This window comes from Saccopteryx leptura, chromosome 2 (genome assembly GCF_036850995.1).
Source record: "Saccopteryx leptura isolate mSacLep1 chromosome 2, mSacLep1_pri_phased_curated, whole genome shotgun sequence".
In the NCBI taxonomy this organism is placed as follows: domain Eukaryota; kingdom Metazoa; phylum Chordata; class Mammalia; order Chiroptera; family Emballonuridae; genus Saccopteryx; species Saccopteryx leptura.
This window is the reverse complement of record NC_089504.1, coordinates 15,996,292-16,284,649: the sequence shown is the minus strand read 5'-3', so window position 1 is coordinate 16,284,649 and position 288,358 is coordinate 15,996,292. Positions and strand designations below refer to the sequence as shown.

At 44.3% G+C, this 288,358-nt stretch overlaps 1 protein-coding gene across 1 annotated transcript; it reads right to left on the bottom strand.

Moving 5' to 3' along the window:
* Nucleotides 1-80,205: 80,205 nt before the first annotated feature.
* Nucleotides 80,206-257,958, bottom strand: BRINP1 (BMP/retinoic acid inducible neural specific 1). Its single transcript, XM_066367313.1, has 8 exons — nucleotides 257,576-257,958; nucleotides 209,054-209,321; nucleotides 149,079-149,269; nucleotides 141,113-141,282; nucleotides 137,570-137,675; nucleotides 112,666-112,902; nucleotides 107,290-107,512; nucleotides 80,206-81,516 (listed from the first exon to the last, which is right to left on the bottom strand). Exons 2-8 carry the CDS (start codon nucleotides 209,269-209,271, stop codon nucleotides 80,376-80,378), a joined length of 2,286 nt encoding a protein of 761 aa, XP_066223410.1. The 5' UTR covers nucleotides 209,272-209,321; nucleotides 257,576-257,958; the 3' UTR covers nucleotides 80,206-80,375.
* Nucleotides 257,959-288,358: the final 30,400 nt, after the last annotated feature.

The window sequence follows — 288,358 nt, the reverse complement described above, 5'->3', positions numbered from 1 at the left end:
TATTGAATGAATGGATACATGAATGGGTATAATGAACCCACAGGTTTTACATAGGGGTGTCAGGCTACATGAAGGTTATAGCATTTAACTCGCCCTCTCTGGCTCTCAGTTTACCCATCTTTTAAGTGGGTAGGAAACAATAATAGCTAGGGCTTTCCTGACTTATTTTTCTCTTAGCTCCACTCCTGAGCCCTGATTCCATCTCTCCTTTTCTGACTGACCAATATGCTTAACCACCGTCAGCCTTGGTCTCCTTCCCTGTAAAGCATGTACAGGCTCGGGCAATCTCTAAGGCCCCTTCCAAGCCCAAAGCACCAATGAGTTTTGGAAACTCCAGAAGGAACATGAAAACCCCAAGATGTGAGCCGAAGGGATTCTGCTGAGTTGTGGGACTTGCAGGTGTGTCTCTGCAGGTTCCCGGGAGCCGTTCTTGAAGGGACTCAGTGTGTTACCTGGACTAATTTATGGAGGAAATGAGTAGGAAATGGACTTGTTATAATGAACACCATTAATTCTTCACTTCAGACTTCACTGTTTGAACAGCGAGTATCAAGTGATTCAATTGTCATTTGTCGATTGAATTCTGCTATTTTGCCTGTTGGAAATGACCAGCCAACACAACAGCATGCAGACGATGACAGGACTACTAATTAGCATATATATTGTTTGTCCTGGAACAAATTTATGGCAAACAGCAATATTTTACACTCCAGTAAAGTTAATAAATGAAGCTTTGAGCTATAAAATTTTCATGTTCCTTTGTGCAAAGGTCAATTATAAATAGTTAAACACATATTCATTCAAAAGCTTGAGGCCTTGTAGCTAGGAGAATAAAATATATTCTGGTCAATTTATAGCCTGGCTGGACTTACCTTTTATTTTATAGCCTTGGTGACATCCCTCTTTGCTGGTCTGCACAGTCTGGGTCCCTGAAGAAGTCTCCAGGCTGGAGGAACTGGATGAAATGGGTAAGTGTTCCCAGGTCTGTGGTTGAACATCTGCAATGTCAGTTTAAACTGAAAGAGACAGCCCACGTGAGGGAAGGGGCAATAGGGAGTCAGAGCAACGCCTAAACCTGTTTGTCATGGAACGAATTCTGGACTGGAATCCGAATGTCTGAGTTCTAGTCTCTGTTCTGTTGTGGACTGGCTAAGAGAATTTGGGTTTGGTTTTCCCATTTAAAAAAAAAATAAGAGAACAGATTATATCAATATTTTAGTTACGCATCACTACATAAGAAAATACCAAAACATAGAAGAGCTTACGTTTTATTTATTTATTTTTTAAAACTGAATTCATTTTATTGCAACTCGTGATTTTTGTGGATGAAGAAATTGGGCAGGGCTCAGTGACAGATTCTTCCCTTCCGTGAGGTGGCCAAGGGCATCATTCAGTGATATTTAGTTGGTAGATAGGCTGCTTTGGAGAGTGCAAGACACCATCCTTGCCTTATCTGTGAGGTGTGAGACGGCAGGAAGGCGTGTCAGGGAAACGGCAGCAGAGCCGGGCTCTGCCCGACACTGTTGGCCTGTGTCTGCTCCAGCAGGCACGGGCGGGATGGGCACACTTCACGCACGGTGGCTCTAGCTCCAAGAGGGAGCTTTGCAGGGGACAGGATGTAGAAGCCTGCCACTTTCTGAAGGTCTGAGCCCAAACACTGGTGCAGCATCATTTCCAACCCATCTTATTGTACAAAGCAGTCACAGGGACTGCCTGAGTTCAAGGAGAGGCAACATAGATCTTGCCACTTAATAAGAAAGCAAGATCAAAGAGTCTTCAGCCATCTTCAATCTAGCGCTGTCTGTGCTTTCTGCTGTTGTACTGCGGGGGGACGTGCTACATGGGAAAGGACTTGGGGGATGAGTACGCACGGGAAATAGTGTCTCAGAGAGTTGAGCAATCGTTTTTAATGGTAAGACTCTGCAATCTTCCCTCATTCTCTCAAGACTTGTTGTGTACTTTGAATCTGAACCTTACCAGCTCTAATATGTGGCAGTGACAAAATGAAGCTTTAATCACAGGGGTTTGGACAATAATAAAATAAATGCAGAATGTTAGGCCCTGGTATCTATCAGGAAAGCAAGCTGTAGTAATCAGGAATGATAAGATTTACTCTTCCTAATAGGGAAATCAGATAATTAAGGACATCTGTCACCAAACAGCTGAATAGTAAGGCTGAACACCATACAGAGGGTCTAACCAGCAGCAGCAGCAGCAGGGCTCACGGTCCCCAGAGTGGGAGCATTATTGGCCAAAATACCTGGGAGGAAGGAAGGAGAGCCTAAGTGGGTAGAGTTGAGATCAGAAAGGGACCCTAACCCTAACCCTAACCCCAAGCCTAACCCTAACCCTAAACCCTAACCCTAACCCCAAGCCTAACCCTAACCCCAAGCCTAACCCTAACCCTAAACCCTAACCCTAACCCCAAGCCTAACCCTAACCCTAAACCCTAAGCCTAACCCTAACCCCAAGCCTAACCCTAACCCTAACCCTAAACCCCAACCCTAACTGTGAAAGACTTGGACATTTATTGGAAAGGTAACTGCAAGCTCATGAGCAAAGATGGGACATCATCTCACTTATGAAAGATCTCTCTTCTCTTCTCTTCTCTCTCTCTCTCTCTCTCTCTCTCTCTCTCTCTCTCTCTCTCTCTCACTATCTCTGCCTACTCTATAAGGAATAAACAACAAGGGGCAAGCAAGTAGGAAACCAGTTAGGAAGCCATTGCAGTTGAGGTGGTGATGACGGATGGCATGACTAGTGATGGAGCTGAAAGTGGAGAAAAAGGTCTAGGTTTGTGGGATGTTACAGAGATACAGTTTACAGGGTTTGCTGATGGATGGATTGGGGCACGTGGAAGAGAGAAAGAAAGAAAGAAAGAAAGAAAGAAAGAAAGAAAGAAAGAAAGAAAGAAAGAAAGAAAGAAAGAAAGAAAGAAAGAAAGAAAGAAAGAAAGAAAGAAAGAAAGAAAAGAAGGAAAGAGAGAGAAAGGAAAGAAAGAAAGAAAGAGAGAAAGAAAGAAAGAAAGAAAGAAAGAAAGAAAGAAAGAAAGAAAGAAAGAAAGAAGAAAGAAAGAAAGAAAGAAAGAAAGAGAAAGAAAGAAAGAAAGAAAGAAAGAAAGAAAGAAAGAAAGAAAGAAAGAAAGAAAGAAAGAAAGAAAGAAAGAAAGAAGGAAGGAAGGAAAGAAGGATGGAAAGAAGGTGAAAAATGCCTCCTGGATGTCAGGTCTATGCAGCCAGGGATTGTGGCTTAAATAAATCAGTACACATCATGAAGATCCAGGTGAACAACTGCAGACAAATCCTGAGGACCAGACTACTAAGGAACACATTTAGGGAAATGTTGGATTGCACCTTTGTCAAGAAAAATTACACCAGACATAGTTAATCAGGAAAGGAAGACTATTCAAGACTACTGCAATAGGGAGGAGAAACAGAATTAAACTCTGCTGGTTAAAAAAAAATGGTAGGCTAGGAGGTGGGGTGAGCTAGTGGAAAAGCTCTGGAGGACAGTTTGGGGACAGGAGCATTGTCATTCACTGTGCCTGGGCCACCTTTGTGCTCTAATTGGCACCCACCAAGGTTAGGCTCCTATCCTTCCAGAGACTAGGAGCTGGGGCGCTACCTCATTAGATGATTACATTTTGAAGTCATGGCTCCTGGGTCAGGGTTAGTCATGGCTCCTTGAGAAAGACATCTCTGGATGTGAAACTTACAAGAGTCTAGGAGAAGATTTACATCTCATAGGGGCAGAGAAATCACTTAAGGCTGTAAGTTTTGTAAAGTAAAATACCTAGGAAGAGGGAGGTCAGGGGCCCATAGTCAGGGAGGAACCTGCCCCAGATCTTGTCAAGCCGAGAGCAGTGTTGGGACAGTCCTGGTCCCTCTTTATTATCTGATGCTTCCAGGTTTGAAAACTTAGACACGCTAGACAGAATTCTAGCCACTTGGGACGTGGACAGTTCTGTTAAGTTATCTTTGTGTCCACTTTCTAATTCTACTGCAAATCCTCCTGCTCTCAGTTCCTTCCTCCCGGGCGGGTCCTCTCCCAGCTGCCCGCCTGGCTGACACCCTCATCGGCTCTGTCTTCTGCGTCACACCCCCACCACTGCATTTAAATTGGCGCCTGCCACGCTGTTGCTTCCTGTCCCCCCCGAACCTCTCTGCTGTGGCACTGATTCTATATTTCTTATTTATGACCTGTTGCCTCCTACTGGAAGGGCAGCTGTATGGGGAAAGTAGCCCATCACAGAACTTCTTATAATAAGAAGAAATATTTTTTAAAAAACTAGAAATACAACATTAGAGGAATAGTTAAAAAGCTGATACATCTACTCAGGGGAATAGTATGCAGCCATTTACCTTCTGCTTTTGCAGAGAGCCTCATAAGGACAGCTGATGTGTGGGGAGGATAATTTTTAAAAATCTGAATATGAAATTGCAAATAAGCATTATCATATTATAAGTGACAAAATTGAAAAGATAACTGTAAATAGAAAAAAAAATGTTGGAAAGAAATATGCCATGGCATTCATTCTGATGAACTTTAGGTGATAACGGTATCTCTATTTGTATCTTTCTATCTATTTATCTACCTACCTATCTAGATGTCTATCTATGTACATATAATATTTTATTATTTTCCTTAATTTAAATTAAAAAAATTTTATGACACAGACAGAGAGAGAGAGATAGGGACAGAGAGACAGGAAGGAGAGAGATGAGAAGTATCAATTATTCATTGCGGCTCCTTAGTCTCCTTAGTTGTTCATTGATTGCTTTCTCGTATGTGCCTGGACCAGGGGCCTAAATAACAAAGCAAGTGACTCTTTGCTCAAGCCAGCGACCTTGGGCTCAAGCCAGCGACCATGGGGTCATGTCTATAATCCCATGCTCAAGCCAGCTATCCTGAGCTTAAGCTGGTGAGCCTGCGCTCAAGCCAGCGACCTCAGGGTTTCAAACCTGGGTCTCTGCATCCCAGTTCAATGCTCTACCCACTGCGCCACTCTCTGGTCAGGCAATATTTTTAAATTTTTAAATAACAGTCTGGTTTGTTTTTCAAAAGCAAAGTAGAACTGTTTAAAAAGCAAAGACTCTATGAGAGACTCTAGCGCTATAAATGGTCTCCAAATTGGGACACGTGGGTAGAGTTCAAACTGATAATGAGGCATGTCTTGATGTGCATGAAGAGAGTATTAATAGCCGAGAAAGCTGGAGCCAATGCTCGGAAACCCCCCAGGGGGTTGTTGAGGGGAGTGAAGGAGTAGAAGCCAAGGCAGAGGAAACCAGAGGCAGACACACCCAGCAGCGGCAGCATGGGCAGAAGGACATTTTAAGGTGCTTTCGGAACTCGCTGTGCAGCCAGGAAGAGCAGGGGATGCAGCAGGTGTTATCATTATGAGACCAGTAACTAGGCAACTAAAAGATTTGTAAAGAAAGCATGGCACCGTGCGAAATGCAGGGATGTGTTCTAAGGAGATGGTGGTGGGGGTTAGCAGCCCTGTGATTCATGGAAACAGCAATTTGTCATCGGCGCTATCTGCCATGTGTAAAGGACAAAAGTATAGAGCCAGCAGAGAAGTGTGACAATGAACTGAGTGATAAGCATAGATGGGCGAAACAGCAGAATGGCTTGACTTTAATGCCAAGTCCAAGGGCATATGTTCTCCCATTTTTGGTTGTTTCACTCTGGTTTGTTTTTTAAATGCTGAAATCAATTTCTCCAGGTATCTCCTTGGGCCAAAGGGAAGGCTCTGTTTATTGACACCTACTAGGTGTCAGCCATTACCTGCTGTGGTATCTTTTAAGCTCCTCCATGACCAACAGAGCAGGCATTATTATTCTCTTTCAGAAACAGGTAAATTAAGACTTACGAGAAGTGGTACAATTTTATTACACGATCACATCACTGATGGTAGAATCACTGCGTAGAACCCAGGCCTGTGCAGCCACAGTCACCAACCCCCTTCTAAGTTGCCAATTACATTACACAGACACTGAATTTTTCCACTTGATCTGGGTTCAGAGTCCTCCAAACCTGTTGCTCAGAGTTCGGGCTATTACGAATGATTGCAAAAGGAGCCACAGCCCTTGCTATTGAGTCTGTTGATTTTCCAGGCTATTCATTGATATGACAAGTTCACATGCTTCTCAGCATTCAATTTTCTTGCAAAATGGAAAATGCAATTACAGTATTCAGCAAAATGCTGTTGTTGGTTCAAAAATAATTAAGCATCTTATTAAATTGCTATTTTACCAAGTAGGATGTAGCAACTCTCTAGAGCTTCAGTAAGGGCTGCTCAGAAAGGGTATGTGTGTGTGTGTGTGTGTGTGTGTGTGTGTGTGTGTGTGTGTGTGTGTGGTGGGCGCGCGCGTGCAGACACAGCTCCAGGGGTAATGGTTTATAACCTGAGTTCTGAGTTCTTAGGACAAAGGGTTGCAAGATGACTCCTTTATGGAACAGAAGCTCTTATTAAGAATTTAAGGCTAAAGTTGAGGGAAGTGAACTCTTTCCATTATAATACAGTGTGTCCGTAAAGTCATGGTGCACTTTTGACAGGAAAGCAACAAAAGACAATAGAAATGTGAAATCTGCACCAAATAAAAGGAAAACTCTCCCAGTTTCATACCTAGTCAGTGCAGTTCGATGTGGACTCACCCACAGATTTTTTAGGGCTCCTTAGAGAGCTATCCCGTATAGCCTCTACAGACTCGTCACTGACTGATGGCCTACCAGAACAGAGTTTCTCCACCAAACTGCCGGTTTCCTTCAGCTGCTTATCCCACCGAGTAATGTTATTCCTATGTGGTGGTGCTTCGTTATAAACGCGCCAATATTCACGTTGCACTTTGATCATGGATTTGAATTTAGCAAGCCACAGAACACACTGAACTTTCCTCTATGCCGTCCACATCTTGACTGGCATGGCCGTGGGCTGCTCCGCTGTATATACGGTGTTACGTCATCATCTGTGCATGTGCTCATGCTGCCATATCATCCTACAGAAACCGGGAGGGTTTTCCTTTTACTTGGTGCAGATTTCACATTTCTATCGTCTTTTGTTGCTTTCCTGTGACCGGTCAAAAGTGCACCATGACTTTATGGACACACTGTAGTTCTGGAATTTATTTCCCTGGGATCCATTTTCACTGCTTGACGTTAAGGGAGTTGGCGGCAGACAGAAAATTCAGGTGAAACACTGGTTGAGAAGGTACTTAGCCTGTCAAGAAGAATAAAAGGAGTCTCCATTAGAAAGAACAACAAAGATTGAGCATTTATTGTGCACCTACTATGTCCCAGACAATATTCCTGAGAATATGGATAGGCATATTCTCTGCTTTACCTAGAGAGAGAGAGAAGAAAAAAGAAAGAGAGAGGCTGAGCTATTAGCGTCAATGACAGCTTTGCCATTTATTGAGCATCTATCCTACGCCAAGCACTAAATATGCAGTTTCTCACTGATTACCATAACAGCCTGACTAGGCATTGAGCCGACAAGGGAACATAAGCAGAAAGTGATGAATGCGTTGTCTAAGCCACTTAGCTCCAAAGTAGGAAAGGTGTTTTTGATTTCTAGAATCATCACCTTTGACCATTATTTTTAATTGCTAGCTAAAAAAAAAAGAGAGAGAGAGAGAGAGAGAGAGAGAAAATCAAACAACAACAACAAACCCTTAAAACGCTGATGCTAAAGAATTTATCCTGTATGAGGAGGAAAAAACTTTGTGACAAACCTCATTTCAAAACCTAGCTCTGTTCCAGGGATGTGGACAGTTGACATTGCCTATCTGGGGCTCAATTTTTCACCAATGTTACTGAAACTGTAATAACTCATTCGGATCACCCAGAGGGCTCACTAAAATCCAAACCACTGGGTCCTACCCCAGGGCTATTGATTCAGTGAGTCTGGAGTGGGCTAGAGATTTCTATTTCTGACAAGTTCCCAGCTGATGCTGATGCCACAGGTCCAGGACACCACCGGGACACACTTCGCTGTGTGCGCTCTGAATCCAAACTGATTTCCCAGGACAAAGAGAGAGAGCCTGCGCTAGTGTTCAGAGCATTACCTCTGAGACCCGGTCCGACCTTTCCTTCTCTATTTCTAGCCCCACGGTCCTAGGCAAGCTGGTTAATCCTTTTGGGCCTCAACATCTTCATCTGTAAAACAGGGCTATTGCTTTCTTTGTCACCACCCAGTTGGTAAGGGTTCTATGAAGGGTTTTATGGGCAGTATCTAGCCAGCATCTGGCTAAAATACTCAATAGATGTTGATTCTCACCTTTGCAAAGTTATCAAGATTATTTTTATGATCCCTGTCTTCGTTTTCATTTATTTATTATTTTTTATTCATTGACGATACCAAGCACTGTCACATTTTCTTTGCAGTCTTTTTGTTTTTTAAGTCTCTGCAGCTCTGATGATAAAAAAATATGCTGTGTGACCCCGTAGAACATAAAGTAGAGCCACGTGCTCCACCAATGTTACCTATCGATATTATTAAAGAAATATTACATGTACAGGTTAAGTTTGGATGTCATGATTCACCAAATTCCCCAGAGGAGAGAATTTCAAATGTTTCTGAATCGTAGGCCTCTATGACCTTCAAGAACGAGGAACCCCACAGAAGAACCCCAGGGAAATAAAGGTCAAGTTGAAGGATGGTTAACCCCTTGATGGACTATCCCTTAAATTGAGAATTTTTCTACCTTCTCCTTTCAAGAAGGCATTACTGAGGAATCTACATTCATAATAATGAAAACAAGTGTTTATCAAACCAGTGAGAAACTACAATGGATTAAAAAATATGTTCTTATCATTTTAAATAAAACCTCGTCTCTACCCCACTCAACTCCAAGCGGAAGTCCCTGGATACTATTCTCCCTGTCATCTTTGTCCAGGTTGAAAATCAATGCATTTGGTTCACCTTGAATCTCGAGCTGCATATTTTTAGCAGCAGAAAAGCCTATGTTGCTAGTCTCACTGGGAGCAAGGCAGATGACCCCACAGTGTCCTCCAGCCATGGAAGAGAGCAGAGGGCTCACAGGAGCAGAGCACCTGCAGCTAGAAGAGTCACAGGCCTCCGTTCTTAATCAAGGTGCATGCTGGCCTGTGCCCGTAACTGAGGGACCGTGGGCCAGGACTCAGGATTTTCAGCCAAGAGCCCGATCTCAGGCAACCAGTTCCTCTAACCATTGAGATCAGTGTGGGAAGGAGGTCTGGAGTAATGCAAAGGGTTCTCATGCGTTAGTTTTATTGTTCATTCCAAGCAGTGCCTGTTAAGGAAGAGATGTAACACGTGGTAGGAATTTTAAGAGTTAGCACTCAGAGATGCTTACTCTGGGCCACTCACTGTTCTGAGTGTTTTACCTCTGTTGACACATTTTATTATCATAACGTTTCATAGGTTAGAACAAACAAGGAACTGAGAGATTGATGAACTACCAGGTGCGGTGTCATTAATTATACTATAATTTGAAGGGAAAGGTGTTCTTAAAAACCTAATTTAGCAGATTAAAAAATTGAAGGCGACTTCCCTGAGATCACACAGCTTGCAGGAGACACATTTGATAAACTCAGAGCCCACAAGGTAGAAATCTTTACTCAATTAAACTGAAGGCTTCCCAGAGGGGAGGAGACTAGGTCCAGCTCGGAACGATGGAGCCAACCCAACTGAACAGCGAGTGCATCTTGTTAAGTTTCAGGAAGACCAGGTTCTGCCTGTGCCCCCCGTGAGGATGTCCTGATGGGCCATCCTCTCTGTCCCGTTTCCATACCCCGGGTTCTCAGAAAGGTCAGATGTGCAGTCAAATACACACTCTGTCTGGAAGGCCATTGCTCTGACTGAGCCACAGCTGAGCAGAGCAAACCCCTCTCCATCCATCTGACCCTCAGATCGGGGGTCACACCTCCATCTAAGAGCTCATCTCTGCCTCGCCCTCCCTTCTCTGGGGGGAGAATTCCCTCTCTTTTTCATTGGCCTCCGTACCTCCCGTACTTACGCTGCCCTTGAGATCATTGGTGAGAAAGCCTGGCTTCCTCATCAAAATGAGAACAGCTCTGCCTTATTGGTGTATTCACCCCTGCTGCCTAGCGCAGTGACAGTCACCTCGACGACACTCAGAGAAAGGTTCTAGGAGCAGGGCACAGTGCTGAATCGGAGGTTGCAGGGAGAGAGAGAGAGAGAGAGAGAGAGAGATGAAGAGAGCAGCTTATGCAGTTTATCCATTTGTGTACCCTCTCCTCCAATTCATATGTTGAAATCTTAGCCCCCCCTGTGATAGCACTAAGGGAGCAGGGCCTTTGGGAGGTGACTCGGACATGAGGACTTCTGTAGGACTAGGGCACTTGCACCATAGGCCCGACAGAACTCCCTGCCCCTCTATCACGGGAAGTTACAGCAGTGAAGCAGCAGATTCTCACCAGACATTGAACCTGCCGGTGCCATGATCTAGGATTTCCTTGTCCCCAGAACTGTGAGAAGTGCGGGTTTGTGATTTATAAGCTGCCCAATGTGTGGCATTTTGTTATAGCAGCCCAAATGGATTACGACGTTCCTATGTCCACTGAATCACTCATCAGAAACCGTAAGCTGTTTATCACATGTCCTGGGCTGTGCTGGGTACTCACGTATAATCTGGAACTGGATCCAATCCCCGCCCTTACCATACTTGCACCCTAGCCAGATCCCCAGTCACATTCAGTAGGCCAAACCCTGGGGTTTCAGCTACAAGGACTGAATCAGGAATTGATGAAACGAGCTTGCCTTTTCCGGATGCAGCCTGTCTTGCAAGATTCCCTCACGGCTCCCTGTCGCCCACCCCGGCTCCCAGGGCACCACGCAGCAGTGACACTTCCTCTGGCGTTCAGCAGCAGCAGCAGCAGCACCGTGGCGCAGAAGCATGGAGGATGGCCTGATGCCGTTTCTGGCCTCTCCAGAGAAAGCCTCTGACCCCAATTCCATTTCTTGTTTTTATTGACCCATTTCATGCTAGTTGAGTGAATTTTCAAGGCCTGTTAGGGACACATCGGCCACTCTTGTCCTTGTTATATGGACATACTCAGTGCGGTCACGGAAAGACGCAGCCTCCTCATTGGGAAGATGAGGTCTGACATGGAGAGAGTGGCTGGAGTGGTCCAGACTAGCCTGCCTTTATCCCACTTGGAGAAATGGCTGTATTTCACGAGCAGGACCTAAGATTCGTTCCACCTTCTGGTCCTCATTCAAACAGAAAGGGGGGGCAGACAGAGTGTTTCTGCCCTGAAATTCAATTACACTTACGTTTCCTCTGGGAGATGCTCCCAGGTAAGGAGGCCTGCAGAGAGGAATTGTACAGCAGAGAGCAATAGCATTGAAGATGGAGAGGGAGAGAAAGCCCCAGAGGAGGAGAAATAAAGCCCTGGGCAGGGATGGAGAGTCGGATCAAACAGGGAAGCATCCCAGCAGGGAAAGCTGGAGATTACAATTAACGAAGAGGATGGATGCATCAGTCAGGGCGGGCTCAGCTCTGCTGTAGTAACAAACAGCTCTAGAGTTTCATGGCTTAAATCACCAAGAGTTTCATTCTCATTTACGCTGCATGTCTGTCGTGAGTCAGGAGACTTGTGCAGTCCTCACATTCACACTCACTCAGCAATCCAGGTGAAAAAAGCAGGCTGCCTCACAATCGCTGCTGCCCCCCCCCCCCCACGTCAGAGGGAACCTGAGCTCAGAAGGTGTCACACTAGCAAGTAAATGCTCTGAACCCACTGGTGGCATGCACAGTTTTGGTCATCCTTGGATGACCTAGTCACATGGTCTCGCTCGCCTACAAGGGGTGACAATCACACGCTCAGGGTTCAGAGAATGTGAATGTCTACCCTGGAGGACCTGGGGATAGAAGAATCCTCACAGCTACTTAAGCTACTATATATATTGTTTTCTGAAAGATCTCCAAACACTCTCTGATTAAAATTCTAGTCCTTTTATAAAAAAAAATTATTGAATCTATTGGGGTGACATTGGACATTGATTCATCAACGTCTCTTCCACCTACAGGAAGAAAAAAGAAAACATTCTAGTCCTGGTAGAAATGAGACCTGTTCCTCAGGGTGGTAGAGGAGACTGATAATCAGAACGGACAATGAAGTCAGATAAGTAGTGTTTAAAAAGCTAACATCCTATGCTTTCTTTTTAGTGCTGTTTTTCTGCCCAGGTTTGAACCCTAGCTCCGTCTTTTACTAACTCTGTGTCTTGGAACGAAGTTGCTTCTCATGCCCTACAACAGGTTCATTACTTTATAAAAATGGAGAAAGGAGCATTACCAAATCCCCAGACTTTCTGCATATTAAATGAGTTAATGAGTTAATTAATGAGGTAAAGGACTTAGGCTAGTTCCTGAGACATGCTAATAAGTAGTCCATGAGGTTAACCATTTCTGTCCTTCTGAACAACACAAGGCAATAGGCAGTGAAGTGAGTTCTGTGTCATGGGCAGGAAAGCGAGGCCTGGGATTTTGAGAATATTCAAGGTCACATACGTAGGCCGTGGTAGAGCCAGGGTTCACGGTCAGGTTTCTTTGAGTCTGGTGAAGTTTATATTTCACATCAAAACTGTCATCTCCTCTGGTCCCTTGAGGGGCCTTGTGGGCCAGAATCAATGATGATTTCCTTATCACTAACTCCGCTGCTACTATTCCTGCCCTTGCTACCACTTCTGGGAATCTTTTATGAAGTACCTGCCCCTGCTTTAGGTACCTAAGCCTCCAAGCACTTCCCCGGGGTTCCGATTATTCCTGTTATACAACAACAAGCTGAGGCTCAGAGTTCAGTGGTGTAATAGTTTGCTCAGGCTGCCAGACGCGGGGTGGTCTAACACCAGACATTTCTTTCCTCATTTCCGGAGGCTGGAAGTCACAGGTGTAGGCGCGCTTGGTTTCTCCTAAGGCTCCCGCTGTGGCTGGCAGATGGCGGTCTGCCCCCCCACATCTCCACATCTTCTTCCCTCTGGGTGTGCCTGTGTGTGTCCAATCTCTGCATATAAGTACACCAGTCATCTGGGATGAAGGCCTTCCCCTGTAGAAATTCGTTTTACCTTACTCGCCTCTTCGAAGGTCGCCTCACTAAATACAGTCCCATTCTGAGGTCCTGGGGGTTCGGAGTTCAACACGCAAAGTGGTGGGGGATACAATTCAGCCTGTAGCAAGTCACCTGTACCCAGGTGGAGCCCAGGTTTCAATAGAAGATATTCTGATTCGAAGCTTACATGCTTGTGCCTTTTAGCCATTAGTGAAGCTTGATGGTATCATCAGTGCCATGCCTGGTATTTTTCCTTCCCTTTAAAAATAGAGTACTGAGAGGCAGTGTCAGCTCCTTTGGAAAGATGAAGAAACTGGGGTTCATGGTCTCGGGAGGATTTTCTCCCGGGTTGGTCACTGTGGGTCACCTTGGGATGGATTCAGGTCTCCTGACTCTGGACTTGGAAGAAACTGTCTGTTTCTCCTGGTTTGCTCCTTTGGAGATGAGGCAGTCCTTTTAAAATGATGCCATGCCCATTACATTGCCAACAAAAAGAAGCATTTTAAAAAATCCCACTATGTACAAACATGAGGACAGGCACTTAACACACAGAAACCTAAGACACAATGCCAGTTCTCTAGGAAATGGCAACCTAGATGAAAAGGCAAGTAATAGGCAGTAAAATAAAGTACCACTTGATGTTCGCTGAGAAGTGCCTTCAGTCACTGCTGTAAAAATCCAGGGGAAATGTAAGTAGTGTAGACTGCGTATTGAGAGAGTACCTTTTTGCCTGGGTTTATGAAATGCGTTCGGGGGTTGGGGTGGTTAGAATGCCAGCAACAACAAGGACAGAGGTTATCCAGACATCTCTGTGGGGCAATTTCTGGTCATGTTCTTGTTTATATCTTCACGGCTCACTATTGCCTGCAGGGTGAAGTCCGGGATTCTCAGTCTGCATCTGAGCTAGCTTACTCGTGGTCTTATTACTCATCACTGCCCCTCTGTGTAAGCAGAGGCTACAATTCAGTCCCAGCATGCCTGCACTTCCCGCCTCTGGTCCTGCCCTGTGGACGGGAACCGTGGCAGAGAGCAAAGTGCGGGGGGCCTCAGGCAGACAGGTCCGCACGCTGGCTCTGCCACTTGCTAACTAGTGGGACATTAACAAGTTATTTAATCTCTCTCTTACTTCTCCCATAAAATAAGGAAAGAAATCGCTACCTGGCAAGGGATATGTGAAGATTTAATGAAATGAAATGAATAAAGCACCCAACTTACTGCCTACTCTATTATATATACTCAGGAAATAGTAGTTATCATTATAATAATGATGCTTTTCTTGTGCCAGCAGCTCACTTCTACTGCCTCTTAACCTAAATAATTCCCAGAGCACTTTCTCATGTTTATACCCTGGTGTTCTATTACTGCATCGTATCGCTTATGGACAGAGGCAATGCAACGTGGTGTTTAGAGGCTCAGTCCTGGAACCAGCCTTCTTACCTATAACTGTATGACTTTGGGCAAGTTATCTGGCCTCTGTGTGTCTCAGTTTTCTTGGGTATAAACTGGAGATTAGGGCATCGTCTGTCTCACAGAGACAGTTTGAAGAATGAGTTTACGACATGGTGCCTGGAATATAGTATGATATATACTCAATAAATGGTAATTGTTTTCTCTACCTTCTAGAGGAAGAAAGAAGTTATGTAACTTGACCAAAGTTGAGTGACCCGGAGGGACAAGGACTTTTAGCATCAGAATTTTGAGATGACTCCACGGTCTGTGTTCTTCATCACCAGGTAGTTGGCTTCCCCCGTGGATAAGAAGCACTTCCACCTCCGAGTCCTTCCCACTGTCATTATCTGACACACATATTTGATGACTCCACAAGCCAGGCCACAGTCAGATTGGAGAGAGGACAAGCTGCCTCTCACTTTCATTCACTTTATGAGAAATCCGCATCCACTCCACTTCCTTCCTCTACCCTCAACACATCCAAGCTTTGCACCCAAACACAGAAGGCTCAGTGCTGAAGCAGCGTGTTGCCGGGCCACGCAGTTAGGAGACAAATGGTCAAGACCAGAATCCAGGGCGCAGTCAGATGACTGCTGACTTTTGAGCTCCCGCTAACTGCCACGGCCCATGGTAGGCCCTGGCGTCGGAGACTGGGAAGCGTGCACATTCCATCACATCAGGATCGGGACCATGTCTGCCTGTGGCGCAGAGTGGACATCCACTAAACACCTGCTGGATGAATGCATTCACCACCTCTCTACTCATTCCCTTTCTCTCTCTCTCTCCATCTACCTACCGAACAAAGCCCTCGCCTTGTCTTATATGACATACTCTCACATACAGGAGACAGTGTGAAAGCATACTGTATGGTCTTTTTAAATTGATTTGAGAGAGAGAGAGAGAGAGAGAGGGAAAGAGAGAGAAACATTAATTTTTTGTTCCAGTTATTTATGCAGAATTCTTGTATGTGCCTTGACTGGGAATCAAACCCACAACCTTGTTGCGTGAGGATGATACTCTAACCAACTGAGCTACCCGGCCAGGGCATGTATGTTACATCAAGAGCTGTGATAAGAGTGGGTGCAACAGGCAACAAACAAAGCTCTCACCACCAGCAAAGTCCTGCTCCACCCAAAGTGCCTTCCTGCCCACACCATTTCTTCCACACCAGCACAAAAAGTCATGATTATAACAAAAGCTCACATAGTGCTGGAGTCACGCCCTCATCAAGCAGCAACCATCGTGAAAGAACTGTAAATACAAATGGAACAAAGAATGGGAGAAATCCAGTTGCAATCTCCAATGTGGAAAAGTAAGCATTGCCCTTCCTTAATGGTCTGAATCATACTCACTAATAGTTTCTCTTGGCCAAAAGTCTTACTTGGTAACGAAACAAGCTTGACCTAATTTCTCTTTTCTTTGTAGATTTTGCAGGGTTTTTTTTTTTTTTTTTTTACTTTTCTCATTTCTCACTCTCATTTACTTTAAATCTTTTGTTATTTTTTGGCTTGATTCTGTTAAGTTTAAAGATGCATCAATGTTTTTAATTAATTGTGTGTGTGTGTATCCATATTTGTCTAAGTAGAAAGTATATAGGCAAAATAAGGCAAACCTGACTTCATCTATATATCTGTGCATCTTATGTTCAAAATAACATATTAGGGGTTCCTTGATGTCACTTTCACTACCCACATCTGGATAGTCACCAAGTCTTGTTAATTTTATGCTCTAATTTTTTCTCCATCTCTTTCTGAGACCAACACTAGTCCCTGCCTTGTTGCAAGTGGCCCTCATGGGGCCCTCGTCTCCATTTGCTCTGCAGTGATGCCATTGAGCCCCTGCAAAGCTGCCAGAGGGACTTTTCCAAACCTTGGATCGGAACATGCTCAGCTAATTCAGTGGTTCCCATCTCTTAGAGGATTGAGTCTGGGATCCTTAGCATGACCTCATGGCCTGACCTACGATGATCTGAATCCTGCTTATGTCTCCAACTTTGCTGCTAGCCCAGACCAACTAAAAGGTAGAGAGGTAGCAACTCACGACATTTCGTTTTGTTCATTGTCTGCAAAATGGCCTAAACCTCCATGTTCTTAGTACATACATTTTCCTTTCCTGCTGGAAGAGTCTTCACAATTTTTGTATGCCTGCTGTCATTTTTTTTTCTAACTGCCAAAACTCAAAGGTAATCTGTATCCTTGCAAAGAGCATTTATTAGTATACTCTACATTTATTACTATTTATTACTATATTACTCTTTTTTTTCCTACTAAAGGACCTATGGGCACTGCTACCTTTACATGGATTGCATTCAAATATCAAAACTTTCTTTTTTATTGTAAAGTATTATATGCACCTGTTAAGGCCTTTTGAAAAATTAGGTAAGCAGAATAAAACAGATTGAAATGATTCACAATTTTGTCCATTCAGTGGCAAAGATTGTTAACATCGCGGTGGACTCTACCTCTTGTCTTTTCTTCCATGTATATAAGTATTTAGTTTGCAAAAACTATAATCACACTGTCCATATTGTTTTGCAAGCGGCTTTTTGAAATGAAAGAGTATCCAGGAAAAATTATTGCCTGCCTCTATAATTATTTTGTAATCTCAGCATCAATGTTGAAAAGAATGTCCTTGGATGAATGAAACAATCTCCTATTATGGGAACCATGGTTATGTCCAAGTGTTCTCATTACAAACAAGAGAGGAATTACCCTCTTTATAGCTGAATCTTTGAGCGTGATTACAATTACTTCTGTTTGACAAATTTTGATTGGAGGAATTTTTGGATCAATAAGGATGTACAAATTGAAACCTTTTGATATACATTTTTAAATTTCCTTTTAGAAGATTCTATTAATTTGTACTTCCAAAAGCAAAGTATGCCCATTCCCTCACCGAGGTAACCTAAATATATGCTACTTCAAAACAGTTGAATAAGCAAAATGCTATACCTTGTAGCCTGACTTGTGGTGGTGCAGTGGATAAAGCATCAACCTCAAATGCTGAGGTCACTGGTTCAAAACCTGGGTATTACCTGGTCAAGGCACATATGGGAGTTGATGCTTCCTGCTCCTCTTCCTGTTTTTTTTTTTCTCTCTCTCTCTTTCTCCTCTCTCTTTTTAATAAAAATAAATTAATTTTAAAAAAAATGTTGTGCCTTGTTGATTTAATATAACCCCTCTGTGATGTATATGTTCTCTGCATATTTAACTCATATATATTTTTTTCTTTTGTGATTTTCTTAATTGGTTTCTCTGATTCATTTTATTTATTTTCCACTGTGGTGCCTATTTTTTGTTTGTTTGGTTGGTTTTCTGTTTCATTTTATACATCTCCCTTGGTCTGCCACATACGCCTCACAAAAATTTTATCTCTTTTAGATGTCTTCCCTTGAATCTGAAAATGATTTATGATACAATTCATCCAATCTTCATTGATTTGAAATGCTTCCAGTATTGTATATATTGATTCATATACAAGGCAGTGCAGAAGTAAGTTTGTAGTTGTGAGTACACGGAATAGTTTATTCTTGTATTACTGTTTATTAATTATTGCACTATTTTTCATAAAAACAAATAGAAACCTACTTTTGCTCAACCCCGCATATCTTCAGATCAGCTTATGAACATTTAAAAATAGTATGCCAGACAGTTTCTTGACTATTACTCTCTTTTTAAATTATTTTGGTTCATATCAATATTATTGTGATTATTGCTATTAATACTGTTATTATTTTAGTAGCTACCATTTCCTGATCATGGCCAACATATAAAATTTAATATACTTTGCTTAATACTTTCACAAAATATATCTGATAAATATTTTCTCCTTATTCATCTTCAATATCTTGTGCCTATTCTCAGATGGTTTACTCTTGGAGGTAAACTTTAAAATAACTTGTTAACTTTATAAAACCAGCCTTTGAAATTTTTTTAGTAAAATTTTTATTGTGGTGTCAACATCCATATGTACATAAAGCATCATGAACAAATGTGTGGAACCTGCACCCAGACAAAGAAATTCATCAGCACATAAGAGGCCCATCTTCTATTCATTACTAACTCCCACAGGTAAACACTGTTCTGACTTCTAGTCAGAAAATAGTCTTACTTGGCTTTGACTTTTATTATTATTATTATTATTATACACAAAGAGAAGGACAGATAGGGACAGACAGACAGGAAGGGAGAGAGATGAGAAACACCAATTCTTTGTTGCAGCACCTTAGTTGTTCATTGATTGCTTTCTCATATGTGCCTTGACCCAGGGGGATTTTTTTTTGGGGGGGGGACTAGAGCAGACTGAGTGACCCCTAGCTCAAGCCAATGACCTTGGGCTCAAGCCAGTGACCATGGGGTCATGTCTGTGATCCCATGCTCAAGTCAGCAACCCCTCACTCAAGCTGTTGAAACCTGTGCTCAAGTCAGCAACCTCGGGGTTTCAAACCTGGGTCTTCTGCATCCCAGTCCAATGTTCTCCCCACTGCTCCACCTCCGGATCAGGTGGTTTGACTTGTTTTTATTTTTAATTAAATTTTAGTGGAGGAACACCGGTTAACATACCAGTAATTATAAAGGTTTCAGGTGCCCAGTTCTACCAAACATTTCCATTCACCATACTGTATGTTCACACTCCCAAGTCAAGTCTTTGTAAAGAAACACATACATCTATCTACATTTATATTGTTGAGTATCTGTTCATGTGCCTTATGGCTCTTTATCTTCCTTTATGAACTGTCTATTCAAACCCCTTGTTTATTTTTGAATTTTATTTTTCTCATTATTGAGTTGAAGAGTCCTTTATGTATTCCTGATACTAGTCCTTTTTCTGAAAAAGATAATGGTTTTAATTTTGTTGATGTCTAATCCATTTTTCCCATTATGGTAAATACTTATCCTATGATCCTAAAAAATGTTTTTATGTTTCTTCTGAAACTTTTATATTTTAGCTTTTATGTTTAGGTACATATGTTCTATTTTGATAGCATAATTTTGTGACTGTGCTGAGTTACTGGTCATGGTTTTGTTTTGTTTTGTTTTCTACAGAGATATACAGTTGTTTAAACATTGATTGAAAATACTCTGTCTCCATTGAATTATTCTGAAACTTTTCTATCAAATCAATTGTACATATATAAATGTGGCTCTATTTTCTTAACCCTTTCTTCTGTTCCTTGATCTGTTCTTTTGCTAAAATCTATTCTTTTGCTAAAAGCACATGATTATTTGAAACTATATATTAATTCTTAAAATCAGGTAATGCAAAAGTTTCTAACTTCGTTCTTTGCTTTCAGAAATTGTTTCACTGTCCTAGGTCCTTTGCATTTCCATATACATTTTGGAATCAGCTTGTCAATTTCTATTTATAAAGTGACTGCTAGGTTTCTGTCTCAGATTACAATGAGTCTCATATAGATCGATATGGAGTACTATTATTTTCGTAATGCTGGTTATAGCCCTTCATCTTTTCTGATCTCCAGTTTGTCTGCTTGGCTCTGAGAAACTTGGAAAACTCTGTTTAACACATAAAAGGCTTCTGCGTGGCTTGCTGTTCTCCTGACTCGATAGTTCAAGAATTCAACAGATGTCACCAGGAAAAACCAACAATTGTTCTCATTTCTATGAAATTTTCTATTTATTAGAAACTTTGGCTTCCTAGATCTTGGCTGCTGAGATAGTCACAAAAGCATTTTTTTTTAACCCTCATGTTCATTAGTTCACCAAAATAGTGCTGGACTTTTTATCACCTAGCAATGGCCATCTGTCCCCATATTCCAGTGATTGGCAGCTGCCCTGAGGAATAGTGTAGGTGCTGTGTGAGTGTGAGCTAACCTCTCTGATTCTCTTCACTGTGGACTCTGGGAACCTCAAGTCTCACTTCCCTCAGTAGTTCTCTTATGTCTTTAAAAAGATTACTTACTTTTTTTTTCTATTTTTTCTCAGTGGGAGATTGGTCTTATGTAAGCCTGAAAGGAAGTTTCCATTTTCTATGTAATATTTCTTTCAAGACTTTTGTCCATTTCATTTAAATCATCAAATTTATTGGCTTGTAGTTGTTCATATTATTCACTTGTTAATTTTTAATGTCTGTAGAATCTAAGAGATGACCTCCTTTTATTCCTGATACCAATAATTAGGATATTCTCTTTTTTTTCTTTACCACTCTTGAAAATCTCCTTACTTCTACTTCCCTTGGACGTGCTTTTCTTCTCTTTCTCACGGTTTCTAAGGCAGAAGGTTAGGTAATTGTTCTTATTAGACTTTTCTTTTGGTCTAATAAACCATTTAAAACTATAAATTTTCCTATAAGCACTCATTTTTAGTATGTTGTCTTTTCACAACTTTTGATATGTTGTTTTGATGTATATTTGAATTCAAATTACTTTTAAATTTCCCATGTAATTTTATCTTTTATCCATTCATTGTTTAGAAGTGTATTTATTTATTTATATTATTATAATTATTTTTTTTTAATTTTTATTCAGTGAGAGGAGGGGAGACAGAGACAGACCCTTGCATGCCTCCCAACTGGGATCCAACCAGCAAGCCCATTGGGGGGCTGCTCTGCCCATCTGGGGTGTTGCTCCATTGCTCAGCAACTGAGCTCTTCTCAGCACCTGAAGCTGAGGCCAGGGAGCCATCCTTAGCTCCCAGATTCAATTTGCTCCAATTGAGCCACAATGGCAGGAGGGAAAGAGAGAGAGAGAAATGAGAGGAGATGTGTAGAAAAGCAGATGGGTGCTTCTCTTGTGTGCCCTGACTGGGAATCTAACCTAGGACATCCATACACCAGGCCAACACTACCACTAAGCCAATTGGCCGGGGCCAGAAGTATGTTATTTAAATTTTCAAGTATTTGGAGAATTTGCAGATTTCTTTCTTTTGATCTAAAGCCTAATTATGATCAAAGATTATGCTTTGTAGAATTCATTTATTTTGAGATAATTGAAACTTCTGCGGTCTAGAAAATTATCTTGGTAAATTTTCAAGTATGCTTGAAAAGAGTATAATCTCTTGCTTTAAGATGGAATGTTCTAGAAAAATCAAGTAAGTTCAATTGATTAATACTGTTCAATTTTTCTATATACTCGGTAAATTTCTTTCTGCTTGTTCTATCACTATATAAGAGAAAATTATTAGAATCTCAAATATAGTTTTTGTCTTTTTCTTCTTTCAATTCTGTCACTTTTTGCTTCATGCATTTTATAGTATTGTTAAAAAATATATAAATGATAATTTTTATATTTTCTTGTTGTCAAACTTTTATGCTATCATTTCATTATTATAAAATGTTCCTCTTTTTCTCTAGAAATACATGTGTTTTAATATATATTTTGTCTGATATTAACATATCTACTACAGGTTTTTTGTACAGTGGTACCTTGAGATACAAACAGACCAATATACTTTTTTTAAGATACGAGCTGAGACTGGGTCCATATTTTTGTTCGAGATCTGAGAGAAATTCTGAGATACAAGTCATGATTTGGAAAGCTGCCACTAGTTGGCATGTTGGTGCATGGGTCCAGTATGGGCAGTTTGATATACGAGCTGACTGACTTACAAGCTCAGTTACAAAACAAATTAAATTCGTATCTCAAGGTACCACTGTACTTACTATGTGCAAAATTCCTATTTCTGTAAGTTTAATTTCAACATATTTCCATCCTGTGTCTAAAGTATGTCTTCTATAGACAACATATATTTGAATATCTCTTTTGTATTGCATTTCATAATCGCTGCTTTTTGATAGGAGTATTTAATTATTCCCATGTAATGTAAATATTAAAATAGTTAAATTTAGGTCTACCAATTTAAATTTTTAAAAATAACTTCTCACTTTTGTTGTTTTTTATCCATTTGTGCTAAAGAAATTCCTTTTAGTATACAACTTGAATTCCTAAAATGAATTTTTCAGCTATATTTCATTACATTGTGATTTTTGTTTGATCTTGGAATTACATTATGCATATTTAAAGCCTACTTAAATCTAATACTGAATTTATACTAATTGAAACAAAAATAGATGATTCTGGCTCCAGTGATTTTATAATTATTTTCTTCCATCCTTTGTACTATTTTGACATATGAATTTTAGATAGATCAACAGATGGATAGATTAATTGATCGCTTGATTGATAAATATGATATCTACAGCTATACCTTCAGCTACATCTACATCCCTATGTTATGCAAATATATGATACTCAACAGTGCTTGAGTATAATTTTTGCTTTGAATAGTCATATATTTGTAAAGGAGTCAAGTATGCTAACTATGAAAACGCATGGATTGATTCTCCATCAAGAATACGTGCTGATGGGAGCCCAGTTAACTAACAGTTCCAGGTGGTGTTCCCGTGAACTCTCAGGCATTCTTCCCCCAGGCTGCTCAGAGAGACTACTGAGTAAGCTGGAGATCCTAGTGCTGGCGTATCCCTGCTCAGTGTGGGATAGATCTGAGAGATAGCCTGGCTGAGATTTTCTCCTAACTGGATGTACTGTGGGATGAGGCCTTTTCTACCCAACTCATCTTTTCTTCTCTCTATCCACAGATATTGGACCTGCCCTGTAGTCTAAGGCTTTCTGCCTACTCAAATTCTTTACTAAATCTTCACAAACATTTCCCTAACAGAATCTATCACCTCTAAACCCATCTAGGTGTCTAATTATTTTTATAATAAAAGTTACATTAGTTGCTTTGATATTTTTGCCTGCTCAGTCCAACACCTGGATGCACTTAGTTTCTGTTGACTGGGTTTTCCATGTTTGTTTTCCTGCACATCGGTCAGGCTTGCTGGTTCTCTGCACATTTGGTAATTTTTGGTTAAAACTGAACATGGCAGGTAATCTGTTATGGAGATTGTGGAATCTGTTGTGTTCTTATGAGTACTGTCAGTTCTAAGAGGCAGGCAGTTAACGGGGCTGTATTCACTCTGAACTGTGTCTCCCTGTGGTATATGCAGTAACTGATAACTTTGCTCAGTTTTTTGGCTATGAGCTGTTGCTTTTTTTAGACATGACTTCTGAGCATTCCCTGTATCTGCTTATTTCAGTGGTCGGGCAACGTTCGGGGCAGACTTTATGCCTAGTTTTGGGGGCTCACCTTCTCTGTGTTTCCCATGAACTTAAACTGTCTCCTTTAATTTTCTGGTTCCTGTAACCTCTCATTCCAGTCTGCTAACACCTTAGACCGAGAGGGCTTCCACTTCTCTGGCACTGGAAATCTACGAGGGTTGGGCAGCACCCTTTGGAAAGAAAGCACTGAGATCACGGCTTTTTCTGTTGTTGTTGGCTGCAGAAGCAGTGTTTGAAACAGAAGCTCTTCTGCAGCTTTGACTAGCTCTTTTTTTTATTTTATTTTGCAGTGTCTTCAAATGGTTGTTTTGATCAATTTTCTTGAGTTTTTGTCATTATTATCTGTGTTAGAAAGCACCTGTCCTCATCATGTGGCCATTACTGAAGGACATGGTCCTGATTTAATAGTATTTTCCTCATGCTAGTTTCCATTTATACGTGTAGGTAAAATTACACGCTATATTTCCCACATTTTGGAAGAAGCATAATGTTTATTACAAATTCGTAAAAACAAATTTTAAAACATCCCTTCCTTTTCATGAACTTGAGAACTATCGAAATAACATGGAGACTATTTCCGCAAGAGTTTCAGACCTTTCTGTTGAACTCTCTGGGTTCTGCAGTGCCTCGTGTATCACTCAGGTGATTTTCATAGTCCATGCATAAGCACTACACATTCTGGACTTTCAGCATCTGTTTGCATCAATATTGAGCATGTATATTTACTTGAAATATAATTTTCTAAATCCTTTAAAGTTCAGTAGCAAAAGTTGCCTATTGTATTCTTTCAGCCATTTAAATAACTTCTCTGTATTCTTAATTATAAGTTCTTTCTCTTTTCTAGGATGGCCTGCTTGAGTTTTCTCTCATTTTCTATTGCATTCCAGTTGGCTCTGTTTATATATCAGCCCTGTTCTTTTCACTCTGAACACCTTGAAGTCAGTAATTATATTCTGTGTCCGAAACATCTAGTCCAGTGCCATTCACATTGTTGATCTTTACAAACTCTATGCTCAAACAAATGGCAAAGACTTCGGGTTATTTATGGACTGACTAAGATAATCCAATTAAGATCATCCCAGAGTGAGTTTCATTTTACAAACGGTGAAACAGAGAGAAGGGTTGACTTGCCTAAGGCAACACAGGAAGTCTGTGGTGGAGCAGAGACATCTTTGGAACAGACCGTGCTGTCTTGCTGAAATAGATTGACTCGAAGACAACTCCAATTACTACCATTTCCACACATACAGATTCAAGTAAAATATGTACTGATTCCAGAGCAATTTCAAGCTCTAAAATTGTGGAAACCTTGCAGTTAATATCCTGCTTTGGGAAATCATTTCTGGTTATTAATAACCCCTACATTTGGGGCCTCTTGTTCTCAATGTTGTGTCATCTCAGGAGTGCGTCCATGTGCGATGGATGTGGCTAATTTAGTGATTCTTCACCACTTTGGAGAGAAGCACCTGCCAGTTTTTGGCAAGAAAGTTTGCTTTATTAAACTTGGAATCCACCATCTGGGATAAATCACGTCTCTGTCCCGTTTTAGGAATGTGTTCCAATGGAGGGAAATAAATAAGCTGTCTCTTTTTTTCCTCAGCCATGCCTATTTGTTTCTATGAGACAATAAACATAGAATTTTGGAGGAGGGATTAGGCTGGACATCAGGAGACCTGGGTTCTGGATAAAATTCTGCTATTAAGTTGCTGATGCCTTATTTCCCTTGTACAAATCACAGACCCCTTACCTTTACTTTGAAGCACTTACATAGGTACGCAGAGTCTGAGCATCCCTCAGAAATACTCTAGAGGCCTCTAGTCAAAGAATACGGCCAAGAAAAGCTTCCAGAAGCTGTATCTGTGTCAAACCCCAGAAGAAAAAAAGGGGAACCCAGTTTTTGGGGGAAGTTTTTTCTTTCGATTCTATCATTAATCAGGTGGTCAAAAATATAGCACCCCTAGTGCAATAGAAGCCACTGTCCAAAAATTTCACCAGGGACATAAAGGAAGTATGTTTTAAATATTCAAATGACAGAGATTGGGGGTGAGAGGAAGTATAAGACCAGACTTTATGGAAGAGGCGGCCTTAGAGATAGTCCTTGAGAAGTGGATATGATTTTCACATTCACTGATTAACCCATTCATTCCTCTGTCTAGGGCTTCATTTATTCAGTAGGCGGTTATTGTGATCCTATTATGTGCCAGGCGCTATGCTAGTCATTCAGGAAATAGTGGTGAGCAATATGGAGCTGAGAGTCCGGAGAGGGGTTAGACATTAATCTAATGATCGCATGTTTGTATGATGACAGATGACTATATCTGTTACACAATAAGAAAACTCCACTGTGACTTGAATAACCCAGTGAGGGGGAAAGGTCATCAGGGTAGGACCACTTCCTTGAAGATGTGATGGGGTGCTGATATCTGACAGTGCCTGCATTAAGAGGGACTGAGGAGTGAAGAAGAGCAAAGGTCTTGAAGAGGGAGAGAGCATGGCACCCTCATGGGACGGAAATGAGGTCAATGAGGCTGGTGCCAGGAGCCAGGAGGGGACGTTGGAAAGGGACATTCTGAGCTAAGAGAATAGATGTGGAAATAAATATAACTTGGCCTGAGAATTACAGGTAATTGTGCTCGATACAGGATTTCAGTAAGAGAAGAAGTTTTTGAAAAAAATAAAAGAGCACGCTGAGTTGGTATTATAGAGAGATCTTTTGGACAGGTAAAATTACCTGGGCTCAGGTGCCAGGGGTGACAGAGAGAGCCTGAGAAGTTATAGACCTTGCAGCATGCTTTTACAATTTTACATCGGTTGCCAAGTGAGAAGATTAAAAAAAAAAAAACATTAAAAAAAGAGAAGAAAAACACCCTTTACTCTAAGAAATGGACTCTGTGAGGGAAACAGTGTGCACTGACAGCTGGGTGAATATCGGCACTGCTATTACCACACATCTTGTGGGGCCTTTCATGTGGCTGGTTGTGGAAGTGTGTGAGGAATGGAGGCTTAGCCTCTCCCTTTTCATCACCGATGCCGTTTGTTGTTGCTTTCTGCCTTTTTTCTTCCTTGAGGTGTCACCCGAGCAGTACAAAGTGACACGGGGAAAAAATAAAAGCATCCCTTTTTCATAGATGAGTTACAGTAACAGATGGTCATGTTCACTCAGCGAAGACAAATAGCTCCAGTAATAAACACAACAGGGTTGAGAGGTGCAGGAGGAAGGGTTTGCCAGCGTCCCCATTCATAGCTGGCTCTGCTTTTACAGCTGTTGGGAGGGGCGCTCGGATCCTCGCATGGGACGGAATGTGAGCCCCACGGAGCACCCGGGAGCCTGCTGGGACGGGTGTCATCACGTCCATCACACCATGGGAGGTAGGCAGCCCTCTGTGTCTATATCTAGTTTCTCACCAAATCCCATCAAGTTTGACTCTTCAAATCTCTCTCTCTCTCTCCTTCTACCAAGTTATTCAGGCCTCTATTAGCTCTTGCCTATGCTATTTCTTTTTTGTAAGTTTTGATTCTTTTCGTTGTTCATTATCTCTTGATTTCGATAATTAAATGTTCAAGACCACACCACTCCCCGCCTCAAATGAGCACAAAGTAAACTGTGACACCTAAATTATATCTGTAGCTAAATCTGCTCTAAAGACAATCCTTTCTTTCAGCTTTATTGAATTCTAATTGACATAAAATTGTGGGATAAAGTGTAGATTGTCATAATTTGATATACATCTATATTGTGGAAGGATTCCCCCATCTAATTAGTTAATTAACATATCTATCACCTCACATGTTTACCATTGTTTTTAGTGAGAACTTTTAAGTCCTGCTATCTTACAGAATTTAAATGACACAATAAGGTGTTATCAACTGCAGTCAGTTATCAGTTGTGTTATACATCAGTCTCAGACCTTATATACCTGAAAACTTCTCCCCTTTCCCAACCTCTCCCTATCCCGCACCCCTGCCTCCTAGCTCCTAGCAACCGCTTTGGACTATTTTCTTATGTTTTTGTAAGTTTAACTTTTTTAAAAAGGTTTCCACATATAGGTGATCCCATAAAGTATTTGTCTTTCTCTGCCTGGCTTATTTTATTTAGCGTAATGCCATCCAGATCTAGTCACGTTGTTGCAAATGGCACAATTGCTTTCGTTCTCGTGGTTGAATAATATTTCTTATATGTGAATGGCAATATGTGAATAATGTTCCATATATTCTGTATTTGTTTATCTGTGGACAGACACTTGGGTTGGTTTTGTATCTTAGGTATTTCCAATAATGGTATTTCTGCAACGGAAATGGGAGTAGAGATATCTCTGATATCCTGTTTTCCTTTTGATATATACAGAAGTGGGATTGTTGTATCAGGTCTCTATTATTTCAATAGCCTCCTAATACTCTACTGTCCTTTGCAAGTTCTTTCTTCCTGCCTAGTACCTGAGCTGCTGGCAAAGTCATCTTCCTGTATTGCAGACATGACAACGTCACTCTCCCATTTTTATCTATTTGCTGTTCCATAAATGTTCTGAATAATCCTCTACTTTCTCTTACTGGAGTAGCTTTTCTTACTCCTACTCAATCATCAAAACCCTATCTAGCATTTTCAATCTCTGAGGTCTGCTTTGAGCTTGTCTTCAATGGCATTGAATAATTAACTATTCTTTTTTTAGTATCCACAGTTCTCAGTGGTTTTGCCATTAATCATTGTACTTTGATATAATTATTTATTAATGTGATAATCTCCCTGTTATTTTGGGGCTTCCTGGAGAAGACGGGAATCCTTCCGTCATCATCGTGTGTGCCCTGAGGCCATTACGAGCTCCCTGGGCAGCAGTACTAACAGTTAATGTTTATGGAAGGTTCCTGTGAGCCAGGAATTGTGCTAGGGCTACTTTTCAATGGTAGCATAGTAGGGGATTAATATAGTTTTTTTTATTTTATTTCAAGTTGCTCATTAAAATAGAGTATGATCCATTCACTGATTCACAGACAATGGGAACAACACATTACATCCTATAAAAGCATAGACTCAGCTAAGCCCTTGAGATGACACAACTAGGAGATGAATGTCTGCCAGCAAAAGGTTCAGTCTAACGTAAGCATCAATCAAACACCTGCTGCATACCCAACCTTGCACTAAGCAATTAACCGTGTGTTTGCTTCAATAGAGGTGTTCCACTTTATTCAAAGTAAAATTTTCCAATCTGTAAATAAAAATATATTGATATTAGTACATGGATCGCTGTGTTTAAATGCCATGCACATAAACGGTCACAGCAGCATCTCCATCCTGAACCAAGGTCTGAGTTCAATGCTGAGTACTTAGGGTGAGACAGAGCATGCTCACCTAGAAACCATCAGGGTCCAGCCCCTACTCTGCTCCTTTCCCACTGTGTGACCTTGAACTAGACTCTCGCTGTGTATCTCAGTTTCACCATCTCTACATTGAGAGACGCTATCTGGATGGCCTCGCCCATCCTTGATATGATCTATGCTTCTATGGCTTCCTCCTCAGAAGTTTGTTTGGTTTTGTCTTACTTATGTGCTGTTTTCTTTACCTAGAATTGAAACAACCCCCTTCTAGCCTCGCAGGTCTCAACAGGAAGAGAAGCTGCCCATGACATCAGGGCCTTCTCTCTTTAAACAAAGACTTTCATAAGACTTTTTGTGAGGGTGAGATGTATCCCTGGCAAATAAATAGGCCTGCAAATGCTCTGTTTCTGGGCCCCATGTGATTCTGATGCTTTGTATTCTTAGATGAGTTCTAGAGAAGTTTGAGACATGGCCCTGAGGTTACAAAGCCTGACATCACATCTCAATTCTGCCAGCAGTGTGACCTGAGGGGAGAAGCTCAATATCTCTCTGTCTTATTTTTCTCAACATCAAATAAAGGACAGTAATGGTACCTACAGCATAAGCTACCTTTTGAGTAAATGCATGCATGGTGTTTAAGATAGTCCGGGAATACTATTTAAGATAGTTCCTTAAATATTATTCTTGTACCTACTATTAACCAAAGTGCTACATTTAACAGAAGAAACCTAAGGTCCGAGGAGGGGGTATGACTAGAGAAATAATGCAAATATAAAAGAAGACTGACCATCACAGCAACTGATACATGGTAACATTTTAGGCTTGTAAGTGTCACCAGAGAAGGACACGTATTCTCACTTTGCAAGGGAAGAACCAGATTTGGAGAGGTTAAGTGACTTACTTGCCCAACGTCACACAAGTATTTCACAGTAAAGCTGAGATATGAACCTGGATAATATAATGCCAAAGCCTCTCCCCATTCCATTAAGTTCACAGGGTCGAAAGCAAATATATCAGTTACATAACAAAGGTTTGGAAAATTTGGACATGAGACCGTCACAAGATCAATGTAACTGTCAGGGTGTATGTTTTTCTGCCTATCAATCATTTGTCTTCCAGTTACTTCCAGTGGATGGGGCTAGGGGGAAGAGTGGGGGCATGCTAAGCCATGATTGGACTTTCCTGCAAAATATGCCTCCTCACTCCTTCTTTCCAGAGGTCTGCTATAGTCTGCCTCCTCAAGTGCTCCTTTGGGCCCAAGGGGAACCTTGAAGTTTCCTTTGAAACGCATACCCCACACCCCCAAGCAGATGTGCAAGGACGTTTGCTCGCTTAAAACCGTGCTCAAGATGTTTAAGGATCCACGCTATCTCCCTATCAGTCTCTCTGAAACATGCATTATCCGTCCGTCCTTGAAGCGGGTCCCCTGGTGCGGTGATTAAAACAGTCCTGCGTTGGGTAAAACCGATGCAATTTTCCAGAAGTCATCATCTCGGCATTTCCCCCGCCACCGCAGAGCACCTTGCCTCCAATTTCTTGGCTTGCTCATTTGTTTCCCTTCAGACAATCTTGAAGACACTCTTCCCGGTGACCTCTGCTAAGGCAAGGAAACAGTGCACTCTTATCCTGATATTATGCAGACACAATGACAAATTGGTCTATTTTTTATGCTTGACAGAAATCGTAGGGGTGGGAAACGGGAGAGACATACTAACTCATGATATCTTCAACCACTGGTAGATAGAGTTTGGAAAAACTTGCTTTGTCTTTCTTATTACATTTCACTCCTTATGTCTGTTCCCACGTGTTCTTTCTTCAATTGGGCCTGGAACATGACAATATTTCCAAAGTTGGCTGAAATCCTAGTGGATTTCTGAAGAAGACAATTTGACCAGGAACAGAGTCAACATTAGTCTCCTAAACCGGCTCCTTCTAACCCCTCTCCCTGCCCATCTCTCTCTCTGTGACACAGTCACTCCCCAAGTTACCTGCTGTTCAAATGCTGGCGTCCTTGTTACCGCACCCTCTTGTACATTCAGCATGTCATCAAATCCCATGGATGTGTTCTTAGAAAATGCTTTCTGTTCACCTTCCCTTGCATTTCCACTGTGTGTTCCCTTTCTGGGTCGAGGAGGAGGAGAGTCTCCGGAGTCCGTTTGTATAATATTTGCTATTTCAATCCCATTTTCTTATGCTGCATAATCATCTGTTGTTTGGCATTGAATCTGAATGAAAGGACAGCATGGTGGCCCTGACTATGCTTCCTCCCCCAGGTGGGGATTGCATTGTTCTTCCCTGAAAGGTGTAGTCAGTCATTCAGGTGCCCTTGTCTGCTGGGTCTCTCCAGCCAGAAAGGGACGGAAAGAACGAGCTGGAGGAGGGGAGCGCGATGAGAACGCATGTGTTGTGCCCTTGATCGTGGGGTGTCAAGGTGGCTGAACGGCAGTTCTGGGAGGTGGATTGTGGGGTGGAATTGTCCGCTTGGAAAGACTTCAGGCAATGCGGGGAGGCGCCAGGAGAGTGACCGGCTCACTTCCTCCTTCCTTTCAATCCGATGGCCCGCACCGCGCTCCTGCCCCCGCCCCCCAGACTCTCCGATGGCCCGCACGGCTCCTTCCCCCCACAGACTCTCCGATGGCCCGCAGGGCTCCTGCCCCCACAGACTCTCCGATGGCCCGCACGGCTCCTGCCCCCCCCCTCCAGACTCTCCAATGGCCCGCACGGCTCCTGCCCCCCCCCCCCCCAGACTCTCCGATGGCCCGCACGGCACCTGCCCCTCCCAGACTCTCCGATGGCCCGCACGGCTCCTGCCCCCACAGACTTTCCGATGGCCCGCACGGCTCCTGCTCCCCCAGACTCTCCGATGGCCCGCACGGCTCCTGCCCCCCCCCAGACTCTCTGATGGCCCGCCACGGCTCCTGCCCCCCCCCCAGACTCTCCGATAGCCGGCATGGCTCCTGCACCCCCCAGACTCTCCGATGGCCCACACAGAGCTCCTGCCCCCCCCCCCCCAGACTCTCCAATGGCCCGCACGGCTCCTGCCCCCCCCAGACTCTCGGATGGCCCGCACGGCTCCTGCCTCCTCCCCTCCAGACTCTCCGATGGCCCGCATGGAGCTCCTGCCCCCGCCCAGACTCTCTGATGGCCCGCACGGCTCCTGCCCCCCCCCCAGACTCTCCGATGGCCCACACGGCTCCTGCCCCCCCCCCAGACTCTCCGATGGCCCGCACGGCTCCTGCCCCCCCCCAGACTCTCCGATGGCCCGCACGGCTCCTGCCCCCCCCCCCCCGACTCTCCGATGGCCCGCACGGCTCCTGCCCCCCCTCCAGACTCTCGTGCCTCCACACTCATCTCTTCCCTTGGAAGGACTATGAACTCCTTCTAAAAAAGTAGAATTTGACCTTTTCTAATCAAAGTACTCGCAGCCCTTAGCAGAGTTCTCAGTGTTTCTTAATAAATGCTTAATACTTTTTAACTGAGCTGAATTGTGACTGTCTTTGGGGCTAGAGACTTTATAATAACTTTCATTTGAAAATATCCTTTCTCCTGTGTTTATTTTCCTTTTTTTTTTTTTCTTGCATGGTATTTTCAAGTTTTTCTTTCTATTCTTTTTGTTAAAATCCTAGCTGGTCTAAGCTCCATCAATGCCTGCCTGCTGGTAGGCCACGGTCTTGAATTGGAGGGGTATAGTGCTAGGGTCTATTGCATTCCAAACGAGAAAATCCATCGAAGAAGGTAAAACTCCTGAACAAGTAGGAGATTACCTGTTCATCGTTTTAGTTGCTAGAATTATGCTTGAAGTAAAAAAGAAAAACTGATTTATTTAAGTCAGAAAAAAAAAAGAAAAACTGATGTAAACTGACATACACAAAATGGTATTTATTATTTCATATCATAAAATACTCAGAACGGGGGTAGATTAAAGGTTGAATAGATTCCAAGAACCTGTGTTACCCCCATCTCTCTCCTCTGCTGTCTTTGGGATGTATGCCTGGTCCTCAGACTCACGCTTCTCAAGTTCGCCTGATTGTGGCCAGCAGCACGTGGGGCAGCACGTTTCCCTATTCATACTAAGTGGGGACACAAGATTCCCAGTCTTGAAACTTGTCCTTCCCTTTCACCAATTTAGAAAGTAGGCTGACCCCAAGATGTGTAATAGACATGAACACAACGCGCAGTGCATTGGCTTGTGTGGATTTCACTGGATTCCTGAACCCATCTGTGGCACAGAGGGAAGAGTCATTATGATTGGCTGGGACCAAGGTTTCTCAACCATCACACTATTGACATTTTAGGACCAAATAATTCTTGTCTTGAAAGTGCTGTCCTGTAACTCAGGGGTCGGGAACCTATGGCTCGCGAGCCAGGTGTGGCTCTTTTGATGGCTGCATCTGGCTCGCAGACAAATCTTTAATAAAAAAAATAATAACGTTAAAAATATAAAACATTCTTATGTATTACAATTCATTCATTTCCTGCCGCTCATGTTCACGGTTGCGGGTGGCTGGAGCCAATCACAGCTGTCCTCAGGAACAACACCAAATTTTTATTGGATAATGCATAATGTACACGGGTTGTTGTATGGCTCTCATGGAATTACATTTTAAAATATGTGGCGTTCATGGCTCTCTCAGCCAAAAGGGTTTCCAACTCCTGCTGTAACTTGAAAGAGCAGTATCTCTGATTCGCTAGGTGTCAGTAGCATCCCTTCCAGTTGTGAGAAACAGAAATATCTCCAGACATTATCATATGTCCCTTTAGGATAAAGTCCCAGGTTGAGAACCACTGGCTTAAACAAAGGAACTTACGAGTGTTTAAGAATCAACCTCAATGCCAGCTATAACCAACTGCCCCTCTCTTCACAAATTTTGTCCTGTGAGAAATACACCTTTGAAGTTGTAACTTTTATTTTAAAATGTATGTTTTAAACTTGCAAGATCTTTATCATAGTATGCCCAGACTATTGCATGATCTAACTAGTCTCTTGGATGTTTGCTTCTTAATATCAGAAGAAAGTCTGCAATGGCTACGTGTCACTTAACTGTCTCCCTAATTTCACCTTGTACTAACTGTGCTACTCTCTAGCATGGTACCTATTTAGTATCCAAACTGGAGAGGTGCTGTCTAAGAAAGGCCACCTGTTTCGGGGTAGTTGATGCTCCTGAGAGAGGTGGAGGGGAGAAATGAGAGGGGGGGAATGAATGTGGGAGCCAACAGAGTCTCCACATTCATAACAATAGTTATCATTTGCTGGGTTTCCATTCTGTGAACAAGCATTGCACCGAATGCTGGATGTGTATGATTTTATTGAATCCACAGTAATGCATGTAATTTCTGAATTCGTCTATCCATTTTACAAGGGAGGGGACTGAAGACAAGATATGTTTTATTCTTACCTGAGGTCAGAACTACTGCATTCCTGCAGCAAGTATGCCATAGATACTCTGTTGGAACCCAAGCTTCCACTGCAGTTAACACTGCTTTCTAGGCCAATGTCTGCCAGTATCTATGTCATTCCCCTTTTATGAGCCCATTCTGCGGAGCTCTATCCTTATAGGATTCTCTCGGTCACGAGAACAGGAATACTGGACACAGGCAACACAAGGTGGAGGGTGGCTGAGGGTTGCTCAGAAAGGAAGGGGAAGGTACTGAAGAAAGTCTGAATCTGCCTTACATACTCGTCCTCATGAGCCACCTTCTGACTCATGGTACATCCTCCTCCCTCAAGTCTCTGTCTTCAGCCACAGCTGCACACGACACAGTAATCACCATCAGAGGGGTCATCTCCAAATTGCAAAGGACAGCCCAGCAGAGGAAACTACAACAGATAACACTTACTGCCTGTGTATCCATCACAGAGACTGGCGCTGCACTGAGAATTCTAACTCCATCCCTGTATTCTCCTCTGTCTTCCTTTTTTACCCCCAGTTTCACTGGATTGAATCCTACTTTTCAAAAGACTCCCCACCGGTCTCTCTGCTCACTCTCTTTCCTCTCCAATCCATTTTACTTAATTGGGGCAATTTTTCCCCCCTCAATCACTTGACATTTGACTTTTTTGCTATCAGAAACAAACAAACAAACAAACAAACCAATAAAGGACTAGAATAAAAAGCAACTACCACAATGAGATATCACCTCACACCAGTCAGAATGGCACTCATCAACAAAACAACACAGAATAAGTGCTGGCGAGGATGTGGAGAAAAGGGAACCTTCCTGCACTGCTGGTGGGAATGCAGATTGGTGCAGCCTCTGTGGAAAACAGTATGGAGATTTCTCAAAAAATTAAAAATCAAACTGTTTTTGACCCAGCTATTCCACTTTTAGGAATATACCCTAAGAACACCATAGCACTATTCCAAAAGGAGAAATACACCCCCATGTTTATGGAGCATTGTTCACAATAGCGAAGATCTCGAAACAGCCCAAGTGTCCATCAGTGGACGAGTAGATTAAAAAGCTTTGGTTCATATATACTATGGAATACTACTCAGCCATAAGAAATGATGACATCGGATCATTTATAATAACATGGATGGACCTTGATAACATTATACTGAGTGAAATAAGTAAATCAGAGAAAACTAAGAACTATATGATTTCATACATAGATGGGACATTAAAACAAGACTCAGAGATATGGACAACAGTGTGGTGGTTACGGGGGGGGGAGGAAAGGGGGGGTGAAGAGGAGAGGCACAAAGAAAACCAGATAGAAGGTGACGGAAGACAATTTGACTTTGGGTGATGGGTATGCAACATTATCAAATGTCAAAATAATCTGGAGATGTTTTCTCTGAATGTATGTACCCTGATTTATCAATGTCACCCCATTAAAATTAATTTTTTTAAAAAAGCAACTAGGTCATGACTTCTTGTCTCAATGTCACGAAGCCCCTGGCACAGTGTCCCCATCCTTCTGTGACCTGGTCCCAGCTTAGATCTCACTGCTCCCCTTCAGGCCTGCTGGACTCCCCCACACCGAGCCTGTGCACCATTCTGATCCGGACCGTCCCCCACTGTCTCTGCCCGCTCTGCTCCTCCTGCTTACGATGCTCCCTGGTGACTCTGTGTGTCCAGGTTGCCCTGTTTGGACAAGCCCACTTTCTTCCCCAATACTGCCCTGAGAGGCTAAAACTATCGCACCCACTTTTGTCCAAAGAGGGGACCAAAGTTGTAAGATACAAGATTCAAGTCATGCCATTTGTAGGATGTAGAGCAGAGGACTGAAACCCATGTCTTCTAGCCTTCTAATTTGTCACAATTCAAACGTGACTATGGTTAGTTGACTCTTCAACAGCCTGGGGGTTAATAGTACCAACCTCCCATGAGTATAACTTTTGACTCCCCTCGCAAAACTACTATTGATTAGAGAAGCCTTACTGATAACACAAGCAGTAGACTAACACATATTTTGTATCTTACATGTACTAGTTACTATAGTTTCACAATAAATTAAGCTAGGGAAAACAAAAATGTTATTAATAAAATTATGAGGGAAAAAATACATTTACAGTATCTAGTGAAAATAATTTGCTTCTACCTAGGCCTGCACAGTTCAAACCCATGTTAGTCAAAGTCAGCTTTATAGTCAGAACTGCCTCCTGCCCCCGTTCTCACAGCGATGGTATTTTCAGATGCCAGCTGGTACTATGAATGCAGCTCGTTTCAGAGCAGTGCCAACCATCCCTCTGTCCTCCACCTTGGTCCTAAACTCAAAGGAACCATGTCCACGAGGTTGATTCTGAAGCTGCTGTAGCATGTGCATAGGTGATGCAATCTTCAGCTATCTTAATTGCATATTTGGGAAACCCACCCTGTGCCTTTCATATGGCAGGCCATTTGGTGTTTATGACCATCATACGAGAGTTACAGCATATGGGAGCTCACCCATTCTGAATACTAAGCTTACCCAATCTCTCTTCCATGACCGACATGAGAAATAACTAATAAAAATGATGACAATAATAAAAGGTCCTATAAATGCCAAATGCAATAGCTATTCTTCATTCCAAAGTTTCTCAATCTCTCTTCTCCACCACATCATAAAAGTGGGGGAGAGGGAAAGCAAGATATTATCCATAAATAATTGGAAATGTTTCTTCAAGCTTTGTTTTAAATCCTTCCATTAAGGGCTAAGATTTCAGTTTAGGGTCAGCCTGAAGGTGAGGCCAAGTTTCAGGGATAATTGAACTCGAAAATTGTGTGACCTTTTCAAAGAACCCTCTTTCTATTTATGTATTTTTCTCCAACCAGCAATAATAATAATAATAATACAAAACAATACAAGAATAACACTTAACTAAATCAATGCAGACGGCTGTTTTATCAAGCAGAGGCAATTTTTATCATTTTAAAAGCTTTTGTTTTTCGTAAAGGAAAGAAAATGGGCCACATTCCCTTGATTTTTTTCTTTTTGGAAAAGAGGAGAAAGCATATGTTTTTTAATTTGAAATGGAGTATGAATGATGTTATCTCCCGAGAATTGCTGCGCTGGAGTGAATTGTAGAAAATGCATTTGCTGCAAGCTTTCTATAAATTCTTCTCTGACTTAGAGACTTCGTGGCATATTATATCAGCCTACCTTTATAAGAATACTGTACACACATCCTGAGAGTCAATTTCCTGAGCCTCTTTTACAAGATCATCTTGTTTTCTTTGTTTATGTTATTGATTTAGGAAAAATCATTTGGTGAATATTGAATGTTCATTTAAACAGGAGCTTGGTAATATGTGGCGAGAAGCAGAGGAGGATAGAAAATCACCGGGCCATCAAAGCTGGTATCTGCATGCACTTCATGGTTTGTGTTGTCCTAGTTGAGCCACTGTACCCCTGAGAGTTATGGGGACAGAGACTATCATCCCCCTTTTGTAGATCAGAAGTCACAGCATGGAGAGTTTTAGTGGCTTTCCTGTGGCCCCTCCCCATGTGCAGCTGGTAATTGAAGCAGTACTAGAAACTTCTCCAGTCAATTTATTGTTCCCTTTTCTGCACAAAGCTGCATCTAGGTTACAACTCAGCCAACGCTATCACAAGCGTTTCTGGAGCACCAACCTCTTAGTGGGTGCTACAGTTCAAACAGCAACAGATGCAATAGTGTTTTGGTTCCTGTCTCAGTACACAAGGTGCTTATCTTTGAGTCTCAAAGATGAGGCAGAAGTGTACAAACTATTTCCTAAGATATGAGTATGAAAGCTGCAAGATCATTACGGATAGGCGGGTGGTGTGGAAGGCCTCACTCAGGGACACACAGAAAATGAGTGATGGCATTAGCTAACATTTGTGGAGGCATTCTTATGGTCCAGTCACTTGGGTTAGAACTGCTGTCACTCATTTGACCAACACTTTCCAGTGTTGACCCAAAGAAGGTACTTTGTAAGCTTTCAGGAAAGAAATTTTAGTTCTGGCACTTTTAACTAATGACCAGGGGCATTCAGTTTCACCCCCGGGGCTTCATGTTATGATTCTGAAAACAATCTGTTTAGAAGAGTTACCCAACTTAAAAGTTTCTGTAAATAGTGTGTAAAATAAAATAAAATATTGGCCAATAATAATGACCCTGTAATAATTTGGGTGTTATTTTTCTTTTATTGATAAATAGTAGAATTATTTTTATTACTATTACTCTGTGGTTAGGGCTGAAGATATAAAATTGAATTAGAAAATGACCCTAGTCTTAAGAAACTCATTTTAACAAGATTTTTATATCCCTCCCTCTCTTTTTCCTCCTTCCTTCCTTCCTTCCTTCCTCCCTCCCTTCCTTCCTTCCTTCCTTCCTTCCTTCCTTCCTTCCTTCCTTCCTTCTTTCTTTCCCTCCTTCCCTCCATCCTTCCTTCCTTCTTCCCTTCTTTCCAATCCTTATTCATGCAGTGCCTCCTCTGTGCCAGGGAAAGCCCCAGGTTCTTGATTCAAGAATGTTATAGGTGCTGATCCAGCCCTGAAGGAGATCTCAGCCTGAAGAAAGAAGTAACTCACGACAGACAGCCCCAGTGAAGGGCTGGAAATGCTGAGATGGAGATGCCCCACAATGCCAGGGCAGCACAGTGCAGGGGGAGGGAGGGTAGAGAAAGTCACACCCAGTGCCTCTGGAGATAGGAGAAATGCACAGAGCCCTAACATACAACTGGAGGTTGAGCAAACAAATCAACACTTGCTGTTTTACTAGGTTTGGGCATTGCTATGCTACCAGGAGGCTGAGGCTCCATGCACCATCCTATGGCCGAGAGTCTGGCAGCAGCTAAATGACTAAGCAAGGTAGTTCTGACTCCATATCCTCTCGGTCCAATCTGAGTGTTAGATTTCCTTTCCTTTGAGCTCAAACACCACAATATTAGTCTATTTTCTAAGGTGTATTCTATCCTGGATATTAAGAACCTTCATGGACTATGTAGCAATTACACGGAGGTCTTCAATTGGCGGGGGTTTCTTCACTGTCTGTATCCCTTCCTTGGGACTGCACTTAATTCCAAGGTTTCACAGATCACCAGAGACTCCCAGATTGACTCAGTCACCCATTCCCTCCCGATTCATCTATGAAACCCAATAAATCAACCTGAATATCCAATAGACGTTTCCAATGTATATAACATCTCCCAAATCAAAACCTTGATTTCTTTTCCCCCCTCAAAGTTTTGTCATCTCCTAATCAGTGAATGGTGCCGACATGTATTTGCTCAACTCGGAAGTCTTTTTTCATGCTCTCCTCTCCCATGTTACAGCCAGCCCCCCTGCTCCCCCAAATATCTCCACTCTACCGGGTCACTGTAATGGCACAATGCTGACCCAGGCCCCACCCTGCTGTGGCTCTTAATACTACTAGGCAGGAAGTTGATGGGGAACATAGTAAAGGGAGACTCATAAAATCATCACCAGAATGCACTGATCCATCTTAATATCACCTAAAGAATGACAGCCAGACCATGTGTCCCTTGAGATGTAATATGGAGTCCCAGTCACCGTCTATGAACCTGTGTACAATCAATCTTCTAGATATAACTTTCAGATCACAGGAAATACAGAGGAGAGAGGAACATGTTGATGACTACATAATCAAATAAATATGGAATGTGAGAAAGGCTCCATGACAAGAGATCCAGATTTTAAAAAAGTAAACATAATGTTGATTCTATAAGACATGGAAGAGTTTTATTTTCTAAGGAATTCAAAAGCAGGTGAAACCGAACTGCACTACAAAGAATAGAATGGTGGTTCCTTGTGGAAGGTGATGGCGAGGGATAGGCCTGTGGCTTAATCTGGCTCATAATCGGCAAGGTTCGTACATGGGTATGTAAGACCTATTGAGTGATGTTCTTGCGATTTGTGTAAGTTATACCTCAAATAAAAACATTTTAATGAACTATAGAAAGAGGAAGAGAAACTGTTATTGATTAAAGTATGCTTAAGAGATAGATCAACCTCAATGTGCAAATTGTATTTGGATTCTAATTTGGGAGGAAAACCTTATAAAATGTACTTTCTATCTAATTTAATTGACCAATGTCACCCCAGTAAATTTAAGTAAAAATAAACACAAGTATAATAAGTTATAAACATAACTGGCAAAACACAAACATTTGGCCCTGGCCGATTGGCTCAGCGGTAGAGCGTCGGCCTGGCGTGCGGGGGACCCGGTTCGATTCCCGGCCAGGGCACATAGGAGAAGCGCCCATCTGCTTCTCCACCCTCCCCTCCTTCCTCTCTGTCTCTCTCTCTCCCCTCCCGCAGCCAAGGCTCCATTGGAGCAAAGATGTCCCGGGCGCTGGGGATGGCTCCATGGCCTCTGCCCCAGGCGCTAGAGTGGCTCTGGTTGCAGCAGAGCGATGCCCCGGAGGGGCAGAGCATCGCCCCCTGGTGGGCAAAGCGTCGCCCCTGGTGAGCATGCCGGGTGGATCCCGGTCGGGAGCATGCGGGAGTCTGTCTGACTGTCTCTCCTCGTTTCCAGCTTCAGAAAAATACAAAAAACAAAACAACAACAAAAAAAAACACAAACATTTTTTGGTACAATGGCAAAGTACTGAACACAGATATCAGATAACAATAAGAACCTCTAAATTATGTGATAATAGTAATATAGTAACAAAATAACGAACAGGAGAGGGAGAGAGAAGAGGAAGAGACAGTTCTAATCAGTTAGGGATACTTTCTGAATTACTTGCTGGCAAACATGAAATGTTGGGTGGTATTTACCCTCGCAGGACTCCAAGCCAGGGATAAACAAACTATGACTCATAGACTGAATCGAGCTCCCACCTATCTCTGTAAAGTATTGTTGGAACTCACCTACTCCCCTTAATTTATATATTGTCCAGGGCTGCTCCTGTGTCATGAGGGCAGAGTTGAATCATTGTTACAGTCATTTCTGCCTTCAAAGCTGAAAATATTTACTATCTGGGCTGTAGGTAGGTGGAGGTAAGAAAGGAAAAAAAGGGGAAGGGGAAAAGAGAAGGAGGAAAAGGGAAGGGGAAGGGAAGGGAATGGAGGGGAGGAGAGGGAAGGGAAGGGAAGGGAAGGGAAGGGAAGGGAAGGGAAGGGAAGGGAAGGGAAGGGAAGGGAAGGGAAGGGAAGGGAAGGGAAGGGAAGGAAGGAAAGGGAAGGGAAGGGAAAAATGAGAAAAGGTGCAGAAGAAAAAACAAAGAGAGAACCATAGAATGTTGGTTAAGTGGATAATAGCTATATCCAAATGTATTTTTCTCGTGTCTCCACTTTTGTAAATATTTAAAGAGTTCTATAATAATGTTTTCTCTCTTAAATTCAAACACATCCCACCACCTCCATAACTCCCCAAAGCAAATGATGGCCAACGCCTTTGACTTTTCAGTGGCTTCTAACTGTCCTTCCAGCCTCCTCTCTTGTCCTACCTCCTTTTCACTATACTTAAGCAAGAATGATTCCTTTACAATGAAAATGGAATCGTGTTGGTGTCTGTGTTAAAGTCTGCCGTGGAAACCCAAGCATTTTTTAGAAGATTCCACACCTGAGTGTATAAAATGACCATCGGTAAACTGGCATCACCAAGCTCACGGGCTTCCTCTGCTTACTCTCAACAGCAGGCTTTCCTCGCTGTTCTCGGTCAACTCCAAACCAAGTCCAAATTCAGGGCCTTTTACATGCTGTCCAATTACCTGGAGACACTCTCGCCCAGCAGCTTGATTGATTTATCCCATCATCCAAGTCTGGTCAGAGAAGCCTTCCACCTTATTAAAATAGCCTTCTCATTTAATTAATCAATAGTCTCTATTATCTGACACGATTCGATTTTTTTTTTTTTTTTTTTTTTTTTTTTTTAGTGTCTGTATATTTACTTGTAACCTTGTATACAGTTTTCTCACCCGCTAGGAAATAAGCTACCTACAAATGGAAACTAACCTCTCTTATTGTCTTAATTTGTTTACAGCCCTCAGAATAGAAGCATAGCGGAGGGAGGAGGGGGAAAAAGGTAAGAAAGAAAGGAATAAACTGAGACATTAACAGAGTCATGCTGAGCAGGCAGAGCTATTTTAAAACAAAAACTCTAGAGACTCCTGTGAAGTCAAAGGAGCAGAGCAGTGTGAGGTACAGGATTCTCTGCGGAGCGGAAGTCCAAGAGAGGAAGGAAGTAGCAGCACCATTCTCAGCTCACCCGACGCTTAGGGAACACTCACTGGGGAGAAGATGTGCCGCCAGGACCGGGCCTGTAGAAACGTCTGATGCAAATGCTCTTGTACTCAGTGGAGTGCTAAAAGTAGGGAGAGTAATAACAGCTAACCTGTTAACTAGTATTGATCATTTCCTGCGTCCAGGCCCTATTCTAAGGACTCTGCGTGTATTATCCGTTGGCCTTTCTTTCTCACAATAACATCCTAAGTGCTGTTAGAATCTCTATTTTAAGAAAAGAAAATTGAGACGCAAAGAAAGAGTGACTCACGGAGAGCCAGTAGGCAAAGTACTTACAAACAGCTACCGATGTTAAAAAAAAAAAAAAAAAAGGGAAAAACAAGCAAAAAAAACCACAAAAAACAGTCTTGCTGAAGTATTTGCCACATCTCTCTGTCAGACTGAAGGACAGGACCGATCTCTGAGGACAAGTCAGAGCAGGCTTCCGAGGTGAGGCGGGTGGCATTGGGTCTGTGTCTGGAGGGACAGGAAGAGCAGCACTGCCTGCAGGCGAGGGTGCAGATCTCTCCAGGGCGATGAAGGTCGTGAGGAACATGACAGTGGCGTCAAAACACAGGTGAATGCTTGACTGCTTGAGCTCTAGCGTCCCATAGAGTTCAGAGTTCAAACTCCATTCTGAGAAATACCAGCTCTGTGACCCTATGACCAAGGTCATAGCTCTAATTCCTTCTTCTATAAAAAGCCACTTTTTTCATTGGACCATGTTGGGAATTTAGGTGAACCTTGCACACGAAGCACAGTACCTCTGATGTCAGCCCTTATTCCTTCCGGTTTAGGAAGCAGTAAGTATGGGAAGCATGTCACTAAAGGGACACAGAGTGATATCAGTCTGTAAAAAGTCATCTGAGACCAGGTCACTGAAAGTTAGGAATATGAGAAGTCTGGACCTACTTCCATAGTTGAGAGGTTTTAAACTCACATGAAGGGGGCTGGGCCCACTAGGCGGGAGATTCTAAATAGTTGTGGTTTTCAGGTGAATTCAATAGGAAACCTCAAAGTAGTATTATTTTTTTAAGATTGTCATTAAACACAGTTCATAGCTAAATAAGACAAAACCTCATTAAGAGTCAAAAGCAGTCCTCTGGCACCTAATCTGAGAGTTCTGTAGAAACAGGGGTGATCTTTTGGAAAAACATTACACTCCAATTTAGTTTTGAAAATATTATTCAAGTAACAGTGGGGAGAGTGGATGGTGGTGGCCAGGACATAAACACAGGGTCCACAGGGAAAAATGAGGCAGAGCCAAAACTGAAACTTACACAATCCACACAATGGTTCTAATAAAAAAAAAAATCCCAAATTTGCAAAAGTTCAAAAGTTGTCCAAAACAACTCTCTGGGTAACTGGATTTGCACCAGAAGTCCCAGACAATGTTCAGAGCCTAGAGTCGGTAAGGTTGGTCACTTCGCTGCAATATGTGTCATGTAGTTAAGCAGGCAGAAGAATAGGCATTAAAATGTCAACATCAAATATCAGAGACTGGCATTTAGAACAGGTGAGAGGGCAACCAATTAAGACGTTCTCCCATAGCACATCAGTTTCTGCATCAGTGCAAAACAGTCTGTCTCCAAAGCTTTAGCAACCTGTGTCTTCCGTAGAAACACTTATTGAAATAATTCTTCCCATGCCTGACCTGTGGTGGCGCAGTGGATAAAGCATCGACCTGGAAATGCTGAGGTCGCCGGTTCGAAACCCCGGGCTTGCCTGGTCAAGGCACATATGGGAGTTGATGCTTCCAGCTCCTCCCCCTTTCTCTCTCTCCCTCTCTCTCTCCTCTCTAAAAATTAATAAATAAAATTAAAAAAAAAAAAAGAAATAATTCTTCCCAATAGACTTCACTGAGCGCCATTGTGCAAATGATTGCACTCTGGGCAGCATGGGAGATGTTCAGATAAAACTCCTGGCCCTTTAACCTACACTGTCTCTGGTTTTGCTCTGTCGGATGGAATAACTATGAGGCACACGGGGCTAGCGAGCACTTGAAATGTGACTAATCCAACTTGAGATGTACTCTAAATGACCAGAATTTAAGATTTTTGAATTAAAAAAATGTGAACTAACTTATGAATTTATAGTACATTGATTAAATGTTGAAATAATCATATTTTGGATATATTTAGTTTGAATATACTATTAAAATTAATTTCACTTCTTTCTTTTTAATTTTCTAATGTTGCTATTAGAAAAAAAAACTGCAATTGGCTTTCATTTGTGACTCACTATATTTCTATTGGGTGGTGCCATTCTAGACGGTGCTAGCCAACCAAACTTCCTGCTGCCCCCTAGTATAATTGGCATCCAAATGGCCTCACATCTTACCGTATGCTCATCTGTCAGAAAATCCTGAGACCTTCCTGAAAGAACATAGCATCAAGTCATCCTTTCCTGACATCTCTAACTACATGTGATATTCTGTCCTAACATTCTAGAGGAATTTATTTTTATAATGTATTTCTCTTAGCTTTTTCTTTATTTTTTTTCATTTACTTTACCAAAATATAAATTCTTTGAAGACAAGCATCATATATAACATGTTGTTATGACCTATGGAGCCCAGCGTAGTGCTCCATACATATTTGTTCTTCTGAATGTAAAATAATTTAAGACTTCTATAGTCGGTTATGGAGCCGTGCTGCTTCAGGGATCCCATAAACTCTGATATATAAACGGAAGACATTTATCCCCTTGCCTCTGCTTTTGTGATATTGTAGCTACTAATGTAGACTGTCAACAGCTTTGGACAGGGAAGAAATAGATGAAAAACGAGTTCCTAAGAATAGGAAAGCTTAAACGTTGAATAGAGGCCATAAAAGAGAAGTTAATAAAACATACACCCATATCCGAGATGGTGGCAAGAAAGAGACAGACAGACAGACCGAGGCTGGAAAATGCTGATCTGCTTTTCATGCTAGGGAGTAGCGCAAGTCCAGCTGGTCAGATCTTAGATGTATTACTCAAAGCAGTCTCATTCCTGTAACTTACAACACTCAATTTCCTTTTCTGTTTTGTATTTTATTTATTTTTATTTAGAACATTAAATTTAATGGGGTGACATCGACCAATCAGAGCACATAGGTTTTAGGTAAACATCTCTATAGCATTTGAACTATTGATTGTGCTGTGTACCCATCACCCAAAATCAGATCACTCTCTATAACTGCATGCTTGTCCCTCTAATTCCTGTAACCTATGCCCCGCAACTTTCAATTGCTTAATGAGATAAAAGTTTAAGGTTAATGTGCCTTTATAGTCCAATCCAATGCAGAGAATCAGGGGTCAAGGGCCTGCTTTGCTCTACATCATCATTCAGGGACCCAGACTTTCATTGTTTCCATCACTTTGGGTCTGTCTTATCCCTCTTCCAGGTCATAGAAGGACTCTCCATTCAGCTATTGCAAAAGGGGAAAAAAAAAAGAAAAAAACTGGGAAGTTTACTGATGGGCTAGTCCCAGAAGTGTCAGATGTAAGTACCATTTGCAGCCCATTGAACCAATCCTAGTCATACCACCCTACTTGACCTTAAAGGGCCACGAGGAGCCTGACCAGGCAGTGGCACAGTGGGTAGAGCGTAGGACTGGGACTTGAGCGCGGGCACATCAGGTTTGATCAAGGCTCATCAGTTTGCGCCCAAGGTCGCTGGCTCGAGCAAGGGGTCACTCGGTCTGCTGTAGCCCCCTGGTCAAGACACATATGAGAAAGCAATCAATGAACAACTAAGAAACTGCAATGAAGAATTGATGTTTCTCATCTCTCTCCCTTCCTGTCTGTCTGTCCCTATCTGTCCCTCTCTCTGTCTCTCTCTTGTCTGCCACAAAAAAAAAGACCACGAGGCAACGTGGCCCCGATGTGGGTTAAAGCAAAAGAGGAGACTGGGTTGGTCCATGTTGGAGAACACCAGAGTCTTTGGCACAATAAAGCATGTGGAGGCTAGGCCTTTCAGTCGTTTGCTCCTTCACACAGGCCTTGAGTCCTGGACTTCTCTGTGAGATATGGGACTGTTCTGTGCACTGTGGAATGTATGCTCGCGTTCCTGGCCTCTACTTTCTAGAGAGCCGTCCTGCTACCCCATAATGTTACCCAAACATGTCTCCAAATATGTCCATATGTCCTGTGGAGAACAGGGGAGATCATTCTTGCTTTAATTTAATATTCCTTTATTGAGTATCTTCTGGAGGACATGAAATATCTCCTATTTGCTCAAGTGGTAAATGATAGAATTCTTGATTCAAAGATATCAAAAGTCCCCACCCCCCCGTCGTTTGTACATAACTGTCCTTCAAGCATCACTCCAGGGAGAAACCAATTGCAGACAACAGGCCTTACCTCAAAATTCAGTCCCTCTCCATGCCCGCACATAATATTTACCTCTCTCTTATCTCCCTGGTTCTCTGGCCTCATGACCAATAATTCATCTCGGATCATCTTCTATTTTTAAAACCTGTTAAGTCATCTTGTTCTAGAATACGGAGTTCACCTTTCCACAACTCTTAAATCATCATATTTAGTCCAAGATGCAGTCTTTTTTCTTTCTTCTAACAGGCAATAGGAATCACATAAGCACTAAAAGTACCATAGCCTAGGAAGGTCAAAATAGGTGCCACTCAGGCTGACATTCCCCCATCCTGTACTCTTTGTGGGCCTCACTGACCAACCACGATACTCTTTCTTCTTGAACCGGGTGTCCACCTCAGAACCTTGGCAACACTTTCCGGTCACCACTGAAGGAACAGAATTGTAACAGGGCATTAAAATCACTTGGTCTCCAGGCTCTGGTCCAACGCCTTCATTTTAGAGTTAAGAATCCTGAGACCCCAGGAGAGATGAGGTGGATTGCCCAGGCCACAGTGAGTTTTAGTTTTCTGGTCTCTTGTTTCTTCTTCTGCCTCTGTGGTGTAAATTAACCGGGTTTGCCCAAGTCCTGGGAGGCTTTCTTGGAAGTACAGCCTTGGAAAAGCTTGATGAAAACAGGAGCGTTACTTAGCAGGGTGGTTTGGGCGAACTTGAACTGAACCAGAGTCTTGTCTCTTTGCTTTTGAAACAAAGTATATAGAGCAGAGATGGGGGAGGTATAATTACTCCCGCCACTGTGATTTTTAAAAGATCAAAGAGAAAATAATAATCCGAATGCTAACTAAACGCCTGAATTTAAAATTCAAGAAAAATAAGAGGCAGTCACAGGAGACCAGGGCTCAGAGCAGAAGGCACTGAGGGTGAGGTGGCGCGCGGATCTGAAGGATGGGCTTTGAGACTCAGTGTGTTAGCTAGTCTTTTCAGGGGGAAAAATCATCAGAGCTGGTGGGAAATCAGAGGCTGTTTATGCTTTATCGTTTGTATATAATAAAAGACATCGGGAAGAAAAATTGATCCTGGTTTATTTTCTCATCTGGGTTTTATTTCTCTCCCCTCAGCTTTCCCGGCTGAGGCGGGTACCGTCCATATTTATATGAAATGAGCTGAGGCTCTCGTCTTGCTTTTCAATAATTATAGGTCTCCCCAGGAAAACAGCCTTACCAGAGAAATTCTGTGAAGGTGTTAAAGATTTTATTATGGAGGATTCAGCCCTTGCACAATTATTAGTTTTAAAAGGTGCTGTGTAGCCGTTGCTTGGAAAACAGCTATTGATCCCTCCACAAAGGGAAGGCAGGCTCGCACACCCACGTGAGTGCTGCACCCCGGCATCTTTTAAAGTGATATAACAATGTGGGGAAATAAAAGGATCATTTTCCTTGTTAAAGGGCCTCTTATCCCCACTAATGGTGACAGAATAAACTTCAGGCCCTATGGGCGATCGTGACCACAAATTTCACTTTGGTGTTAACAGTTACCTTGGAGGTGGTGATAAACTTCCCCTGTGGCATGAAATTTGCTCAAGGGGTAATTTGCCAAACTTGTTAAATACACAATATCTCTTGACTCCATCACTTCCTCTCCATCATCTGTCCCTTCGCCACCATCTCCTTGGCTGTCACTATGGAAGCAGCTCCCGGTGGGTCTCTCCCCTGGCTCCGTGTGCCTCTGCTAAAAGTACTTAGCACCTCTCACCCTTGCTTATGGGAGTGAATCCCGGGGTACCCTCTGCGTGCTAAGCCCCTGGCGATCTGGTTCTTATTTACCTTGTCTCTTGACTTGCTCCCCCATGAACCACATGAACCAGCCGAACCAATAAATGATCATGTCATATCTCCTTGGGTGGAATGAACTAGCTTAGGGCATGTCTTTCTAGACAGCTGAGCAGTCACATGACTTGGAAGTTTTAGAGCCAGACAGATAAGAACTTAAATTTTTGTTTCTTCACTTAGGGAAGGACCTTGAGAAGAATCATTTTAATCTCTGAAATCCTGTGTCCCACAATAAGCATAAGGATAAGAATAAATGGATGTGAAGGGGAAGGCATAGTAGCTGGTGTATCACTGCTATGCCGTGAAAAGGTACTTCATTTCCACATGTTATGTGATATATTGGTGTAGCGTATATGGCAGAGGCAGGCAAGCCAGGCTTTAACTGCTCAGTTTTCTCATCTGTAAAATAGGGATCATGAAATGGGCCTTAGATGGGTGGTTAGGATGAAATGTGATAATAGGTATGACATGTCGACTCCAGTGCCCCCTGAATTGTTAGATATTATTACCGTTATGCCCTCTATACAATAAAACAGCACTAAAATCATTATTAAACTATATTTCAACTGCACAATGTTAGCGAGTTAGAGCTGAATTCATGCTGCTGGGACATTTATTCACTCACTGCGTTTAATGAGCATTCTTTTAAATTATCATCATGGTCCAAGTATGGTTCCAGGTGATAGAAGTACAGAGATGAATGTCAAACCCTCTTCACAAGGAGCTCCCAATCTACGGAAGGAGAGATGTTCAAAAAGGTGGCACATGAAGCAGACCTGTGGGAAGCACTCAATGCTCTGCAAATATTTATATAAGAACGTGAAAACCCAATTATGGCAAAAGAGCTTCGTGGAAATGCTGGCAATGTGAGCATGAAGGAGGAGTGATGTCCCAGCAGGCTGTGTTTAGAGTGAGGACATTCCGGCAACAGGCACCAGGATGGGGAAGGTCTGGAGAATGCTAGAGGGCAGGCGACGACAGGGAAAGGGAAGGCCACAGGCTGGAAGACTCTTTTGACTCTTAGTCTGGAGAGGTTGGAGGGTTTTTGTTGTTGTTGTTGTTTTTCCAGTTCCCAATTTTTTAAAATTTAATTTATTGTGTTTACATAGTTTCTAGTGTCACCCCGATTGCATCCCCCTTCCCCCGTATTCCCCTCAACATCTCCCTCCCCCCTTCCCTTCAGATTTAATTCCTTTCCTCAGTTCACATTGTTCCTTGGATTCCTCAAATGACTGGGGTCAGATGATATTTTTCTTTCTTTGCCTGGCTTATTTCACTCAACATAATAATTTCCAGGTCCATCCATGTTGTTGCAAAAGGTAAGATTTCCTTCTTTTTCATGGCCCCATAGTATTTCATTGTATATATGTACCACAGTGTTTTAATCCACTTGTCCACTGACAGACACTTGGGCTGTTTCCAGATCTACACTATTGTGAACAATGCTGCCATAAATATAAGGGTGCATTTCTCCTTTTGAAATAGTGCTATGGTGTTCTTGGGGTATATTCCTAAAAGTGGGATGGCTGGGTCAAAAGGCAGTTCCATTTGTAATTTTTTGAGGAATCTTCATACAGTTTTCCACAGTGGCTGCACCAGTCTGCATTCCCACCAGCAGACAAAAAATCCAATCAAAAAATGGGCAAAATAAATGAATAAACACTTCTCCAAAGAGGACATACAGATGGCCAATAGACAGATGAAAAAATGCTCAACATCACTAATCATTAGAGAAATGCGAATTAAAACCACAATGAGATACCACCTCACTCCAGTCAGAATGGCGCTCATCAACAAAACAACACACGATAGGTGCTGGCGAGGATGTGGAGAATGGTTGGAGGTTTTTGAACAGCAGAGCAACATGGTCAAAGAAATGTTTAGAAAAAAATGAATCTAAAAGAAAGTATAAGAGGAGGGAAGGATGGAGATTTGGAGATCAGTTAGAAAGCTGTTGTGATAATCCAGGCAGGTTAACAAGGGAACTGAGGTGCTTATGGTGGAGATAAAAAGGAAAGTCCAGATGTGAGACAGAGTGCAACTGTTCTAAAGGAAAAATCATTTAGGCAGTTAGTACTATGTGGAGAACCCTGTACTTTTGTTAATTACTGTCGTTCTGGCTTATAAACCCAGTAATGATTCTGATATCAAAACAAGGGAAGTTTGTCTCAGGAAAACAAATTTGATTAGTAAATAAGGTCAAATATTTCCTATGGTCACACTACAGGAAACGTTGGGACCAAGATGAAAATGTAGGTGTGTCCTCAAAAATTTAAAAATAGATCTACCATACAATTCAACAGTTACACTTCTGGGTATCTACCCAAATGAATTGAAAAGTTTCCATGAGCTTCGAGCACACCTATGGTTATGGCAGCATTATTTACGCTAGTCGAGATATAGAAACAGCACAAATGGCCATTCACACCAGATAACTATTGTTGTTTTGGCCATTGTCCTTTTTTTATTTGACCACCTAAGCCAGTGGTAGTCAACCTGGTCCCTACCTCCCACTAGTGGGTGTTCCGGCTCTCATGGTGGGTGGTAGCGGAGCAACCAAAGTATAAATAAAAAGATAGATTTAACTATAGTAAGTTGTTTTATAAAGATTTATTCTGCCAAACTTAGCGAAAATCCGACATAAAGTACTTGGTAAGTAATTATTATTATACGCTTTAACTTGCTGTAACTCTGCTTTATAAATTTTATAAGGTAAAGTTACTTCCCTACTTTATAAATCACCATTACTGTGGAACTGGTGGGCGGTTAGAAAATTTTACTACTAACAGAGATACAAAAGTGGGCGGTAGGTATAAAAAGGTTGACTACCCCTGATCTAAGAGAAAAGAGGTCAGTGCCTCTGACTAAATAGCCAGGTATTGCATGTTTTAAAAATTCTTGAAGCACACCCATTGATAATCACTAGGAAACATTCTTTACAAATAATATTGTCATCTCCCTCTCACTGTTCATAGAAATAAAAGGCCCTCGGTTTTTTTCAAAACTTTTATTATAAAATAAATGCAGATATATGGTAAATATTTAAATAGCTTAGATGGTAAAACAAGTTTCCCTGAAAAGTCAGCCTCATAGCTACTCCCCAAAGAAAACTACTGTGAACTGTGTGTGTGTATTTGTGTGTGTGAATCTTTCCAGAAATGTGGGAAGCACAAGCAAGCATATATATGTATCCTTTACTTAATTTGTTGAAAACAGTAGAGATCATGATACAATATTTTGTACACTGATTATGTTATTTTCCCTAAATGTGGATTGAAGATTCTTCTTTAATTGCACATAAGAAAAATATTAATCTTTTGAATGGCTATAAAAGATTCCATTGTATATACACCTTAATTAATATGATTAGTCTTTTATGAACATTCAAAGAAAATTCTTACATGCATGTGACCCAGCACATGAGAATGCCAGTTTTCCTATATACTTATTAACACTTTTTGATCTTTGGCAAAATGATAAATAAAAAAGGTATCTAGTTGTTGTTTTAATTCACTTTCCTTAAATTATTAGAAATTTTGGAAATCTTTCTCTTATTTGTGTTGCCCGGCTGTTTGTGTGTATCTGTGAATGAGTGACTTTTTCTGTAAACTGTTCTTGTATGACCTTCCCAACTTCCCATTGAGAAATAGTTAATTTTTTCTTACTGGTTGGTAGGAGTTCCTTATGCATTAAGGAAATTAGCTAATTTCCTTGTGTCTTGTATATCAAATTTTCAGGTGTTACTTTTTTTATTTTGACTATAGTTTTAAATATTACAGAGAAGTATTTATGTATGTGTACCTAATAATCTGGATTTGAGTAGTTTATAGTTTTAATATAAATTTAGTATAATATAGTAAAGTATAATTTTGAGACCGGGAGGTCATAAATATAGTAAGTCCTTCCCACCTCAAAATGTCTTTTAATGATACTTTTCTTTATGTTTAAGTTGACACTTTATCTTCGATCTTTCCTTCATCTAGAATTTATTTTGGTGTGAAAAGTAAGATAAGAATTGAGTTTTCACTCCTCTGCTCACACCAAATGTCTAGTTTGTTGTCCAAAAAGAAAAAAAATCTATTCAGTAAACCATCATTCTCCCCCTCACATTGGAAACTCTACAGTAATCTATCTTTAATGTACACTTATTTGGCCCTAGTTGGAGAATTTTTATTATGTTCCACTAATTTGTTAGTTTGTTCTTGCTACAGGAACACATCGTTTTATTAATATGTTCTCGTAATGCATTTTAATATCTGATGTGCAAAGCTCCTCTCATTTCTCTTCTTGTTTAAAATGGTTCAGGCAATTTCCTCCTGCTTATTTTACAGATGAATTTTGGAGTTACATGTTCAAGTTCTGAAGTGAAATATTACTTTTGAGGTATTTGTTAGGATTACATTGAATATTTAGACTAATATAATTGTTCTTTTAAACCATTTACACCTTTTTATACAATAATCAGGTATGTGTCTGTTCATTTACTGAAGTCTTTCATGGTTATCAGTAAGTTTTAAAGCTTTTTTTCATGTAGGCCTTGTACATATCATGTTAAGTTTACCTAGAAAATGAATTTTTATTACTTTGATAAATGAGGTTTGTTCTTATATTAAATTTATATTATAAACTATGTGTTATTGGATTTTTATTAACAATTTTAACCAATCACCTTATAAATGATCTTACCGCTAATGATTTAAGTCACTGCTCTGAGCTTTCAATGATACACAGTTATTTTCTGTGTTGATGATAATTTTCCAGCCTGGCCAGGCAGTGGCACAGTGGATAGAGCATTGGACTGGCATGCAGAGGACCCAGGTTCGAGATACCCGGGTTGCCAGCTTGAGCACGGGCTCATCTGGTTTGAGCAAAGCTCACCAGCTTGGACCCAAGGTAGTTGGCTCTAGCAAGGGGTTACTTGGTCTGCTGAAGGCCCACGGTCAAGGCACATATGAGAAAACAATCAATGAACAACAACTAAGGTGTCTCAAAGAAAAACTGATGATTGATGCTTCTCATCTCTCTCCGTTCCTGTCTGTCTGTCTCTGTCTATCCCTCTCTCTGGCTTTCTCTCTGTCTCTGTTAAAAAATAAATAAATAAATAATTTTTCATCTTTCCTTTTTCTATATCTTATTTTCTTCTTCTCTCTAAATGCAATGGCTAATATTTCCAGAACAATGCTAAATAGCAACACAATATTTTCCATGCTTTGTTTTTTATTTCAATGGAAATGCTTCTATTGTTACAAAATTAACATTTTGCTTGATGTAGAGTCAAGAAAGTAGCTATCTATTTCATGTCTTATTAAGCATCGAAAAAGTCAGATATGGATAAATTTAAACATTTCTCTGTTTAAGTATTTATTGAGATAACTGCATGAGGAAAGTCCCTTTTCCTTTGATTTATTAAGATATTTAATAATATTAATTTAATAGTGCATTGTGAATAGTTGTGTCCTTCTTAGGGACAAAAAAATCCCATGGCAGTAAGATCCTTTCTGTCTTATTTAGTTCTTTTTCCTCTGATTTTAATTTGTGCTTGCAACTTAATCCCTGGCTTATTTTGGGTAACAGGTCTTTATTCAGTAGTTTACAGTCTTTAAAAGGCACCTGTTTTAACTGCCTCTAACTCCATGCTTTTTTCTGAATCCATCTGACGGCCTTTTTAAATAATGTATGGGTTTATCTCATTGTAATTAACTATATGTCTCGATTTTGTTTTTGTTCTATCGTGTTACTTTATGTTAATTTCTTATTTTGGTTCCCATTAGATTTTCCATTAATTGCTTTTGGATATGTGCTTCTTTGATTAATTTTATACTTCTGATTTCCTTCTGATAAGTTGCCAAGTTCTTTGACAATAATAATAACACCCAAGGTGTTACATTTTTAGTTAGTAATAATATATCATTAACAAATACCAGTAATATTTATAGACTCCTCCCAGCACAAGTAAAATAAATCAGCACATGCATATACACACTCATCCTTCCACTTCCCCTGTTCCCCCTGCCAGTTTTTGTTAGTTTCATTGTCATATGTATCTTCATGGCTTATAGCAGTTACATTTGGCATAGTAACCAAAATTGTCACAAATCTTTATCCTTAGTTCTACACGAAAATAAAGTCAGTGCATGTCCCGGCCAGGGGTGCAGTGGATAGAGCATTGTCCCAGAGTGCCCTGGTCGCCGGATCAATCCTGAGGGCACTAGCTCAACCCTGAGTTTCCAGGTTCAAGTCCTGGTCAGGTCACATATGTGAAGCAATCAATGGGTTCACAACTAAATAGAACAAAGAATTGATGCCTTTTTCTATCTCTCTCTCTCCCTTCCTCTCATATCTATGGAGGGGGGGAAATAAAGTCAATGCAAAAGAACTTGTTTCCATAGTTCCCCTTTTTCTATGCATTTTATTTTTCTGCATTTCATAGTCAACTAGATTTTATGACTGTGTCTTTTTTTTTTTCCAAAAAGGGCTCATGGGTGACATTTCCTGAGTTCTACACATACAAAAATGGCTTTCAGTTGCCTATATGCTTGAACAACAATCTGATATGGTATGAAATTCTTGTGTCACTCTTCCTGCCTCTGGGACCAGAGTAGACATTGCTTAAGCACTTTACCTCACTCTTTTGCTGGCATTAATGTCGCCAGTCTGTCCCTGTGCCTCTCTGTAAGGAATTGTCTCTGTTAGAATGTCTGTAAAAGGTATTTCTTCAAGTCAACATTTTTTTCCATTACATTATAAAAATATTGGGGGGGTTTGTCTAATTTGTTCTCTTTTTCAGGAACATTAATCATCCATACTTTTTCCTCTTCTGTATTTCACGGCTAATTTTTCTTTCCGATCACTTCTACTCTTTTTTTTTTTCCACATTATTTTAGATTATTTTTCTAAGCCTGCCCTCCATAAGTTTGTTTTTGGTATTCAGTGAAATCATCACTCTGTTTTTTTTAAAAACTTCTCATGACGATTTAATTTTTAGAATAGAATAAATTATTTTTATTCTCCTCTAGTTATTTTCTCTGTTCTCTTCCCTGGGTTCATCCCTCTCCTTAGTGATCGATTTCTTTGTTTCTGTAAGAATGTTTCTTGTGCTTCTTGGGAATCCCTATATGGTCATGATTTTCTAGGTGAGGATTTATCTCTGGTGATCTTTGGTCAGCTAATTACGCCACATGAAATAAAAATTTACGGAGATGCTCCAGCAGTAATCCAGCATTTCAGAGAGGTGTGCAGGAGATGAATACAGGGACCACTGCCAAGGGCATGGCTGTGGTTCCTGAGAGCTGGGTCGGATCAGAGGTTTCATCCACTGGCTTTTCAGACTTGTAATGAATGAGGATTTTATATAGCACACCTCTGTGTAGTAAGTAGCTCATCTAGTCGTCATAACTTAAATCATCTTATCCCTCACAATATTACCTTACCAGCTGCCCCCCACACCCCTTCCTAGAGCCAATAATGCCAATGCCATTGGCTAAACTACTGTCGGGCTATTTCCACAATGACCCCAGAATAGTTGAAGCTTAAAAGCATACCTAACCAGTACACACCTAGTGGAATGGCTGGCACGAGAAGCTGGCAACATCAAATGCTGGTAAGAATACAGAACAGCAGGAACTCTCTTTTGTTGCTGCTATGAATGCAAATGGTGAAGCCACTTGGAAAGATAGTTTGACAGCTTCTTGCAAAATCAACTGTAGTCTTCACTGTTCAATTGAACATTTGTGCACCTAGGTTTTTTCTCAGTTGATTTGAGAATGTATACCCATATAAAATCTGCACGTGAATGCTTATAGCAGCTGTATTATAATTGACAAAAAACTGGGAACTTTTCAGATGTCCTCCAATAGGAGCATGGTTAACAAATTGTGGTATAATCATAAATGGAGCAATTCAAGGAAATAAGCCATTCAGCCATTGAGGACATGGATTCACCTTAAACACATCCGCCATGTGAAAAATCCATTCTCAAAAGGTTTCAACTGAATGAATTCTACTTTATGCCATCCTGGTCAGGGCAGAACTATAGAGACACTCAAAATATTAGTAGTTTCCTGAGGAGAGGGAGAGTCAAATAGGGAATCTTTAGAAAGGTGAGCCTCTTCTGCATTAAACTGTAATGGTGGATACATGACATTATGCGTTAGCCAAACCCATGGAACTTGAGGGCGCAGGGAGCAAATTAAAAAGTAATTTAGAAGCTTGATCCTTCCAGGAAGGAATGCACACTGTGACAAGGGAATTAAACTGTATTACAAATGTATGAAACGGCCCCGGCGAAGGTGGCGGTGCACGGGAAATGCTGACTTAATTTGGAAACGAGCAGAGTCTGAGAGACAAAAGACCAAGAAACTGCACGTGAACACGGTTCTCCAGGATATCAAGTTGTCACACCCAGGCCTACAGGCCGATGTGTATGGAGAACCCTGCGTTGCACGCTCAGACCTGCGAGGAGGAGGTGATCGTGCAGATGAAGATGCTACTAATTAGAAATTATAGTAAGAAGAAGAAAACTTTCTGAGCCGCTATGAAACACTTCATCTCATTTATCTCTTCTCATCAGCTGTATGCATTGGCCATTTTACAGAAAGCTTTAGAAAGTTTTTCTGTAAAATTTAGAGAAGTTTAGAGAGATTGAGCACAAAGCCCAAGGTCATATATTTAATTTATAGCAGAACCAGCGGTTGAAATTCAAAATGTCTGACCGCCAGTCCAGTGCTCCTTCTACATGATGGGGGTTTGTTTGTTTGATTGTTTGTTTTGTCTGAGCCTAAAATTACGTGCCAGTCTCGAGGGGAGTTGTCCGGTTAATCCAAGCCCATGTTTATCTCCAAAATAAAGCACGGAGCTTGAAGAGTGACCAGCAAACACTAAGGGCTCTTTAGAGTTCCCACTGCCCTTGTCTCGACAGATATTTGAGGCCATCAGAAAGCAGTCTGGCTTTTAGGCTTGTGGCTGACAGTGCCGCATGTTCATGGCAGGGCCTTCGTGTCGGCTGACTGGGTTGGAACATTACCTCTATTTTGTATCACCTGTGGGAACCTGGGCAACTTATTTGATATCCCTGAGCATCCATCTGTGATGATTTGTAGCAAAAAAAAAAAAAAAAAAGTAAATTCTGTCTGGAAAAAGCATGGAAAATTACCCAGCACAAATATGGTTTTCAATACAGCTGCAATAATTGTAATAACTAGTGATAGTTGGCAGAGGTCTCCTGAAGGTAGTTAGGGTTCGCACGCCCCCTGTAGAGCATCAGCTAATCACATGGTCTACTACGCTGTGTGTGGACTGTCTCTGTTGGTGACTGTGACACCTGTGAGCTCCCAGAGAACACACACAAAGGCAGCGTCTACGTGTCCTCCTTCCCTAACACAATCCTGACCACAGGATGCTAGATGATTGCGGATACAATTCTCAGTTCCAACAGGAATGGCAAGAAGGTACATTGTGGCTTTGTGGTAAGCCACCTTCTCATTCCACCCACCAAGTCTTTTTATTCATAAATGCTGAATATGATTCAACTTTATTCTGCTGGAGCCCCGGGAAGGTCACCCCCAAATATGCCCACAATGGCATATTGATCAGTTTGAGTTAAACTGACTTGAAAAGCAACCTGTAGTTGAAGGGCGTGTTGACCCTCCTTTGCCTCCTTGAACGCAGGAAACAAATTTCCCCTGTGAAAGGTGCCCTCCTTGCTCCAGGGGGGCAGAAAGGGACACCCTCACCGCCAGATAAAGGAATCCAGAGCCAAAGAGCCTGTATAAACAGATCTTATTACTTCTTTACTGATATACGACCCCAAGCCTACCTTCTGTTTAGATTTCTTACTAATGAGCACCCAAACCTAAGTTTCTTTATCTTGTCCGATCTCCACCAATTCATTGTTTCTTTGCCTAAGAAGTATAAAAAGCTGCCTGCATTGATCATTTCTCTGAGGCTCATTGATGATCTCCCATGTGCGCATAGGAAATGAGGTTTTCTCCTGGGAATCGGGTCTGTGTCAAGGTTAGGATTCGTCCAGCCATAGTACACAAGGGGAAGGTAGAAGGGGAGATCCCCCTTCCCCAGCAATTCTAGATAAACTATTTGGGGAAAAACATCTGTTAAATATGAGAAAATGTTAATGATTGTTTTTACACTTTAATGTTGTTAAAAATAAGAGTTCATTCCAGAAAAAAAGCTTCCATATATAAGTAGAGAATAAAAATCACATTTAATATTACCAACCCTAAATATTCTGCTCATTTTAAGATTTTTACATTATATTTTTTTTTCTTTTTTTTTCTTTTTTTTTTTTCATTTTTCTGAAGCTGGAAACAGGGAGAGACAGTCAGACAGACTCCCGCATGCGCCCGACCGGGATCCACCCGGCACGCCCACCATGGGGCGACTCTCTGCCCACCAGGGGGCGATGCTCTGCCCATCCTGGGCGTCGCCATATTGCGACCAGAGCCACTCTAGCGCCTGAGGCAGAGGCCACAGAGCCATCCCCAGCGCCCGGGCCATCTTTGCTCCAATGGAGCCTCGGCTGCGGGAGGGGAAGAGAGAGACAGAGAGGAAGGCGCGGCGGAGGGGTGGAGAAGCAAATGGGCGCTTCTCCTATGTGCCCTGGCCGGGAATCGAACCCGGGTCCTCCGCACGCTAGGCCGACGCTCTACCGCTGAGCCAACCGGCTTTACATTATATTTTTAATGCATACACCCATATTGATATGTGGGTGCAATATGTCTATACTATAGTTAGCATTATGGAGGGGAGTGGGTTTGATAAATCTTTTGAAAGACATATAACCTTATTGTTTTTCAACTCTACAGATGAACAAACCAGAGGAACTATCTGCCAAATAGGAAATTAGTCTCTAAAGGAGAAGTTTTTAGTGAACAAACAGAGAGGACATCCTGTTTATATGTCGATGGCCCTTCTAGAATCCCTCAAAGTGTTTGGGTACACCGCCTTTGAAAGAGGTGACACCTTCTCCCCTTCCTGTAGTCTTCTTCCCATCATCAATTTTCTTAGAAAATCTTTTTTATTTCTCAATAACACAAAGTTATGTTTCCATCGAGCCTGAATTAGTGGCGTCTGAATTAATGAGGTTTGCCTGCATTGAATTCAGCTTCTTTAAGCATGTGTTTCTCTTGATAAAATCACCTTGGATGCAAGAACAAAACAGTAAGAATGAAAATATGCAACCGCAGAGCACCGGCTCTAGGCACGCCTTAAGAAATCAATGAGACACCACTCAGACTTTAAATCTCGCCCCACAACCAGGAAGGAAGGGGATCGTGTTTCAGCTTGGACAAGTAATTCCAGGGCACGGACTGGCCATGAAAAGTGCCCTGCAGGACTAGCCTCCGGAGGTACAGTCAGGGCTCTGTCAGCAACAACCTTGCGGCAAACGACGAGAAGGCAGACCCAGCACAAATCTGAATGGCACTTGTACTTGAAACAGATTGAACACTGGGCTGGTGTTCAATGGAGCATCTGGCATAAACCATCATTGTTGGTAAGGGATCTAGATACGGAGGACAGAGGCCAAATCACGAGTGGGCGTCGGAAATAATTGGGAAGTGGAGCAAAAGAGGCACACAGAGGTTGAGAAGGCAGCCAAAGAATCGGTGTTTCTGCGATGTGACTAGGAGGTGACTGCCCCAGGGATGGACCGCTGCCTCCTCTCCACCTTGACTTTCTTCTGCAAAGGCTCTGTCACCATGGTCCATGAACGTCTTTGCATTATTTATAAGCATAGCCGATTTCCTAAAACAAAGTAAATCCTTTGAGGCAAAGACTTAGTTGTTGTTGTGTCTCCAAAAAATAGAATAACATCTAACACATGGCTGATGCTTAATGGATGTTCATTTAATAATAAAGGAAGGAATGAGCTGAGACATAGAAACGCTATATCTCAGGATAGCGTTTGTTTGTTTGTTTCTTTGTTTTTGTTTTCTTTTTAGTAAAAGAGGAGAGAGCTGAAATAGAGCTAGGAAGTGGTTGGCCTAGAATATCTGGCTGCATTGTGCTATGATGTGGCGTAATATGAGCTCAATTAAAGGTTTATGCTTATCTTATGTATCAGTTTTGACTCTGGGAACTCATTCTGAGTCTGAAGGGACAGGAGTTGTTTTCCTTATTAGGTGGTTTTTAGTTTAAAGAAGGTGACTTAGGGCTTTTTACATTTTAAACTTCTGTAGTACCTTACACCTGCAAGACCCTGAGACTTGGAAGTCAACAATGAAAAGCACAATGCCTGGCATGAAGCCAGTGTGGAGGGTGCATCCTGGATTCCGAGGCCACAGGGGCTTCCAGTCCCATTAGCATCACTGACTATAGGGCTCTCTTTTTCAAGCAGAAGCCATCCATTCATTATAAGCATGCTCTAGGCCACTCCCAACCTCTTCACTTATTTCTCACATGACAGTAGAGTGAGTATTCTAATTGCTGAGTTTGGAAGAGTGAGAGACCTTTCTTCCCTGGATCAGCATACTTGTAAAGTAGTTCGCTGGTCTTCTTCCCAACATGCCAGTGCTTGGGATGGAAGCTTTCTCTTCAAAGAGAGAGGCCTGGGGTTGTCCATGCCATTCTGTAATTGGGTGGGCATATCTGTAATTTTAAAAAATTTTATCTATAAAATTGAATTTAATGGGGTGACATTGAACAATAACAGTGCATAAGTTTCAGGTAAACATTTCTATAGCATATATAATATAGATGTGATGTTAGCTTGTTTAATTGGGATCTCTCTTGTTTCTCTATATAAATCAGCAATGATAGAAACTTCTCCTGTATTACTGCTTTTGCTGAATCCCAGTTTTGATATGTCATTTTGACATTCTCATTTATCTGTATATATCTTTTGATCTCTGCTTTTATTTCTCCTTAGACCCAGTCATTTTTTAGAAGTATATTGTTTAATTTCCACATCTTTGTGGATTTCTTTGCTTCCTTTTTGCAGTTGGATTCTAATTTCAAAACATTATGGCCCTGATCGAATAGTTCAGTTGGTCAGAGCATCATCCCACAGCATAGAGGTTGCCAGTTCCATCCTTCATCAGGGCACATATAGAAACAGAATGATATTCCTGTCTCTCTCTCCCTTTCCCTCTCTCTCACAAATCAATATAATAAACTAAAAAAAAAAAAAAGCCTTATTAAGGTAAAAAATATGCTTGGTATCATTTCAACCCTCTTAAATTTGTTGGGGTTAGTTTTGTGGCCCAACATATGGTCTATTCTTGAGAATGTTCTATGCACACTGGAAAAAAATTGTATACTCTGATGTTCTGGGATGAATTTGGGTTAGTGTGTTATTTAAGGCTGATATTTCTTTATTGATTTTCTGTTTGGATGATCTATCTAAATTGTCAATAGTGTGCTAAGATCTCCAAGCATGGTTCTGTTTCTGTCTGTTTCTATTTTTAGATCTGTTAGTAGATGCCTTATATATTTTGGTGATCCCTGATTTGATGTATATATATATTAAAAGTGTTATGTCTTCTTGACATAGTGTCCTCTTTATCGTTATAAAATGTCCATCTTTGTCCGTCGTTTCCTTTGTTGTCTTGAAGTCAGCATTGTCAAATATTAGTACGGCTACACCTGCTTTTCTTTTTTTTAATTTTTATTTTTTATTTTATTTATTCATTTTAGAGGAGGGGGGAGAGAGAGAAAGGGGGGAGGAGCAGGAAGCATCAACTCCCATATATGCCTTGACCAGACTAGTGCAGGGTTTTGAACCGGCAACCTCAGTGTTCCAAGGTCGACGCTTTATCCACTGCACCACCAGAGGTCAGGCATCCACCTGCTTTTCTTTGGGTATTGTTTTCTTGGAGAATCATTTCCCAACCTTTCACTTTGAGTCTACTTTGGTCCTTGCAGCTTAGATATGTCTCTTGAAGTCAGGATATGGTTGGGTTTGGCTTTTTGATCCAATCTGGGACTCTGTGCCTCTTTATTGGTGAGTTCAGTCCATTTACATTTAAGGTAATTATTGACACTTGAGGATTTCCCATAGCCATTTTAAGTTTTGTTTTCTGGTAGCTCTGTGTGTGTCTTGTTTGGTTCTTCTGTTTGGTATTTCTGCCAGTTGTTTTTGCTTGGTGGCATTCCATACTTCTTTCCCCTGTTTCTTCTTTTTTTTTTAAGCTCTGTGTTTCAGTACTGGTTTTTTCGTGGGTGGTTACCATAAGGTTACTAAGAGAAAATTTTTTATATATACAAGAGTCCTTTGTCTTATGAGTGTTTCTGCACTCCATCCTCCTTTGCTATCACAGATCCTTATCCTCTCCCCTTTTATGTTATTGTTGTCACAGATTACCCTTGTTTTTATTGTAACCTTGTTGGAGCTTTTACTTGTAGTTTTGTTCTTTGTACTCATAGAATAATACCCTTGAGTATTTCCTGCAGTGGGGTTATTTTTTGTGATAAATTTCCTCAGCTCTGTATGTCTGGAAATTTTTCAGTACTTTAAAAGTTTGGGTCCATTCTCTTCTATCTTGTAGAGTTTATGCTGAGACGTCTGATGACAACATAATGGGCCTTCCTTTATATGTTATGTTCTTCTTTTCCTTAGCTGCCTTGAGAATTCTTTCTTTGTCATTGACATTTTATTACTATGTACATTTAAGAAAGTCTGTTCGAGTTGAGGTAACTTGGTGTTATGTTTGCTTCTTGGATTCAAGTATCTAACTCTTCCTATAGCTTGGGTGGTTCTCATCAATTATTTGTTTGACTAGGCTCTCCTTTGTCTTCTCGCTCTCTTATTCTTCTGATACACCCATTGTTCTTATATTGTTCTTTCTGGTAATGCCAGACAATTCTTTTTTATATATATATACAGAGACAGAGAGAGAGTCAGAGAGAGGGATAGACAGGGACAGACAGACAGGAATGGAGAGATGAGCAGTATCAATCATTAGTTTTTCGTTGTGCATTGCAACACCTTAGTTGTTCATTGATTGCTTTCTCATATGTGCCTTGACCGTGGGCCTTCAGCAGACTAAGAAACCCCTTGCTTGAGCCAGTGAACTTGGGTTCAAGCTGGTGAGCTTTTGCTCAAACCAGAAGAGCCCGTGCTCAAGCTGGCAACCTTGGGGTCTCAAACCTGGGTCCTCGGCATCCCAGTTCGATGCTCTATCCACTGCGCCACTGCCTGGTCAGGCGTCAGATGATTCTTGTAGAGCTCTATCATTTTTTTTTAATTTGTGAGTCTCTCTCTTCTTTTCTCTGTATCATTTCTAGTTACCTGTCTTTGATGTCACAAATTCTTTATCTGGCCTGTCCTATTAGCTAAACTTGCTCCCTCATTTTTCAATTGATGTATTGAGTTCTTCATCTCTATTTGGTTCTTTTTTAAATTTTCAATCTTTGATGAAGTACTCATTTTGTTAATTAATTTGTTTTCTGAGCTCATTAAATTGACTATCAGTGTGTTCTTGCATTTCATTGAGTATTTTATGAACTTCAATTTTGAATTTGCTATCATTTAAATCCAAGATATACATATGATTGAGATTGCTTTTTGAATACTTTTCATTTTATTTCTGGACTATGTCTCTTTCTTGTGTAGCATGGTATTTGTTTTCTTTTCCTTGATGGCATTTGAGAATGGTACATTTTTTTCTTAACAAAGAAACCTAACAAAAAAAAACTAAAATAAATAAAGAATTAAAAATACAATGAAAAATTTAAAAAATTAAAAATAATGAAAAGTACAAGGGAAAAAACACAAAAAACAAAGAGAAATAACCAAAAAAATAATATAAAACAAACAAAACATTCACAAAAATAATAAAAAATATAAAAATTAAAGAAAATTAGGTTCAAAAGAAAAAGCAATTTCAGCTTTGCAAGATTGTTCTGTTTTCTTCCAGTAGGTGGTGCTGTATTACAAGTTTTAGCTTTGTGGAATTCCTAAGCTGATCTCTGCTGAGATGTTGCTATTGCAATAATGTAGGTGGGGCTGCAGCTGAGATCATGGGAGGAGTGTGTTGTAAGGGCTTTACAGCTTTAGCAATGGCAATCTCAGGCCTCCAGGCACCTTCCCAAGTCTCAACAGACCAGCAGACCAGACTCGGAGCACCTACATTCTTCAGGGGAGAGAGTGGCTCTGGGGATTTAGCTGTAGGTTCTTTCTCTGCCACCCTCCATACCCCATGAGGTGAAGGAGGTGGGAATCTAGAAGGCTTTGGGACCACACCTTGTTTTTCTGCCATGGCTTTGGTTTAGTATCTCCCCCTTTGTCCCCCAATCTCCCTGCTCCTCCCTGCAGTAGGAGACCCAGCCACTGCAGGTTTCTCTCCTCTCCCTAGCCCTGGCGGAGAAACACCCAGTCACTCCAGGTTTCTCTCCTCTCCCTAGTCCTGGCAGAGAAACACCCAGTCACTGCAGGTTTCTCTCCTCTCCCTAGTCCTGGCGGAGAAACACCCAGTCACTCCAGGTTTCTCTCCTCTCCCTAGTCCTGGCGGAGAAACACCCAATCACTGCAGGTTTCTCTCCTCTCCCTAGTCCTGGTGGAGAAACACCCAGTCACTCCAGGTTTCTCTCCTCTCCCTAGTCCTGGTGGAGAAACACCCAGTCACTCCAGGTTTCTCTCCTCTCTGGAGCCCTGGAAAACACCTAGACAGTCTGGGCTTCCATACTCTCCAGAGCTGACCACCAGCGCATCTTATCTTCTTCCCCCCTTCTCAACCCTTCCCACATTTAGTCCATTCCACACATGGGTATTTTGAGGCAAGCCTGCAAGTCAAGGTAGGGTTCTTTTGCTGTGTTATGGCTGTTCAGTTTGTTAAAATTTCAAAGGGAGAGATCAAAGTTATCTCTCATGCTGCCATTACTCTGATATCATCCAAGGTATTTCCTTTATTGCTCATATCCATAATTCTCATGCATACCTGAATTGGATCTTTCTAGCTTGCCTTTTTCAATGAGATGGGAGGTTAAGTATCAGACAGAGCTGGTTTTATTTACATGAAAATCTAATTAGCTGATTAAATAATGAAGGTTTTTGAAGTCTTACAACGTGCTTTTCAGACATTTGATAAGAAGCAAAATGAATGGAAACATCACGCTGGGTCTATAAACCGGAATCCTCTTCCATTAGAATGGTAATTGTGAACCAGTGTGCTGCAAGGGTTTTTAAAACAAGCAATACCTGATGGTTAGTCCTGGAGACAAAGACGTTTTCTGAGACTCAGTTTCTGTCTCTTTAAAATGAGATTGGTCAGAATGCAGGTGAGGATGGTTAGGCCTATCTTTCTTGCAGAATCTTTTGGAGATTTAGAGATGAGCCTACAGCTCAGTGCCCGCCACATAAGTAATGAAATGACCCCGCTTCACAAGGCACAGTCAAAAGTCAGTCCATCCTAGGGAGGCACACGGCTTGCCTGCAACTTGGTCCTCATGTGTGGAACTGGTATCAGAGCAAACTAAAGACAGGCTTACGTGAGGATATGGTTACACTAAACCTTGGCTGTAGCAACTATGCAAAGGGCACCACGTTCCAAGTATGAGCTTCTTCAACTTCTTTTTTTTTAAATTTATTTAGAGGAGGGGAGGCAGAGACAGACTCTGGCATGCACCATGACCAGGATACACCCAGCAATCTCCCTATGGGGAGATGCTCTGCCCATCTAGGGTCGTTGCTCAGCAACCAAGCTATTTTAGTGCCTAAGGCAGAGGTCATGAAGCCATCCTCAACACCCTGACCAACTCACTTCAATTGAACCATGTCTGTGGGAGGAAGACGGAGAGAGAGAGAGAGAGAGAGAAAGAGAGAGAGAGAGAGAGGAAGAGAGAGTTGGAGAAGCAGATGGTCGCTTCTCCTGTGTGCCCTGGCCAGGAATTGAACGCAGGACTTGCACACACCAGGCCAACGCTTTATTGCTAAACCAACCAGGCAGGGCTCTTCATCTTCTAAACAGCAATTTTCAACCTTTTTCACCTCATGGCCCACATAAACTAATGACTAGGATTCTGCAGTGCACCAAGAAATCTATTTTTTGCTGATCTGACCAAAAAAAGTAGGTATACTTTTTATTCATTTACACTGGACAGCTATTGTCATTTTGGCTGTTGTCATTTTTTAATTTGGCCACTGTAGAGAAAAGAGGTCAGTGCCTCCAACTAACCGGGCAGGTATTGCTTGTTTTAAAAATCCTTGCAGCACAACGGTTCATAATCACCGTTCTAACGCAACCAGATTCCTGTTCCTAGACTCAGCATGGTGCTTCCATTCACTCGGCTTCTTATCAGATGTCTGAAAAGTACATAGTGAGACTTCAAAAAACTTTATTTTGTAGTCAGCTTATTAGAGACTTCCACGTACGATAAAACCAGTCCGCGGCGGCAAACCGCAGCTGCTGTGAAAGGTTCCTGGCAATGTGACAGATTTAGGTCAGTGTCGTCCACGAACTCCCAGATTGATGTTGCCAGCCTGATGATCACAGAAGATGGCTAATTCCCTTCAGAAGGGGACAGAAGGAAGGAGGATTTGTCACGTGAGATCGTTTTGCCCATCCCTCGTTCCGGCCAGGCAGAATCCTGATCCAGATGCTTCTGGAGAAAGGACGCTGAGCGGCCACACAGGCTTTGAGCAGAGCACTGGAGTGGGTGTGAAGTGTTTTTATTCCTGAGGTGTACTATGAACTGAATGTGTCTGCCTCTCGCCCAGTCCCAGTGTTTTTGTTGATACCCTATAACCCAGAGTGACAATATTTACAAGTGAGGCCTTTGGGAGGTAGTTAGACTTAGATGAGGTCATGAGATGGAGCCCCCACGATGGGATCAGTGTCCTTACAAGAAGAGTCTTGAGCTCTCACTCCTCCCCTTGGGAAGATGCAACAAGAAGATGGGCATCTGGCATCTAAGAAGGCCCTCACCAGGAACTGAATCTCTGGCACCTTGATCTTAGACTTCTCAGCCCCCACAATTGTGAGAATTAAATGTATACCGTTTAAGCCACCCACTCCAAGATATTTTGTTATGGAAGTCCCAACTGACCAAGACACCTCATGTCTGCCAGTGACTCAAGGTCACTGTATGACCTTGACTGGGTCTCTTTTACTGCTCTGGGCCTGTGTCCGTGCATGTCTGAAATAGAGAAAATAGCATGTGGGTAGTCCATTTTTTCATTCCACGGGTTTTTACTGAGTACATACCTGGTGCCAGGTGCTATGCTAATACTTGGGATGCAACAGAGATCAGGATAAACACGGCCCTTATGCTAATGCTCTGACTTCACAGCTTCCCTGACTACTTATGTGTGTATAGCAGATACTAGATTATTCCACAACACACAGATGCTAGAAATGTATATTACTTTTTTGGTCAGAAAACTATATATTCCCAGTCGGTACCTCCCTGAGTGGTAGGATGACTGGCACGCCCATTAATGCAGTTCCCTTCAACCCTAGCTTGGATTAATCTGCACACACGTGGGTCCGACAGACTGAGGCGGAGGCCCGGTCCTGTGCTCAGCCTCCACTGACCTCCACTATGAAGTTATTACCCGAAGACTCCGTGGCGGTTTCTTGTACGCTGCTTCTACACAGGGTCGCACTGCAGTCACTCATAGGATATCCTTTCCTACCCCCGAGTCTTCACAAGGTTACCGGAATTCTTCCCTCAAGGACATGCACCAGGTGTCCGTTCTCCAAGGCATCAAGGCCTGCAGCTGCATCAAAGACCCAGTCCTCTGTGGGGAAGCAAAGGGCAGTCTGGTCTCTGTCTCAGGAAATCCAAGCCACCATGTTATCCTCCAAAGAACCAGTTCTCTCTAGTGATTCAAGTGTCTGTCGCTCTCCACCTACCTCCACAATGACTGCAGCCTAATTCTTGGACGGGCCACTGTGTGACTTTGCTCAGGCTGCCACGTTAAACTCCGCAGACTGGGGGCTTAAACTACAGAAACTTCTCTTCTCACAGTTCTGGAGGCTGGCAGTCTGAGATCAAGGGGTCGGCAGATTCGTCTTTTTCTGAGAAAACTATCCTCTGCCTGCCGTGGGCCACTGCTTACTCTGTCCACACAAAGTCTTTCCTCTGTGAACACACATCCCTGGTGTCTCTTGGTGTGTCCAAATGTCTTCCTAGGAAGACACCAGTCAGACTGCAGGAGGGCCCACCCTTAGTAGCCTCATTTTCCCTTAATCACCTCCTTAAGGTCCTTTTTCTAAATACAATCACGTTCTGAGGTACTGGGAGTTTGAACATCAATTTTATGGGACACATCTGAGATGTCATGCTTTTTTTTTTTTTCTGAGAACGGTACCCAAGGAGTGTAGCCATGTAGCCATCCTGCTCACCTCCCCACTGGAACCTTCTGCAGCACAGCCTCTGAAAAACAAAGGGGCTGCTGGCCACGCTCGAGGGCTGAGAACAGCGCCGAGGGGACAGAGGATGCTCTTCGCAGGTCGTGTGTATGCGAATGCACAGAACGGACAGTCATGATGGGTGGTTCTTTTATGATGAGCCTGTATTCAGGGAAAGGAGGCACAGGTAAATCTCAATCAGGACACTCGGCTCCATTCATGGTAATAATTAATAATAATAACTTGTGTTTACTATGGATCTGGTGCTTTATATGCATAATCTCATTTAATCCGCCAATCTTAGGAAGTTATTGCAAGGATCCAAACCAGAAATGCAAGCAGATAATGTTCTTTCTAAGGAGGAATGGAGAGGAATAAGTATTTCTTTTACTCCTACTCTGTGAAAGGGGCTGTTCTGGGTATTTTCTCTCCATTAGAGTTTTTTTTTTTTTTTAATCTCCTTAACAGCCTTCAGGAGTGTGTAGCCTCGTGTGAAGATGATGAAAGCAGACTCAGAGAGGTGAGAGAGTGAGCTAACTTGCTAAAGGTCACGCAGCTAAGTCAGAGTGCGGGCCGGGGCTCACCCCCTCAAGCGGAGTTGACTCCAGAGTTTGTGCCCTTATTCGCTATTCCAACGTGTGGTGGACCAGAGGAGTTCATTGCTTCACACTGGGCTGACTGGAACTTGATGTAAGACCACTCCTTTGAAGTGGATTGCTTCCTAGGCACGTGCTTGGTTCAGACACAGCTGCGGGAGACTATGGGAAGATGAGTACTTAGAGGGCTTCACCAGGTATCGGCAGGATGCAGAAAGCAATAGGGGGTGACGGAGAGGCAGTCTGAGCACCTGGCATCGGGGAGGTGACAACGACACATGGGGACAGACAGGAGGGGCACGCCCTATGGCTGAGTCTTAAAACAGGCAAGGCAGAAGCAAAGGCAGGTGAACGATGACACATGTGCTCACGATCAAAAGGAAAACTAGGAAACTCTGTTCTTCAGGAAAGTAGGCAGAAGACTGAGGCAGGAAGAGACTGGACCAGTGACCCCAGGACAGGGACCCCAGCGTAGAGCAGGGTAGTGGAAAGGCTGACTGGGTACTAGCACGTTGGATCACGTGTTTTACTTGAAATTCCACAATGGCCGCCAGTTTTTCTTAGGACGAAGCCCAGAATCCCCATATGACTATATAATACTCTTGCCTCCTGCTCCTCCTCCTCCACATCCCATCCCCAGTTCTCTCTCTGCCTCTCTCTCTCCCTTTCTCTCACCCAGCTGGGCCGGATGATGGCATTCACTGTGTACGCCACCTTGAACGTTTCCTTCCTCTCTGTTCAACGGTGACTTATAGTTCAAGCCTCTTATTGGATTTTTAAGTTGATTTTAGAGAGAAGGCGCTTGAGAGAGAGAAAGGCAGGAGATGGGGGTGGGGAGGGGAAGGAGTGGAAAGTATCAACTGATAGTTGCTTCTCACATGTGCCTTGACCTGGCAAGCCCAAGGTTTCAAACTGGTGATCTCAGCATTCCAGGCCGATGCTTTATCCACTGCGCCACCACAGGCCAAGCCAAGACTTTTACTAAACGTCAGCTCCCCCGGCACGCTCCATGACGTTACTTCATTCCTGCCCGGTCTAGGTTAGGGACCTCTGCTGCAAACTCCCATAGCATCTTCTACTCCTCCCTCCTTAACACACATCACACAGAAAAATGAATGCCTGTCTTGCCCCACCCTTTTAAACTGCAAACTTCAAAAAAATATTTGTTGAATGAACGAATACAGAGAGAGTTGAATTCTAACACCTTCGATCTCTCCCGGCTCAGGACAATATTTTCTCCAGATCTGACTTTGAGACTGAACCTGTGGGTGGTAATCAAGTGACAGCCGCTGTCAGGAGAGATGGCCTGCACGAATGGGAAGCCAGGCATGTCCTGCTGGCCTTAATTGCCACATCGACATTCAGTGAGGCACACACACCAAGTCCTTAGCCTGGCAAATCGTTCTCAGCACATCAAGTGTCCGCAGCGTTTGAAAGACGCTCTATTTTTTTTTCTCACTAATTTAGACTGAAGTTTTCTCCCTTTGGCTACCTTCTGCTCAACCTAATTTTGCAGAAGAAACTCTTCCCAGGTGCTTCCCATTTGCAGGTATCCCTTGTGCTGTAGGTGAGGTTTTCAGTGAAAGTGTGGTCTTTTTCAGGACAGCAGTAGCAGCCCTTAATGCATCAGTGAGCACCGAGCTCACTCTGTTGTTCCAGGCTGCATTGCTAAGCAGCACCCCTTCTTGCCTGGAAATGGGGTGACGCCGTACCAGGCTTTGTCAGAGAGAATGCAGGGAACAGTCACTTTGAGCTGCTTCTGGTCATTGCTCCTCTTACAAACTCAGCCTTTCATTTCCCTTTTCCCCCTGATTCCATTTGTGTCATTTAAAAACGGTATCTTCTTGTTTTGCATCCTGCCCGTAGTTTGGGTTTTAAATGTATGTGTTGCCATTAATTGCCTGTGAACTTTTGGAAGACAGAGATTTGTCTAACTCTTCCACTCAGTTACTATGCTGTTGTTTCCATAGGAGCCGTTGTGCAGCAGGGGAAGGTGAGCACCAGTCTCAAGCCCCAGGAAGAACAAAGTCTTTTACTGAGTGCTCCTGGGTAGCAGGAAGTTGTCGGCAGGCCCTTCCCTGCACTAACTCATGTAAAGGGTGGAAAATATGGCAAGAGGAACATCCTTATGGCAACCCCACGAAGTGGGAGTTATTCTTCTCCCCACAGGACAGGTGAAGAAGCCAAGGTACACAGAGGTTGAGTAACTCTCCAAGGTCCTGGAGTTTGTACAGGGAACAGAGAACTGAGCCTCTCCTAGATCTCATGCTGCTAGTTCCTCCACCTTCCTGCTTAGTTTTGTGCAAACTAAGTAAATCCATGAAGCTGACCTGAACTTACCTGACCTTTCTGGTGCCCTTGTTTCTTTACCGGGATAAGGTAAATAACAAGTTTTTCTTAGGTGCATTGAGTTAGATGCACCTTAATTCCCTGATACAAATGGGGACACAGTATGTAATACATGCCTTCTTATCCTCTTCCATAAACATGGGCTGAGTCCCATTTCCTAAGGCGTGGCTGGCCTTCCAAGGTCAGAAGGAGAGATAGGCATTTATAGCCCCCTCTCCATAGACGTCACTCAAGGAAATACATATAACAGTGATGTTTTTGTAACCATTTAAAATTCTCTAATGACAATATAGTTCATTCATTCTGCCTTTCTATCAACGAAGCCTCCATGTCACTTTAAGAGAAAGAAAATAGCCTTGTATCTTGAGGATGAAAATTCTGGACTTGTGAATTCTGGGACTTCTGGGATAAGGGAGATGCAAGTAGTTTGAGAAAGTACAGTGAGTGACAGCAGGAAGCCCGGCAGGAAAATGAGGATGTCTTCACAGAGCCCCACCCACTGTTTAGAGGAGTCGCTCCCCTCCTCCCGTTCCTTCTACAGATCCTTTCTAGCAGAGTGAGTCTACGCTGGCTGGGCCCTAGATGGGTTTTCAGGAGGCTCAGATCAGATTGCTGCGGCTCTACCCTCTATGTTGAAATGTGGGATGTGGCCAGACAGGATATCAAAGGCTTCCTCTTTGTGAGACTCTGTGGTTTTCACTACCTGCTCCCCACCTGGAAGATAGCCCTGAATGCTGGTGCTCAGGAAACTAAAAGATAACCCAGAATGCTGCTGCCCACTTAACTGGAAGTTCACCCCGAATGCTGGTGATCAGAAACAGAAAGATAACCCAGGATGCTGCTGCCCACTTAACTGGAAGTTCACCCCGAATGCTGATGCTCAGGAAACTAAAAGATAACCCAGAATGCTGCTGCCCACTTAACTGGAAGTTCACCCCGAATGCTGGTGATCAGAAACAGAAAGATAACCCAGGATGCTGCTGCCCAGGAAACTAGAAGATAACCTAGACTCCTCTTTCCCAGAGAAGTCAGTAGCAGTTTGCCTAAAGAGCCTGTGACCCTACCTGGAGCCACTGGGCTTCTCTGAGTGTCTGAGAAGGTGTTTTATTCATGTACAAAATGTATGTGGGCTCTGAGCCTCATCCTCCTCTTGCAGGTGGAAAATCTGTCTTAGACTGACCGTTCCTCCTGGGTCCCTACTGATGCACTGTGGTAGGGCCCCTGCTCTAGGTAGTAGATGCCCCTGATTTCGGCTCATAGAGGAGTTTAGTGGTTATATATTAAGAGTGGTGCTAGGTGCCTTTCAAGGTCTGGGTTATTGTCACAGGTCATTGTTTTAGACCACTTATATGCTCTTATTGGGGAAAATGTGTGGCATAAAGAGACCCAATTTTGGAGACTTACACATCAAAATTCCATCATTAGCTGTGTGGCCACAGACAAATTCTTTCATCTTGCTAAGACTCGGGTTCTTCCTCTGTGAAACGGGAGTGATAATTAGACCCACCCCACCGGGTTGCCGTGCAGCCAAACGAGTCACTCACATCAAGTTCTTACTACACTGTTTGGCCTGTAAAATGAGGTCAATTGATTTTAAGCTATTCAAATTATTAATTTGCATATCATCTAAAGTATATTTTTATGTGTCACTTATTTAACCAGCAGATAAGCTTTCAGTACACCTGGCACTGTTCTAGGCTCTTTAAATGAACTGAATTCTCATAAGTTCATTGAACAGGACTTATTAAGAACCTCATTTTTACAGAAGAAGAACTTGAAGCCCAGAGAGGAGTATTCACTCTCTCAGTCACTGCACGGGTGGGCAGTAAAGCAGCGCCTGACTCCAGGTCTGTGCTGTTAGCCAGAGCACTATGCTTCCAGTATTTTTCATGTCAGGAATAATGTTGAATGCAATAGTTCAATTCCTCATCTGGGAACGGGGATATCTGACTTCTAATCCTGGTTCTGTGGGTACCTCATAACTCAGAAGAATCCAGCCCCTGGGTCGAGGTTTTAAGCTCAGCATCTTTTTGCACAGTAACAAAATATTAGGTGCTATAATTATTCATGTATAATTATGTTATATAATTAATACCATATAATTAACAATCCCTTGGCAGTGTTTATAATCATCCTTTAATTTATAAGAATATAAGAGTTCCCTCACTCATGCAAGCCTGTGGCAAAGTCAGCTCAATCCTCAGTCACTTAACGGGGAGCACAGTCATCCTGGTGACATCAGTGTGACAATTTAGACCTGCAGCTTGGGTATCTATCCCTTCTTTCTCCTTTTCATCAGCTTTGAAGCTCTTATTTAAAATTTTTATCAGAGTCATTTTCTTCTTGGGGTAAATGACTCCATTTAGAAATCTTATTGAGATTATGAGACCTTGACAATGAGAGGCTCTTAGTTCATTTGTAGGTAAATGTGGGCCTTGCAGGGGAGCCCACACAGGTTTGGGGGTCACCACGAAGCAAGGAAGAGGAGAGGTCAGGTACTCGACTCAGAGAGCAGCTTGTGATTCATAAAGCTCATTTATGTATTACAAACTACTTAGTGGAGGCTTTTCTTTTAATAATGTAACACTGTTATAGGTTGTATTTATGTGTTTCCTCAGGATTCATATGTTGACATCCTATCTCCTAAAATGATTATGGTATTAGAGGAAGCAAAGAGGTGATTAGGTCATAAGGTAGAGTCTTAATGAATGGCACTTGTGCCCTTATAGGAGAGACCAAAGAGAGTTCTTTTTCTCTTCCCACTATACGAGGACACCGGGGAGACACAGCCCTCTCTGAGCCAGGAAGTGGATTCCTATGCCGCCACCTTGATCTTGGACTTCCCAGCTTTCAGAAAGGTGAGAAGTAAATGTTGTCTGTGGTATTTTATAGACTTTATTTTTTTGGATTTAACTTTTCCATTGATGAAAGAGAGAGAGAGGGAGGGAAAGAGAGAGGGAGGGAGGGAGAGAGAGAGAGAGGGAGAGAGAGAGAGAGAAGCATTGACTCATTGTTCCACTTAGTTGTGCACTCCTGGGTTGTTTCTCATATGTGCCCTGACTGGAGCTCAAACTCATGACCTTGGTGTGTCCTGACAACAATGCTCTATCCCCTGAGCCGCCTGGCCAGGGCCTTGTTTGTGGTATTGTGTTTTGCTACAGTGAATGTACTCAGGCAGGCATTCTGTCCCTCAACCTTCATGTGCCCTTGTACCAGGTTCAGTGAACTAGGCTCTGTAACTACTGGGGATGCAGTACTTATCGATGCCTTCCAGCCTGTCCTTTAACCAAGCGCATTCCGTTCCATTGAAGAGACTTCTTTTATTAGCACTTACAAAGAATATACCTACTTAAAACATTTGGAATTTTGTGTATGTTGGTTTTTGTTTTTTTTTTTTACAGTGACCATAACAACCATCAAGATATTTATCCTTATGTTAAAAACTGCATAAATTTGATATGTGATCTAGGCCAAAATATGCTTGAGACCATGAAAAAGGAACTAAAGTCATGTTCAGTGTTCAAACTTGTAAGATAATTTTGGGTATAAATTCTCATCTATGAAGGTTGAAGATTTACAAATCTTTTTTTGTTTTTTCTATTTCTCTGAAGTGAGAAGCAGGGGGGCAGACAGACTCCTGTATGTGCCAACCGGGATCCAACTGGCATGTCTACTAGGGGGTGATGTTCTTCCCACCTGGGGCATTGCTCTGTTGCAACGGGAGCCATTCTAGCACCTAAGGCAGAGGCCATGGAGCCGTCCTTGGCGCCCGGGCCAGCTTTGCTCCAATGGAGCCTTGGCTGCAGGAGGGGGAGAGGAAGAGAGGGAGAGAAAGGAGAGGGGGAAGGGTGGAGAAGCAGATGGGCGCTTCTCCTTTGTGCCCTGGCCAGGAATCATATCTGGGACATCCACACACCAGGCTGATGCTCTACCACTGAGTCAACCAGTCATGGCCGAAGATTTGCAAATATTTAACGACCCCTCTATCCCTATAAGTCTGTGGTTCTGTGTCCACTCCCTTCTCCACTTTCCCTGGTAAATTGGCCATCTTTAAATCTAATAATGTATTTTGCATTAAAATATGTTTTGACTGACATTAACAGTGCTACTTCAACTTCCTTTAGTTAATATTTGTCTAGTATGTCTTTATCCATCCTTTAATTTTTAACCTTTCCTTTTATTTTTTAATAACTTATAAGCTGACTACCTCTGTCTTTTTAATAATCAGTTTTGTCCAATTACATTTATTGTGATTATCTGTGTGGTAAGTTTTGTTATTATATCTATGTGTCCAGTTATTTTAATAATTTTTTTCTCCTTTTCTGATTTCTTTTCTTTTGTAAAGTTTCTCCCTATTTATTGAAAAGTTATATAAGCTATATCTGTTATTTTAGAGGTTAATCATTTCCCACCCTCTGACCATATGATATCTACCCTCAGTCATTTATCACCATCTAGTGGATCCATATTATTCATTCTTTCCACAGAAAAGAGGATAGGAGAAAATGCTTGTCACTGAGATCATTTCATCAGCATAGCTAGCTGAACGGGATATTCCATATTTAAAGTTATATTCTTGGTCTGGATACCCCAAAGCCACTTTCCTTCCGTTGTGTCCATTTGTTGTGCTTCTCAATTTTTCTCCCACTTGGTGACATGCAGTCCCTGCGCTACTATGATGTTAATCTCTGAAGGGAGCCTTGCGGTTAGTATGACCTCTGCTTGGCCTCCTCTTTGAAGGGAGCAGATAAGCCAGGGTCTAGAAATTTCCAATGATTTTATTTGATAGCTAATTAATGGCCTTCTGTAGTTGCCATGGTAATGCCACGCTTTGCTGCCAGGCCTTATCCAAATGGGCATTCTGTTCACTCTTTTGCCTTAGCATCAGCATATTAATCAGACACCGTAGGTCCTTGGTTGCTGCATCCAATTGGTAAGACCCTAATTGAATTAAAATCTCAGTTGAAGGCCTCAGGCTTTTCTTCCTTCCTGCTTGGGGGGGGAGGGCAGTGGGGACCTTGTCAACCGAAAGGGCCAGAATCAAACAGGAGACATCTGGAAATGCACAGAACTTTGGGTCCTTTTACAGCAAAGTATTTTCCTTTCACCTTTGAATAAATATTTTGATGTCTGAATCTTCCTCTCTCCTTGAAAATTTCTCTATTTCCCTGACCTTTTCAATGTATTCTCTTTGTAATATGAAGTGGAGTTAGTATTTTCAAGGTGACAGGAAGAGGCCTTTCTCTCTCTCTCTCTCTCTCTCACACACACACACACACACACACACACACACACACACACTCCCACGGTAACTTCTGGGGGAAGAACGCAGGCTGCAGGCCCTAACTGAACTGAATCGTGACAAGGATTAGGCAGCACGGCACCTCTGACGCTTGCCTAGCAATCTATAAATACTGTGCAAACAGAGGGTTACCAGCTGGCGACTCTGGGAGAGAGGGAGGAAGGGGAGGAGGAAAAGAGGCGAACAGAGAGATGATCAATCTTAAATTCACTCTTCAGCCCATAAAGATTAGAATTGGTTTGTTCAGCTTCTGAAACTGAGCCACAATACCTCCTTGCTAGGCTCGCCTCCTTTCTCTAGCTCTTCACGGATCCTCAAGTCCACTGTGCATGTCTACGTCTTCTGCATTCTCTCTTTCTTGGCCCTCTGCTCCCTGCTCTTTTCCCAAGTCCTATTTTCAACACCCAGAATGCACTTGCCCATGTAATGCTCTTACCGAGCCTATGAACAGAGTGAATGAATCACTTCTTCGGGGTTTCTCTCTGTATGCCTGGCCCCATGATGTGTCCGGTATTATTGTTTACTTATTTTATTTATTTATTTATTTATTTATTTATTTGTATTTTTCTGAAGTTGGAAACAGAGAGGCAGTCAGACAGACTCCCGCATGTGCCTGACCGGGATCCACCCGGCATGCCCACCAGGGAACGATGCTCTGCCCATCTGGGGTGTCACTCTGTTGCAACCAGAGCCACTCTAGCGCCTGAGGCAGAGGTCATGGAGCCATCCTCAGCGCCCAGGCCAACTTTGCTCCAACGGAGCCTTGGCTACAGGAGGGGAAGAGAGAGAGAGAGGAAGGGGAGGGGGAGGGGTGGAGAAGCAGATGGGCGCTTCTCCTGTATGCCCTGGCTGGGAATCGAACCCGGGACTCCTGCACACCAGGCCGATGCTCTACCACTGGGCTAACAAGCCAGGGCTGTTTACTTTTTTAAAATTGGTGCATATGTCTATCTTTTCCTTTAGTCTGGGAATGACACAAAAGCACGGACCACTTCCTCACAAATCTCCATTTTTCTAATGCGCCCCATTCATGGATGGCCTGGGTGTTGGAAACAAGTTTCGTGGTTTACCAACCTGCAAACTCTTATGCTTGATGAAGAGCTGCTTTGTTCCCTCTCGGAATGAAGAAATTCCAACCTAAATGAACAATCCCTTCATAATCACAGGTCCAAAGAACTACATTAATATCAAGGACATGGTAAGCGGTAAAACTGGTTTAAAATGTATGCTAATTCATACTAAAAAAAAAAACACAAAACCAAACCAGACCATTAACGTTGGAATTACCCCCTAGACGCACAAATAAACTAGGTAATTCTTTTCCTCTTACACACTGTGGCCCTCACCTTCTTTCATCTTAAAATAAACTATATTGGGAATGGTGTTTCCTTGGAGTCACATTATCATAGACACTGGTGACCTCCGAGATAGGGTTTTGTATTTTATCTAGGATAGCATCACTGTGAGGGAGAAATCCACATTCCCGAACTGGTACCAGTGGGTAGGAGGGATACAAAAGCAGGTCAAGGTAGGGGAGGACTATCTAATAATTAGATTTTTTTTTTTTTGTAACAAAAACTTGAATGAGCACTACTGCTCCCCTTCAGTGAAACAGGAATCCACAGAATGTAGAAGGTTAGAACTAATTAGTTTCTGTCCCTGAAACGGCCCAGTCGGCCAACTGCAATCATGTCCCTAAGGTGGGACAGGGGACAGTTGTGTGGACAGAAGTGCAGACCACAGGTGATCGATTCTCTCTCCCAGCCCTCCGAGGCGTGATCCTGTTTCTCTGCCAACCCAGGAACGAAGCTGCAGGTGCCCACAAGCGCCGCCAGCAGGTACCACCTGAGCAGAAAAGATAAACGCGGTGTTCCTGGTTCCTGGAGCCGGGGCGGGACCTGCCCAAACCCTCCTCAGGTCTGCTTTCAAATCCTTTTCCTTCTCGGGTCTCTCATTTCAGTGTGACCCCCACGTCCCACACAAGGCTTCTCACCTTTCATAGACGCCAAAGAAATGGCAGAGTTTATTTTAATGTTTATGTGAGTATTCTGAGTGAATCAAAAATATAATTTTTAAAATCCATCCTTAGGGAAGTCAGTTTGGCAGACCGATGCAATATTTATACCTACCCCCATATTTTTTCATTTTGGTTATTGATTTTTATTCAAATTAAAATTTAATATGTGAAGCAAGTCTTGGAAATATGACATTTCTTTTCAGAGAAAGTAGGTGAAAAAAGAGTTTCTTGATTAAAAGACCAAAAAAAAAAAAAAAAACCTATCAAAACTACCTGGGACTGAAATCTGCTCTGTCCCACGGCAGTTTGTTTGGAAGAGAAAACACCAACGTGACAGGATGGTTCAGGAGGGGACTGACGAGGGACCCCAGTCCTCATTCCGCCTCAAACTGGATAGCCAGGGGGCGTGCCTTTCTCTCTGAGTCTATTTCCCAAACGCCATCGTGGAATTCGACCCGCTGGTATCTAAGGTCGTTATTGTTTTAAAACAATATGTGACTATGTGAGTGCCTCTCTCCCCAGCCCTATCAGTGGCCTGGCTTCTGTGAGATTCAGTCTATTAGACATGAAAGAGGCTAGGCGGGCAAGACAGCACTGTCCTGGCATCCCCGCCCCTGTGTGCAAATGAGTCGAAAGAACCACAAAGAAATTAAAACATCAAGAGGGAAGAAACCGTTAACCGAAGAAATATCTTCTTTATCTGTGTCCATTTCCTCCCACAAGGAAAAATGGCAGTGTCGGTTGTACATTACATATTCCCCTCTCTCTCTCTTCAGTGTTTCATCTTAGCACCTGCACAGCAGAGACCTTTACAATTCATTGCATATGCTCTCCCCCTCCTCCCCCTCCAAACAGCACCTGAGGCCTAAGAAGTCACTCCCTCCAAGCTCCTCCAAAGGCTGAGACCCTTGTCCATGACAGAGTATAGAAATAACAAACATGCCCCACGCTTTTATACAGTTGCTAGAATGGTTTTTGTTTCTGTTTTTTTGTTTGTTTCCAACAAATGAAGATTTTTTTTTTCCTCCTTTTCTTTGAATATTAATTACACTTTACAAATTTTTTTTTTATTTATTTTGCTTTGTTTGGTCCTTTTATGTTTGTACAACAAAAGGGAAAGTCGGCGGCCAGGAGTCCCAGGCTAACAGAGTTTGGTTGTCATCTGGTCCGACTGTTTGAGGATCTCGGTGTTGTAGAGGTCCAAGGCGTGGTTCACCCTGATGATCTCGCTGTTGGTCAGTTTCAGGCGGTGTTTCAGCATACAGGAGAACAAGTCCAGCTGGGGTTTCCCCGGGGCCACAGGGGGGGCCAGGCGGTTGATTCGGTCCCGTATATCCAACAAGAGCAGCATGACGGACGAGGAGGAGTAGAACTGGCCTCCCTGTGTATAGGACTGGTTGACCTGCTGCACTGCGCTGCGCAGCAGGTCGGCGTTGAACCTCAGGCTGTAGCCGAACACCTGCACGTCCGAGATCTTGATGTAGAACTGCCGCTTGTTGGGGTCGGACAGGTCCACGGGGCCCTGGCCGGTCTCGTTCCGCATGACGGTGGCGAGCCGAGTCCGACTGCGTAGGTAGATGTGGACCGTCTCGAAGAAGGTTTTCCACCGATTGCCCAGCAGGAGAGTCCAGTTGTAGCACTGGCTGTTTTGGAGGCGGACCTTCTCCCAGCGCGGGTAGCCAAACTCCCCGAAGGGCATGTTCCAGCCCTCCGAGTGGCTCCCGCTGAAGGGGTTGACGTAGACGAAGAACATGGGGTCCAGGCTGCTGTTGCGCATCTGGCAGATGCGCATGGACATGCCGATCACCATGTGGATGAAGTCCATGCGGTTCTTGTTGCTCTTAAGAGTGAGGGACATGCGCTTGCGCCACCGAGGGTCAAAGAAGGTGTCGAGGCGGATCTCGTTGCTGACGAAGGTGGTGTGGACGTAGAGGCGCGAGTCCATCTTCTGCAGCAGGTACTTCAGCTCCAGGTCCTGGAAGTCCAGGTCGGTCTCGAAGCTGATGAACTGCTCGCTCCGCTCCGAGTCCACGTTCTGCGGCTCGCAGCGGCCTCGGTACAGCTTGTAGCCCTTGTTGCAGGAGCCGCAGAGCGAGATGTTGGCCAGGCTGCACATGGCGCAGCTGTTGTTCCCACCTATGATGCAGGGGATGGGGCGCTGGCACAGCGTGGTGCTCCCGTGGCACACGCAGCTCCTCTGGCTCTCCAGGAAGGTTCCCCAAAACCCGTTCTCATTGCAGTAGAGAAGCGACTGGACCCTTGCCAGCCACTGCTGAATTGTCCTGGGGGGGCAGAGGGAAAATGGAGAGTGTTAACCACTGTGGGCAGTTGGTTAGTGACGGTCATCCAACTGATAATGCACAAGTAGCCACCCAAAGAATGAAAGGACTGGGTAGAACAATTATAATAGAAAGGGCTCTGATCCTGGTGGGATAGTTGAATAGATCAGGGCATTCATTGTCCAGAAGCTCAGAGGTTGCCGGTTCAATTCCCAGTCCGGGCACATACAAGGAACAGATTAATGCCCCCCCCCTCTTCCTTTGTATCTCCCTTCCCCTCTCTAAAATTAATAAATTAAAAAAAGAGAAAGGGCTCTGAATATAAATTATGAACACGACATGGTTAGTTCTTGTAGAATCACAGGCCAGCTATATGACATTGTCACTTCCCACCTGTATGCTCAGCATCCTCACCTGTCAAGTCAAAGGGTTGGAGTACCCGTTGTATGGGGGGTCCTTCTAACTCTACAAACCTATTACACGTTAGCCCCAAATAAGTGCAATTTGGGAAATTCAGGCATCTAAACTCAAACACTCCTGCTGGATGACTACAGTGTAAAAAAACAAAGTCAGCAAGAGAAAGGAACTTTAGCCTGCGCCAGGTGTTGGGGCTCTCCACACGGATTCTCCCGTGAGGTTAGATAACGTGCGACCCCAACAACAACAAATTCGATCTGCTATCACTCGAGAGATGGGGTGGTGCTTCCACATGGATGATCTTACATGGTCCTGAGAGCACCTTTTCAAAACATGTAAAAAAAAAAAAAGATGTTATTACTCCCATTCTTCCAGCAATCCCAATTCTCAATTCAGAGGAATTTCCATCACAACATGTATCTCTAGGTCTCCCTCCCCACTGCCCCGTGACACTTTGTAAACGAGAGTCAAGCCTGTCCCCAGATTCCGGCCACTGAAACATCCCAGGTCAGAGAGCTGCCCCATCAGATGAGCAGCGACAGAATAGGTAAAGCTGCATAAGGCAGTCGGCTTAGCGGCCTCTCGTCCTTCCCCATCTCCGTGCAAGCCACCTCTTGGCTGTCTTCTTGCTAGTAATAACACCTGACGTGTATCTCACGCTTCTTACCCTGCACAGGGCATAGTCGCTCCCATTCTCTCAAGTGAGCCTCACAACAACACCACCCTGAAAATAGCTTGGGACCCGAGGTCGGCCAGAGATGGCTTGGAATCCTGGCTCCTGCGCAGAGGAGCTGAGGCGACGCTGGGCAGTTCCCTCACCTCCCTAACCGCCCCTCCCAGGCAGGGCTGCTGGGAGGAGTATGGGGATTTTTATGTGACAGCTTAGCTCCAAACTCGGTAGGTATTAAGGGCTCAATAAAAGTTAGCTCTCGTTATTCCTGCAAAAGGACCATCAGCCCCATTTATGGACGTGCCAGTAAGAAGCTTAGAGGTGAAATGACGGACTAAAAGCCACACAGTGAGTGAGCAGAGATGCCTCCTGGCCCGTAGCTGTGACTTTTTTTCATTAAAATGTCAAGCAAAAGTCAAGAAAGCCCTTCTCAAGAGCTGTGGTGATGGGCTGTGGTGATGATGGTGGTGGCGGTTCATGATCCCTGCTTGAAGAAGCGGGAAACAGACACCCTCTTGCATTGTACTGCCCGTGGTAGGAAGGGTTAGCAATCATCTAGCCTGCCATTTCCATAGTCAAGCCACAAGGGCCAACCCCAAGAACCGCAGGGAGGGCAGTTGAGCCTACTGTTGAATGGTGTGTGTGTGTTGGCCCAAGGAGAACTGAGTTCAAAGCTCAGTTCTGTAGGCAGTAACAAGTCATTCGTGTCTTTAAGCCCCAGTGTCTGTACCTGAAATGAGAATAATAAAAGCTCATCTTATGCCGTGGGTGAGAGGATTGAATGAGATAATATATTTAAAGCACAGAGCCCAGCATAGAGCAATTATTGGGAAGGTAATAATCATAAGTACTCTTATCCCAGGGAATAAGCTATTCCTTTGAAGGTATTGAGACACTCTTGGGGATTTCACTATCTCTCTGGAGTTGGAGGGAAACCATTCTGTCCTATAGGACATTTGAAAATGGATACTGTTGAAATGGCTTCCCAGGATGCTCTGCTTTGAAGGAGTTGCTTATCAGCTGGGAGAAAATGGAGGAATAATTAGTGCGCTCCTTGAAATTGCTCTGCCTTTTAAATCCTCGGAACCATACGGCCTCTGGCAATAAAACCTCCCTCACAACACTCAAAACACTGTATTGAAACACCTAGTTTTCTTGTCGGTCCCTCCCCCAAAGGCTGTAAGGCCTGAGGGGGGGGGACCCCTCCTTCCCTGAGTATCTAGCCCAGGGGCTGACTCCCTCTTAGTGTTTGCCGAGTGAATGCAGGAACCAAATTAATATTTTTTTCTTCCTATTTTTCTTTAAGAAAATCCAACTTCTCTTCTCCCCTCTGGACTGCAGTATTAGTTTTAGATCCCGCCCGCCCACACAGCTCACCCCCACCCCCCCCCCCCCACCCCTCAGCCCCAGTCTCTGCTGCGTGAGCCCAACCCTATGGCAGCCTGGAGAACAGCAGCAGGCCCAGCCTTCGGGAGACAGCGCTGGAATGAGAATGAGCTGCAGTCTCCCACCTCCCCGACCAGAACATTGACTGGATATTGGCTGTGAGTCATCCGATAGTTCCGTGAGCTGCAGGGACCCGCCGCACGTCTCCGATTGCACGGTTCCATCTGACCAGAGCGTCATTTCAAAATGCCTCTTTCAAATGGCCCACACTTGCCCCTGTCAGTCCCTCTCCAAGTGACAGGACAGTACCCCATTTAGAGCTCCTCTGTCCCCATCTGCGAGGCATCCTCTAACCCCGCAGAGCGCCCCCTTTCTCGTGTCTCATCATTGGGGTCCTTTGTCAGATCCGCCCCCTCACCGCCCCCCGCGCCCGGAATCAATGCTTCATTGTGGCTGAACTCTCAGCATCCTTGGTGGGAGGGAACGAAAAGATGCGAGTTCCTGGTCAGGCTGCACCGAGCAAAGAGGCCGGCGGCACATTAGGATTCCAGCCCTGTCGAGCGGGAGGCCCTGGGGACAGAGGCCCTCTGAGGCGCCTTAGCGAGCTGCGTGGCACCTGCATCTCCTGACCTCAGAATAATCATGAGGTTGTGGGCTGTATCAATGAAGGCATTAATGATAGAGCGGGAGCACTTAGCACGAGGGGGCCGGGAGCGAGGCCGGGGAGGGAGGAAGGCATGCAGGGAGAGGGGTGTGGCCTGGGGAAGGGTGAGCGGACAGGAGGGAAGGAGGTGGCCTTGGAGCCGGTGGGGGAAACGAAGGAGCCCAGGCTAGAGGGGCAGACAGGGCAGTGCAGGAGGCACCTGGAGAGGGACAGGGAGAGGTGACCCAGCGACATCATCGACACAGGCGGGACAGAAGCAAAGAGATGCAGCCGCACCCCCACTGGCATAACTCACAGACTCCGGCTGGGCCATTTTGGGGGCAAGTCGTCCTTTCCTCAGGAGGCAGGGGGAAGGGGCAGGGGGGAAGCAATGTGACCATAGAGTCCTGATGCCCGAGGTCAGTGAACTTTCCTCTGCTTTTCAATAATTTTGGGAAGAGTAAAACCAGAAATACAAGCTCGTTCCAGTTCGAGATGTGTCGGTTCTTAACAAGCAACTTCCAACAATGAGGAACCCACGTGGATCCAATCCATCTCCTACACCTTCTCTATCTGCAGCCACTCTAGGTAGTGATCACTGATATTCGGAGCCCCTGCAATGCTCAGCAGAAGGCGGCACCGTACACTGGCCCCAGCACTCAGTGGCGTGTCACTACTGAGTGTCACTGTGTACCAGGCGTGCTGCAGGCTCTCCCCCAGCGGCAGGACCGCCACCTGCATCACCGAGGAGGCAGCGAGACCTGGCGAAGGGACATAACTTGTCTCAGATCACAACGTTACTCCACCTTCCGATCCCAGGGCCTCTACCTCCAGCACAGGCGACTCTCCACGACAGACCATGATGTGGAAGGATCACGATGAGGCAAGCAAGAAGCAAGCAGGACATGGAAAGAGAAGTGGAAGGAATGCAAACATACTGGAAGTGTGAGCGTGCGAAGGGCTTATTATCACGCCCCTCGCTTCCTCCGGACCTGCCAAGATCCCTCTTCTCCACTCACAGATAATTGGAGCTCACAGCAAGTGCATGGGGGGGAGGCTGGGGACCGGGGCCAGGAGGGGCTGCGCTCTATAAATACCATTTCCCAGGCTAGCTGGTGACAGCCTGCCTCAACCCTGGCAACAGAGGAGCGGCCTACCAGCCCGGCTGGAGGGAGGGCTCTCACCAGCAGCTCACACAGCCACCCTGCAAGGCAGGCGGTTCGAGGCAGTGAGGACCGAGTTTTAAAATGCTCTTCTGTGTCCCTGGGGACCCAGAGCATCTTCCGTTTGCTGTCAGAGCTGAACTCCAGTACATCTAAATCAGCATCATCCTGTTGACTGGGATCTCAATTCATTCTGATGGGGGGGGGGGGAAGAAAGGAGGGAGGAAGGGCGGGCAGGAAGAGGCACTTGTATTTCTAAACCCGACCGGTAGGCACCCACCCAGACTCGCATGAAGCAGCCTGGGTCATAGAAGCCTAAGACGCAGAAGCAGCCCTGGAGATGGTCAGCCCACCGTCCTCCGCGTAGACTTGCGCTTGGAGACTCGGATGCTTTGGTGGGGAAAGCCACGTTTCTCGAACGCTTTCTCCACTGTGGCAGCACCCCCCCCCCATCAAGCCCAGGAGCAAGTCTCCACTGTGGCAGCACCCCCTCCCCATCAAGCCCAGGAGCAAGTCTCCACTGTGGCAGCAGCCCCCCCCCATCAAGCCCAGGAGCTAGGACTCCCTGGTGATTTCCATTTGACTGATGTGGCTTTGAAGGCCAGAGAGGGACAGTGCCCTTCCCATGGTCACACCCTTCCCACGCTCCCTCCGTTTGCCCGCTAAACCCCGCCTGGAGGACAAGCGAAGCCCCGGGCCATGGAGACACCCCCTCTGCTTGCCTGCAGGCCCTGCTTCTGCCTCAGCCCAGATTTTCTAGCAGCATGACAGGTCTCCCGGTGACACAGTGTGGAGTCGCTCCTCACTGGAGGATGACGACGAGGGAGGCTCTGCCACCCAGGGCTTCCCATCAGCGCTTTCAAAGGCACACACCTCCCTCCCAGAGCCACCTGGGTGGGGAGCCCAGGCTGGGAATCCTAATTCAAGCAAACTCCCTGCTGATTTTAATTGGAGGTTTTGCCTAAGACAGAAATGCAGTGTGGGCCAGTGGCATTTTAGGGAAGATCACAGGATCGGGTGCCAAGGAGGTTGGGGCAGGGGGTGGGGGCGATTTAAGCTAAAATAGAAAACTCTAATCCATAATTCCCGTTTGCCTACCAGGAGTGTTTATTTGAAAGTGGAGAGGAAATGAAAAAAAAAAAATTGGCGTTCTGAATTATTGTTTTTTTTGCCCTCTGCTTCATCCTTGCCATTTCTTTGGCATTGTCATGGGTGTCTGAGTGAGATTCCATGAAGTGTACACTCTGTAGACTTTAGACTAGACTGGGAAGACCAACAGCAGTTTTGGGGGTTATGATGATGCACTGTTTCTCTGGTTGTGCCCTGTGTGTGTGTGTGTGTGTGCGCGCGCGCACGCGCATGTGTGTTAAAGAAATGGTGCTGATAAGAGATGAACACATCTATGGGGTCCAAATGCTTGGTGTGTGTGTGTGTGTGTGTGTGTGCACACGCACACACGTGTGTTAAAGAAATGGTGCTGATAAGAGATGAACACATCTATGGGGTCCAAATGCTTGGGGCTCAGCTGAAAGCAACCATGGTTTCAGGATTAACTAGCATGAATTATAACTGGCCATCAGACCCACTCTGTGCTCATCATTGCTCCCAGAAAAGTATGGAGCTTTTGAACCAGCCCCTCTTGAGTTTCTATTATTGCCTTAACAACCTGCTTTCCCCTCTTCCCAGGTCTTCACATGATGTCAGAGCCGCGTTGAACGGCTCATAGCAATAAGGCAGGAAAGACCGCAAGAAGAGTTCTGTGGTCCCCTGCCACATCGAAGGTACTCCCCAGTTTGGCTTTGTGGAGGCATCTGGTCTTGTCTGCAAGAGGACAGAGGCAAAGGGTAGAGGGAGGAGTAGGGATAAAAGCAAGTAAAAATCCAGTAGGGGACTCTTTCAAATTAGGTTGTCTGGAGCTTAATTGGGGAGGATTATGAAACAATTCTTGCAATTATTCAGTTCTGTGTCTGCAAGAAGGTGACAGGCAACGTCAGCTACATATTCAAATTCAGCATTTTGCTTTGGGGCATGGATGTGCTGGAGAGAGGCTCCAGGTGGAGGACTGTCAGAGTGGCTCATCCTTCCTGGGCGGGACACAGGCAGGAGAGTAAGAGGCTCAGACCTAAAGGCTAGAAAGTAAAAAGGGGGCTAAGGCTGAAGTACGATAACGGCCTTCCAGATCAATGATCTGGGCAGTGAGGTGGGGTGAGCACAGGTGTGGGAGTCAGTTAAGGACATGCTGGACCCCATCCTACCACGATTTGGCCTTGGATATTTGACCTTGCTGTTTGACCTTGGGGAAGTCACTTCACCTCTTTGATCCTCAGTTTTTTCATCTGTCACATGGGGATTTGCCTACCTTACCCTTTGTCTTCAGAACTAGAATTGATTGTACGAAGCTTCTGGGAGGTTTGTGGGAAGGGAGGTTAAGAATGACCATTATTATTGTTACTGAGGGCAAAGAATACTTTGTTTTATAAATGTCTCTGATAAAAATATTCCTCGCCCTTACTGGAAGGCCAGGTTGATTACAGCTTAATATCCTCATCCCACCGCCACTCACCCTCCACAGTGTATAATGAAAGCTGTCACCGTGGGGCTTGACGGAAGACCTCGAGACGTGGGCTTCAGAGTCAGAAAGAACTGGGTATTGAATCATAGCTCTGCTCCTCACTTCTTAACCTTGAGCTAATCGCTTGTCCTTTCTAAGGTTCAGTTCTCTCAACTACAGAACAGAATAACAGTACAGTACATGCAGGCTTGTGTTGAGAATCAGATAAGACATTTAAAGCTTACAACCTATGGTAGGAGCACAGTGTCTCTCATAAAAATAAACTACTGTGCTCCTCTTGAGCTCACCTGGAAAACGTTCCCTTTGAAACGGGTAATTATAGATTAAAAAACCCGGGAAGATAGTGCAATAAATGTTACTGAGTCAGTTGAATATTGATATTAAAGCAATAGCAACAACAAAACCTCTTCTTGACACTTGCTCTCTTCTGTACCCCCAAATCCTTAATAGGTGGATTACAGATCTAAATATAAAAAGTAAATAATAAAAACAGTACCAGCAGCAGCAAAACAGCTTTTAGAAGAAAACATAGGGGAATATCCTTATGAGACTGGAAGAGGCAAAGATTTCTTTTTAATTTAATTTTATTTTATTTTTCAGTGAGAGGAGGGTAGGCAGAGAGAGACTTCTGCATGCGCCCTGACTGGGATCCACCCAGTAAGCCTACTAGGGGGCAATGCTCTGCCCATCTGGGGACCTTGCACTGTTGCAACTGGAGCAATTTTTTAGCACCTGAGGCAGAGGCCATGGAGCCATCCTCAGTGCTTGGGGCCAACTAGCTCTAATCAAGCCTTGGCTGCAGGAAGGGAGGAGAAGAGAGAGAGAAAGAGAGAGAGAAGTAAGAGGAAGAGGGGTAGAGAAGCAGATGGGCGCTTCTCCTGAGTGTCCTGACTGGGAATCAAACCCGGGACATCCACACACTGGGCCGACACTCTACTGCTGAGCCAACCAGCCAGGGCTGGTAAAGGTTTCTTAACACGGCTCACCATAAAGGGAAAAAATGGATTAATAGGGATATATTAAGATTAAAACATATCCATCAAAGATACCATTCAAAAAGTGAAAAGACAACCCTTAATTAGAGAATGCATTTGCAATACCTCTAGAAAATCAAAACCTGTATTTTATTTGTAATACACAAATAACTCCTGCACTGATTGGATGCTGGGGCTAGTCAAGGCATTTTATGCTGCCTGAGGTTTGCCACTTCTTTCTGGGTCTCTTTAAACCACAGCAGATGCAGTTATCACAATTTATATTTGTCTTGAGAAGGTTCTCACCGAATTATTTAATAAATGAAATTTGTTCCAGAAAAAGAAAAAATAACCTATAAGTCAGTAAGAAAAACTCAGATAACCAAAAGGGAAAATAGGTAAATGAACAGGTACTTCATAAAAGATAATATTCAAAAGGCCAATAAGCACATGAAACTCCACTTCGTTAGTCATCAGGACAGCACCAGTTAAAAATGCAATGCGATCATATCACAGCAGGATGGCTCGCAGCGAAGGAAAATAGAAGAAGATGGGAAACAGGATCAGCCAGGATGTTTCTAGCAGCAGAGAAAACTGGTTCAGCAACTTTCCAGGAAAACCTACTTTCCAGAAGTACCTACTAAAGAATTTACAAAGCTGAACCTATACATACTCCATGTCCCAGCAATTCCGCTCCAAGTATGTGCCCAACAAAAATGCATGGAGGGAGGGGAGTCACCCAAAGACATGTAAGACGACTGCATCATCCATCACAGCCTCACACTGGAGCCTATGCAAGTGGCCGTCAGCAGTACAATAGACTTCTACACAGAAAACAATATTCTTGAGAATAAACGAGCCCAACCCACACAAAACTGCATGGAGGGATTGCCTAGAAGAATAATAAGGTGAATGAAGTCAGACACAAAAGAGCACATGCTGTATAAAAAGAAGCAAACCTGAGCCACAGTGAGGTAACAGTGAGAGGAGTCCCCTAGGGCAGAAGGCTCCCAGTGCCCAGAACAGGACACATGGTGTTTCTGTGGTGCTGATAACGCCTGACTTTTTAAAATCTGGGTGCTGCTACTTACGTGTGCGAATCCTTTTTGGGCTATTTGTTGCTGAATACTTGTGATGTTTTCACTGTCTATATATCTGTAATACTCTCATAAAACACTTACTTCCAAAATACTGTCCTTTAAGACAAGCAGAATAATATTACTAAGGCAGCAATACTGTACATTTTTTTTTTGTATTTTTCTGAAGTTGGAAACGGGGAGGCAGTCAGACAGACTCCTGCATGTACCCGACCGGGATCCACCTGACATGCCCACAAGGGGGCGATGCTCTGCCCATCTGGGGTGTTACTCTGTTGCAACCAGGGCCACTCTAGCACCTGAGGCAGAGGCCATAGAGCCATCTTCAGCACCCGGCCAACTTTGCTCCAATGGAGCCTTGGCTGCGGGAGGGGAAGAGAGAGACAGAGAGGAAGGGGAGGGGGAGGGGTGGAGAAGCAGATGGGTGCCTCTCCTGTGTGCCCTGGCCAGGAATCGAACCCAGGACTCCTGCATGCCAGGCCAACGCTCTACCACTGAGCCAACCAGCCAGGGCTGATACTATACATTTTTATATCACTTTTAAACTTTCTACATACAGCTCTTCTGTGTGGTTCTCTAATTTTGATCTTCACAAGTTTTTGGTGTCAGGGGACGGGTGGAGAGGGTAACCTGAATCCCATTTAAATGATAGGAGAAAGGAGGCTCGGAGAGCAGGCATGACACATACTGAGGGTCACCAGCGACTTGCCACACCACTGGGACTGTCAGTCACCCAGTGTGAGTTCGCTGGCCCGGTGGAGCTGGGTAGGCTGGGAGGTCGCTCAGAGGAAAAAAATGAGGGAGCTGAAGAACCCAGTTCTATTTCTGACTCAGTGCTCTGAGCCTCCAGATCTTATTCTGAACAGGAAGCCACTTTTGAGCTCCAGGGAAGGAAAAAGAAAGAAACCCTGAAAACAACAAAAAGGGTCTGGAGATGCTTATTTTCCTGCCTCGCGTCAGCTGAGTGAGTCAGTTGTCCCCTCGCTAGCAGCGCAGAACGACACCAGGGATGGGAACAGAGCTTGGCCGAGTGTGGCACTGCACAAACCCCGCACGTCACTCCTGGCGAAGCTCAGCTGCTGGCCTCCCCAAACCCCACCAGGTGTCACACCCTTGGTGTCAGCCTCACTCGTTGTCTTCTCTTTACCCCCATCGATATAAAAGAGCTGCCAAAGATATTCGCAGATAAAAGCTTCATTGACCTATGATTGGGAAGGCACCTGTAAGCTTCTGTGACTGACAGCCAGCTGCTCCCAGGTAGCCTGGGGCTGGCTGTGGGTTCATTCCTCTTTTCTTCAGTAGGGCAATTTAATACACACTTAAAATAAGTCTTTGTCACCAAATTGCCACCCTCCCTTTCCATCTCCCCGCCCCCCCACTCCCAAATCATTACATCAGAGACTATCACAGTAGCAATTTACTCCAGAGGAAGCTGGGTTGAGGAGCTGAATGATGCTTAGACAAAGCCTGGTCCATGGGGAGCAGCCCAGACAGGTTATGTGACTTGCTCAAGGTCACACAGGTAGTACCTGGAAGCCCAGAACCAGGACCTTCCTCCTGGGAAAGGCCACACCTGTAGATACTTTAATTTTCCCTAGCCTCTTTGAAAAGGACTGGCATCATTTTACGTGGGTGACTATGTATTGGGAAAAGGAAATGTTCACAGTCTCCAAGGATGACTGGACACTCACCCTGAACTGAGACTAATTCCAAGAGATACAAAATGCCACTGTGGTCCACTCATCAGAATGGAAGGTTGGGGCAGTCCGGCAGTGGATGGAGCTTGAGCTTGGGTCCCTCTCACCGTGTCAGAATGGAAGGTTTGGGCGGTCCGGCAGTGGATGGAGTGTGAGCTTGGGTCCCTCTCACCGTGTCAGAATGGAAGGTTAGGGCGGTCGGGCAGTGGATGGAGTGTGAGCTTGGGTCCCTCTCACCGTGTCAGAATGGAAGGTTAGGGCGGTCGGGCAGTGGATGGAGTGTGAGCTTGGGTCCCTCTCACCGTGTCAGAATGGAAGGTTGGGGCGGTCGGGCAGTGGATGGAGTGTGAGCTTGGGTCCCTCTCACCGTATCAGAATGGAAGGTTGGGGTGGTCAGGCAGTGGATGGAGTTTGAGCTTGGGTCCCTCTCACCGTGTCAGAATGGAAGGTTGGGGCGGTCAGGCAGTGGATGGAGTTTGAGCTTGGGTCCCTCTCACCGTGTCAGAATGGAAGGTTGGGGCGGTCAGGCAGTGGATGGAGTGTGAGCTTGGGTCCCTCTCACCATGTCAGAATGGAAGGTTGGGGTGGTCAGGCAGTGGATGGAGTGTGAGCTTGGGTCCCTCTCACCGTGTCAGAATGGAAGGTTAGGGTGGTCAGGCAGTGGATGGAGTGTGAGCTTGGGTCCCTCTCACCGTGTCAGAATGGAAGGTTAGGGTGGTCAGGCAGTGGATGGAGTGTGAGCTTGGGTCCCTCTCACCGTGTCAGAATGGAAGGTTGGGGCGGTCAGGCAGTGGATGGAGTGTGAGCTTGGGTCCCTCTCACCGTGTCAGAATGGAAGGTTAGGGCGGTCAGGCAGTGGATGGAGTTTGAGCTTGGGTCCCTCTCACCGTGTCAGAATGGAAGGTTGGGGTGGTCGGGCAGTGGATGGAGTGTGAGCTTGGGTCCCTCTCACCGTGTCAGAATGGAAGGTTGGGGCATCCGGCAGTGGATGGAGTGTGAGCTTGGGTCCCTCTCACCGTGTCAGAATGGAAGGTTGGGGCATCCGGCAGTGGATGGAGTGTGAGCTTGGGTCCCTCTCACCGTGTCAGAATGGAAGGTTAGGGCGGTCGGGCAGTGGATGGAGTGTGAGATTGGGTCCCTCTCACCGTGTCAGAATGGAAGGTTGGGGCGGTCGGGCAGTGGATGGAGTGTGAGCTTGGGTCCCTCTCACCGTGTCAGAATGGAAGGTTGGGGCGGTCGGGCAGTGGATGGAGTGTGAGATTGGGTCCCTCTCACCGTGTCAGAATGGAAGGTTGGGGCGGTCGGGCAGTGGATGGAGTGTGAGCTTGGGTCCCTCTCACCGTGTCAGAATGGAAGGTTGGGGCGGTCAGGCAGTGGATGGAGTGTGAGCTTGGGTCCCTCTCACCGTGTCAGAATGGAAGGTTGGGGCGGTCAGGCAGTGGATGGAGTGTGAGCTTGGGTCCCTCTCACCGTGTCAGAATGGAAGGTTGGGGCGGTCAGGCAGTGGATGGAGTGTGAGCTTGGGTCCCTCTCACCGTATCAGAATGGAAGGTTGGGGCGGTCAGGCAGTGGATGGAGTGTGAGCTTGGGTCCCTCTCACCGTGTCAGAATGGAAGGTTGGGGCGGTCAGGCAGTGGATGGAGTGTGAGCTTGGGTCCCTCTCACCGTGTCAGAATGGAAGGTTGGGGCGGTCAGGCAGTGGATGGAGTTTGAGCTTGGGTCCCTCTCACCATGGGTCTGGGGCTTGCTTCCTGTAGTCATTTCCCCGGTTCCATAATGCACACTTGGAATTATTTCATAGTGGGAATACTTAGCAACTGGCAGAATCATCTTCCTTCCTACTTCCGGTACCCACACTATACATATACCCACCAAATAATAAAAGAACATTATGGAACATTCTGTCCCATTACCTAGCTTCTAAGAAAAGAAAACAACAAAACATGCACTTAGGTGGGAGCATGTAGCAAGGGGGCTGCACCTGCAGGTAAATCCAGTAAACGACAATCTGGTACTATGGGCCAATTTTATATTACAAAATGCCTCCTCACAGGGCCTCTGAAAAGTTCCCTCCATACTAAAGCGTATTATAATGGAAAAAATAAATGAGTGAAAACCCCACAATGTATGGCGGGTAGGCACAGATCCTCTGACACGCCGCCCTTAGATGTGAGGGCTGTATTCCCTCCCCTCGAATCTGGGAGATTCTACCACCACTCTGGCCATTACAAAAAAAAGCGGTCATGATTCATGCAGTTCATGGACTCAGGTCTCAAGAGACTAGCAGCTCCCACCTCCTGTCTCTTGGAAAACTCCCTCTTGGAGCTCTGGGACCACTTACAAGCAACCTTGATGCCCTTGCTGGAGTGACCACTTAAAAAGACCCAGGAGCGGGGGACTGGCTGAGCCCAGTCTTCTGCCATCTCTATGAAGGCACCAGTCATGTGAGTGAAGCTTTCTTGGAACCTCCAGCCCAGCCCAGCTGCCAGCTGAATTTCAATGAGCGCCTTCAGTCAACTCCACGTGCAACAAAGACTTGCCCAGCCAATCCTGGCACACATTCCTGACCCACAGACTATGAGCATAATATAATGATTGCTGCTTAAAACCTCTAAGTCTGGGTCAATTTGTTATACAGCAATAGATATTCAAACTACTATATACCACCAGCCCCATAGAAAACTCGGGATAGCTCTTCCCTATTCCATTACTACCGAGCTACAGTACTGTACCCGGCAGAATTCTACAAACAATCCCTTCTTCTCCAAGACTCCAGGAGGCTCTGATCCCCAGGACCTGTGAGTATGATATCGCTTCCAGGATTGTGTCCTCTTACATGGCACCACTGGCCTAAAGACAGGGAGCTTATTGAAGTAGACCGACTCTAATCGGATGTGTCCCACGAAAAGCAGAGAGTTTTCCATGGTTGCCACAAACAGAGAACTCCGAGAGATCAAGCATGAGAGGGACTCGCTGCATCTCTGTTCCTTTGAAGATGGAGGGGCACGTGTGCGGAGACTGGAGAATGGCCTCTAGGAGCTAAGGGTCACCCGTGGCCCACAACCAGCAAGGAACAGGTGACCTCAGTCCTGCAACCACAAAGAAGTGACTCCCGACAGCACCCTGAATGGGCGGGGCAGTGGGTTCTTCCCTGGAACCTCAACATCCTGATTTCTGCCTGGGACACGGAAGCGAGCAGTCCGGCTACACCACACCCGGGCTCCTGACACGTGGAAACGCTGCGATTATGAAGGCAGGTTTCTCTAAGCTTCTACATCCGTGGTGATACACCGTGTGTTACACAGTAATAGAAAACTAATACAGTTACTCTGGCCAAAACACTCCCCCACTCTGTTTCACTTTACTCTTTAATGAAATGACAGGAATAGATTAGATGATAGTTTAGCTTCCCTGACTGCCGTGACATTTTATGATTTTGTAATTTTAGGTTATTTAACCCTCCTGAGCCTTAAATTCCTGAGGTAAAGCATGGGTGTAGGGCCCGTCTAGAGCCAATGTTACCTTAGCTGCTAAATTTTCACCCCTCTGTGAACAGAGATACCCCTAGTATTGTTCTTCATTCTACCACCACCCCTTGCATAATGCCTGGAACTTAAAAGCCAACAACTAAATACTTGTTGAACGAAACAATAAATGGATGAAGATTCTGTAAAGACATTCTTGGAAAAGTTCTTTGACAGGAACAAAGAACGGTGCCTATGTAGGGCAGCAGCAGAGGGCCGCCATTAATTATCCTGAGCCTTAGTCTTCTCACCTGTAAATGGGGAGACTAACCCTCGCTCTAGCCCTCTCACAGGTAAGTGTAAGGCTCAGAGAAGCTTACTGGTGTGAAAGCACTTTGTAAACTCTAAAACAACCTGTGCATGAGGTATGTGTCTTTGTAATAGTTTATTTTTTAAGGTTAGCAATGTCCCTAAGCCAAATGGTATAAATCTCTTCCCTAATTACAGCAGGAAATGAGCACCTTCCCACTGTTACCATGGCTGCCGCTGGTTAGCGGGCACACCAGCCCTCAGCAGGAGTGGCACCGGCTGGAGCACAGAGCCGTTAGCACCTGCTGAAGACCAGCTGAAAGAGGAGGCTCTCCAGGGACAGGAGGGGAAATCGGACCGAGCTAGCACACCGGATCGTCCGGGTCACTGCCCTTTAACCTGGTGGAAGTCACTCTCTCCCAAGGTGGTGTACTGAGGAAACTGATCTCTTGAAAAACTGCAAAATGGGTTGCCTGGCCAAATGGTTTGAAATATGTGCATAGTTGACTCCTTCTACTTTTTTTTTTAATTCGACATTTCCTAAACTTCTTAATTCCCGGGCACCGCTTCCTTTCCTACATCCCCCTCACAATATTCTACAGAATTCATTTGAGAGAACTCACTTTTTGCTTAGTTTCTACCAAGTGCTTGTATGGTGAGGGGAGTCTTCTAACCTAAGGTTAGTGCGGTCCCCAGACCAGCAACGTTTTATCACCCAGGGCCAGGACCCCCCCGTTTCTACTGCATCAGAAGCCCAGGGGTGCAGCCTAGCAATATGTGTTCAAAAGCCTTCCAGGGGACTGTGGTGCCCACCCCAGTCTGAGAACCACGCTGTAATCCAGAGATCGGTGTAATGCTTACGTCAGCACAGGGAGGAAACAGGGAATTCTTTTACACCCAGAGGAAGAGGTCCCATTGATTCTCTGGTTCTTCATTCAAATGGTTACCAGAGAACACTTACTAAATGCATACCTTCTGCTTTTTCCCCCCAGTGGCTACTCAAGACCTAGAGGATAATATGCAGACTGCACATAGGTAGTCAATCCATTCATAGTTCACCTAACATATGGGGTGAATCTTAATTTCAGTAACAGTAAGGACAACTACTATACATTAAGGGCTAATATTTACTGAGCTCGTATGCTAAGGACTCTCTGTATAGCTTGGGTGATCCTCACAATAAGTCTGCAGGGGAAGTTGGGTTGTGATCTCCATGTCACAGAGGAGAAGATACAGGGCCACAAGACGATGATGGCATACCTCACCAGGATTTAACACCAGGTCCTCCGGCTCCAAAGCCCGTGTGATCAATATTGATTTCTGTGCTCTCTCTGATTTCTCATTTCTGGATGAAATTCATCTCACCTTCAAGTTTCCAAAAGTAGATGTTTATTGAAATGGAAAATGATTCTCTCCCCCCCTAAATTCAAAGCATTATTTTGGAAACTACTATAGTTTCCAAAAGTAGATGTTGTTTATTGAAATGGAAAATGATTCTCTCCCCTCCTAAATTCAAAGCAATTCCCATCTCAAATGCTCCTTCACCTCAGTTCAGCAAATGCTGTGTCATGAGGGGCCGGGCACTTAACCTGCCACTTTGAGAGGGAGGTACACTGGTGAGCAAGGAAAATCAGAGTCCCTGCCATGTATCTGGGGTCAAGTAGGAAGAGTCTAGGATGGAACAGACAATGGCGAGCATGCCTCGTGTCAGAAAAGCGTCGGGCAGGATGCAGTTCGGATACACTACAGGGCAGCGCAGACTGGCCCGTGAGCTGGCCAAGCATTCCTGAGGAATGGGGGTTTGATATAAAAGTTAAAGGGGATGTAGAGGAATCCAGGCACAGAAGAAAAGGAATTCTCCTGCCTTCTCCGCAGGAATGTACTTCTCTCTTCTTACCTTTGTTGCTATCTGAATTCTAGCTTTAGTAAATGGAAAGCATAATAGGATCTGTTTTTATAGGGATGTTGTAAGGATGAAAGGAATAAATAAATATACGTAAGCTTTGACAACTATGTCTGGTACATAGGAAATGGTCAATCTATGTTAAATATTATTACATCTCTCTTTTTTTGTTTTCTTACTGGGTGATCTTGAGCAAGTTGCTCCAGGAATAGTGGCAAATTACTAGGAATAAGAGTTTCCGTCTCAGGGCAAGCTCATAACTGCCCTCCATGTAAATGACCTGCCACACAGCTGACCCCTCCCTTCCTTCAGGTAAATGTGGGGCGTGAGGATCCCGGCACAGTTAATACTCGTTGCTGGTTGGTCGCGGTCCTGCAGAGCCCACAGGCTTCTGTTCCCTGCAGATGACAAGCACGCTTGCCAGGGAGTCAGTTTTGTGTGTTGCCAAACCTGTTAATGTCAGTTATATTTGCTATTATTTTTATCATGGAATTAAAAGCAAATAAATTGATGAAATACGAACCTCTTTCCATGGAAACTAATTTGAATTCTGTGAAAAAACATTCAACAAAGACTAATTGCTGAAATCAACTCCCATCCGTTTAAATAAAAGGGATGTGTTTGAGAAAGGTCGGGAGGGTTTATAAAATTCTACAAAGATTTAAATGACTCCTTAAGAGTCTTTAAACTACTGCTCCACTTTGAATAAACCAAAGTTGGAAATCCTCTACAATGAATGGTCAAGTGGATGCAAGGGAGCCGGAAACATGTCAAATAGACTATATCCACACCGTCCGCAGAGATTCTGGCCCTATCTGAAAAGGATGGCCCAGGAATACACGTTTACAAGTTTTAAGGTAAAGCCAAATGTGTTTATGTTTGTGTAGCATGATACATTTTAGGATTCCCTATTGTAATATATTTTTTGAATTAACAGACAAATTCTGTTTGGTCTCCAGTTTGTCTGATGAGCCTTGTGTTTTTGAGTTCTTACTATATGCTAAAAGTGGCGTATATGTTCTTTTGTCAATTACTCCAAAAGTTAGGTATTATTTTTATCTCCACCATACCAATTAGAAAACTGCAGCTCAGACACTTCAATCGCGTGCCAAGGTTACAAAGCCGGTAATGGCAGTCACACATCTTGGCGCTTCAGACTTCAGAATCCCGAGTCTAAGTATCTTAAGGCCCACTGCCTCTGCTATATTGTTATATTTTTATTGGGCTCCTGTTTGATCTTCTGTAATAGAAACATCCATTTCTTGGAAGCAGGGAGTGTCTTCACCAAACACCCAGCTGTCTACTACTGCTGTGCTCTTGATTATATTAACATTGTATCTATTCATTTCTTCACAGCTTATGGAGAGTGTTCACACACATCATATAACTGACTGGAGCATGAAACTCCATGGGGAAGCTACTATTATTATCTTGGTCATATAGATAAGGAAACAGAAGGCTCAGATAGGTTTGGAGACTTTTGGAGGTCATGCATTTAATAAGTGGCCGAGCAGGAACTGTCTAATAAACTAAACTTGTCTTCAGTTGTGTAAAAAGTCATATCATCTGCCCCCTGCATGTGCCTATGGAGACAAAATCCAGAGGCAAGTAGGTAAAGGGTTCAGAGAGAAGAATCACAATCAGTGTGGTTATTGAGGGCCATCGTAATAGAGATAATGACTATCTTGGTGGGCAGGCACTTCCCACAGACACCAATTAAACACTGTGAGGAACAGGAAATATGTTAAAAGCTGACATGGGTCCAGGAGTTATGGCCCCAGAACTGGAACTTGAGGTGGACGCCTCCAAGACAACTTCGTCTCAACAAGGCATAATTACGTTGTGGTTGGCGAAGGCCCGGACTGCTGGGTCAAGGTCGTGTGAGCACAGGAAGCAAAAATAAACCAAAGGCCAAGAGTCATTGGAAATGCCACTAATTACGCTGCCTGCCTTCTCGAGTTAAGGTTCTGAGGATCTGCCCTGCCTCATGATACTGCAACCTCTACAAAGACCAGGTGATGGGATGGAGGAAAGAAACATCGAGTCTCACGGACATTAAGCACCTACTAGGTGCTAGGAATTTTTCTTCATCTCATTGAATTTAATAGAGCCTGAGAAGTATCTATTTCCCCCCCCCCTTTTTTCTTCAGGAGGTACGTTTCCAAAGTAACACCTAGCAAGAAATACTTGCAGGATTTGAATCCAGGTTGGTTGAAGACAACTCCCTCTTGCAGCTTCCACTCTACCACACTGTCTGAACCACAGTAGTCCGAGGGCCTTCCTTTCAGTCATGGTCCATTTACAAATGCTCTGAGTGACCTTGAGCATGTCCTTTAACTCCCTCTGGCCTTAGTTTCTTCATTTGTGAATGAGAAGGATGACAGAAACATATACTAAACAGGTGGAAGAGCTGTAGGTTATTTATACAGCAACGGAACACAATTTTAAAAGATTATGTCGACATGCCTTTGGGACCCCATTCTAAGTAGAGAATAATGGATTTGTCCATTCATGAACAAAGGTTTTTGAGTAGCTCCTGTGTGCCAGTTACCATGCAGGGAAGGGAGGGACACTGATGATGGGGTGGAACGTGGGCCCAGGCGCATGTCCAGGGCTGACAGTGTCACAGGACTGACCGGCCTTACTGAAGAGATAAGCAAAGGAACAATGGTAAACGGAGACTGGGCCTCATTTGAGAAGTCAGTCTGTTGGGAAAGCATGTAAAACAGGTCCCCACACAGGCTTTCTTAAGGACACAGATGCTCCTACAGTGGAGGAGCAAGGCAGACTCCTTTCAGGTGAAGTGAACAGCCTATGTATAGCCCATGGAGTGGGAGGAAGCCCTGAACACTTAGTGAACCCACAGTGAAGGGGAGAAAGCCAGCGTCAGCAGTAGGCAGGGCCAGGTCAGCGGTGGGCGGGGCCAGGTCAGTGGTGGGCGGGGCCAGGTCAGCAGTAGGTGGGGCCAGGTCAGTGGGGGGCGGGTCAAGGTCAGCGGTGGGCGGGGCAAGGTCAGTGGCAGGGGCAGGTCAGCAGTGGGCAGGGCCAGCGTCAAGGCAGCCCTGCAGGGCAGTGTAGTAAGTATTTGCTCCTCTTTTTAAGAGTGGCGATCAGTCACCACAAGGCTTTAAGCAGGTAGGGACAAGATAGAATTTGATTCTTAATTCTGACTGCCTCCTGGAACATAGATCGGAAAGGGATTAGATTCGGAGTGACTTAGTTAAAAAGCCATTGTATTTTGGGGAAAGAAAGATCTCTCAGTGTGAACTCCAGGATACTCATCAAAATGGACTAATTAGCATAATCTCAAAGCAGTGCTGTTCAGAGATCCAAATACTAACCCTGTAGCAATATTTTAGAGTTGAACTGCTACCCCCTCATTCTCTGTGACCTTTCTTCTGAGTTGGCAAGAACCTCAGAGAATCCTGAGCCGCGTTGTCTTCAATTTGTTTTAGAAAAGAAAAAAAGTGTCACTTTATTTTCCCAAATGAGTTTTAATTCAGGATTCCATAAGGAAAATAGATAAAAGCAGGGTTGTTGCACCCAGGGTTCCCATGAGTACCTGCCCAGGCCATCAAAGAGTTGGTCTGGCTCACAATGTGGAGAGCTGGGCCTTGAACCCAGGCCCTCTGGTTCAAACCAGTGTCCTTTTTAGCACGCTGTGAGGCTAGAAACTGAGGCTTGGAGGGCAAAACCTTCCCTGTGGGTCCCTGCCTTCCCTTGACCTGTGTAACCACAGTGCCATGGCCTGACACTAGGGCCAGCTTCTGCACAGGCTAAAAGAACTCTACCATGGTGTCCCTGGCATCCCCCCAAATCCTTATACACGATAAACACCCAATAAATATGTGGTCGGGTGCTGGATCCCCCACTGGCAGGTGTGCTCTGGAAAGGGTCTGTCTGCCCTCATCCCGACAAACACTGAGCCTTGGGTTAACGAGTCTTACTTATCTTGAAACTTCCAAAGCCCGGCTCGAGTAAGCTGGCAGGAAATGCCGCATTGACCTGCGCGGAACCTGACCTCTTTCCTCTAACTATAGGAGACGTGACTTAAGTGTCTGCCTGGATTTCTGCCTGGGCTTCTGAACTGATTCAGGGCTTCACAAGTGGGGCCGTTTCCTGACTCTCAGCACACCACATTAGAGGCTATAAAACTCTAATGCTCCCTACACTGCCCCATGACCTCAATGAGCTAACCCTGCCTTTGGCATCAACATACTCGCAAACCAGGGAACCCAGCCAAGCACAGCTGCCTCGCCTCGCTGCTGCACACTGCTTACAGCCTGGGCGGAGCTGCTGACCACCAAGCCCACCCGCGGAGCCAGGAAGACAATTCCACTCCTGTCGCTTACCTGCCCTGTCACCTTGGACATGTTACCTGCATCACTGACTCATCAGTCCCTCTTCTATGAAACAAATCCAATAGCATCAATTTCACAGAGAGAGTGTGAGGACTAGATGAAAAAATATATGCTGTCACCTATTACTGAGCGCTAAGGTGGACTGACACTTTCTATGCCAAACATCAATGCCTGGTAAAAATAACAACATGAAAAGTTGATAACATGTCTCAAGAGTGTCTTCTACCTGCCAGACACTGTTCTAAGCACTTCCTGTACCTGACAACATTTAATCTCCAAAACAGCCTTATGAGGTTGGCACTATTATTTGTCCCATTTCACAGATGAGAAAATTGAGGTTCAAAGACAGCAGTAAATTCCTCAGGGTTCCAATGTAAGCAGGTGAGAACGCTGGGATTTGAGCCCAGGAGGTCTGGCTCCCCAGGCACTTTACCTTAGCCAGCTCTAGTGCCTATTATACTAGCTACTGAATAAGCAATCGTTTTGTGTTTGTTGTTATTATCATCATGAATCTTATTTGCCCCACACATAGGATAGTCACCCCTACCTCTAGTTCTACTCAGTTTATCCCGCAGTACACAATCCCCAGAAAAGACCCCGTTCACCCCCAGTGGCCCACGCCTCCCAGTATTCACACCCTTTGGGCTGCACTTTTGTTCAATACAACATGGTAGAAGCAATGCTCTCTGTCTCCAAAACTAAGTTGTCAGAAGGTTTACAGCTTCCTTTTCGTCTCTCGATGCTGCCATTCTGTAAGAACTCCAGGCCACATGGAGAGCGTGGGTGCAGGTACTCTGACTGGCAGCCCTACCTGAGCTCCCTGATGACAGCCTCCATTGACTCCCAGCCCTGGGAGGGAGGCATCTGGGACATCAAGAAGTTCAATCAAGCTCCCAGAAGATTCCAGCACCAACGAACTTGAGTGACCCCTCAGCTGTGTCCAGTCACCCTACAGAACCATGTAAGACGGTAATAAAGTGTTGTTTTGAGCAGCCTATAGTCTTGGGGTGAACTGTTTAGCATCAGTATACAGGTCCTAGCATGCCTTGAAACAAAGTTCTAATTATCTATATTTGACTTCTCACTAAGGTTTATAGGTAAATACCTCTTTCAAGTAACAGTAAGACAATATTTGTTGATCTTGGGCACATTATTTAACTCTAGGCTCTTATTTGAAAAATAAGAATAGTTAAGACCGTAAGAGCACCTCGTTCAAGGTTACAGTTAAGGAGGAAATTAGTTAATTTATATAAGATGCATAGAAGAGTGCCTGACATTTTGAATACATACACCAAGTGACAAATCTCTCTCCCTCTCTTCCCGTCTCTCCAACCCCCTCCTTCTTAGTGTCTCCTCCACTTTGTTTTAACTGAGCCAGGCACTTACTAGACTTTTTAAATTTTAAAATCTTAATTCTCACACGTAACCTGAAGGCAAGTGTTATCACGCCACATTGCAAATGAGCCGAGGGGCTTACGTGGAGCCTCCTGGCTGGGAAATGATGGAGCTGGGATTCAGACCCAGTCCACGTGCAACGGTGGCTCTCCCCTCTCCACCCCCCCCCAGCCTCCCCGGCGCCACCCCTCTGTGATCCGAGTCAAAGTCCCTGTGACCCACGTGGTCGGGACGGCATCTGCTCGGTGGACTCGTGGCCCGTGGAGTGTGGCACACAGGCAAATGGAAGCCTAACCATAAGTTCATTTACACATCCCAGCTCGCTCAGCGAGTTTGCCCCTCTGTCTGACACTGCTCTGTGGCACGGAGGTGTCCTGCCTCCTGGTGAGAGAAACACTCATTAAAGCCTGTGATCCAGTTGTCAGGAAGCAGCCCATGGCCAGCAAGGAGGTTCAGCCTCCGAGGGGCCAGCACAGGCCAAGTTTCTATGCCCCCCTACCCACCCCCAGGACCCAGCATTCCATCGTCCTTAAACACACGTCATTGAGCGACTTGCCCAGGTGGAACCCCAGACATTCTACCCCGGTGCGCAGAGGATGGATGCTATGATTCCGCAGGCATTCTCATCTCAGATGGAGAGAAGGCAACACTGTGAGCTCCTTCTTTGAAGGCCCTGCTGGTGGCAGGACATCACTAGCTGTCTACACCTGACAGCTTGTGCAGGAAGAGAAACTTATTCTCAGAAGTGGACATTTGTGCTCAGGAAAGTGAAGAAGCTTGCTCAAGGTCACAGTGCTTGCAAATGGTAGGGCATGATCTCAGATCCAGCCTTCTGATTATTTCTAGTGTTCCTTTTTTATTAAATTTATTGGGGTGACATTGGTTAATAGTGAAATAAGGTTCTGTCCGGCCCCCAGTTTCGTTCCTCCTCCCTCCCTGCTAATGCCTGTCTAGCTACGGAGTGCCCTGGAGCTCGCCCGAGCCTTCCCTGGACCTGGCACGCACAATGGCGCTCTGTGTTCTGTGCTTGGTACCTGGGATTCCTTCTCACTTTTCATAAATGTCTTCCCGGTCTTGTTGGGCTGAGCCCAACATGTTATCATGCCACATTGCAAATGAGCTGAGAGGCTTACGTGGAGCCTCCCGGCTGGGAAATGATGGAGCTGGGATTCAGACCCAGGCCACGTGGAATGGTGGCTCTTCCCTCTCCCACCTAGCCTCCCCAGCGCCACCCCTCTGTGATCCGAGTCAAAGTCCCTGTGACTCACGTGGTCGGGACGGCATCTGCTCGCTGGACTCGTGGCCCGTGGAGTGTGGCACACACAGGCAAATGGAAGCCTAACCATCAGTTCATTTACAAATCCCAGCTCGCTCAGCGGGTTTGCCCCTCTGGACCCTCCACTTCATTCTCTAAGGTGACAATCAGCAAAACTGAAGATACCTGTGCGTAAAGCCTGGTCATGGTTACTCTTCGCCACCAAGTGTGCTTCCAGCGTGGTGGGTCCTGGGGCTGCACGGCTTCTTCACCTAATGCTCCTATCAAACTGAACGGTGTTCACGCTGAACGACATCTCCCCACAGCTCACACGTTCAAGTCCCCACTCAGTACCTCAGCATGTGGCTCTATTCAGAGACAGGGTCTTTAAAGACGTGATGAGGTTAAATGAGGTCCCTAAGGGGAGCCCTAACCCACAAGGACTGGTGTCCATAAAAGAAGAGGTGATGAGGACACAGACACACACAGAGGGACGGCCACGTGGACACTCAGGGAGAAGATGGCCACCTACAAGCCAAAGAGAGGCCTCAGAAGAAACCAACTCTGCCAACATCTCCATCTCAGATTTCTATCCTCTGGAGCTTGAGAAATAAATAGCTGTTGTTTAAACCACTTAGTTGGTGCTACTTTGCTGTGGCAGCTCGAGGAGACTTTATATATATATATGGAATTTTTCTAGATTGCCAACAGAACTCTTCACTCCTCCTCTAAAGACATTTTTCACAGCACTGTTTACTGTGTTCATTTCCAATTCTCTCAGACTGCCCGCTGCAGGTCACGTAACAGATGCCAGACGGATCTAAGTGAAATCTACTTCAGACACTCACTCATGGTAGCAGTTGGGGGCGTCTGTTGCAGATGACAAGGGAGCCATTTTGTGACTAAACCTCTTTCTCAGTCCCCTGGTTCCGCAGCTTTGCAACAAGGTAGCAACTGCCAGAGACACTCTGTCTGATCCACAAAGTAATTACCATAAACTCGGTGCACAGCGACGGGCTCAGAGATGGAGGGAACGGGGAAAACCGGGAGGGGCATGAGCAAGTGTAGAAGAAAGAGGTTTCATAGTGGGAAAAGGGAGGAAAAATATACTGACTGAGGCAGGGCTTTTAGATGAACGGGAACTTAAAATAAAGAAGCCTTATGTATTGGCTGCTGCAATCAGGGAAGACTTCATAAAAGAGGCAGCATTTGAACTGTTTAGAAAAATGAGATTAAAATGGGTGCTTGCATGGGGGTGTTGCTTAGACAAGTACAGTGATTTTTAAATTGAGTGCACAGAGTGTGATCAGGTGGTGGTGCAGTGGATAGAGCGCAGACCTGGGGTGCTGAGGACCCAGGTTTGGTTCAAAACCCCAAGGTCACCACTTGAGTGCTTTCTCATCTGGCTTGAGTGTGGGCTCACCAACTTGAGCATTTGTGGGATCATAGACATGACCCCATGATTGCTGGTTTGAGCCCAAAGGTCGCTGACTTAAGCAAGGGGTCAGTCACTGGCTTGGTGGAGCACCCCAGCCAAGGCAAGTGTGAGAAAGCAATCTATAAACAACTAAGGAGCCGCAACTAAGAGTTGATAATATTTATCTCTCTCCTTTACTACCTGTTTCTGTCTCTCTCTTCTTAAAATAAATAAAAATAAGTGGAATACACAAAGAGCATGGTGATTAAGAACGTAGTATTTAGCCTGACCTGTGGTGGCGCAGTGGATAAAGTGTCGACCTGGAACGCTGAGGTCGCCAGTTCAAAACCCTACACTTGTCTGGTCAAGGCACACATGGGAGTTGATGCTTCCTGCTCCTCCCCTCCCCCACCCTCTCTCCTCTCTAAAATGAATAAATTTTTTAAAAAATAATAAATTAATAAAGAACATAGTATTTAGATTTACAAAGTTGGGGCATTTTGCCTCTTCCTGTTACATCAGGGTTCCCAAACCTCTGTGCCTCAGTGACTTCTAACTTCATTGTGGGGACCGCTCTGTGCAAGAGCTCCCCCATCCCTGATAAGACCGTCAGACATGTCTTCAGGCAGTTCTAAACAGGCCCTGGGACAAAATCACCTCCAGTTAAGAACCACTGACTTGTACACCAATCACTTACCTTGTTTGAGCTTCAGATTTCTGGTCTGTGTGACGGGGGTGACAATCATGTACACTAATACGTGGCTGACAAAGAATCTGTTCAGTGAATATGACTTAGCCTCAAACATTTTAAGAGTGTATCTCTTTTCAAATAGTATTGAACGTGGAGCCCCCCCCCACCCCCTCCCCCCGCCAATAGTAAATACGAGACAATGAAAGCAGAGCTGCCTTGGCTGAAGCAGAGTGGGGAACCCACACAAGGCCCCGCTTGCCACCCCCAGGTGCCTCAGCTGCGTGGCACCGCCCCCGCAGTGAGTGACCGCCAGCGAGCAGCGGCCTGAGCCGGCAGCGGCGGCGGAAGTGGGCGGCGCTCACCTCTCTCTAGGCAGCTGGTGGTGGGGGTTGTGGCGGCAGCGGACGCTGAGGCCGAAGAGCTTGCGGGCGGTGCGCTGGATCTTCTGCCTCTGGGCCTCCATGGAGCTCTGCAGGAGCTTGTAGCGGTTCTGCAGGTCCCAGTCGTTGCCCCAGTGCTGATGGATGCTTCCGATGGTCAGGAAGTGGTTGCTGGGGAGACGCTTCATAAATGATTTAAACTCATCTAGCGGGAGACAAAGGCCAGGAGAGAAGGGCTGAGCGTGATAGCCCCCTTCTGAGGTCGCCCACCCACCAATAAAGCAGGCCTGCAAGTAAAACTGACTTTGCTGGAAGCCTGCAGAACACGGCGCCAAGCCTGCTCCGCTCCCAGAGGGGGGTGCAGAGGCCACTGCGTTCTCCGTGCGGGTTCTTCTACTTTGCTGGGGCAGGAGGGAACCGCATCTTGGTGAAGACTGGGCTTCCCAAACTAATGTCATATGAATGCCAACTGGCTGACAATGTCCACATTTCACTGTGTCTGTATTTCCTCAGAATCCATCAAACCTAATTTTCATCCAACCCTACATAGAAAGCCACTACCACATGCCTTCAGTAGAATGGGGGCTATATAACTGAGTATGAAGGAAACAGTGTTAATAAATTCTAGCCAGATCCTGGTACGTGCTGCATGACCAAGCCCCGGGACCTGCTCTCACTTTGGATTACAGGGACGTAGCAAGCAATGGACAGGCAGTAAAAGCATATTTGCACCGACTACAGCATTCCCTTTGATGTGATCTTCAGGTTTGACAGGGAGCTGAAATGGATCGACCTCCCCACTGCGTGACCCGGTCTTGCAGGAAGCTGTATGTGCATGCCCTCTTACGTCGTGGACCATTTTGGAAAAACCTTGGCGTCTCCCGGGGGAAGGTTTCTGCCTCTGTGATGCTGAGTTACCCAGTGTCAGCGTGTGCTACGACTTGACACAGACTTAGAGATTATCTGGGTCAGCGCTCCCGTTCTGCATGTAGGGAAACTGAAGCGCGAAGTGAGAGGAGGACTTTCCGAAGGTGGAACAGCCCGCGGGTGCTGAGAGGCAGGGCTGCAGCCAGAGCTGCTGGTTTCCCGTCTGATTCTTATGGGGCCCCCTCTGCCATGCCCACCCCCCACCCCCACAACCACTGGGAAAAATTAAAGAGTTAGAGGTGAATTGTTTTGCAGGTAAGAGGGTAAATTTGATTAGATTATACATGTAATAAAATACATATGTGTATGTATTTTGAGTCGAATTATTTCCAAAGACCTCCCAGGAAATGTCAGGTCCATTAGGCATTCATTTTATTTTTTAAGAAAACGCTGACATCGCTCTCAGTCAGCACCAGGTGCAGCCTTAAACACCTAACACATACAGCAGACCTATGAGGTGGGTACTTTTAGCGCCCCCTTTCACAGGAACGAGGGCACCAAGAAGTTAATTCACTTGCCAAGGTCACATAGCCGGTCAGGACGGAAGCGGAACCCAAGACTGGCTCTGAATCCAGTGCTCTTACTTAGCCCGTTACACGTACCCTTGACACAACAAGACAACCCGGGTGCTGGGAGAAACAAAGAAGCAAAAAGGGCCGAGAGCTCACACACAGGAAAGCTCCCTGACTCCTGGGGAGCCCAGGCACCTCAGTCCAGGCAGGCGGACACGCACGCCTGCACACCGCCTCTCGCCCACCCAACGGCTGCCGGCCGGGCTTCTCTCAACGCTTCCGTTTCCTCATCTGCCAAGCAGGTGTCAGAGCATCTAATTCAAATGTGGAGAGGGTGACGTGGGGCTGTATCTGCCTAAATAGTTCCCAAAACACAGACAGGGCTCAGAGGATGGCAGCGGAAGACTGACAGGCTAAGCCGGGGCTGCACTGACTGTTCATTCCGAGAGCAGGAGGCAGGCTGGGCGCCGGCTGTGGGCTCCGCCGCTCTGGCTGGCCCAACTCCTCCCGTGGACGACGCGCAGCTCACCCGAGAGACGGCTCCACTGGTCTCGAAGGACGTAACAGTCCTTTCAATGAACTCGAATTTGGGTCAGATAAAAAAAACACACACCTGTATTTCCCCATGTATAAGATGCTCCCATGTATAAGATGCACCTTAATTGTGGGGCCCGGAATTTGGAAAGAAAAAAATGTATTACACAAAGTTATTGAACTCAAGTTTTATTCATCATAAAATTCATACAACTCTTCATTACTGTCAAAACCCTCATCTTGTCCTCATCTGTGTCTGTTGACGAATCACTGTCTTCCGCAATGAGCTCAAAAACAAGCGCAAAAAAGCGGGAAATCCAAGTAAAAAAAAAAAATCTACAACCACTGTATAAGACGCACCCAGTTTTTTGGACCCCCAAATTTTTTGGAAAAAGGTGTGTCTTACACATGGGGAAAGACGGTAATTTAAAAGTTAAAATGATTCACTTTCTCGAGGGAAGGTGGAAGGGTCGCCTCCACATCAGGACACGCAGACCCCCATTCGCGTGTGTCAGCACAGTCCTGTTTAACAGCCGCCACGCGGGGGCCAGCCAGGAATCAATGGCTTTCACCTTTGGCTGGTCAGGAATTCCCCTAAACAACCTCGTGCTGAATGCCCCCCCCCCAAACTCCCTGGTTACAAGAGGAAAATGAGAAGGGGGAAGAACACGTACACAAGCTACACAGACAGGTGTGGATGGATGATTTGACTTAGTGGGTGAGCACGTTTCAAATGGGTCAGGACAGGATAGCAAGGGGGCACGTGTGCCCCAATGGGAGAACACAGCGCTGCTCGTGGCCGCGGACCAGTCGGCTTCCTGTGTCTCCTCACCCCCGACCTCGCCCCCAGCCCACTCAAAGCAGTTTCTTTTCCTGGGGAATGAGAATCCTGTGCTAAAGACCCTGACTGCTGGGGCACAGGGCTCACGTTCTCCCCGGGTTTTTAGAGGTGGGGAGAAGCTCTTTGCAAAAAACATTTTACCGAACGCTTCTTTTGTTGGAGGCCAAATAATCAACACAATACATTTCCATCCTGAACCCTCTTCTCCTGTCTGCACGCCCAGGATTTCAAATGCACTAATGGGTGCAGGTTCACGAGGCATCCGCAGCTCCCCTGGAGCTGCGTGACCTTCTCAGGGCAGAATCGCCCCGGCAGCGCCTGCGCTCAGGGCCGGTGCTGGACCCAGAGTTCATGGAAACCGGTGCTTTTCAAATGCAGCTCAGCAGAGCCCAGCTTTTATCTGTGGTACACAGTGGCTCCAAGGTACGATTTTGTTTGATCAAAGGGTTTCTTGGCTACATATTTAAATAAATTCCAAAATTAAACACATAAACATGTCCTCTCATTTATCAGATGAGGGAACTGAGGTCTGAAGGTAAAGCAGAATTAATAAGGCACAGAAGCCGCTGTGAGCACTGGGTTTGGAACCAGGGATTCCATTACCGACTCAGTCATTTACTATGTAACCCTGGGGAAGACACTGGGTCTTGGCACCCTCCCTCCTGCATACTATAGGAACATCATTACTTACTTTAATGCAGTTCTTGTAATAGATTTAAAGAATATAAAGCTGTTTTAAAAACAGTAATGCTCTCTGTGCACGTCCATTTATTTAACAGATATCTGAACACCCATCATACGCCAGTAGTTGGCATCGCTTCGTGGAAGTCTCAAGGATTCCTGAGCTTCTCACGTCCGAAACTGAATAGTTTTCTTTCCAAACCTTGCAGGGTGTTCTGGCTCAGTGGATGGCACTAATGTCCATCAAAGTGTCTTACAAACACGCCAACAAGGCGTTCTGGATCTCATCTCACCTTTCCTTTCACAAGTCCCTTGTGAACAGCTCGGTGTCGCTGCAGACTTCCCGTCTCCACTCCCCATCCCACCGCCCCACCCCAAGCACTAGGCCCCTGGTGACGGCCACCCGCCAGCCAGCCCGCGCTGACCCTCTCATCTCGATGCCACAGTCAGACACATAGAGGTCAGCGCTTCCTCGGGGTGACCTCCCTGGCTTTCCTGACCACCTCACCCTCCAGCTCTACAGGATTTGCTCATAGTAGCTTCTCACTCTTCACACGGGTATGATCAACATGCCAATTATTTGCAAGGTTAGATGACTAATGCCTGGCTTTCCCATTAGCCAGAAGCCGCGTGGGGACCGTGACCCATTTTAAGGGTTTAGGGTGACTGACCTTCCTCCCCTGAGCCATGACAAGCAGGAAATAGCGAAGTTACCTGAGCAGAAACTTCTAACTTTGACTGTTTGTGAATTCTCTGGATATCTGTATCAATATCAACATACATATATAGATATAGATATATGTATTTACGCATATATATGTGTGTTTATTTGGAGAGGTAGGCAGACACACAGACTCGGGAATTAATACAAATACCTTTGACTCCCCAGAGGCTTCCTAGGTGCTGTGTGGGATCACTCCCTCTGTCTCCTGGGTCTACCAGAGACAACGCATCATGGACTGGGTCTACCAGAGACAATGCATCGTGGACTGGGTCTACCAGAGACAATGCATCATGGACGGGGTCTACCAGGGACGGTGCATCGTGGACTGGGTCTACCAGGGACGGTGCATCGTGGACTGGGTCTACCAGGGACGGTGCATCGTGGACTGGGTCTACCAGAGACAATGCATCGTGGACTGGGTCTACCAGGGACGGTGCATCGTGGACTGGGTCTACCAGGGACGGTGCATCGTGGACTGGGTCTACCAGAGACGGTGCATCGTGGACTGGGTCTACCAGGGACGGTGCATCGTGGACTGGGTCTACCAGGGACGGTGCATCGTGGACTGGGTCTACCAGGGACGGTGCATCGTGGACTGGGTCTACCAGGGACGGTGCATCGTGGACTGGGTCTACCAGGGACGGTGCATCGTGGACTGGGTCTACCAGGGACGGTGCATCACGGACTGGGTCTACCAGAGACGGTGCATCGTGGACTGGGTCTACTAGAGACGGTGCATTGTGGACTGGGTCTACCAGAGATGGTGCATCGTGGACTGGGTCTACCAGAGACGGTGCATCACGGACTGGGTCTACCAGAGATGGTGCATCGTGGACTGGGTCTACCAGAGACAGTGCATCACGGACTGGGTCTACCAGAGACGGTGCATCGTGGACTGGGTCTACCAGAGACAATGCATCACGGACTGGGTCTACCAGAGACAGTGCATCACGGGGCCACAAACTTGGTTACACGACTCATTGTTCCATCCTGTGGAGCTGTGCCATGTGCCTGCCCCGTGACAGCTACCAGCCCTTGCTCCGGACTCCCCCGAGTGGAAGGGCTGGAGGAGGGGTCGGCGAGTTCTCTAGACCAGGCTCGGGGCCATGCGTGCAGCAGGACGACGTTGGGCTCTGTACCTGAATTCTCCAGGTCCTTATACGCTTCGGCCCAAGACCTGGCCATGCTGGCCAGCGTGTACTCCATGACCTGGATGTCGGTGAGGGGGCAGTTGCACTGCGGGAACTCGTCGGCGCACCGGCAGCCGCACTGGCTCTCCTGACACACGTACTCGCCCTCGCCGTTGCACATGATGTAGCTCAGGGCCGACTGCACGAACTTCTCCTGCAGGTACTGAGGGAAGATGATCTGCAGGCCTGACGGAGAACAGCGAGGAGGGGAAACAGAGAGGTTAGAAAAGGTGTTTCATTAGCAGCTTCGAAAGGTGGCGCGTAGGAACCCGAAGCTGCTAGCTCTCTCCCTGTGTGCTGTAACCAAAATGTCCCTGAGCCCGCCCAGTCCCAGACAAGGCACCATCACAATCGGCGAGGCCTCCGGGGGGGCACCGTTTCCACTGGGACGTCTCGGGTCACGACCTCGGCCATCTCTGAAAGGCACACTCTACTCCGGGGCATTAGGACTGAGGTCCGGTACAGACCTTTTCCATTTGAGGAGCATATGCTTATTGAAAGCACAAGATTACTGTGTATTTATTTTTTCTTATTCCCTTCATTTCTTTCCTTTCCCTTTCTTCAGATATTTATGAACCCTATTTATGAAGCACAAGTCCCGAGCTAGGCTCTAGGTCTGTAGAGATAAAAAAAACAAAAACAAAACCCACAATCCCAGCCCATGGGGAGTTTACAGTATCATCAGCAGGGACCGACATGGGCACACATCATCATAACGCAGCTTTTATGGACCTGAAGCAAAGACGGCCATGGGCGGCCACGGGCAGCGGAGACTGCAAATCACGTTGCTTGGGGAGCAGGGAAACCTTTGTAGAGGAGACGGTGTTGGGGCTGGGTGGAAAGTGAGTAAGAGATCATCGCGTCGAAAGAACAGAAAGCACAATCTAAAAAGAGAGGAGCAGCAAGAACGAAGACACAACGTATCTGTGAATGACGTGAATTTGGATGGCGGTGGCGGGGTGGTGGTGGGGTGCTCGGGAACAGGTTTTAGAGAGAAGCAGATGCCAGGGGGCAAAGTGCTTAATTACATCCTGAGGAATCTGAACTGGCTTCCGCAGATAACGGGGATGCTTGGGTGAGTTTCAAGGGTAAGAACGATAGATGAGGAGTGGTGTAATTTCAGAAGACCACTGTATCATAAAAAGTAAAATACCAGTGCAAATGAAATCAGAGTGAACTAATTTTTTCTCTTTTGCTCTAAAAATGAAGAGGCCCAGGGCCCACCATGGGAAAGTTACAGGGTGAGCCCTCTGGACACCATCTGATGACCTTTTTCTCTATGCATGACTAGTCAAAGCCTCCGCCCTCGAAGCAGTGATGAGGAAGGGCGTGTCTGGGCATGAGCACTACTCCTGCACTGGAAATGTCCACAGAGCAAGCTATTGCCTATGGTTCCCTGATGGAAGGACGCCTCTGGGCTAAATTAGTTCATGAACATGGTTTCACCTGGGACATTACCCTCCACCGCATCTGGAGCTGCTGAGAGCTTTAGCCACCAATGTGTAGGAGCCGAGTGGTTTTACAACCCACTGTGTAAAAGAGAGCTGTTACTTGGATTAAACTTTTATCATTCATGCTTCAGGGACACCCTGTACCTTCCTCATCGGGGATCCACTGAATAAGTTCAGCATTCCTCCCACTCTCTGCTTCACAGTTGCGTTTCTTGATTTTTATCTTTCCCTCGCTCACCTGCATATTATTTTAAGAAAATGAAGCTCCATCACTTCAACTTGGCTTCATGTGGCATCTCAGAAAGACTGTGTGAGAGGGGCATTGTGGGAGTGAAGATGGCGCCTCCAGCATTCCACACATAGGAAACCATAATAAGGTAGCACAAAGCGGGGCTCCTCTTCTTACTACTCGACTCACCTCAAGCACGTTGTTCAACCTCTCTAAGCCTCCACTTTTTTCTTTTTTAACTTAGAAAATTACATTTAATGGGGTGACATTGATCAATAAGAGTACATGGGTTTCAGGTAAACATTTCCATAGCATTTGAACTGTTGATTGTGTGCTGTGCCCATCACATCATTTTCTGTCACTGTATATTTGTCCCTCTTTACGCTCTTCCCCACCCCCCACCCCAATCCCTGGTAACCACTTCACTTTTAACCATGTCCAGAAGCCTCATTTTTATCTCCCACCTATGTGTGAAATCATATAGTTCTTAGCTTTTTCTGATTTACTCATTTCACTTAGCATAATGTTCTCAAGGTCCATCCATGTTGTCGTAGATGGCAAAATGCCATCATCCACTTTCTCTTTAATACAATGAAAATACTTTTAGTACCTACATCAGAAGGTTGGTGGGAGGACTAAGGGAAAGAATTCCTGCAAAATGTCTCGAACAGTTCCTGGCACAGAACAAGCAAACAGTGAATGTTTAATTATGTATTCTCTATCTTTGATGATGGAGGCGACAGTGTTAGCCTTCTGATTAAAGTGTTTAAATGTTTCAACAGAACCTACAGAATAAAGGAACAATAGCTGCAGGTAAATCAGAAGAAAATAACACTCAGAAGGCAGTCTTTAGATATTTGGAGAGATTTCACAAGAAGGAGAGTTTAGAGTTCTATGCCTGTTGGATTAGCAACGGAGGGAGGGCTGTTCAGGAAGGTGGAGCCTACGTGCATATGCATGGAAGGGGTTCTAACACACAGAGCCGCACAGCTTGGGCAATGTGCCTTGCAAGCCTGGGTGAGGTCCACGCTGAGGAGCAAAGGGGTCCACATGAGTTTGAGTGACTGCTCAGAAGGGCTTCCTATACAGGGATCTCATTCAAATATCAAAAGGTGGGCAAAATAAATCAAACCAAGCAGAAAAGTCCCTTCCCAACCAAGTCTACAATTTTTTTTCCGAGTCTGCATTATTGAAACATTTTATCTGTATCACCATTTTCACTTCCAAAGCAAAATTTATTTTTAGCTGATCTCAATCCCCTATAGGCATCTGAGTCTATGGATCGGGGTTAAGTTTCTGTTGCTTAAAGGAACTCTATAGACTATACTCGCAGTCCTATTTTTCTAGCTTGCTCATCACTTTCATTCTCCCTTTTGTAGGGGATAAAATATTCTATTCTTGGTCCCAGCCCAAAAGGAATTTGGGGAGAACATTTTTAGAAAACTGCGTCAAATCGTTTCTCCGTTTGGCAAGGATACAAAAGGCAATATTACCTACCCAATTTAAAGCAACCGAAACAGATGAAGTTTGGGGTGTGGGGTGTGGGGGGTGGGGGGAGGGTCTGGGAGCAGCTGAAACACAAAACGGGCTGCTCTTTAAAAATGGAAACTCGGAACACGTGAGCTGTCTCTGAGGCAGAATCTCCTGGGCAAATTTGAAAGAGAATAATGAAGACGTAGCAATTAAAAAGCACTTTTCTGCAAAAATGTCATTACTGTTTAAAGTTACATAACCATTTCTACAGCAGCGGAGGTTCACGTACAAGTCACCGCCAGAGTTGTCTCCCAGTGACCTGTGTCCAACAAAGAGGCCCATTGCTGACCTCCGAGATGGGCGCCCGAGTCCTGCGGGCTTCAATGGGAGTTGTAAATAATTTGGAGGGAGATTTGGCCTCTAGAGCCACTCTTGAAAGATATACAGCTTCTGGCTGGGTTGGAATATTCTGTCCCCACAGTTTCCAAAGAAACACAGAAAGAGAGAGAGAGAGAGAGAGAGAGAGGAATACTGGGAGAGAGAGACACAGAAAGAAAGGCCACCATTATTACCAAGCATATAAATTTTGCTTCGCAAAAGCCAGGAAGGCAATAGCTAGGAGTTTCATTTGAACACCAGTTCACCCACGCTGCACATATGGAATATTTTCCCCTCAACCTCACTATACTTTGAAAAAAAAAAAAACCCACCAAAAACATCTTGTTATACTTGAAAATGAAATGTTTCAGTGTTCCGCAGAGCGAGTGGGCAATGTCGGTGTGGGAACAACCCACGCCGTCTTCTCTTTTCCGGCTTTTTGCCCCATTTTCCTCAGTCCCTCCCCCCCCCCTCACGTTCCACATTTCCATCTCACGATGTTTTTCCTATTTCCCATGCCCTCTGAGATAGGACTTCTCCTGCCCACTGGCACAGGGTGGACTGGCTCTATCTCCTTGCCTCCTTCGTTCCCCTGATCTCCACACATCCTCTTCCTTACTCAGAACACACCGGGCGCCCCGCCACTTCTCAGCCCCGCCATGTGCCATCACATCTTTCCTGTGCTCTTTGCACTTGTCCTTCCCTGAGCCTGGGATACTCTTTTCCCCAGTCTGTGAATGGCTGCCTTGTCCTGCATTCCGATCTTCCCGGACCACCCAAGTTAAAACGCCTCTTCTATTTCTTTCAGAGGATTTGTTTCTTACTGAAATGATTCTATGGATTTGTTTTTAATGTCTATGTTTCCATCTCTCCATTAGAGAATGAGCTTTAGGGGCGAAGGCCTTGCCTGTCCACAACAGACCCAAGTGTACATTAAAACCAAGCCCAGTGTAGGATCCATAAAGTCATTTGAATGGAAAAACAAACAAATATATATATATATATATATATATATATATATATATATATATATATATATATATCCTATTCTTTTTTTTATTCCATTAGAAAGAAATGTCACCGCATTAGATTCTAGAAAATGGTAGAATTAAAAAGCTAGGTGGCCTGCCCCAAGCTCGACAACTAAAGTGACAGACTCGGGACTCAAATCCAGGAATTCCAACAGGGTTATGAAACACTGAGGACCCTCCCACCTCGCCAGGGGGCCAGTGAGAAAGCTGAGACAAAGTCCTGGCATAGTGTTCTAACGGTAGCTCCAGCACAGAGTGGCCTCTGGGAATGTTGTAGCCTCTCCAAACGCATGTTTCTTTCTCCTGTGAAGTTAAAATCCCAATGACCATGTTTGGAGGTTGTTATGAGGAGTAACTGATGGAAGAAAAGGCATAAACATTACTTAAACAAAAACCTGGCTGCCATGGGCTGAATGTTTGAATCCCAAAATTCAAATGTTAAAACCTAACCACCCCTCAATATGATAGTGTGAGGAGGTGGGGCCTTTGGGAGATAATTAGGCCATGAGGATGGGGCCTCCATGATAGGATTAGTGCCCTTATAAGAAGAGAAAGAGAAAAGAAAACTCTCTCACTCGCTCCATTCTTTCCTTCCTTCTTTCCTTCCTTCTTTCCTTCCTTCTTTCCTTCCTTCTTTCCTTCCTTCTTTCCTTCCTCCCTTCCTTCCTTCCTTCCTTCCTTCCTTCCTTCCTTCCTTCCTTCCTTCTTCCTTCTTTTCTTCCTTCCTTCCTTTTTTCTTCTCTTCTACTCTCTTCCCTTCTTTCCACATATATTGCTGAAGCCCTATTATGTGTCAGGCACCGTGTCATGGATACCAGGGTGAATAAGGCAGGTAACTCCCTGCCTTTGCAGACCTCACAGTGTAGGAAGGAGATAGATGCTTGGATGCAGTTAGACCAGCGCTGTGCCAGAAGCACAAGGTTGCTAGGGAACAAGAAGAAGAACAACTAACCCAGAATGGAGTAGGGATGGTCAAAGAGGCTCTCCTAGAGGAAGAGGCATTTAGGCTGAGACCTAATGAATTAGGAGGAATTGGAGGATGAAGAATCCACAGAAAGAGTCATTTAGACAATGAAAACACCATGGGCGAAGACCTCAGGCAGCAGAATTTCCAACTCAGAATGAACTTAGCAATCACCTTCCTTTCTGATAAACGTTCATCATTTTTGTTTATTTACTTGCTTCCAAGTCCCCTCAGGAAGAGAAGAAAGAGTTCTCGTGCCTCAGAGAAGATGATGATTCTGAAGGGAGGAAAGACCTAGAGCAGAGATCTGTCAGCTCATGAGAGGGACAGCCTTTCTTACAGCAACTAAAGTCAAGGATCCTTGCTCCGTACAGGCAGGGAGTATGCCTGAGAGTCAGGAAAAATAGAAAAAATAAAATAATCATAATGATAATAAAAGAGGGCTCACTGTGATGTTGAGTTTCAACCACTGGGAATGTTAAAGTAATGAGAACTTACAGGGAAACCTATTGCAGTGGTCCCCAACCTTTTTTGGGCCACGGACTGGTTTAATTTCAGAAAATATTTTCACGGACCTGCCTTTAGGGTGAGACGGATAAATGTATCACATGACAGAGACAAGCATCAAGAGTGAGTCTTAGATGGATGTAACAGAGGGAATCTGGTCATTTTTAAAAAAATAAAACATCGTTCAGACTTAAATATAAATAAAATAGAAATAATGTAAGTTATTTATTCTTTCTCTGCGGACCAGTACCAAATGGCCCATGGTCCGGTACTGGTCCGCGGCCTGGGAGTTGGGGACCACTGTTCTATTGGATCCCTGGAGACCTTCAATAACATTGTCAATTCTGTTACTGTTTAAAGAAAGCACCTGGTATAGGTGGCTGTACTCATCGAGGCTGGGGAACATTTAAAGTCAAGAAAAGAAGACCCAGTCAACAAAAGTGAAAGGGGCCCTTAACATCTGGCAATTCCAGTCCAACCTTCCTCTCTGAGCATGATCCTGCTCTTTTGCTGATAGGAAACTCTTAGCTTCTTCCTCCTCCCTTAAACAAATACTACATGGGGAATTGTTGAAGGAGATGCTTCCTACCTTCTAAGGACACAGAGGGGCTACTGGGAGATTCAAAACTAAGGCATAAAATCCAAAAACACTATACAAAGAGCTTAATTGATAATAAAAAGTAGCATCATGTCTGGTACACAGTAGCAGACTGTGTTGAATAAATATATTTCAAGTAGGGAATGTCAGTGATCTATTATGAAGATGAAAGAGGATAAGGCTGGAGACAATAATTATGGAAGACTGTGATGTGTGTGGAATGTGGGCAGAGTCTTGAAACACAGGCTTGGCTTTGAATAGATGAAGGGCATCCACCCTGTTCCACGCAGAGGGCTTAGTGTGCACAGAGACTAGTATGTGAATATCCCGGATCAATTTAAGTCTTGTTCAAAGCAAGGACCCTATATCTTCCTGCTTTTTCTTTTCTCAGCTTTGTTTTATTTTAGTCTATATCTTAATTGCTTAACATGTACTATTTTTGATGGATTCACTCTTTTCTGACCTATTTCATTAGCTAGTGAATGCATGATCTTGCACAGCGCTAAGAGGAAGGAGGAAGCAGGTAGGAGGTTAGGTTCTATTTTGGTTGAATATAAATATTTTTCTGTCCTGTTCCTGCATCAGAATGTGGCCCCCTGTAGGTACCTCTGAACCTTACAGGAGTCCCAGCTGTTGTCTTGTACCTGCTAAGTTCTGCTTGTCAAATTCTGCTTCTGAAAAGCATGAGGCGGGGAGAAACACAGGGACTGCACCTTTTGCAAAAAGGCATCCTGATACCCTTCCCTGAGCAAACCCAGGGATTTCAGACTGGCAGATAGAGGGCTTTATGGCTCCAACAGCCATTGTGAACTCCAGCGTAATGAAGGCATGCAGGTCAATTACCCATCTGTTTGTGTTTCTATTGCTGTGAGTTACGGTACCCGTCGCTGACAGCTCATTGGAGTGGAATGAAAATAAGACGATAATTCACCGGGTGAAACTGTGCAGAAAGGGCAAAAAGGCTATGATCTCATTCAGAAGTTCAGCCCTGTCTCCATGATGGGTCACTTGCTCTCTGGGAAATAAAGAAAGGCAGCTACCTGGAGGGGGGAAAGAGGGTGGGTTCTGGCTCCCCCTTCTGGGGAGACTAACATTTTCTCTTCCAACGGATTGCCGTCCACTCTGTGGGATCTTAGGGAGTAGACTTGGATGAAGGATGCAGGCATGTGAAATTCAGCACGACAAAACCAATGCCTTTATAACTATCCGAAGTCATGGGGTTCGATGGGACGGTGGCTTTAGTGGGTAGAGAAATCCCTCCTCTTCACTAAAAGTGCACAAGCCGGATTGGAAAGCAGCCATTGTAAGAATGTTCTAAATAACCCAAGGTCCAAATGGGGCATATTATGTTGTATTGTCATTGATACATATCCGGTGCCCCTCCCTGCAGTGTCCTCCCTTTGAAAACATTATACACCCCTACCATCTGAAACCAGGTGGTTTCACACAATGTGTTTTGGCCAATCAAATGGGAGTGGAAGTGATAAGTAAAACCTCTAAAATAAAGCTGTAAGACCCAGCACATGAGCTTCTTTCCCCATCTGTCTTTCCCCGTCCCCCCAGGAACAGCGAGGCCCCCAGAGGGGCAGAATCCCCACTGACTGGGACCACATTGTAGCATCAGTAAGAAAGGAGAGTTTACTTTTGCGAACCACTGAGATTCGGGGTTGTTTGTTAGCACAACATAACCCAATCCACACTGACAGATACCAGAGTGGGAAAGCCATGACCCAGGGGCCAACTTAACCCACCACTTAATTTTGTAAATTAACTGTACTGGAGCACAGACACAAAGATTTAGCTATTGCCTATTGCTGATTTCACATTCCAATGAAAGAACCGACCACTTGCAACAGAGACTGAGTGTGGCCCACAGATCCTAACACCATCTGCCTCTTTTCTGAAAAGAGTTTGTCAGCCCCTGGACTAATTGCTCATTAGGATTCTCTCAACCCTGACTTGCTGAGAGTCTACTCTGAGCTGTCATTCATTCATTCATTAGGCAAAGATCAATTAGTGATCTTTCTGTGTCAGGCCCTCTTCTAAACTCTGGAGAAAAGACCAGGAACTCAAAACAAATTTTCCCGCTCTCACGGAACCCACCTTTCAGTGAGGGAGAAACACCGTAAGTGAATAACCAAAAATGGAGGAGGGTATGTACTGACTACAGGTATGAGGGGCAGGGTGACTTCGAAATGACAGTTTCACTTTCAAACAGAGAATATGGTCTAAACCAGGGGTCTCAAACTCGCGGCCCACCCACCAATTTTGTGCGGCCCGCAGACTAATCAAACTTCATGGATTAGTCTGCGGGCCAGTCTGCGGCCGCACAAAATTGGTGGGCGGGACGCATGCGGCCCGCGGGCCGCGAGTTTGAGACCCCTGGTCTAAACTATAACATTGCCAAGGATAAAGAAGCAAACATACTTTTTAAAATTAAATTTCATAAAATTCCAACACGAAGATACCCTTGAAACTTTAAGGAGAGGTTGATTTCATTTAAATAAAAGCTTCTTCATAGAATTCATGATAAAAAAAACAAATTTGATGCCTACAAGACTCTGTGTCGCCTGATCCCTGGAACAGCAGATGTCTCTGAAATCTTCCCTCACCTATCACCCTGCCCTTGCTACATCCTGGAACACCGCTGCCTCTGTCCCCCGTGTGCCAAGTTCTGCCCTGTTCAAACGCTGGCCCAGCCGCGATTAACGGCGTGACCGTGGGAAGCGTAGGCTCAGGGGCTTAACTTCTCTGACCCTCAGTACCCTCGTGAAAGCTGCCATTGTAGGACTGGAGCAAAAACTAAACAACTCATTTCATATCTTGACTGTGGCAGCACCTCGATGTCGTGATGGGATATGTGTGTCAAGCCAGAGAACCTGTTTACCTCAAAAGGGTAAATTTTTCTGGAGGTAAATTATACTTCATGAATTGGAAAACAAAATTCATTGTAGAACACACATCATAAGTCTTGGTTCACGGCTGTTGTCCAACTAACACAATTCCCCATCCTCATCTGATTTTCGCCGCTTTCCCTGGGGGCCTTTGGCAATCGCTGGCATCACCCGTTGGCACCCAAGAGCACCTTGCCCATATCGCAGATGGTCGGAGAACACTGAAGACATCGTATTATGTGTGTTCAGGTTCTTGTTCCTCCCGGTCTGCGAGCTCCTCGTTCATCTCCCACTTCCCTGCCACCTGCCCATAAATGAGAACAGTACAAGTGTCTGAATGAAGGTGACCGTAGACATAATGTGCTTCTTTGTTCTTTGGGGATTGTGGTTCCCTGCTCTGTGCCTGGCCAGTCCCACCTCTGTCCAGCCATCTCTCCTGAGCAGGACCTGTGTCACCTTTCCTAACATCACAGTTTGAAACCTTTAGTTACTTTAACTTCAACTCAGTATTGAAAGGGACAGGCAGGTGCTCCAAGGATACAAAAGGGCCTGACTACTAATTTTAGCACATATTATTTTTTTTTGGGGGGGGGGGCATTCATAGCTATAATTAGAACTCTTGAGGGCTTCGATTTTTTTTTAACATTTCTTTGCATTCTTTCCAAGACACCAAGCACAGTCCTAGATCACAGTAGGTGTGCAAAGATAAAACCGTTCAAGTCGGCAGCTATTTGGAAATCACTTTCCTCCATCACTTTATAAAGTCAGGTGTTGTCCTAGATGCGAGAGACACGGAAAATGAATAAGACATGATTTCTGACCTCAAGAAGCAAGGGAATAGGACTGTACCCAAATTCTATGCACAGTCCAGCCTTTGCCAAGCTGTACGTCACAGCATCATCAATCTGCAGATGTACCAGATCTAACCCAGTCGGAAAAATGTGTATTGAATCCACTTCTTGCAACTCATAATATGTATGAACACAGTTAAGGCGCTGAGAAAGCCTACAGTAAGCAAGTGTGGTTTATGCCATTTAATATGGGGCTTCAGTACTATTGAGCTTTTGTTAAGTTACAGCGTGGTAATGAATAACCTCAAAATCTCAGTGGCTTATAACCACACGGTTTATTTACTGCTCATGCTTCATGTGGGCAGGGCTTTGACTCTTCCCTAGAAGTCTTCTTCATCTCGGATCTAGACTGAAGGAGCAGCCGTTCTCACTCGGGCATACGCCATTCGTGTGACAGAGGGAGAGTGCAAAAGTCAAGACAGTGCCGCTCGAGTGTCCGCTAAGATGCCCCTCGAGTGTCTGCTAAGATGAGGCCTGCATTTGGTCCTCTCACATCCCATTGGCCAGAGGAAATCACTTGGCTCAGTCCAATGTCAACTACGTAGGTAAGACAGATTACACCTCCCGCAGGACAGCACCGCCAGTCACGTAGCAGTGCACTGCTGATCCCAACAGAAAGTCAACAATGGGATTGTGTAATCTACTGCAAAATAAACTTATTTTTGTGCCAAACCTTTTTTTAAAATGTAATTATCATATCCTTCAGCAATTCCACTCTTAAGGTAGATACCCAAAAGAATTGGAGACAGGTATCCAATCAAAAACATGCACACAAATGTTCGTAGCAGCAATGTCCACAGTGGTTCAAAGGTGGAGGCTCTCTACATGTCCATCAACCTATGACTGGGTAAACAAAATGTGGTACAAGCATAACATGAAATGTAAGCTAGCCATGAAAAAAAATGAAGGACTGTAATACTTATCAGTATTACAATGTGGATGAACCTTGAGAACATTTTGTAAAATCAAAACAGACAGACAAAAAAAAATCCCCCACATACTGTATTATTTCATTGATATGAAATATCCAGAATAAGCAAATCCATAAAGACAGAAAGCAGATTAATACTTCCAGGGCTCAGTGAGAGGGCGGAATGGGAAATGACTGCTTCATGGATACAGAATCCCCATTTGGGGTGGCGAACAAGGTCTGGAGTTAAGCCATGATGGTGGTTGCACAACAGTGTGAACGTACTCAATGCCACTGAACGGTGCACTTTCAAATGGTTAAATAAACTTTATGTAATGTGTATTTTACCGCAATAAAAACTAAGATTCAAAACAAATTGACTTGACAGTTCAAAGAAACTTAAATTGAGTACATCGTTGATGAATACCTACTCTAAGCAAAACACTGAACTAAGAAGAAGCGGATAATGAACAAATAAAAAAAAAAGGATATGGCCGTGTCTCTCAGGGATCTTAGTGACAGTTTGGTCGCAAATATGTACAGTTATGCACATAAGACAAGGCAGAGTGCGTCTAGAATGTAACAGAGGTGCATCGAAACTCCATGTTTGCAGTGCCAAAGGAGAGCTTGATTCTAACTGAGATGATTTGGGGAGTGAGGACTAAAAATTGACTTAATAATCTTAAAAAGCACCACTTCTATCAGAATCAATGAATTAACATCCATGAGTGACTTATTTCAGTTTTCGCCATCTTGACACCTGGTTTCTGCACAATCAATGAGCTCAACAAATAACTGGATGAGAGGGACATGGTTGCCAGAGGAGATCGTATCCCCACACTGATCATCATCACTCAGGGTTTCCATGCTGCATACTCAGTCAAGAGTTTATGGAAAGGTACAACCCCGTCTGACCACACACCAACTGGTCAGTGCTCTGCTATCCGTTCTCTCAACATCAGCCTATACCCCATCAGCATTTTCACCTCTTTGTACAAGTCTAAGTCTTGAGTCAACAAACGTTTCCCAATTTCCCCAGGTGGGAGGCAGCACTGTCCTTGGTCCTGGACACCCGGAATGTTGCGAGGCCTCAGGAATTGTCTGTTATAAAGGCATTTGATCCTTTGGAAAGTATGAGAATAGGTATGGAAATGGCACACCTACCCACCTACACAAGTGGGCAAATAATTTTAGGAAAATCACAGACTTTCTAAAGTAACTAGCAGAACCTATAAGCACAGAAACAGGGCTATATGACCACTTGCTCTAAAAAAAAGAACCATGATTATGATTTATATGCTCCAGGGTCATAAACAATATGGTGTATACAATTTAAGGGCACTGGCACTGAGTGGACTTGGGTTCCAAGTCTTGCTTTGCCACCTACAAGAGAGTTAAGTTCTGGGAGCCTCAACATTCAAATCTGGAAAATGGACCCCAGTTGAGGTATACACAAGATACTAATATTAACAAATTACTTCTCTACCTGGCACATGAGAATTATTCAGTAAATCGCAGCTATAATTACTATTTTATATCAGCCCCCTTGGTTTTTCCTTTGGGTGCTTGCTACATATTTTCCTATTAAATGTAGAATAACGGCTCCCAGGCAGAGGGGTTTTTATTCCTGTTTTGCAGATCAGAAGCCCCGAAGAAGCCCAGTGACGGAACTAGTCCACGGTCTTACCACCATTAAATGTGCTCTCCTGATCTTCCCCATTTTATTTGTCTTCTGGTTGGCTCTGTAATTGACATTTCAATCCGCTTCTCAAGAGGGAGGCCCCTGCTCAGTCTGATAATGCGGAGGACAGGGCGCTCCTCGGCTCATAAGGAAAGCCAGCCCTCGGGTGTCCGCAGCGGAGTGAACACCAGCGACCCTATCGGGCATGGAGCTGCTGCTCTTCTATCCAGCAGGCCTTACAGACAGAGCCACGGGAAGGCGGAAACAAGGACTCTCTTCCGTGCCTCCCAGGCCCTGCTAATGGGACACGAGCCACTGACCGAGACCCTGGGGCGATTCTAATGAGGACTCATCCCCATGATGCACAGGCCACAGTCACTCAGTGGTCCACCCTGGAATCATAAGGCCACATGAGGTGACAGGGGTCTGGGATAGGAGGAGCTTATGAGAAGGAGACCTGATCACATCGTGTCCCCTCTCCTTCTACGGCTACCGTTGGGCAGGGACAACCCTACCCACAGCTAGAATGCGCTGTGCTGACTCAGAGCTCCCTCAGAGAAGTAAGGCAGCCTTCGGAGCTCAGGTGAGTAAGGCCCCAAAGCTGGGGGATCTCGGAAAAGAGATTTTATCTTTATGAGCCTCCATTTTACCATCTGCATAATGGGGAGAATGATCCCTACCTCTTGGTTGGTGGAAGGGACGAACTGGCTAGTGGATATAAGCAATTGCCTAAGAAGGAGCAGCCACTCAAACACGTGTTATTTCAAATACTTCTACAATCTCTGTTCCTCTCTTTCTACCTCCCTCTACAATCTCTGTTCCTCTTTCTACCTCTCGTTGAAAGATGATTTTGAAAATAATCATCTCCACTCCATGTACGATGCCTAGCTACTGAGGAAAGAGACTATCGGTGCTGTTTCTCTTCCAGGCCTCCTCCTCATGCTCCTCCATCTCCTTCCCCTTTCTCCCCTTCTTCTCTTCCTCTTCTCCATCCTTTTCTCCTCCCTCCCTCCCTCTCTTCTTCTTTCTCCCTCTTCTGTCCTCCTCCTAATCTTCCTCCTTCTGGTGTCACTTTAGCACCGATCATGTACAAAAATCAAATTCAACAAATACGTATTGAGTTGCTATGCCCACAGTACTGTGCCGAGTGTGATGAAATCCAAAGATGGCCAGGCTCAGCCCCTCCCTCAAAGAGAAGAAATAAAACCGAAACACAAATGAATATGCTGCAGCAAGATGAGTGAAAATATGCCATAAAAAAAGATCTTAAAAACGGCTTTTCAGCCCTGGCCAGTTGGTTCAGTGGTAGAGTACTAGTCCGGCATGTTGAAATTCTGGTTTCGATTTTCAGCCAGGGCACACAGGAGAAGTGCCCATCTGCTTCTCCATCCTTCCCTGTCTCCTTTATCTCTGTCTCTCTCTTCCCTCAGGCAGCCAAGGCTCCACTGGAGCAAACTTGGCCCAGGTGCTGAGGATGGCTCCATGGCCTCCACCTCAGGAACTAGAATGACTCCGGTTGCAATGAAGCAATGCTCCATATGGGCAGAGCATCGTCCCCTAGTGGGCATGCCAGGTGGATCCTGATGGGGCACATGTGGGAGTCTGTCTCTCTGCATCCCCATTTCTCACTTCAGAAAAATACAAAAAAAAAGGCTTTTAGAAGAAGTGGTATTTGGAGGATGAAGGAGTGTGCCCCTGCCTGGAAGACATAATACCCAATTCTGTAGAAGAGGAACATACACGATGAAGAGTGCTGTCCACGCAAGGTAGCACAGCAGTTGGCACACAGTAGGCCCTCAGGAAATGGTTGTTACATTGAACTGGATTCACTATGAAGTGGAACGAGAAGGGTAAGAGTGCAGAGAAAGCAGAGCTCACTGTGTTCTGGGAAATTCATTTAATTATTTATTCATTCATTCATAAATAAATTTAACAAATATACTCTGAGCACAATTTATGTACCAGGTTCTAGATATTATGCTACAGATCGAGAAAGTCCCTACCATTGAGGAATTTACACTTCACTTGGAGAGTCAGATTGGTAATAAAGTGAGTGTGTGTGTCAGTGAATGTATGAGTGTGTGTGTGTATGTGTGAGTGTGTGTGTGTATGTGTGAGTGAATGTATGAGTGTGTGTGTATGTGTGAGTGTGTGTGTGAGTGAATGTATGAGTGTGTGTGTGTATGTGTGTGTGTGAGTGTGTGTGTGAGTGTGTGAGTGAGTGTGTGTGTGAGTGTGTGAGTGTGTGTGTATGTGTGTGTGTGTGTGTGTGTGTGTATGTGTGTGTGGCAAGTCCTAGATACGAAGGAGGGTAGGATGCCTGATAACCTGGGGAGAGAAAGGCAGAGAATATTCCTTGGGAGAAATGGAAGTTCAGGAATTTAAGAGATGCTGTGCAAAGGTACAAAGGAATACAAACTAAAAATTTTAAAAGATGCCTGCGGTGAAAGGTAAGAAAGTCCACGGGCCTGGGGTAAAGGTGCAGGGATGTGCAGGCCGGCGGAATAAGACAAAGACAAGAAATTAGGCAAAGGTTTGATTATGTTGCTCGGGGCCAAGTTAAGAAGTTTAAACTTTATACCAACATCTCTACTGTGCAAGTGAAGGGTTTGAAGCAGGAGAAGTGACAGCACTGGATTTGACTTTAAGAAGAGCACACCTGCGTCTGAGGCAGCGGTGGGGGCAGGAGTGATCAGAGTCCGGAGGCGGCCTGGCAATCTCTGCAGCGGTCCAGAGAAGGGCGGGGGGGGGGGGGGGGGGGGGGGGAGGGACGGGAGACCGGAAGGGGCGGAGCCAGGGCGGGTGCAGAGGGAGGGATCCCTGCGGCCAGGTGGACGGACGTCTGTGCTGGGCACGGCAAGACAACTGAACTCAGAGAGAGGACAGAGGTCGTTCCAAGCATGACGAGACTCTGAGTGTGTGAGTGACAGGGATAGAGCCTGGTCTGCAGGGAGCTGAGGCTTCAAACAGGGACAGAGACAAAGAAACAAAGGAGGGGGGAGGAAGGGAAGGATCAGGAAAAGGAAAAAAGAAGGAAGAAGGAGAAGGGGGAAGAGAAATAATTTGAGATCAGGAAGTGGCCTGACCTGTGGTGACACAGTAGATAAAGCATGAGGTCGCCGGTTCAAAACCCTGGCCTCGCCTGGTTGAGGCACATATGGGAGTTGATGCTTCCTGCTCCTCCCCCCTCCCCTTTCTCTCTCTCTTTCCTCTCTAAAAGTAATAAATAAAATCTTAAAAAAAAAAAGACAGGTCAACAAGTGAAATGGACCATTTGGTTAGAAAGAGGCCCTCAAAACATACCCGTCTCAGGTGGTCCTGTCTGGAGGGGCAGAGGCTGGACGATGCCTCACCGTACCAGTCCTTCACCCCACAGCCCCTCACTGCCCAGCCTCCTGTCTTTTAAAGATCTCTGCCTTTTTCCTGTTTATCTTTCTCCCTGGGGAGCTGAGAATAGGCTAATGACCTCAGTCCCACTTTCATGAAGAAAAATATCACATGCCACAGGACCTAAGATGCCATTCCCTGTGAGACATATCACTGTTTTAAGTACAATGAGAAAGAAACAGCCTGCCCATTAAACTATGACACATCATCAGTTATAAGAAACATTCTAATGTCAGAGACAAAACTTCAATCTATGAAAAGAAACCTGGAGAAAAGGTCAAGAAAGTGCTCCCATTACCACATCTATGAACTGTAGCCACCTCTGGGCCCCCACGTTCTCCCATCCACCCCTCACCGTGGATGAACCAGCAGGCGTTATTAGGTAAGGCAAATGATTTCATTCTTACCCAAGACCCTATTCGCTCTTCTCTACTCAACTTAGACCTTAAAATCATCCCTCTGTCTTGCAGAATCAATTTTCCCTCTCCGAATAATGATTTCCATCAGTGTATAAAAGTTTTGTTGCTTCCACATTAAAAAGAAGGAAATTCACCCACAGCACATCACTGTCTGTCACTGTGCCATTTACTGCGACATTCCTCTGTAGAGTTTGCTGTATCCCTTGCCTTCATTTCCTCTCTTTCCATTTCCTCTAGAACACGTTCGACTCAGGCTTTCATCCCTATAACTCCACTGCAATCTCTTTTGTCAAGGTCACCAAAGACCTCCATGTTGCTAAACCCACTTCCTCGTTCTAAGTCCTCATCTTAATTCTCCTATCAGTAGCATCTGTCAGCTGACCACATCTCTGTTTGGGAAAACAGTCTCTATTTGGCTTCCAGAATACTACACACCCTCTTGGCTCTTTCCCCACCTCCTTGGCCACTTCTTAGCTCCCTTTTTTTTTTTTGTTCTTCATTATCATCCCATTATCCCAACACTTCAATGTAGAATTCTCCATGGCTCAATAGCTAGATGCCTTCTCTTCTCTGTCTGCCATTTCTCCCAAGGTGATCTGTCCAATCTCACATCATTAAATAGCATCTCTATGCTAATTTATACCTCTGCTTCTCTCCTCTGACTTTCCGAATGCCCGTTCAATATATACATTTGTATATATAATAGACTTCTCAAACTTTGGAAGAAACCCAATTCCTCATGTCTCATCAAAACTGATCCCCTCCCCCGGTCTTCTCCGTATCAGTAAGGCAATTTCATCATTGCATTTACTCAGGCAAAACTTGGGGACCATCTTCTGCTTCTTTCTCTCACAAGTTTCTCAGTCCACGATTGAATAATGTCAGCACTATTTAAAATATATATCCACAATTCAATCACGTCTCATAACCCTCATTGCCACTGTCATGGTCCGGACCACCGTTTTTCCTCACCTTGATAAACACAATAGCCTCTTAACTGGGTTCCTTGTATGTGTTCTTCCCCTCAATCGTCTCTTCTTGTCAAGTCATAGTAACTCATTTACAATGTAAGTCAGGTCAAGTTACTCCACTGTCCACATCTGCAATGGCTTCTCAGTTCATCCTAAGTGATAATTGAGGTCATTACTGCGGTCTACAAATTTCTATATATTCTGTTCCCTCACTGTCTCTAATTGTAATAAAAATATATTTCTTTGCTTAGTTGTTTATTGTCTGTTTACCTCCCTCTATATATTAAATATAAGCTCCAAAATCATTGATACTTAGCTTATAGTCAGCTATTAAAACAATACCTGCCACATAGTTGATGTTCAATAAATATTGCTTAATAAATGAATGGATGTATGAATGAATCAACTTCTGGATCATTCCTAGGTTTTTGCAAAATATTCTCTCTGCATCTCCTCCCACATCAGTGAGCGACTGAGGCAGAGCTCTGCCCTCTGTCCACCTCACCAGATGGGTGCTATTTTAAATTACATGACAACGTCAGTGAGACGCTCAATGGGCTTCTTGGAGCGAGAAGGATGAAAAGAAGAAGTTCTCACTATGTTCTTAACATTATTACTACTAGCAGCTGTTGCTTCCTTGACTACTAATAAACTCTGATTATTCCTATGATCCTTTTCTCTCCTCATTTCTAGTCTCCTCTGATCTCTTTTTCCCCCTCTCCCTTTGCCCTGTTTTGTGGACATTATAAAACACTATAAGGTAAATGTCATTAGAGTGTCTTTCATTATATGTCTATTGACCAGAATACAGCTCTGCAGGATCTCCCCTCCCAGCCTCATTCAGAGGGACCAGGAGAGGAGCAGAGAGGAGCAGCACCCTGGGAAGGAGGAGCAGCACCCTGGGAAGGAGGAGCAGCACCCTGGGAAGGAGGAGCTGCACCCTGGGGAGGAGGAGCAGCACCCTGGGAAGGAGGAGCTGCACCCTGGGGAGGAGGAGCTGCACCCTGGGAAGGAGGAGCAGCACCCTGGGAAGGAGGAGCTGCACCCTGGGGAGGAGGAGCTGCACCCTGGGAAGGAGGAGCAGCACCCTGGGAAGGAGGAGCTGCACCCTGGGAAGGAGGAGCAGCACCCTGAGAAGGAGGAGCTCTGAAGTCGGGCTGTCAGGGTTCAAAGTCTGACTCTGTCACTTACTGAGCAAGCTCTCTCAGCCCTGTTTCCTCACCTATAAAACTGGGGTGATATCTACACCTTCTTCACAGCAATGCCGTGAGGTTCAAAAATGTAACAAATATAATTATATCACACAAATACGTCTAAGTTGAAGTAAATATAACAAAACTAATTTAGCGCAATCCCTGTCTCAAACAAATGAGCCGAATGAAGAGTATCTGTTGTGACGTCTGGGTCCCCGGCCTCTGTCCCTGCAGCTTGCTCCTCACTGGGCTGGACCACCTGCTTTTTTACGTTCCGGGTGGATTCATGTTTTCTCTTTCCAGAGGATGGCAAGAGGAAGCACAGTATTAAATAAAATTTTATGAGCTGCATGTTATATACACAGAAACATATGCATATTATACATCAAGTGTGTACATCTCTATATGTATTTTCACAAAGTAAACACACCTACATGTTCCCACCTAGAGCAAGAAATGAAACATTACCGATACTTCCAGAAACATCTCTGGTCTCCCATCAGTCACTTCCCCATTCATCCTCCCCAAAGGTTCATGCTCTCTGGATTCTAAAACAATGTATCCGTTTCCACTGGTTTTGACCTGTTTGGGAATGGAATCACCATGCATATTCCCTGGTGTCTAGCTTCTTTTCATGCAGTGTTATCTCTGTGGGATTCTTCCATGTTGTTGCCTGAAAGGGGGTTTATTCTATTCTCGCATCTATGGTTGTAGTAGCTCATCATGTCAATGTATGACAACTTATTTATCCATTTTCTTGTTGATGGGCATTTGGGGCTGCTTCCACTTGGAAATTCTGAAGAAAGCGACTATGAACATTCATGTCTTTTGGCGATCATGGGTAACATTTCTTTTGGGCACATTCCTGGGAGTTGTAATTGCTGGGTCAGATGGTGAGGACATATTGAGTTTTTAGTAAATCCTGCCGAAGAGTTTTCCAAAATAATGGTCTACTCCCCAGTCCCCCCACCGCAGCAATGCGTGTAAGTCCCCAGCCCCTGCATTGTCACTCCTTGCTATTGTCAGTGTTGCTCATTTGAGCCAGACTGACTGCTGTGTTATGATGCTGAATTGTGGTTTTAATTTACATTTTCCGAGGACTAGAAAAGTTAATTACCTTCTCAGCTGTTTATTTGCTACTTTGATATTCTGGTTCGTGAAGTGCCTGTTCACATCTTTTACCCATTTTCTTGTCTTACCGGATTGTCTGTCTTCCCCTTATTGGCTTTAGGAGTTATTGATGTGTTTGCGCAGGAGTTCTCTGTCAGACACATATATCACAGATATTTCCTTCCGCTCGGTAGCTTGCATTTTCATTCTGTAAATAGCAGCTTCCGAGGAACAGAAGTTCTTCATTTCAATGTAGTCCAACTTATCAATCTTTTCCTTATATTTAGTGGGGTGTTTTTTTGTTTGTTTGTTTTTTTATAATCTGCCGAGCAAATATCAGACTGCTGAAAAGTCATGAGATATCCTACTGTCTTATATTTAAGAAACCTCTTTCTCCTACCTCCCAGCACTGGAGGATAATTCTCCCTGGGATACCACTTCCCCCCTCTGAGTCCTCCCCCTGGACAGAGAGAACGAAGCACTCCCTTTGCAGCTTCTCCCCAACAGTGCGCATTACTTTTCTGATCTCTATTGTATGTGACCTGAATCCCATGCATCTTCCTGCCCTTCCTCTCCGCCTCACCCCCACAGTCCATTCCCTCAGTTATCTAAATTCATCACAGTCTCTTGACTAAATCCTGGCCGTGATGCCTTCTAAGTAATTTTAAAATTGGACTATTTTTCTCAGCCCCAACTGCTACCTCCATGCCTAAATTTGCAACATCTCATTTTAAGGATGGCAATGGCTGCTACCTGGTTACCACCCATGACCTCCCCTTCTCTAATTCATTGACCACGCAAAAGCCAGCCTGGACTTCCAAAACACCAACCGCTTCATGCTACGTCATTACCAAAAACCCTTCCATGGTGTCCATTATTCTAAAAAGAATGTTTGACCCATGACTGTGCTGCAGAGGCCTTCCAGGATGTCAAAGATTCCTCTGTCTTCCTCACCGTTCACCGTTGATGCCTTTGCTTTAATCTCCTGACTTTTTCAGCAACTCCGGTGCCCCTTCATAAAGACTGTGTCTGCCTCCCTATCCACGGCGCTGCCTCCCTATCCACGGCGCTGCCTCCCTATCCACGGCGCTGCCTCCCTATCCATGGCGCTGCCTCCCTATCCACGATGCTGCCTCCCTATCCATGGTGCTGCCTCCCTATCCACGGTGCTGCCTCCCTATCCATGACGCTGCCTCCCTATCCACGGCGCTGCCTCCCTATCCATGATGCTGCCTCCTTACCCATGGCGCTGTCTCATCTTCCTCCTTCAGGTCTTATCCTGTGCATTGTTTTTAGCAAGAAAACTTCCCTGACTTCCCAGTAAGTTAAGTTCCCGTACTAACTGGTATACCATAAACCCTCCTGTTTCTTCCTCACAGGAACTAACATCACTGGCACACCCAAGGCAGTTCTGACTTTATTAGGTGTTACCAAACCCAATTAAAATACATTATGCCTATTGTTGCTCGTTGAAGTTCATCTTCTCTGATAAGAGTGTAGATTTCCTTGGGGTAGAAACAGTGTCTTATTTGCTCCTGTATCCTTGCGCCTAGCTCAATGCCAATATGGTTTCTTAAAAGATATATACAGGGTGGCACAAAAATAGGTTTACAGTTGTTCATATGAAAAGTAATATAATAATGGGTAAATAATATTAAAAGAATAATAACCTGTTTGGGGCACTCATCACTGGAAACTGAATTTTGCCACACTCTTTACATAGCAAATGCAGTGAACTGATTTGTTTTCCTATACCCATGCAATAACATTGGATTTGGCACATAACCAGGCTCAAGATAAGACTGCATAAAACCCTCAAATGTGTATTGAGAGGTCTTAAAGAAGACATGACTAGGGGGCTTGAACACACAATATAGTGTACAGAGATGTATTGTAGAGTTGAGAACCTCAAACCTGTAGAATTGTCAACTAGTGTCAACCTAATAAATTCAATTAAAAAGAAGGCCAGTTACTTCAATCACCCAACCCAATGGAATAATGGTTAAATAACCTGTGCGACATTCCTACCAACCGTCATCTACTTATCAGTCAGTCACTATACACTTCAGCAGGCCATTCGAGGTTTGGCACGAATGTGCCTAAGAAGATCTATTTGATCCCGAGTTTAAAGTGAGATCTACTTTATCTCAGTTAAAGCTGGGTCCTAGGGGTTTCCTGTAAGTAGATCAGGTTTAGTTTGTCTTGCCCGTAGTAATGAATTTGACCATCTCTTCTGCAAGACAATCCTTCAGGTATCTGCAAGATAAGTGTTTCCGCTCCAAGTCAACCTTCGTCCACTATTTATCATAAGACACCTGCCTCAGGCATACTATAGTTTCCTAATGTCCCTCTTGAAGGGTGATGCACACACTTAACTCCAGTCCTCCAGGTGTTCTCTGACCAATCTAGAATAGGACAAAAGTGTCACCTCCTTTTCTGTGTGTGGATAATATACTTCTAATAATGTCACCAATGGCAGACCCTGGTTTGGGGGGACTGAGACTTATACTTTAGTTGCTCACTGAGAAATGTGTTTCAAAATCAGATATGAAAGTGAATATTCAGAATGAGGAAAGATGAGGACTGAAAAGGTGAGGGAACCCTAGACCTCCAGCTTCATTAGCTGAAGGTAAATCAGCCTTTAAATGTCTCTGTGATCTTAACAACTTCCTGGTAACATCCTGCGAATCCCTTCTAAATTTATTCCAATTATAACTTGCGGGGCTCTCCACCTGCGACGTGCACAGCAGGGTGATCAATGCAGACCGAAGCCACACTTCCCGGATCAAACCCTGCTGGCACCTCAAGGTCACTGCAGGTGTCACAGGAACTAACATCACTGGCACACCCAAGGCAGTTCTGACTTTATTAGGTGTTACCAAACCCATCTGTCGAACTCTTTTCTCTACTAGAGGAGGTAGGATGATTCTTCATGTATTTGAGGATATGTTTTGTTTTAACACTAAACCACTTCCTTGACCTGGATTTCCCTGAGGATTTTCATTCAGTGCTCCCCCGGGACACTTCCAAGCCCTTCCTGAACCATTTTCCAAACATCTTCTCTAACAGCGGCATGAACCAGAGTTGTCAAGGAGCTGGAATATAAAAGTCATATTCAGCTCTGCCTGCCAATCTCAACCCAGCTTTCCTCCCACGGACATTCAGAATCACCTTTATCATAGACCCTTCCAGAAGGTCACATTTTTAGTCTGCTCAAAGTTAAAGCATGTCGTTCTTTTTCTGACTACCAAGTTAATATGTGATCGTGGCAGAAAAGTTAGAAAAGGAACTGGAAGCCTGAAGTTAATTATCAATAACCTTTCCATCCAAAGGGAAGCTCTTTTAACATCTAGGCATATTTCCCTGCAATATTCTTCCCTTATTCTTTCATGTTGTTATGTCATAGATTCAATCAAAAACCATCCATTTTTAAATTAATGTGATATCAAATAGTTGTTGCATATACTTGGAAATGATTATTATTTTTAAACAAGAGACAGAGAGAGAGAGAGGGACAGGCAGGGATAGATAGACAGGAAGGGAGAAAGATGAGAAACATCTATTCTTTTTTGTGGCACCTTAGTTGTTTATTGATTGCTTTCTCATATGTGCCTTGACCGGGGAGCTCCAGCTGAGCCGGTGACCCCTTGCTCAAGCCAGAAACCTTGGGCTCAAGCCAGCGACTTTGGGCTACGAGCCAGTGACCTCTGGGCTCAAACCAGTGACCATGGGGTCATGTCTATGATCCCATGCTCAAGCCGGCAACCCAGCATTCAAGCTGGTGAGCCCCCACTCAAGCCAAATGAGCCAGCACTCGAGCCAGTGTCCTCAGGGTTTCAAACCTGGGTACTCAGCATCCCAGGTTGATGCTCTATCTACTGCACCACCGCCTGGTCAGGCTACTTGGAAATTCTTTATAAACAACGTTTTAGTACCTGTCTAATATTATGTTATATGAGCACTGCAGTCATTCACTTAGTCTCGTGTGTAAAATTGGGATCCTTACATTGTTTTTCCTGTTATTATAAAGTATGCTTCTTAAAATAGCACTACCTGTATTTAGAGGCTTATCAGTTTCTCCCTACAATCTCCTCTCCACTTGATGATGAATTAACAGGGGTAAAATTACTTCTTTAAAGGGTATATTATTCTAAGGCCATGAGTATATATGGAGCACCTAACATGGACCTGATATATGGCAGACATTAAATGAATACAAATATTTATCTATAGCAACAAATCAATCCTCAAGTCTGTCTCCGGGCACTGCGGGCAGCGTGAGTTCTCTCGTGTGTGAGCTCCGCTACAAGCACGCACGCTTACACAAGCACATGTGTGTCTGCGTGTCTACACATCCCGAAGACCACAAGTGATGAACAAATAAGGAAAAAGAAGATGACACGGAACCGAGAATTCCATAAACTACCCTGCAGCTCCTGGGTTTCAAATAGCACCTGCCAAAATACATTGAAAATCAAACACCGTAATACAGAAAATCCAGACGATGGGATATGAAACTTTAATATATATTAGATCCGGAGCATCTATAAATAGCACTGTTTAGACATTTTGACCGAAATAATCGGATAAAGCTCACATTTTCATACTTGATATCTGAAGACTAATTAATAGCCATGAATTTACTGTCCTGTCTGTATTCAAATTTTTAAAAGGACTTTATGTCATGACTGTCTTAGTTTCCACTGATTGCTCTGCCTTTCATCCTCTTCCTTCTCCCTGCACATCATGCCCCCCACGCTGCCTCCCCCTTCACCCTCTGGTCCCACCGTTGCCACTGGCACTTACCTTGAAGGTGAAGTTTGCTCTCAGTGCTTTGCAGAAGGACGGAACTCACAGAGTCCAGATTGTCATAACTGTTACAGCCCAAAGGCCCAGTGCGTGTCTCGGTGACCTAGAGCGGACATCAAGGGTGAAGATGTGAGAGAGACACCCTCCTGTGGAACAGACCCTGCACAGTCAGCCCCCAGCAGAGGAAGGGCCCCGGAGAAAGCCTTCTGCTTCCTCAGCATCTGGCCTCAGCATCTGGCCAAGGACCCTGCCTGGCTGTCATCAAGCAGATGACAAGGTAGCAGATCAATCAGGCAGATGGACTAGAACCAGAATGCCCAGGTTCTTTCTATCCATGGTCCCCACTGCACAAAGTCACTTCAAGTATTCTACAAACTAATCAGTGAAAACAGGACAGTATGCAACGTTTCAAAATCATGGGCTCTAGAAGCAGGAGAATCGGTGTTAAGTCCTGGCTGGTCCATTTATTTTCTCTGTGACCTAAGGAAGTCACTTCACTTCTCTAACCTAGAAGTAGTCAATCTTTTCAAGAAAGATTGTGAGACTAGACATAATGGGTGTAGGTCCCTAACACATGGCACATGTTCAAAAATGGGCATCTTACTCTCAAAAATCTCTACAAATTGTAACACACCTATATGCATTATGCATTATTATTAGGCAAGAACAATAAAATTACCCCTATTTTACAAAAAAGAAAATAACATTTCAGCAAGGAGCATAATCAACGCTACCACAGAACAAAACATCCCTATCTGATGTGAGTGCATTTCCAAAATGTTGCCTTAAAATAATATAGAGGGTGGACGATAGGGGGACTGCTATCCAAAAAGATAACCTTGGCACAGGAACGATTTCGTGTGAAAAGAGGTTTCTCTGTTTTGTCAGCCTTCACTTCCGATTGTTTAACACAGGCACATGTAGAACTGTTTGGAAATTTACACCCAGGTATAAAGATACAACACTGGCTGTCAGAGGAAGTGATCACTTGGAAATCAACCGCAGGGACCTCCAAATGCCAGCTCTGTCATTTCCCAGCGGGGAAGCCTTGGGTCTGTGACCTCCTTCTCAGAGCCTCAACGTTCCCATCTTCCCATCTGTAAAATGTTAGTAACCGGCTCACCCATCTCAACAGATAAAGGGGCCATATGTTCAAAGCGTTTAGCACGTAAGAAACAGGAAGTAAATAGAGCACCAATAGCTTTGGTCCTTTTAACAAATAATTTATTCTTCTTCCAATGGAATAAAAACACAGTCATTAGCATATAGATGTTCTCCAGCGATAGTCAAAACTCCCACTTCATTTTGCTAAAGACATAGGGCGGGGGGCAAAAAAAAAAAAAACCAGAAACAAAAACACATAATAATGGCAATAAAAACAATAAAGTGGGCAAAAACCTCCCCACCTGGGCCAGCTGTGTGACACAGCTGGCAGTGAGACCTCTTCTAGCCAGCTGGGTCTCAAGGAAGTGTCAAGAAAGGTTAAAAAAAAAAAAAAAGAAAAGAAAAAGTCCCAGGCTGCCTGGAGAAGACAGTGCCCCTGTAGAAAGGCTTCCTGAGCAGCCGCGGTGCGGCTCCCCTGAGAAAACACTCGGAAGGGGGCCGGCTGCGCTTCCAGGGCGCGCGGAAGAGGATTATCCCGTGACGGTTCGATATCTCAATTCTGCGCCCCAGCCAGTGGGGAGAGAACCATTTGCTGATAATAAAACCCAGGCCTTTGCTTCACTCTGACTCTGATGGCTTCATCAAGATCCATCTCTCTGTGCCTAACAACATAATCCCCCCCAAAACAGACGATTCTTCTCGGATAAGTGGCTCTTTGTTTGCTGATCTGATTTATTTCTCACCACCCCCCACCCTCCTCAGTTACTCCTTCCCACGTTTTTTCTCTTGCCTTGGTCAATTTTGGACTCATCTGCCTGAGTCCCCTACCCCCACCACAGTCAGCACTGCTCCCTGCCCCCCACACAGATACTTTTTTCCTAGAGACACCTCTGAAAGTCTCAATATAAGGATAGGTTTAGATTTTATGCAGAAGGAAAAAATTAGATTTAAGATTGAGAAGTTAAAGGCAGGCATAATCTGGTTTAAAATAAAATTGAGATGCAAAAAAGTAGGCATTGAAACCCTCAGAACAACTAATCAATTTTTTATCAAAAATGCCCTCCCTTATTTTCTTTATAAAGGCAATCGCTGAATTTACTGCACTGAAAATGGAATGTCTTTTTGGTTCCTGTGCTGTAAGGCACTGTATTAAAAGTCTACAGGTCCTCAGGCCCTGGCTGGTTGGCTCAGCTGTAGAGCATCCACCCAGCGTGTGGAAGTACTGGGTTCAACTCCTGGCCAGGGCAAACAGGAGAAGTGCCCATTTGCTTTTCCACCCTTCCCTTTCTCCTTTCTCTCTATCTCTCTCTTCCCCTCCTGCAGTCAAGGCTCCATGGGAGCAAAGCTGGCCCAGGTGCTGAGGACGGCTCTATGGCCTCCGCCTCAGGCACTAGAATGGCTCCAGTGGCAATGGAGCAAGGCCCCAGATGGGCCAAGCATTGCCCCCTGGTGGGCATGCTGGGTGGATCCCAGTCAGTTGGGCACATGCAGGAATCTGTCTGTCTGCCTCCCTGTTTCTCACTTCATAAAAAAAAAAAAAAGTGTACAGGTGCTCGATTTAGCATGGCCATGAAAATTAAAATTAATTAAAATGAAATAAACTTATAAATTTGGTTCCTCAGTAGCCCCATTTCAGGGCCTTCTTGACCTCAAATGACTAGTGGCTATTGTCTTGGCCAGCACAGACCAAGGCATTTCCATCATCTTGGAAAGGTCTGTTGGCTAGCACTGGTGTCGATGAGCATGGTGGAGATAAGCATGCCTGTTTTTATAAATAAAGTTTTATTGGAACACAACCACATGTATTTGTTTACTTATTGTCTATGTCTGATTTTTATGTAACAGTAGCAGAATTGAGCTTTAGCAACGAAGACCATATGATCTTTAAAATTTTAAATATTTGTTATCTGACCTTTTACAGAAAATATTCACTGACCCCTGGTCTAGAGACTAGAGTTTTAGTCCCTGTTAAGGAATTCTCTATCTGTGAAACCCTGAGCAAATGTCTTTAACCCTTGGGTCACAAAAAAAATGGGAGTGGGAAGTAAAAAATGCAGGTCTTTAAAAAATTACTATAACTCAGTAATCTGACTCCTGCTAGGTCTGTGATCATGGGCAAATCATTTACCCATTGTGGCCTCAGTTTCTTCACTTAGGAAGAGAGATGGAAAATCTCCATTCAGGAGAATTTCAGAGGGAATGAGAGAACTGTTGTTAATTGTGCTGTGCCAATAGCCAGGGCTGTCCAATAAATCTGTGCCTATGGCCAGTGCCAATACTATTGCGGGGCACTCGACAGCATTAGTCAGAGTAGTGGCAGGGGGTACTGTTAGGTACGTGGGTACGAAGCCAGGGATTATATGTTCCCCTCCAGAATACTGGATTCAGTGTTGTTGCCATAGGAACCGCCCCACCCAATCCTCCTTCAAGCTGTACCTTGATTGCTCCCGTTGATATCTGGATCTCATGGAGCCTCCTCATGGTGCCATCCCGGTCGACAAAGTAGGACGATGCGAGCTGGTGCAGAGCTTCAACACTTTGAGTGGCATTCCCTGACTTCCTGTCGAGGCGACTTTTGTCCATGTACATGGTCAAGGCCTCCTCCCCTGCATGAAAAGGAAAAAAGCTCAGGCAGGCTGTCCAGCTTTGGAGTAGGAGGAATAGCTCCAGAGTGTAGAGGCCAAAAGGACCCTCAAGCCTCCCACTCTTCTTGCCCAAGTTTCCTCCTGCCACTGAAAATCAAGAGCACAATGAAAGAGGCCCTGGCTAGCTGGCTCAGTGGTAGAGTGTCAGCCTGGCATGTGGAAGTCCCGGGTTCGATTCCCGGCCAGGGCACACAGGAGAAGCGCCCATCTGCTTCTCCACCCTTCCCCCTCTCCTTTCTCTCTGTCTTTCTCTTCTCCTCCCTTAGTCAAGGCTCCATTGGAGAAAAGTTGGCACTGAGGATGGCCTCTGCCTCAGGTGCTAGAATGGCTCCAGTTGTAAAGGAGCAACGCCCTAGAGGGGCAGAGCATTGCCCTCTGGTGGGTATGCCGGGTGGATCTCTGTCAGGTACATGCAGGAGTCTGTCTCTCTGCCTCCCCACTTCTCATTTCAGAAAAATTAAAAAAAAAAAAAAAAAAAAGAGCACAATGGAAGAGAACTAGTCCATAGATAGCTGTAAGAGCCATGTTCCATTAAGACAAGGATCATGGAAAAACTATTAGTCATCAGGGACAACCCCAACTAATCCGCTCCTTAGCCCTCGCCGGCATCATTCCATGCCCATGACTCACCTCCTCTTTTTCAGGTTCAGTCTCTTCTGTAAATTAATGGACCTGCCAGAGATGGTCCCTTTCCATTCCTTTCTCCTCCCCCTCTGTTTTCCTTCTCACCATCCACTTCCTCCTTTTCCTCTTCTCATCTCTCCCCTATCCTCTTCCCTCCTTTCTTCCTCTATTCCTTTCTCTCTCTTCTGCTATCCCTTCCTAGACAACAGATGGATGGATGGATGGCCAGGTGACTGAAGAGATAGATGAACAGATGGATGGATGGATGGATGGGTGGATGAATGGATGGATAAATGATGATAGATAGATAATAGGTAGATAGATAGATAGATGATAGATAGATAGATAGATAGATAGATAGATAGATAGATAGATAGATAGATAGATGATAGATAGATGATAAATAGATATACTAGAGAGATAGAGAGATAAGACATAGTTTAGAGAAAGAGAAAGGAGGGAAAAATTATCTGTTTATTAGAGAGAAAAATCTGACCTGTGAGCTCTGTGAAATCAGACACTGTCTATATCAGCCACTTCTTTATGCTTTAAACAAAGCCCAGTGCTTAGTATATACATAGTAGTCAATAAATAATTAATTCATATCCCCCCCCCTTAAACACCTACATATATGCGGGACTGTGTTTCTGAGAATGCAATGGAGAAGCAGTTACATCGGAGGGAGAGGCGGGACAGCAGGAAAGTTAGATACACAGAGAGAGAAGATGGGAGAGACAGAGACAGGGACAAATATAGAAACTGACACATTTCACTCCATGGAGTTTTCCTTAGAAAAATATGCATAGATTAATAGCAGTATTACCTCTGGTGCCTTTTATTTTGCATGACAAGATGTTTCACCAGAACGTCAGACAGAAAGCCTCATACATGCCTACCATGTAGATCTGTAGCTCTGATCATTGTACATCTGGTTTCACCCTCTGCTAACAGTGAACTTGGGGATTTTTCTTAACCACTCTGTTCCTCAGTTTATTCATTAAAATCTTAGGGAAAGAATAGCACCTACCCCGCATAGTCATTAAGAAAAAGAAATAAGTTAATACATATAAAGTCCCCGCATCAGAGTCCAATGCACTGCAGCAATCACATCGTTTGGAGAGGCAGAAAAAGCAGTGCCTGGACTTGCAGGAGCTGGATGAGCAAGTCCCCTCTCCACACCTGAGTTCCTTCGGTGTAAGGTTGGGGACACACTGTACTTGGCTCACACAGTTGGCACAGGATTAACTTAGTTAATTACATAAGGTACCTGTCTCCTGCCTGGCACACAGTAAGCACTGCGGAAGGGTGAACTACCATTATTTGATCCCTGTAAAATAGCAATTGAATGAGGTTTATCCCTTCTTCTAATCAACCCAAAACAATAGGCTAGCTGGACAACAAATGCCGTTGATCCTTTTTAAGGACAAAAGCCTGATATCTAAGATAACTGAAATTTCTTTAGAATGCTGATGTTTTTCCAGTTGAAGAGAAAAAAAAAATTTACTTTCAGAAGGACAGTGGTTATCACAGGAAGTGGGCACAGTGGTGACTCACAGGTGAACTCCTCTGCCTGCCATCCCTCCACGACGGATTCTAGAACATGGTTCCATTGAGAGTTCCCCACAAGCTGCCTCCTGCCTGTGTGTGCAGCGCTGTCTGTGTCTACTACCCACACCATCCCTCCGCCTCCATAATTTATTCTTACTCATTTTCCTCCCAGGCTTTCCTCGGCCTCTTTCCTCTCTGCAAGGAACGCCATCCTATCTCTGCCCTAAATGTCTGGCTGTTGACATCCTATAAGCTTTCTGGGCTCAATTCACGTCACCTCCTCTTACCACCCCTCCTCTGACCCAGACCTGGCAAACTCTTAGACAGTCTTCAGGACCCACTCAGGCACACGTTTCCTGGGGGCTTCCCAGCCACACCCCCACACCCCCACACCCCCGAGGGGTGCACTCACCTTCCCTCTCTCCTTCCCTAGCCTTTCCCTTCAGTCCAGTTCAGCGAGCTCCGGCCATTTTGTGTGTGCTCTGCACTTTAGCAGGCACTGGGGTGACAAATGAATAAAGACACTGTCCCCCTTCTTGAGCCACTGAGGACTACTTGCCTGCTGTTCAGTACAGGAGCCATGGGCCAAGTGTGATTACTGAACACTACTGAGTGTGGCTGGCCCCAACTGAGGGCACTGTGGGTGTAAGCTATACAGTGGGTGTCCCCAACGTAAAAAGAAAAAAAGTTAAATATCCAGTTAATAGTTTATTCTATTAATGACATGTTGAAATGATAATATTTTGGATGACATATTAAGTGAAATACATTTCTAAATTAATTCTTCCCTTTTTTTATTTCTACTTTTGAAAATGAGCAAATTGAAAATGGCATGTGTGGCTCACACTGTGACTCCCATTGATTCCCACTGGACAACACTGGTCTATGGAAACAGAGACCTACAGGGGTCATGTCACTATCCCGCATGGACAGCGAAGGTACTGGATGCACAGAGTGGGATGGCGCCGGAAGAAGGGTGCCTCCGTCCCTGTTGCCAGGGGCCCAGGGGCCCAGGGGTCCTGCCAATCTGGCCTCTCCAGCTGCCTCCCTTGCCACCCTCCAGGTGTGCTCTATCCTGCACAAATGCGCCCTGTTTTTCCTCATTGTTGGGGGTCTGCTTTTCTGCTTTTCTCTGGCTAACTTCCACTCATCCCTTTAGTGTCGCCAAAGACAACACCTCCTCTGGGAAATCTTCCCTGAATCCTCCACTGATTAAGAACTCTACTCACATGCTCCCACAGTCTCTTATTTCTTCTATACATCACCTACCACATTTTCTGGTGACTGCCTATTGAGTAAGCCGCCTCCCTCCCTAGAGGAGAAGCACTGTGACATCAGGGAGGATGCGAGAATCTCTTGTCATTTCATTGTCATTACCTAGCACAATATGGGTGTGGTTTAGCTGCTTACCAAATGATCACGGTATTTCGGTGAATGAATAAATATGGAAATGATCCAACTCTCCAGTGTTTATGGATAGGCATTTCTGCCTCAGTGACTAGACTGAAATATCTCAGTAAGATTTGTCATCATCAAAATTAATCTCTGGGTTCCCTGTGCCTAGATCTGAGTTGAGTTTAGAAGAAGACACTTATGTTTACAGTTTCCCATGAAGCCTTCACCAGTTATCCCAGAGGACATGATCTTGGATCCTTTGAATGCCATAGCAACCTGAGTAGATTTGGCTGGAAAATGGCTTTATATCCAATTAGACTTTAAGTTCAGGGGTGGTGGGTGGTGGCGTGGAGAAACAAGGACTGGATCCGCTTCCCCTAGGTCAGAGGAAGAGCAGACATGCGGTCACCATCGGAAGAATATATATATAGGACGTGTAGATGGATGGGTGGATGGATAGATGATTGAATGGGCAGACGAACAGATAGACAGGTGGGAAGGTAAATGACTAAATAAGTGAACATGCTAGAAGTTAGAGGCAGGCAGCCGAGGAAATAAATATTCCAACTGTCAGCTCAGGCTCTCCAAGGGAAGAGAAGGTGAAATCAGCCCCGTTCCCTCTGGACTGAGAACTGGCAGCAGCAAACCTTAGATCAAGAGGGGTTAATGGGCTCCTTGCTGCATTATTAAGACTTAATTTCTTGTTTATTAAGGGAATGCTCTGTTTAGAGTTGCTTTCCCACTTGGGCATTCCTGCAAATTGCTTCTTCACCCCATACAGGCCTTTCCTTGGTCTCTGTCCCCCAGGGGCTCCGTCTCTCTCTCTGCAGCGAGACTTTCAGGGGGAAACAAGGCGGGACTCAGACACAGGGATGGGGGTGGAGGTGGGAACTGATCATGTGACCTTTTGAGACAACAGGGGATACTACTTCCCGATGGACGATGGGGGTGTCCGCACTGCAGGCTGCTGGGATGACCCTTACCCCTTCCTAAGTAAGCCCCTGTGGCTTTACTCTCAGCCTTCATCTTAGCCAAGCAGAGCTGTCCCAAAATGCAGGGTGGGCGATAATGAACCGACACACAAACATACACACGGGTACAAGAACATGAATCCTCATGCAAAAATAGACATTCATGCGTTATGCACACATTTACATGCATGCACAAGCTCATATATACTCATATATGTGGACATGGCATCCATATTCATGAGTCCAATGAGTAAGCATGTGTGTACTGAGTGTGTATATATGAGCATATATAGTTTAAGTTAATATCCGAGTACAGTAAACATGTGCACACATCTGTCTATACACGCATGCGAGCTTGATCATACATATCAATGTGCTTCCTTTGGGTCAAAATATATATAATCTTCCAAGGAACCAAAGGAAACTGGTTTTCCTGTGTGCCATCCTAGACCCCCCCAAACTTCCTTTCCCCAACTTCCACATGGAGATCACTCACACCAGCCATATTAGGAGTTTAATAGATTTCACCAAAAATGTGAACCTCTTAGTTCAGCCCCCCAATCTCCACTTCTCCTTCCTCACTCCTTTTTCCCACCTTCCTCTCCCTCGGGAGCCATACAAATGCGCTTACTCGTCCCGGATGTGACGGTTTGCGGATTATCCTTGTTGTCTGAGTATGCCCTTAGGACTGCACCTGCCACCTCAAACAGCTTATCAAAGCCTTTCTCCTAAATGGATACCGTGTTCTCCTTAGGAAAAATTATACTGAATAAAATTCCCTGCACCATCTTCTAGTTAGACAAGAAAACTCACATCTAGACAGAAGAATCAATTTCTCGATGTCTCCCATTCATCCAGGGAGTGGTCTAGCAGCGGGCCTTAATCCCAAGTCCCCGAGTTCCTTAGCCCCTCTGAATGATAACAGTGATAATATTAATAATAATAATAATAATAATAATAATAACAGCAGCGACAATTTGTCAGGTAGCAAACATTGCTCTGAGCACTGTAGACACCTCATTTAATCTAATCCTCACAATATAAATTAAGGAAATACTCTAGTTATTTCCTACCGATACCAGGGGAAACCAAGGCTTAGAAGAAGAGTCCGTTGCCAAGGTGACACACACCTGAGGAGGAGCAGGAGGCAGAAAGGGAAGCCAGGCAATCAAACTCCAGAGCCTGCCCTTTTCTTCACTACAACTGACCACCTCCCTTCTCTCCCACTGCATGAGGAGGTCCTTAAGAAATGCTTCTTATGAATGAATGAATGAATGAATGAATGAATGAACGAACGAAGGAACGAACGAATGAATGAAAGAAATGATGATGTAAGAAGGAGCTCACAGGATTTCCAGCACAATGTGTTCAAAATCAACAGTCAGTCTTTTCCACTCCTCTCCCCACTCCTCCACGTGGAGGGAACACAGAGGACCCGCTGTCCAACACCAGAACTCCATCCAGAGCTTTGCATATTTTAAAATGTTTTTGCTGTAAAAACAGCAGAGGAACAAGGCTCTGTGAATAATTCATCATCTCGCCTTAGAGAAATTAAAAATATATTTCACTGCAAAAGAAAGGTCTTTGTTATTTGGGATTTCCAGGGACTCCAGGAGAACACAGCCTCTAATAAAAGAACTGAATCGGTCGCAATAATTTGTTTTCAGGTAAAATGAGAAGTGGGAGAAGTTCAAAGAAAAGGGTACAGGTTAATGAAACACTCAATGTAGAAGTGATTTTGTTTTCACTGTACAAGAGAATAGAATTTACACTCCACGATTAAACATTCGAAGTCTGACCTCACCGCATCTCTGACTAGCAGCAAGCAACAAACACATGCTGGTTGGTTGTTCTGGGAGTGGGTGGGTTGGTGGATAGATTAGTGAGTTAAAGACATGACTGTTGTTGGGTCAAGAACTAATGCAAGCTTTGTGGACTGAAAGCCCTAAATTAAAAATTAAAAGTTAACCTTTTGTTTAGATAAATTGAATGTTATAAAACCAAAACTTTAAAACTTAGCTCTGTCACTTACTAGCCACACCTCTTTTGAATCTCCGCTTCCTTGTCTATAAAATGCAGATGACTTGACTGAACATGCAGTTTCTGAGAACTAAAGACAATGTACAGTGCCCGCGATGGTCCAATATTCCATAAGCATTGCAGATTATTGTGAGAACAGATAAATTTGCCAAACCAATCCCCATTCCTCATGCCATCAAATCTTCAACCTGAACTTCCTCCAAACGCACCCTGCGAGCTCAGCCTAGAACGCTGCGCACCGTCCTTCCATCTGGCTGGTTGCTTCCTGTCAGTCTGAACAACCACCCCAGCTCATGGCGCTCACTCTCCTCTGAAGGAGACGGCCATCTCCTGTAATCAACTACACCTCCTCCCACCGGCCAGCCTCCCTCATCATACCAATCTTGTTTCACCACCATAAGCCACACCCAAATGCCACTTAGCAGCTCCCTGAGAAGGTGGCACAGTACTCTACCACCAAAGGGGTTTCCCAAACGTCAGCGGAGCCAGTCTCTGTGGTAGGAGACTGATGACAGAAGGATTGTAACTTGTCATATAAACCATGATGAATGCAGGCAAGACCCATACGCATCCAGATGCCATTCTCCCCACCAACACCCCTTTTATTGCATTGCTGTGCTCCCTTTTCTCCACCGTCTTCTCCTTACTTCCCTAAAGACTGACTGGACCCGGTGGGAGGGATGGGAAAAGCTGAGCAGGGTGGAGCAGTTAGTCCGCCTTCCGAGGAACCTACTCCCAGCCCGTAGAAGATACAAACGATACCCTCTTTGTAAAACGCCAATCTCAACTTACCAGTCCCTAAAGCACACTTAAATTAACAAAGGCAATTCTCTGAACAACATCTGAATTTTAATTACCACCCTAGATTAGACTACATTTCAAAAGGAACTAATATAAAAATCATACTGAGCATTCCCAACAAACTGAGCTAATTCCAAAGTGAAGCTATGCTTCCACGGAAGGTAGTCAACTCTCAAGTTAGACTGTCTCGGAGAATAGGGTCAACTGCTCTGATACAATCACAGGAACCATGACAATTCAGCGTATCTGGCAATAGACACCTTTGAATGATGTACTGCGACAGAGACGTTAATTCAGCTGTGACCCCAGGGCCTCCCCCCTGTCCCCTGTCCCAGACCCAAACATGGCAAGGCTATGGCCCAGGGGCTGCTGACCTACCTCCCAAGGTGGCAGAGATGAGGAGGTGTGTGCCGTACTTTTTGATGATGGTATCGATGAACTGCTGAGTGGTGGGTCTCCTGCCAAGCAGGCGGACGCTCCTTTGAAACTCCGGCATGAGGGGCACTGGATGGCGGACCAGGTCTCTCCTCTCGATGGCTGTGTTCCTCACCTTCCAACGGGCAAACTCCCTGCGCAGGAGAGAGGAGCAAGGATCTTCAACTACTCACGTCGACCCCAAATCAAAGTCTACCCCGCCGTCCCAGCCAGACATCCCTCTTCGGGTGAGAGACTGACTACAATTGTTTTCTAATATTTGTCAAGTGATACCTAGACCTGGAGCTTCCAAAACTCCGCAGCCAACAGATATTTATGGGACACTTGTCTCAGCACCGAATACTTTGACAAACCAGATAGACACAGTCGTGTTCTCGTGTTGCGTTCAGAGCAACAGGGATACCCAGCATCATTGTCGTCCAGGTACTTGTTCATCTCTCAGTAGCCTGTGAATGATACCAGAGAGATGGAATCTTCCTAGGCACGTGGTGCATGTTATGTGGTAGAATTCGTAAGAATGCTAGCAGGACAAATAAGGGAACAAATGAATAAATGAGAGGAGAGGAGGAAGAGACAGAGTCACAACATCTAAGACACAATGCAGACTGAGACCCATTCTAAGACAGTTACAAAAGCAAACACTAAGCCCAGAGCTCAGTTTAATTCAAGAATTTCACATGACTTCACGATGCCACAACAATGTGGAAGAAATTAAGCTGAGCTCTGAAGACTGTGTGGGGGGATTTCCATTCTCCCTTCGTGAACGGTAGAACGAATCAAGACCGGAGAGCACTGAACCTGGGCTCTCAGGCTCTCACTCCATCTCCGGCAAACTCCGTGGTGAGAGTGTGGGCGGAGCTTGCCACCTCTCTGGACCTACCTTCCCTTCCCTACGTAACCCAAAGAATATTCTCTATTCCTAGTGATGGAGCACGACTTCCATGAAACACAAGGTATGAAAATGCCTTTGGAAACTGCCAGGCAGTAATTCAGTGTGAAAGTTTTCTAACATTGTTTTCTCACAAATTCCCAGACACGTAAATAGCGAAAGGTTCATGGACAATGAACAAGGAGCGTGCACACTGAGGACCAGCAGAGGACCTTGGTTCCTGTTACTCTTGTCTCAGTAACGACCTCCATTCCTGCCAAAGACGGAGCTCCCCAGGAAGAACCAGCTCTGCCACCTGCTGGAGTCACAAGCTCTGGGTCCTTTGGGAGAAACAGATCAGCCAAGAGGAGTTGGAGATCAGCCTTGATAAGTGATGGGAACCAGAGTTTAAAGAAAAGGGCTCCTCTCCTGCCACAAGATGGGGGAGACAGATGAAGAAAAGGGCACAGAACAAGAAGAGGCCAAGGGGGTGGGAACCCCTCAGGGGTATGCCCAGGTAATTCAGGGGTGGAGTCTGACCCCATGCAGAGGAGATGGGTCTGAAGAAAGCTTTCACATCAGAATACATTTCCAAGCTTCAGAGCTTACGGTCTATGTCTGCTTAAGGAATCTCTGTTCATAATGCATAACATAGTTCAGATTCTAAGTAAAGTGAGCTCAATCCCTTACATATAGGTACCTATTAAGTCAATCAGCTGCACCCAGTGAGCCCTGGCAGGGCACAAAGTATGATGTCTACAAAAGGGGGATGGGTATGTCATAGTCCCATGTCCTTAAGAAACTCACGGTCTGGCTACTTATTAAGTCAATCAGCTGCACCCAGTGAGCCCTGGCAGGGCACAAAATATGATGTCTACAAAAGTGGGATGGGCATGTCATAGTCCCATGTCCCTAAGAAACTCACAGTCTGGCAGGGAAAAGAAATTTCCAATTTATTACAAATCAAGGACTACAAGATACAGAAGGAGGAACACGGACTTCTCTGGTCTCTCAGAGATGCTGCAGCGAGGAGGTCCCAGCTGAATTATAGCTTTAAATTACACATGGGACTTAAATGGAAATGCTGTTCACACACACACACACACACACACACACACGCACACGCACATGGAGGAAAGGGCAGGAGCAGAGTGAGTGAGCGGGAGGAACATAATGCATTATGGGAAGAGCAGAACAGGACAGGAGGTGTGGGAAGAAAGGGGTTTGGAGGAGACAAGATGGGGCAAATGGGGTGACCAGATATGGGGACAGGGTAGGGGACATGAGAGCCAGTTGAGGAGAATTTTATTGGTGTGATAGGTAGCTTGGACATGAATCCCAATGATCCTAGCTCCTGGTCTTCACCCCCCCCCCCATGTAATCTCCTCCTATTGAGTGTGTGGGGAAGTGGACCCAGCCTCTTGCTTCTAAAGATTAGATATGAAGGTGATGAAGTGTTACTTTCAAGATTAGGTTACAAAATATGGTAGCCTCTCTCTCTCTGTGTCTCCCTTTCCCCACCGTCCACTGCCATTTTGAGAGGTTGCTCTATGGAGAGAGCCCCATGGAGAGGAACCCAGGGGAGCTTGCAGCCAGCAGCCGTGGTGGCACTGGGATCTCACAAAGAACTGGACAGTAAGAGTACCACGTGTGAGCTGGGAATAGGTCCTTCCTGCCAGAGCCTGAAATGACTACACTGAGCAAGGGCAAGGGCTCGGGCACCCAGCTAAGCCACACCCAGGTTCCTTACCCACAGAAATGTGAGATGATACATACTTCAGTATCAAACCACTGAGTTGTGTAGTCATTTGTTATTCAACAATAAATGACCGATAAAAGACAATGAGAATCATCATATTTCTGAGGAAGAGTCTTTCCTCATCAGATTATCTCTGAAATTTATTAGATTACATATACTTTAGTTATGGAGTTACATATATGCATAGAAATGTGCATATATTTCATAGACATATAATAGACAAATATAGAGTTTGATATGTTGTATGTTATCATTATATCACTATATTACATATGTAACACTTTTATTTATAACTTATGACCTTGGGTTACTATTTTTTTATGTGACTGTGTCTACATTTCTCCAAACTAATACACAACATGTCCAGAGTCACACAACTAGTTAGTGGTAGAGCTAAAAGTACAAAACTGCAACCTGATTCTTAAATCACTCTTTTAATGTAGACATTGAGAAGGAGAATATAAAAGCCACAGGAGAACCAGTACAAAAACAAAAGAATAACACCACCCCTCTACCAAATTATAGGCCCACGACTCAGTTCCTCTTTGTTCTTTTCAACAGCCTCCAGAGTCTTCCTGGTGTTCACCAGCTGCACACCCAAGGCCCACCGTCTGTATTGCTTCCTAAAATAACTAAGGCAAAGCTGGGTTCTGGTTCCTTCCTAGCAGGTGGATGCATGTGGCCCACTGAGCACAGTGCCAAGCTCATGGGGCAAGCTCTGTCCAGGGAAATGTTTATGAAGTGCTGGCTCTGAGCCAGGACTGCGTGTTCAACATCAGGAACAGAATTCCTGAGCCTAAGGAAGCCCATCTTACTAGAGAACAGTGGATGCTTAGACAAGTTCTTTAACTAGAATTTGCCAAGGTCAGTTTAGTCACGGAGCAGTCAGACAGAAAGATCTCAAACAGCTATGTTAAATTTGGTTAAGATTTTTTTACTGTTAAATTCTAAGTAATATAGAAAGTCAAAAGAAAATTTTGAACAAACACCCGATCTGACTTATGTTCTAAAAGAGGAGCCGGCAATGTTTTTTTTCTGTAAAGGGTTCTATAGTAAATATTTTGGTTTTGCTACCATCAACAATACATAAATAAGTCAGCATGGCTATGTTCCAATAAAACTTTATTTACAAAAGCAGATGGCAAGCCAGATTTGGCCCATAAGGAGTGTGACCCTTGTTCTAAAAGCATCACTGACTCTTTCAAACTTAACTCACTCAACTCATGGATGGGAAAACTGAATTTCAAAGACATTAACTTACTTGTCCAAGGAACACAGAGCAAATGACTGGCAGGGCTGAAATCAGAGTCTAGCTCATGACTCCAAAAACAGTGTCCTTTTGAATGCAACATACCACCTTGTAGAATTGTGCACCTGAAACCTATATAATTTTGTATGAGGTTAGACTAATGGTGGCATGAGAGATTCCCTTAATCTCTACCCTTAAAATTTCAACAAATCGAACAACTATAACTCAGCTAAGGAATACCATCTGGGCTCACAGGCATGCCAGAAAAATCCATGCACCTAATCAACTAAAGGTGGAAAGGGTAGAAAACAGGGGCAGAAGATAAGCACTTGTGGTCAGCTCAGGAAAGGGGAGAGGTCTAGAATGACTGGGTCTTCTTCTACCAGGAGGAATGAAGAGGAGGGGAGGAATTTGGTGTGATTTTGAACCAAAGCAGCAGAGCATGGGGTCACTGCTAGTGTTTCCTTGGTCTGCCAGCAGCCCACACTCAGATAGACACAAAAATACAAAATGCAGCCCCACAGCCTCCCAGATACTGCCTCCCTTCCCTCGTGGTACAGAGAGTGGCAGAGAAGTACCCCACAGCTCAAAAACAGAGGTGCTCTGTGTCTGATGGCCTGCTATGTTTGGATACAGGAAGGAGCACCCAGAGGCCTGAGACTGCCATTGCTAAAGCTGTAAAGCCTTCACAACAAGTCCCACCCATCATCGTGACTGCAGCCCCACCTCCACTTTTACTTCTGAGCAGAATTCAGCCTGGGATGGTACAGAGCTAAAACTTGTAATTCAGGGCCACCAACTGTAAAAAAAATAGAAAAATCTCTCAGAAAGTTTTTCTTCTAACCTATCTTTCTTTCTTTCTTTCTTTCTTTCTTTCTTTCTTTCTTTCTCATTTCTTTTCTTCCCTTCTTTCCTTCCTTCATTCCTTCCTTCCTTCCTTTCTTCCTTTCTTTTTTTATAGCAAGACAGATACAGACAGACAGACAGGAAGGGAGAGAGTTGAGAAGCATCAACTTGTTGCTGCAGCACTTTAATTGTTCATTGATTGCTTCTCATATGTGCCTTGATTGAGGGCTTCAGCTGAGCCAGTGACCCCTTGCTCAAGCCAGCGACCTTGGGCTCAAGCCAGTGACCATGGGGTCATGTCTATGATCTTATGCTCAAGTAGGTGACCCTTTGCTCAAGGTGGTGAGCCTGTACTCAAGCCAGATAAGCCCATGCTCAAGTCGGTGACCTCAGAGTTTTGAACTTGTGTACTCACAGTCTCAGGATGAAAATTAAACAATATACTTCTAAAAAATGACTGAATCAAAAAATAAATAAAAGCAGAGATCCTAAGATATATATACACACAAACAAAAATGACAGCATGACATATCAAAACTACTGGGATGCAGAAAAAGCAGTAATAAGAGGAAATTTTTATATCATTAAGGCTTCTATAGAGAAACAGAAGAGATCCCAAGTAAACCACTAGAAAAATAAAAACAAAGGCAACACAAATTCAGCAGAAGAAAGGAAATAGTAAAAGTTAGAGCAGAATTTAATGAAAGAGAACAAAAAAAAACTATAGAAAAAAAATTAATACAAAAAAGTGCTGGCTCTTTGAAAAGATCAATAAAACTGACAAATCCCAGACTATACTCACTAAGGAAAAAGAGAAAGAACTCATATAAACAAAATCTGAAATGAAAGAGGAAAAATTACCACAGACACCATAGACATAAAAAGCATCATACTAGAATACTATGAAAGATTATATGCCATCAAATTCAACAAATTAGAAGAACTGAATAAGTTTCTACAACTATACAATCTTCCTAGACTAAGTGGTAAAGAAGTGGAAAACCTAAATAGACCTATAAGGAGGGAAGAAATAGAAACAACTATCAAAAATCTTCCCCAAAATAAAAGTCCAGGACCAGATGGCTAGACTAGTGAATTCTACCAGATATTCTAAGAAGATCTAGTACTTATCCTTCTCAAAGTCTTTCAAAAAATAGAAGAAGAAGCAATACTCCCTAATACATTTTATGAGGCCAACATACGCCTGATATCAAAACCTGACAAGAACAATACAAAAAAAGTAACTACAAACCAACATCTCTAATAAATACAAATGCAAAAATCTAAACAAAATACTAACAAATCGGATACAACAATACATTTAAAAAACAGTACATCATGATTTAGTGGGATTCATTCCAGGAGCACTATGATAGTTCAACATACATAAATTTATTTTTTTATTACATGAAAGGTGGGGAGGTAGAAACAGATCCCCACCTGCACCCCAACCAGGATCCACCTAACAAGCCCCCTAAGTTTGACGCTCTGCCCATCTGGGGCTGCTGCTCTGTTGCTCGGTGAAGAGCTATTTTAGCACCTGAGGTGAGGCCACAGAGCCATTCTCAGTGCTTGGGTCCAACTTGCTCAAACCAAGACATGGCTACAGAAGGGGAAGAGAGAGAGGGAGAGAAGGGGGAAAGGTGGAGAAGCAGATGTCACTTCTGCTGTGTGCCCCTGACTGAGAATTGAACCTGGGACTTCCATACACCAGGCCAATGCTCTACCACTGAGCCAACCAGCCAGGGCCAATGTATGTAAATTGATCAATGTAATACACCACATCAACAAAGCAAAGAACAAAAATCATATGATCCTATCAATAGATGCAGAAGAGGCATTTGATAAGATACAACAGTCATTTATGTTTAATACGCCAAATGAAATGGTTATGGAAGAAAGATACCTCAATATAATAAAGGCCATACATAATAAGCCATTAGCCAATATCACACTAAATGGTGAAAAATTCCAACCTTTAACATCAGGAACAAGACAAAGATGCCCATTCTCTCTATTCTTAAACAACATAGTATTGTCAGTCTTAACCAGAGCAATAAAGCAAGAGATAGAAATAAAAGTCATCCATATTGGGAAAGAAAAAGTAAAGGTATCACTTTTTGCAGATGACATAATCCTATATGTATAGAAAACCCCAAAGACTCCACCAAAAAACTATTAGAAACAATAAAACAATACAGTAAAGTCACAGGATACAAAATCGATATACAAAAGTCTACTGCTTTCCTATATGCTAACAATAAAATTTCAGAAAATGAATTAAAATAAACATATCCTTTTACAATTGCAACAACAACAACAAAATATAAAATACCTAGGAATAAACTTAACAAAGAATGTGAAGGACCTCTATACTAACACTACAAAGCATTATTGAAAGAAATTGAAAAAAACAAAATAAAATGGAAAACTATTCCATGTTCATGGATTGGAAGAATTAACATAGTCTGACCATATTACCCAAAGCAATATACAAATTTAATGTAATCCCCATTTAAATCCCTATGTAATTTTTTAAGAAATAGAACAAAAAATCACCAGATTTGTATGAATCCATAAAAAACCCTGAATAGCCAAAGCAATCCTGAGAGAAAAAAATGGAGTCAGATATCACCTTACCTGACTTCAAATTATATTATAGAGCTATGATAATCAAAACAGCATGGTATTGGCAGAAAAACAAACATACAAACCAATGGAACAGAATTGAGAGCCCAGAAATAAAGCCACATATATATGAACAAATAATCTTTGACAAAGGAGCCAAAAACACACAATGGAGAGAAGAAAATCTTTTCAATAAATGGTGCTGGGAAAAATAAATAAATAAATAAATAAAGGTGCTGGGAATTGGAAAGCTACATGCAAAAGAATTAAACCTGTAAATAGTTTGTCCCCATGCACAAGAACTAATTCAAAATGGATCCAAGATCTAAATATAAGATCTGAATCAATAAATTACATAGAAGAAAATATAGGAACTAAACTTATGAACCTTGGCTATAGAGAACATTTTATGAATTTGACTCCAAAGGCAAGGAAAGTAAAGGCAACAATAAGTGAATGGGACTATATCAAACTAAAAGGCTTCTGCACAGCAAAAGAAACTGACAACAAAACACAAGGCAGCCAAGCAAAATAGAGTTGATATTCACAAACAACAACTCTAATAAGGGGCTAAATATCCAAAATATATAAAGAACTCACAAAGCTCAGCAACAAATAAGCAAACAATTCAATTAAAAAATGGGGAGAGGACTTGAACAGACACTTCTCCCAAGAAGACCTATAAAAGAAATATATGAAAAGATGCTCATCTTCACTAGCAATTAGAGAAATGCAAATCAAAACTACAATGAGATACCATCTTACACCTGTTAGAATGGTTGTTATCAAAAAGACAGGTAATAACAAGTGTTGGAGAGGCTGTGGAGAAAAAAGAACCCTCATTCACTGCTGGTGGGAATGTAAACTGGTATAGCCATTATGGAAGACAGCATGGTGGTACCTCAAAAAATTAAAAGTAGAACTACCATATGACCTAGCAATCCCTTTACTGGGTATCTACCCCCAAAACTCAAAACATTGGTATGCAAAGACACATGCATTCCCATGTTCACTGCAGCATTATAATTGGTGGCCAAGACATGGAAACAACGAAAGTGTCCCTTGATAGAGGATTGGATAAAGATGTGGTACATATATAAATGAAATATTGCTCAGCCGTAAGAAATGATGACATATTGCCATTTATGACAACATGGATGGACCTTGACAACATTATACTAAGTGAAATAAGCAAATCGGAAAAAGTTAAGAACTATTCAATATATAATTTCACACACAGGTGGGATATAAAAATGAGGCTCATGGACATAGATAAAAGTGAAGTGGTTACCTGGGAAAGAGGAACAGGGGGGAAGGGAGTAGAGAGGGACAAATAAATGGTGACAAAAAATTATTTGACTTTGGGTGATGGGCACATAATGAAATCAACAGTTCAAATGCTACAGAGATGCTCACCTTAAATCTATGTACTCTTATTGAACAATGTCACCCCATTAAGTTTAATTTCAACATAAAAAGAAATCCCACTAAATAATTTTAATAATCTGTCACCCTAATAAATTCAATAAAAATATATTAGAAGTTTCAAAAGAGTTAAAGATAAAAGTGAGAAAGCCTTGCTTGTCATGTTGCCTAACTGCTCTGCTGGCCCAGGAACAATTTCAGTAAGTTCTCAGTGAAATTGAGCACAACATATAATATATATGTTTCCTTCAGAGCCCACAGACCAGTGAATTCCCCTTGGAGGAGAAGGCAGAACTCACAAAGGCACAGGATCCGTGGAATATGCTTATGCCCAATTAAGCATCCCAGCAGGACAGGCAAGCCAATTAGACTGAGATTAAAAAAGGATTGTGGATGGGAGGCTTGGGGCGGCTGCAGCAAGGCCCGTCCCACTGAGGGGGCGGAAGACGGGAGGCTGGTGATGACGGAGGCCGGGGATGGGTGAAGACTGGCGCCACAGTGGCAGGATTTAAGATTAGGCTGGAGAGAGAATCATGCAGTCCAAAGCTTAGCATTGTCTTTATAGGGATGCTCAGTCATCCCCTTTACTGACCTCCGCTCGCCTACACACACAGATGTGCACACACATTCAGTGGCACGCTGAGCACCAGGCAGAGGCACTGAAGGAGAAAGGATGGTGAGCCAGGCATGGAGAACTGGCTCTGTGTCCCGGGGAAGGTGCTGAGTCCCCAGGGGAAGAAGCTGAAGCAGCAGAGGGTCCTTGGCTCTGTAACTCTCAGCCTGGGCTCGTAAGGTGGAAATCTCGGGTTAAAGCCTGACTCCGCCACCGATTCACTGTGCGCTAGTGGACAAGTTTGCTCGCAGTCTGTGAAAGGTAGATGTAATGCAGGGAAGCCTATCTACCTTAGAGGGGTGGGTTTATGATTCTATTCATTCGTGAAGCACAGTCAGTACCTAGAACATGATAAGACCTCAATAAAATGTCAGCATTAAAGTTACTATCAATATCACCACTGTTGCTATGCTGTTATGACAGGCTACAGTGGGACGCTGGGTGACAGTGGATGGATGGTGTCATGAAAGAGGAAAGGAAACAATCATGATCTTTTTAAATGTCACCAGCAGGTAGACTATTTGCCAGGATTTCAATCTTTTGCTGTATATGCTAAAGGCAGTGAGTCTGAATTTAAGAACTGGACCAATGGTTGATGAACTCCCTCCAAGCCTACATCCTCATAGAAGCCATCAAGACCAAAAGCATGCATCGCCCCACCTTGTGCTCAGTTCAAAAAAATAACAGTGGGAAAATTGTAAATTGAAAGAAGTTACAAATAATTGCAAGCTGCTGTTGGTATTTTTTATTTTTTATTATTTGCATAGGGCACACATACAACCGAGTTCCTATTGCTTAAATTTTTGTTTTTGGTTCCTCATGAGAAATGGGAGACAATTTCTACTTCTCTGGCTGGAGGAGAGCACCCCCAGAAGTGCTAGGTAAATGTGAGTGTCCTCCGCTGTTTTCCAGAGAACTGAGACTACGAATGGTGCGTGGAGAAGTGCGGGTTTCTTTTCCTCTTCTTTAGGGAGCATGTTTTGCAGCTTGCTGTTTTAAAATTAAATCTGACCTCCTAATAGAAATAATTGGAGGCAGTTTCCAAGAACTCACATACCAAATGTTCAGAAAACTGGAAAAGGAAAGAAAAAGATAAATTTTAGGTTCATACCCGCATGTGAAATGAATTCTATCAAGTCCTGAACACTTGATAGAAATGGACTACAAATGCCTCCGAGCTTCCTTGCAGCCAACAGAAAAAGGGAATTCCATTTAACAGAGTCATGCGGTCGAGAAAATAACAGAGCAGTTGTTGTTTAGGGTTGTTGGGGAAACATAAATTTCCTGGATGCTACAATAGGGCACAAGAATCTCCCATGGTTTTAAATAAAGGAATAGATGTAATGGATGCTGGTAGGGGATGTCTTCAACAATACCCTATTGTTTGATTGGCTCGATATAGCTTAATGCATATGACAAAGTACCATTCACTAAAGCAATTCCTTGAGAGTCAAACATATTAATCTAAATATGTAGCTCTCTAGTGGTCTGATTTAATCCAAGGGTACATTTTCAAACAGTTGATAGACACTGTGGCCCCAATAAATGTTTATTGAAAGCATGACCAATTATGGTTATCGGATGTTTGGATGTTTACTCCTGGGAGGCTTATCCCTTTGGTTGCATTACTAATAATTTGGAAGTGGAATAAAAACCAGCTTCTGAGTATCTAGTGCTGGGGGCGGAGGGGAGACTCTGGGACCACTTCTGTTATTGTTGGCAGCAAATTATCCCCAGAGATGAGCGAGGGGAGTCACAGAAGAGGCTAGTGAGGAGATAGAGAGAGAGAAAAAGAATATTTCTGTCCACTGTTTCCAGTTTCTCCTCACATGACCCCTATCCAGCTTGGAGAAAGGTGAACCCAAGGGCATATGTGAGTGGAAAAACAAGTCCGGTGTCCACAACAAATCTCTTGCCCGCCTCCATGCCCCAGTATGTAAGAAAGAGCCAAGTGGATCTCTCGGGCATTTTGACCCCAGAGGGATGAGGAGAAGAAAGGCAGGAAGAGAAACAAAAACTGTCTCCAAAACATGCTTATGAATAGCTATATTTTAATTATGAAATATCGGCTTAACTTTAGAGAAGGAAATGATCCTTGCTTACAATATACATATGCATATAAGCCTTTCCATTTTCCAAAGTGTGTTCACTTAAGTAATAGCGTTGTTCTGCTTGTACTAACCCCGGGAGCAGATCTGAAGGCTCTCGTGAGAATCAAGGTCAGAAAAATGGGGGCAGCTCGCTGATCCAGGGGAAGCGTCTTGGAATGAAGCTACTGGCTTGTCATCGAGGGGAGACTTGAGAGGGAACAATAGAAACACAACAGGCGCACTTGGAATTACCCTAACTTTTTCATAAATGGACTGCTTTCAGAAAAGCAAACAGGAATCTTCATGGAGTAGCTTACCGAGGGCGGGAGCCACACTGGGGGTCACGAGAACTCATCTGGGACAAGCAGCTTTATTTTGCTCAGAGTGGCCACAGTTTCCTGAGATGCCCTCAGCCACCTGAGCTGCCTCGCTGCCTTGTCATACGGAACCAACCCGTCAGATTGGAAGGGCTTTGGTGTGATCATCTGAGGACATCGCAGTCATTTTGCAAATGAGGAAAACTGTCGCCCAGAGAGGGAATGGGACTCACTCAAGGCCACCACGTGGTGAGAGGGGCAGACTCTGGGTCCCTGATCTCAGATCCAGTGTTCCCCACCCTGATCCACTGTCCCGTCCCATGATCCCGATTTTGTGCGGTCCGTAGTGCCCCTGTTCCTTTACCAACTCTGGCGTCATAGACATTATCTTCCTGACTACCTGGAAGATGGGGAGTATTGCTCTCCCCTACGGAAGTGGGGGTAAACTGAGGCCCAGGCCGATGAAGGCCGCAGGGTAGACCCATGCCAGTGCCGGGAAAGAAACTCAGATTCCAGGATTCTCTGTCTGGGCTCTTCCCTGCTTCTTCCTGCTTCCTCCTCCACCGCTACCCCCTCTAGCCACATGTCACCATCCACTGGAGCACAGATGTCACCTCTCAGAAACCACCCTGCCAGGAGCACCATCTGTGCTCTGCAGAAGAACAATGATCTATATGATATCAAAGAAAAGGATATATATGATATCAAAGGCTATATCAACAGATATATATGATATATATAATATCAAACGCTCATTCACTGACCACCTGAAAAGGAGACACAAAATGGGTCCTTTCCCAAGGACATGGCACTGTGGGAGGCGCTCAGGCAAAAGCCAGAGAGGCCTGGCTTTGAATCCTAGGAGAAAGCACTCGTCAGCTGAGCGGTCCTTCACAGACTGCTCAGCCTCTCTGAGCTCCTTTACCTGTGCAGCAGGAATCCGGGTATTCACCTTGCAGGGTTGCTGGAAGGAGTAAGCATCATGAATGCAATTAATCTGGCAGCAGTAGCTACTCATTCAGTAAATGTTAGCTGTTTTTCCTTCAGCAAGGCCTGCTAAAAGTGGAGTTTGAAGCATAACACACAACTTTTAATGGAGATTTTAGATGATCTTAATATGCCCACGGGCTCCAGGGATTACACAAACTGCATGCAAGTAAAATATTTAAAATTCTGTTTACTCAATTTGTCTCTATGTTCACCTCCAAAGCATCTATTGTGAAAGCATGACTCACAACTAAATATAGATTAATAAAAGTGTGGAGCAGCAATTATTTTCCAATTATCATAAATCCCATTAAACATTGCAATTATACGAATTTTCTTCTTCCAGATCACAAAATTCTAGAGCTCCAGGGAACCACAGAGAATGTCTTCATGCCGCCCTCGATCTTCAGGTGGAGACTCAGAGAGGGGGATGGTTTTCCCAGGGACACACAGCTGTCTGTCACACAGTCGGTTTTCCAAACCCAGTTCATACGCACAACGACCTCTGCTCACGTCCCTCTTCTACAGTGCGTCTTCTTAGGAGAAAAATGAACCACCTCTTCCTCAGAAAGTAATACTCCATTGAACTGTCAATTCTCTTTGTTAAAATATGTGAGAACTAGCCAGTGTGCTGCCATCTCTGAGCCTCCCCTAAACCCCCCTTCTCCTTGGGTTCCTCTCCTGTTTCCCTATGGACGAAGCTGCCCTGTTCCTGCTCTAAACCAGTGAAGATAGAGCTTTATCTTCTATGCATTCAATACACACCCACGTACTTTTTGGTGGTCCTATCTCAAAAACTTGGAATCTGGAGCCACCCTTTACTTAAATAAATGAAAGTTCTCAAAAACCATTTAACTCAGGGGGTTGGCAAAGTGGAGCTGACAGACCAAATTTGTCCCACTGTCTGTTTTGTAAATACATCTTTATTGGAACGCGGTTGCATGCATTTGTTTATGTATTGTCCGTCTATGGAGGCCTTCACACTACAATCGCAGGGTAGAATGGTTGCAGCAAAGACCACGGGACCCACAGAGTCTAAAATATTTACTATCTGGCCCTTTACAGAAGAAGTGTGCTGGCCCTAGTTTATCCCATTGACACGGTCAGCCAAATAATGCATTTTCAGGGAATAATCGAGGATGACAGATCAAAGATTTATGGATTGAACTACTCACCAAGCAGATCAGTAAATTCTGTGTGTTTTTCAGCAAAACGATTTCCTGGCCCTAGAAATATTTGAACACTACTGGGCCAAAGCAAATTAGAAAACAAGAATATTTTCCCACACAGCTTGTTTGGAGCACCTTTGAGCTTAAATAAAGTCACTATTTATATATAAATTAAAAGGAACTGATCAAAAAAAAAAAAAGCCAAGATCACACCTGAGTATGAAAATAAATATGTTTCAAGTGGAATTTATGATTTGATGATTAAACAAGGTAATTGATTTAATATATGCAATGATGAAAAAATACCATCTGGGGCCCCCTCAGGCATTTTCAGAGGTGTCTGATTGGCCAAGCACTGCAACAAGAAGAAAGAGAGCACCGATTTTTCACTGCAGCTTGATGAATTGTGATGCCATGAAATCATGGCTCTAGCCCTGGCAGCTTGGCTAAGTGGTAGAGCATCGGCTCTGAGCATGGATGTCCCAGGTTCAATTCTCGGTCCGGGCACACAGAAGAAGCAACCATCTCCTTCTCTACCCCTTCCCCTTCTCCTTCTGTCTGTCTCTCTTCCTCTCCCCCAGCCATGGCTCAATTGGATCCAGCACATTGGCCCCAAGAACTGAGGATGGTTCCATGGAGCCTCCACCTCAGGCACTAAAAATATCTCTGTTGCAAGCATGGCCCCAGATGGGCAGAGCATTGGCCCCAGATAGGTGACACTGGTTGGATCCCGGCCAGATTTCATGCAGGAGTCAGTCTCTCTATCTCCTCTCCTTTCATTTTGAAAAGAAAAAAGAAAGAAAGGAAGGAAGGAAGGAAGGAAGGAAGGAAGGAAGGAAGGAAGGAAGGAAGGAAGGAAGGAAGGAAGGAAGGAAGGAAGGAAGGAAGACTGAGAACATGGCTCTGGAGGTTAGAATTAGGAAGACTGGGAGGCACTGGCAGAAAGGAAAAGCCCCACGCAATAAAGCAAGCTCTTTCTGACCAATCAGTATAGAGAAGCTGGCCCTGGGAAGTAGGCAGACCCTTGACTGAGGACGTGGAAGCACAGTTTGACTAACTGATTGATAGAGACGCTTAGAGGAGGAAATGAGAACCCACACGGTGGTTGGAAGTGCTGCGGTTGCCGTGTTTACTGACTAGGAGAACCAATGAGTTTCAGGAAAGAAAAATGTGTATGGAATATTAGGAACTGTCTTCTGAGTGCCCAGGTGAGCTGGAAGTGTTTCAGTCAGAAGCCAGCAATGTTCACCCCTGACAGGTATGGTCATCTTCCATAGGCAGCACCAGGATACTAGCTGACCATTATGGGACAGATTAGCTACTTATCTGCTTTTAGCTTTGAGTTGGATGATCTTCCAAAACACACTGAGAGATGCCAGCCCCCTGGTCTGTCCCATGGCTCCCCCCACCCCCTGAATCTGAATTTTAATTCTCTCCTTTCTTCTAAAGTACATAAAAATGCTTCCTCTCCATCAAATTGTTCTTCAGTTGTTCCCTTTTGGTGTCCACACAAACAACTAGCAAATCTCATTTTCTTCGGCATACAGGCATTCCAGTGGCCACATCCTATGAAAGCCACTGCCTGGCAATCACTCTTCTGCAAGCTCACTTGGTACTGTCCAAAGAGTACCAACCCCTCTCTCATACACAGATGTGTATCCACCTACATCCATAGACTCAACCACAAGTAATACCTATTTCCAACATGGGACATGCTTGACTCTTCAGATCCATATGTATAAGCATAAATGTACACTGGTCACCTAAGATGGGCCAGCTGCTTTGCATTCATATTCACAAGCACCCTGGGAGGTAGTTATACTTGTCCCCATTTTATGTATGAAGAAACCCAGGTTCCAGGACCCAGTCAGGTTGAACTCTCTCTAGTACACTATGTCAGTGGTTCTCAAACTTTTTGAAGTCAGGGTGCATTTAAAATCCTACAAATAATTGTAGGTGCACTATATACAAATTTCTGAAAAATATGTTATAATAAGTCAAATATTAAAGAAAAAATATAAAGTCCAAGTGTGCTTTTATGGTAATTAAACAAAATAAATATGACAAAATTAAATTTATTCTGACATTAAAAAACATTTTTATGTTACTTTTTTTGAGTTATGCTTTTTAGAATTTGTAAAAAAGAAGGGTTAAAAAAGAAAAAAAAATGACAGAAAAGTTATCTTTATATATATATATATATATATATATATATATATATATATATATATATATATATATACATTCTTAGTAAGACAGTAAATTCGGCAGGTCCCAGTGTGAATGTGTTAAGTTTTTTCATTCTTGTGTTTATGAGAAACATGAGCCTGATGTGTCCTGGAAATTTCTTCAATGTTTGGATATATATTTGAAAGGCAAACTCATTTCCTCTTCAATACATTGAAGAATTTCTCTCTTTTTACTCTTAGTTATGTTGAACCTTGAGAACATTATACTGAGTGAAAAAGGAAATCAGAAAAAACTAAGAACTATATGATCCCATACATAGGTGGGACATAAAAATGAGACTCAGAGACATGGACAAGAGGGTAGTGGTTACGGGGCAGGGGAGGAGGGGGGAGGAGGGGAGGGGCACAAAGAAAATCAGATAGAAGGTGAAGGAAGACAATTGGACTTTGGGTGATGGGTATGCAACATAATCAAATGTCAAAATAACCTGGAGATGTTTTCTCTGAACATATGTACCCTGATTTATCAATGTCACCCCATTAAAATTAATAATAATAATAATAATAAATTGTGTTGAATGCAGAAAACCCCCACCATACATATCATCTTAACTTGACACCAAACAAAGGATAGAATAAACTTGCCTCCAGTCTTTCTGAGGATCATGGTGGGTAGTGTAAACAATCCAGCAGCTTAACAGCCTTTTGCAACCTAATCAGGCAAGTAAGGTGGGGGGTTGGGCAGATTGTCAGTTTACAGCCAATTTCCCATACCTCTGTCCTTAAAAAAATCTGAATTCCAAAACCCTGTTGGTTTTTTGGTCCCCAACAGGCTCCTGTTTCTCTGGAATACCATAAGGCGCACCTGGAAATCTTCTAGGGCGCACCAGTGCGCCCTGGCGCACACTTTGAGAACCACTGCACTATGTGCACATCAGCTCTGACTTATGATTACTTCCAACACAAGATCCTGTCTAGCAAGCTAATTGCCCATTATGAACCCCTAGTCCATGAATATATTCAAACTGTCCTTAAACTACTTTGTATTTCTTATTTACCTGTTGCATTTTGGCCAAGTGTTCCTTAAGGGCTGAGGAACAAGCTCTGAACTTTAAGCAAAGGCATCATACATCCACCATCCCCTTTACCATGATACACTGAACTGCCTTACACAACAATTCTCTGCGTAGTTCAGTTTTCCCACCTGTAAAATGGACAGCGGGACTGGCTTTGTTACAATGGGAAACATGTGATTCATCAATTCATTCTTTCAAATGAGTATTTTTTTTTTGTTTAATTTGGAACATCTACCGCAGTAAAGACAGCTTTATTTTCGGTGCTAGGCAACAGAGACAAAGAACTTGCATTTTGCTGAGGACAATGATAATAATACTGTTCCAATAAATATTTTGCAAAACAGGTAGGGAAGACATAGTAGGAGTCCTCTGGGATGGGGATGGTCGCAGCACCCTGCTCTCCCCCGACCACCCTGTGTTCCAGGCTAAGCAGCTCCATCAGAGTTGGAGCCTACCTGTGCTTTGTGAAATGAGGTCCACAGGCCACCTGCATCAGACTTCCTTGAAAATTCACGTTACAATACAAAAAGAAGAGCTCAGAGTCTCTGTCTCTACCTTTTGAACTAGTTTCTGAGTGATGCTTCTACAAAGTAAAATTGAGAACCTCGGGACTGATGGGCCTCTGAGGTTCTCTTCCACTTTGGACAATCTTGTCCCTCATTCCCACCTTGGAAACCCCTTCCCGAATGACTGAGCCTCAGCCAGAAGCCATTTCTACAGGAAACTTTCCCTGACTCCCCCAGAAAGCTCACGTCCCCCGAACCACTGAACACAGCTGACAATTATGTTCTTGTGTGATGATTTTATTGTCATTCCCTCCACTAGACAGTAACCTCCCTGGGATTATATCTGTTTTGCTCAGTTCTGGTACATTCCCAGAATTTAAAAGAAAAAAAATCCAATAATAATTACTGCTAAATAAATCAAGGCAGTGCGTTTATAAATAGATGTCTCCTGTATAGCATGAAGAAACTCATGTTTTTAGACAACCCCCCTCAAATACACAATCAGATTGTTTCACTACAAATGCTCAGCCCCTGGAATCTGGCAAATTACTATAGGACTCTGTTTCCCAATTACCCAATCTTCAGCCACTTCCTGTTTCTATTTATGACTGCTACTTGTTTCATGTGTAGATAGAGGTGGCAATTTTAACCTCAGGAGTGAGAAATTTTGGAATTAATCCTGAATACCCTAGTGCTTTCCTTTTTCCCTTTTCCAATCAGTAGCACATCTAATCAGTCCAAAGATCCGCAGGAAAGGATTCTTATGGGATTAAATAAAACAAGGTTCTTAGCCAAGACCCATGGAGGTGCAAATGACACCCACGTGGCCTCCCTGCTTCCACCTTAAAAATGCTCCAGTTCTCCTCAATATTACAGCCAGCATTCTCTTCTCAGAGTCATACTGGGCTCATGACGCCTCCTCCACCTTGTTGGGAAGCCATCAGCAAACCCCCACCGTCTGCACAATTCCTATTCAAGATTTCCCATGCCCAGAGTTGAACTTCAAACTCCCAGCTAATCCCTCTATTACCGCATCCCTACTCCAGTCAAACTGAACTGCACTGTGGACCCAGTCATAACAAACAACACCCACCTTCACCTTTTCCTGACATTTTGATGAACTTTAGACCAGCCATTCCCTAAAATATAGCCCAAAGCACTTCCTTCTGAGGGCAGTGTCTTCCATGACCTGCCCCCTTTAGCTTCTTTGTGACACCAATGTCCCCTAGCCCCGGCAGGTCCACAGCTGGTCTTTATTGTCCTATTGTGCTCCATCAAATTGTATAAGCCCACTCTGAGCTCCTACCTATTGAAAAAGCTCCCCTGCTTCTGCTGGTTCACTCGTACTCACCAATAGCACTTTGCACTTCTCTTATTAAACACAGTGTGCATTGTCGTGTACTAAAATTGTCTGTTTACTTCTTCCTGTTCCTGCTACGTGATGCATTCTGCATGAAAATAAAAAAGGGAGCTTGTTCGGGGTACTCTCAGCACCTGGCTGAAGGCTGGGCATAGGGTAGGTCCTGAAATAGCTGAGGAAACAATGACTATGTTGCTATCATGCTCAGTTGGCTCCAAGACTTCCCATGTACTCATTCATTCCACCAACTCTTGACCACCTGCTATGCTCAAGGTGCTCAGCTAAAGGAAGTACATACTGTTGCCCATGGCAAGCTTATATTCCAAGAGGGACAACTGGTTAATAAACAACCCAGCGAATATGTAATGAGATGCCAGACAATGCTAAGTCTCACGGACAAATAAAACAAGGTAAGAGCACAGAAAATAGCAGGGATAGAGAGGGTTCATTTTTACTTGGGGGCAGTGGAAGGTTCTCCGATGAGCAGAAATATGACCTCAGCCCTAAATGAGGTAAAGATTTAGCTCTGCTCCATACAATGGGAAAAGAAACATCAAAATGCCCAATGTTGTGAGTACACTTGGAATACTTAAAAAATAGCAAGAAGGTCAGTTTGGAGAGGCAGGGAGACGTGTCAGGGGCTACCTGAAGTAGGTCCTGGTGAACCATCATAAGGACTTTAGATTGTATTAAGTGTAGTGAAAAGCCACTGGAGGAATCTGGGGAAGGTGACAGAATTTAAGTTTCCAAAGATCATTCAGGTTGCTCTGTGGAGAAGAGCTGAGAGAGCGGATAGGACACAAGGGAAGGCCGGGGTGGCACCAGGTGGCCACTGCAGTGGTCCAGATGTAAGCTGATGGTGGCCTGCATGAGAGTGGCAGTGATCAAGGTGGCAATAATACTGAAGATCTATGTTATAAGTGAAACCTATAGAATTTTCTGGTGTGGGACATGGAAGCCAGAGAAGAATCTTGAGTGCTTTGGGCTTGGGGTACAAAAACTGGGTCCACAATGATGCCATTAAAGGAAATTAGAAACATGGTAGAGCAGCACATCAGAAAGGAGAAACCAAGATTTCAGGCTTTGTTATGACACAGTTAAGAGGCTGTTACATAGCTGGGTATGTGAAACCAGAGTTCATGGGAGACATCTCAGCTGGGGATAGAAATGTGAATCATCAGGATAGATCCTATAAGGCCACGAGAACAAATAAGGACAGGTGAGATCATCAGAACATGGGTACGTAGAGAAGAGACCCAAGGACTGAGATCCCAGTGCTCCAATGTCTAGAAATTGAAAAGAGAAGGATGCAGCAAAGGCGCTGAGAAGGTGATCCAAGGCAACAAGGAGGATCAATGAAAGAGAAGTTGAGGAAAAAAAGTACTTCAATGCACGTAAAGTTGAAACTCTCTACCATGGTTTATACAAACTGATTTCTGTATACCTCTCCAACTTCATCTTCTCTCATCTTTCTCCCATGAACTGCTCCCAAACCACAGTGGCCTTATTTAATCCTCCACTAGACTTGAATACTTGGCGTTCATTGCTTTTGTAGCCTATAGGGGGTGCACTTTCCTCAGATATCTGCAATGCTGCTCCCTCATCATTTAAAGCTCAAAGTCAAACTCAGAGAGGTGATCACTGACCAACAAAACTAAACTAGTCTCCATCCCATTATCCAGATTTTCTTTTACTTATGACAATTGTGTCACTATCTGCAATTATTTTATCCATTTACATTTTAGTATCTTTCTCCATATACTCTCTAGGGCTCAGGCCTTTCCTCCACTACAACATACACAGGACAAAAACATTGTCTTATTCTCTGAATGGTTCATTCATGAGCCTATTAACTGGTCTGGCTCTTAGTAGGTGCTCAATCAATATTGTTGAACACATGAAAGAATTCACCTGTTCAAATCCCATCCATCAAGGCCAAAATAAAATCTGACTTCATTTATGGAAATTTCCCTAACAGCTCCATCTCAAAGCAAAATATAAGCGACAATAACATGTGACAGAAAGAGGAGAGGCCTGGAAATCAAGACAGAAAGGGGTTCGAATCCCAGTACTCCTGCTAATCGTTAGCTGGATGGCTTTGTATGAGTCACAAATATTCTGAGCTTGTTTCCTGCACGATGAGGGTCATAAAGGTCCTTCCTCCAAAGGTTTCCTGTTAGACAAAACCTGCATAAAGGGCTGGGCACACAGAGGTGACCACAAAGGCTATTATCTTGTAATCGTTATCTTTCCCTGCTCTGCATTCCCGAGGCAGGCACCTGCACCTTTCATGACCCTGGATGACAGTTCTTTTACATGTGGGATTTGACCCCATCAAACACTGTGAAATTATCAATACCAGTTCAACTCTAAGTTCAGTGACTTGCATTTTCCAAATTCCTTGTAAACGGTTATAGAATGAATCATCCTCCTTTCCTTAGGGGGGCAGAGAGCATTTTTAGCCTAAGTTTCTTCCACTTCATTTTTCCTCCTGTCTCATCCCCTTCGGTGTTCCGTTGGGACTGTGGGAGTTTGTCCATATAATCCCCTGCTGGCCACTCTGGCTTCGCAGTCTCTTTCTATTCTTTCCCCCTCTCTAAGCTAGTCTTTCTACAATGTCTTCCAGTTTGCAAAGCACATCTGAAATACCTCAGTTTAAACCTCAAGGCTGTCTGATGTGTAGAGATTTTTATTTACTCCATTTTTAAAAATATATTTATTGATTTTAGAGAGAGAGAGGAAGGGAGAGAGAGACAGAGACAGACAAACAGACAGAAACATTGATTTGTTCCTGTATGTGTCCTGACCAGGGATTGAACCCACAACCCTGGCATATTGAGATGATGTTCTAACCCAGTGGTCTCCAACCCCCGGGCCATTTGGTACCAGTCCCCAACCCCCGGGCCACTTGGTACCGGTCCGCAGAGAGAAAATAAATAACTTACATTATTTCTGTTTTATTTATATTTAAGTCTGAACGATGTTTTATTTTTAAAAAATGACCAGATTCCCTCTGTTACATCCATCTAAGACTCACTCTTGATGCTTCTCTCGTAAGTTTAACAATTATATTTTAAAATACCACAGTTTTTACACCAGTCACATAATTTTATTTTGTGCATTTATCCATCCCACCCTAAAGGCCAGTCCGTGAAAATATTTTCTGATTTAAAATATTAAACTGGTCCGTGACCCAAAAAAGGTTGGGGACCACTGCTGTAACCAACCGAGTCACCCGGTTAGGGCTATTTCTTCCCTTTTTTTTTTTTTTTTTTTGTATTTTTCCAAAGTGAGAAGCAGGGGGGAGGCAGGCAGACAGACTCCTGCATGTGCCCAACCAGGATCCATCCAACATGCCCACTAGGGGGCGATGCTCGGCCCATCTGGGGTGTTGCTCCACTGCAGCCAGAGCCATTCTAGCGCCTGAGGCAGAGGCCATGGAGCGGTTCTTAGCACCCAGGCCATCTTTGCTTCAATGGAACCTTGGTTGCAGGAAGGGAAGAGAGAGACAGAGAGGAAGGAGAGGAGGAAGGGTGGAGAAGCAGATGGGCACTTCTCCTGTGTGCCCTGGCCGAGAATCGAACCCAGGACTTCCACATGCCAGGCCGATGCTCTACCGCTGAGCCAACTGGCCAGGGCTGTTTCTTCCATTTTAAAAATGTATAAACTGAAGCTCCATAGTCAACATGCACTCCAGGTACATGTGACTTTGATTCTCTGATCTCCTCACTTTGCCACGCCATCCATTCAGTAATTGAATTTGTCATTCATTCATGCGTGCATGCATTCATTCAGCAAATACTGCCAAAACACCAGACACTCTTCTAAGTGCCTGAGATACATCAGTGAACAAAACAGTCACAGGTGCGAAACTTCTCTTCTAGTGGGAGGCAACATAAAAAAAAATACGTGTTTTAAGCAAGTAAAATAGGAAGCGATAAATGGTATAGAAAAAAAGAAAAGTGAGGCAGGATACGGGGGATTGGAATTCTGGTGGAAGGGGTGCAATTTTGAATAGGATGGCTAGGGTCCGTGTGCCGCTCAGAAATGACCTGAGAGGAGGCGGGGAGTGAGCTCTGTGTATTGACACCTAGTTGGAGTCCCGACGACTAGAGAGCAGCGGCTGAAGGGCAGGGGTAGCAGGAAAAAATGCCAGACAGAAAACAGGGGTCTGACCATATCAGACCTTCTTGACCACTGTGAGGATGCTGGGTGTTATCCTGAAATAAATGGGGAGCTACTGCAGGGCACTGAGGTGAATAAATGACAGGACGGAACTCCAGTGTGACAAGGATCACTCCATGTTGAGACTGGAAAGAAGATGAGCAGGAGCCATGAATGAGTTGGCAGCATGAACCGAAGGAGTGACACAGGGCAGGAGATAAAGTATGGTGAGATTCTGGATTTATGTGTTCAAAGAGGTGAAAATGGAATTTCCTAATGGACTGGATGAGGGATGTGACAGAATAAGGGAAATCAAGGAGCAGTACAAAGGGCTTTCTGGTTTGAGCAATGGGAAATATGGATCTTCCGGGAACTGAGATGGAGAAGTTACAGGCAGGACAGGTTCGGCTGGGAGTAGGCAGAGGTAAGTCGGGGAAGTACAGGTTTGGACACAACACATTTGAGACATCCGCCTGACATCAGGGTGAAGTGTCGAGTGTGCAGCTGGGTATACAGATCTGGATTTGAGAGAGGCTCAAGTAGAAGACATTATTGATCCTCCCCCCTACACACACACACTCACTTTCAAAAATGATCTGAGTGAAGATTCATTCAACCCACCAGTATATGTCTACTCCTCCTTAGGAACTGCACCAGAGGCAGGTGTTGATATGGCTGGGTTAGCTGGTGGCCAATAGGACTTGCCCAACAAGCTCTTTGCTGGGTGCTAGTAGCATAAAGGTCCAAAAGACTAGTCCTCCTTCTCAAGAAACTGAATCCAGTAGAGAAAGCTAAGCTGTAAGCTCTGTGCCATCGAGGACCCCCAGGACTGCTCTGTTTACTGCAGCACGCCCAGGGCTAAGCCTCGGTAGGGACTTGTACGGAAATGGTATATATACCCTATGTCGAGGGTAAAGATGACTGGGAATTCACACCGAGAATCCAGATGGTGGAACAAACATGTCCTGCTGAAGATGGTAGCAACTGAGACTTCGTGTCCAGCAGATGCAGACGTGTAGCCTTGGTGGAAGAGCCAAGGGAAAGAGAGGTGGGAGGGTTGCAGAGGTGCCAAAAATTATTTACAGTCTGGGAACTTAAGTGTCTTTTCTTCTGGGGCGCGATTCACCCATTTACACTTTGGAAGCCACTCCTGGGACACCCAGGTCTCTGAAGCATTTGTGTCCAGTAGTCTACACATAGTAGGAGAGGTGATGACATGAGAGAAAATGGAAGAGCCCCAGTCATACAGGCCGGATGGCTCATAATGTCACCCATGAAGTATTCGGGCCAAACAGGTAGACAGGGAATCTAATCAAGAGCCTAGACCTAACTGCCAGTTTTCAGGAACTACAGGGACAGGGACGGAGGGTCAGGTTAACACTGCAAGGGACAATCAGACAATTCCAGAATGGAAACCCTGGCCTATACAATATCGCTCCAGATTTTTCACAAAGTCAATGTCAGTAAAAACACAAGCTAACAGACAAGCATGAACTTTGATCCCGCAAAGGAAAACCAACATGGAAAGAGTCTTGGAGAATACTGTGGACGTTTAAATAAATATCTACCAGCTATTAGGTTGCGTTTGGAACTATTGCTAATTTTCTAGGGCGTTTTGCTGGTCTAATTATTTTTACTATGGAATTTATGTAGTTATTATTTATAGGATGCATTATGTATATTAATAACTATATTTATTTATTATTTATGCACGCCTTATTCCTAGATGTGCTGGAGCGCTGTGGGGGGAATGACACACCCGCTGCACTTCCATTGTTTCGGGCGGGGGGAGGGAAAGAGAAGATACGGAAACAGTAATGATCAACTTAAATCTAGGTACAGAGTCTGTCGTTGCTGATTTCCTTTTTTTCATTTTCAAAACTTTTTCAAAATTTTTTACTTTTGTGGAAATATTTTCAAAATAAAGAGTTAAATGGTTTTTTAGAGATGATATATGCTACACTTCACAGTGACCCCCTGTTGAGGGGCTGATACGGGTCATGGGCGGGGGAGTGTGGGAGGTGATGAGTGCCGAATTCGTACAGCAGAGAGAACCCTTCCCTCCCAGGGCGCCCGGAAGTGCCTGGGGGACAGCACAGAGGGACTCTGCCGGGAGTCCTGACAAGCCAGCCACCCAGGCACGACGGGCAGCCCAACGGGGACTCGGGCCTCTGTGTGTTGAACTTGCTACTTGCAGACATTTTCTTTCCGCACCATTTCCTGCGCAGCGACAAACACGAAAGACCAGCTTCCCCAGTGGCCGGACCGGACGGGCCTGGGCAGCCACGCGCCGAAGCCAAGGGGCCCCCCTCCTAAGCGGTTCCTGCCCTAGCTCCGTGTCCTCTCCAGCCGCTGATGCTGACGCTGAAGCAGGGCAGTCGGCATTTCTGCCCCGTGTACTCAGATGTTTATAAGTGAAACTGAAAGTAACTTGAGCCCAGGTTTGTTGTGTGGTCCTGTGTCCTTGGAGGGAGCTGTCAGGTCAGGGAACAGGGACCCCGGAGGAAAGTGCAGACAGAATTCCCGGTCCCCCCAAAGAGCAGGTGCTGAGATCACAGCTCCGGGCGCTGTGAATTCTGAGCGCAGGTGCAGCGCAGGTCCAGCGGCTGCCGCAGCCACTGCACCGCACCGGAAGAAAATAAGCCTGAGTCTCCGGAAACGTACAGTCTACCCAGGGAAATAAAACTCAGAAAGCTCTGGAAAGCAGAAGGAATCCCGGGTCACTTCTGGTTCACTGTCAAACAGCTCTGTGAACTTGGGCCAGGGGTTCCTCCTCTCTGGGTCTCAGTTTCCTCATCTCTCTATAAAATCGGAAGCTTGACTAATATTTCCCTGAAGTCCTTGTTGATACATACGATGAATCTCTGACACAAGTAGAGAACAAGTAAGTGTAAACCCTGAGTGACTGAATCTGAATCCAGGATGAGGCCAGAGAAGTTCAGATGGGTGGATGGAAAGGAAGCATTTTGCTGGGTTTCGGGGCCAGTGAGGATGTGAGTGGGCAAAGAAAAGGGGGGAGAGAATTTCAGGGGTGGGGACCATGAGCTAGGCACAGAGGCTGGATGACAGCACAGAGGGAGGGGGATGGGAAGGGGTGACACGGATAATCAGGGCCGGGCCGCTCTGTCCAGTTCATCCTGCCAGGCCAAGCAGAGCGCTGCTTCCTCCGGGAGCCCGTCCAGGTCTCATAGGCGCCCCGCCTCTCCAGCCAGAATGGCTGACTTACGATCACCTCCCTCGTACTCACTAATCGATACCAATTATTGACCACCTACACTGAGCCAGGTGTTGTAAAGAGTGTATCACTCAACTGTTTCAGCCAAAAGGCCAGGAAGAAGATGCAAAAATGATCAGGCTCAGAGAGGTTATGTTACTGGTTCAAGGTCACCCCGTTAGACCAAATCTCTTTGCAGCTCATCATTCTACCTGTCCATGGCTTATATCCCCCCTGGATAAGAGCTTCCCAAGGACAAGCCACTTTAACCTCTGAACTATCACGGCCTGACATTGAAGCTATCAAAGTGTGAACTCACCTGAGATAATACTGGATGCGTAGGCCTAAACACAGACTGCAGAACGCTAGATGCTAAAAGTGGTGAGTGCATGCGATGGGCAGCTTCCCCTTCTGAGTCCGTCATAGTCTGTTTATCCTGAGTGAATCCCCAGATTGCCCAGCCAAGGCAACCTCTGCCCGCCCCTCCCCCACTACCCACCCCTACACCAGCGGTGTTCTCTCAATGGGAGGGATTTCCCAGCCCAGAAAAATAGAGAGCACATCACAAGGAAGGAGGCTAGAAAGGAAGCTGACTTCCCTCTTCTGGCCTTGAGGGAACCAGCCCTGGAAAGCAGGACACGAGGAGAAGCAAACTCTCGAAGGAAAAACAAAATGAAGAGTAAACAGAGTTAAATGGTCCACATTGGCAACCAAGAGCTGCATTTGGTGGAGATTACAGGGAACCTTTAAGAGCCCATGCCTTTCTGCCAATGGATATAGCTGGATGGGCCTCAACCCATTTCACTGGATGGACCCCTGGCTGGCTCTGACTTGGGGCAGACTGTGTGCAGAGCTGGAAGAATGCATCCTTTATCTGGGCAACTCAGAGAAAGTCCCTCCAACTGATGGGCAGAGTTAGGTCCCTTGCATCTGGAGTTAGGACAAAAAGGCTATAACTTTCCAGAAGAAGAGAAAGGTTCCTAGGAATTTAAGCAGACTAAGAATCGCTCAAGGCAGGAAGTATGGCAGCTACGACAAAGGAAAGCCCACCCCGCCTCCCACTCCTCACTTACTCCCCAGTTCCCATGTTGGATATATTTTAAAAGAGGTCACCCACCTCTTCATAGAAGCAGAGAGTAAAGGGGTGGTTGCTAGGGACTGGGGGACAGGGGAGATATTAGCCATAGGCTAGAAAGCTTCAATTATTCACATTAATGAATTCTGTAGACCCAACGTACAGCCTGGTGACTATAATCTATAACACTGTGTTATATACTTCAAATTTGCTGAGAGTAAATATTAGGTGCTCTCACTAAAAAGAAACACACCAACCCCCCAAAACAACAACAACAACAAAACAATAACCAGATGAGATAATAACTATATTAATATCTTGACTACGTAATCATTTCACAATGCATACATATATCATGACATCATATTGTATACCTTAACTGTATGTAATTTTTAATTGTCCATTTTATTTCAGTAGAACTGGGTGTGGGGAGAGAACTTCCCAGGAGCTGGCAACTCAAAGCCTCCTCAGGACTGAGCCTCATCTCTAACGATTCAGGCTGCCCCTAGGTCCTTTCCCCATTGTCCCTCTCCCTAGTGCGTGGACCAGGGAGACAAATCCTGTCCCTGTCCCTCTCCCTCTCTAGGAGCTTCTTCTGCGTTTACAGTTTGGGGTTGGTACTGGATGACATCTTGTGTCCCTTCCAGGCCCCCTGCCTGCCCTGGGTGCCCACCCTGTCCTCCCGTGGAGCCCTCGCCACCTCCCTGTCTGCCATCCCACAGCCTGGCCTCCGAGCTCAGAGCCCATCTTCCTGAGCAGTGACCCATCCCCCACACAGTCTGAGGTAGCGCCACCTCCCTGATTGATTGTTGGCTGGTTTTGCTTGGCACATTTCTTCTGGCCTCATATAGAGCTTATTAAGAAACCATTTTCACGTGCTGTAGATGACGCTTGTGACGCCACCCCAATGGGGAGCTTCCAACGGAGAGACGGATGAGGGACCCCTGAAGAGCCACGGGAGGGCCTGTGTCAATGGAGTGAACAAGACAAGGGCACTTATCTTGCATCTTTCTTTTTTTAATTTAAAGCATTTCTCTTTTCAATGGCTTTTTTTAATACTCATAATACCCCAATTAAAGAAATAGATTCCCATTTTACTGATGAGAAAACAGGTTGAGATATATAGCCCGACCTGACAGAGGTCACAGCAAATCGGTAACAGAGCCAAGCTGAGAACTCTGATCTTAGGCTCTCCCACAATGTTCTTGGCAGAACAGAGAAATAAAGCCATTTGAATTCAGGCGGTTAGGGGAAAGGTTAGTTCGAATTCATGAAAAGGCTGGATAATTTAATATTTGAAAGCAAACAGACACCTACCATCTAGTAGAGACAGTAACTGAAACATGTATCCCACTTAAAGTCTGTGGTTGGTAAACTCCCATTCCTTTGGAACTCAACTCAGCCACACGACCGGCCACGGGAATTCGGCCCCGGGCCCTGGCTCTGTGAGGTGCCCCCTCAGTGGCTGCCTCCTCCACCGCTTCCCTGACCCACTGTGCCACATTCATCTCCCTGCCAGTCTCCCTTAAAGACTTGAGCTCCTAGAGAGAAGGGGCCTTGTCTTAATCCACCAGGCTTCAGCACCTAGAATAGTACCCAGCAAGTCTCAGCTGCTTAGTCCATGTGTATCAAATAAAAGCAGTGTGTGTGGTGACAGCGGACCCTTCAGAGGTAGACAATGCCTCGGTCACATCAATGGCATAGAGAAAGGGGGAATTAGTGAATCAAATGCTGCTCATTGAAGGCTGCCTTAAGAAACTGGTGAGAATAAATTATAATTAACATATCAATTCTATATGCAAGAAAGAGATGTCTACAAAAATGTTTAAAATCGGTGCCTGAAAAAACTGTCAATAGCACCTTAAAAATTGTGGCCATGCCAAGGGAGATTTCGCAGTTTTTCTTGCAAAGACAGAGTAAGAGAAAACTCACTACCTGCCCAAATCAGCAGAAATTCTGAATTAGTGGGGTCAAAATTAATGAGGTTTGTAAGAATGTTCATATGCTTTGACCTAATAATCCTTCTCCTGGGAATCTCTCCTAAGGAAATAATTCAAAAGATGAAAAATGCTATGTGCACAGAGAGAATCAGAGCAGCTTCGGTTATAATTTTGAAAAGATGGCAATAAAATAAAATGTCCAACATAAGGAAAATGGTAGACGATCTCAGGAGAGACATTGCTGAACCCGGGCAAGTGTTGAGAAAATTAATGTTAGAGCTAGGGATGTATGTTAACACACAAAGAGAAAGAATGCAGTGGCTTCTGACAGTGAAATCACAGGTAAAAGAGCTCCTGTTTCTAAATGCCGTTGAGGTAAGCCCAGTAGAAATTTAGCAGTCATTATTTAGTAGGCCTAACTGAACCAGGAACCTGGCTCCTCAATGTATTGCCTAATCATTTCCCCTTGTTTATCCTTTACTTCATTCACTGAACATCTACTATGTATAAGGAGGTAGGCAGTATACAAAGAAAATGACATGATTCCTGTCCTCAAGGAGAACGGGCGGCGTCTGAGTGTAAGACGGGGCAACATTAAATACTTGCTCTAATAATAGGGCAAGTGAGGTTTGGTTTCATCCTGGAAGAAGACTTCACAAAGGAGAAGCACTCAGCCCGGTTTTGAAGACTACTTGCTTAGGATTTTAACAGATAGAGGAAACGTGAGTAAAGCCACTGAGTGTTGTCCAGGAAATGGGGACATACACCGAGCCACCCGCGTGATGGTGCAGGGAAAGGATGTGATGGAGATGATTGTGGTTTGGGGATGAACGGCGGAGGGATCTTGAGAGCGGAGCCAAGCGGAGCAGCCCAGCCAGCACGGCTAACACTGGTGCCGTGAGTGTAGAAACGGAACAGGCTGCGGCTAGGTCAGGAATTACACACGGTTCTCATTGCTCACTGCCTTTCATGCCTGGCCTGGCAGAGAGAGTTCTCCTCATATGGCATATTTTATTCTGTTTTTAAAAGCTCTTCATTTGTCATTTGGGACAGGAAGTTGGAGCTGGTTGCGATCTGCAATCAATCAGCCGGCTTTGCGGAAGAACTACCAGGAAACCAGTGTGCTTCCTCTGTGGGTCTTTCAGTGTTGAGATAAGCACTCAGATATCACTTACGCAGTGTGAATGAGGGGAAAGGGAGGGAGGGACAGAGGAAAGGAGGGATGGAGGGATGGAGAGACGGAGTGAGAGACAGCGAGATGGGAGGGGAGGGAGAGCTATTAAGGCTAAACAGGATTTTCTAAAGGCAAGTGGGAACCAGCATCATCAAGGAATACGAACACTGGGGGAGGGGAGATATTTTGAAAAATATAAATATTAAGACCACCTATCCTTGTATGAGTTTATTGCATATTTTCATTCTTTTATTTCTTTTACTTATGCGTAAATAAATCTAGCATCCGTGCCTACAGGCCCCTAAATTCTTTCAGCAAAATATCAGATCATGCATGTACGTGCAAAGTGCTTTATTTTTCACAAGACAACATAGCATGGCTTTTCCAGATCAGTACACACAGATTGTCTCTATTCTTTTCACTGGCTTTGTGGTATTACAAGGATGGACCCTAATTATTTGAACAAGCCTTTCTGGTAGATTGTTTCCGTTTTTGTCCTTTGTTGGTTGGTACAAACAACGCCGCAGAAAGTATCACGGTACGTACAGATCTCTGTACACATTCTGTTTCTTGACAATGATTCCTGAAGTGTAATTACAGAGCCATAGGATAGAGAGATACTGAATTTTCCAAAGTACGGTGTTGAACTTCTCTCAAGATGGTGAGAAAATGTTGGCTTTTCCACATCCTAAGGGTCTGACAGTCTGACAGGACTTTTCAACCCGTCTCCCCCGCACGTGTTCCTTGCCGGAGAATTACTCCATGCAGAAAAGGTGTCGCTGTTGCGGAGTGTGCTAAACTCGAGTCTTGTGCTGAGATGGAAAATGGTCGAGATCCATGGCAGGAAGGCACCAAGACACGTGGGTCCAGCCCTGCGCTGCAGCTGGGCAGGGCTGAGATCCTGGCCACGCCTCTGCAAGAAGGCCCAGCCTTATGGCCGAAGCTTTCTGGTCCTTGGTTTTCTACCTGGGGGACAAGTAAGTTGGATTTGATGGTTGAGGCTTTTGGCTCAGACGTCCTGTGATTCCAGGAAAGGAGGAACGAAGGAGAGAAAGGATAGAGGGAGGGAGGGGGAACATAAAAGAGTCATGGGGAGGAAGGAGAAAAATGGATAACAAAAGAAAAATAGAGAAACCAAAGAAAGGAAGCAGTGAAGAATAAGCCCATCTCTGCTGTCATTGTTGCAGAAAAGCCTTTTAAAAATTCAATATGTAGCAAAGCTAGGAGCTCTAACCTCTGGAAGAAAGAAAAAGGGATTCTGAAAAAGAAGTGAGGAACAAGGATGTTGTTCTTTTATTTTCAAAACACCCAAATTTAATTTTGTCCAGAAATAGCGTTTTTCATGTTGCGCAAGACCACGGGGAGAGTATTAGCTGGTCACGGGGAGAGGAGATGGGGGTAATAGATCGCCTCTCCCGGCTGCGTGTTTCCATGCACATGCAGTCACAGACAAGCTCTGCCCCTGGGAAGGAGGCGGGCTCTTCTATCTTCAAGGTTATTATTAATCACAACTTCCCAAGTCATCATTCTCACGGACCACCCCTTCCTAGATTCCTCTTCAACCTTTTTAGGGAGAGAAATTGATGCAAGGACCTGACCAAGGATGCAGACAGAGCTACAGGGAACTAGGGAGACATGCGGGATGGGAGTTTTTAGCGTCTGAGGCCTGCATCCACCCCCCCAGTGGTCCCATCACTGAAGGCAAAGATGAACAGCATCAGCCTCCCCTCAGTACCGGCTAGAAATGCAGACTCCTTGGCCCTGCCCTGGACCTGCTGGCCCAGAAGGTCTGTGAGTCGGGTCCAGGGATCTGTTCTAGCAAGATCGCGATGCAGGCTGATGTCTGAGACCACAAAAGTACCTGCTAAGTTCATGGAACCCAAACTCAGCCCTAAGCATTAAAAAAGGGGGCAGGGTGGGGGAGAGAAATTGAACAACGCTTTCCTAGTCTTGGGTCTTCCAGGCCAAGGGTGACATCTCACCCCTCCTGCGTCCCCATTTCTCTCCGCCTCGCTCTTCAATCGTCATGGTCCAACATCATCCGAAAGTCATCTGGAAGGAAGCCTGCTAGAAATTCCGAATCCCTGGTCCAATCCAGACCGCAGATTCCAAATCTGCCTTTTTAATGAGACGCTGAGCTGGTGTGAACTCACAGCCCCTTTTAAGAAGCCTGCCACCAGATCTCTTCTGTTTCTCTCCCTCTTTTCCTTTTCTTGACTTTTCGGCTTGCTCATTTTGCATCTCTCTTCTTTTCCTTTCTGTTAGCCTGGGAAATGCCTGTGCTTTCTAGAGGCACAACCCAGACCTAGGCTGACACCACCACGTTGAACAAACCGCACACTTCCCAGCAACTTGAATACCAGATTGCCTGTTCACCATGGACAGTTAACGAAGCTGCATTTTTCTCTTCTCTCCATGGGAGGCAGTGTGGAATGGGCCAGAGTCCTGAACTCGGCCATCATCAGATCAGAGTGCCAGTTCCAGCGACGCCCCATCTCTGTTTGATCAAACCATTTAACCTTTGGAGACTCATTTTGACCATGGAGCTACCGCGCATGCCTTTTCCTTGGGTTGGTTGTGAGAATAAAGTGAGACAATATAAACGAATGTAAAGGACCCTATTCACATGCAAGGGATTGTAATAACTACCACCCAAGCAACCCTTCCGCCTAGCCCAGGGGTAGTCAACCCTTTTATACCTACCGCCCACTTTTGTATCTCTGTTAATAGTAAAATTTTCTAACCGCCCACCGGTTCCACAGTAATGGTGATTTATAAAATAGGGAAGTAACTTTACTTTATAAAATTTATAAAGCAGAGTTACAGTAAGTTAAAGCATTTAATAATAACTACTTACCAAGTACTTTATGTCAGATTTTCGCTAAGTTTGGCAGAATAAATCTTTATAAAACAACTTACTATAGTTAAATCTATCTTTTTATTTATACTATAGTTGCTCCGCTACCGCCCACCATGACAGCCGGAACGCCCACTAGGGGGCGGTAGGGACCAGGTTGACTACCACTGACCTAGCCCTTTCCCCAGGGCGCTTTCTGGAGCAGATCTCAATGTCTGTCCCACCACCAACACCTGCTGCTGAACGGGACACCAATTTCCATACTTCAGAGCCGGTCCCCGGGGTTGTCATTGGGAAAGCAAATATTGGATTGCTTCACTCCCTCCTTCTCAATAAATGTATTTCTCACCCTGGTCCTATAAAATTCCAACCTATCAGTAGCTAGTTTACAGAGAGAAAAGGATGTCGCGACGAAAGATGTGTCATCCCACAGGAAATTTGGGTTTAATATGTACAAGGGAGCCAGCACATGGAAATCTCTTTGGAAATGATAAAACTCCTATAATGAAAAATAACACTACAATACTGGACTCATTTCAGCAGATAAATATTTAATATAGATCAGCCAAGATTAATTGCCGACTGCAACGCGCCCGTCCTCTGGCTGGCGAGGGGATAGGGCCATCTTAACGTGAATTTATGACAGAGATTCTGAAACAAGCAGAGCTTTGCTCGCCTCGGGTTCAGGTCCGTTTCGTCTGCCATTGAGAAGCAGTTCTCAAGGCCTGTGGTCGCCCTGGTTCCTGCTGCACAGTGAGTGCAGGGGCCACCCCCTCGCATACTAATCAGTTCTTGCAGGCAGGAAAAGAAAGTTATAGAGAGCCGCTGAAATCAGGGTGGGAAACAAACCAGTGAGAAAGAGCATCCTGGTTCTCATGGGGCTGGAGCAGGATGAACCTGCACCATCAAGCAGAGCAGGGACCACAGTGGCATGAAGCATAGTAGGGACCTGCATGCCTGCAGCCGCCAGTACAGAACTGGGCCTCAAGCACTTACCTACATTTAACCCTCGCCAGCCGGCAAGTTCAATAATATTGTCCTCATTGTATGAACAGGGTAGTGCTAAAGCTCAGAGCAGTTAACATATGTACCCAAGGTCCACATGACTAACAAGTGGTAGAGGTACAACTTCAATTTAGATAGCTCTGACTCCAGAGGCATCCTCTTACACCTTAATCTAATTACCCATGGGATGGCCAACGTTTTGTGTTTACGGATTAATAGCATAGAAAGAATGCCAAAGTCAAGCCTTTGGCTCTCAGACTCTTTATCTCCCTTCCTTCCTTCCTTCCTTCCTTCCTTCCTTCCTTCCTTCCTTCCTTCCTTCCTTCCTTCCTTCCTTCCTTTTCTTCCTTCCTCTCTCTCTCTTTTTCATGTTTCCTCTTCCTCTGACCACCCATCAGGCTTTCTATATCCCCCATGGATTTCTGATGCCTCAATAGTGATGTCTGTTATCATTTAGGAAGAAACACAACTTCCCAAATGCTCCAGCAGGGTCCTTTGGATTTCAGTGGTGGTATGTTGCTAACTCATTTTCTTTTTTATATTTTTTTTAAGAAGTAGGATTCTGTTTGTATTAGACAGAAGAACCAAATGGGTTCAAACAACACCACAATCAAACATGCCTGGGCAGAAAGCTGAGCAACCTGGAAACAGAGAGCTACTTATCACCCACGGCCGATTAGCAGCACCTTCAAAACCATCGCTGCCATCACCTTCATCATCGTTAATATGGACATCAGCGTAGGAACCAGCTAGAGGCATTATATTTATCACCAACAAAATTGCCATCACTACTACTCTTTGTCATTGCCAACATTACTATTATCAGCAAGTTTTCCCAACATAAATCATATACATATATTCTCTGCAACGCGGAGGACATCCTGAGTGTGAGAGCGTCATGACAGTCATCATCGTGACCATTTTTAATGGGGAGCGTCAAAGTGCACACAAGCCTACTAGGTTCTGAAAATACAAAGAGGAAAGTATACAGCCTTTGCATATATGAAATTTTGATGCAGCTGGGTAGACAAGATAATTAACAATACAAGGTCTGATTTTAAATGTCAAAAGAGGGCTTTTTGGCATTTTGAAAGATCAGAGACAGTCAAACATGCAATTAGAGGCCACATACGAGGACGGGGGGAACTCGCTGGGCAGGCCGTTCTAGCCTTGTGTCCATCATTTATACGTGCAGAATTTTGATCAAGTCCTCTAACCACTCTTATCTCTGTTTATTCAATGGGAAATGAGAAGTAAGTACTACATAGACTTTAAAGCCTTTTCCAGGGCTCAGAATTCTTCAAACACTTGAACTATACTAACATGGTTGGCTGCATTTTCTTCCCCAAAATAGCTGAACTGTCTGGTTGATTTCACCTTAAGGAAATCAGAGATAGAAATTTGAGATAGGAGAGAGGGAAAAAAAACCCACCTAACACACCTCATCTGATTTATTTCTCCTCTCTGGGGACCCAATCTTGGATTATTCCAAATTCTCAGTTTACAAGGTATGGACCACTTTAGTTTTCAATAATTCATACAAGGTGCTTTAAGCTTTCCCTTTTGAGAGTGTTCGCTCATAAGAGGGACCTGGTTCCAAGGAACAGTTCTTGAATAACATCCTTCATATATCATTGCAAGATGAAATTTCCTCATTATCCTTGCTCAGAGACAGTTCACATTTTTTAACTTGTCTTCCACATACTCTTCAGAGAGGAGACAGCTCTAGGTTTGGATCCTAGCTCTCCTCATTATTTTCTGTTGCTTGGGACAAGTTCGTTAACTTTTCTGAACTGTAAACACCTCATCACTAGAAATGTTATAGTCACATCCCTATGGTAGAGTAGTTGTGATATTTTGATCAGTGACATAGATCAGAGCACTGAGCCTGCCGCACTGGACTTGCTCCCTGAAGATCAGAGAAACAGACATATAAATAGACAATATAAATAATCTAGGAAATCCCAATCCCAAAGGCTTTCAGGCCATGGAACTAATGCTCAGGTGTGTGTGGACTCACTATACTTTCTTAGTGGTAACATCTGCGCACCATCCACAGCTGTAACAGAGTTCTTACCCATTGTCACTATACACAAATGATGGCAAAGACTTCCCAGACTTATCAATTAAAGACAACAACAGCAACAACAAAGATATCTGGATTTTTCGTCATTCCTTTTAAAAACTTATTATGGACCGAGCAAACACATGTTTTGTCTTTGGGCCAACATCTACATATGACATTGCACAACCAGAACAGATGGGTGGGTGGTTGTTAAACGTCTGGTCTATTTGCATGCAAGGACTTCTTCCCACCATCCTTCTTTCTTCTCATCTCACCTGAAAAGATTCATTTAAGAAAAACAAATGACTTCAACCTCAAAGTAGCTTTCTATTAATAATTCACTGTGAATGATGTTGTCAGCATGTGACGCCTGGAGTCCAGACACGTGAGGCAACAGTCACCACTCCTCACTCTTTATTCCCTTATTTATTTATTTTTTTATAACTTTGGAAAACCTCAGATATAAATTGGTGACCTGATACACTCAAATATAGTATTAAATGCTCTAGAGAAAAAATGGATAACCAGAACATGAACTTTGACCTCATCAACCAGTCGAGTCCTTGGGGTGATGAGAGGAAGTAGAAAAGAATAGCAAAAATATACAGAAGGCAAACAAGCGTGTTTCAGCGGTCATTCAATTAGGCAACTACCAATAAGTGCCTACTATGTGTTATGTATCAAATTAAAACAAAAGTGGAGGTAGTAGACTTTTGAGGAGAAAAGTGTTAAATCTTAAATAGGATCAAGCCATTTACTGGTGATATCTCCAGTAAGAGGTGGGAAAAGGCTTCTTAATCAATCTCATAGCATTAAGATAGAGCATAGTGTCTGGAACATAGTAGGTGCTCAATAAACTATGTAACTCAAATATAAAGGGGCGACTGCACCCAAGAGGGGGTTTCATTTGAACCAATTCTTAAAGTCTCAATACAGTTTCAAAAGGCAGAGGATGAAGAGGAAGGAGAAAGAGCAAAAAGACAGGATGACAAAAGGCGCGGAGGCAGAACAGGGAGAATGAAACCCAGGGAGTGGTAAGTAACTAGGTATGGCCTTGCCTTTGTAAAGAAATACAATAGTAAGGAAATAACTGAAGGCAAAGCTAGAGTATTTGGGTTTTCTATCTGTAAGTACTGGAAGCCACTGAAGATGACAGAGAAGAGGGGAAGTAGAGTTTGACCTTCATTTTGGGAAATAGTGAAGTCTAGCTGTTCTGTGCAAGCTAGAGATCTAATTAGGAGACTACTGTACCTATGAGACTGAGAGAAGCTGATGGCGTGTGTCAGGACTAGGGAATGGAATAAGAGGGCAGAAAGGGGAAACCAGAAACAGGAGTGTCTGGTGCCCTATTTAATACGTAGAAAGAGAGAAGAGACATGTTTAAGGTCTCCACTAATCTGGCTGCAAAACTCCTTAAGGATACCATCTCATGCAGAGCCCCAACCTCCACAGATAACGTCTGCAGAGTGCTGAGTGTCCCAATAGTTACTTGTTTTAAGTTCTCATCAGCTCAGACATCTTGAAGAGCCCATGCAATGGCCAGAAGACTATGGTGTTTTCTGTCTGTGACCGATCCCATGGCTTGGCTCAATCCTTTCATCTTAAATGTTCCGAATTAGATGACTTCTCATAAACTTCACTAACTTGCCTAGTCCAAATCATTACTATCTCCTGCCTGGGGAATTCTGATAGCCTCTTTCTTTATTGGTCCAGGCTTTACACAGTGACCCTTAAGCAAGTAAATCAGGAACTTTTGGTAAAGGCATCAGAGGAAAGTCATCAAGCAAAGCCTCCTACAGATAAAAATTAAAGAAAAAAAGATAAACTTTAAAATAAACACAATGATAAAAACAACTATTTAAAGGTAATAGAAAGTACCCCAAAGCAGACAAAACCCATATGAAAGTTTATTTTTCCAAAACTAAAACTGGAAAAGGTAAGAACTGCAAGTCTGTGGCTGTCTGGCCTGAAGGTACTCCCCAGCCCAAGGCGACAGTGTTGGAAACCCGCAGCTGGAAAAAGCCGAGAACAGAAGTCAGGAATAGAGGAGCAAGAGAACATTATAAGGGAGAGTCTTGGCAGGAACAACTGCAAAATGTGTGAGAATGTGAGAACCAAAAACTGAGTTAAAAAAACCTCTGTGCAGATCATCTGCTGATGGCTGAAGGATACATGTGGATGAGAGACCCAATGGGACCTGGTAAAAGAGATGGCAGAAAACAGAAAGGAATCAACCTGTCGGTCATACAACTGCACAGGGAAAGATCTGTGCATGTGCTGCTTTTTAAAAAACGACCGTGTTTTTTTGCTCCATAAGATGCACTTTTTCCCTCCAAAAGTGGAGGGGGAAAATGCCCATGCGTCTTATGGAGCGAAAAATACGGTAGTATTTTATTAAATATTTTAACACACCATTTGGTTCAGAACTTTTTTTTTTTCTTATTTTCCTCCTTAAAACCCTAGGTGTGTCTTACGGTCAGATGCGTCTTACAGAGAGAAAAATACGGTAAGTGCATCACTACCTGCGCACACTTTAAGTGGCAGTTTGAATCCTTATGGGCTTGAAGTCTCAGGAGATAAAACCACAGGTAGACATTATAGCTGAAAATTAAATGGGTAGAGAGAATCCTTAGAGACAAGAAAACCAAAGAGAGAGAGCTCCTCCAAAATGAATTGCAATCTCCCCAACCCCCACCAAACGTTTGGCTGCCACAGAATTGTACAGATACAGAGAAGACCTGCAGGGGGCCAAGCGGATAGGGCAGTAGCTATAAGTCAGAAAAGCAAAATAGTGATATTAGTACCTGTACATCATAGCTGAGACAGATCTTCCAGCAATAAGTTCAGGCAAGTTAACAGCATACAAAAACTACAATATTCAGAAAAATACATCATAATCTGAAGGTACTGCACCATGTGATTTACAATGTCTAGTGTTTTACCAAAAATCACTATATTTAGAAAGAAAAAGGAAAATGTAATCCATAAAAGGGCGAGGAGGAACCTAATTCCAAATAAACCCTGGATGTTGGATTTACCAGACAAAGATTTCAAAGCAGCAATTATAAATATTATATATTTATTATATATATATATTATAATATATATATATATTTGTGACAGAGACAGAGAGAGGGACAGATAGAGACAGACAGACAGGAAGGGAGAGAGATGAGAAGCATCAATTCTTCGTTGCAGCTTCTTAGTTGTTTATTGATTGCTTTCTCATATGTGCCTTGACCAGGAGGCTACAGGAGAGTGAGTGACCCCTTGCTCAAGCCAGCAACCTTGGGCTCAAGCCACCAACCATGGGGTCATGTCTATAATCCCATTCTCAAGCCAATGACCCCATGCTCAAGCTGGTAAACCCTTGCTCAAGCTGGATTAGCCCAAACTCAAGCCGGCAACCTCAGGGTTTCAAACCTGGGTCCTCTGTGTCCTAGTATGATGCTGTATCCAATGCAACATTGCCTGGTCAGGCATGATATATATATTTGTTAGTATATATATATATATATATATATATATATATATATATATATATATATATAAAAGATTGAAGGAAATAAGAAAATAGTAAACAGGAAAACACAACAGAGAAGTGGAAACTATATATAAAAATGGAAATTCTAGAGATGTAAAGCATAAAAATTAACATTTCAAAGTTTATAACAGATTTAGCAGCATAACTGAGATGGCAGAAAAGAAGTAAACCTGAAGATAAATCATAAAAAATTACACTGATGATAAAAATGAGAGGATATTTTATAGAATTATATTCATTTTGAAATATTCCCTAATTTTTGTGAGCAGTATATATAATCAAATAAATGCATGAAAAAAGATAAAGAAAATGACTGCAACTAAAAGACATGTCTGCAAACAAGTAGTCCAGGACACAGGTAATTCAAATACCAAAAAAGAAGAGAGAGATTAGGAAAAAACATTATCTACTGAAATAATAGCTGAAACCTTCCCAAACTTGGTTACAAACATTAGCTTACATGAAGCAAGAAAAACTCAATCAGAATAAAAACAAAGGCCTCAACAAAATACCTACAGCTAGCATCATATTTAGTAGTGAAAAAATAAATATTGATTTTTCCTTCTAAATCGATAGCAAGGCAAGGATTTACACTTTGAACACTTTTATTCAACATCTTACTAGAGATTCTTGCCAATGCAATAAGGCAAGACAGAGAAATATAAGGCATATAAATTGGAAAAAAAAGAAGTAAAACTCTTCATTGATGGTGTAGAACACCCTAGTCTACGAAAAACCTTCTAAGATATACTTATAAACTGTACTTAGTAAAAATGGTGAGGTTGGAAAATACAACATATAAAATTCAATTATATTTTTACATACTTGAAATAAAAATACTGAAAATTAAAATAAAAATTAGAATTTCATTCACAATACCTTTCAAAAATATGAATATCCTTGAAGAAGCATGTATAGATAGGACTTACACACTGATAACTGTAAAATATTACTGAATTAAACTGAATACCTAAATAAATGAAGCAATAAACCATGTTCATGGACCAGATTTGTCAAGATGCCAGTTCTCTCCAAATTTAGAGATGCAACAAATTCTCAATCAAATTTCCAACTAGTAATCAAGAAAGTGTAGTATTATTGTAAAGAATATAATAGTATTCACACATAAATGGTCAATTGATTTTTTAAGAAAAAGGTCAATGCAATTAATGGGAAAAGAAATGTCTTTTCAATAAATAGAATTGAAAATAATGGATAGTCATACTGGGGAAATTATATAAACATTGACCCTTACCTTATACCACACACACACACACACACACACACAATTTAACTTGAAATGACTCAGCCCAAGGCCCACAGGTCTACGTGTAAGGATCTGATATAGGAACAGAGAGATGTCACAGGCAGTTCTTGCATATCTGACCAAGACAGGTGGGCACTGGCGCCTTGGCTCTTCTGTTTTCAGTTCTATGCAACCTGTTGCAATTAACATGTGCATAGTCAAGTGGGATCTGTGAATTCTTTATCCTGTTTTAACTAAGTCAGCTCACCCAAAATGGACAAATAGCTTTGGAAGTTTCTTGCAGAGACTACCAATTGAAGATAAGACCAATAACAAAAACAAAAGAAAATGGTAGAGCTGATACTCACTCATCCCTGTGGTAAGCACTTCAGCAGTCGTAGTATAAACTAAAAAAACCATGACAGAGCAATCGTATCTGCTATTCTTCTCCTCCAAACTTAAAATAATCAAAAAGGCTATTTGACATTAGAGTTTACATCTATCCACAATCACCGATAATGCACTGTTAAGCAATAAGATAAAAAAAAATTTAATTTTAACTGTTTTGATTTATTCCTTTATATCTTCTAAAATGTCTATGTTTGTGGTTGTATAATCGCATATTAGTACATGTTTATAATATGTATATGAACATAAATATCTTACATGTTTATAACATATAAATGATATCAATATATGGTGGGATGAGCTTTTCTTTTTTTGAACTCCAAAGATGCACAATCATTGGAGCCTATTGCCTTAGGAAATAGGAAATAGAGAAATAAGCTAGAAAAGAGAAAGCTTCCATAGAGACAAGTATATGAGCTGGAAGACATCTAGCAGTTACGAGAGAGAATGGTGATTAATTAGATATGAAAGCAGAGGAGATTAAGAACACAAATTCCATAGTCTTGAACCCTAGCCTCTTCATCACCTAACTGCATAATCTTGGGCAAGCTACCCATTTCCTCCATTTATGACGCAGGGCAACAGGCACAGGCTAGTGGAGGAATTAAGTGCTAGCATCCACGTATTGTGGTTACCATGGTAAGCACTCAACTCTTAGCAGTTACTATAAAATAACAATCATAGTAATTATTATATTGTATATTGGTGATGTTGGTGGTGATGATGATGCAGAGAAGAGAAATTATTATTTTGGGGTAGGGAAGATGAATGACCCGAGAACACTGTCCACCCTTTGGCTTGGAGCCCTGACTGATGAGGTGCCATTATTATTAGAGAGAGAACATGGGGAGAGAAGATTGGCAGAGAAGGGGGATAGTGAGGATTCTGTGATTTCATGGAAAAGTCCAGTGGAAATACCCAGTTGGAAGCTGGTGAAAGGACTTGAGGGTTTGTAGAAGAGATGAAGGCTGAACATAGGTATTTGGGACCTGCTGGAATGTAGGCACGGAAAGAGGACACGGGACTGAGTGTGGCTCCCCTGGGGAGAGTGGACACAAGGGCAGCATTGGGTCCACACCTGCTCTATGAGGAGAGGCCCCCAGGGAAAATTTAGCTAAAATATCCCTAACACAGTAGGTGTGTCCTCTAGATTGTCCTTTGGGCTCTCTGGAATTGCATTCCCACAACAGACTCCATAAGAAAATTAGAAAACGGGCCCTCTCCAGTCAGACAAATGACAGGAAAGTATCCTTTTTAGGCGTAATTATGCAGCCTGGGGTTGTCAAAGGCATCAACGCTCTCTGAAACCAATTTCCCACCTGCACTTACATTCTTTTTGATCAAACTATGCTAATTAGAATCGCTTTGGTGACAGGAGTGACTTCCCCCTCAGTTCCATCAAGGTGCTGCTCCCTCCCGTCTTCTGGCAATTGAGACCATTAAAAACTTCTTCTCACCTGGAAGACTGCCTTCCAGTAACCACTGCTAATTCTCTCCGGTGAAGAACTGTCTGATCCCAGCGGATATATAAGTTCACAAGCTTTCTGCACATGACAGGCATTGGTCCAGTGGCAGGGCTACTTTCTCAGGTTCCCTTTGAGAGACAGGCTTCCAAGTTACTGCTGAACCTCCAGCACCCACTGACAAGTAGATGAGGAAGAAGAGACATCTAAAGATGTCTTTCACCTGGCCTTGTCTCCCAGAGGAGGTGGGTGGTACTCAGCAAAAGAATAAGATCCAAAAAAATGAAGAGAATTATAGCACAGACTGCAATAGAACAGCGTAATAGGGACAGCTATGTACCTCCTGTCTACTGTCCCCCATCAGCCCGAGACAAAAGGATCTCTTCTCTGAAGTGTGGTGAGCTGGGTGTTATGAATGACACCTGCTCATTTTAAGAAAACAATTTCAGAAAGAATACTTCGTTTCCAGAATCAGGGCATGACAATCACTATGAATCAATTTGCTGAAATTTTTGAGAAGCCAAAGGATCCAAAGAACCACACCAGGTAAGAATTGTATATGCCTCACTCCTCCGCCTCTCAAACATCACCTCTAAGTCCTTATGCTTGTGCAAGGGGAAGCACTGCATGTTTGCAGAACTCTCCTCCATTCTCCCTTCAAAGTGTTGCAATCATCATGGATGATGTACCTAAACTGAGTACCAATGATAAGAAGGCTTATATTTTTTAAAAAAAGGCAGCTGCAGTACAGTTAAAATAAGTATTAAAAGATGTGTCAGGCTTGACCAGGCAGTGTAGTAGTAGATAGAGCATCGACCTGGGACACTGAGGACCCAGGTTCGAAGCCACAAGGTCACTGGCTTGAGTGTGGGCTCATCTGGCTTGAGCATGAGCTCACCAGCTTGAGCATGGGATCATAGACATGACTCCGCACTGGCTTGAGCCCAAAGGTCACTGGCTTGAGCAAGGAGTCACTGGCTTGATTGAAGCCCCCCAGTCAAGGTACATATAAGAAAGCAATCAATGAACAACTAAGTGAACAACGAAGGTACCGCAACTATGAGTTGACGCCTCTCGTCTCTCTCCCTTCCTATCTCTCCATCCCTGTCTGTCCCCTCACCAAAAAGAGAGAGAGAGAGAGAGAGAGAGAGAGAGAGAGAGATATGTCAGAAGGCTTAGATGCCAGTCATTGTTCCCTCACTTTCCAGACATATCACCCTGGACGAATCATTCAGCCACTCAGAACTCTGGCTACCTTACCTTTCCCAAGGGGCAATGCTACCTACCTCCCACGGAAGTGCCTTGTGGACGGTAAAGCATTCCATATGGAAGGTATGTCCGATAGGCAGAAGAGGCGCAGGAAGAAAAAGAGTGGAAAGAGGAAAGAAAAAAGGAGAACACAAAGAAGAAATGAGCGCTGTGGGGTTTTAGAGGAAAAAAAAATGCCTTCAGGTTGCAAAGTGATTCAGTGTCGAGGACCGAGTGGGACTCAGGCCCCTGCTCGCCCCCACCTCCCCAGCTTCCTGTAGAGCCTGTGCTTACAGCTCTTTGCCTGGCTGTGAATCGGTTACGTGACAGCCCTCACCACTGCCCCACCCAGCTGTGTGAGCAAAATGCTTGGTAAGCGTGCATTTCCCAATCTGTGAAATGGAGTTAAAGGTCGCATCTGTCATAAAGGACTGTGGTGAGGATCGAATGACTTAATTAGGCTATGAGGTTATCTAGATATTTATTCAGTATCATATAAAACTAGTTTATGGCCTGACCTGTGGTTGCGCAGTGGATAAAGCGTCGACCTGGAAATGCTGAGGTCGCCAGTTCGAAACCCTGGGCTTGCCTGGTCAAGGCACATATGGGAGTTGATGCTTCCTGCTCCTCCCCCCTTCTCTCTCTCCTCTCTCTCCCTCTCTGTCTCTCCTCTCTAAAAATAAATAAATAAAATTTAAAAAAAAAAAAAAAAACTAGTTTATGAGCTCCATTCTGTGTGTGCTTTGTTTTTATTTTTCAATGTTGTTCTTGGTTCTGGAATGAAGTCCAAGTGAATTCCATTTTAAAATTCCTCCCATCATGCTCTTCATGTGGGCTCCACTTGCAACATCAAGACTGGGGGTTACATGGTTCTGCCTCCCAAACACTCTCCCTATGGGAAACCCTGCTCCCAGTGGTCCCTTTCCTTGGCCTTCTTAATAATAATAACAGTTATTAGCAACAATGATAATTAATAATAACTATTAATAATTATTATTATCAGTTAAAAAGCAGGCTGAGCTGGAGCCGTTAGAGAGTGAGAACTGTCGTCTACAGGAAGTGCAATATGCTTAACATTTCCCTTTTGCTGACAAGCATCCCGGGCCCTGGTGCCCCTGTGCCCTATTGTAAATCAAAAGAATATTGAACTCATTATATTGAAGCACAAGTTATCCTTTCATCGGTCAATTTGTCTGGGTCAATTGTCCTCACACATTTTTCTGGACATCTAAAAGAGAGGACATCTAACAGCTGTCTTCAATGTTACAGCTGCTGTTCATTTTGTTATCCTGAAATGATATTCTGAAACCGGGCCATTCAAGTGCAATTCTTAAGTACAAAAGCCACTATCTTCCATCTGAATAGCGGAAGGCAGGCAAAGTCAGTCTTGGGGGCCGGGGGCCTGTAGACAGGAACAACAGGGCCTATGCTTACCTGGAGGTATAGGGCTTACCAAGAACATTTACTTCCATGTTCCCTTTTGAGCATCACTACTCTGCAAGGAGGTAAAGTTAAGTTTTTTTTTTTCCATAAGGAGAAGGGAATTGAGGCTCACAGGGGAGAGGTCATTATTCAAAGATCTAATGCAATAAAACAAATGCAAATCTACAATTCCAGATGGAGTTCGCCTCCACCCCCTCCTCTTCCTTCATTTCTTCCTTGTGTTCAATAACCAACTTTCAAGGTACTCCCTCAGGTTAATTGAATGCTTCAGAATTAATTTTCAGATTGTGTCTTAGCACCAAGTGCCTAATATCCAATACCTTCAGCCCCTTCCTTGCCCCTCGACATACTCCTTCTCAGTGATCTTCACTCCCACATTTTTCCAGCCTCCTTCCTCCTTCCAAGGTTATGCCTAGAATGTGTCAGCTCCAAAGCCCCTCTAAGTCAGACACATTGTATTAGAACACCCCAGCCTCTGGTTTCTGTATCACCTCACCTACTCCTTTCCTCTTCAAGACCTCAAGGCCCAGGACAATCTCCTTTCCCTTTATCCATTATCTACTGTCCTCCCTTTCTTTTGGATCAATTTCAAGCCAATGATCCATCTCTGCGTGAACTTTTGGCCAATACTTTTAACTCCTTTACCCAATTGTCCTTGCATCTCCTTGACCAACCCCTACTCTGTTTGAACCCACATCCCTGATCCATTTTCTTTCCTCGACTTTTCAATCCTTTTGGAGAATAATACCCCAGCTGCACAGGCTGCAGCTGCTATAAAATGGTGGTCAACAACATGACCAAAACCTTAACCTCTTCCTTGGGATGCTCTTACATTTCTTTACTCAGATCTCTCCACAATTCTGCAGATGAACTACTTTAGAGTTTCTCCACATACTACCGACCTTACTTGCACTCCCAGAGCCCCTTCCTCAGTGATTAGTGTCACATCCCACTTCACAAAGAGAATGGAAGCCACTGGAGTTCCCTTCAAATCCCCAAGAGCAAAATCGACAGATTTATCTGCACCCACACCTCTCTTTCTTTATATTTTGACAGAAAGGTGTCCCTCCTTTTACCTCCATCTCTGTGCTCTTATCCTTTCCCTCCCTCTCTCTTGAGAAAGTGCTTCATCAATAATGACCCTAGCCTGCCACTCAGCATCAGTCTCTCCCTCCCTTAACGGCCTCTTCCCCCTTAGAAATCAAAGAAAAACAACCGAAAATCCCCTCTTTATTTCAAATCTCTGCTCCCTTTCATAGCTATGCTTCTTTAAAAATAAAAAAAAAAAGTCTACTCTCTCGCTTCGCACGACCTTTTCAACCCACTGCAATCTGACTTCTGTCCCTCACATTCCATATAAACAGCTCTTGCCAAGGTCAAGATTTAAGTATAAGAGACTATTTTCAGTTCTCATCTTCTACAATATATCAGAAACCACGGTCTCTGATTACCTCCACCTTCCTTCTTAGACAGTCATTTATTTTAGCTTCCATGGCACCAAACACCCCTGATCTCCCTCCTTGACCACTGGCCATTCCTCAATTCCGCGGTGCCTTTCTCTCTGCGCATGCTAAATAGCCTCTTCCGTGCCTGAGCACGTCTGGAGGGAGAGCTGCAATTACCACTGCTCACCTGACGACTCTGAATACGATAATCTTTTATCCCAGCTCTCTCTTTTGAGGGTCAGGACCATTTATAAAACAACTGCCTACCAAGTCTTTATTTGGATGTTACAGGTAGTTGAAATTCAACATTTCCAAAGCTGACTCATCTTCAAACACACACAAGCCCCCCAAATCCTCTCTGCTTCCCGGGGCTCCCTAGCTTGATGAAAAGGACCAACACCCACCTAGTTGACCAAGTTAAAACATGTCCCCCTCTCTTTCCTAGTTAACTTAGATCCTGTGATGCATCACTTAAGGGACAATCTTGCCAAGTCCCTCACTTCAGTTCTTCCTTCCCTTTCCAGCCTCCATGCTCAGATACTGTCTCCCGCCTCCTTCAAGTATCTCTAGTTATCATCCTATTTACGTGGCACTCTTGAAAGGATGGGATCATAGGCGTGGGGAACACATTGGTGGCTGTCAGAGTTAGGGGTGGTAGAGGAGAGGGGAGAGGTGTGACTCTAAAGGGCCAGCACAAAGGAGGTCTTTGTGGTAAAGAAACCATCCTGTATCTTTACTGTGGTGGCAATGGCATGACTCTACACATGTGATAAAATGGCATGGAACTAGGCACACACACTGTACCAGTGTCAACCTTCCGGTTTCGATTCTGTACTACAGTTAGTTACGTAAGATGTGATGGTTGGGGTACACTGGGTGAAGTGTACATAGGATCTCTCTGTACTGTTTGTAGCATCTTGCTAATCTATAATTATTTCAAAGTAAAAAAACAAATTAATAATAATATATCTTAAATCCCCATTGACGCTACTTTAGTCTAAGATACTCTCCCCGCTCACCTGGGTCACATTCTATTTTCCTACTACACATTGTGCACCCTTGCCCAATGTTGTCCCATCCATCCACTTCTCTCCTTTTTAGCAGGAATGATCTTTCTAAGAGGACAACCTCTGTCTCTGAGCAAAAGCCTGTAAGAAGCTCCCTACTGTCCTTGGGGCCTGGTTCCTACTCTGTGTGCTGAGCCTCTGCCCAGTACCTCAGTGCATGTGCAAGGGGCACAGCGGGATATTGTAAATGTCCCAGGGAAATGAGGGAGGCTTGACATTTCTGGGGCATCGCAAAAAGCCACTAATTTCAGGTACTTCACAGTTTCAACATTCAAACACACTATGGTCCTTTCAATGATGGGCATATTTTTTGTGAAGCTGGGCTTAAGGCAGTTGATACAATTACCAAGTATAGCAGGAAAATTAATGCAGAAAATGAGGGTGGGCCATATCCAACTGCAAGATTTGAGAAGTAGTAACTGTGGTTATTTACAAATAAAATAAAAACGTTGTTTTTCTTTAGAGTTGCATGTATTATTTTTCAAATGGCCACCAAACCTATTGGGATATAAACACTACTAATTACTTAATAAACAGAATTATTAGTATTTCTCTGGCCTCGGGGACCCATAACAAAGTCACTGAATCATTATGAGAACATTCTGAAATGAGAAAGTGTGGGAGCTAACTCCTGAGGACCAAGTTCAAAGTCTTTTATACAACATGCATAGGACTCTATCATGACCTACCCCCATACTGACTGCTCTGGCCAGCAGCGAGCATTCTCTATCGCTCATGTCTGTTTCTTTCTGAACCCCACCTGAAAACAGACATGCTCACACACAAGTTCACGCATACACACACCCATTTACCTTCCTTTACCCAACTCCTACTATTCAGACCCCAGCTTTAAAACAAAACAGACAAAACCTCGTCTTCCTGAAAGCCTTCCTTAATCTTGCAAGACCCACGTCAGTGCCCTTCTCTGCGCTAGGACTCCAGCGCTCCTCATACAAAGCAACAGTTTGACTCCTTACAGCCCTAACGGGGAACCTTTTTTATAAAAACCGCCCACTTTGGCAGTGCTGGTCAACCCGGCCCCTCCCGCCCACTAGTGGGCATTCCAGCTTTCATGGTGGGTCAGTCACGGTGGTACGCTTTGGTTGCTCCTCTCCCCAACATGAAAGCTGGAACACCCACTAGTGGGCAGGAGGGACCAGGTTGACCAGCACTGCAAAAGTGGGCGGTTTTTATAAAAAGGTTCACCATCATGGCCTTACAGCCTGCCCTTCCCGTGTCCTCCAGGCACAGTCCAGGGATGCCTGGTGTCCTCAGGGGCTAATGTAGTCCCCGCACCTGGGTGGACTCACACGTATTTGTTCAATTAATGCACAGCTGAGCAATGCTGTCCAAAAGCAAACAATCCCCAACATTTCAGCGGAGCCAAGACTCCCTTCTCATTGCGTTCACCTCCGTCTTTCTCACACAAACCACACACCCCCATCAATGTGATATAAAACCGGTGTCACTCCGCAGTCACAGAGCGGCTGTCAGAAGTGCTCAGGGGGAAGGCGACACCATGCTGCCTCCTCTGAACAGTGAGCCCCTGATTTGAGAAAAAGCACTTGCCCCCGCCTCACAAATACTCCCCGTCCTGTAATGCCGCTGATTGCCATGAAGGAGCTTGGGTGAAACATCCCCGAGGGGCTGATGTCTCTAGAGCATCAGACATCAAAGACAACCTGGCGGGTACCATGCAGGGGGAACTGGGAAATGAGATGTCGCAGACTGCTCCCATCACCTAGGCTGATTAATAAATTAGACGCTTGCAAATCATGAGGCCTGTGATGTTTACAGGAATCAACGCATATGCCTCTAGCTTAAGGGTACCTTCCCGGGGCAGAGGGCTCCGGATTCCTGTTACATGTGCCTCGGGCATCAGAAATCTTTCTCTCTCTGCTTCTCTTTCCCCGTCTTCCTCCTAACAAGCGTCCTCTCAGTCTAAGAACAGAACAGTGCTGGCTTCCAGGGCCCCTAAGCTGCAGAGCACACAGGTCAAGCTCCCCGTCAGTTGTCTCCTGTAACAAGCCTTTGCAGCTATCCCTGCTGCCGAGTTTCAGGGGTTGGTGCTTCAGATATTTACGGCCTCGGTCCTCCAACCCTTGCTCTGTGCTCCACGCCATCATATGTTATATTCTCAGATCTTCACAGCAATCTTGGAATGTCTCCCCATTGTGCAGATGAAGAAACTGAGGCTCAAAAAGTTTAACTAACATGCCCAGGGTCACATAAGTGGGAAGTTGGCAGAGCCAGAACTCAAACCAAGGTCTGCCCGCCTCTAAAGACCTGCTCTTCATTACTAAACTATAGCGACTGCTGTAGGGTTCACATAGCTCACCTACTTACTGTAAGTTTCCATCCAGGTTTGAAGGGACAAGTTAGGTATAGATACAGAACGAATGCAAGCCAGTCCGGGAATCCACTGCTAATGAGACCCAGTAATTCTTTTTTTTTTTTTTTAAAGTTTATTTATTTATTCATTTTAGAGAGGAGAGGGAGAGGGAGAGAGAGAGAAAGAGAGAGAGAGAGAGAGAGAGAGAGAAGTAGGGGAGGAGCTGGAAGCATCAACTCCCATATGTGCCTTGACCAGGCAAGCCCAGGGTTTCGAACCGGCAACCTCAGCATTTCCAGGTCGACGCTTTATCCACTGCACCACCACAGGTCAGGCTCGAGACCCAGTAATTCTTATCTCCAGAAAGGAGGTCTTGAGAGATAAAGAAATTGCCTAGAGGCAGAAGTGTGGGCATTCTGCTTCCTTTCATGAGAGACACAAAGGTACCCAGCTGCCCTGGAATGCTATATAAAATAATACATCCTGCCCCAGGTTGCTCAGAATGGGTCTGGAGCAGGTCAGCCTGCTTGCAGCCCAGGAGGAGAAATGTCTCACAGGTAGCCCCAGCAGCTCTGCTGGTGACACGAAATGGTACTTAGAAGTCAACGAACTCCATCTTTACTGCCTTTGTCTGGGCTCCAGCACTCCCTTCCTCTCCCTTAAATTACGGCCACAGCTTTCTAACCCGTCTCTCCTGCTCCTGCTCATGCATTCCTCCTGCTGTGGCGGGGTGGGGGTGGGGGGGAGGCAGGGGGGGTATCTCCAACATGTCAGACCATGTCCATCTCGTGTTTCAAACCCTCCATTCATTTCCTGTTGCCTACATCATACAAGGCATGGGTTCTAATCCACTTAACCTGAACCCATGGCAAACTCTGCTAACCAAACACGGTACAGTTTTCCTCTGGGCCAGAACATGACCACAACATAGACTCCAAGTCAGTGTTTTTCAAGCTGCAAGGCCCACCCCATTAGTGGAGGCCGAGATTGATTTCGTTGGTGCGTACCCGTCCTTTTTAAAGTCAATGAGTCAGAAAGGACTAGATTAGGTTAGAATGGAATAGCATATGAAATATCACGATTCATCACGCGTAGTAAGGTTAAGTGTTTTTTCATGAATTTTCATCTCACATATCTCTAGGTATATGGAGGGCCAATATAAAATGTATTTTTGCAGCATGAGTTAGGGTCAAGAAATGGAAAAACAAAACAAAAACGCAGCTCTAAGCAGCTACCTGGTGATGCCCTGACGATGGACTGGAATTTGAAGGTGAGCGGGAATCCACCTGCCGTCCCACCCTCTCCGGCCTCTGCGCCTCGGCCGGCTGCGCTCCATCGCGGCTGCACCTCTCCTGACTGCCCCCTCCCGATTCTGAGTCCTCCTCGGAGACTGAGTCCAGCATTCTTCTGGGAGGCCTTCCTGGGGCTGCCTTTTCCTCCCATCCTCCCCCCACGTGCAAAACCACGGAAAGGCCCCTCCCCTTTGGTCCCGCAACCAGACTCGGGAACGGGGCCACACACTTTGGAACGCTGGTGCCTATTCTTCAACCATTCCAACTCAAACTCGTGAAGAGCAGAATCAAAGACCATTTATCCTAACATCCTTCCCACCACCCCTTTCCTTTTTGCCCAAAAAATGCTTGATCTAGTGAAAGGTTTCTCAGCCTCTACGCTACTGACATCACGAGCCAGGTGACTGTTTGCTGCAGAGGGCGGGCTGCGCCTTGTAGGATGGTTCACAGTTTCCCAATTCCTGGCCTCTGACCACCAGATGCCACAACCAAAAATGTCTCCAGACATTTCCAAATGTCCCCCGAGGAAGAGAAATTACTCTTAACTGACAGTTATGGCCTAGGACAGAGGTCCTCGTGTCTATCCTAGACCCATTAAATCGAAGAAGGACCCAAGCATTGGTTGTTTGTTTGTTTTTTTAAGTTTTACAGGTGGTTCTAATGTACAACCACTTCTCTGCATATTCATTCAAGGTCTTTCCTTGCTCCTCACCTGTGGCTCTGACCTCTGTTGAAGTTCCTGTCCCTGTACCACAGGGCGGAATGCCAAACAGAGGAATACGAAATAGTAATACAAAAATTGAGGAAATGAAAAGAGAGAGGGAGAGAATAAAAAAGATAAGGCTATTATTTGTGACCGGAAAACTGAAGCTACTAATTCCAGTCCTTTTAATTATAAACCAGGGAAAGACTGAGTCCCAAGTACTCAAAGCAAAAGCTCAACAGGAAGGGTGGCTTCCTCGGCCAGGTGCTAGCTTCCCAAGCTGAAGAGGTGTCCCTTTAAGAGTGTTTTGACACAGGCTGGCATCCAAAGAAGCCACATTCGAGCTGCCAATGCCAGGGCATGCCGGTGACTCCTGAGGTACGCTCCCCAGAATCCCAGTCATTCTGCGAAGAAGAGGTTGTATGGTCAAGAGATCCAGTCAAATATTATTTAATATTCTGGTAATGATCTGTTTCCAAAACAAATATATTCATGTCATTTGGGAGGCAACATAGCATGGTCAACCACGCTGGCTCTGGGATCGGCTTGCCTGTGACATCTCCTCCTCTCAGTGAATCAGCTCTTTCCTTGGACAGGTTATGTAAATGGGGACAACAGTGCCTCAGGCACAGGGTTATCGTAAGGTTCAATCAGTTGGACTCATTTATATACACTGCGCCCCCGCTAAGTGCTTGGTAAGCTTTCAATGTTAGCAATTAACTTATCATTATCATTGTTGTTGTTGTTATTTATTTGAATACAGGGTCATTTTTTTCCAGCAAACATATTTTTACAACACATTAAACTAGAGTTCCCTATAGTATGCTTTAAGAAACGCTAAGGTAGACTAATTTTAGCCACACCAATAGAAACGTAACTTTTGTACCATGTGATACCTAGATTCTGTCTGGAGTCCAGGGTTGATGGTTTCCTTTCAAGTTCAAGCCCAGGCATCCTGAGCGGAGCAGTGGTGGGCTTCTCTCTCCCCGCCCCTTGTCGGCAAGCTCCTCGAAGGCAGAGACCTCTCCACCTTGGCCATTATCATCTCCCCAGTGAACAGCAGCTGGCACACCTGGGTGCCCAATGTATATGCTCAAGTGACTGCTGGATAAGGACTGTATCTCATTTCTCTCAACAGAACCAGCCACTCAGCCCCAGCCCCACTTACTTAGTGGCTTTACCACAAAGCCTACTAAGATAGTTTTGTAAAACACAGGAAGGAACCATCAGGAGAGCCGATTTAACCGAAGATTCACATAACTCTGAAATACATGTGAGATAGGCCACCAGACTTGGTGGCCTTACCAAGATTTGATTTACACTCAAGTTTTAGGTACTTACTTAAGGCTCACAGAAAGGGGTACCATAAGCCACAAACCACCTGCTCTGTAGCCTGCAGGGGGAAACCACCTCTTAGGAAATGGTGGCTGCCGTTATCAGTACCTCTCCCCTGCCCTGACTCTGCAGAACCAAAGCCTACAACGGCTACCACAATACTCCTATTAAATCTACCTTAGAAATAATTGCTAAATTTACAGCAGCTATGAATGATCTCAAAGTCAGGAAAAATAAACAAAAAATTAAAATGCAATAAGGCAGTGGAAACGCAGAAAACACCTTTGGACCAACCTGACTTTTTAAAAATAGAAATAGGAAAGAAATAATTTCTAGCAATGCAATCAGCTCTCTTACAGAGAGGAAAGCATGTAGATGTACTTATACAGCTCCTGCAAAGCTCCAAGCTCCCTAGGCTTGAGAACAAAGTTATTTCTTACTACAGCCACACATTTAATATGCCTGCATTTTACCGATGAGAAAACTGGGTCTCAGAGAGGTAGAGAGGTTGTGACTTGTCTGCCATCAAAGGCAGTCTCTCCGCACTTGCTAATAAAGCAGGTAACTTAAGAACTGAGGAGGTCATGAACACATAGTGTTAGGGACTTGTGCTGTGGAATCTCTACAGCCTGCTTTTGATTCCCACCTGGGCCACTTTCCAGATGTCTGACTTGGACAATGGGCTTAGCCTCTTGGTGCCTTAGCTGTGTTGTTTGTAATATGGACAAAAACAGTATCTCCTTCACAGAATGGCTGTATTTCAAGACTTAACTATGAATGGGCTTAACAGAATGTTTAAAATAAATGATTTGATTAGAATGGTCACTTAGAACCTGATGACAATAAATTCCAGGTATAAGAAAATTTCCATTTTACAAAGCAGTCTCACACAAATTTTTATCATTTGACCTAGTAGGTAGGACAGACATCATTATCCGTTCCTGCAGAGAGAAGAGTATCATCTGCAGCTGTAAAAGACACTTGGTCGCTCATTGAATCTTGTTCCTCTACCCTCCACCGTGGGTTTCCAGGGTGTGTGCTGTGTGTGTATGTGTGTATATGCGTGCTTTATTGTTTCTGTTGTTCATCTCTCTATCTCCAATCACCGCACATGTCAGGGTGTGTGCTTTGTGTTAGGCTTTAAAGCAAGGAATGTAAGAAAGGGTGAATGGCATGAACACATGAATGAATGTGCCCAGGATGACAAAGCTAGACAGTGGCTTCGAAATGACCACACCCAGAGTCTCCAGGCTCTGAACTCAGAGTCCTCTCTGCTACCCCATGTTCGACTTTAAAAGACAACGTGTCGCAGAATCATGGAATTTCCGACACGGGAAGGCCCTTGGAAACCTTAACACTCATTTTACAGATGAGGAAGCAGAGGCTCGAAAAAGTTCCATTACTTGGCTGAACTCAGGCCAGAGGTGGGCGACCTGGGCCAGCACCATGTTTTCTGACCCCAGGATCAGGGACGCTGCCACTGCACCCTGGCAGGAGCCAGCAGAAATGCCCTCTCCCCACCTTCACGTGGCAGCCGAGGCTTGTGAGCGACAGAGTATGTGCCTCACGCACCCAAACCACTGCCTGTGCACGTATTACTCTCAGCTTGCAAAGCCACGTGAGAGAGGGCTTCCGCTGGGATTTCATTTGAAAGGTTCTCATCACTGCCAGTGGCACAGTGGCCCCGCCAGGACGCTATGAGCTGAAACCAGCCGCTGCGTGCATATGCATGAGCAGGGAGGAGGCCTTAACCCCTTCCATGAGAAGAGGAGACTTCCAGTTTCTTTCTGAAGCTTCCAGATCTCGCAGACGCTAGCCTGGATTCAGGGTGGGCGAACCTGGCCAAAGCTCGAGGTCTAGAACATTTCAATAAGGCTAGCTCTCTAGCATACAACAACAGGGCACGTTCCAGTAGTAAAACCTGTCTTTCCTGATGCAATGTCAAGCTTCTAATGTGCTATACCCATGTCAGCACACAGGAAGCACGGGAATTCACTGGTGGACAGGCTCAGTGACTCAACAAAGGAGCATGTGACAGGGAGGAAGTGTTGATTGACAGCTACCAGGATGAGCATGTCCTCGGTGGCTTTTGCTCTGGTCTGAACCCGGTCTGGGAAGGCACATTTGTCTCTGGGTACCAATCTGCATGCCCATGTGCGGATCACGAAAGAAGCCCCACCAAATCTCTGTACATTAGAGGTTCCAGATCAGTGTTTATGGTATTAATGTTGTCCAAGTTATGCCTATCCTTCTCTTTCTTCTCTGTAGCAGTGTGTGTGTGTGTGTGTGTGTGTGTGTGTGTGTGTGCATGTGTGCGTGCGTGTGTGTGTGTGTGCATGTGTGCGTGTGTGTGTGTGTGTGTGTGCGTGTGTGTTGAATTAATCTTAGTCTCCCCTGTGAGAGCAGGGACCATGTTTGTTTTACTCAGCATTGTATCATCTGCCCCAAAACAGCACTGGGCCTGTGGATGGCACTTAATAATTATTTGAGGATTAAATAAAGGAAGGAAGAAATAGCTAGATGACCAGAGGCCTGACTTCTGGGTTGAACTCCATCATTTAATTAACCATGTGACCTTAGTTAACTCTTACACTTAATTTGAGAGCTAGAAAAGAGCTTAGAAATCAGCATGTTGTCTGACTGTAAACTTTGTTTCATCAGCGGGGTCCAAGGGAACACATACGTAACTCCCGCACACAAAGACGGGAGAAGCAAACCTCTGGAGTAAGAGCTGGGTAAGGCAGGGAGTCCCGCTTCATCACCTCCCCCAGCCCCTTGGCCTGCCTTCCCACACCATAATGGCTTCCAGGACCCCTTCAATCGATCCTTGGGGTTCCAAAGGCACCGGTTGAAAACCACTGATCTACATCAAGCCTATCACTTGATAGGTGAGGCAAGTAGGATCCAGGAGAGGAAGGAGCTCGTTTCATGTCACTAGACCAGTGCCTGGAGAGCTGGAATTAGTGTCCAGATGTTCTGACCCCCAACCTCATGAGCGACCTTTCATTTCTCAGCATTTCTAAAGCTATTCCTAAAATCATTACAAAGAAGTTGTCAAAAAAACAAGGGTTTGGAAGAGCCCGCTCAAGAGCTCTGAAACACTCTATATCTGGACACGACACTGAAGGGCCACGGGACATGGTGGCTGAACACAGTGATAAAGGACTGTGCATCAGAGACCTGTGTTTGGACCCCGGTTCCACTCCTCATTCCTCATGGGTGGGCTGGAGCAGCGGTTTTCAACTGGTATGCTACGACACATCAGTGTGCCCTAAGAATTTTGGAAACATGCAAAATCTGACTATTTAGTCAAGAACATTGACACCTTTTCCCTTAAGTTGTCAAATTTTTAAAGAAATGACAATAGTCATCCAGTGTGAATGAAGCAAATTTATACTTGTTCTTTTTTTTGTCAGATTGGCAAAAAATATATTTTTGTGTGTGTGACACAGAGCTTTAGTAATTAGTTTATGTTTGCCATGAGATGGAAAAGGCTGAGATTGATGGGCGAGCAATGCATTCAACTTCCCCAGGTCTTCGTTGTCCCACCTGTAAAATGCCAAGAGGCTGCTCATCAGAGCATGCATGAGAACTGAATGACACCTTCACGACACATTGTAGCTGCCCAGGAGAAGGGTTGCCATGTTGAACATTCTGTAGCTTTGGTTCTACTAAGTGTACCCATTTAAGTCTAGGTTATTTCAACAATAATCACAAACATGCATGAATCATCATCTGACAAGCATGACAGCTCCCTTGCGAACCCCCATTATGGCCATTGCCATGTCATATCATGACTACTTATGTTCAGGCTAACTTATCCCAGGGTCCAGCATGCAATAGTTGCTAAGAAACATTTGAAAACAATGAATGGATACCTTTGGTTCTAGCATATTTCTTCATGTGGGTAGACTTATCATCGCATTTTGCTTCCAGTCCAGGCTCCACCTTTTCTTAGCTACATAACTTTTCTCAAGTCAGTCATCTCCTGATCTTTAAAATGGATATATGAGCCTCAGTTACCCCAACTTTAAAGTGCCTTCAGGAGACTTGAATGGCAGAGAAAATCACAGATAAGACCAAAAGGTTATTATTACTGGCGCATCACGAACATCTGGGTCTTTTCTACTTCTCTTCCCCTAAATCCAACATCCCAAGCCAATGTCCTTCCCAATACCAGGGATTTCAGCAATTGGCGCATCCTGCTGAGCAATCAGCAAGCACCCATATTTACTTTGTGCATATTCACAGACAGCGATGACGATATACTGTCAGAAACTATTTTAAGGATCCAAACTTGAAATTAAGTAGATAACTAATTGTTCTTGGGTGGTTTAGAAATAGTTTTCCTAAGGAAAAGGTTAGACTTTTGAATCAATAACTATGCTTTTGATATGCTGCTGGCCTTCTCTTTTGAAGGAAGAAATGGCCCATCGTTCTCGTCCCTGTGCTTTCTGCCTTTTCACACACCTCCTATACTCGTTTTCCCTTCTGTTCCTGTTTCTGTCATGCCCAGAGCTCCCTTCCCCAATAACTGATGGCTTCCTGCTCCTCGAGGCTCCCCAAAAGTTCATCTGTGAACTCCTGGATAAATGGAGCCATTGCAAGACCTCAGTCACTAGTGGGCCAACTTTTAAATCGGGATTCGAATATTCATCATAAAACCAGAGGCGTTGGCAGCTGGTAGAGATCTCACGAAGAACCCGTTCTCAGCCAATAACGCCACCAAATGTGCAAAGGAGACATGCCGGTTTCCAGACCAAATAGAGATAAAAAAACAGAAGACCTGAACCCACGCCCTCCCGGCTGCAGGCCAGGATTCTCTCCTGCACCATGCTTCCTGGCTCTCCAAACATAACTGGCCCAGAAGGGTGAGGGTTTGTTCTTCTTATTTGACCTTAAGACAAAAATCACACCTCTAGAGAGCTTTTTGCTTTCTATAATTCATTTCCGTTCACAACATTTATTATGTGCATGTGATACAACGCAGAACAAACATGACTCTGGACATCTAGAAGTCAATGACATATATATGAATATATATGCCCTGCCTTCAAAGAGTTTCCAGTTAGGTAAGAAAGAAGTATAAGAATGCACTCTAATTTTAAGTGGTTTAAAACTAAAGAGGCATAAGCATAGAAAGGTATAGAAACGCTGAAGAGAGGGCGATCACATGGAATGAGGACACGTTAAGATGGTTTTAAAGAGAAAAGAACTTTGGACTAAGTCCCTTTTGCATGAATAGGATTCCAAGAGACTAAAGACCAGTTCATATCTGCTCAAGAAAATGTTGTTCATTGAGTGTCCTTCCTTATTTCCAAATGTGTGCATATGTTTGGGTAGGTTACTGGGTGCATTAACAGCATTTGCAAAGCAACACTACCAACACCCGATGTGGTTGACTAAAAATACTGTGACCAGAGCTTGAGTCCCAGCCCCACCATTTACAACGTGACCTTATAACACCAGTCATTTCACCTAGCTGGAGCTCAGTCAACTTCACCTAGAAAGTGAAGAAAACAGAAACTATCTCTGATGGTTGATGAAGTTTAAACTAGACAGTATATACAAAGTACCACTACCATGCCCAGTACTCAGCAGGTAGTCAATAAATATATCATCTGTTCCTTCTTCTCCTTGTCATTGTTAATCTCTTGTGCAGAGGGGAAAAAAATAAAAAGAAAAAGAAAGAAAGAAAATGTGACTGACAGCCTGCTAAAGGGACGTGATGCTTGCTGAAGGGGACGAGGCCAATGAATGACCTTCAAAAGTACTCTATGAATGAAAAGCAAGGGCCAGCATAGCCCAGGTCTTACCTGTATATTTTATATCTGGTTGTAAATCCTTGCCGGTGTCTTTCCACAAAGGATAGGTAGCTCCTGGAGTGGTGGAAAGGCCCCCTGTCTGAAATGAGCCAATCAAATTCCTTGGAGACATGTTGGTCTGTCCCAGCTGGTTCCTGGTGGGAGGGCTGCACTGAGATTCGGCCCCATATAAACAGGAAGTAGAGGAGCTCAACAAACCTCCAGTTCATGCTTTTCTGCCGGCCTTTTTCCTCTCATTCTTGCTCCATTCTCTGGAGTCCTATGGAGAAGAGGGGAGGGAAGGAGGGAGGGAGGGAGAGAGGAAATAAAAAGAGAGAAAGACAAAGGGGAAACATGGTATTAACACATCTTCTTAATACTACCTTACATCAGTAGAGTGCTTTAAAGTTTACAAAATTCAGCGCAGTGTCTAGTTAAAAACAGACATCTACAGGGAGCTGGGCTCACGTTCCTGCTTTGAAGTTCATGTGCTGCATGAACACATGAATTGCTTGACTTCTTAGGGATGCAGTTTCCTCATCTGTCACACACAGGATGGGCTTAAGTGCCTCTATCTTGGCACTTGTGACATTGAAGGTGTTTAAGGCATATGTGTTGAAAGAATGTGGGAAAGGAATGAATGCAGAAACAAAGTCTCAGGGATGTGGAGACAGAACTCAGGTGTCTGCCCCGCCTACTCCCTTCGCAAACAACCTGCCTCTCATGACAGGGACTCAGTAAACGAGCAGTCTCCTCCTCTCACACCGACATGTACCTACTGAATACGCACTCTGCTTTTGCGTCCTCACACAAGTGCACAGTCTCAGGATGGACTGCGCGCATGACTTTCTGCGTCAGATGCCTTACAAATGAAGAGTTGGTGGGCTCTGTGAGAGTCCACATCTACAGGGCTCAGGGCAGTGTCTCCGTCCCCCCAAAGAAGCATGTCTGCCTCACCCCAATCTACCTTTTGGAGATTCTGAGTCTCAAGGTTCCCTGTTGTTCAGAGGAAAACTAAAGGCCAAGAAACGAGGTGGGGTCTTGCCGACCTCTCTGTGGGGGGTGGTAGCATAGCGCGTTGGCGCCATGTTGGAAAAAGGCTTAAGACTAAGGGAGAACTGAGGAAGAGGCTCCTTGTAGGCAAGAGGGAAGAGAGACTCCAGGCCATGCCTAGCCTTTTGAAAATGCACAGATTCTGTTTTTATCATTTCATCTTAATTCTACTTACGAGCCCAGAACTGTGCAGTCTGTGTGTCCTCCCCCCACCCCACTAACTCGAGAAGACCTTCTCTTAGTCCCTATGGAAAGGCAGCTTTGAATCCAGGTTTCACCAGTTAGAGACAGTATCATTTCAGGCAAGCCATTCAAATTCTCTGAGTCTCAGTTTCCTTGTCTGTGAAACGTGGTCAACAATAGCACCCAGTATGACAATGCAGTGACACAGTTTACGTAAGGTGCTCCACCCAGTGCCTGGCATCTAGCACATGCCCCATGACGGCGAGGACAATGGTCACGATGGATGTCGGTACCGATGGTGTCCACTCATTCACTGCTGAGAGAGTGCCCACCTGGTCCCCACGGCCCAGCCAAGTCCTGCTTATCCTTCAGTAGCCAGCCGAGTCAAGTGCTCACAGCTCACGTCCTGTTCCTACTCGTCTCCAGCAGCGTCAGTTGACCCTTCCTCTCTGCTCTAGGCGCTCACTTCATATAACTACAGGTTGGTAGTCATTATCTTTTATCCTGTGTCATTGTCTCCGTGTCTGCCTTGCTCGTTGGGCTGTGAGGCTCTACCTGGCGAGCACGTTGAAAAGCCTGTTTCTACAGGTGGCAGCCAATGTGACTTTGGGCAGTCATGCCCTCTCTCGAGATCTCAGATTTTCATTTCTACCTTTTAAAAAAATGTGGCAAGGACGCAAACATCATGCCTCATGTAAAATTACGTATACACATCAATAGGTATGATATCTTATGTGTCTACTTTTCCAACTGAAAATGGAATGTAAAAAAAAAAAAAAAGAGAGAGAGAGAGAGATGGAAATTTCCTCCACAGTTGGATGTGTGCCTCTGTCTCCCAAACACCACGTTGTTACGAGCAGCTCCGGCCATGTGCCCGGCCCGCAGCCCCGGCCACCGGCGGCCCAGGGGAGAGGTGCGTGAGCGCAGGGCGGGCTGGCAGAGCTGCGCCAAACAAAGCCGGAAGTGTCCAGTGCAGACAGGTGACAGCTGCAGCTGCCAACGCCGTCCGCCAGGCCCACCTGAGTGGCAAGCAGGGGGTGGAGGCGACTGATCAGAGAGGCTGGTGGGGAGCACAACACACTGAAATCACAGCGTGTCACCCATACAAATCATTCCCATGGCTTCTGTCGTCAGTGGGGGCGTGGTGGGAGCCTGTGAGAGGACGCCGGGCTGTTCGACTGTTGGCAAAGAAGCGCAGTTTAGAACCCTGCAGCTTTCCAAAGTGGGAGGAAGCAGGAAGCAGGCATGGGCCAGTAGTGTGTGTGTGTGTGTGTGTGTGTGTGTGTGTGTGTACAGGAAGGAAGCAGGGTATGGGACAGTAGTGTGTGTGTGTGTATGTGTGTGTGCGCACGCGCACATGTGTGTGGACAGGAAGGAAGCAGGGCATGGGACAGTAGTGTGTGTGTGTGTGTGTGTGTGTGCGCGCGCGCGCACATGTGTGTGGACAGGAAGGAAGCAGGGCATAGGACAGTAGTGTGTGTGTGTGTGTGTGTGTGTGCACACATGTGTGTGGACAGGAAGGAAGCAGGCATGGGACAGTAGTGTGTGTGTGTGTGTGTGTGTGCGCGCGCGCGCACATGTGTGTGGACAGGAAGGAAGCAGGGCATAGGACAGTAGTGTGTGTGTGTGTGTGTGTGTGTGCACACATGTGTGTGGACAGGAAGGAAGCAGGCATGGGACAGTAGTGTGTGTGTGTGTGTGTGTGTGTGTGTGCGCGCGCGCGCGCACATGTGTGTGGACAAGAGAGTGAGACCTCGGCCTAAGGTCCCAAAAATAGCTGAAATTTGAAAGATCTAATTTAGTGCTTCCCAAGTGGAGGCCATTTTGTCCCCCAAGGGACATCTTTGGTTGTCTTGACTGGAGGGTTGCTACTCACACCGAGTGAGTCGAGAGGCCTGGAACGCTGCTAACCATCTGACAAACGCACAGGATGGCCCCCACAACAGAAAATACGGGGCCCAAATAGCAGCAGTGCAAAACTTTAACTCCTCCTCTCTAATCCAACTCTCTTTTTCTGTTTTTTTTATTTTTTTTACAGATCATGACTCAGAGGCCCATTGTACTAGGCTTCTATCTCTCAGATCCTGGTTTGCATGTTGATATGTTGCCTCAACAACCCAGTGGATGCATATGGTCATGTCTGAACCTTCTTTGTGGTTGGGGCCCGTGATAAAATAGACATTTGATTAAGTTGAGACGAGTGCTTCATGGAATAAGTCTGAATACATAACTCTGTTGACTTAGACAATCACACTAATCCAACAATGAATACAAAAGTTTCTATAAGACGACTTGTGATAGACATGCATATTTTGTTGTGCGAGACCCTGCATGCTGGCATATTATGATGAACCTTGCGACCCCCACTCAGTAAACAAGCCTGTATCAGCACCACCTGTACTAGAGACAGGGGAATCATAGAAAGGTCACATGACTGGTATTTATTGAGCATCTATTATGTGCTTGGATCTTGTGTCTATTCTCTTGGAAGCAGTCAAAGTACCCAATACAGAGTAAATATTAATAAAGGTCCATGAGGTGATCACAGCTATCCTATTTCACAGATGAGCACCTTGAAACTTAAAGACATTCAATAACTTTCCCAAGCTCACAACTCTTATTAAACAGATTCAGGATTCTAACCCCTGGATTTCTCATTACAATGTTTATGTAATTTCAACTACATCCTCATCTCACCCCAGCTGAAATTAGGTCCTGCCCTCCATAGGTTCAATATATTGTGAGGGGGGTCACACCCTTCTGTGAGGAATTCTAATATGAAATATGCTGTCCCAAATACTATAAGAAAAAAAGGAAAAAATTCCAATGGAGAAGTAGAGGACAGGGATGTTTTCAACCAAGAGATCTGAGAAGGATCCTAGAGAAGAGGTGGTATTTGAGCAGGACCTTAAGTAGCACATAAGGTTTTATTGAGCAGAGATGAAGCAGAGGAAATTTCAGAAGACAAGGGGTAGGAGACGTAGGGTGATGGCGTGTGTGCCCAGGGTGGGATAGTGGGCAACAAAGCTTCTAGTGAGAATAAGGGCTCCCAAGGCATTTGATCACCCATATTTCTCTTCCTCTCTCAGCAGTAAGAACTGTGTATTTCATCTTGCTGCTAGATTGTAAGGACAATGCATTGGGGATGGTCAATAAATTTATTCATTCATCCATTAACATATTGAGCTGGAAATTAAATAGTAAACAGAGCAGCCAGGGATCTCTGGGAATTTATTTTCTATTGTGTTGGGAGGAATAAACAAATGAGAAGTAACTGTATCCATGCTGGTGAGGACTGCTTTAAAGAGAATCTAAGCAGGGAAGCGGGGACTGAGCATGAGGCTGCTGCTCTACACAGCCGGTGTTCAGGAAGAGCGTCTCTGATTAAGTGGGTTTTCAGCAGAGGCCTGAAGGAAGTGAAGGAGTGAGTGGTGCCGATGCCTGGGGGTGGGGGGCGATATCAGCGAAAGTAAGGAGGGAGAGAGGGTGAACACTGGCTTACTCGGGATACAGTCAGAGGTGAAGTTGCACTTTAATCCCCTGCAAGGAGCTTACAGTTTAGCTGCCGCAGAAGTCAGTTTGAGGAAGGAATCATGCATTAACTGAGCATCTACTATGTGCCAGGACTGCAAAAGTCAGTTTAAGGAAGGGATCATGCATTAACTGAGCATTTACTTTGTACCATAAGCCTCACTAGTTGCTTTACACATGTGACCTCCTCTCAACATCATGATCTCCATTTTATACATAGGGAAAGAGAAACTGAGGTTCGGAAAGTTTAAGTAACTGGTCTAACACAACAGAGCTGGCAAATGGCAGAGCTAGAATTGGAATCCATGTTCTCCAACTTAGGAACCAACATGTGGCTCTCAAGCACTTGAAATGGGGCAACTCCATCATATTGAGGTGTGCTATGAGTTTAAAATACACACACGCCAGATTTCAAAGACCTAGCAGGAGTAACAGAATGTACCCTATCTCACTAATATTTTATACTGCTTACATGTTGAAATATGACTGTGTTAGATGTATTAGATTAAATATATTATTAAAATTCATTGACCTGTTTATTTTTCATTGCTTTAATGTGGCTTCTAAGACTTTAAAATCACACGCATAGAGAGTATTCGATTTTTATCAGACAGGGCAGGGGTAGAATGAGTCTTCCCTGCTCTACGACACTGCCAGAGGGGGTCACGCATCCATCTCCACGTTCTGATCAACATTTGGAAGATCCTGTCCTACAACTGTTCGGTTGATCCACTGTGTACTTGCTTCCTCCCTTCAAAATCAATAAAGAAACAGACATTAAGTACATTACAGACAAAAACTTCCACATTCAGGGGCCACATCTGCAAATCCGAGAGACAGCCCTGGACAAATACTACCGTGCATTTTGGGACTGATGTTTTTCCAATATTCTTAAAGGGAACTTCCTGCCACTGGAGTTTTGAGCCTGGGACAAAGAGGCCAGTTCTATTCCCAGTGCTTCCTCTGAGCTCCACCCCCATGATCTCTGTGAGTCCCGGGCCCTCTGCTGTGGGGTGCCCTGTGGACACTGAGCGGAGCAGCTGGCGAGGGCTGTAGAGTGGAGGGCATGCAGGGCCCTCGGCTGGCCCGAGACATATATATATATAGACATATATATATATATATATATATATATATATATATATATATATATATATATATATAAGCTTACAGAGTTATTAAGGGAATCAGGCTCATCCCACACAGAGCACATCCTCAATTGTTGCCAGTAGAAATTACTGACATCCCAGGAGGAGGACGCAGGGGAGATGAGGGAGGAGGGCTTCCTGTAGCTTTGTCACCAAGCTCCCCTACTGGTTCTGTAGGCATTGCAGAGCCAGGCCCACATCCAGGGCCAAGGGGGGAGGGACGGCCTTCTGTGTCCCCCACTCTCAGGGTCCCTGAGGTGGAGGACCAGGTCTGAGATCACATACAGTGCCTGTTTCTTGAGACTGGGTCAACCTGATGATCTTAAGCAGGCTTCAACTTTGAAACCTGGATTTCCAGATCAGATTTCTCATCAGAGACGCAAACCTACAAAGCTGGATGGCCATGAGCACTCAGTCTCCTCATCTGTAAACTGCAGGCAGTAACAGGAGGATGAGTGCCTCTATGGGTTCGGAGAAGGATTAAATAGGATTTGTTTTATTAAATTTAGAGAGAAGAGAATTTTAGACAGACAGACAGACAGCAACATTGATCTGTTCCTGTATGTGTCCTGACCAGGGATTGAAAAAGCAACCTCTACAATTGTGATGAAGCTCTACCAGTTGAGCTATCTGTCCCGGATGAGGATTTTCTATTTATTTATTTATTTGTGTGTGTGTGTGTGTGTGTATTTTTCTGAAGTTGGAAGTGGAAAGGCCGTCAGACAGACTCCTGCACACGCCCAACCAAGATCAACCCGGTATGCCCACCAGGGGGCGATGCTCTGCCCATCTGGGGCATTGTTCCATTGAAGCTGGAGCCATTCTAGCACCTGAGGTGGAGGCCAGGGAGCCATCCTCAGCGCCCAGGCCAACTTTGCTCCAATGGAGCCTTGGCTGTGGGAGGGGAAGGAGAGAAGGGTGGAGAAGCAAATGGGCGCTTCTCCTGTGTGCCCTGCCTGGGAATCGTACCCAGCACTTCCACATGCTGGGCCAACACTCTACCTCTGAGTCAACTGTCCAGGGCTGGGGATGAGAATTTTAAATAATTATTTTAGTCTTGTTTTCAGCTGAAGCCCAAGACAAGATATACCTTATTCTAAAGAGATGTGAGTGACTGCTATTCATGATTTCCCAAAACGTAGCCAAAACGAGCTTTTTGCAATTCCCAACCTTTCAGTCACACAATGGCATAAAGAGTTAGATCACAAATGGAGTCAGAGTGGGAACAGACAGTGTGCTGTGAGCTGTGAGCCCTCCACCCATTTCCAAACCGCTCAGGGGGAGAGTCAGGGTAGAAGCCCCTCACCTTGAGTTTCAACAAGACCACACAAAGAACATGATAAACGTCCCCAGGAGGTTAGGGGAACATGGCACATTGGTGTCTGACTCGCACTGGAGAAATCCAAAAACAGAATATTCTAAAGAGAGAAATCTAAAGTGGGGCCGGCGGAAACGTGGTGGCAGAGGAGGGGCTGCCATTGGGGAAGTGACTTAGCTCATGTGTGAAAGGAGTGTGTCTCCCACAAACCAGAGGTGGGTCACATGGAAGAGAAAGTCAGGAGAGGTTGCCCGAGATGCCGACCTGGAAGGCGAGGGGATCCCAGCAAAAAGAAACTGAAATTGCCTTGCAATTTACCAAGGACACAGGAATGAATGAAAGAGATGTGTTCCCTTCTTGAAAGGAGTCACAGGTAAGAGATCTCAGAGAAAAAGCGAAGCTCCAGATGCCTCCCCCCAAAGTGCTGCAGGTGAAGAACGTTAGTACCGAACACCTGCCAAGCCCTTGCAGCACTGGTGTTACGCTGATGAAAAGGTTCTAGTCAAAGGACAGTCTTGCTACCGCTCTCCCTCTCCACCCTGAGAAAACTGTATCCAGGAGAAGCCCAGATCAAGGATAGCAAGATGGAGGAGCTATGGCAAAATCACAAACTGGAGAAAGACAGAAGAATCTGGAGGAATAGGGATTTTATTCCGCTTTAAATAAAATTTTGTCCTCGTTCGATAGCTTGGCTGGTTAGAGCTTTGTTCCAAAGAGCAGAGGCTGCCGGCTCAACCCTCAATCAGGGCATGTACAGGAACAGACTGATGTTCTTGTCTGTCTCTCTCACTCTCTCCCTAATCCCTCTCTAAAATCAATCAAATCAATAAATTTTTTTTAAGTTTAAAATAAGAATAAAATAAAATTCAATTTGTGACAATGTACTGAGGCAGACACATTCATTGCTGAAGCAAGGCTGAATATGAGGAATAAAGACAGACAGTAAAATGTTGACTCTCTCTTGAAAATATCAGGGACATGTCTAAAGTTTCGTCCAAATGTTGGGGACACCTGATTCCAGAATAAGTTTAAACAGTGAGAAACAAGAATCAGGGATCTTTATTTTTCATCTTACTCTATGACTCCTGTTTGGCCAAAGTAAATATTTCATGTATTAAAACATGTAACTCAGTGCCCATCCAATTCAATGTAAAAATCCAATAAAGTTCAATTAGAATTTACCAATCAAGACACACAGAGCAGGAAACAAAATCAGAACTTCTAGTGTACTTGTTGTCTACCCGCTTTCAACACTTAGCTCCAATGGACAGTCACAAGACATGGAAGACACTAGAGTGAAGAATGAGAATCCTACAGCTTGAAGATGCTGGGCTTTGCCATTCCTTCCTGGTCAGTGTAGCTGAAAGCCTTGGTGCTTATCTGTGCCTAGAGATATGGAGTTTAGGATTTTATATTATCTGATGTTAACTAAACCAACTCTCAAAAAGTGAGCAAGTCATTTAAAAAGAAATTGTGAATGAAAATGATGATAATAATTTGAGCCAACATGAACACAGAAATGGCGTATGAACAGCCACATTACAACGCTAAGCCAAAATAATGGTGATCTAATTAGATTTGTCATAAATTAGCGAAAACAATTCAAGATGATCAAGAAGACTAATTAAAATATAGATTTACATATGTAATTATTAATGCTGATCCTTGCTCTAAGTAAGAACTGAGCACTAGGGAATTGTGATATTAGCTAGTAAAGGTACTGTGTGTAAATAATTCATATGCATACATTCATAGGGAGGTATAGAGTCAAAAATTTTACTGAAAGTTATATGTGTGACTACAAAAAAGCCTAGAAACCACTATAATGAGTGTTCATTATAATTTGTATATTTTATATTATTATGTTCAACTACATAATCAACATCTCTAAGAAATCCCATAGGCTTCTCAAACTCAGATTATCCCAAATGTAAGCCATCATCATTCTGTCAATCTTCCCCTTCTCCTGGTATTCTCCATTCAAGTGAACTACACAATCTCCCAAATCGTGCTGGTGAGAACCTCAGGACTTTTCCTAAATTCCTCCTCCACCCTATTTAGCAATCTCCTCCTCTAGCACCACCACCACCACCACTACCACAACCATCACCATCATCACCATCATCACTATCACCACCACCACCACCATCACCACCACCATCACCACCAGCAGCACCACCATCATCACCATCATTACCACCACCACTGCCACCATCACCACCACCACCACCACCATCACCATCATCATCACCATCATTACCACCACTACCACTATCACCACGACCATCACCACCATCATCATCACCATCATTACCACCATCACCATCATCACCACCATCACCACCACCACCACCACCATTGTCATCACCATCATTACCACCACCACCACCTCCACCATCACTACCACCATCACCACCACCACCACCACCATCACCACTACCACCACCATCACCATCACCACCATCATCACCACCATCACCACCACCACCACCATCATCACCACCATCATTACCACCACCATCACCACTACCACCACCATCACCATCACCACCACCACCACCACCACCATCACCACCACCACCACCATCACCACAACCACCACCATCACCACCACCATCATTACCACCACCATCACCACTACCACCACCATCACCATCACCACCACCATCACCACCACCATCACCACCACCACCACTACCTCCATGTCCTGTTAATTTTCTTTGTTCTCTTATTCATCTACTTCTCTTGATCACTTTCTCCTTCTCCTGTATTCTGTAAACCTCAGTGTAATCCTACATTGTCTTCTCTCCCCCTTAGACACTTTACCTTAGAAACATCTCTTTCCTAAGCTCATTCCCTCTTGATATCTCATTCACAACATGGCTCTTTCTCCTTTGGATGATCACAATCATCCTCCTCCTGGTCTTCCTGCTTTACCTATCTCAGCTGCCTCCACCCTAAGCACCACTCTAGTTGCCAGAGCTATTTTTCTAAATACAGACATGACCATGACACTCCCTTAATTAAACAGACTCGCCAATTCCCTGCTGACTGCCCTGCCCTCTTAGTCTTGCATCCTTCAGTGTCTGTGAGCTGGATCCTTTGTATGCTCACCTTGTCCTTCTGATCTTCCACTTCTCACCCTCAGTTCATCCTGTCCTCTCCCCAGTTGCACTGACTGAACACACTATGAACTTCAGGCCTTGTTGCTCTTGCTTATACAGTTCTCTTTTCTTGAAGTGTCCATCTCCATTTCCCACCATTACCACAGGCTATTAGTGCTTCACATTGTACAGTGTGTCCGTAAAGTTATGCTGCACTTTTGACCAGTCACAGGAAAGCAACAAAAGACGATAGAAATGTGAAATCTGCACCAAATAAAAGGAAAACTCTCCCAGTCTCATACCTATTCAGTGCAGTTCTATGTGGACTCATGCACAGATTTTTTAGAGCTCCTTAGGTAGCTATCCTGTATAGCCTCTACAGACTTGTCACTGACTGATGGCCTACCAGAACAGGGTTTCTCCACCAAACTGCCGGTTTCCTTCAACTGCTTATCCCAACGAGTAATGTTATTCCTATGTGGTGGCACTTCATTATAAATGTGCCAATATTCACATTGCACTTTGGTCACAGATTCGAATTTAGCGAGCCACAGAACACACTGAACTTTCCTCTGTACCATCCACACATCGACTGGCATGGCCATGGGCTGCTCCGCTGTATACACAGTGTTACATCATCATCTGTGCATGCACACATGCTGCCACAACATCCTACAGAAACTAGGAGTGTTTTCCTTTTATTTGGTGCATATTTCACATTTCTATCGTCTTTTGTTGCTTTCCTGTGACCGGTCAAAAGTGCACCATGACTTTACGGACACACTGTATATCAAATGCATGAGTAAGGGTGAGTGAAGGACTACTGTGCACCTACTTATATGCTAAAGCAGTGGTCCCCAACCTTTTTTGGGCCATGGACCGGTTTAATGTTAGAAAATATTTTCACGGACCAGCCTTTAGGGTGGGATGGATAAATGTATCATGTGACCGAGACAAGCATCAAGAGTGAGTCTTAGACGGATGTAACAGAGGGAATCTGGTCATTTTTTAAAAATAAAACATCATTCAGACTTAAATATAAATAAAACAGAAATAATGTAAGTTATTTATTCTTTCTCTGCGGACTGGTACCAAATGGCCCACAGAATGGTACCGGTCCACAGCCTGGGGGTTGGGGACCACTGTGCTAGAGACTATGCCAAACTTTCTCATGGTCCATGACATTAAATCCACAGAACAATTCTAGGAGATAGATAGCATTATTTCTATTTTGCAGATGATAAGACTGGGATTCTTCTTTTTAAAAAATCTGGTTATTTTTCCAATGTCATATTATGTAAAAATAGCAGAATTAAACTTTAATCTAAGCCAGTTCTACCTAGGTTCTATGACTCACAGCTTTAATACAATAAGCTAAAAAAACACAATATATTCTTAGTTGTAGTTTTTTGTTTTGACAATTGTGAACAACCACAAATCAACTATTAAAATGTCAACAAAGAGAATGCATGGTAAGTCAAATTGAGGTGTGAAAGTTCTGGAAAGGCTGAATCTAGGGAAGACCATGGCAATCTTGAATGAAAACTGAAGTAAGTGGAATAATTTTTTTTGTGGTGTGGGGATGGGATCCTAAATACTATCTACATATTTTTGTAATTAACAATATATCTGTAAGTTATGTATAGCATCTTTTTCTTCATAAAAATTTCATTTGGAGCCACATTTAGAAATGGGAAGATCTAAATTCAGGAAACTGCTTTTTAAGCTTCCCTCAAAATTATCAACAGTCTTTGCCAGAGATCTTTCAAAAAAAAAAAAAAAAAAAAAAAAGAAAGTAAAATTATCTTTTTGGAATGTCTTTTCTGGGTTAGATTGATTAAAATTCAACAAATGTTTGTTGAGTCCCTATTTTAATTAATTCTCATAGTCCAGAGTAGGAGATGGACAAAGAAACAAGTAATTTCAATATAATGTAACAAAGCAAAGATAAGATACACCCAGTGCCCCGTGGAGCTAGGGTCTCTGCACATGCTTCCTGGAGATGGCATCCTGGCAAGAACTTAGAAGATAATTTGGTGAGGTGACCTAATGTGGGCCTTGATTTCCAGGCCAGGACAAAAGCATGTAAGAAGAATAGAGAAATGTGGCATGAATATAATAACTATAAACATTTCAGAGTTACTGTTGTAGGAATTTTGAGGGAGGGAGTGACTAGAGATGACACAAAAGAGCTAAATGGGGTGACTAGTTTTATAGTCATTTGTTTATGCATAACTGGCAGTCTCCTGAAGACATAGATTCTCCCCCAATTCCCCCCACGTACGCCTGGGATCTGGAACCAATCACATGGTAGGCATTAAGTCAGTACTTCCTGAATGAATGGCCTGAACAAATCAAGAGCTCGGAGGATCCCTGTGATATCACAGGGATCCATGGGAAACTTTTAAACAGATGAGTTCTACACTAGAGTTTCATTTTAGATGGAGTTCTCCAACTGTAGGGGTAGTAGATAGATTTAAGTGGGACAAGAATAAAATTGTAGAGGAGATTACAATAGGTGATTTTCAACCTTTGTTTCTCAAGCACTCATAAACTTATTACTAAAGAAAAAGGGGCCCTGACCTCTTCTTCTTTAGTAACTAATTTATTTGTGCCATGAGATGAAAATGGTTGTATTTAGTCAGGGGCACTGACCTTAGTAATTAGTGTGTGTTTGTGCCATGAAAAAAAAAAGGTTGAAAATCACTGGTTTAGGCTAGATATAACTTGAACATGATATCATACATTTGACAGAAAGTGAGAAAAAAAAGGAAAGGCAAAATTAGCAAGAGTTGATGACTGGGTAGGTGGGGTGGTGAAAATGTCTCCAATGACTCCTAGATCTGGTTTGATGACTAGATGATGGTGTCATTCATGCTAATAAACAATAATAAAATAAAATAGGTTTATAGTAAATTATGACAAGTTCTCTCTTAGATCCTGTTGAGTTTGAGGTGCCTGCTGAACATTTAAGTCAGAATTTCCAGTACACTACAGAATCCTTGAGTCCAAATCAAAAGAGAGGCAAGTCAGAAGTAGAGATTTCTCAATCCACTTGAATGAGTGGCTGTTAGAGCTCTGGAAGTGGTTGAGAACACCCAGCGAATATATGTGAGATAAGAGTAGAGAAAACAGATATGGAGCGATGCTCACATTTAGGAAGGATAAAAAGGGAGAGAGTCTCATGAAGGACAGTAAGAAAAGATGGTAAGGGGGGAGGAGGAGAACCATGAGAGAATAACATCAACAAAGCCAGAGGAGCAGAAACATTCAAGAAGAGAAGGATCTCAAGTTTCAAACAACGACAGAGTGGCACAACATGATAAGGACTCACAATGCCTCTTGCACTTAAGAATCCAGAGGTGGTTGACAGTGCTCCATGTCTTAATGGGAACTGAAGATTCATTGAAAGAGACTAAGGCATGAATGAGATATGAATAAATGGAAGCACAGAGTGCAGGATATTTGGCATAGAAAGATTCCAAAAAGCTGTAGCCAGCGTGTTCATTCCACTAAAGAAGGAAGCAAAAGGTCAGTGGAGAATTTCTTTCTTCATAGAAGGATGAGGATATTTATAAAATCAGAGAACAGATATAAAATTAAAGAAGAAATGAAAACTATTAAAGAGAAAGAAAACTAGTATTGATTATAAGAGCAGCAGGAGGTCTGGGGTTGGGGTAGAATGCCACACTCTGCACCAGCCTTTGAAAAATCCAAGAAAAATCACATTGTGCCCCTGGATTTAGGGAGTCTTAAGGCAACAAGGGAGATAAACTCTTATCCCTCGAATTGCAAAATAACAGATGCAGTTTAATCAAAGACCTTAAACACAGTGTTGTTGGAACATAGGAGGGGAAAAGTAACTCACACGGAGCCAGTTCAAGAAAATTTCTCAAGGACAGTGAGGTTTTGCTTGATTTCTAATGGTTCAGTAATGATTTCCAACTGAACAAATAAGAAAGGACTTACTAGAAGGCATTCCAGCTAGAGGGACCATGTGAGCAGAAGGTATCAAATCATGCAAGCCCACCGATTAGGTGCAAATCAGTAAATTGGATGATGGTGGAACACAGAGATGCATAGGAAAAGGCTGCTCTCTCTCCAGAGGCTTATTGAAGAGCCTGGAGTTAGAATGGGATGCCAAAGACAGGAACGGGCACTACACCAGTGCTCAAAATATGATTGCTCAATAAATAAACAGTGTTCTGCTGAGTTAATGGCTCTACATTCTTCCCTGTGGCTAATTTATTCTGAATATTCAGTGGAGCAAATAAATAAAACACTTAAGTTTTCATAGGAATCTAACTTTCAGCATTTACTCAACAAAAGCTCTGACCCTTGGCTTGATGTTTCTAACAGGTCACTAATGAAAACAGCAGAAAGGTTTCCAGTGGATGCATTTGGACAGGAGCTCCCTGGGCTCTGCTAGTTTGCACAATGGGTTCAATCCTTTCTGCGGTGCTTTTTTAATGATAAACTAAAAGGACTGCTACTACTGCTACTTGTCCATGACAGTCATGAAACCCAAGGCAGAAGGCAGGGGACACTTGTCTGAGAATTTCAGCAGGCGCTGGGTTGGCAATCACAGTTTTAGAAAAGCAGAGCCAGTCTGGAGACTGTCAGCACCCTCTCAAGCCATTCCTCAGTCCATCCTTGCATTCCAGCAAGACTTCATGCTACAAGGGACTGAGCTCCCCTCTGATCTCAGAGCCACTTTTAACACACAGCAGGCAGGGATTTAGACCTCTCATTTGGCAAGGTAACACCAGGGAATTATTTAAAACACACAATTCACACAGTCTTCAAGACAAAGCCATTGATGGAGGTATGATTATTATTCGCATTTAATGGGAGAGGAAACAGGGCTCAAAAGGATCAGTAGTTTTCCCATGATCTAATTGCTAGTGTGTTATTTTTCTTTGCCTTTCCTTTTAAACCTTAATCCAGCGTGAGCCTGGTTCTCGCTATTGCTACCAACACAGAAAGCCCTAACAGATAACAGCAATTTCTCAACACATACCAGCAAACCTACATAAAATCTACTCAGCTAATGTTATTTCACTGACCCTTCAGTGGTTCCTGTTTTTTGTTTTTTTTGGGGGGGGGGTTCTACTGCCATGAATATTCCTTGGTAAACACATGCACGGTCAAGTCTGTCTTCCTCCATCATCACTGTCTCCTCACAACACTCTCTAAGCCCCCACAGACCCGAGAGCTGTCAATCTGCCGCAGATGATCTCTGGTCTTATTAATATGAGAATCAACCAAAGAAAGATACAATGGATCACCCTCCCTTTGGTACGCCCTCGGGTTTCAAAATAAATGTCGTCCATAGACCACCTAGGTCAAAATCACTAGAAATGCCTAATAAATATTTTACCTCTCAAACCCTTCACTAGACCTACTGAATTGCAGTCTCTAGTAAGAAAGGCATAGGGATCTTCATTTGAAATAAATGCTCAGGTGAATATTGTGTACACTAATGTCACATCCTCTTGTAAGACCCACTGTCCTGGCAGGGGAAGGATCACCTGAGGCCATTGCCTAATGCTAAGAAATGCCTCACAATTGTTGGGATGTCAAATACCATCCTAAGCTAGAATCAAGGTCCTTCCCATTGTCCTTCAGATCCCAGAGAAAACATCATTGCACTGTCTGGTTTCTAAGGGCTCAACCTGCCCCATCTGTGTGCTTTTGAGAAAGCTTCATCACCCCTCTGAGCATCTGTTTCCCCATCTGTGTTGCTAGATTTGGGAACTCTGGATTAATAATTCTAGCCACCATTTTTGAGTCCTTCTATAGTAGTGATCATGATGAGCACAATCAATGAACATTTAGTGTATGACAGGATCGGTGTCAAGAACTTTACAAATATTATTTCAGTTGACTTTCACAACTACCTGTGGAATAGGTGGGGTAGATTAACAGCCCCCTATCATCACCCTTCCCTATAATCAGGCCATCTGTCATGTCATTTTCCACCTCTTCTATTAAAGAGGTGAAGTCTCTTCCCTGTTCCTTGCAGTCAGGCTCATCATTGTAACTCCCTTTGGTCACTAGAAAGAGGCGGAAGTGATGGTGTGCCAGGTCCGTGCCTCAGGGGACCTTGTGGGTTTCCGCTTCACCTCTGTGCTGCTGCGATACTGCCACAAGGATGTGACTGGGGTTTCAGAAGGAGGATGAAAGACACACTGAACAGACCGTCCAGCCCCAGCTGAACTTCAGGAGCAAGAGCAGGCCAGCCTAGATCTGTGAGGCTGGGGTAGACCAGCTGGCCCTCTGCTGACTCACAGATGCCTGAATTGTGATAATAAATGCCAGTTGTTTAAAGCCACTGAGTTGGTACTCATGGTGGTGGGAGGGTAGCTAATAGACACACTAGTCCCATTTTGTAGTTAAGTAAACAGGGTCAGTGAAGTTGTGAAACTTGTTCCAAGTCACATCATAATAAGTGAGAGTCAGAGTTGCGATGTGAGTTGAGGTCTCTCCAAAGTCCAGCTACTGGGCTGGGAATGGTGGTCCCCAGTCAGGTATCTTGAAGCTTGTGAGTCCCAAGCAGTCTCTGCTTCTAAACTGCGTTTTCTCGTAGAGACTTTGTCAGAAATTCTGACGGTGAGGTCCCAGAATCTGTACTCGTAAAACGCTCCCAGGTGAATTCAGTGAGTTTGTGGGGGCAGTATTGGGAATAGGAAAGGAAGGTCAGTCCTAACGGAGGGGGCACTGAGGTTCACTGAGGTTCACTCCTCCTCACGGACTGTGGGGAGTGTGCCAGTAACCTAACCCATCTCTGCATATGAAAGGAGGCTGCAGGTTTTAACCACAAAGGAACACAGTGTTTCTTTGGGAGCTTGAGGAAAGAAGAAGAAGAAAAAATGCATCTTTTGGATGAAAGGGCCCTTAATCTTCAAAACACAAACCATTTTTCCATACCAAAGCCCCTTCAAGCCTAGGGAGTCTGCGGAGGTCTCAAGTCAGGCAAACAGCTTGCATTTTGCAGATTAAGGAGCCTTTGACCCAAAGGATCCATTTTTGTGAAACTTCCAAGGAAACCACTGGTCTATTCCTAGCCCAGGCAGTACCTGACTGAGGTGCCTTTCAATGCAGGCCTGAGGGCGGGTGGACCCCCTGCTGGGAGGGCCCCAGCATGCCATAGGCAGGTCCATGAAGGAGAGAGCTCCTAACACATTCTTTGCCCCAAAATACCACACCTGCTTCCTTGCCGGGGTGCCCCAAATCCTCATTATAGAATAAGCACAACTTTGAAGTATTGCAAGTCCCCATTCAAGACAGAGTCCTGATAACACTAAGCAGCAGGAGTAGGCATATGTCTAGCACTCCAGAGCAGTTAGGAGCACATGACCTCATCCGGTGCCCACATCAACACTGTGCCATACGCAGGATGAGGAAACCGAGTCCTCACTGCCCAGACACGGAAACCGAGTTCCAGGGAGTTCAAGTCCTGAATCTTCAGATTATGCAAACATGTCTCCAGCTCCTTCCTAACTGGACCCCAGCCCCCAGGCAGTCAGCAAAGATACAGCCTGGAGCAGGGCAGTTTATGGAAGATCAAGGAGAAGAGGCAGTAAGGTTTAACAAAGGATTAGGTCGGGATTAGGTTGAGTCTAGAGTCTAGCCCCCCCCCCCCCACCGGCTGATACCACTGCAGAAGCAAGACGGGGTCACTGATAACCCCACGTCTCTGGAACTTGGAGAATCAGGAAGAAGACCTTGGGTGGTTTCTTCCATGCTTAATTTTGTTTCTAGTTATAATTCTATCCTGGTGAAATAAAGAAGAAACTTACCTATAACTAGAGAGAGAAGAAGAAAGACAGGGAAGGAGGAGGGAAGCCCAGAGGGAGAGAAAGAAGAAGAAAGAGGTGGAGGGAGAAACGGGGAGAGAGACTCGTGCTTACTTCTGGCTTGTCTTGGATGCCGGGAAAATTATGCCAGACAAGAGAGATAGAGTCAGAGGACGTGGACAGATTCGATTTGTCTAAGCCTTAGGAAAGCAAATATTATGGAAATGTTGGCTGACTGCCACTGATTCCAAACAGAAAATGGCTTCCAGATAGACTGTGGGAACTCAGCAGGGCCTGTTCGAGTGAGTGATGAGGTGGTCGTGTGCCACTGGAGAGCAGGGACAGCGACCAACAGAAAGAACCAGTCCAGGAGCAGGGGAGAAGGCCCCAGCATGGCTTCCCCCTGGGAAAGGCCGAGGTTGTTAACACGAAACCCACAAGGGCCCCTGGAAATGGTTAACCTGAGACTGAGCCAAGTGACCACGTGGGATGCACTAAGAGCGGTCGGCGGGAAAAGCACGGGTGTGGAGTCGGGAGGCCTGGGCTCCAGTCCCGCTCGGTCTCTACTGCGCACGTGATCTGGCTCAAGGCTCAGCCTGTCCGCGGACCTCCATTTGGCTGTGTAGAAAACAGTTGGAGGTTTTTAAAATGATCTCTAAGAGTCTCCCTGACTTGGGCAGTCTGTGGCATTCTATGATCAAATATCAGTGACTTTCACTCATTCAACAGGTACTTATGGGACACATTTCAAATGCCGGGCAGCATGCTAGAGGACGAGCTAATTGACATTCATAAACTTAAATCCGGCTTTCCGCGAGATTATGAGCACGCCCCTAAAGCGGGGAATGACTGAAAGGCGTCATCTGACCCAGCCTGCTCTCTCCAAGTACAGGGCCTTAGCATTGCACGGTCTGACGTCCGTCCTATTCCTCATAATCCACAGAGGGAAAGGCTTTCCGTAAGCAGCACGGAGACCCCTGCGGGCAGGAGGGCCTTCTGCTGAGGCTTCCCTGAGCCTGGGCTGCTCCCGTGGAGGCAGTTCCTGCTCGGGCTGAAACAAGTGGGGGAAAAGCCTCCCGGTCTGCACACTCACGTGTCTTACAGGCATCACCATACATGTACATGCCGTAAAAAGACTGAAAAGAAACCCCATTCGAAATGTCCTCCTAATACTCTGAATGACTTTGGATTGAAAGGTCCTTAAGGAAGATCAAGTCCAGCTGCTCCATTTGTGAAAAGGGAAACCACAGCTTGGGCGCCGTCCACAGCCAGTTAACTAGTTAACGGGAGAACCCAACATTAAAGGCGGAGTCTTCGGGCCTCCTGCTGCATGCTGGTTTCCCTACCGCAGGCAGCCTCTCCTGTCCCTGGGGCATTGGTTGTTTGTTTGTTTGTTTGTTTGTTTTTCAATAAGGTTTTGTTTTGTTTTAGCAAAAGGACCATTTCTGGTGAAGTCAACTTCCCCAAATTCAGCCAATCATTACTCTGAGAGCGATCACTCTGTTACATACAAGAGGGATGGAGAGACACGAGGGCCTTTGGGGAAGGCACGGAGGAGGCCACGGAGGGGGTGGGCTGGGCCGGTGGGAGTGAAACGCAGGAGAGAGCGCACGCAGGGGGAGCAGAGCGGAGGGAACCGGACTGCCGCAGTCAGATGCAGAGATGGAAACAAAGCAGTTCTATTGATTTGAAAAGGCAGCTCTGAGGTCGACGTTGCCAGCCCGGCTCTTCCTGGCAGGTCTGCGAAGGCGCACACCCGCCCTCCGAGCTTTACAGCCGTCTACTCTGTATGCAGGGGCTGAAGTGCAGGGAATCGGGACCAGATGGGTTGCGCTCACTCGACAAGATGAGAAAGAGAGAGGGAGAGAGCATCTGAGTATGAAAGAGATGGACCCGTCTTCTCAGATGAATATAAAAGAAACCAGGGGGAAGGGGTCTAAAAGGACGGGTACCTGATTCTGTGGAAATGGAATAGGGCAGTTTCCCCTTTCAAAGGGGGACGATGGGGATCAAAGGAAAAGAGGCCAGCCTCTCCCTGGTCGCCATGGCTCGATTCCTAAACAGATGTCATCCTCTACGATCTGAAGCATCAAACCAGCCTCCTGATTCAACTCCCAAACTCAGTCCCTCCCTTCTAAAGCCTTGCTGGAAATAGATGCTTAATGAATGTTTGAGGAGCAAATAAACAGCCTCTGACATTGATTGCATCATGTCAATAATGACGAATTTTTAGTACATCACCGCTTCTTCAGGAAATGTAATCTCGAAAGCCTTGAGTCCAGGACTTCAACATGAAGGAGGGGAGTAGCAAGGCAGAGAGCTTAGGAAGAGAGCATGGGGACAAATAGCAGGCACAGAGATTCCGTCTAGGACAGCAGGGCGCTTCCGTGTGGGAATGACATCTCCAGGCTGCCAGCCACCTGATTGCTAGAAGCCAGAAGGAAATCCAGATTCTTATATAAATTCTCTCCACTTTTAAGCGTGGACAAATGATCTGACATGTAAGGGTCAAATAGAACACGTCCAAGTGCCAACAGGTGCATCAGTTTGTGATTCTGCTCTTTCAGGATCAAGTCCAAATATCTTAATTAAACACCCTAGACTCACCCTTAACTAGATTGAACCTGATTCCCTAACCTTGGTTTTCCTTCCTATACAATAGTATAGATCTTACAACCATGGTAAGTCCAATCCTAACACTTGGAGAAATACACTGCTGTGTTTGCAGGTGCCTGTGTTGTGGCACCTAAGCCTTTCCTGACTACATCAGCCCCTTCTCAAACCCCACAGCTAGGGAGGATATAGGTGTTCTCTTCTCCTGAGAACATATACCACCATCCCATGGTTTCTTAACAGGATCACACAGTGGAACACGTATTTGGGGACCTAGGGTGCCTGGGTTGTCGTCCTGGCCCTGCCCCTCCTTTCTGAGTGGCCTTGGGCAAGTTACCTTCTCTTTCTAAGACTCAATTTCCACCACTTTTGAAATAAGAATGTTGGCGTAGGGCAGCAGTTTTTAAAGTGGGCTCAGATGTGGCCATGATGGGGGGAGGGGTATTGAGGGACAGAAAAATCTTTCCAGACCAATCTTGAAAAACACAACTTCTAGAGGTAGGACGAGTGTGTAGCATTCAGATTGTGGGTGTATGTTGTTTTGCCTCTGCAATTAGATGGGGTTTCTCTTGAACTCAGCTAAGCTTTGCTGATCGTGTATCATGTGCCAGGCACTGTGCTGAGTGCTTTTCCTGTATTTGTATATCTCTCGTCTCCTCTGGGCTCCTAACCATGGTCTGTGTGCAGAGGGGAAGACAGAGGGAGAAAAGCACCAGTGGAAGTGGTGGCCCTTTGTGGCCACTCTCTGACCACCTCCTCTTGAAACTTCCAGTTTCTAGAGTTCAGAGTTCCTCTTCAGAAATAAAAATGATGGAACTAGAAGGAATGTTTCAGCGCAAAACAGGAGGAGAAGGAGGAAGGAAAGAAGGGAAGGAAGGAAGGAAGGAAGGAAGGAAGGAAGGAAGGAAGGAAGGAAGGAGGGAGGGAGGGAGGGAGGGAGGGAGGGAGGGAGGAGGAAAAGAAAAGGAAAGGGAAAATAAATCAAGGAGGAAAGGAAAAATAAGACACTAAATAAAGGGGGAGGGGGAGATAAAGAAAACTTTAGCTTCTCTTTTTACCAGATACAAGCTTCTACAAATCTGGTTTTCCTCTAGACAAGGCTTAGAAAATGTTGTTGTTATTGTTTTTTAAGAGGCCAGATAGTAAATATTTTAGGTTTAATAGGCCATATTGTCTATATTACTCAACTCTACCATTGTAGCTTGAAATCAGTAAAACTGTGCATGGCTGTGTTCCAATAAAACTTTATTGGCAAAAAAATGTAGCAGGGCACACTTGGCCCTCCCTAAGTGCCCTGGAGCTCCAGAAAGTATTCACTTTCCCAAGCCACCCTCTCAGGAACAACCTAGCTTTTCCATCCAGAAGAGGACCCATGAGCTGTCCTCCCTCTCCAGAGATGGTACAAAAGTGATTCTACTTATTTATTTAGACTTCATCCCCCATCTAAATCCCAGACACAGTTAAAGTGATATTACGAAGTTAAATAAGATATAAATCAGGACAATTAAAAATAAAAATGGAACAAAGAAAAGTTAAAATGAGTGAAGGAAGAGATGCTACCAGGCACCTGGGAAGAGCTAATTGATCTGGATTTAGTTTTGAGGTCCCTGGCAGCTGAAGCAAAGTGAAGTTAATTGGTCCCCAAGGGGCACAGATCCATGAGTAGGATCTCATTAGCATCATCCTTCTACCAGTGAACAAAAGAAGGCTGAGCCGAGAGATGTGACAGTGTGCCCTACCCCCAGGGTGCGGGGACAGGTCCCCAGTCCAAGAACTTCCTCTTCCCCAACCCAGGAACATCTTCCGTATGTCGCAACAACAGAAGGAAAGCCCAGGTTTTGAGATAGTTGGACTCCACAGGCCTCAGAAGCTGAGGGACTGAAGTGATCCCCTCCATAGCTCACTTCTGATGCCTCAAACGAGACGCTCACCCTTGATTACTGCATTGAATTGTGGAGAGAGTGACATTATATATGACAAATGCCCAACCAAAGATGGAGACAGAGAAAACTTGTGATTCTTGCTAATTCCTCTGACAGCATTGTTAAAATCTTCATTCGACATAGTTTTTGAAATGGGTATCAGCCCTGATATCATTTGAGTCTGGCGAACAAGGGAGAGAGAGGAGGTAAGAATCACGACAAGAGCCGTAGAGAATGGGGAGCTGATGGGCATCAAGGGAAATGATAAAAGAGTGAAAGGCTAGAATGGGAGGGTGTGGCCCCTGGAACGCCCCAGCACTGGGGGTGGGGGTGGGGGTGGAAAGGGGTCCCTGCCTCCCTTTCGATGTCGCAGGGCAGCTGCAGCATAGCGACCGCCAGCTCTCCTTTCATTTCTGTCTTCCGCATCTCAGTCTAGACTCAGAGCTTTCACGTCACCCTCCAATTTGGACTGATCCTCTCAAAACGGATCTCTAAGTACGTGAGGACCCTTAACAAAGTCTCAGAGTGAAAGGATATAAGAGCTAAGAAGATGCTATAGACCCCCGGGTCCAGCATTTCATAAAATCAGGCTGTCTACGCTGGCTGGAAGAGACACCGCCATTAAGTGGAGACATGATTTTTCATAAGGCAACTTGAATTCAGACAGTTTAAAAAAAAAAAAATCTCTATTCAACTCTGTCTCCATCCTGATTAAGTCAAAGAGAAAGGCTCATTTTGATATTATTATGTCTCTAGCTTCTCCCTAACATATTCAAATATTCCTTAAGTATTCCTTTCTAACACCAAGAGGAAGGCAGATCTAAAGATTAGATACTTGAGGCAAAATTATAAACTAGAATACCGTCTACTTAGTTACCATCTATCCGGCGAACGTTTTTAAAAAAGAAAGTCATAGTGATAGGGAGCTTCTTTGTTAATGTATGCACTTATATGAAGAGTGGATTAATCTAAGGAAAAATGCTAAGTGGGATAGACAGGACAAAAAGGAAACAGAAATTAATGTGGTACGTGGCAAACTGACATCGCAGAAACATTGATCTAATCCGATTCCTTTGTTTTAAGGACAAAGAAAGAGGGACAGACAAGGATAATGGCCTGCACAAAATATCATGGAAGAACATAGACTCTGAGCCCTGGCCGGAGAGCTCGGTTTGTTGGAGCATTGTCAGCACAGAGGTGGCCGGTTCGATCCCTGGTCAGAGCACATCCAGGAACAGCTAGCTGTTCTTGTCTCTCTGTCTCTCTCTCCCTCCCAATCTCTAAATTTAAAAGAATTTAAAAAAATTTAAAAAAAAAAATTAAAAATGGCATGGACTTTGGAACCAGATCAGCCTCAGTTTGAACTCCAGACCTGCCAACTACCCGAATCACCTTGGGAGTGCTACATCACCCGTCTCAGCCTCCATCTGTGTATCTGCAAAATGGGAATCGGACTGGCACTTGCATCCTGGCCTGCAGCCAGACCCAGAATTACTATGTTTAGTACCTGGGAGACCTCTGGACATGAGACTAGTAAGACTCCACTTATGGGTGACAGGTGATTTGTGAGAAAAATGAACTCACTGGTATTTGTGAAAGCCTAATATGACTTTCATTCCTATTCTTAAAACCTAACTATGATATAGCAATACCAAGACTTCCCTGTGCCAGAAAAGCCATGCACAGCACCAAGCAAACAGTAGACTAGAGAGACAGCACAAGGTTCTAGAACTGAGACATCCCCAGTATGAATCCTAGGCTTGTCATTTGTTAACTGTGTGACCTTGGCAAGTTGCTCTTTCTCTTTGCCTCAGTTTACATAGCTATAAGTAGAGATTGATTTAATACAGCAGGCTATTGCCTGGATGAAATCAATGAATGCACGTGATGCGCTACCAGGAATATAGGAAGTACGCATAAATGCCTCCTCTGAAGACCAGGGCATGGAGTCAAGTGGAGCTTCCTCCAGGTCATTCAGCACAATGGTACTTTGGCTGTTGTGCTGCGTCCAAGATGTGACACAGCAGGTGTGCCAGGAAAAGGACCCACAGCTGTATAAAGTGCAGGTGCAGACAGATCGCTTCGCACTGCCTCCAGGGGATGAGATCCGGAGTCAGTGAAGGGCGAATTGGAGAAGAACATCTGATTAAAAACACATCAGTAAAGCCTTGGCCGGTAGAGCGTCGGCTCGACATATGGAAGACCCAGGTTTGATTCCCGGTCAGGGCATACAAAAGAAGTGACCACCTGCTTCTCCGCCCTTCCCCCTCTCCTTCCTCTCTATCTCGCTCTTCCTCTCCCGCAGCCAAGGCTCCACTGGAGCAAAGTTGGCCCGGGCACTAAGGATGGCTCCGTGGCCTCCACCTCAGGCGCTAGAATGGCTCTGACCGCAATGGAGCAACGCTCCAGATGGGCAGAGCATCGCCCCCTGGTGGGCATGCTGGGTGGATCCCTGTCAAGCGCATGCGGGAATCTGTCTCTCTGCCTCCCCGCTTCTAACTTGGGGGAAAAAAAAGTCTGTAAGAGAAAGCTGGCTATCTGGGTCACATTCTTCAAGTCATAAAGCCTGACTTAACAACTGCTCCTTCCGCCTTCCCACCTGCAGCCTTGCTCCTTATGCCCCCCACTCCCGTTTCCCACATGCCCTGCATTCACATTGAACTCGACGGATGTAACTTTTTCAAAACTATTCTCCCTCCTGCACAGCACTCAGTACGAAAGCTGCCCCTGACCCTCAAAGGAGTTCTTAAACCTCGAAGCCCAGCTTTTTACATTTATTATCAGCCTCCTTATTCTTTATCCCTGTGTCTGTAGGGTAGCTCCTAATCGGGTCAGTGAATTCTCCCTCACTGGCTCCCTGAGGAGTCCTAACCCTGAGCAGACACTGCTACCTGCTCGAGGTTGTGCTGTGTGGAGGGATCAGAAAGCCCCTCTCCTACCTAGACGCCCTGGCTGCCCCAAATCATCTCCTCAGAGCTCATCATTCTTCCTCGGAGGTCTGGAGTAGGTCTGACCTCCATCCATGTTGTTCTCACACCACGGAAAGCTCTTCCCAGACGTGTCCTCCTGATGAACTTCAATAGACCCATGGTACCCAGCTTATGCATTTTTCCTGCCTCTGCCCATCCCAGAACCCAACCATGTTAGGGGCGCCTTCCTCCAGAACCCCTACCCTGGTGGGGAGACAGGACAAATGGAGAGGAGCTAAGAGAAAGGGTGTGGAGGCAGAAACCTGCTTGAGTCCCACTCTGTTGCTATTCTTTTCTTTCCTGGGGCAACTTGCTTACATCCCTCAGTCCATTTTCTTGTTGGTAAAATTTGGATAATAACTGTACTCTGCCTACTTTAGAAGGAGGCAGGGAGAATTAGTTGAAATAGTACATACAAAATGTTTTAGTTCTGTGCCTTGCACATAGAAAATGCTTAATAAATATATATAAACTATTATTATTATTTGGAATATATATATATATATATATACAAATACATATTCTAGTACTCTCATATTATACCCTATCTGGTTAGTCTTTTTCCAGAACTGTACGCTCCTTAAAAGTAAAGTTCACACTGTCTCATTCACTTATATCATGAGCACTTGGCACACAGTAGGTATACAACATGTATTTATCAGTTGATTACACTCCTCTAGAGGAGTGACATATCTACTTTATCATTTTTAACCACAGCCTCCAGCACAAAGAAGAGTCTTTCCACGCATGCTCGTTGCATGAATAAGTGAGCACGTGAGCATATAAATGGATTTCCAAGATGCTGTGGTTAAAATGCTTACCTGATCCCCAGTGCTGAGGTTGTGAACCTACCCCTCCTTCCCCATTTCTGGTCACACTTTCAGCCTCAAATGCCACAGCCACCATCCAGCTGTGCAAAGGCCTTTATTGCACTAAAAGGGCACTCAATCAGATTATCCATTCAGCATCCTAATTTATCTGTTCGTGCCTAAATATTTTTTTAACTCAGCCCTGCTGTGGCGTACCAAGATCCCCCAAGCACATAAAACACAGAGCCTCAGACTTCCTGCTTCCGCCCCACAGGACCAGTCACCTCTCACAAACTTAATTCTCCAGCATTTATGCTTTCTCCACACAAAAATAATCAAAAGGAGCTGTTGACAAACTTCCAGAAATGAGGTATCACCCAGATGGCAGCCTAATCTCTGGCAACAAAATCCAGAGAGCGCGAAGCAGCCACAACCTCTGTCTCATCGCATATCCGCAAACACACATCTGATTCCATTCAGGTCATGCAGAGCCCCTTCCAGGCAGATCAGTCTTACAAGGATACTTGGTAACAATTCCAGACCCTGAACAACATTCAAACAACTTGAGCTCCCTTAGTTCCATATGCAATGTTAATTTCATCTTTTCATCAACCCCCTTATGATAAGAAGGGTCTTCATCATGGTTGTAAATTCCTGGGAGAATGAAAATTTTAATTCTGGGTGTCTCTGGAAAAAAGAATGTGCCATCAAATACAATAGTTGCAGTATTTTTCACCCTAAGAGAAAAGAATATTCTTACTAATTCTTCAAAGAACATTCCAGAAAGAGGAAACTGAGTGGCTCTAAGTCTTGTCCATAGGCTACCTCAGCTTTTGGGCACCGTCTCTCACTGCCTTCTCTACACAACACCCTGCTCATTCTCTAAGGTCCCTCCTTCATGAAGGCTTTTCCAGCTTCCCCATCCTACATGTGTCAGCTTTCTTTAACATCTCATTGACTATTAATTCTGAATTTGAGGTTTGGTGACTTCCAAGATTGTTCAACAAATAGGTTGTGGAGCAGACACACGCACGTGGCCTTCTGATCCAAGTCATCCTGGGTTTCAAACTGCATTCTTTCTGATAATGTGACCATTACTGATGAAAGTTAACATCTACTGAGCATTTCCTAGGTGCCAGGCACCACTCTAAAGTCTTTACCTGGGTAAACTCACGCAATCTTCACAACTCTCTGAGGTTTTTAGTATACCCGCTTTACAGATTGGGCAAGTGAGGCCTATGTACGTATGGTTAAGTACCCTGCCTGAAGTTACATAGCTAGTTGGTGGGCTCACACTCAAGCTGTCTGTTTCTAGAACCTGAGTCCTTGACCACTAGCTTACTCAACCCGGAAGTCTTGACTGTAAGCTTCATGTCAAACTGAAACCGATTTACACTGTTGTGTATATTTCACTACATCAAGCAGCACTGAACATAATACATGTTTGATTACCTGGAGATTCACTTTATCACACACTTAATGATGACCTACTATGAGCAAGACATTACCATGGTACTACAGGAAGATGATAAATTACACAAAGATACAAGAACAGTATTCTGGAGTTGAATATGGAATGAGAAACAGACTGATTTCTATGTGACCTATAGCATTCACATCAGTCTCTCAAGCTCCATAGCCATATCAAATTTATAAAACCAATGTTTTTGGACCAATGGTGAAGTTATCAAGGTATACTTGTTCTAGGAAAGGGCACTCAATGAAACAGAAATCGCAATCAGTATTACCAGCATTTTTTTTTTTTTTTTTTTTAAATTTTTCTGAAGCTGGAAACAGGGAGAGACAGCCTGACAGACTCCCGCATGCGCCCGACCGGGATCCACCCGGCACGCCCACCAGGGGCGACGCTCTGCCCACCAGGGGGCGATGCTCTGCCCATCCTGGGGGTCGCCATGTTGCGACCAGAGCCACTCTAGCGCCTGAGGCAGAGGCCACAGAGCCATCCCCAGCGCCTGGGCCATTTTTGCTCCAATGGAGCCTTGGCTGCGGGAGGGGAAGAGAGAGACAGAGAGGAAAGTGCGGCGGAGGGGTGGAGAAGCAAACCAGAGCCACTCTAGCGCCTGAGGCAGAGGCCACAGAGCCATCCCCAGCGCCTGGGCCATTTTTGCTCCAATGGAGCCTTGGCTGCAGGAGGGGAAGAGAGAGACAGAGAGGAAAGCGCGGCGGAGGGATGGAGAAGCAAATGGGCGCTTCTCCTGTGTGCCCTGGCCGGGAATCGAACCCGGGTCCTCCACACGCTAGGCCGATGCTCTACCGCTGAGCCAACCGGCCAGGGCTGTATTACCAGCATTTTATAAGAGAACATACATTTTACCCAGCAACAACACGAAACAGGAAGGGCATAATCTCAGAACTATGCACAAATTTTAGACCAGTATTGAAGAGTCACCAATGTACAAGTCTCGACCAGAGGAGAATAGCTCAAAAAGGCACACACAAAAGACAATTCCAGCAGGCAGGGATGGCAGCATCAGACGGAGGTGGCGCAGAGGGGCGTGGGTCCTGGCATTCACAACTCAAGAAAGAGGCTAAAGATTCCAGAGACGTTTCAAACCACAGAGTGTGTGATGATTCTATGGCTCTTCCTTCAAGGATTTTTAAAAATGCTATAAAAATGTAATTACTAAAGGACAAAAAAATAAAGTTTATGGGTTGTTTTATAGCCCTTCCACTTTGGGGTTCTGTCTCTGGTGGACTGCCAAGGAAGGCAGCTTCCCGTTACATTGCCCAGAAATGTTAGGTGTCTCCTAAGAACCCACTATAGTCAGTGCAAAGGATGTTAATTACCAGGGGCCTGAAGACCTGACTTTCTCCCAGAATCCCATCTCCTCCCCTGGGTGCACCAGAAAGTTGCCCACATAGATTCTCCTCTTTGCTCCAAAATGTCTCTTTGAAAAGGCTGGAAATTTTGCTTGAAATTCCACAATCAGAGTGACTTCCTTTTAGAGTCCTAAGGGACTGTCTTACCCTCGAAGTAACCATAATTATTACATGTTCAGCCTCGCCCTTTTCCCCAGCTCCTTCCCAGAGCTACCCAGATATTCCTAAAATGCCAACGTGGACTGCAAAGGGAGGAAGAGCAGACAGCACAGGCGGACCGACCTGGTTTGGGCTCAAACTATGGAGCCCACTGTCTAGCAAGTCATGTCAACTCTTCTGACCTCAGTTTCCACATCAGTCAAAACTGTACCTCTTCCATAGCATCTTATTTTTTGAGCATTCAATGAAGTGATTAATGTAAATCATTAACACAGCGTCTGCCACAAATACAGTCAAGTGCTTAGTAAAAAGCAGCTATCATTATACTTGGGTCTTTTGGTGTTCTGAGACTGGTTTCAATGTGTGTGTGCAGTAGGCTGGGGGCGAGGGTGCCACACCAACCACAAGCAATGCTTGGGCACCAGGTAGGAGTCCTACAAATCCACACAATTCTGACACTCCCTACCCAGAGGCAGCATCAGATCCCACAGGCGAAGGGCTCCCTCCTCTAAGAACGCCCCTCCCCCCGCACCTCAGAGGCCATTCTCAAGCCCCGGTTATCCCACCTGGGCTTCCAAGGGACCCGCCATAGGTCGGCGGTTCCCAGGACTCCATCCTTGGGTTTGATTGATTTGCGAGGGCACTCACAGAACTCGGGAAATGCACTTACTCACTAGATCACTGGTTTATTAGAAAAGGCTACAACTCAGGCAATGCCAGATGGAAGAGATGCATAGAGCAGGGGGTTTCGGGGAAGGGCGCAGAGATTCCGTGTGCTCGCCAGGTGCACTGCCCTCCCAGCACCGCCCCGTGTGCTCACCAACCTGGAAGCTCTTCGAGCCCTGGCCTCTTGGGCTTTCCGTGGATGCTTCATTATAGAGGCATGATTGATTAACTCATTATCCATTGGTGAATGGCTCCACCTCCCACCTCTTCTCCTTCCCCTGAGGTCAGTGGAGTGGAGCTGAAAGTTCCAACCCTCTTAATCACTTGTTAGGCTCCATGGGCAGCCAGCATCCATCCCCGGCTTCCAAAAGTCATCTCATTAACATAACAAAAGAAACCTTTATCTCTCTCAACACTTAGGAACTTCCAAAGATTTTTGAAGCTCTGTGCAGGAAAAGAGAATGAAGACCAAATACACATTTCTTATTATAAATCACAGTGTCACATAGGGTTACTTCCTTGATTACATCCACCACTGGCTCCCTCCCACCTTTAGATGTCAATGATTAGCTGTTGTCGCTTTACCCCCTGATTACCCGTGTCTCACCCTCCCTGCCTCTTCCCAGCATCTCTGCCTTGGCGTCCCAGCTTCCCTGCAGGTATTCTGGGCATGTCGCAGTCTGCTCACCCCTCTGATAACCTTTTCCCAAGCCAATCTCTCCACCAGGGATGATCTCCTACCCTATTCCCCTACCAAACCCAATAAACCCTTGATTCTTTAATATTCAGTTCAAAGTCATCCCTGGTCACCCAGGAAGATGAAAGCACAGCCCCTTCATGTCATTGCTTATTACAGATTTTTGGAGGGTATAGACATTGCCTTGCTCATGTCAATATCACCCACACCAAAGTCAGACCCAGAGTGAAGCATTCACCCAGCCATGTCCCATAAGTAAATAAGTAAATGAAAGAATGGATACAGCAAATGAACTGACAAAGGAATAGCAGAATTTCATAATGTGCAGCATGAGTTCAGCATGTCAGAGTTGGCAGAGCACTGGGGTTTTAACAAAACCACTTGATCCTCACAGCATTCTGGGGCTTTCCCAGGAAACCCAGACTCAGAGAGTTTGAGTAATAGGGCCAGGTTAAATAAAACACAGCCAAGTAAGGACCTGAACTCAAGTCTTCCAATGCCCAGCCCAATTCCCCTTGCATAACAAACATCGTCCTGATTAAGAACTAATAATACTTTATTAGAAAAACTATGTAGGGTCTAGCTTTGAATAGAGGACAAAAATGAGAACAGAATTGACGGTTCCATGGCAAAGAGTGAAACGTCTGAAATGTGGGGTGCCCAGCATACACAGGGGACATGGTGGCACTCACTTGGCTCACGGGAGAACCTGTAGTTTGGCGAAATGATAATCAAAAAGATACTGAACACAGATTTTTCCAATTTCCTGATTTCACTGATGGCCAACCCCATTTCCTGCACTGCATTCCTTGCTAGAACTGAAGTTGCAGCCCTTGGAGGGAAGCCGAGAGATTTCTGCAAATGTTTTCTCTCCAACAGATGGAGCAGAAACCGAGAAGCGTTACCAGGAAGATGGATCGGTGCGTCACATTTGCAACAATAAAAATACAACAACGGTTAAAAGCAGTCGCAGTTAAATAGAACTGGGAACCTAGGGTTGGTCTAAATCTTTTTTTAATTAAAAGTGAAGGGGAATTTCAAAGTCCTATTTCAGCCCCTTGGAGTGTCAGTGCAGTGAATTCGGAATGTTTATGTGGCTTGGCTGGGTGTCCGACTGCTTGAGATTTATGTGGGTTCAGATGGCAGCCTGAGAAAAACCCCCAGCATAGGAAATTGTGAGGGCAAGTGCAGGGGAGGGGAAAGCCTGGGTACCAGCCCTCTGTCTCTTGGATGCTGGAATGTTCTCCCCACTTCAGCTAACTCCGTCCACCTTCCCCTGGCCCCCAAGACAACCACCCAGATTTACTTTGCCGGATGATTATGATTTCAGCTGGTGCATATGTTTGCTATATACATATTCATATATTTACATATCCATGCACACAAAGAAATGCATGTGAAAAAAATGAATGCCTGCATACCCACATGTCCATGAGCATGAGTGTGAGCATACACACACACACACACACACACACACAGCCCGCATTCACACACCAGTACACTCATATCAAAAACATATAAACAAAAAAGTCTGTAACAGAGAGTCCATTTCACATACCAGCCTTGATTCCTTCAGTTCTCAGAGACCTAGTTGACCCATCTTCAAAATAGAAACTAATACCTACAATAACTACTGCATGGTTGCAAAAATCAAATATCATAGCATCCATGAAAGCACTTATTTCATTGTCAGAGACACGGTAGACGCTCAAAAAAGGTATGTCAAAAGCCACATAATCATTTACATAGCTTATCTATCAAGAGCACATTCATTTCCATGTAAGTTTATCCACATATGAATGTACACAGGAACCCATGAATACATTCAAATGTAATTGCTTACTCATGTGAAAAATGCCCAAGCTCAGACTGTATGTGAGCAGCACATGCTCACATGTGCGCGTGTGCACATGCACACACACACACACACACACGCACACACACACCCAGTGTCCACGATATACAGCAGAGAGCTCTGCCCATCCTACACACTTCTCGAAGCCAGGTTCTTGCTGTACTTGTCAAAATACGTCATTCAGTCTGAAGTCCTGTGAGAGAATGTGGAAAAACAACTGCTATACACAAAATGGGTGCCAGGTTAAAATTTAGAAAAAGTCTGGGCAAAACAAGCCAACGCTTCAGAGGAAAATGTAAGCAAGGACGCACACCAACAACACCACGCGTGTACAAGGGGGACCGCTGAGGGGAAAGGGGAAGACTGGATGAAGGCAAAGCCCTGCTGTGCAAAACACTTCTCCCGGTACCTTACAGAAGTCCTGGAGCACCATACATCACTACTAAGCTCCTGGAGCTCACAGCCCAAAGAAAGAAACCCAATAGTTAGGGGACTATTTGCTAAAACGACAGCATGGTTAAGATTGGCCAACATGAATAATTACAGCAGGGATGGTCAGTGAGCAAAGTCATTAATTCCTATTTTGCTTCAAGCTCTCTGTTAAGGTGTTTGTTTCAGGTATCAGTAAAGTCAACAATCACCTCATCAAGAGCTTTTATAATACTCAGAAATTCCACCTGTCTCCACCAGCAATGCCCCCAGGCCAATATCTTTACCACTGATGTTATTTAGCATTATATTGTCCTTGTGGCCCTGCATCAAGATTCTCAAGAATGCTTGTATTTTTAATGCTATGTTAGTATTTTCTATGAAGTAGGCAGGAGGGTGGACCAGATAACCATAAAATGCATTTCTATTCTAAAAGACTAATTTCATGAGTCTATGATTTTTAAGATTTGGTGGTACTAAGAGTTTATTTTTATATTCTAAGACTATTACATTCTATGAGTGTATAAGATTCTAACTCTGAGTTTTTATTATTGTAAGATTCTCTGATTCCAAGGTTTGATGGGTCTTAAAACTCTAAAACTATGATTCTACAATTCCAATATTATAAGAATATGACACTTTGTGTAATTCAAAGCCACCAACACCTGGATGCAAATGTGTTCGCCATACTCTTGCCTATGAGACAACATGTCTCAGGACCTAAGTCAGGGTCACAGTATCTATACATGAATGGGGAAAACAGAGTGGTTGTAAAAAGAGAGAAAAAAATGCTCAAGAAGAGCTCTTCAAGCATCTCTCGAGGCTTTCTAAACACCTGTTCTAGCCCAGTCTTCCTCCCGGACCCCAGTCTATGGCCTAGAGATTGAGACTGTCTGTGGCTAGAATATAAAGGCCCTAGAGGCAAAGCCCCACTGTTGACATTTCATCCTCTTGCAACAACACAAGGCGGAACCTGGAAGGTGCTCAATCAACGTTGTGTGAGGCAGAGTCCATAGGACATTGGGGCAATCTTCCTTTTCCTTCTTTCCCATCGCCTCTCTAACCTTTCTCTCCTTTTTCCTCCTTCCTTCTCCTCATTCATCCTGCTCCTCTTTTTCCATCATTTCTTAACAGTAGGCTGGGATGCCCATGTATAATAATTACACCAGTCCTCCTCAGAATCCAGCGATGTCTGGATTATTAGCCCCATTTTACAGATGAGGAGTCTGAAGCTAAGAAAGGAAACAGCTTACCAAAGATCACAGGATTAAAGGTGAGAGAAAAAGCATCCAACCTAAATATTCTGACCCCAAGAGCAGTGCTCCTTCCTTTACTCCACGGTGCCTTCTCGGGCTCTTAATAAGAACCCTAACCATTTCACCAAAGGTTACGAGAACCGAGGCGTCGAGAGGCCTGCACGCCCCGTTCCTGAATGTGTCTCTGAGATCACTCTGCTGGTCAATACCCATTCCCCTTTCAGAATTTCCAGTAACAGAGTCGGGTTGGGTTCCCAACCCAACCGCTCATTTCATTTTCTAGCGCTTTCTCTTCCTCTTGAGAGTGCTGTACAGGGCATGTGCTTATTTTTCAATTAAAGCAAATGAAACTTAATTTTGTTTGGAGAATTTTTTTTTTTTTTTTCAGAATTTGAATTTCACAGCCCAGGGTGAGATAATTGAGACCCTGCTGTTTTTGGAAGCACTATTTAGAGAGAGCAGGCCTAGCTGTTGTATAACCTCGAAGGAAGTCATCCTTAACCCCTCCCCCTCCCTTGGCCCATGTCACAGTGCTCCCGCAATCCATCCACTCCCCTGGTCACTGCTCTAGCCTAGGGGAACATCTGTTGTCATCTGAACCATTACCATAACCTGCCAAAGGGGCACCAGACTCCCCCTCTTCCCTCCTCCTTATCTTCCTGAATCCCAGATCTAATCAAGTCCAGCATTTTTTTAACAGCTACCAACTACTTTCTAAACACAGATCACTCAGTGTGAGCTCCAAGGCATCATACGGCCCTTCCCCAGATTATTTCTAGCCCCTCCACTGGGCATGCCTTCCAGTCCTGTGTTGTTATTTCTATGCCCCGCCCCCTTCCTCTGCATGGAATGCCCTCTCTCCACCTGGCTACTCAACCTTCCGGGCTCACACAGACAGACCCCTCTCTGCTCCCTCATGGGCTGTGGCTCCAATTTCAGCGCCAGCTACGCTGTAGCATCTCAGCTTGCACACGTGTCTGCTATCAGACTGGCTCACTGATCCCCGCAACTCTACTACTTAGAATGTGAATTCCTCCAATAACACACATTCATGAGGGAAATATTAGGAAATACAGGTTCATATAAAAGGGAAAAGGACATTCCCTCCTAACCTATCACCCAAAGATGACTACTCAACTATTGAGGTGCATCTTATATCAATAAAATAGCCATGCTATATGCATGGTATTGTGTACCTTACATACTTCTTAACTTTAATAGGTCAACAACAAAAATATACCCATGTCCACCCATGTTATGAGAGTCATTTATTTAGCACTTACTATATATGGATGAGTTTTGTTGCTTAGTGCTTTACATACCATATTTCCCCATGGATAAGACGCACTTTTTTCCAAAAAATTTGGGGTCTAAAAACTGGGTGCATCTTATACAGTGGTTGTAGATTCTTTTACGTTCATTTCCCACTTTTTCATACTAGTTTTTGTGTCCATCATTGAATGCACTGATTCGTCATCAGACACAGATGAGGAAAACTAATGGATGGGAGTTTTGACAGTGGTAAGTTGTATGAATTTTATAATGAATAAAATGAGTTCAATAACTTTTTTTTTTACAGAGCCAGAGAGAGAGCCAGAGAGAGGGATAGACAGAGACAGATAGACAGGAACAGAAAGAGATGAGAAGCATCAATCATCAGTTTTTCGTTGCGACACCTTAGTTGTTCATTGATTGCTTTCTCATATGTGCTTTGACCTTGGGCCTTCAGCAGACCAAGTGACCCCTTGCTCGAGCCAGTGACCTTGGGTTCAAGCTGGTGAGCTTTGCTCAAACCAGATGAGCCCGCGCTCAAGCTGATGACCTCAGGGTCTCGAACCTGAGTCCTCTGCATCCTAGGCCAATGCTCTATCCACTGTGCCACCGCCTGGTCAGGTGAATTCAATAACTTTATGTAATATGCACATTCCTTTTTTCAAATTTCAGGCCTCAAAATTCAGGTGGGTCTTATACATGGGAACGTCTTACACATGGGGAACTATGGTGTGTGGCATCCACTCTCAGGACAACATGGTCAGGGTGGTCCTGCTGTTAGACCATGTTCCTTAGCTTTATTTCCCTCTCTAACCTATAATGAATGGGCTCCTTGACCACCACATGTCATGCCTTGTTAAATATTCTCAACAAATTCTACCTCCCCTAATCTAGAGATGAGGAAACGGAGGCTCGAGGCAGTGATGCTCTTTGTGCAAGGCCACACACTGAGTCAGGGCTGTGCCAAAGATCTGGACTCTTTCTGTCTGACTTGAAAGTGTGCTTGAAAACTTGGCTGCTGGGGTTTGAATGCCAGCTCTGCCGCTGGCTAGCTCTGTGACCTTGGCCAGATTACCCGCTGTTCCTGTGCCAGCTTCCTCATCAATAAAATGAGGGTGACAACAGCAACCCCTCAAAGAGATATTGCGGGAATTTAATGAGTTTATGTGATCGGTGCTTTGAACAGTGCCTGGCAGATCATCACCATTACATAAATGTTAACTAGTATTACTTGTTATGACTATTACACCCTGTTGCACTAGATGAAATGCTGCCCATGACCCCAGGTATGTTCCAACTACAAATGTCTTGTAGGAAAGAGATTATTACCAAATCCTAGGCACTACCCCGCAAATGAGATGCTCAATCATTTTTACCAAAGCCCTGCCCCCTGTGTGACACCAGCAATGAGGGGAGATGCTGAGAGTAGGAAAAGGATCAGAAAGATGTCGAAGGACTGCCGTAGACCTCTTTAGCACTTCAGTATCACAGATCAGAAACCAGGAAAAGGCACAGGCTCGTTGGCCGCCGGAGCGGAAAGTTACCTTCGTCATAGTTCAGTTTAATATTCTCTTCCTTTTTTAGATATAAACTATTTTCTCTTTAAGATCCACCAGTATCTGAGTAGGTTCTAATGCCCCAGCCCTCTGCAGCCCGTCTCACTGTAGACCTTGATTAGGTTTTCTAGTCTATACAACCAGGGTATTCATTTAGCGGCTGATTGACAGCACAGCAGGCTTCCTGCCGGGGGGGGGGGGGGGGGGGGGGGGGGTGAACTGTGTTTATCATCCCTTTCCTCACAGTTCCCCTCTTCCTCTTTGTTACCACTTACTTTCCCACGTACTTGCATGTCTTAGCATGCTTTATTTCATTTACCCTGTACAATCACACTCTGAAGTTGGAATTCCTCTCCCCATTTTCCTGATGAGGACCTTGTGGCTCAGAGGGGAAAGGGTCTGCCCTGAGTTATACACACAGGGACAGCATCGGGTCTTCAACCCCTATCATCAGACTCTAGGCCTAACTGTTCTGTCACTGAACTGCCCTCCTGCCCTCCGGGGCATCGTCCAGCTCTCAGCAGCTTGGTGGCCTCCCAAAAGCAAAGTTGATTGTTGCTGCTGGGTTTATATTATCTCAGGGCAGGTCCTGTTGCAAATCGTGAACCAGTGTGTCACTCAGGCCCTGCCCTCCATCCCGGTCCTGTAGGTCCTGCGCACACCTAAGAGAGAAAGGCATCTGTCTATCTCCCGCGTTTCGGGAGATGTTATACATGGCGCCCCTGAAGGGAGGCTGCTTAAATCTCCTTAATAACCTGCGTTTTCCTTTCTCTCCTTTATCTGTCCACACCAGGAATATCTTCCCCTCTTTCAGTGCTTTCTGGCTGCCAACTTCATAGCCTCTTAAAATAGTAATTTAACTTCACAGCGCCTCAGCAGGAAACCTTAGCTTTGCACGTTTATTTGCACCTTTAAGCGGTGAAGTTCAATGCTGCTGAGGTCAGGACCCGTCGTCATAGAATAAGCTACTTTCTAACTCTGGGCGCCAGAGCGAAGATCTTATTTTTTCTTGAGAATGGAATCACCAAAGCTACCTTTGATAACTGTAGCACTTTAAAAGCAGCTCAAGAAGTAGCTGAGTAGAGGTGGCATGAATTGTGACAGCCAGATGTTGCATGAGAAAGATCATATGTGTGCGTGTGTGTGCATGTGTGTGCATATGTGTGTGTACATACATACTGCTCACAAAAATTAGGGGATATTTCAAAATGAATATGAAGCAATAAAAAAGCATTTAATTTCTTTTTCTTAAACAAGAACATCAGAAAAACAAGTCAAAGAAAGTTGTTTGATTATGCAAATGAGATGCAAAACCAGCTTTTATCTCATTGGTGAAAATGCACTGTACAGAAGGCTGAAAGTCCTGGAGTATCTGCACGCTCCCCGATGCCCTAATTTCTGTGAGCAGTGTATATGTCTGATCTTTCTCTTTCTCTAAACACACACACATCCACACATATACACCCACAAGCATATGTAAAGAAAGGCATATTGACTGGGATTGAGAATCGGTATAAGAGAGAAGAATAATAAATGTAAGGGAAAGGTCTATGGCCAAGTGCTCCTTCCCTGTTAGTGGAACTTGAGAGCAGATATGATCACAAGATTGTCTACTCTAAGAATGTGATCTGAGGGGGAACTTCTAGCTAAAAATAGAAATGGGGACACATTTGGCCAATAAACCTGAAAAATAACCCCGAAATATTGAAGTTCACTAATAATTAAAAAGTGAAAATAGCACTGTAATGCCATATAGCATTAACAGTTTGCTTTTTGTTTGTTTATTTTTTAATGCTAGCATTCAGTCTTGGCAAGAATGCAGGGAATATAAAGACACTTTTGTGTGGCATTGGTGTAAATCTGGATTGAATACAGCCTTTTATGAAATGTGATTTTCATTCTTTCATTTAAAAACAAACAAACATTGTTTACTGAACACTTATTTTGTGCCAGACACTGTTCTAGGAGCTGTAAATACAGCAGTGATGAAAACTGACTTGTCCCCGCCTCCTTGGAGCTGACAGCCCAGTGAGGAATAAGATGATATATATAAATATGTAAAAACATGCAGAATATGTCAGATGAGTATAATAGAGATGGCAAGCAGGTGGGAAGGCACCTGCTATTTCATATAGGGGGGCAAGGGAGGTCCTCACTGAGATGCTGACAGTGGGCAGAGTTCTATTAAGTACTCATTGCACCCATTAAAGTACAAAGAATATATACCATGCTTGGCACATACACTTGGCTACTTCAAGAATGGTTTTGTAACTGTGACATTTCGGCCATCTCTAAATATTGTGGGTGAAGATCTTCCCAGATCCCCCTTAAATTCTGTCCTAGGCTCTGCTGAACTCTCTGATTCCCACTGTCTGGAATGAGAGGAGGGACGAGGCAGGGAAAACTGGCTGATGTGGAAACAGTTTCAGGAATCACGTGTAAGGCTTCACTGGGCTTGGAATGATGCTGTCCTATCGATGTGCATTGCGAATTCCATACTTTAGGGTCCCTCTCAGCCCTCCCATGCCTCAGCCATCTCTGGCAATGGCAATGATGAGAAACACTGTACCTCAAACAGCCATCTCTCCAAAATGTGCCCCAACAGAAAAACCATATTACCAACCCCTGCCAGGTAATCTATTTTTAATCTTTCCCCTACACTCCTAAACATACCAAAACACAAATTTTATTGTGTTAATAGCCCCTGTGCTTTGTGCAGATGTTCTGAAAGTGCCACCTTAGGCTCCTTGTAGGTCCTCCACCTATGATGTGCCATAACTCAGAGCCCATCAAATTCCAGGAGGAACTGAGCTTATCCACTTCCGCGTGAACGGAAACGTATGTACTTAAGGTGGATGTCCGTGACACAGCTCTCAGAAGCTTCTTGGAGATTTATCATGGGGTTTCTAGGGTTCTAGAAATTCTGCAGCCCACCAGAGTTTCATCTACTTCTGTGGATTACAGGTTATTAGAATGGAGACATGGGAACGGACCGGTTGGTCCTCTAAAAAGCCATCTATCCTAGACATCTGCTCGTCCTCCACCTGCAGCAGCCCGTAGTCAGTCTGTGACCCAGCTGCTCCATGTTACCCTCAGGGTCCCTGGTTTCTCACAGAGGTCCACACTGGCTCATCTGCAGGACCTCTGAAAGGCTAAATAAATAACACCCCAGAAGCCCCTCTGGACCAGGATAGGGTTAACCCTTACAAAGCGTTCTAGTTGTTGGGATAGGTCATATACTTGGAGCCCTGTTGCTCCAATCTTAGCAGCTTACACAAAAATGATTGCCTCTTGCTTTTGTTAATTGCCTTATGGATCCCTCACCCTTGGAGGGATCCAGTCTCCTAGCTGTTCCCGAGACGGTCCCAACACCGTTGTATGCAGCTCTGCACCCGTGAGTATAATCTCTGCAGGTGGAGAACTGGCTTTGTTCAGAATGATGTATCTCATGTCTCCAGCAGGCTCCTTGTTCCTGTGTCTGTCCTCCACCGCAGAGCAGAGGGGCCAAGTGATTTACCACTTGTAACTTTCTCACACTCGGTCTATTTAGTCCCTTCTCCTGCAATTTGTAAAAGATAGTTCCTCTGAGACAAAGATCCCCTTCACCCTTATATATATAAAAAAAGAAAGAAATTAATTTCACTTTTCCTCACCCTCATTATCTTCTTAATTGTCTTCTCTGCCCCCTCCGTAGCAAGGACGGTCTGCGGATTCCAGGCAGCCTGTTTAGACTACCATGTTCCAGAAGGACACTAATCATATTGATGTGAAGAATTACAAGAGCAGATCATCTACCCACTCAGCCACCCCATCTTGAGCCAGAGTCTGTACCCCCAGTTCAGACTTCTTTCAGATTTGCTCATTATTTTTTAATTTAAGTGAGAGGCGGGGAAATACAGAGACAGACTCCCGCATGTACCACACCTAGGGTCACCCAGCAACTCCCATCTGGAGCCAATGCTCTGCCCACCTGGGACCAATGTTTGCAACCGAACTATTTTTAGCTTTTGAGGTGGAGGTTCCACAGAGACATCCTCAGTGCCCAGGACCAACGTGTCCGAATGAATCAAGCCATGGCTGTGGGAGGAAAAGAGAGGGAGAGCAGAAAGAGAGAAGGCAAGAGGGGGAGGGGGAGAGAAGCAGATGGTCACTTCTCCTGTGTGCCCTGACTGGGAATCAAACCCAGGATGTCCACACACCATGTCAGTGCTCTGCCACTGAGCCAACCGGTGAGGGAAGATTTGCTCATTTTTGAGAAGATATCTAAACCTTATGATGAAGCAGTACCATCATGTGTGTGTTTCTCTCTGCTTTGACAAGAATTTCACCGCGCAACATTTCCAAAGAGTTTAGGAAACCCCTTCGGGGAGACAAGCCATAGTTTAGTCCTTCTCAATTTGCAGAAGGCAAACCCAGGAAGGGGGCAGGTCGATTCAGGAGGTAGTCCAGATATCCGGTGGTAGGAGCCAGGGCTAGAACCAGGTGCCCTGGGTCCCTGTGCTCTTATTGCATGAAATTTAGAATACATAGGGATCTGAAAGGAAAATATAAAAGTCTCTGATCTCCAAGGCCTCACAGTCTCAGGCACCCTCCTCCTCCTCCTCCTCACCACGACCTCTGCCCCTTCCTCTAATCTTCCACTGCCCCAAACTCTCATAGAACTTCTGAAATGACAATTACCAGTCCGCCCGGAAGGATAGTTACTTACAAACGTGCAGATCTCCTCTATTAGCCTGCCAGCAGCACCCGGCGGGCTTCCTCACCGCCCCCTACGTCTTCTCGTGCGAGGCCTTTCCCAGACGACATGTGCAGTAAATACTAGCTGGTCCACACTGATTTCATCTTTCATTCTTTTTCACCAGACTTCATTTCAATTGCCTTCTCCCCACACATCCATTCCCTTTCTCGTTTTTCTATCCATTTCTCTCCTCTTCCAGTTTCTCTTCCTCCCTTTAGTTTTGGGCACTTCCAGAGTGTATAGCACTCAGAGCAGGACTAGAGATTAAGGTTAAGAGACTTTATTGACATGACTGATAAAATATGGACATGATAAAAACCCACAGAGAGAACTTGAGAACGACCTTCTCTCGGTCTCCAAACTCTGCTCAGTTAAGTTCTCAGAGTACCCGCTCCCCAAACAGGGAGATTCCAAGGGGAGGAGGGGAGGGTTAAGATTCTAGACTTTCCATTCCCTCATCCTGTATGAGGCCTTTGTGATCTGGCCTCTGCCTACCTTCCTTATTTTTATCTCATGGCATTCTCCTTCTGATTCAGAAGCTCAACCACGCTATCCCTTAGATTTCCCAAGCTTGCCCCTGCTTAGGGACTTCATCTTTGTTCTCGTCTCTGCCTCTCATATTCTTTCCCCACAGGACCACACAGCTGGTTCCTTCTATTTACATTTCAGCTCCTGCATCAGCCCCTCAGAGAAGTTCCTTTCTGATTACCTTCTCTGAAGTTATACCGTCTACCTTCCTTTCTAGCCTATTGACGCCAAGTTATTATCTGCATGACATTTGCTATTACATGCAATTATTGTGTTTGTCTATTTTTGACACATGTAGTACCCAGTTCTCCCCACTAGACCTAGGCGCTCCATGAAAATGGGACCATGTTCACGATTCATGTCTAACGTCTAAATCTGTGCTGTTCAATAACAGCAGTCATCAGCCACATATAACTATTTAAATTATAGCAAAATTAATAAAGATAAGATTTAAAAAGCAGTTCATCAGTAATATAGCCACATTTGAAGTGCTCAACAGTCATATGGTTAGTGGTTATCATACTGCACAACCTGGAGAACATATCTATTACCAGAGAAAGTTCTAGTTGACAGTGTTGGTCTAGAGCAGGGGTCAGGAACCTATGGCTCGCGAGTCAAATGTGGCTCTTTTGATGGCTGCACCTGGCTCACAGGCAAATCTTTAATAAAAAAATAATAACATTAAAAATGTAAAACATTCTCATGTATTACAATCCATTCATTTCCTACCGCTCATGTTCATGGTTACGGGTGGCTGGAGCCAATCACAGCTGTCCTCCGGGACAACACCAAATTTTTATTGGATAATGCCTAACATACACGGGTCATTGTATGGCTCTCACAGAATTACATTTTAAAATATGTGGTGTTCATGGCTCTCTCAGCCAAAATGGTTCCTGACTCCTGGTCTAGAGCAATGATTGAAAAATAGTGGTCACCCAATAAATAGTTGTTAAATAAATGAAGGAATAAGTGAACCTTTGTAATCTTCTCTCAATTTCGGGTCACCCTGTCACCTTTGGTGGCTTCTACACCCTGTAAGTAAAATAAACCAGATAACGTACCTAAGACAACCTCCAGCTTGGTGAGAAGCCCAAACAAATGTTACAGCAGAGGAGGCTGTGAAAAGGGCCCCAGCCAGTCAGAAAGGAATACTTGTGGTGGTCTGAGCATGCGTGCATAATATATGATGCACTGATAATCAGGAGAGAATCATACTGTGTTGTGTGACTTCAGAGACTCAGAAGGCCTATTTAGGGTCAAGGTTCCAATAAAGTGTTTTCTATATAGCACAGGCTGGTTTGTGTAGTACCGAGTTCGCTGTGGCTAAAAGTTCTAAAGATGAGACTGAGTGGCCATGTGTTAGGAATATTACAAAAGGGGTTCTTAATTTTTGAATGGGAAGAAACCTGAAAACAGATTCTTTGATCTGATGACTCCCTGACTCCTTCGTAACATCAATATCAAACAGCTAATAATAGCCCCAGGCTATTCCTAGCATCTACTGAACAACTCAACCCTGTTTGCCACCTACAGTGGTTACCATTAAGTCCATGGTAACTGGAAAGACTAAAGATGATGAAGCGAGGACTTGGGTTCAAATCCAGTCTCTGTTGGTTATGTGATCTTGGGCCAAGGGACATAGCCAAGCAGGAGTTTCACTATCCTCTTCTGTAAAGGGGGCTGGATCTGCCTCACTGAGTGAGAAGAAAGATTAAATGAAAACAAAACTAAAGACCCCAGACCACAGTAGGGCAATGCTCACTTTGAGTAGGACTTAATTTTACCTGTCTACATCATCATTGATATCTCTATACTGCAGGTATAGTGGTGCAGTTTTAAAGCCATGATTGCATTGCTTTGAGTGAAAATGAGGCAATGAGAGAGAAAGAGGGAAAGAGAAAGAGAGAGAGAGAGAGAGAGAGAGAGGAAGAATGGAAAGAAGGAAGGAAGGAAGGAAAAAAAGAAGGAAGGAAAGAAAGAAGAAAGAAATAAAAAAGAAGGAAGGAAAGAAAGAAAGAAAAATAAAGAAAGGAGGTAGGGAGGGAGGGAGGGAGGGAGGGAGGGAGGAAGGAAGGAAGGAAGGAAGGAAGGAAGGAAGGAAGGAAGGAAGGAAGGAAGGAAGGAAGGTTGCAGCTTTGGTTGAGACTGAAAAACAGCAACAGCAAACATTTACAGAACAACTACTATGTCTCAGTCCTTGGGGATTAGAAATAAATGCTCCTAAGAAGACCATATGGAAGAGGGCAAGCTAGACATACACTCGCAGAGCTATGAAACAGAGCAAACAGAGACACAAGTTAAAATAGACTTTGAGAGAAAATGATATGAAAGAACAGGGAAGAAAGATTAATTCCAAAATAAGACTTCGGGAAGACTTCTTGCAAGGCTCATTGGAGCTGGATGTAGAAATATGGGTAGGATTTTAAAAAGAAGATACTGACGTTGGAAAATGGGGGCGAGAAGATAAGGACTTCCTTGCAGAACAGTTAGAATGGACAACAATGAGGGCGGATTGTTTGGGGATGACATTTAGAGGCCTGTCCTTTTCACTTGATCCCCATCTTGTCTTGACATGACTGCCAGGGGTTCATTGGCCAACCTGCTAGCCTTTGAAATTTAGCAAGTGTGACGCAGGGAGAGAGGAAGGGCAAGCTATGTCTCACCACAGTGGCCGGTTCAGGTGATATATTATTGGTGGTTCTGTCTAAGGAATTGGCAAGGTTCAGACTAGAGGATGCAAATCAGAAAATGTCTCTTTACACAACTGAAGGCCCCTTGGGCAAAGACCTTTCCAGACAAACAGAGGACTTTGTGGTCAACAGCACAAACTCTTGCAAGGAAAAAGATGTTTTATTTGGACTGAGCTGGGGAGAGTGTTTTTAAGGTCCTCACATGAACTGTCTCAGATAAATATGTTGCAGCCTCAGCTGGGCCATCGAAACTCAAAGGGGGACCAGGAGCTGATGTGGAATCTCTGAGCTGTTTCTCCTTGGTTGAAATGGAGTCACAGCTCCCCCTTCTGGGAACTAAAGTGCCATCCGGCCCCGGAAAAGCCTGCGTGGAAAAGGCTCTATTGCAGATGGGCCTGACACCCCCATGTCTTATCCCTCGGTGCTTGCGTGCACCCCGAATCACACATCGAGGAGTCCGGGCACATACTTCTGTGCGGGCCTGATTCTGACATCTCAAAAGCTTATCTTTCATAGGGCTTTATTTTTCTCCCTTCCAGAGACTTTGAGTCTCAGTCGCCGTGGGTGATGCCTGTACACAGGGGAACACAATTTGGTGCAGAGGTTGTAATACCCTTCTGGGGACTAGAGCAAGCAGGAAAGGATTCAGGGTCTGTGTATGCGTGGGTGTGTGTGTGCATAGCTGCCCACATAGGTTCCTGTGGCTGTGAGATGTGTAATATGTATAAGGATGAGATTCTCATTAACGTAAAGACATTAATTTGCCTGAAGCATTTGCATCAGTGGAAGGGTGTACACTTGGCTCTACGGGAAGCAACCCATTCCTTAAAAAAGATCTCAGGTACAGTTCAGATGCTCTACAGTCATAGCCAGTATTGGAGCCTGCCTGTGTGTAATTCTCTGAAGGCATTAGAGAAAAAATGCATGGGGTGTGTGTGTGTGTGTGTGTGTGTGTGTGTGTGTGTGTGTGTGTGTGTGTGTGTGTATGTGTCTGTCTGTCTAGTGGGGAGAGTGACTGAGCTAAGACCCTTACTCTCCAGGGTCATGTTTCCAGAGGAAACAGCCTCGATCTCTGAAACGGGAAGTCTGATTAGGGAAGACGAAGGCAGGAGTACAGTGGCAGATCAGGGATGAGGGGCAATATAGAGTCCCTGGGCAGTGTGGCACTGATCTGGCCACACTGGGTGTCGGGCATCACAAGTTCCAGCTGTGGGCATACCGCCAACTCCCTAGAGAATATTGGGGAGTTCTCAGCCCCTCTCTGGGCCACAGAGTGCTGCCTGTCTGCTCTTTAATATTCCTTCCAGACCTGTCTATGGATTGAAAAAGAGAGAAAGTGTGAGCAGCTCCTTACATGGGGTCTCCTCCTCCGCCCTCACGCCCCCACCCAAAATGAACTCGGGAGCTCGCGCTGACGCATGTTTCGGGAAGCAGATTCCGTGTGGCCCTGTGAGGGCTCCAGTTTCAGGTGTCAGCCTCTGGCCAGAGAACGGTGTGTCTGCAAGTGCCTGCAGGTAGCAGCGGCACCCGCCCGCCAGGGCCGGTTCCTGCCAACACATGTTTGCTTTTATCTCTCCCCAGAAGATACACGCATGCATACATATACATCATTTTTAAGCCTATTACTATTTTTAGTTTTCGAAAAGGTCTTTTCAGCGGCCCCTTTCCAGACAGACAAGAGGCTGTGTCCCAGCATCTCAGCCCCCGTCCTCCCCTGGCCTGGCTTCCGAGAGCCGAACGGCTGTCTCTTACCTTGGAAAAGTAACAGCTGCCGATTCTGGGAGCCATGAACAGCAGTAAAACTCAGCGTTTTTGCTGAGTAGGGCAAGCCTTTCAGAGGCAGCCAGGAATCAAATCAATGGCTGGCTCCAGAGTCCTCTCCCAGCAGGACAGAGCCAGGGTGGCCAAGGGACTTACCTAGAGAGCCTCCGAGGAGGTGGAGGAAGGAGGAAAGAGGGGCTTGGCCTGAACCGCCTTCCTTACTGAGATGCTTCCCACCAGCCCCATGCCCTTGGCCAGTATTTTGGAGCCAAGCAAGAGATGTGAGGTGCAAACAGGCAGCAGGACAGCAGCTGAAGTCAGTCACCACCATATCCTGCCACGACTTCCTCACCGGCAACCCATTCCCGAATCGTGGGTCTCCCTCAATACTGAAACCCACGCACATGGGCACACACACACAAACACACACCGCCTCTCCGCCTTCTCCCAGTACCCCCCGAACTCCAGGGGAGGCATGGGAGGCACAGTTTGGGAAGAGATTTTCTCGGGGCTTCCCCAGCCTGTCTGGAATGGGGAAGGGAAGCAGGAAGCCTGTGTCGTAGGGAAGTGCCCCATCCATCTCCTTCCATATGACCCAGCACTTCTCCGGAATGAAATTGGTGGGGATTTGCGATCCTGTGTAACTATGAGGGAAGAGCAAGTCCCTGAGGACTCTGCCTCCTTCTCCTTCAGGGGTTCCATGCAAACTTGCCTAGACCCTTCCCCAGAGCACCAGAAGCAGAAGGCGCCGTTATGCTGTTACAGTTACAAATGAAGAAGCAGTGTAGGCTCTATCCCAGACTTGTCAAGCCCAGATAAGGAGCCCACTGCTGACTTCTTCTCCCTTTCTATCAGTCACCCACTACCCAGTGACTCCAAATTCCCATCAGAATCCTGGAGTCAGCCTAGTGTGGAATTTAAAGTGACAGCATCTCATCGCCTCAAGGTTTGGCCATTTCAATTTCATAGGAAACGGTGAGTCCAAGTGTAGCAGGTCCCTATCCTTTGGAGAATTTTCCTTCATGGGTACCAATATCAGGCTAAATGAGGTGCCATCCTTATCCCTATAATCCTCCCCAAACCCCAGGCCCAGAGCCCCAAGAAGGAGTCCACAGCGGGTTTCCCGATGGCTACGTGATCCTATAGTAAGGATCCCATTTCATGCAAGCTGGAGACCTAATTTAAAAGACACACAAGCGCACACATACAAACGCACACGTACAAACATGCACACACACATCGCGCCTTAAGTAGGTTATAGGACCTCTCTTAACCCCTCTCGTGTAAGGAGGTACACAAATACACGTACATACACATCACCAACACACACATCAAACGCAAACGACGCTGCACACGCAAACACACACTAGCACCACATCAAGTTCCCACCATGGTACACACGTCGGGAGCGCGCGGGGAGCATACACGCCACTTACTAAAACCCGCATTTAACCCTTTGCGCCCCAAAATAGAAGCCTCCCTTTCCTGGGATCCCGGGAGGACAGGCGGCGAGGAAAGAGCGGAAGGGTGCTGGGAGGAATGGGGAGCGGGCGTGCGGGGGCGCCCGAATGTGGCCCCGGGGCCGTCTCCAAGGGCAGATGGGTTGCGGGGCGCTGCGCCTGGCTCCGCCTTACCTGGAGTCAATGTCCGTCTTTGGCGGAGAGCTGCGGGCGGACGCTTTTTATTCGGTTCGGTGGGAACTTGGGAGAGCCCTGCGTCCAGCTCGCATACCGGGAACGGCGCGGGGACTGCAGGCGTGTGGGTACCTGGCTTCTAGCAGCCTGGCTCATACTCAGCCGTCAAGTCCCCTTGGCTGGTCCCGAGGACAGGCATGAATCCCGGCTCCGGCAGGCGGTCACTATTCCCCCCCGGCTCTCTCGCTCTAGCTCCTGCTCTCTGGCTCGCTCGCTCTCCCTCCCTCTCTCTCTGTCGTTCGCCTGCGCTTTCTCCTCCCCCCCACCCGCGCCAGATCAGTTCGCAGCCGTGGGGACCCGGAGCGAGGCGGCTGGCGAATGGAGAGGGAAGTCCAAGTGCGCCGCGGTCTCAGGGCGGGGAGCCGCGGAGGCCGGGCTACGCGGGGGGGAGGGACTTAGCCGGCGATGGGCGACAATGAATGGGGGAGTGGCTGCTGGGGGGGCGGGGAGGGAGGAGCCCAAAGCCCGGGTTTATTCCGAGGAGTGTTTAGTACATCTTTAGGCGGAGGAGGAGGAGGAAGCGAGGAGCAGAGGAGGGAGGCCTCTCTTTGGAGGGAGGGGCGGCCTGGGTGGGCTGCGGCGGAGACACTGGGGTGTCGCGTGGGTCTGGGGACCGGACGGCGAGTCCCCGTGTGTGAGCACCGACAGGGACTTGTGAACCCCGCATCGTGGTGTTGTTAAGCGCGTCTGAAGCTGTGTGCGTCGCGAGTATTTGCGTGTTTCTGGGTATGCGGCTGCTTGTGTGTCTGTGTGTTATCTATCTCAGTGTGACTTACTCTGGGGAGGTGCCCGTGTGGGTCCGTTTGTATCTATGTGCCTTTCTAGGAGTATTTGAGACTGTTTGTTCCTTTGTATACGTAGGCATGAGCCCACGTAACCATCCAGAATTAAGCAAGTGCTTCTTCTCTAGGTGGGCAGGATGTATGTGGGAGTGAGAAGCTGAAGGGACACAAAGTTCTCTCTCGATAGAAACAGAGGCAGGGAAGGGGCGAGGATACTCCGGGGGTTAAGGCATTATTCATACAGAGAGCCAAAGACGCGGCATTCTGCCCGGGCTGCCGGCTGCAGTTGCTGACAGGGGGCCTCTCCCCGAAGCAGAAGAGAAGGCCAGCAAGCAATTGGGATTCTCACACAGTGCATATCCAGTATGTTTGCTCACCATGCTTTCTTTTAAAATTCAAACTAAATCAACAAGGAAGATTCCTAGCCCTCGGAAGCTTAGGCAGCGGTAGGTAGGGAGCCCCAGTGAAGCTGCCAGATGAAGGAAAAAGTAATGAGAAATGTAAAGGAACCCGGATTCAGTAAAAGTGCAGGCTCTAGATCGGCTGGAGCCCTGTAGCGATGTGATCTTGGTCACAGTACTTACCTCTTAAGCCTCAGTTCCTCACCTGTATAATAAAAGAGTATAACTATCCATCTAATAAGGGGGGGGGGTGTAATATTTAAATGAGTAATGTATGTAAAAAGGCACTTAGAATACTCTCTGACATCTAGTAAGTGCTCAGAGCACGTTATGTTACCTGCAGTTATGATTGCTATTGTTATTAATGTTATTATAATGCAAAGGGTGGGAGGAGAGATGTGATACCCCGGGAGACCTCGAAGGATCTAGGGGGCTAGTGAATTCATTAGGAGAAGAGGAGTCTTGAAACCAACCAGAAGATAAATTGTTGAGTGAGGAATTGAGAACTTGAGAAAAATTATTCAATTGAATAAGAATAAGCCTGGGTCTCGGCAGTTCGGAAATGGGGTGGGGGTCGGAGCGGAAGGAGAAGAAGGAAGCCACGACGCTGCAGTTCAAAACTCCCCTCTGCTTCTCCCTCACTCCAATCCCAACCACGAGTAGTCAGCACCACGGACAGCTCTCCAGACACTGACCAAGGGAGTGATTGATTTCTCTCTCGGTCTGGTGAAAACTTCTCCTTCTTGCTTGGACAATTCTCTCCTTCCCTAAGCTTCTGGCCCAGGTTCAGATCCTGGGAAGCGGTTCCTGAGACAGTTCTGACTTTGGTTCCAAACCCAAAGAGAGACACTAACCACACACACCGTTTCTCCCATCTGCGGCCCCAGGTCGACATTTCCTAGTCCTCCCTCCTTTTTTCATTCTCCCTTGCCTTTTCTCTGTCTAGCTCTACCCCATCACTTTTTATTCTTCCCTTCTTTTCTCTCTGTTTTTCTATCATGTGTCCTTGAGTGAGAGTAGGTAGCAGCAGCCCCACTGAGCACGTAGTTCTGAAATCAATCTGAAACAACCTAGTTAGGCGGCTTCTGAGGAAGCCCAAGATACAGACTGATTCCTCTTAGCTCTCCTCTCCTATGCAATCTCCCAAGATGGGCTGTGGTCTAGATGCCTTAGAAAAAGAAGACTTAACACCCTCCTCTCCTCCACCTCACACAGCCAATATTTCCCTCAGAAAACACAGAACCCTTCCCAGTTCCAAGTATTCTTAGAGAACAAGAGAAGGAAACAGAGAATTCTTTAACTTTTATATACCATGCATTAGGCATTCCATTTGGAGCTTCCCTATATTGTAATTTATAATTCTCAAAATGCTGTTAGGTATAAAAAAGGTAATACTAACCTATTTTTAGATCACAGGAAAGTGAAGCTTGGAAAACTTGAATAGCATGCCAAGGGACAACTAGTAGGATATGGACTCAAAAATACCACACCTAAGCCTAACTCCAAAATGTTTACTGTGTCCTCTGGAAATAATAGAGGAGCATTGGCATGATTAGCAAAGCTCAAGGTTTTAATGGGGTCACGGCACAACTCTAAATAGCAACTTCCATGGCTAAGGCCATTGCATCCTCTGTACCAATGGAGTATTTATCAGCTCTTGTCCCTGCAGTAGGAGGTGAAGGTTGTGCATGGACAGATGCAAGACTTACCCAAGCCTTATGGTTTTTGAGTTTTGAATAAAACTCCAACCTTTCCAGATCTTAGTTCATTTGCATTTGGCTCTGTTTCTATGAAGAAAGGCTAAGACAGCCATTTTTAAAAGTCTCCAAAGACTCCTTGGTCATCAGAAAAGTTCCCAGTGCAAAGCATTCCTAATGACTTATGGAGAAAGCTATCGGAACCATATGGATAACATTTCTGCAGAAATCCACATGGGTGGGAAAAGGTTTAGAGGCCAAAAATATATTTCTTTTTTTTTCTTCCTTGCCAAAGAAAGAACATTTAAGGCAGCTTGAGATATGTGAGAAATGTCTTGTTCTTTCTTTGGGGTGGGTGTTGGTGAGCAGCTGTTTGCTATTTCCACTGAATTTACCAAGGGCTTGCACGGAGAGGACATGCCAAAGAATTAGAGTAGACTTAAGAAAGAACTTCCTGTCTGTAGATCTTGGGTGATCTAGAATGGGACTTTTTGTCAAGGACATTTAGTGAGACAATGTGATGGTTCCTTTTTAGTTTTCTCATTAGGATGATTTGATAAGCATCTTTATAGACACAGACCCTTTTGAGAACCTCACAATTTCTATAGATCCTCTCTCTTCTGAAAAATATATTTGAAAAATACAAGATTGCATTTTATTTCCCAATTGCACTCATGGATGTCTATACCTGGACCCCAGCTTCAGGACCTCTAGAGTAGATAGCTTTTCTGATCTCCAGCCTTACCTTAGATTTTATAGGTTGCTTCTTATATTTAAGTTTAAGAAATTGAAAATTGGAAGCCAATAGGGAAATCAGAAAGTAAGTAAACAGCCCTTTTTTCTATAAATAGACAAGAAATACAGATAGATGTTCAGTGACAAAATGGAGGTTTCTTCCCCCTCCTTAAATAAAGAGAAGATTTAGCCCTATTTGTGCCTCAGGTCTCTGAGCCACCTGCCACTGCCTCAAAAGCTTAAGTTTATGACTCCTGTCAAATCTCAAAGGAGGTAAAATCCCTTAATCTGGAGTCCTCCCTTTGGGTTCAGAGCAGACTAAACAACTGCAGAAAGAAGCCCACATGTGTTAAGTGCCTACTGAATATGGGGTGGTCTGAAAGGTTCAGAAATAAATGTGTTCCCTGGTATGTCTTCTAGGAGTCTGAAGTCCATCACTGAGCCTTACTTATCTCTAAACAATCACAATGTAGCATAGAATGTGCTTGATATATGCAAGGTCTATAGAAAATGCTAAAAAAGCTAAGAGAAGAAAAAGTGTGTCTTTATATGGGCTACAACATTTTGCACCTACCAAGAGCTATTTTTACTTTGTTTTAAAAGCAGCTGAATTAATAAGAACTAATATTTACTGAGTGATTACTATGTATGAGCAACAGTCAAGCATTCCACATCTCTCTCATCTAGGCTTTTATTAGCATCTCCTAATTGGGTAAAAATGTTGAATGTCATTTAGTCTTCTCTCTCTCTCTCTCCCTCCCTCTCTCTCTCTCTCTTCCTTTTCACTACCATCCTTTCCCAAACCTGCTGGGGCAATATTCTGGAAACACAACTCTCATCTATCACTCTACTTACCTACAATCTGAAGGATTTTTAATTGCATACCAAAGTGCCCAAGTCAGAACATTTCTGCCCAGAATTCAGTGCCCTCCATCACTGAGCCCATGTTCGTTACTATATTATTTATACCTGGTTATCATCCCTGTACCTTCACTATTCCCTAAAATCAATTGATCATTGCTTTCTGTTCCCGGTGTCCCTCTTTTGTGCCCTAATTAGACCAGTCCCTCTACTTCCATGTCTTTTTCTCTCCAGTAACCCTTCACTTCTGTGTGATCAAATCTGACTTCCTCCTTACATATTTAGTTCATGTATATCTTCTACACTTCAATTAGGATGAAAACACATGTTAACATGAAGCGTACAAGGCTTGATTTTTCTTGTTACTGTCATGTCTTCCCCTCCACTCCAACCACACTGGCATGCTTCCAGTTACTACAGTTTACAGAGTTCCTTTATGTCTCTAAGCCTTCGTGCCAGCTGTTCCTTGTCAGAAGCCACTTTCCAACGTTAGCCAAGTCCTGCTCACCCCCTAAGGATCAGGGTAAATGCCACCCCTCTGACCTCCAGACCAAGGAAGGTCCTCTGTCATCAGCTCTCTCACACTTGAGTGTCTCCTTCATAATGTATCATCACTGAAATCAAACAGAGATTGGTGATACTATTTGTTTAATAAATGTTTCCTGGGCTAGAACAAGAACACAAAGGCTTAAAAATTATATTCTTAATGAGACTTTGGCACATGAAAATACACTGAAAAGGTATTAACTATGCCCTGTGTCCCAGGAACTACTCTGTGTGCTTGACAAATATTTCATTCAATCTCTCCATAGTTTTGTGATATCAGTACTGTCACTGTGATTATAACCCAAGTATAATCTACATCTAAGAAGAATGGCGATGCAGGGAGGTTCAATAAACTTCCTACTATCACGTATCAGATCCAAGATTCAAACCTAGGCTACCCTGCTGCAGAAGCCAAGCCTAAAGCCATTGGGCTACCCTGGATCTTTCCGTGAGAGGAGCACAGGATATATTTATTGACTAAACAGGAGTTCTTTGTAAATCCTTCAATCTTTAAGAACGTTGACACTCTTCACTTTCTGCCTTTTATGATGCCTATTTGCATATGTGAACCTTGATCTTGGTGTTCCCAGCTCCTGGCTGGGTTCTTTCAGCAAGCACACTGAGACTCTGCAGCCAAGCCACCCCCTACTAATGCCATGACCAGGAGTTGCATGCTTCTTAGTCTCTCAGTAGGCTCCCTCGGCCATGAGAATGGATGTATTTAGACATGCAGACATGTGTCACTAAATATGCCCAGCTCTCTCAACATCCTCTCCCATGTTGCCAAAGTTCCAGCTTCCTTAGGCTTCAGCATGCCCAGGCTGTTACATTGGTGGCATATGATTTCGAAAAAGGGCTTTTTAGAAGGTGTCCAAAAAAATACTAACCTGTTGGCTTGGCCTTAACGGATATAACCCTACTGCAAATTTCAATACTCTACTTGAATTAATCATTCAGCATAATGTAAGCCCTTTGGCAACCTCAGATAGTTTCTCCCTTGTTTTGCTTTGTTTTTCAGAACCTCCCTTCTTACAATGACTGGAAAATGAGGTAGGCACAGAAGGTAGACCTGCTTTGCAGAAAGGGAAACAGACTTTCTGTTTCCCTTTCACAGAAACTTAGTGTGACTTACATAAGAACAATACTTTGTAATGATGGACCCACAATTTGACCCTAGGTTCTTAAACTCATTAAGATGGGTGGACTTGTTCTTTCTTTAATTCTCTACTAACCTCTGTTTCTGTGGTTTAGTGAGCAATCTACTCCACTGTCTTTTCTCTTCTCCCTCTCCTCTTTGTTATTGGCTGCCCTACTCCAGCTCTCTCTCTCTGCCACATTCCACTAGGGGGAGCCCTACATAAGATGTCGGTGGCATTCGACTGTCTTGCATCCATTTTCCTTTTGTGCTAACACAACCTCTATTTTTCTTTGGGAAACCAGCCTTCTAAGTATCTCAGAACATTTGGATCTACAGGTGCTGATTCTAACCCCTGGTACTAGGGCATATGACCAACACTGGCCAGTTAGGGTGTTCTATCCCAGTGGTTTAGAGATGAATACTGACACAGACCAGTACAATCAGAGTCAATCCAGAAGCATTCACTGGAATTATTATTTTAAAAGTATTCATTAAAAAATTATAATAATGGACATATTTAGCTGGTAAAATCTAAGCCTGGAGTTCTGGCGATGACCTTTGTCACTTCAATGAGGAAGCTTGACTGGGAACGAAGGCAACATGGAGGAAGACTGAACCACAAAATAGATCCAGAGATACCTAGAATCATGAACAGAGGCTGGACCCCATGAGCCAATAGCATTCCTTTCTATTTAAGCCCGTTTCATTTGGATTTCTGTTACTCGCTACCAAATGTATCCTAATACAGCATTATCAATCAGGATGATGGAGTTTTAGGTACACAACATTGAAGCATCTGATTTAGAGAGACCAGAAATAGAGAGATGAGCTTGGAGCCAGGTGAATAGCCATCAATCCAGTTCTGTCTCCAGTAAGCCTATTGCTCCAGACAAATTAAATCTATTTGTCCTTCTGGGGCATGTGTTCTCAACTTGTTTGGTAGGCAGAATTCTAAAGTTGACCTCCAGGGACCCTTGCCCTTGTATAATACCTCCCTTTGAGTGTGGGTAGAACCTGTGGAGATAATGAGATATCACTTTCATGATAATGTTTCATAGTAGAGAACAGTGGGTGGTCTCTAGGACCCTGTCTGACAGCTAGCATGAAAACAGGAACAAACAAAGTAACAGTCTTACAACCAGAACAAAATGGATTCTACCTACAACGTGTGAGTTAGAAGAGGACACCAAGCTCTAGATGAAAAACACAGCTTTAGCTCACCCATTGCTTTCAGTCTAATGAGACCTTGAGTAAAGAATTTAGTCATTCCACACCTGAAATTCTGACCTACAGAAACTATGAGACAGTAAATGTGTGTGTGTGTGTGTGTGTGTGTGTGTTTAAGCCATTAAATTTGCAGGAATTTGCTGCAAACCAACAGAAAACATATATAATCTGTAAATTAGATAGTTGTATCAAATCATCTCTACAATCTTGCCTTTCAGTTCTGAAATTGCGTGATCAGGTGACAATACCTGTTGATGATGAATATCTGCAGATTCTTGTACGATCTCTCAATGCCTGCTAGCCTACCTCATGTCCAAGCACAAACACCTCCCAGGCCAGAGCAGGAGAAGTCGCTCCCACTCAGCTCTGAAGGTATTCCATCCAGTGACTTCTTTCCTTACAAAGCTTTGCCCTCTTGATTTATAACTTTGACATTAATTTCATCTGGAAAAACACGATTCTTGGGAATGAGTGTCTGATTAAGTAAAGGTCTATTTCCCCCACAACTTGCTTTCAGTAAAATGGTCTTCTGATCTGGTGACATCATTTTTTTCTAAGGTGAATAACTACTAATTATTTTCATGTCAGTGAACACAGGGGATATGAGAAATAGTCTTCGAAGTCAAAGAGATTTGGGCCTAAACCTGGCATCATTATCTCCCAGGAAGTCACACAATAAACCTTACCAGGAACTGTACATACATATCAATAATCCTTTCAAGCCATAATATCTTTATTTGGCGATTAGGGATCCAATAATTTATCCAGAATTTATTTATTGAGTACCTCTCTGAGCCAGACACTTGGTCTATAGCAGTGAACAGACCATTCCCCTTGGGAACATATAGTCTCATTAGGAAGAAACACTTATCCCAGCAACATTGATGCACTGATTAAATGAGATAAGCACTTATCATGAAGCCTGACATGCAGTCCCTAAATCAATGGGGGCCAGGCTTAGAGGTGTTACGCTTCTGACTCAGAATTACATCATTACTGATAAGAGCATTTATTGAGCACTTATTTGGGGCCGGGCATTGTTCTGTTTTCCATGTGTTCACTTGTGTAATCTTCACACAAAGTAGAGGCTGAGACGATCATCCCTAAAGAGAAACATATTAATATTAAACTAAGATTTAAATTCATCAAGTTGAACTCACAATTCAGTGCACTTAACTGTGATTTCCTACCACCTCTAATTTGATGCCTTTAAAGGAAAAGGGATGACCTAAGGAGGAGAGAGTTTTTATTGTGTTTACACATTTTGTCTTGAATGGTGAAACCTTCCCTATACCCCAATCGTACATACCGTGAACACCCCAAACATGACAAATTCTGAGCCAGTTACCATCATGGACCGGGTTAGACAACATGATATTCCTAGCTTTGCTGTTTTTCTTTCTTTCTTTCTTTCTTTTTTTTTTTTTTTTTTGTATTTTTCTGAAGCTGGAAACGGGGAGAGACAGTCAGACAGACTCCTGCATGCACCCGACTGGGATCCACCGGCACGCCCACCAGGGGCGACGCTCTGCCCACCAGGGGGCGATGCTCTGCCCATTCTGGGCATCGCTATGTTGCGACCAGAGCCACTCTAGCGCCTGAGGCAGAGGCCACAGAGCCATCCCCAGTGCCCGGGCCATCCTTGCTCCAATGGAGCCTTAGCTGCGGGAGGGGAAGAGAGACAGAGAGGAAGGAGAGGGGGAGGGGTGGAGAAGCAGATGGGCGCCTCTCCTTTGTGCCCTGGCCGGGAATCAAACCCGGGACTTCTGCACGCCAGGCCGACGCTCTACCACTGAGCCAACCGGCCAGGGCGCTGTTTTTCTTTATTGTCTTCATTTTCCACATATTCCATGCCTATAATGTGCCAGAAAAATTGCTAAGGCTTCACAAATATTACCTAGTTACGTTAATTGGTTAAAATCAGCTTCAAAAAAGCCATGAGTCACAGGTTATCTCCACTACCACAGAGGAAAAGACTGAGGATCTGAGAAGACAAATGTTGGCGTAAGCACCCACTGCTAGCAAGAGCTGACTTTTGTCTTGAGATCCTGAGCCCACGAGCCCGTGTTCTAACTGCTGTGCTCTTCTGCACTCGGCCATGTGGGGGACCACTCCTGCAAACTGTAACACAGGGCTGCAAGCCCCATTTACTGAGTCCGTAGTGACATTAAACTGGCATATGAACACACTTTCGTTCGCCTTCAGCATTGCTGTTCCTGGGAAGGTATGGTTGGTTTGTTACTTTATGACATAAATACCCTTTTGTCAGTGTTTGTAATTGACTTCTATTGCAATTAGCTCAAGTTTAGCTGGCTAATCTTTATTTTGTTTCAAACCACCATGCATGCTTAAATTTTCAATATTTCTTGGTGTCTCCTTAGCGCTACCTCTTGTCTATCTCTTGCCTGGGGCTAACATTGCTAGTGGATCACAAAACCTTCTCCCACAAAACCCCCAAACACTTCTTAGTACAGACCTTTAGGCAAAAACTACCAATCAATTAGATTAGTCAGGACGGATGAAACCTCACTGTGAGTCCTGCGTGTTCTCCGTCTGAGACAGGCAAAGACCCTCTGCAGATGCTGGAGATGAAAGCATGCCTATCGGATGGCAGGATCAAATAGAAAGAATTATCTAAATTGTGAAATAAGGGTATCTTGATCTTTCTACCCTAAAGGTCAAGCACTGTGTAACTTTTACCCTCCTCCATTTTTTTTGTAACAGATGTCAGTGCAGAAAATGGTTGACAGAGCCTGCGTCCCTACGGCTGCTTGTGCAAAATACAGTAGTTATGCAATCCAGACATAAGTGTAGATGTCAAACCGAGTTTTATTGATATGTGGACACTGCAGCCTTTACTGGGGACAAGTAGCCCAAGAAACAAATTAATGTTTGATGAAGCAATGAGAAGGTAAACTAATCCACGGTTAATGAATTTAGTCATTGTTTTTCTCCGCGAGGACGTGTGTCTGGATTAGATCTTGCTGATTATAACATTGTTAAGTAATCACGCCGTGATACAACCAAGCCATATACTTTTCCATGCTAATCATGCTGCAGGATCGCTACACACCCCAGGGGGCTACCACAACTTCAGACAGGCTTTGAACAGGAGCACTTAATCAAACTTGCAGTATCAATTAGCATTCTCTTGCTTATAAATGACAAGGAACTCATATGAAGCTAACTGCAGCCAAAAAAAAAAAATTATTGGTTCACGTAACTGGGGAAAAAAAAGGCATTGAGTTTGCTTGGGTTTATTTTCATGTCAACAGGACCCATCCTGCCTGCGTCCCTCAGTTCTTTGTCCCTCTGGGTCATCTAAGCACTGGGCAGAATTCCTTCCACGTAGCTGGAGGATGAATATTAAACTGCTCCCAGAGGTCCCAAAAACAACCCCAAGACTGTGTCTAAGTGGCTGTAAGGGGACTGTGTCCCCATCACTGAATCTCCATCATGGTCCTCTTATGCTCCGTATCTGAGGGAGGACGCGATATCGCCTCAATCAGATGGATTAGAGTCGGGAAGGTGGCTTCCCACAGGGTGCTGTCACTGGAGACACGGAGAAGAGATGAGTGCTACAAAAGCAACAAGTGTCCATGTCACCAACCCATCTGACCTGACCCGCAGCTGACCATTAGCCTCTCCTAGAAAGAGTACACACAAAAATAATTTTCAATGTTAAATAATTTGTTAGTATTTCACCTAAAGGCCCCGGCGGATGCTCTGGAAAGTCACCTCCCCCACCAGCTGTGCTCGCCTCCCCTCAGAAACCTCTTAGGACCAGTATCTTCATCTTCAACATGCAGAACATGTTTTCCTCACCTCTTCCTCAGGGTTGCTCCAGAAGCCCAGAATACTTTCACAGAGAGATTCTTAAATACTGCTGAACCATCCACATTTTACAATTCAATGATCACAATTAATTTTGCAATAGTTTAATGATGTTATTAAACATCGCCAAAGATAGTAAAAATTGATTTTATTTCTTTTCATAAATTTACATGCCCAACCTCGCAAGCATCTCAAAGAACAGGAGAAAATGTATGTGATTAGAAAGTGGAAGCTAGGAATTGGTTTTTGGGTTTTTTTTTTTACTGCCTCTTTTTCCCACTCAAGAGATTGCAGAGCATAATTCAGGGTATCTAGGTATTGAACGATATCAAAACAATTAACAATAATCTGCATATGGCATTTTCCTACTCTCTGTTCTCCACTGGTAGCTATAGCATATTGGTTTCTTTAGAGCTCATGGATGGCCGTGTCTGATCAGTATGTTGAGAGAGCTATGAAAGTGGCATGGGAGAACCAAAGAATTCAAACCAGCTCAGATTCTTCTGGTGGTTTTTCTGCTCATTCAACAGTGTGACCCTGTGATTAGCACAGACTCTGATACCCAGGGCTCAGTGCTATGGCAACCGATTCCCAGCTGATAAACTGTACCTAAGGATGACAACCGTCCACATCTGTCCCACCAGGTCATCGCCAACCTTCTAAAACGTGGGTTGGTGAAAGCAATCACAAAGCTCCTGAGATCCCATGGAGATATTTAGGGCTAATATATGAAATTAGCTATCTCATAATAAAATATGTCAGGAGAATAGTTCTGTGCAGTTATAGAGTTTTCACATAGTGATGAAAAGGATGATCTTTGCAGCCAGACAAACGTGGGTTCAAATTTCACCTCTTTGCTGTGAATGTGACCGGGCCAGATTGCTTCACCTCTCTGAAGGTGAAGCAATGTAAAATTGCTTTTGTCACATGTAAAATTGGCTCAATAATATTTCGTTTAGAGAACTGAATAAATATTAAAACTATCATTACTTGGCAAAATGCCTAACACACTTAATTCTCAGCCCAGGTCATGATGGAATCAGACTGTGCACCATCTCATGATCAAAGGAATTAAAGTTCCCGAAGTGGCCCGTACCTCACAGTTTATAAACGGTAGAGCCAAGGTGAAAACTCAGAGTCTAGGGTCTCATCTGGCCTAGAGCATGGATTCCATAAATGTCGGCTGAGTGAATGAATAAAACAAAAAAATCAACACACCTGCATTCAACCCCTAATCCAGTCTTCCTTCTCCTCTTTTGTTTTTTTCCTGCATACAAAGATTAGAAATTCTAGCGCAGGGCAAGCGATCAGAATATGTTTCCAACTTGGCGCATTAACCTAGATAATGAACTGGTGAGACAATGAAAACTATTCGCCTAGTATGTATAATGGTATCACTTTTTTTTTTTTTTTTACCATATACAGAGAAGAAGGGGAAGCATGCGAGCGTGAGGAGGCACTTTATTTTACACTCACTCTGTTAAAAAAAAAATGACCTGTAAGTTGAAATGAACATGGGAGCTGAAAAAGGTTCTGGTTGGCCCCCCAAATCCTTGACAGGCCACTCGGGGTGGGCCAAGACATGTCCTGTCTGCTCTGGACATCTCTGCAGGCAGCCAAAGAGTTTCCTAAACAGAGGACCCTGCATTTCTCATTGGTATTTTACGGACAAGGCCAGCAGCAAAGTCCCTTGATTAATGAGCTAGAATCAGCCCTTGTGTCTTGTTCCTCTTACTGGGAAGAGGCAGGGAGGGGTGTTTGCAGCCCGTTTTCAAGCTCTGCAGCATGCATTACTTTCGAGTCGGAGTAGTTATGCCTGTACATCACAAGCTCAAACTGGGTTGACTGTGCTCCTGGAGAGCTATATTGATATTCCATGGCTCTCCTGATCTCTAGTGGAATGTGAACTGCGTTTCTACTCTGCAAACAAATACCCCTCTAAGTGGTGATCCTATTTGACTCTGCCCAGACATCCCTGGACAAACACGTCTCCTGGGTAGTTGCCATCTACCTTTCGAAAAGATCAGCGGGCCTTGACTGTGTTCTAAATCATCATGACACCAGCCCCTGCAGAAGCATAGGCGAGGCCAGACCTCTCCCAAGGTGTCCGTGCTTTCAGAAATCCAAAGACTCATTTTCTGCACTTGAATAGTTACACAATTTCAGGATTAAAAGATTCAGTTGGGACTGTCTGGCTCTGGGAGATCTTGGCCTAATCTTGAGAGTTGAGAGGAAATATTATTTCATTGGTGGATTAGACGACCTCTGTTTCATTTTTGGTTTTGATTTTTGTTGTTGTGGATGATGTCTTTTAACAATCACCATCAACCACTCTCATCCAATTTAAACTGTATAATCCTCTATGCCTGAGTGTACCGGCCAAGTTTAGGACATGGTAGACTGAGCAAGGGTCTGACACACTTGGGCATGTCCGCAATCATGCTGCACAAGTAGAATCTCTCAGAATGCACAAGCATTTCCACTCCTGAACATTGTTGGATAGAATGTAGTGCAATGGGGTTCTAACCGGATCTGACCCACTCCCCTCCCAGTGGCTTTATTTATCTGAAGAACCAGAGATGCCTTGAAAAGCATCCACGGGGCACTGCATCAAGGCTGAAATGACCTTTAAAGGTCAAGTCTTGCACTCTACTCCATCCCTTTTTCAATTGAGGTTTGAATATCAGCTATCAGGGAAGATAGTTAAAATAATTAAAACTCCACAACCGAGTTGGCACATGATGGTGATTTCCCCAGGCCATAGAATGGTTGTTGCCACTGAAGACTACCCTTAGAAAAGCACCCAGTGCACAGAAAAGAGGGACACTGTCTCCTCTTGGACTAGTTCCTGGAGGAGGCAGTGGCGAGGCACGTGTGGTCATTGAGAAACTGAAGTATGGCCAGCCTGAACTGATACTTGTTGTTGTTAGTAAAAAAATAAACCCAGCCTGACCAGGCGGTGGTGCAGTGGATAGAGCATTGGACTGGGATGCAGAGGACCCAGGTTCAAGACCCCGAGGTCACCAGCTTGAGCGCGGGCTCATCTGGTTTGAGCAAAAAAAGCTCACCAGCTTGGACCCAAGGTTGCTGGCTTGAGGAAGGGGTTAGTTCGTCTGCTGAAGGCCCACGGTCAAGGCACATATGAGAAAGCAATCAATGAACAACTAAGGTGTTGCAACAAAAAACGGATGATTGATGCTTCTCATCTCTCTTCATTCCTGTCTGTCTGTCCCTATCTATCCTTCTCTCTGACTCTCTGTAAAACAAACAAACAAACAAACAAGAAAACCGAAAAAACAAAACAAACAAAAAAACCCCATACACCATTCATTAAAAGAACATGGAAAAGCCCTGGCTTGTTGGCTCAGTGGTAGAGTGTCGGCCTGGCATGCAGGAGTTCTGGGTTCGATTCTCGGCCAGGGCACACTGGAGAAGCGCCCATCTGCTTCTCCACCCTTCCCCCTCTCCTTCCTCTCTTTTTCTCTCTTCCCCTCCAGCAGCCAAGGCTCCATTGGAGCAAAGTTGGTCCCGGCCCTGAGGATGGCTCTGTGGCCTCTGCCTCAGGTGCTAGAGTGGCCCTGGTTGCAACAGAGCAACGCCCCCTGGTAGGCATGCCGGGTGGATCCCGGTCGGGCGCATGTGGGAGTCTGTCTGCCTCCCCGTTTCCAGCTTCAGAAAAATACAAAAAAAAAAAAAAAAAAAGAACATGGAAAAAGGAATGTAAAATGTCCATAATATTTTTCCTACTAGTTACATGTTGAAACAATGACATTTTTGATATATGAGGTTTAATGAAATGTTCTAATTAATTTTATCCATTTCGTTTCACTTTTTGTAATGTGCCTACTCGCTATTCCAAAAGATTTTGGAGAAGGCAACGGTCACTTTAGATGAAGGCAATAGAATGATCAGATCCTAAGAGGGAACTGCGACATGGTCATGGCCCTGGAGAATGGATAGAAGGTCAATAATAAATGGTAACTAAATCACTGCATATTTATTCTCACATTAATATTCAGAACAACTGTATGGTGACATCAATATCGCATTCCCATTTGAAATATCAACTCACTGAGGCTAATAGAGTTGAAGTGGAATGCTAAAAATCTAGCGCTAGGAAACGGTAGAGCTAGGTGCATACACACAGGTCCTACCGCCAAACCTGCGCTCTGCCGTCCGCACCGAACTGCTCCCCTCTGAAATGTATGGACTTTGCTATAGACAGTAGGCTGAAGGTTTTCAGTTTTGATTCTCTGGCTTCTCTTATCTCCTTTTGACCATCACTCACAGAGCTGCAAACAGGATTTAATGTTGTTATTCTATTTACCACAACCATTTCTGTCCCCAGCACTCTGCGTGGTACTAGACAAAAATAGTTCGCCCTTTGGGAAGTGTACCTCTATGCCTGAATCTGTGTTTATAAACCAGGCAGGGTAGAGGGAGACAGAACATTGGCGAAGTACAGCTCCGGGGGAGTGTGGATTTCTAGCTGAGTTGATAATGGAAAACGGAGAATTTTATCTCCAGGTCAGCGACTGAATCTGGTCCAGTTTTTAACGGTCTGCTCTGTATGATTACTTGGTAGATAGAAGCTGGGATTTGGGACATTCTCCAAAGATTTCTCTATTCTCCAAATGCTCTCCCCTCCCTCCTTCTAGTCCAATTCCATGCCATTCTTTTTAGGCCTAATCCCCCCCCCCACACACACACACACACAAGCCTTCCCTTATTAATTGGAAATGAAAAGTTAATTCCCACTGACCTCACTTCTTCTCATACAAAATGAGAGAGAGAATTAAGAGCAAATGATATAGAAATGCAGGATTAAATATCATCGCTGTATATTCTAATATAGTTACTATTATCTTCATTAAACAGCAATAATTTAATAAAACATCTTATGTAATTTGTTTTGGAAATGAAGGTTTTAATCATATTATGATGGATTTTTTCAGTGAATGGTAGTTATTAGACTGTTTGATAATGTTGCCCGTAGATATCAGCCATGAGGTATCATTTTCAAAGGGTGGGACACAGCAGTACAAAGAAAAGTAAATTAAATTCAGAATGAAGAGACTGCATTTAGATTGGACTCCTCTATTTACCTTATATATGATCTTGACTGAGTCACTTACTATCTAAGCCTCAGTTTCCTTATGTATAAAATGCAAATACTAAAATGTGTGCCTTATTGAGTTGTTATATGTCGACTCAGTAAGTCGGTTACCCTGACTGCTCATGCCATATTCTTGACTCTTTTATGTTTGAGAGTAGTGGTCTCCAAGGTGGGTAAGCATATACCTTAGAGATGCAAGAATAATCTATTACAAGATCTGAAGAAATTATTAGAATTCTATTTCTATTTATGTTTCTCATTCTCTGAGTTTTTGTCTCTTATTTAAGTAGGTGATGATAAATATACTATGTAGGTGTAGCATTTATGAATATATACATTGCATATATAGAGAGTGTATATTTATGATATTTTCACTATTAGCAGGTACTATCAAAAGTACTATAAATACCACTGTTTCACTTTTTTTTAAGTCATGAAAGTTGAAGATGAGAAAGGTGAAGATAACTGAACTAAATTAATTATAAAGGAAGGTCATACCTTAGAAGATAAATTTTTAAATTGATAAATCATATACTTTTCATGTGTCTCTTTATTTTAATCCTAATTTAAACTATTCTTAAATGATCATTGTGTTTTGAAATCAGAACATGCTAGCATTGTTTTGTGGAGTCTCTCACACAGGTAGAAGTAAAAATTTATGGAAACAACAGCATAGAGGCCAAAATAAGTCAAATGGAAGTATGATGTTGTGGGGTTTTTGTACACTATGTAATTTTATATATTACTGTAGACTGTAATATGTTGAATATGTATACTGTATGCCCTAGAGCAACCAACCACTAAAATAAACAAAAAGAGGATTAACTAGTGAATAGTGGAGATGAAATGAAATCACAGGAAATTCTCAATTAATGAGAACAAAAGTTAGAAAAGTAAACAAGAAAAAATAAACAAAGAAGAGATCAGATCATATAAATAGAAAGCAAATAAGCATAACAGCAGCTATAAACCCATTCATATCATTAATTATACTAAAAATAAATAATTAAACTCCAAATAAAAAGCATCATACTCAGATTTGCTATAAAAATAACAAGATTTAACTGTATGATAACTATTACACCTTAAATATAAAAACAAAGATATGGTAAAAGTAAAATAATGGAAACTATACTAACACTAAATTCAAAAAATCTCTAGTATCTATATTAACAATCAAATAAAGTAGACTAAGGAAAGGAATATTAGCATAGGACAACAGTAGAATCTTTGTTCTTTCAAATAAATATGTAGTGGTAGGGAACATTCTAAGGACCCTGAAAATCCAAATAAATTTAAAGTGATCAAAAATTAACAGAGAACATCCTCTGATCAAAATGGAATTAAACCTGAAACCGAACACACAAGTGTTTCTGCGAAAACCCTCAAACATCTGAAATTTAACAACACACATCTGAATAATTTGTGAGTCCAAAAAGAAATAAAAAACTAAGTTAGAAAACATTTTTAATTGAAAATAGATTAAAAAACATGAAAAAATTATGGTTTTCAGGTAAACTAATGTTTAAACAGAAATCTATAAGATTTTATATTATTTTCGAAAAGAAGTCTCAAGTTAATACTCTAACTTGTACATAAAAATTAGAAGAAGGGCAAATTAAATCTAATGGAAGTAGGAAAAATAAACACTCATGATAAGAATAAAGACCAAAAAAATAAAGCATTTTTCATAAAATTAAATATTGGAAATATACAAAAACAGGCAAATAATTGAGAAAATCAACCAATTGAGAAAATCAATGAAAAAAATCTGATTTTGGGAAAAGATCAAAATTTGACAGAACTTCACCAGATTTAATAGGGATAACAAAGGATATAAATTGCCAATATCAGGAATGAAAAAGGGGACATCATTATAGGCCCTATAGACAGTCAAGGAATAGTAAAAGAATTTCACATCATAAACAAATTTGTGACAAAAATTTTGACAACTAAAATGAAATGTATGAAGGATTTGAAAGGCATTAGTTACCAAGGTTCATTGAAGAAGAAACAGATAACTGGAACACATTGTCAGTTAAAGTTAAGAGATTCACACTTAAAAACCTTCCCACAAAGAAAATTCCAGGCCCATGTCCCTTCATCCACGTATTTAAGTAGGAAGTAATACCAATTCTACACAAACACTTCAGATAAATATAAAAAGAGATAACACTTTCCAATCCATTTTATAAATCTAGTGTTACACTGATATAAAAAATCATGAAAAGACATTAAAGAAAAAGAAACATACAGAACAATATCTCTCATAAATATATATATAAATGATTTAAATAAAGAGTTAACAGAAATGCCTGACTGGGATAGTAGATAGAGTATTGGACTGGGACTCAGAGGACCCAGGTTTGAAACCCCAAGGTCACTGGCTTGAACATGGGATCATAGACATGAACCCATGGTCACTGGCTTGAGCCCAAAGGTCACTGGCTTGAAGCCCAAGATTGCTGGCTTGAGCCCCAGGTCTCTGGCTTGAGTAAGGAGTCACTCACTTTGCTGTAGCCCCCACCCCTGATCAAGGCACATATGAGAAAGCAACCAATGAACAACTAAGGAGCTACAATGAAGAATTGATGCTTCCTCATCTCTCTCCCTTCCTGTCTGTCTGTCCCTATCTGTCCCTCTTTCTCTCTCTGTCACACACACACACACACTACACACACACACACACACACACACACACATAGTTAACAAAGTGAATTGAGTGATATATTAAAAGAATAAATTTTCATGAGTAGGTAAAAATTTTCTTCAGAAATACAAAGGAGATTTAACATGAATAATACTGCAAAGTCATCTGACACTAACTACTCTCAGTTAGTACAGACATCACAAGTTACGAGTTGACTTCAGAAACTGGCCACAAATTGCAGGATCTCTAGGCTATCTGCATTTCTGACCAACTGGGTATAAACACAGAGGGTTTTACTCTCCCCATGGGTTCAATAATTCACTAGAATGACTCACATAACTCAGTAAAGGACTGTACTTATAATTATAGTTTTATTTTAAAGGACACAAATTCAGGCCAGCCAGAAGAAGCAAACTACAGGGTCAGGCTTGGAAGGGTGCCAAACATGGAGGTTCCATGTCCTCCCTCTGTGAAATCAGGGCATGGCATCCTCCTGGCGCATCAATGTATTAATCAACTGGAAAGTCCAACTGAGCTTTGGTGTCCAGAGCGCTTATTATGCAAGCATGGTTGATTGGATTATTGGGCACATGATTGAACTCAATCTCCAACCACTGTCGCCTTCCCTAGCCCAGAAACTAGGCTGATATGATTTAGTTCAAGCAACTAAACCAACATGGTTGGTCTTCCCAGCAAGACCAGGCCCCATCCTGAAACTATCTAAGAACCCACCATGAATAAGAAGACACACCTATCAAATCAGGAATTTACAAAGAGTTAGAAATTCTATCCCAAGAACCAGGAACAAAGGTCAGACAAATTCTTTATTATATAACAACATTCAAAATTTTATCAATATATTTACCATATAAATAGACTAAAAAGTGTACATGATTATTTCAATCAATGCAGAACAAGTATTTGGAAAAATTCATTATGTATTAATGATAGAAAGAAACTTTCATCAAATAAGAAAAAGTGTTCTCAATGTGATAAACGGCATTTACAAAATCCTGTGGTATTAGCTTATTTAATGGTGAAAGACTGGCTGTATTCCCCAAAAGGCCAGAAACGAGGTAAGTATGTTTGTTCTCATTACTAGTAGTCATTATTGTATTGGCGACCTTATAGAGTCCTATAAGACAAGATTTTTTTTCTTTGCAAGAGAGACAGAGAGAGGGACAGAAAGGGACGGACAGACAGGAAGGGAGATAAGAAGCATCAACTCATACTTGCTTCTCCTTCATGTTCATTGATTGCTTTCCATATGTGCCTTGACCAGGGGGCTCTAGTCAAGCCAGTGACCCCTCTGCTCAAGCCAGCAACCTTGGGCTTTCAGTCAGAAACCTTTGGGCTTGAGCCAGCAAACTTCGGGTCATGTCTATGATCCCATGCTCAAGCCGGCAACCTCGGGGTTTCAAACCTGGATTCTCAGCATCTCAGGCTGATGCTCTATGTACTGCACCACCACCTGGTCAGATAAGACAGAATTTTTTTTTAAAAAAAAAGCTATTTAGATTTAAAAATAAATAAGCTGTTTTTATTTTTTTATTTGTATATAACATGATTATTGTATCTATGTATAAAATCCTTCTATATTTATTATAAAGCTACTAGAATAAATAAATTTAGCAAAATTGTATTATATCACGTCAATGTACAAAAATAAAAATAGTTTTTCTATATTACCAGCAATGAACAATTAGAAAGTAAAATTAGAAAGAACAATTAAAAATATATATATATAGATCATCAAAAAATAATAGCATCAGAAAGCATGAACATTTTGATAAATTTAACAAAATATGGCAATATATGTGCACTGGATATTTAAAAATATTGCTAATTTTTTTAAAAGATGTGAATAAGTGAAGATGTATACCATATCCATGAATCAGAAAACTTAATATTTTAAGCTGTCAGTTCTCACTACCCTAATCAATAGATGCATATAAATCCCAACCAATAAGCACTTTCTGTAGTAATAAAAAAGTTGATTATAAAACACTGCATATGAAAATACAAGCAACCTAGAATAACAAAAACAATTTTGAAAAATAACAGAACTGGAAGACTTAAACTACTTGATTGAAGGACTCATTATAAAGCCACAGAATTAAGACAAGGTTGTTTTGGCAAAGGGATAACATTTAAATCAATGGGACAGAACAAAATACCAGAAATAGATTCAGACATAATTGGTTAATTGATTTTCCACAAAGGAGCCAAGGAAATTCAATGGAGAAAGGTAAAATCCTTTCGAACAAATGGTGCTGGCACTATTGAATATGCACATATATAAAAATGAACCTCAACTCTTACCTCACCAGTCACAAAAATCAACTCAAAATAGATCATAAAATTAAATGGAAGAACTAAAAATGAATTCTAAAAGACAGTATTTATGAAAATTTTTGTAACCTTGGGTTAGAAAAAAAAACCACGAATGACTATGATAGCAAAAGGAGAAACTGTAAAGAATTTTCAAATAAGGACTCATCAAAATTAAACTTCTCTGCCCCTCAAAAGATACTGTAATAAGAAGGAAAATTACACTCTGGGAAAATATGTGATAAGTCTATATCTGATAAAGAACTTGTAACCAGCATATAGGAATAAATCATTCAACTCCATAATATAAAAATAAATAACTAGAGTTAAAAAAAACAAAACAAAACTGGCCCTGGCCAGTTGGCTCAGTGGTGGAGTGTCAGCCTGGCATGTAGAAGTCCCAGGCTTGATTCCTAGTCAGGGCACACAGGAGAAGCACCCATCTCTTCTCCACCCTTCCCCCTTTCCTTCCTCTCTATCTCTCTCTTCCTCTCCTGCAGTCAAAGCTCCATTGGAGCAAAGTTGGCCCAGGCACTGAGGATGGCTTCATGGCCTCCGTCTCAGGTGCTAGAATGGCTCTGGTTGCAATGGAACAATGCCTCAGATGGGCAGGGCATCGCCCCCTGGTGGGCAATGCCAGGTGGATCCCTGTTGGGCGCATTCAGGAGTCTGTCTGACTGCCCCTCCACTTCTAACTTCGGGAAAAAATACAAAAAAAAAAAAAAAAAGAAGAAGGAAATAATCCGAACAGATATTTTCCCAGAAAATAATGTACAATGGCAAATAAGCAGGGAAAAGATACTCAACATGGTTAGTCATTCGGTAAAGACAAATTAAAACCAGAAGGAGATACTTTTGCATGCCCATTTAGAATGACTAGAATTAAGAATGACAACGGTGGGTTTGTTATCACACACGGATTCTGCTGGGAATAAAAAATGATACCATTGCTCTGGAAGTTTGTATTCCATTAAAATTTAACTCTTCCTAGATATTAACCCAACAGAAAGAAAAACGTATGTTCACACAAAGACTTGCACAGGATTGTAGGGCACCCTAACAATAGGCAAAACTAAAAAGCCAAATGTCCATCAACTGGTGAGTGGATAAACAAATTGCTGTATAACCATAAAGATGGATCAGGAACAAACTTTCTTACTTAACAACATGGATGAACATGAAAAGCTTTATGCTACGTGAAAGATGCGGACTGGACATGAGGACTGACTTCACACTGTTGGATTCCAGATGACTTTGAAATTGGCTCAGTGGTTGGTTGTAAGGGGCCAAGGGTGAGAGGCAGAGATTGGCTACAAAGTGTCACAAGGGGCTTATTGGGGGTGGAGAAAATATTCTAATCTTGATTGTAGAAGTAGTTGCATGATTGTAGACGTTTGTCAAAATTCATTGAATTGTATACTTAAATTTGATGATTATTGTTGTATATAAATTATACCTCAATAAAGCTGATTTTTAAAAACAAACCTGTATATGTTTGTCAGTGAAAAGTCAAGGTGGAGGTACATTTCCTCTTAACAGTGATTATCTCTGTGGTTCAGCATTAGGTGTGCTTTTTGTCTTCTTCTTGCTATTTATTTACTTATTCATGTATTCAGAATCTATTTACTAATTAGTATCAGACATTCTACAAATCACCAGAGACAGAATGGGTGGCGAGTAAGATGTAGGACCTATCAGGGGCTGTACACTCAAGCCACCTGTTTCTTCCCTGTGTGTTGTAATCTTTCTGCAATGAACATGTTTTATTTTTGTCACAGGAAAAAGAAAAAAGGCTTTATAACTTCAAGAATTATGATGCCTTTTATTTTTTAAGTGAGAGGAGGGGAGATAGAGAGGGTCCTGCATGCACCCAGACCGAGATCTATGGTGCCTTTTGATCATCTTTTTTGTATGTTCACTTCTCTGATTCTTTCCTGTGCTACTTTTATAATCATCAGCATATGTTCAGTTCACAGAATGCCTGTGTAGATCAACTGTTGTCACCATGAGAAGAAAAAATGAGAATATGACTGCTTCCCAATGTGTGTTATAGGAAACACAGGACATTCTTCAAATTTTGCACAAAATGAACCATTATTGGCATGTTAAACAATTAGATCATTTATGCAAGTACATGCCCTAGTTAAGTAATCTATAGATGTGAAAAGGAGGAGAAAGACGCACTGGTGACTCAGGATAGAATGTGCTATTATACAAGTATGCATGTTTTAATAATACGGTCATTATAAACTTCCTAAAAAACCAGAGGATATTTCAGCTGGATTAAAACCTTACCAATCACCCACTACAATATTCAAATCTTACAGATTCATAATGACTTTTGAGAAGAAAATGACTTTTTGAAGACCACATTGCTCATTATTAGAGCAGTTAGAAATAGAATCCACATGTCCTGATGATTCAAAATCCAGATTACACAGATAGCTAGGACTTTAGAACTTATCATTTACCAAGTTTTAAAATCATATGGCATGTGTTCTACCTTTATACCACCACTGATGCTGTGTCCCCAGCAGACATTATTAATCAATCACCACACTTTTTGGCTAAACTCTATCACAGCCTCAATCCTTCCTAACACTTGTCCCCACAGGTCCTACCAACAGGCCGGAGTAAACACTTGGAGTGAAACACACATACACACAGACCACACACACACACACCCCTTTTGTATATACAGCAATCTTTCAACCTTCCCAGACAAGTCTTTTCTTTCTATGTAACACAGCAGATCTTCAGCTGGAAAATACAGATTACCATACTCTAGCTCGACCTGAAGATTGAATGAGACAATAGATGTGAAAGGACTTTGAGAGTCCTGACGTTGAACAATGAGAAATTTTCCTGACCTCCATCTCTCTACCTCCCTCCAAGTGGCTAGGGCAGAGTCCCAGCTCGTTTCTTTTACCCCAAATCAGCTTGCATCTTGATTTCGAAGTAAGGGGTAGTGAAAGGGATTTATGTTGAGCCTTTCTGTTCCCTTTCCAGTATATAAAGTTAAAAGAAATTAACTGAAGATATGGATGCTAGGATGCTCCCAAAGAGAATAATGCCAAATTGATGGATAGAGAAGTTAGTGACTCAAAATCCTCCTGCCATGTCCCTTTACCTGTCTGACCAGCTAGCTGCGCAGTGACATCCCCAGCCGTGAGCTGGGGAAGACATGGATGCATCTGCTCTTCTTTAAAGTACTTTCTAGCATGAATGACTGATTTAGAAATTACTCTTGAGCCCTAAACACAACATTTGCAACAAGTAAAGACCCCTGTGAGTAACCCCAAACTCTCTTTTGCAAGGGGGATGTATATGAGGACAAGAGCCTCCTGGGGCATCCACTCCATCTTCAATTTTATGGCTCAGATTGCACTTTGATGGAGAGGACTAAACATGACACAGTTATACAAATAAATAACTACAACAAAGCAGAGTGAAGAGCTGCGAGGAAAACATGATAACATTTTTAGGTGGGACAGAGCTGACCCATTTGAGAGGATGCTATCTGAGCCAGGGCCTGGGAGATTTAAAGGAACCAGCAGCACCAGTGCTGTTAGAAGAACAGGCAAGAAGAAGGCCTGGGGGCAGAAGCGAGCTCGCGCTGGACAACAGTCCCAGTGCAGACGGGGGCAGAGAGTACAGGTGGCTAAGGGGGCAGGTTGGGCAGCGCGGGTGACAGCCATCCCCAATTTGGGACCCACCGTTTGGAACTATTTATGTAAGGCTTCACACAAGAGGATAGGCGTTTGGGTTGTAGTTTTCTACATTGTTACAGGCAGGTTTTGCACAGTCTGTACAAGCAACATAGACTCCTCAGCCCTGGAAAGAAGGAATGGGAGAAGTGAGCTTTTATAAAGATGCAAATGCTCGGTTTGTGTGCCAAGCTGTAGCGAGCGTACAAGCGCCCCTTGCAGCCTTGCTGGTTTGAACCCAGCCCGTCGGCATGGGCTCCCAGCAATCACATGGAAATGTAGACGCGAAAATAAGCCCCACTCCCTTTCTCTCAACGCGGTCTGTGCCACCTTTAGCGGAAGGCTTGGCTTAGCTCAGAGACAGTTAATTGCAGCTGCTCGGAGGACAGGGCATGTTGTGAGCGAATGAATGTGCTTCAAGAGCCCTGTGTGTGTGACTTTCCATGTTGTCTAAATTTGTAACCTGTAGGACTGCATTTCCATAAGTTTTGAAATGCAGTGTGTTCTGTGGCGCCCGGAACTCGATCAGGATGAAAAGGGCTTTAGAAAGTAAGATGTTATTATTGTATTTGCCTTTGCAAGAGAAAACAGTCAAAGGAACACAAACAGTGAAGAAGAAGAAGAAGAAAAGACCCTCTATAGATTAGCACTCCCACACACCGCGCAACCTGGGGGAAAGAAAGAAAGGAGAAAGAAAACCAGAAAATCTAGTATAAGAATAAACCTTAGCAAAGGCTGAACGCCACAATCAGGCCTCTGTATGGTGAGAATTTTACCTTTTGAACCCCCCCCCCCAAAGAAAATTACACTCACTAGAGGAAGAAAAAGAGTTATTAACAAATCAGTTATCTGATGCTTAAATAATACACCTGCTAAAATGAGCTTTCTAAGTAAACCTACAGCAGAGTTAATTAGTTCAGTGTTTCAGCAATAACTTCATCTCTCATCTCTTTAGCTTAAAAGAAGGGGGGGAGGCACAAGCTATTAACACATAACATCAACCATGTGATAAACCAGCTATTTTAAAGGAAATGAACTTGGTAGGCGGGCCTTTAAATCTGACCGCTCTTCAGATGGAGGTGAATTTGAAATTTCCATTAAGGATTCTGAGCAGAGACCTGTTCAGGAAATTGGCAACCCTGAGCTCCAAACCAGGCTCTGCGATTTACTGCTTGTGTGACACGAGGCCGGCCATTTCACCTCTCTGAGCGTCAGTTCTGCCATTTCTACAGTGCGGATATTAATATCTGTCCAGCTTGTCACATCAGTGGTTGTGATGAGCAAATAAACCATCACAGGTGCAAGTATTGTGAAGGTGGTCAAGTTCGGCCTACATAAAATGACTATTTCTCAAGGAAATAAATGTAAAAATAAGGTCAGAGGCTAGACCTGTGCTGTGCAATATGGTAGCCGCTCACTACACGTGGTTATAGAGAGCCTGAAATACTGCCTGTGTGCTGAGGAATTCAAATCTTAGTTTCATGTCATTTAAATTTAAACTCGAAAGCTGATACTCAAAAAATTGTGAGTGAAAAAAATTTCAAGTATGTTTGGAAAACTCAGGTTTATGGATCTATGTATTCAATTATATAAATCTTATGAAATCTAAACCTGGGCCAAGTTTTTTAACAAAAAGTTAGAGTTTGCATTGAGCTATGCTTTCAGTATAAAATCCACACTGGGATTTGCAAATGTAATGTGAAAAATGGAAACTATTTTATGAATAGTTTCATCTTGATTACATGTTGAAATGAGACTACTTTTAATATAATGGGTTAAACGAAAGGGTTAAATAAAAATCTATTTCAATTGTTTCTTTTTTTAATGTAGCTACTAGAATTTTTTTATTTTTTTCTCTTTTTTTCTTTTTTTTTTTTAGCGAGAGAGAGAAGGACAGACACCCAGGAAAGGAGAGAGATGAGAAGCAGCAACTCATAGTTGCAGCACCTTAATTGTTCATTGATTGCTTCTCATATGTGCCTTGACTGGGGGGCTATGACAGAGTGAGTGTGACCCCTTGCTCAAGCCAGCGACCTTTGGGCTAAAGCCAGTGATCATGAGGTCATGTCTATGATCCCACACTCAAGCCGGTCAGCCGTGGTCAAACCAGTGAACTGTGCTCAAGCCGGTGACCTCAGAGTTTTGAACCTAGGTCTTCAGTGTCCAGGTTGACTCTCTATCCACTGTATCACAGCCTGGTCAGGCACTACTAGAAAATTTAAAAGGCCTGAGTGTCATGCTTCTATTCGTATGGGACAGCACCAGGCCAGTGTGTGAAGTGGGGCCTTGAGTCAGCCATGTCAAAATGCGAATGTTTCCACAACTCCAAGAGGTGCAGCATCGCCCTTTCCTGAAAGCCCGTGGACTGGGGAGGGTGGGGCACCTGGCATAAACTCAAGCAGCTACAAATGCACAACTGGGGTCTAAACCTCTGACTTGAAAGGCCCCGTGTTCTTAAAGCACCAAGCAGAGGCATGGGGTTCGCCGCGGGCTGCTCCCTCGCCGAGTGGGCAGAGTTTTGGTCTAGGGCCAGCAGGTCTGAGGCCAAGCCAGTGTTGCCTCCAGAACCCTCTAAGACCTGCTGGGGACAGGGCCTGCCCCTAGCTGAGACTTGGTTTTCTCCCTGTCTAATGAGAGTGGGATCCTAGGAAAAAAATAGTACAGTGAACCACGTGTGTCACTGGTAAAGGCACAGTCGGTTTTAGGAGATGCACAGAGACTCACAGCTATATCTAAATGTTAACTATATTTTGATTATAGTAAAATAGCTACTTATTTTTTTATAGAGAGAATATATGTAATGTGCACATTATGCCTTTTTTTCAGAGATATTATGGTTTTCTTTCAAAAATAAATTCATTTACCTTGAGCAAGCAGAAAAATTTTAAGAAAATGAACCCCTGTCAGTGCAGCCACAGCCACGACAAAGAACTTGAGGAGATGTGCAAACACGTGACCACGGGACGTTGGGGAAGCTGAGTTAGAAGGCTTGCAAAGTCCCCTGACTTCAGATTATCATTTCGCGATGTGTGACTCTGGGAGACAGCTTCCCCGGGGAAGGTAGCCTCCCTGTGAGGCTGTGAGGCTGTGAGACAAGGCAGAGAGCTGGGAGGTCCGTCCTGCGGCAGCAGGGGAGGAAGAGAGTGCTCCCGGCAGCAGGGAAGACCTGGGAAGGGGTCGCAGGCATTGCCCTTGGCTGGGCCGGGAAGGACAGGGGGAAGAGATACCAAACATCACAAGGGGAGGGACTTTCAGAGGTGCGGTTTCCAGCTCCCACACCCTGTGGACGAAAAGTGAAGGTTTGGAGTCCAGTGTGCTCCAGGCACATCCCAAAGCATACATTTGTTTAAAAGGAGCAGGGTGACAGGTGGTGTCCGTCTTGTGCTATGTGAAAGGCATCCAGCGTCCCTACTGCAGGCAGAGTCAGATCCAGACACCACCAGTTCCAACTGTGCCCGCTGGACACCTATTTACACAGAACTTTAAACAGTAATCGGCCCTCAGCATCCGCACACCAACAGCATGTCTTTGATGCGATTGTTATGCGTTCTTCCAGGTCCTGAATATAAATCAATTTTCATGACAGCAGGGTACAGAGAAAAGAGCCCGAGGCAAGAGGCAGGAGCCCCAGGTTCTCGGCTCTGCTCTCTCACCAATTAGTGAGGTGACCTTTCCCTGAACGCGCACTTACTGGACACCTGGTATATGTCAGGGGGTGTGCTGAGTGTTGGGGAACCAACCGGGGTCAAGGGTAGGCGGGGCCTGCTCCCTGTCTGGGCACTGCGCTTACTTCCTGCTCCCGGAGGAAGCCAACTAATTGAATTACTACAAAGTCATTGCCATTCTTGGCCTTGTTTTCGTCCCTTCTTTGATATTAGTGGATTATATTAAGGAATCTATGAGATGGGCTCTTCCGACCTATGTAGTCGTTCACAAATACTTTTTTGAGGTCCTACTATGTGTCAAGCACTTTTCTAAGCACCAGAGCTAAACTGCCCAATATGGAAGCCACTAGCTTCAGGGGGCTCTGGTGTACTGAGCTGAAGTAACCCTACACTGAGTTGTGCAGTAAATAACAAAATACACACAGGATGTTCAAAACTTACTGTGAGAAAAAGAATGCCCAGTATCTCATTAATACTATTTTCCTATCGATTGCATATTGAAGGAACGTTTTGGATGCAATCTTTCAAATAAAATATGTGATTAAAATTATATCCACCTGCTTCTTTTTTATTTTTACCAAGTGGCTACTAGGAAACCCTAAAATTTCAAATGTGACTAGCAGACGTGGCTCACGTGATCTTTCTATTGGACAGAGGTGCTATAGCAACATGGCAGTAAACAGAAAAGACAAAAGGCCTTCAAGGACGAAAGCCCACATAACAAAATGGGGGCAGGGGTGGGCGGAGCATTGGAAATCACAGCCCCAACTGCACTTATAACTTCAGACTGAATTTAAACCTGTTGGGGGAAAGAGGCATGCTTTGCTCATTTCCCTGGTCACTTGAGAAACACTTAAGTCACCTTTGCTTGGGTCTTACGTCAACAGCATTGCATCTAGGGGTCACGAAGGCAGGCGGGAGGCCAGAGATTGGACTCTCTTTCCCACCTTGCCATTGCCATGGTCAACCTGACTAAGTCAGCTCACCTCTGGGCCCAGGTCCCCCCATCCGTACAATAAGGGTATTAAACACAATGACTTCCAAAGACCCTCCTAGGTCTGGAATGTTATGAAACTGGAGTGGTGGAGCCCGGGTGCTGTGGCGACAATGAACTACTCGGAGACCAGATGACATGATCCAAGGGACCCAGGGGAGGCAACAGCCCCAGTCCACAGACCAAAGGCCTGAAGCCCTGTCCCCAGACTTACTCAGCTATTTATTAATTAGTACAAATAACTCAAGGAAGCAAACAGCAGAAGTCTCAGGGGGTGAAGTAAAGGACAAGGAACATACTACCTTCTAATCTCTGTTCTGAGAGCCTAAATATTTTCTGTTACTGAATCTTTTCCTGCTGTTTTGCTGTTTTCAGCACACACTGTTTCCAGTACAGGTCAGAGAGGCCCCTGGACTCTCATCTGCTCAGGGCTTTTGCCCTAGGGTGCCTCGCGGTTTCTAATTGTCATCCTAATTCTGCATATATTTGTAGCATATTCTCACACCCAAGCGCAAACTGTCCAATCAAATGTCAGCTTCAAACCACCTTCTGATTTATTTATTATGTTTCTACAAACCCATCTCCTGCCCAGAAGAATGTTTAGGGAAAATCAGAATTAATGAAGAATCCTCTAAATATGTTGTGTCAAACTTTCAAATATGAACCCACAGAGAAGGAGGAAGAGTAGGGCCTTCCGGTGAGGACACCAGTGGCCGTGCTGCCACCGGAGCTGCCTGGGGACCCCTGAAACTCCTCGGGAGGTTGTAATTAAGACAATCCCTCGAGGATCACAGGAGGAAACAGAAATTCTTACTCAGTCCACAGAGACAAGCTTTGGGGATGAGTATAACCAAAATAGGGATTTGGTAAACCAGGTGGTAACCTGCAAGACATGGCAGAGTCAGGGGGCCCGGTTGGGGCCTGGCCCTGGGGCCCAATGGGCCTTCCAACTAGCAGCCTCATGTTCGTTAAGGGCCCCAGGATTTTTTTTCACATAATCTATAAATGAGGCTGTACATAAAGTCGTGTGTGTGTGTGT

Excerpts from the sequence above, each read along its gene's own strand:
- BRINP1 (XM_066367313.1), bottom strand. The coding sequence starts at position 209,271 with ATGAACTGGAGGTTTGTTGAGCTCCTCTACTTCCTGTTTATATGGGGC. Across the intron at positions 149,270-209,053 it reads ACCAGATATAAAATATACAG|GGAGTTTGCCCGTTGGAAGG; the intron begins GTAAGACCTGGG and ends TCTCCTGCGCAG. Across the intron at positions 81,517-107,289 it reads CACCAGCTGCCTAGAGAGAG|GACAATTCAGCAGTGGCTGG; the intron begins GTGAGCGCCGCC and ends CTGCCCCCCCAG.